The following is a 266,167-nucleotide window of genomic DNA, read 5'->3' as shown; positions in this document are numbered from 1 at the left end:
AGTGTGTATGTGTGTGTGCTTGTGTGTGTGTATATGTGTGTGTGTGTGTGTGTGTGTGGGTGTGCATATGAGTGTGTGTGTATATGTGTGTATGTGTGTTGCAGGCTGTATAAACAAAACCGAAATACAAAACAGAAAATACTCGAAACACATCAGGGAGTCATGCAACAGCCACAGCGAGTGTGAGAAACTGCTATCATTTCAAGCTGATAGTCTTCCATCAGAGCAGGGTGAAAGGTAGACTTGCATTTCGACAGCGCCTATTGAAAGCTTAGAATTTCCCAAAGCATTTCTTTTTTGGCAAAATTGAGATCCTGTGAAGTGTTATCAAGTGTGAATCGCCGGAGAAACTTTGCAGCTTCGACATTTGGCAGTGCAGTCAGGATTCCATACTCAGTGAAAAGTAAATTTCTCCCAGAAGACCAGGAAAACTCTCCTACTTTACTATGAAATAGTGCCATGAGATATTCCACATCCGCCTGAAGGGGCAGATGGAGCCTTGGTCTAAGATCGCAATCCAAAAGACAGTATCTGCAACAATGCAGCCCTTTCTCATGACTGCACTGAGAATGTGAGCTTGCTTTGTCTGTGCAAACGTGTACATAGAGTAACCTTCTAATTCAGAGGTGAGAATGTTCCCCACAGAGCCACAGTGAGGTGCTTTAGGAAGCCGAAAGAGATGAACAGCTTTTCAGCAGCAGGGAAAAGCAGCAGAGTAGGGAGGGGAACAATAGCAGGATAAACGAAGGAGAAACTCAGCAGGTCTGGCTGCATCAGTGGAGACAGAAAAAAACAGAGTCAATGTTTCAAAACTGAAAAGGAGCTGGAAATTTGTGGTATGGTGCCATTAACACAAAGCAGTAGGAAAAAGGGGAACGGGGAGAGGGTGAATTGGCTGAGGCTATCTTCCCTGGATCGTCAGAGGCTGAGGGGTGACCTTATAAAGGTTTATAAAATCATGAGGGGCATGAACAGGCTGAATAGTCAATGTTTTTTTCCCCAGGGTGGGGAGTCCAAAATTAGAGGGCATAGGTTTTTAAAGTAAGCGGGGAAAACTTTAAAAGGGACTTAAGGGACAATCTTTTCATGCAGTGGGTGGTGCGTGTATGCAATGAGCTGCCAGAGAGAGTGGTGAAGGCTGGTACAATTACAACATTTAAAAGGCATCTGGGGGGATATGCAGATGCTGGTGATCAGAGTCGAGAGTGTGGCACTGGAAAAGTACAGCAGGTCAGGCAGCATCCGAGGAGCAGGAGAGTTGACGTTTTGGGCAAGAGCCCTTCATCAGGAATGAGGCTTGTGAGCCGAGGGGGTAGAGAGATAAATGGGAGGGGGGTGGGACTGGGACCAAGGTAGCTAAGAGTTCAATAGGTAGATGGAGGTGGGGGTAAAGGTGATAGCTCAGAGAGGAGAGTGGAATGGATAGGTGGGAAGGAAGATGGTCAGGTATGACAGGTCATGAGGGCAGTGCCAGGTTGGAAGGTTGGAACTGGGAAAAGGTGGGGGGAGAGGAAATGAGGTAACTAGTGAAGTCCACATTGATGCCATGTGGTTGGAGGGTCCCAAGGTGGAAGATAAGGTGTTCTTCCTCCAGGCGCTGGGTGGTGAGGGTGTGATGACGGAGGAGGCCCAGGACCTGCATGTCCTTGGCAGAGTGGGAGGGGGAGTTAAAGTGCTCGGCCACAGGGTGGTGGGATTGATTGGTGTGGGTGTCCCGGAGCTGTTCCCTGGAATGCTCTGCAAGTTAGCAGCCTGTCTCCCTAATGTAGAGGAGACTGTATCGGGAGCAACGGATACAGTAAATGACATGTGCGGAAGTGCAGATGAAACTTTGACGGATGGGAAAGGCTCCTTCGGGGCTTTTGACCTAGGTGAGGGGGGGTGGGGGGGAAGGTGTGGGCGCCGGTTTTGCAATTCCTGTGGTTGCCGGGATGAGTGCTGCTCCAGTAACACTCAACAGGCTTGACACTATCCCGGTCAAAGCAGCCAACTTGATTGGGACCACATCCACAAACATTCACTCCCTCCTCCACCAATACTCAGTGGCAGCAGTGTGTGCCACCTACAAGATGCCCTGTAGAAATTTACCAAGAATCCTTAGACAGCACTTTCCAAACCTATGACCACTTCCATCTGGAAGGGTGGCAGATACATGGGAACACCATCACCTGCAAGTTCCCCTCCAAGCCAGTCACCATCCTGACTTGGAAATATATCGCTGTTCCTTCAATGTCGTTGGATAAAAATCCTGGAATTCCACTTACCTGGAAGAGGGCAGCTCAAAAAACACTCAAGAAGCTTGATACCATCCAAGACGAAGCATCCCGCTTGATTGGCATTAAAAACGTTAATGCCCTGCACCACCAATGCACATCAGCAACAGTGTGTGCTATACAGTCTCATATACAGTCTGAAGGAATGCCTGAGATCTAATGGAATGTTTGAACAGTTGATGGATATATTATTTAAGGGTTATCGAGCTGTGTAAATATAAGAAGCTAGTAATCAGTGGGATGTGAGTTTTATGGTGTTGATAACTGAAATAAAGCTCACACTAAAGTGTGAACTCAAATTCTTATTTAAATACAATTTTCTTTTGTGGAAAACAAGAATTGCTAATGAATGCCTAGCATAGCATTGTTAGTTTGAGGTCATGCTGAACAAATTTGATTGAATGTTTTGAGAAGCTGACTACATATGTAGATGGGAGTAGGGCAGTTGCTGTAGTTTATATGAATTTCAGTAAAACTGTTGACCAGGTCCTATTTGAGGCACCGATAAAGAAGTTAAAAGCACATAGGGCACAGGATAACATGGCAAGTTGGATCCAAAATTGGCTTCATGGCAGGAGATAGAAGGTGGAGAGAGAAGGCTGTTTGTGTTATTGGAAGCTGATGTCCAGTAATGTACCAGAGGGATTGTCGCTGGGTCCCTTATCAATCATGATAGATATAAACAATATCGGAGACAATATCGGGAGGGGGAGGAGGGGTGTTGATAAGTTTATAGATAACGCAATGATTGGGTAGTTTACAGTGAGGAAGAACATCTTAGGTTACAGGATATAAATGGGCTGGTCAGTTGGACAGATCAGTGGCAAATGGAATTGAACTCTGAAAAGTGTGAGGTGATACACTTTGGAAGATGTAACAAGACAGGGGAATACACAATGAATGGCAGGACATGAGGAAGCTCAGAGGAACACAGAAATCCACAGATCCTTGAAGGCAGTCGGCAAGGGGTTAATAGGTTAGTTACGAAGGCACATGGGACACTTGCCTTTATCAGCCGTGGCATAGATTATAAAAGCAGGGAGATTATGTTGGAGCTGCGCAGGGCTTTGATTAGGTCATAGCTGGAGTACTGTGTGCAGTTCTGGTCACTGCACTTTAGGAAAGATGTGATTGCACTGGAGAGGGTGCAGAGGAAATTCATCAGGATGTTGCCGGGGATGGAGCATCTTAGCTGAGAAGAGAGGTTGGATAAGCTCAGGTATTTCGTGTGGAGCAGAAAAGATTTGGGGGTGTGGGGGTGTAGGGGAGCATGATTAAGGTGTATAAGATTATGAGGGGCATGGACAGGGTTTAATACACATGTGCGGCTGATGTTGCAGGAATGAAGCTAGTGAACAACTTTGTCACGGTCATGGATACCTGCCCTGGCCTCCCAAGTGGGGTCAGTGGCCCAAAGCGGGGACACCAGTGACCAGTAGCCCAGCGCAAAGCTGGGGCAGCAGCTAAGGTAAAGTCGCCACTGTTTTACCAGTCCATATGGCTACTTTCTCATTACAGACAGAGAGATGACTGGTGGTGGTTTGATCTGAGGTTCACCATGCCTTAGTTAAGGAGAGGTTGAGAAGGCGAATCTTTAATCGTGGTCGGCCATTGATGAAGAAAGCACAGATGTAACTGGCTCCAAAAAAAATTACTGTATTTAGGAAATCTGTGAATTTGCAATTTCTGCCTTTGGGTCACAATTGTATGAATTTAGTGCAACTTAATTCACCACTAAAGAAATTAAAGAAGATATTTCTATCAGGAATAGAAATTGAGAAGATATAAGTCAATTGAGCTAAAATTATATCAGCAATTTGCTTAATTGTCCCCTAAAAGTTAAAGAAAGGAAGGATGCAGGAATAAGGGATGGGTGGTATGATCAGCTCATAGGAAGGGTAAGTGACAGATGTGAGATTTATTTTAATAAAAATCAAAGGACAACATCAGGGCAGATTGTAAATCTGTCCTTAGCAAACATTTTAAATGAGATAGTGGCCATGGATTTAAAGGAAGGGGAGTGAAACAAACAAATCATTTCAAATTTTGTACATTTGGCAACCAGATATTGTCAGTCAACAATAACACGTAACAAACACAGGGAACGCTGGAGAAACTCAGCAGATGTAGCAGCATTTGTGGAGAGAAAAACAGATTTAATGTTTTAACTTCCAGTATGAACCTTCTTCAGAGCAGTTTTGAACTCCAAGCGTTAACTCTGTTTCTCTCTCCACAGACTCTGGAAGGCCTGCTGAGTTTCTCTGACATTCTCTGTTGTTCAAAAAGGGGAGCAGAATCAACTCTGATAATTATAGACCAGCGAGCCTTACTTCAGTTGTGGGTAAGGTGTTGGAAAAGGTTATAAGAGATAGGATTTATAATCATTGAGAGAGGAATAAGTTGATTAGGGACAGTCAACACGGTTTTGTGAAGGGTAGGTCATGTTTCACAAACGCTATTGAGTTCTTTGAGAAGGTGAGCAAACAGGTGGATGAGGGTAAAGCAGTTGATGTGGTGTATATGGATGTCAGTAAAGTGTTTGATAAGGTTCCTGACGGTAGGCTAAGGCAGAAAATACAGAGGCATAGTATTAAGGGTGATTTAGTGGTTTGGATCAGAAATTGGCTAGCTGAAAGAAGATAGAGGGTGGTGGTTGATGGGAAATGGTCATCCTGGAGTTCAGTTACTATTGGTGTTTTGCAAGGATCTGTTTTGGGACCACTGCTTTTTGTCATTTTTATAAACAACCTGGATGAGGACGTAGAAGAATGGGGAGTAAATTTACAGATGACACTAAGGTCGGTGGAGCTGTGGACAGTGCAGAAGGATATTGCAGGTTACAGAGAGGTATGGATAAGCTGCAGAGCTGGACTGAGAGGTCAAAAATGGAGTTTAAAAATGGAGATGATTCACTTTGGAAGGAGTAATAGGAATGCAGAGTACTGGGCTAATGGTAAGATTCTTGGCAGTGTAGATGAACAGAGAGATCTCGGTATCCATGTGCATTGGTACCTCGAAGTTGCCAACCCGGTTGATACAGCTCTTAAGAATGCATATGGTGTGTTAGCTTTTATTGGTAAAGGGTTTGAGATTTGGAACCAAGCAGTCATGCTGCAGCTGTAAAAAAGTCTGGTGTGGCTGCACTTGGGGTATTGCGGGCAGTTCTGGGAAGGATGTGGAAGCTTTGGAAAAGGTTCGGAGGAGTTTTACTAGGATGTTGCCTGATAGGGAGGAAAGGTCTTACGAGGAAAGGTTGAGAGAGTTGAGGCTGTTTTTGTTAGAGAGAAGAAGGTTGGGAGGTGACTTAATTGAGACCTATATGATAATCAGAGGGTTAGGTAGAGTGGACAGTGAGAGCCTTTTTTCTTGGCTGGTGAAGGCTAACACGAGGGGACATAGCTTTAAATTGAGGGGGGATAGATATAGGACAGATTTCAGAGATAGTTCCTTTACTCAGAGAGTAGTAGTGACGTGGAATGCACCGTCTGCAACAGTAGTAGACTCACCAACTTTAAGGGCATTTAAATGGTCATTGGATAGACATACGGATGAAAATGGAATAGTATATTTAGGTGGGCTTCAGATTGGTTTCACAGGGCAGCGCAACATCGAGGGCCAAAGGGCCTCTACTGTGCTGAAATGTTCTATATTCTCTGTGATTGTTCAAGATTTCCAGCAAGCTATATTTTGCTTTAATTTCAAAAATAATACAAAGTAAGGATAAGAAAATAATTGTGGATAAAGTAGCAGATTGAGGCTGAGATTAGGCCTCTGACAGAATTTCCACTGATAATGGGGAAGGAACTTGCTATTGATGAATTGAGAAATATCTGTGCACACATGAACATAAGGTTATGAATGCTACTGCAGAAAGCCCTTTTAGCAATGGGGAATGTTAAATGAACCATGTAGTATTAGACAAAATGGTACATAAAATGTTGCCAGATCAGCCAAAATGTAAATTATCATCTGCACTACTATTATGGACCAGATTAGATCAGACACCTTCAAAATAATTTAAGAAGTGCCTTTTCCTGATGCAATGTGACTGGTCAAACTACTTGATGGTAAGCAAAACACAATTTATTTAAACACTAAAGTTAAAGTACAATAAAAGAAAGAGGAATTTAGGATAACTTAACTCGAATGGAAAACATTGCAGAATAATAGAAATAGTAACTATTACTAATTGCCTGTTCCAAAACAGTAACATCCCATAAACACACCCCTTGGCAAAATTTAGAAACTAGATTTGTCTCACACCTAACTCCAGCAGCCTAGAAAAAAAAGCATCTAGAGAAAACTCCGAGAGATTAACAGCCAGGTGACAATTACTACACTTCTAACCCTGTTGAGATTCCAAAAGCAACCGCTTAAAGCTTAAAAAAAAAGTTTTAAAGACTGGAAATTCTGGTCTGTGAGAGCTGGCCGCACCCAGCCAGGCTGCTGCAATTGTTCCGACTTCAAAAAAAAACACAAGGCCTCACAAACTGTTTACATTACTGGCTTTTCCAAGTAGATAGCTCAGGACTTCTATCTTAAAACCTCTCTTTGAAAAAAAAATGAATTAGTCTCTTAAAGCTGCAGGATCGTCACCCTACAGTGTAATGTACAGACTGAGAATTAGTTGCAGACAGTGCGAGAATACAAGAAAATCAGTTAGCTTTTCTTGGAATCCTAAAATTCCATCAGTAATAACTGATCAGCCCTCACCCTGAGCAGGGGCTACAATTAGTTTTACTTATTGTAGTACTTGAATGCACTGTCTGCATACAGAACAGTTTGCATTAAAGCCAAAGTTTCAAAAAGAATTTGGCAAGGCTAAACACAAAAGGTGAGGTTATCAGAAACCAGTTTCAATCTGGGAGGTGAAGTTTAGTATAGGAGAGAGAGGCCTAAAGAATGGAGGGAGACTGAAGAGGGAAGAATATTGGAAAAGGAGCAAAATTATAATTGTACAGGATGAAAAAATGACTCTTCAAGGCCTTTTTTTGATACAGATTATAAATTTTCAGATTGTGAAGGAGTTATAGAAAATAATGAGGAGTCAGGCACCTCTCAGTCAAATGTTCTATGAGAATCAAACTATTGTTATTAACAGTTTTTCTGATGGTAGACAGATCAGCTCTGATGGTCGATATGTGACTATTGGTCCCAAAGGGCAACTATCAAAAATGGGTCCTGAAGTCAAATCTTTATCAGAAGGGGCTAATCAATGGAGAAATGTGACTATCATAGATAGAGCAGGGGAGGCCACTAGAATATCTGAAAGCTGTATGAATGTACGGGTGAGATGCAGGAGGTTAGGCCCATGGATTGGTATCATGCACCCTTGAAATAAATCCTAATTATAGGTCTAATGGCAGTACTCCAGTATGAGACAAAAGGCTAATTAAAAGGCATTGTTTAACATGGTCAAGAAATATAGTACAGATCAGGAAGACCACCTGCAGCAGAGGTCTATGTGAAATCTTAGTGACTGACATCAAATTACTTAGTAACAGTTTCCAAATGACAAGAACTACAAAGCAGGAGAGAAAGTGAAATACACATAGGTGTCTAATAGGGGACAACTAGGCCTGTCACAGACATGGATATGATGAAGGCCTTCTGCCTAACAGTAAAGACTGATTACGTCCATTCGATCTGATGGGATGCATCCTACAATGTTGAAAGAAGTGACTGCAGTGATAATTGGTACACTGGTCATAATCTTCCAAGAATCTTCAGCTTCGGGAAAAGTTCCAGATTGGAAAATTATCTGTGTAGCACCTTGACTTAAAAATGGAAGGAAACTTTAAAAAACTAGATAGCTTAACATTTTTTACTGGGAAGATGTTAAAATCTACAATAAGGGATATAGTAGCAGAGCATTTTGAAATGCATAACATGATCAAGCAGTGTTAGTATGGCTATGAAGAGGAAGCTATGCCTGACAAATTTATTAGAATTCTTTGATAAGGACACAAGCAGGATAGATAAAAGGGAAGCAATGGATGTAATGTATTTGGCTTTCAGCAGGTGCATGTTAAGGTGCCACACATTGGGTTACTTAACATGATAAGAGCCCATGGTGTTGAAGATAACATCAGCATGGACCGAGGATTGGCTAACTGATAGAAAACTGAGAGTTGATACTAGTTAAGTCATTTTCAAGAATGTTAACCTGCAACTAATGGAAGGCCACAGAGATCATTGGTGGGCAGCAATCATTTACAATATGCATTATTAACTCAGATGAGGAAAGTGCTCTATGTAGTAGACATGTTTGTGGATGACACAAAAATAAATGGGAAGGCAAGTGAGGATGACACAAAGAATCTGCAGAGGGATACAGACAGGTAAGTGAGTGAGCATAAATTTGGCAGATTGAATGAAATTTGAGAATGTAAAAGGTTACAAACGTTAGCAGGAAGAATAGAGAAGCTGAATATTATTTAAATAGAGAAAAAGAAACAGCAGACTGTTACAGCAGAGTGGTATTTAGGAACCCTCGTGCATTAATCAATAAAAGGCTTGCCTCTGAATGTAACGGTTAATAGAAACACAAATGGCATGTTGGTCTTTATTTCAAAGGGAGTAGAGTATAAGAGTAGGGAAGTCTTGCTAAAACTGTGCAAGTCGCTAGTCAGGCCACAACTAGAATACTGTAAACAGTTTTAACTCCTTTTTTTTAAGGAAAGAAATACTGATATGAGAGGCAGTCCAATGAAGGTTCACAGGTTGATCCCAAGTATTGGAGGATAGCCTTATGAGGAAAGGTTGTGTAGTTTATGTCCACAGCCATCAGAACATAAGAGAAGTAACATTATTGAAACAGACAAGATTCTTAGGAAACTTGACTGGGTAGATGTGGAAAAGTCTGTCATGACAAAATTTTGAACCAGAGGGAATAGTCTCAGAATAAGAGTTTACACATTTAGGACAGCCGGAATTTATTCTCTCAGGTGGTAGCATATCTCTGCAATTCTTCATCGCAGAGAGCTGTAGAGGCTGTACCTCATTAAGTGCATTCAAGACTGAGCTGGACAGAGTTTTATTCAGTCAGGGAATTAAGAGTTATAGGGGAAAAGGCAGGAAAGTGGAGTTGAAAGTTATCAGATCGGTCATGACCTCATCGAATGGCAGAGCAGATTGGATTAACCGAAAGGTCTACTTCTGTTCCTATTTCTTATGGTCTTATGGTCTATAGTTCTCAAGTCACTGAACAGCTGGGGTTGGGAACCAGGTTGGGAGGGTCCATGTGATCTCGACCAGCTCAGGATATCTCTGTGTTTGCTGCAGTAAAACCCACGTTAAACCTAAAGAAAACCAATTCTTTCTTCTTTCAGCAGTTGCTGTTGGCTGTAACTAATAAATCAGAGACCTTTTATAAGTGTGATCCAGCCATTCCATGCCTCCTGCAAGCCAGTGGAAGCATCCAGAGAAGGAAAACAGAGAGGCAATGCTCTGACCAGCGCAAGAGCCATCTCAGCAACTGTGAATATTGAACTGCTCTCCCTAATTGTCAACATTTTGCTAGGCTTATGGGGTGGCAACAGAGGATTGGAGAATTAAAATATGTTATAGCATCATTCAATATAGTCTATAAATATAAACAAACAACTATGGACTTGCTTAACGTCTATGATAGGGCAACTTCTAGAAATGATAATTTGCAATTAAGTTCATAGTCATATGGTCAGATATGAGTTAATCAGAGAAAGAACAAATCACGCTTAACTAAATTGCTTGAGTTTTTTGATGATCTGACAGAGAGAGTTGGTGAAGGTATTGTGTTCATGGCTGTACATGAACAATGTGTCACCCATAGTCTTCCAGCAGGCTTTTAATACAGTAGCATATGGCAACTTGTGAGCAAATTTAGAGGCCCAAAGCAGTGTTGAGTACAAGAGTTGGGAGGTCATGTTGCGGCTGTATTTGGCTGATTCTGGTCTCTTTCCTACTGGAAGGATGTTGTGAAACTTGAAAGGGTTCAGAAAAGACTTACAAGGATGTTGCCAGGGTTGGAGGGTTTGAGCTACAGGGGGAGGCTGAACAGGCTGGGGCTGTTTTCCCTGGAGCGTCGGAGGCTGAGGGGTGACCTTATAGAGGCTTTTAAAATCATGAGGGGCATAGGTAGGATAAATAGACAAAGTCTCCTCCCTGGGGTGGGGGAGTTCAGAACTCGAGGGCATAGATTTATGGTGAGAGGGGAAAGATATAAAAGAGACCTGAGGGGCAACTTTTTCATGCAGAGGGTGGTACATGTATGGAATGAGTTGCCAGAGGAAGTGGTGGAGGCTGGTGCAATTGCAGCATTTAAAAGGCATCTGGATGGGTATATGAATAAGAAAGTTTTGGAGGGATATGGGCCGGTGTTGGCAGGTAGGACTAGATTGGGTTGGGATATCTGGTCGGCATGGACAACTTGGACTGAAGGGTCTGCTTCCGTGCTGTACATCTCTATGTCTCGAGCAGGGAGGGTGGATGCAAAATTGATGGGGAGGATGACAGGATCAGAGTGATGGTTAATGGATTTTTCTTGGACTGGAACAAGGTTTATAGTGGAATTTGCCAAAGATTGATATCAGGATTCCTGTCCTACTTGATGTAAATGAATGACCTAGACATTGGAGCGATTTCATAATGGCAAATGATAGAGCACCTGGAAGTACCGGAGAATACATGGCGACCAATGCAGAAATCGAGATGGATGCTGTGGAGTAGTGACAATGGGTGGGATTTTATCGGGCTCTGAATGACACGATCTTTGACATGAAATCTGGAAAAATTGTACGAGAAGTTCAGCGAGTGTCGGGAGCAACTCGCTTCATTTTCCTGGTACGTTCCAAATGTCGAGATGAGATTTTCACAAAGCAGTGGCAAGATGCCGTTCAGGGAAATTATTGATGTTGCTATCCTCATTATTTTACCTCACTGACATTTCCTCCCCACCCTGACACACACTGTGAGGAAACTGGACATTGAGCATTCCCAACCTGAACGTTAGAGCAGACATTCACTGCTTGCTCCTCCAGATAGTCAGCTTAGCCACCCAACATCAACATTGCAGGGTGCAGTCTCAGGCACTGGTGAAACATATCCCCTGTCCACAGACGCTGGCCTCTGACACCTGAAAACCTCTCAGGACCCCTCTGTGATGCTGCACTTTATGTCTGCATTTCAGGGTGCACCAGCAACAAGATACTGCTGCAAGGACAATTTGTGTAGAGGGATAGGCACCCAGAGCAGGGATTTGACCAGGCTCCATTTAGTTTGTTCTGTTACCACTAACCTTGTGACTACCAGGATGTTTGTGCCTTGCAAAGGCTGAGCTAGAGTATCCCTTTGCTGTGCGTCATACATTGCCAACACAAAGCAAGGAAGTTTGTCAGGGTTATCAGTAGCCCTCAGTCAAGTCAAGGAGGAAAGCCTTCAGTCAGAGGGTTCCAATACTGTAAGTCAAGGGTAGCCTCCAATATCAGCCAAGAGGCTTGGGAACGTCCGGCACGGTGGCTCAGTGGTTAGCCCTGCTGCCTCACAATGCCAGCGCCCCATAGTTGGATTCCGGCCTCGGGTGACTGTTTGTGTGGCGTTTGCACATTCTACCTGTATCTGTGTGGGTTCCCTTTGGGTGCTGCGGTTTCGTCCCACAGTCCAAAGATGTGTAGGTCAGATGAATTGGCCGTACTAAGTTGCCCACAGTATCAGGTGAATTAGTCAGGGGTAAATGTAGGGAAATGAGTCTGGGTGGGTTACTTTTCAGAGTGTCAGTGTGGACTTGTTGGGCCGAAGGGCCTATTTCCAAGCTGTAGCAGGGAATCTAATCCATCAGCCACTTGGGCAGCTGACAGTCAGGATCCTCTCCTCATAGTGGATGAGGAGGCAAATATTTGGCAGCCCAGCATCTGTCTTGGCTGTTTCCTTTGGGAATGAGAGAAAGGGAGAGATTGAGTGAGAGGACAATGGGTGGCATAGCTCTCAGCACTGGGGTGGGGGGTCAAAATGGTGCCAAGGGTGAGTAAGTAGGCAGCACAGACAACAAGCAGAGTTTGGAAGCTGACGGGTTGGTGAGTGAGAGTAAGTGAGTGAAGCTGTTGGCATGTAATAGTGAGATTGGTGGGAGGTAGACTCACTAACAGAGATTGAATGAGTGTGAGGTAGCATACAGAAAATGATAGCTTTGCCTGACATGTGCAAAATAAACTGCACTTAGTATCGGGTAACTAATGCAATGCTATCATAGAGTCATACAGAGGAGACCTTTTAGCTGGCATTTTGGTAGAGCTATCCAGTTAATCCCACTCACTGGTCTATCCCCACAGCTCTCCAAATTTTCCCCTCCAAGTTAATACCAATTCCCTTTGAAGGTTACTACAGAAGCTGCCTTCACCAATCTTTAAGGATATAGATACCATAACAATTCACTGCGTGTCTAAAAAAAAATCTTCTCACCTTCACTCTGATTCTTTAGTCAGTTATCAGAAATGTACGTTTTCCATTTGCTGTCCTTCTGCAAGTAGAAATAGTGATTGCCTGCATCCTCTATCAAAACCCCTCATTATTTCATACATTTCCATCAAATCTCCCCATTCTCTGCTCTAAGGACAATGCAGCTTCTCTAATCTGTCCACGTCGCTGCAATCCCACAACTCTGACGCCTGCTTTCTACATATTCTTAGTACTGTCTCCAAGAATTTGACATCCTTCTGAAACTGTGAAATGGAGAACTCATCACATCCTCCAGGTGGGGCCTAACCAATGCCTGAAATGGATCCAGCATAACTTTTGTCTTTGGTACTCTATTCTGCAATTTGGCCAAAGACACCACATGCTTTGATATAAACCGTTTCGGGTCAAAAATCTATAAATACAACCTTCAGGTCTCTCTGCTCTTTAGTCCCCCTGTAAAAGTGTAAAATTTCCATTACATATCCTCTCTCCCCTTACTTTTTCTTCCATCTCTTCGCACATCTCTGTAAGTAATTTCTGCCACATGTCTACACAGTTTATAAGTCTATGTTTGCTCTCGTGAAGCCTATTCTCAGTAGTTACCATCGTGCTGAGCTTCACATTAGTGAGGCCAGTTACAGGAAGGACATTATTATACTGGAGAGGGTTCAGAAGAGATTTACCAGGATGGAGGGTTTGAGTTATAAAGAGAGGCTGGATGGGCTGGAACATAGGAGGTTGAGGAATGACCATATAGAAGTTTATAAAATCAAGAGGGGGGGGGGTGGTATAGATGGCTCAGTGGTTAGCATTGCTGCCTCACATCACCAGGGTCCCAGGTTCAATTCCAGCCTCGGGCAACTGTCTGTGTGGTGTTTGCATGCTCTCCCCACGTTTGTGTGGATTTCCTCTGGGTGCTCCAGTTTCCTCCTATAGTCCAAAGATGTGCAGGTCAGGTGAGTTGGCCATGCTAAATTGCCCATAGTGTTATGTACAGTAGTCAGAGGGAAATGGGTCTGGGTGGGTTACTCTTCAGAGGGTCGGTGTGGACTTGTTGGGCCGAAGGGCCTGTTTCCACACTATAGGGAATCTAATCATAAAGGTAGGTGTCTTTTCCATAGGGTGGGGGATTTCAAGGCTAAAGTACATATTTTTAAGGTGAGAGGAGAAATATTTATGAAAAACACGAGGAGCAATTTTTTTTTTACGCAGAGAGTGGTCCATGTGTGAAATGAATTGCCAGAGAAAGTCGTAGATGTGGGTAAAGTTACCTTGTGAAAAAGACACTACGGTAAGTACATGAATAAGAAATGCTTGGAGAGAAATGGGCCATTGCAGGCAGGTCAAATCATAGAATCCCTATAGTATGGAAACAGGCCCTTCGGCCTAATAAGTCCACACCAACTCTCCGAAGAGTATCCCACCCATTCCCCTACCCTATTACTCTACATTTATCCCTGACTAATACACCCAACCTACATATCTCTGAACACTATGGGCAATATAGCATGGCCAATTCACCTAAACTGCACATCTTTGGAAAGGACTAGTTTAGCTTGGCATGGACTGGTTGGATGAAGGGTCTGTTTCCATGCTGAATGACTCTAAGTCACCTGCCACTATTTCAATTGCATTTTATTTACCTAACTCCAAGCCATTAAAATGTATCGAAAAGAGCAGATTCTCATTCTTTGCTTTTCTTGCACGTGGGTGACTCAACAGTACACTGTACTTCCCCCCTGTCTGCAGAGAAGAGGAATATAAAGGTAAAGCCTTCATTTCTGGGTGCTATGTCATGAGTGCTGTTCAACAAGAACAGGCTTAGGATTTTAATAAGAGATTTGAAGATCGGAAGGAAAGAATTGGAAGCTAATTCCGAAAAAAAAAGCTAGTAAAGGTTTACTGCAGTAGAATGACATGGCATTGCTTACTATGGAGGAAGTTTGAATAGTTAAGGAGTTAACTAATAGTTATGGAAGTAAGTGCAGCCCTTAGGGACACCTCAGCTCTTTAACCCTATTTGATGCCTGCTTGTCTGCTGAAGTGTCATTGCCACACACCTACAAGAAATTTGTTGTGATATGTCAGTGTGCACAGCCTTGTTTTCTGCAATCCCCAGAGAACAGGTGGTCACCAAGGGAACACAGAGCCTCAAATAATTGAACCAGATGATCGAGAAGTGGTGAAAAATTAATTCAAGAAGTATTCTCACCAAAGTATATTAATAACCAAAGGCATTAACATACAAGTGATTTGAATATTTTTGCAATTGGAAAAATATAATTTTATTACATCTTTCTTTAGCACCTTTTCAATTTACTTCTTGAGCTGAAGAGCACCACTTGGTAGCACACATGATGTATAGCAATGTTCACAACAACTTGCATTTATGTAGCACCTTTAACATAGTAAAATGCCCTAAGGTGCATTATCAAACACAATTTCGTGCAGAGGCACATCCGGGGACATTAGGGCAGCATTGGGTCAAAGAAAGAGGTTTCATGCAGTGTCTTAAAGGAGGATAGGCATATAGAGAACTTCAAAGCACATAGAGCTAATGCAGCTAAAAGCACAGACAAAAATGCTGGACATACTGAAAATCTGTCATGTGCTAATGACCAGAATTGGAAGTACATGAGACTAAACCAAGGAATGAAATTAGTGGGAAAAGAAAATAGATCTTAGCTCAGTACAGCCTTCTCAACAGATAGGTTGACTCTGATAGATTCAACGTATCCATTGAGAAAACCTAATATTCCTGACATCTCCCTGTGAGACTTGGAAACAAGCAGTGTGTAATCAGAGGAGACCCCTCCAGCTATTACCCATTCATGTGGACACTGTTGGGAGAAAGTGAGGACTGCAGATGCTGGAGACCAGAGTTGAAAAATGTGGTGCTGGAAAAACACAGCAGGCCAGGTAGCATCTGAGGAGCAGGAGAATCGACGTTTCGGGCATAAGCCCTTCTTCAGGAATTCAACATGTGGACACCATTCACCAGTAAAACAAGCCGGGTCACCCTTCAATCTTTAGCAAGCAAGTCTTGTCATCAGGTGGGATTCAGAGCACGTCTCATGGCCTCATCAATCCTCAGTAAGGTACAAGCTCATCAAGAAAGTGCAATAGGAACGCTAAGGTGTCAATTTATCTGAATGATGTTAGATTTTACAAAGGTCTGTATTCCATTGTTAAAAACATTTAGACAATCAGACTAGATCTTCCTCTGAATTGAAGAGGTGCACCCCAGAGGCAGCTGGGAAATAGACGGATATGCCCAGCCTCTTTTAATTTCCCTTTCCTGCCTTATTGTTATGATCCACATAGAGAACAATTACTTGCAAAAAAAAAACCCTGAACTTTGACTGACTGACTGGTAGAATCACACGAGATTTCAAATTTTAAGAATTTCACGATAAGAAGTAAACCAGAACAAAATTCAGTCACCCACGTGCGTTCTAAACTGCAGTAAAAACCTTTCACTTGACTCTTAAAATTACAAAAAAAAATCTCCCCCTTTGGTTATTGCTTGCTCTGTGCTTACTTTGCTTACCTATGAAGACGCTTCATTCTCCTGGAACAATTTTGAAATTATTGTCAGCTTCCATTTCTTTTCACACCAAATCATTTTTAATACCAAAGAAACATTTTGTGGAAATTTCTCCCTGTGACCAAAGCTAGGTGAATCTTCCAGCCTCTTTTACAGTCTCACAAACTTGGTCTCTTCAAAGTGAATACTATCCAAGCACCAATCTGTGTCAGAAACAATCAAGACATGTTCTCTCCCTCTCCTTCGCTCTCTCTCTCTCTCTCACACCCTCTCTCTCTGTCTCTCAGTGTCTGGTAGACTGTCTGTGAGATTGAGGAATATCTTCAGAAAAACCTGTAATTTGATCCTACCATGGCTTTCTGTGGACCTTTTTGCTCTGAAAGTGTGACAATGTAAATCACATGGGTTTTGTACTTAGGCAAAAATCTTAATTAGTTATTCCTTAGACCACCTAACCATGTTCAACTTTGAAGTTAAACTGTCTGTTTAAAGCCTTAGTGGAACTTAAACCTGACATTCCTAACAGCAGACATTTATAAAATGTGGAGCTGGAAAAGCACAGCAGGTCAGGCAGCATTCAAGGAGCAGGAGAGTTGACATTTCCGGTCAAGAGGAGAAAGCGAGGACTGCAGATTCTGGATATCAGAGTCGAGAGTGTAGTGTTGGAAAAGCACAGCAGGTCAGGCAAAATTCGAAGAGCAGGAGAATCGACATTTTGGGCATAAGCCCTTTGTCAGGAATGAGCTCATCCCTGACGAAGGGCTCATGCCTGAAATATCGATTCCCTTGCTCTTCGGATGCTGCCTGACCTGCTGTGCTTTTCAGATCAGGGCTCTACATCAGGACTGTCCCGACCCAAAGCGTTAACTTTCCTGCTCCTGACCTGCTGTGTTTCTCCGGCTCCATACTATATCGACTCTGACTTCCAGTATTTGCAGTCCTTATGATCTCCAAATTCTTAACAGCTTCCTGTAAGACCGGCCGTTTACCTATCGTCAGCGCAGACGCTCCTGCCACTGTCTGTAGCTGTTAACATCATGCACCCTCCTCCCAGTAAAACAAGCTACAGCCCTGACAGTTAATGAGCAAACCAGCCGGGCCTGTTCTCAGACAGGATTCAGGGCAGACCTCCTTCATTCTTCGACTTTTTCCTAAATTTAAAGCTACAATCCCAAAACCTTTCAATCACAATCGCTATGATTGTAAGAGTATGGGGACTGTTGCTGGGCAACTGTCCCTGTCCACTAAATACAAGTGGCAGAACGGGGGCCAGTCTCATTTCCACCTCTCTCACCCTGCTCCTGGGCCCTGTCTGGCCATGAGCTAAGGGAGCAGTTGTAAAGACTATGTAGAGAGAGGACGCTGGATCTTTTTTGTTTATATGCCCGTAGGCATTGCTTGCTGGCATTTATTGTCCATCCTTTATTGCCTAGGGGGCAGTTAAGAGTCAACCACGTTAGTGTGGGTTTGGAGCATGCTGTCAAAGGAGTGTTGGTGATTTGCCTCTTGTAGCTAGTACACACTTATTCCTTGTTTATTTTCTCCAAACCCACAAGACCCAAACTCTGTAAAGCACTTTGCAAGAAATTCCATACCAATTGTGCTCCTCTATTGTTCCTACACTAATGCCACTCGGAAGGGGCTGTTGAATAAGTAAGAAATGGTGGTCTTCCGACTCACAGCGGCAATGGTGAGCAAGCAGCCTGGTTTTAAATTCTGTGGACTCTTTTCCTCTCAATCATGATGGGTGCCCTGTGGGTCATCTCAATCCAGCTGAGCTAAACTAACAGTGCCTGCCAGAGCTCAGATCTGAGACACTAAACATCAGCAAGAACATATCAGTCTTGGAGATGATATCGGCACACATTCAGGTCTTAATAGTTACATTAGTTTGAACAGAGTGGAGATAGCAATCTAATCGAGATGTTCAACATGATAAAGCTCTACAGAGAAGCTTTTGCCTCTGCTGGAGGGATGGCGGAGCATTGTAGTATTATCTTTCAATTGGAGCTGTGCGAACTGGGAGTTAAATCAGGAATGATTCTTTCACATAAAGTTAATTGACAAGGATAATAGATGTTGGGTCAATTGGAATGCTCAGGTCTGGGAGTGATTGATTTGTATTTTGTAAACATTTCGAAGGATCAAAGGCCAGAAAATCTCATTATGATACAGATCAGGTATGAATCATAGAAACCCGACAGGATTTAAGTCCACACTGACCCTCTGAAGAGCATCCCACTCAATCCCCATAATGCTGCATTGCCCATTGCTCACCCACCAAACTTATGCATACCTAGACACTATGGACAATTCAGCATGGGCGATCCACCTAACCTGCACATCTTTAGATTGTGGGAGGAAACCGGGGCACCCGGAGGAAACCCACACAGACATGGGGAGAATGTACAAACTCCACACAGACAGGTACAAACTCCACACAGACAGTCACCCGCAGCTGGAATCAAACCTGGGTGCCTGGTGCTGTGAGGCAGCAGTGTAAACCACTGAGCCACCGTGCCGCTCTATGGTCTGGCTGAATGAAGGAATATTCAACCCTGGTGTACCTTGTTCCTGAGAGACCAGCTTGCTACCACAAGATGTAGGTGCAGAGAGAGCCCATTGAGTCTGCTCCGCCATTCAATGAGATCATGGCCGATCTGATAGCCTTCAAACCCACTCTCCTGCCTTTTCCCCATAGTGCTTGAATTGACATTAGAAATCTGTCAACCTCAGTCTTGAATATATCTCAGCCTTGACAGCCTTCTGTGGTAACAGCTTCGCTTCCCTCTGTGAGAAGAAATTCTTCCACATCCCTGGTTTAAATGGGCAACCTTCGAATCCGAGATTGCACCAGGGAGATAAATTTAAGATAAGAAGTAGAAGGTTGAGTTTTTTGAGGAAGTAACAAAGAAGATTGATGAGGGCAGAGTGGTAGATGTGATTTCTATGGACTTCAGTAAGGCGTTCAACAAGGTTCCCCATGGGAGACTGATTAGCAAGGTTAGATCTCATGGAATACAGGGAGAACTCGCCATTTGGATACAGAACTGGCTCAAAGGTAGAAGATAGAGGGTGGTGGTGGAGGGTTGTTTTTCAGTTTGGAGGCCTGTGACCAGTGGAGTGCCACAAGGATCGGTGTTGGGTCCTCTACTTTTTGTCATTTATATAAATGATTTGGATGTGAGCATAAGAGGTACAGTTAGTAAGTTTGCAGCTGACACCAAAATTGGAGGTGTAGTGGACAGCGAAGAGGGTTATCTCAGATTACAACAGGATCTGGACCAGACGGGCCAATGTGCTGAAAAGTGGCAGATGGAGTTTAATTCAGATAAATGCAAGGTGCTACATTTTGGGAAAGCAAATCTTAGCAGGACTTATACACTTAATGGTAAGGTCCTAGGGAGTGTTGCTGAACAAAGAGACCTTGGAGTGCAGGTTCATAGCTCCTTGAAAGTGGAGTCGCAGGTAGATAGGATAGTGATGAAGGTGTTTGGTATGCTTTCCTTTATGGGTCAGAGCATTGAGTACAGGAGATGGGAGGTCATGTTGCGACTGTACAGGACATTGGTTCGGCCACTATTGGAATATTGCATGCAATTCTGGTCTCCTTCCTATCGGAAAGATGTTGTGAAATTTGAAAGGGTTCAGAAAAGATTTACAATGATGGTGTCAGGGTTGGAGGATCTGAGCTACAGGGAGAGGCTGAACAGGCTGGGGCTGTTCTCCCTGGAGCATCGGAGGCTGTGGGGTGACCTTATAGAGGTTTACAAAATTATGAGACGCATGGGTAGGGTGTATAGTCAAGGTCTGTTCCCCAGGGTCGGCGGGATCCAAAACTAGAGGGCATAGGTTTAAGGTGAGAGGGAAAAGATTTGAAAGGGACCTAAGGGGCAACTTTTTCACACAAAGGGTGGTGTGTATGTGTGGAGCTGCCTGAGGAAGTGGTAGAGACAGGTACAATTACAACATTTAAAAGACATTTGGACAGGTGGATGCATAAGAAAGATTTAGAGGGATATGGGCCAGATGCTAGCCAATGGGACTAGTTCTGTTCAGGAAACCTGGTCAGCATGGACCAGTTGGGCCGAAGAGCCTGTTTCTGTGCTGTGTAACTCTATGACTTGACGACTTCTCCATTCTTCCTGTCAAGGTGCATAACCTCACATTTCTCCACATTCTGTTCCATCTGCTAAGCTTTTGCCCAATCACTTAACCTGTATATATCACTCTGCAAACCCCTTGTGTCATTCTCACCATGCGCCTCCCCATCTATTTCTGAGTTATCCACAAACATGGCTACAGTAGATTCACTTTCTTTATTCAAGACATTAATATATATTGTAAATAATTGTGAACACAGTACTGATGCCTGTGGCACTCCACTAGTTAAAGGCTGTCATCATGATAATGTCCTGTTTATCCCAAATCTCTGTATTTTATTTGTTGGCCAATACTCTATCCCTTGCTAATATACCAGCCGCAACACCAAAGGCTCTGACCATGTTCAGTAGCCTAATGTGTGGTACTTTGTTAAAGATTTGGAGACACCAGTGTTGGACTGGGGTGTACAAAATTAAAAATCACACAACACCAGATTATAGTCCAACAGGTTTATTTGGAAGCACTAGCTTTCAGAGTGCTGCTCCTTCATAAGAAGGTTGTGACACCTGATAAAGGAGCGGCATCCGAAAGCTAGGGCTTCCGAATAAACCTATTGGACTATAACCTGGTGTTGTGTGATTTTCACCTTTGTACTTTATTGAAAGCTTTCTGATAATCCACTGAGATTACATCCATTGCTTCCACTGTCTATTTGCTCACTAGGAAGAATGTGCTGAAGAGGAAGACAGACAAAGCTGTGTTTTTTCTAAAGTGATACCTGGCTTAGTTGGGAGAAGGCAAGCTATCACACTAATTGTCATTAAAGTTTAATAATTATTTATTATTTAAGCTGATACATCAATTAGCAGTGACCACCAGTTCAGAATGAATCTATTAGAGAGTTACTAAATGATTGTCCCAATTGTAAGGGCAGGATGAAGCAACATCGCAGCTTGGAGGTGACCATTCAGTGGTTACAAAAATTTCAGTTGGACCCCAGTTTACCCTAGTGCCTCAAAGTTAATTATGTCAGTCATAGAGTCATTGAGTTATACAGGGCAGAAACAGCCCTTCAGTCCGACTTGTCCATGCTGACCAGATATCCTGAATTCATCTAGTCCCATATGTCAGCATTTGGCCCAAATCCCTCTCAATTCCTTCCCATTCATGGGCCCATCCAGGTGTCATTTAAGTGCTGTAATTGTATCAGCCTCCACCACTTCCTCTGGCAACTCATTCCATACCCACACCAGCCTCTGTGTGAACAAGTTGTCCCTTAGGTCCCTTTTAAATCCTTCTCCTCTCACCTTAAACCTATGCCCTCTCATTCTGGACTCCCCCACCCCAGGGAAAATACCTTGTCTATTCATCCTAACCATTCCCCCCATGATTTTATAAACCTCTTACAGGTAACCCTTCAGCCTCCAGGGAAAACAGTGCCAGCCTACTCAACCTCTCCCTATAGCTCAAACCCTCCAACCCAGTCAACATCCTTGTAAATCTTGTCTGAACCCTTTCAAGTTTAGGAACATCTTTCCTATAGCAGGGAAACCAGGATTGAACGCAGCATTCCAATAATGGCCTAACAAATGTCCTGTACAGCCACAACATGATCCCCCAACTCCAATATTCAACACACCGACCAATAAACTCAAACGTCCCAAACGCCTTCTTCATTACCATGTCTACCTGTGAACCTGCCCTCAAAGAACTATGAACCTGCACCCCAAGGTCTCTTTGTTCGGCAGAACCCTACCATTAAGTGGTAGGCTTCAGTCTTGAATACATTCCTTTCTCCCTTGTGGCTCCCACAATAGCCCCCTCATCACTGAGTCAGGGCGTAGTGGTTTGGAGCTCCCCTCAGTGAGGCATTCCAGGCTGGCGCTTCCATTATAATGCAGCAGAGAGGGTCTAAAGGGTGGCTTGGGGTTGGGGGAGTGGGAGTGCTATCATTGGAAGAGAGAATCTCGCAACTTTCACTGAAAGATTCTGTTATTGGGGATCTGTGGAATTCGGCACCCCCATCTTGGGCTACATTTACCCTCCCGCCAGTATCAATCCCTCCGGTTACCTGGTCACCGTGGGAGCTTACTGTGTGTAAATTGGTTGTGCAGTTCCTACACTCCAGGACCTGCACTTGCAAAGGACTTCACCAGCGATAGGAAGCTTGGCTAAGGCCGTGAGTGCGATGACATAAAGCCAGCCCTTTGACCTTCCCCCTCCAGCACCGTCAATCCCCCACTATCCACTTGGGCTACTTTCACTCAGTTTACGCAAGTAGCCCAGCTTAGGAGCACACCGACTCGCTGCTTAACGACATGGTAATCCTCTTAAAATCAAAAGGGAGGGTCGGATTGCTTCCAATGCAACACTACCCAGCCCCCAGACAGATGGGGCCAGTGTGGGACTGGAGTGTGTGTACTCACTGGCCAGGGGAATGCTCCCAGATCGAGTTGACGCTGACGGTGAGATTTCCATCCCAAAGCCAGCTCTTGCTACACCCTGACCGCCGACTGGGTTCTCTCTCAGCTCTGAGCTGGGTGAGCTCTGCCACCTAGAGCTATGTAAGGTACAGAGATAAAGAGAGCGCTGCAGTGCTGCCTTTCTGCCTGTCTGTGGCTCCATTACCCTCTCTCCTCTGACTTGCTGCTGCCTGAAAGCTGGGGATTTGGATCAGGGGCTAGAGAGAGGGAGGCAGGGAGGGGAACTGTGTGCTTGTGTGCGCGCGTGTATGTGGGTGTGTGTCCGTCTCCCTCTCCCTCTCCCAATTCGTGTGGTCTGCCTTCTTTTGACTTGGAGAGTCCAAGTGTGTGTGTGAGAGAGAGAGAGGACTGACAGAGAGAGAGCCTCAGAGAGAGGTAGGAGACCTAGAGAGGAGGTGAGGACTGACAGGGGGGGGGGGGGGGGGAGAGAAAGGGCGTGCAGGAGACAGAGAGAGGAGGGGAAAGGGAGAGGGGGAAGACAGAGAGAGGGGAGGAGTGAATTTCGGGGGAGAGGCTGGGAGAAAGAGTGACAGAGGTGAAGAAGCAAGAGAGAGAGTGGGAGTGTGTATCGCTTTCCCTGGAATTTTGGGAGGGAGAGAGGGTGCTGTGAGAGAGAGTGCTGTGTGTGTGTGAGAGAGAGAGAGAGAGTGTGTGTCAGTGCTCTGCAGAGCTCAGCGTGGGGATGAGAGACTTCTTCAAAATCTTCCAGGTGCGGATTTGAGTGACTCCAGACCGTTTTAATAAAGAAACGAGGAGGAAGCTAGAGAGAGAGAGAGAGAGAGGAGGTGGGGAGGGTGAAACAGATTCAATCCTCGTACAAACTACCCCCAGGATATAAATGGAAGCTGAGTGAGATGGAGTTCCTGAGGAAGTGAGTGTGTTGTCTTCAGCGTGAGGAGAGTCTCTGAGAAAGAATGAAGCTTTCCGGAATTCCCGAGGACTGGACTTGATGGGATTTTGTGAACAGCAACTTGCCTTCGCCACTAACTGCCAGCCCAGGCTGCATGATCCTCTTTCAAGGTAAGGCTGGCCTCAGCATGGTTTTGTGTATGTGTGTGTGTGTGTGCCATAAGCCTGGAGTACCCCAGTGCTGGCCGGCACGGGGGCCGTGCAATCTCCCCATTTGCCGTTTCATCCCAACTCCGAAATTGGCAGAATTGCGAACGGGGCTGCTGCTTTGGAATTGGGGTGACACGTGCTGTTTAACGCGAGCGCTGGTTCCCGAAAAAATTCCTGCTTGACTTTTGCATCGCCCCGCCGTGCTGTGGAGACGGGACCAGCGGCTCTGCCTGTTCCCCCCCCTCCCAGGGGAGTGCTGGGGAGTAGGTGAACTGGGAGAGTGGGACAGTTCCTCGCTGCCTCTCTGAACTTTATAGCTCACGCCTCAAGTTCCAGGAGGGAAGATGCCTGTGTGTTGTCAGTTCAGTAGTTTGAGGACTCCACATTCTCACACAGTCACACACACACGGTCACTGTTCACTGAACCAAAGAACAGTAGGGACTGAGAAACACAGCCGGATCGAATCGCCTGTGTGTGTGTATATAGACAGGCTATTCATTCCACCTGGATCTTACTAGTGTTTTCTGCTCCACCACAACTCCTCACTTCATCCCCCTCCTCCCCACTTCATCCCCCTCCTCCCCACTTCATCCCCCTCCTCCCCACTTCATCCCCCTCCTCCCCACTTCATCCCCCTCCTCCCCACTTCATTCCCCTCCTCCCCACTTCATCCCCCTCCTCCCCACTTCATCCCCCTCCTCCCACTTCATTTCCCTCCTCCCCACTTCATTTCCCTCCTCCCCACTTCATCTCCCTCCTCCCCACTTCATCCCCCTCCTCCCCACTTCATCCCCCTCCTCCCCACTTCATCCCCCTCCTCCCCACTTCATTTCCCTCCTCCCCACTTCATTTCCCTCCTCCCCACTTCATCCCCCTCCTCCCCACTTCATTCCCCTCCTCCCCACTTCATCCCCCTCCTCCCCACTTCATCCCCCTCCTCCCACTTCATTTCCCTCCTCCCCACTTCATTTCCCTCCTCCCCACTTCATCTCCCTCCTCCCCACTTCATCCCCCTCCTCCCCACTTCATCCCCCTCCTCCCCACTTCATCCCCCTCCTCCCCACTTCATCCCCCTCCTCCCCACTTCATTTCCCTCCTCCCCACTTCATTTCCCTCCTCCCCACTTCATTTCCCTCCTCCCCACTTCATCCCCCTTCTCCCCACTTCATCCCCCTTCTCCCCACTTCATCCCCCTTCTCCCCACTTCATCCCCCTCCTCCCCACTTCATCCCCCTCCTCCCCACTTCATTTCCCTCCTCCCCACTTCATTTCCCTCCACCCCACTTCATTTCCCTCCTCCGCACTTCATCCCCCTTCTCCCCACTTCATCCCCCTCCTCCCCACTTCATTTCCCTCCTCCCCACTTCATCTCCCTCCTCCCCACTTCATCCCCCTTCTCCCCACTTCATCCCCCTCCTCCCCACTTCATTTCCCTCCTCCCCACTTCATTTCCCTCCTCCCCACTTCATTTCCCTCCTCCCCACTTCATCCCCCTCCTCCCCACTTCATCCCCCTCCTCCCCACTTCATCCCCCTCCTCCCCACTTTATGCCCCCTCCTCCCCACTTTATGCAATCCCATCCCCTGGTCTTTCACCCCTTCAGGTGCTATAATTTTCCAAAATGCATCTGCTTTATGCTCACCTCAACTACTCCTTGCTGTCTTAACCAGCTCCCCCAGTTCTTTTTTAAAACAAAACAGTTCTGCTAAATTCCTTCCTCATTCTTTTTTTTCCCTTACTGACTATCTTCCACTCCCTCACTCCCCTGTGCCTGAGACTCTGCCCTGTCAACTCCCCCAACCCCTATAACGTTGAAAACCTTCCACCTGGGCCACCTCACAACCTGTTCCTTTGTAAAAGAGTCCCAGCCTTCCAATCTTTCTTGATTGCTGTTATAACCTCTCTGACTTGATATTGTTCCAGTAAATCTCTTTTTTTTTCTTCTGAGCCCAGTGCTTTCTCCTGCGCCTCAAAGATTTACAAGGCTGATTGCCTATAATCAGACACAGTGAGGAAGCCGACCAATAAAACAAAAGCATATTGCTCTTGGCTTCACCGGCTGTTAACTGTTTCAGATCTGTTTTTTCCAACTGCACCTCTGCCTGTCACTCACATAAATTGAACTGGACTGCAAGGAATCTCAAGTAGCCTTGTCTTAAGCAGTCAGTTTTTCTATTCCATTCCAGGTAAGTCCAGAATGTATCACCCCTCCCTATTGCTCTTGCAAAGGTGGGAGCAATTGATGACATTTTGGCTATCCTTATTTTCCAGTCATAGAATGGAGCAGCCCTTCTGCCTCCCTCCAACTTTCTCACACAGAGGCCCTCACAAAGAGCTGCCTCATTCCTCTCTCACTGCAATGTTTCTGGCAGTTATTCCAGTTCAGTTTAATTTCATGCCAGACTCTGCAATGAACAGTTTGACTAGCCTGGTTTATTGCAGCTGGTGAGTTGACATGAGACACAATGCCCAGCAGAAAATGCTGCCTGTCACCGTGGTTCAGTGGGTGTATTGTCACACCTAAGTAGGGGTGTGACTGCTTAAAACATGATACATTGTGACCCCTTACTGACAAATCCACTGTCATGTGCACGCATGGCTGATGGTCCTATGATCAAACACCACCCTGCCCAACCCTTGCTGGGGCATTTTGCTGAGAATTAAATTCTCACAAAAATAGGAGCAGGAATAGGCCATTCAACCCTTCAAACCTGTTCATTAAGATCACTGCTGATGGAGTTGTATAGCAGGGAAACAGACCCTTTGGTCTGTGATTGTACTCACCTCCACCATTTCGTTTAGCAGCTCATTCCATACATGCCCCACCCTCTGTGTGAAAATGTTGCCTCCTAGGTCCCTTTTAAATCTTTCCCCTCTCACCCTAAACCCATGCCCTCTATTTTTGGACTCCCCCACCTTGGGCAAAAGTCTATGGCTGTTTACTCTATCCATGTTCCTCCTGACTTTACAAATGTCTTATCAGGTTTCAACCACTCAGCACCCTCTTCCAACTTTCACTCTATACCCTTTGATCCCCTTAGCCCTAAGAACTATACCTAACTCCTTCCTGTAAACACCTTTTCAGCTTTCACTGCAGAGAATTCCACAGACTCTGAAGGTGGAGACATTTCTCCTCATCTCAATCCTACCCAGTAACCTTACACCGCCACCCCTAGTTCTGGACTCCCTAGTCATGGGGAAAATCCTTCCCGCATTTATCCTGCCTTGTTCTTTTAGAATTTTATAGTCTTTAATGAGACCCCCCCACCCCCCCTCTCCTCACTCTCCTAAATTCAAATTCTCCCTTTATCAATTCACCCTGTGAAGCAGAAATTCAACGCATTCAGGTGGAAGAGGATTCAAAATGTCGGGGGGGGGGGATGTTATTTCAGAACTGTCTGCTGGGCATTTTTTAACATGATAGAGACTTGTGATCTTACAGCACAGTGGGAGGCCATTCAGCCTTCTGTGTCGGTGCCTGAGTTTGAAAGAGCTCTCAAATTTGTCCCACTCAAGAAGTAGCCCTGCCAATGAATATGTTGCAATTGAACCAGACTTCACCGGCATTTCAGGCAGTGCGTTCTACATCACCGTGACGTGCTAGCTAAATTAAACCCCCCTTCTGGCTCTTTTGCCTGTCTCTTCTATTCTCTGGTGACTGAAGCTTCTGCCAGTGCAGCTAGTCTCTCTGTTACTTCCTGCTGTGAAATCCTCATGATTTTTAACTCAGAAGGTGACGGCACCATATTACAGGTGTCTCCACAAACCGGAGGTGGCAGAGAGGGAGAGATAGAGGGGTCTCCTCCTACTGCATGCCTGCACTGGCAACCACAGTACTACAGTCACGTCAAGGTAGATAAGGGTGGCTGGGAAGGAGGGGCAGCGGGGGTACAGGCAGGTGCGTGGTTGTTTGCAGATTGCCTCTTGGGTTAGTCTGGTCATTTTCTTTTGTGTATTTGTTCACGGAGATGTGGGTATCACTGAGCACTTATGGCCACTCACTATTTGCCCTTGAGAAGGTGGTGGAGGTCTGTTTACCACTGGCTTTGGAGGGCAGCTTAGAGTCAGCCACCTTGCCATGGTTCTGGAGTCACGTTTTGGTCAGGCAAGGGTGAGGATCTCTTACACTAAAATAACACGGGCAAAGTGGGTGGGTGTTGAGACCAATCTGTGGGCTTTATAATTAGGTATGGGTGCACGCCATCCCTCAGCACCCCTGGATCGCACAAGTTGGAAAATCAAATCCTTTGCAGATTTTCGATCTTGGCCACTTATTGCCAGTGAAGAGACAATGCTGAAGGGGAAAAAGCAATGAGCTTGAGTTCAATAGGGGCCTCTCCCTAGGGCTGAGTGTGTGGTGCTGGGAAAACACAGCAGGTCAGGCAGCAGCTGAGGAGCAGGAGAGTTGACGTTTCGGGCTATGGACTGAGCAGTCTGCAGACTGTGACAATCCAAGTTCACCAGTGGGAATATGCATGAGGCAGCAAATGGTTTATCACTTATTCTTGATTTATTATTTACTTTGTTATTGTCACATGCACCAATTCCATGTATTTGTTACAAATACAATGAAAAGTGTAGTATATTGTTAAAACACAGGAAATAAGCCAAGGTATAGAAGGTAAAGTTAGAAAATAAGGAAATGAAGTTCAATGTTCACCTCGCAGCCCTTGTTATTAAGTGCATAGCCGTGAGCGTGGATCAGGGCTCTTCCACCCCAAAGCTGTGACCAATGCTATCACAAAGTTATCTGCCAGCCTCCAATCCCTCGGATGCACCACCGCAGACCTGCCATTCCTCGGCGTCATCTTAACTCCAATGGCATCACCGTTGCCATGACTCCACGATCTGGGCCGATCTGGACAGTGCACACCACCGCAGATGCTGGCGGGAGCTGTCCTGGGCCAAAACGGCCTCCATCCTCCACTTCCGCCCTCAGGGACCCAAACTCTCCTCTGACCCAATGGGTAACCTTGCCCGTCACAGGCAATCACACCACAGGAAGGAAAGTAAAATTAAAATGGAGAAAGAGAGGGAAAAAAAGGCAAGAAAGAAGAGAAAGTGTAAAGGAGGGATAGAGCAGGTGGGCCCTGGGCTCAGGCTCCTGAATGCTGCTTACTCCGCCACCGCCATCTTGAGAAAGAAAATGGCGTCGCAGTGGCTGCAGAAGGTAGCTCCTCCAACCTTTTCCCACCTCTACCCATCATTTGCCTGCCAGCCCCAGCTCCCCACACTCATAACTACCCTCCTCCAACCTTAACCCCTGTGCTTCTATCACCTCCCCAACCCCTCACCCCTGCCCTACCATCACTCACTGCAAACTCCCTCAGTGTAACCTAACCATCTCCTTCCCCTACTCACCTCCCTTCTCTCCTCCCGCAATCTCAGACATCTCCCTCACCTGGTCGTACAGAATGGCTGATTCAGGCACCTATTTTCTAAAGAATCCCTACAATGTGAAAGCAGGCCATTTGGCCCATCAGGTTCACACTGACCTTTCAAAGAGCATCCCTCCGAGACACACCATGTCTCTGTAATCTGCATTTCCCATGGCCAATCCACCTAGCCTGCCCATCCCAGGACACTGTAAGCAATTTAGCATGGCCAATCCACCAAACCTGCATATTTTTGGACTGTGGGAGTAAACTACAGCTCCCAGAGGTGAACCCACACAGCCATTGGGAGAACATGCAAACTCTATGAAGTTAGTCGCTGGAATCGAACCTGGGTCCCTGGTGATATGAGGCAACAGTGTTAACTAACCAATGAGCCACCATGCCACCTCTTTCATTTCAATGTTTCTATCACCACCATTCTGCCCCTCTCCACAAAGGGCAAAGAGGAGAAAACAGAGAGGCTTCATAACAAAATGGGACTAAAAGCACAAATTTGCAAAATAAAACATCAGTAGGACAGATTGCATTGTCCAGGCTTATATCCACTTGAGGGCAAAAAATTAAAGGGTGTGTTCAAAACGACAATTAGGGCTGATGTACTAGGTAGAGAGAAACTATTGCCTGTAACGGGAATAGAACAAGGGAGAATAAGCTCAAAGCTTGAGTAAGCCATTCAGGGTTGACATCAGGCACCATTTCTTTATACTAAAGGTGATGAAACTCTGGAACTTTCTCTTGCAAAAGGCTATTTCTATTTGAAAAAGCCAGCGTAAAGATTGGTCGAATTTTCGGAACGGCCAAATTACAGAAATGAGGCAAGTTGACGGAATTGAGGTCGAGATCAGCCAATTGAAAGGTGGAGTAGTGACAAGGGGCTGAATGGTCTACACCTGTTCCTATGGACATATTACATTAACCTCACTGCTAGTAATTCAATTCAACTCCTTTTACTTTTTAAAATAACTCACTTTCCTTGACAGTTTTGCCTTTGGGAACAGCACAAAATACTTACCTAATTTTGTTTTCTATTAGCAATCCAATAGGATTAATTTTGTATATTTAAATATTCATAACAGTTTCCAGGAGGAACCTTGAGAGAGGGGGAGGAAAAATGCATTGTCAGACAGTATTAGATCACCTACATTGTCACTGTGACATTTATATAGAATTTTACTGCATTTAATATTGAAAGGGAACAAGGGATCTTCCCAGAATAACTTGCTGTCTTAATCCTGTGTGTACCCCATCTTTACTCCTGCAGGAAAGATTCACATCAAATCCGAAATTGTGCCATTGGTTTATTTCTTTGAAGTTATTACATTTTTTTTCACCTGAGTATTGCTCTGAGATTGCTTACTTGCAATTTCATGAATTCTCTCTCTCTATATATATCGTCACAGCTTGGAACTTTCCAATTCTCAACCTGTGATTCTCCATCTCCCTGAGTTGGGTTGGTTTACCTCTGGGCTGGTGATGGACTTAAGCCAACAGCTTCCAATTGAACCTGGGCATTTTTACCTCCTTGGCTGCTTTTATGCCCCATCTCTCCCAGCTGCCTGCTCATACAGAGCTGCAGGAGGTGAGAGTTGCACAGCGACTCTCCCTCCATCAGATGGCCAGCACATGAGGGGCTGATTAGCCTCCATCTGTCCTAGAAGCATTCTGGGATCTGATTTGATGTTGGGAAGAGCAGGGTCAGGGAGATGGCAGGTTTCCAAACATGGGTATGGGAGAATATGGTGGCGAGGAGTGTGAGGGGAAATGGGGAGCCAGGACAGACCAGACCCTTCCAACATTACAAGTGTGATTTCACTGCTGAGTGTTCCATTGGCTGTCAAGTTTGCTTCAGGACTCATTGAAATAGCAAAAGCTCCTGCAGAACCCCAGTTTTGGGGCCTGAAGACACACCTCTGCTTCAGATCTGTCAGAGTGCGATTAAAACTCAACTTCTGCTTTTTCTCTTGGCTCCTTTTAAGTGAAGGGACAAGCACAGGAAAATGCCTCAGCCACCTAAACACAGGGCTATGGCAGGAGTCAGGGCAAATGCTGAGGCAGGTTTGCAGAGGCACTGACAACCATATGGCAATATTCATACTATTGAGTTGCGACGGAGGTGTGGGGGGTGTTAAATGTGGTCCTTCAAGCTCACTCTGCTTTATCTCACTGTGTTAGTGGCCTCTCGGTGTTTCTTGTTGCTTTGCGTCCACATTTCTGCCTGTCTCTCCATCTGTCTGTTTCTCTCTCTGTATTTGTGCCTGTCTCTTCCTGTTACCTCCATCTGCCTGCTTGCCTCTCTCTCTCTCTCTCTCTCTCGTTCTCACTCACACATCTCAATATAAATCATTTTTAGCCCATCATTGCATTAACACAATCCTTCCTGTATTAACAAAGTAACAAGTACCCCCTTGAAGATTTCAGTCGTGCATTTGAAATTGCTGACTATTCTCTGCAGCAAGAGTTAAACATTCCTTATCCGTACAAATCGATGAAAAGCGAGATGGATTCATTATTTCTGCTGTGTTGATGCTGAAGTCCTGTCCCTTTCCGAGCGACCCTCGTGTATTGGTGACTTTAAATTTTTATTCTGCTTGTTGGCTATCAATTTCCTGAAAAATGTCGATGGTACACACATTATTTTATGTGAATCGTTGAGAAATGTTTACTGCGTTGCAGGGGCTTTGCAACTGTGATTTCTGGTATTGGCAAGCATTTGTTTCGGCATCCCTGAGTCTTCTCTCCCTCACTTAAGCTACATTCATTGAGAAATTTGTTGATGCCACACCCATTATACAGGCGTATAAAACGTGACCGAAATATTCAACATGGCGAGTGACAACAACAGCCTGATTCTGAAGAAAGCATTAGCTTCTTTGTAGATTGAGGAGGACAGTGTCCACCCTGGAAGCCAACCTGAAACTGTGCTGTGCTGAATACTGCTCATGTTGGGTCTGCCAAATACAGGAAGACAGTCTACTGGAGGCATCCTCCATTGTCCTCAGACTGCCAATGAATTATATCTGACTGGAGAATGGAGGAGCTTTTAGCCTCCCTGACAACATCATTCACTCGCTCCCATTCCACCACCCCGACCCCCCAATCCCATTTACCTCGTGCCCACCCTCCCAAACAATATCTAGGTTCCGTGTCTTGAAATAATTAAGCACTCAGGACTTAAATATTATTCACATACTCTATTGTATGCAACCTATCTGAAGAATTTAAGAATTAATTTTCAGGTCATGTCCATTGCCTCAACCCACCTTCTTTATAAACCCCTGTAGCCTGAGACACTTCAATTCTCACTTCAGCCTTATTCCTGAGATCCATTATTCCCCCTGCAAATGACTCCTTCAGCATGTTTTTTTTTGTCAAAAGGAAACAATATCTAACCAATCTATTTTAATTCTTTGAGGAGGTAACACATACTGTGGATAAAGGGGAACTGATGGATGTGCTGCATTTAGATTTTCAGAAGGCATTTGATAGCGTGCAATATCAAAGGTTATTGTGGAAAACAATAGCTCATGTTGTGGGGAAGTGGCATATTGGCATGGATAGAAGATTGGCTGGCTAATAGGAAGTACAGACCAAACATGAATGGGTCTTAGTGAGACGTAACAATAGTGTTCCTCAGGGATCACTGGTGGGACCTCAATTGCTTACAATGTACATAAGTCACATAGAGATATATAGGAAAGTAAGTTGTGCAGATGAAATGAAGCTGAAAAAACAGAGAGCTTGGTAAAGCGAAAGATGCAGATGACACCACTGTGTTAGGATGGATATCTAACAATGATGAGTCAGAATATAAAAAGGAGATAGGGGGCTTGGTGGTGTGGTGCAATGAAAAGAATCTCTCTCTCAATGTTGGCACAACTAAGGAACTGATTATTGGCTTCAGAAAGAAAGGAGGAGGACACACCCCCAATTACATCTGGGGAGCAGAGGTTGAGAGGGTGAAGAGCGTCAAGTTCCTCAGATTGACGATAACCGATAACATATCCTGGTCTTCCCATGTACATGCGATGGTCAAGAAGGCACAGCAATGCCTCTTCTTCCTCAAGTAGCTCAGGAAATTCGGCACGTCCATAAGGATCTTTACCGACTTTTACAGATGCACCATAGAAAACATACTGTCCAGGTGCATAACGACCTGGAACGGCAACTGCTCTGCCCAAGATTGTAAGAAATTACAGAAGGTGGTGTGCACAGTCCAGACCATCACGGAAGCCAACCTCTCATCCATGGACTGCAGTCCCATGGCTTATTGCTGTGGGAAGGCTGCCAACATCAAAGACCCCTCCATCCCAGTAATGCTCTCCTAAAACTTCTTCCATCAGGCAGAAGATACAGAAGCTTGAACATGTGGACCATCAAGTTTAGGAACAGCTTCTCCCCAGCTGTTATTGGACTGCTGAATGGACTCTCTCACTTTAAATAGCGCTGATCTTGCTAATATTGATCTTGCCTAGCACATACCCTGTGTGATATAATCTGTATGCCCCTGTCTAAGTTTTCTTTCACCCTATGATCTTTATGTCCTTGCTTACTATGATCTGCCTGTTCTGCTCATAAACAAAGCATTTCACTGTACTTAGGTACATGTGACAATAAATCAATCAAATCACATCAATTAAATCAGATGTAGCAATGAAATATAATTGGGGGAAATATGAAATTGTCCATTTGCATGAATAATTTCCTTTTGTTAACAGTATTTTATAATGGTGGAATGTTGAAGAGCAAGTGGATCTGGGATTCCTTGTGTATGAACTATAAAGGGTTTGTACCCAGGTACAACAAGCAATTAAGAAAGCTAATGGAATATTATCAGTTGTCACAAGGAGAATTGAGTACAAAAGTAGGGATGTTATGATTCGATTATAAGGGTGCTAACAAGACCACATCTAGCATTCTGTGTACAGTAATGGTCAACTTACTTAAAGAATAATGTAAACTTTGGAGGATTTGCAAAGATGGTTTACCAAATTGATATCTGGAATTGAGGTGTGAGAGGGGGGTGGTGTGGTGGGGTTCATTTTGAGAAAAGTTTAAACACTCTAGGCTTGTATTTAAAGGAACAAAAACAGAAATTATGAAAAAGGGTCTCTGCACCTCGAAAGGTTAACTTTGCTTTCTGTCCACTGATACTGCCAGACCTGCTGAGTTTCTCCAGAAACGTTTGGTTTTGCTATTGTTTTCTTGGAACTGCCCTGACCTCTGCAGTGGATCTAAATGGAGCAAATGTGCCAACTTCATTTTGGGAAAATGCAAGGATCACAGGTCAGGTGTCAATCCATTCAGACTTGTTTCTCATGGAGTCCAGCAAAGATGTTTGCGAGATCTGGACCCAGCAAGACCTCCCATGAGAACCTCCATCTATTTGGACATACATGGTATAGTTAAAACTGAACTCATTTGTGTGAATTGCTGAGCTCATGAGTTTGGTGCATCCTGACTCACATCGTATTGACAGGTCCAGGTCACCATGATACAGTGTGACAGTGTAAGTGTCTATGTCTTCTTGCAGTGGGACATTGATGAATAAGGAAACAACGTCAAATGAGCACATCAGCACTGCATTGTTATGGATATGAAAGTCCTGTATGGCCATCAAAGGTGAAGGAATCCTCTGCTGTGCAATGGGTCAGAAAATTAAAAAAAAACTGAAAGCAGAAATTCAGAAGAAAGGTTACAGGACCTGAAACATGAATTCTGTTTTCTCTTCACAATCGCTCCAAAAAGTTCTGATTTTGTTTCACATTTCAAGTATCTGCAGTTCCTTATTTTAGTTTTCTAGTCCACGTCACTGAATGAAAATCCCAAGGGATCTTCTCTGTAGAGAGATGCTTCCTCTTATATGGGAATCTGGAACTGCAGGGGCTACCATTTTAAAAACTAGGCATAATCCATTTAAAACAGCTTAAGCAAAATTCCTCCTGCCAGAGGAAAGTCTTTGGAAGTCTCTTTCTTGAACGTTGGTGGAAGAAGAGTCCTTGAATATTTTCAAAGCAGAGGTTGATGGATTCTTTTTAAGTAAGGGTTGGCTTTTTATTGGGAGCAGATGGGATAGTGGGTTTGAAGTTCCAGGGAGAATAGCTGTGACCTTACTGACACAAAGAGTTGAACGGCCTATTCCTGGTTCAGATGCTTGTGTGAATCTCTTAACCTTTCTATTTCTCTCTCTGCTTTTGGTCACCTGTCAGTTTTGTGCCAAATCTGATCACCAGCCTACACAAGTGAATGTATCTACTAAAAATGGCAGGAGGCTATTTCGTATCTTGGGCCTCAGGCAAATAGATCATGATTGACCTTTGACCTAACCCTGGTTACCTGCCTTTGTCCCATATCTTCAAATACCTTTTGGCCTGAGATTCTCAGATTCCAAGTTTGCAAATGACAGAGCATCAGTTGCAGTGTGTGGAAAACAATTCCCAAACTTTTGCCGCCTTTTACACATATAGAATCCTACAGTGTGGAAGCAGACCATTTGGCCCATCAAGTTCACACCAACCCTCTAACCCTACGTTTTCCCATGGCCAAGCCACCTAACCTGCACATCTTTGGACTGTGGGAGTAAACCAGTGCACACCCACAGAGGGAGAAAATGCAAACTCCACGCAGTCAGTTGCCCGAAGGCAGAATCGAACCTGGATCCCTGGTGCTCTGAGGTGGCAGTACTAACCACTGAGCTGCCACTGCTGCCCCAGAGCAGGTTCCTATTTCACTCCAGGAAGACCTGACACTATGTAGTTTAGCCTATTTCCCTAATCCTATTCTCCCCATAAACAGCAAAATATAGGAACTGTGAAGCAACAAAATAAGGTAAGAAGAGCTGTCTATGTTTAAAATGTTGTTGTGGTCTATCATCTTGGTAGTCTATTCCTCTGGATATAGAGGTCAGCATTCCATTAACCTGCTAATGGCTCTGTTTACCTTTTTGTGATCTTTTGATGATCTTTATGTTTGGATTTTCAATTCTCTTTGAAGCCCGATTGTTTCAAGCATTTCATCATTCTAAGATGCACATCTTCTTGTTTCATTTTTGGTTCCCAGGTTGTGCCGCATGTGTGGTTCTGATTTTAATTCTGGTTACTGAAATCAGGATTGCCCCACCTTCCAACTCATTTATAATTGTCACACTAACAGTGCAGCGACCACCACATACTGACCTAAGCAATCAACACTCTGCTTGTCCTGACCTTTGCTCTTAGGCAATATATGTTCCCAAGTGGCCAAGGTCTAGAAAACTGCCTCTTGTATTTCTTAATTTAACAGACCATTGATGTTAATGCTTGCGGGGCTGAAACTAAAGTTAGCAGCAACTCTTAATTGCTACTAGCCAGTGTTATAACAGGAGAAATCACCCTGAATAATAAATATTTAAACGCTTGGATGACATTACTTTGTGATCAGCTTTTTTTAATATATATTATATATATATATAGTTTAATCTATTAATCAGCAATTTGCACAAAGCAAGCTTTAATGAGTCCAAACATAGCTTAGAAATCTGTCCTCAGACATGGCCCAGAAACCATGAACTGTCAGCAAACATCATGCAGAAAAAAAAAACACTCAGCTTTAAGTGCAGACTAATATTTGCTGCTGTTTCTTCATTTCTACTGCCTCTTAATGATGGACTCCTAACAATAGGCAAACTAATTTTTAAACAGTCAGAGCTAATAGTTGGAGAACAATTTAATTTCATAGCACAGCAACATCCGTCTCAAAGGAACTGTAAAGCAACGAAATATGGTAAGAAGAGCTGTCTATGTTTATGATATTGTTGGATCAGAGCCCTGTCTGCTTCAGTGGAGTCATAGAGTCATAGAGATATACAGCACAGAAACAGACCTTTTGGTCCAATTTATCCACGCTGACCAGATATCCCTAAAGTAATCTAGTCCTATATGCCAATATTTGGCCCATATCTCTCTGAATGCCTTATATTCATATACCCATCTAGATGCCTTTTAAATGTTGCAATTGTACTCAGCTCCACCACTTCCTCTGGCAGGTAATTCCAAACACGTACCACCCTCTGTGTGAGAAAGTTGCCCCTTAGGTCCCTTTTATAACTTTCCCCTCTCACCTTAAACCTAAAACCATCTGGTTTTGGATTCCCCTCTCTATGCCCCCCTCATGATTTTATAAACTTCTATAACGTCACCCCTCAGCCTCCGACACCCTAGAGAAAATAGCCCCAGCCTATTCAGCCTCTCCCTATAGCTCAAGCCCTCCAACCCTGGCAACGTCCTTGTAAATCTTTTCTAAAGCCATTCTAGTTTCACAACATCCTTCCTCTCGGAGGGAGATGGTTGTGGAATATCTGTTCATTTCAACCATTGTGTACTTAGAGTCCAATATCCTTTTCATCCATGCTTCCTTCATAGTTGAAATATTAGTCCTTTTTAGCCACGATTTTCTGAATTCAATGTACACATGCCTTTATTGGTCAGTGCATTGATTATATAAGTTGAGAGGTCATGTTGTAGCTGTGAAATACTATTGGAATACTGCATGCAATTCTGGTCTCCCTCCTATAGGAAGGATGTTGTGAAACTTGAAAGGGTGCAGAAATGATTTACAAGGATGTTGCCAGGATTGGAGGGTTTGAGCTCTCGGAGAGGCTGAATAGGCTGGGGCCGTTTTCCTTGGAACATCAGAGGCTGAGACCTGGCCTTATACATATTTATAAAATCACGGGAGGTCTGGTAAGGTGAATAGTCAAGGTCTTCCTCCCCAGGGTAAGTGACTCCAAAACTAGAGGGCATAGGTTTAAGCTGAGAGGAGAAAGACTCAAAAGGGACCTAAGGGGCAACATTTCCACACAGAAGGTGGTGAGTGTATGGAATGAGCGGCCAGAGGAACTGGTGGTGGCTGGTACATTCATAACATTTAAAAGGCATTTGGATGGGTAGATGAATAGGAAGGATATGGGCCTAATTCTGGCAAATGGGACGAGATTAATTTAAGATCCCTGGTCAGCACACGTTAGACTGAAGGGTCTGTTTTCTGCACTGTACAAATCAATGACTCTGTTAAAAGTTTGTGCGAAGATTTGTAGCTCGGGTGCTCGTTGTTGTGGTTCTGTTCGCCGAGCTGGAAGTTTTTGTTGCAAACGTTTCGTCCCCTGGCTAAGCGACATCATCAGTGCTTGGGAGCCTCCTGCGAAGCGCTTCTTTGATGTTTCCTCCGGTGTTTATAGTGGTCTGTCCCTGCCGCTTCCGGTTGTCAGTTTCAGCTGTCCGCTGTAGTGGTTGGTATATTGGGTCCAGGTCGATGTGTTTGTTGATGGAGTTTGTGGATGAATGCCATGCCTCTAGGAATTCCCTGGCTATTCTCTGTCTGGCTTGCGCTATGATAGTAGTGTTGTCCCAGTCGAATTCATGTTGCTTGTTGTCTGCGTGTGTGGCTACTAAGGATAGATGGTCGTGTCATTTCGTGGCTAGTTGATGTTGATGTATGCGGATTGTTAGCTGTCTTCCTGTTTGTCCTATATAGTGTTTAGTGCAGTCCTTGCATGGTATTTTGTACACTACATTAGTTTTGCTCATGTTGGGTATCGGGTCCTTCGTTCTGGTGAGTTGTTACTTCAGCATCCGAAAGGTAAAGTCCTCATAGCCCCATTCTGTCATTAGAAATGAGATCATTGTTGTGGTTTAACCTGAGTATCACCATGCCTTAGGTGAGGGGAGAGGTTGAGAAGGAGAGTAGTTCATGGTAACCACAGCCAGTGCAGGAATTGAACCTGTGCTATTGGCATCCAGACAAGTCAACTAACATTCTCAGCGTCTGACCCATTTTGGCAATTGCACCTTCACAATTAATCAATCGATATTTACACAAATCTATCCCAAGTACCTTACAGCCAGACCAGAGTATTTTCTCCGTGATATTGTTTATATCTCTGTAGCTGGCAGTTTGATTACTTGACTGTGCCTTGTAGAGAGGCAAGGGAAGGAGGGCATTTTTAGTAATGTTCTGTCTGGAAGACAAACAAGGAACACCAGTTGTGGTATTGCAAACTATATATTCAGGCAAAGGTGAGGTATATCAGGGATTTTACGATGTGGGGGCTGGTTCACCACCGCTGTATTTATGTTGCTGTATTATGCATTATTAATTCAAAACATTTTCAAAGCTGCTCATTTGCAAAAAAAAAGGACTTCAGGTCACGGCATGGTCTTGGGCTGTCATCAAGTCTTCAAGCTAGAATCCATTTTGTTCTGCAGTACAGAAGGAAGTTGGTTCATTCATTGCCAGCTATTCCTGGCCTTCAGATATTTGGACAATAATTTCTCATTTCAGATGATCCTGCCAGACCCTGTTTTTACAAAACCATAAGAAATCGGAGTAGGCCCTTCAGCCCTTCTAGCTCATTCAATGGGATCATGTCTAATCTTCAACTTCAGCACCTTTCTCCTTCATTATCCCTATATCCTTGACATTTTCAATCTTAGAAATCTATCAATCTCCGTCGTGAACTACTGAGCGACTGATTGCCCACAGGCCTCAAAGCATCTCACGCATTAACAAATGTGCTGTGAATAGAAATGTCTCAGTCCCCATTCTCCAAGTGTTTGGGTCTAATTGATGGCAGTGAACTCTGAACTGGAGAATAAGGCTTATTCATATCCAGCAAGCAGAACTGTTCTCAATGTTAAAAAGTAAACTTCTCCAGTGCTTCTGTGCTGAATTTATCCTGAACCTAGTTCCGATTATTCTCTCTGCATCATCCTTTGCGTGTACCGCATTCTGTGTCTACTCTGGGATGGTTGCGTCTGTGTGTGCTCTCGAGCAATATGTCCTAATCCTGTCGCTCTGCTTTCACTTGGCTTCTTCTCTTGGGAACGCTTCCTTTGAAACTTGTCACAGAAACATAGAAAATAGGTAGTAGAGTAGTTCCTTCAGCCCTTGAAGCCTGCTCCACCATTCAGTATGATCATGACTGATCGTCCAACTCAGCCCCCTGTTCCCACTTCCTCAGCACATCTTTTGATTCCTTCAGCTCAAATGATACCTAACTCCTCCTTGAAAACATTGGTCTCAATTAGCCGGGAATTCCACAGCCCCACTACTCTCTGCATATAAGAATTTCTCCTCATTTCAGTCCTAAATGGTCTACCCCTTATCATGAGACTGTGGCCCATTATTATGGGAATATCCTCTTGCATTTACCCTTTCTAGTCCTGTTAGAATTTATAGGTTTCTATGAGATGAACCTCTCTTTCTTTTAATATATGAATTAATCTATCACTGTTCATACCTAATTTGCCATCCCAGGAACCGTAACATTCCTTTCATCGCCTGAACATCCTTCCTCAGATAAGGAAACCAAAACTGTAGCCAATACTCCAGGTATAGCCTCACCAAGGCTGTGAGCAAGACATCCCTGCTCCTGTACTCTTGTGATGAAGGCCAAATTACCATTTGCCTCCCTTGTTGAGTGTCACTATACTCGATTGTCAAAATATTCTTCAAACTCTTTTTCCTCATTCATTCAGTTCCTCCACTACTTTTGCCTGCCACATGGTTATCTTGTTTTGACAATCTGATCTCGGGGTGTGGGTGTTGCTGATGGGCATGGCTTATTGCCCATCCTTTGTTGCCACAGGGAAGGTGGTGGTCAGCCATTGCAGTCCATAGTATCAGACTCTTCAAGAGGGGAGATCCAGGACTGTGACAATGGAGAAACACTGGATGTGTGACTAAGTCTTTAACACAGGGGTAGGAAGGATCATGTACACAGAGGCGTTTCCAGCAACTCATATCCTTGTCTTTCTAGATAGTTGTGCTCACTGTTTTGGAGCCGGTGTCAAGCCTTATTTGTGCACTCATCCCGCCTTGAGGTAGAAGCTGGATATTACTCTGCTTTGGCGGTGTGGTTGCTGGAAAATGGGAAATGCTCCAATAGACTGTTACAGCATCATGTCTAGTTCTCTGGATATTTAATTTGAGGAAGAGAATTCTGAGACGCCCAACCTTTAGTCACAAATTTGCCATTTTAATCTCACCATCAACATCATTGCATTCAACAACCAAGCAAGATGAGCGAGGCCTGTGTTCACTTTGTGTGAGCCAGAGATTTGAAGGTGAGGAGGAATTCACTGCAAACTGTCTGCTTTGGTCCTATTTGAACTGCAAACAGCAACAAACTGAGCTCACAACTGAAACTGCGATGGAGGCTCCCACCGTCACTGTACAAAGAGCTGGTGTGAGGGGAGGATAGTTATTCAATATGAATACTGTGTGTAAATTTGATCCCAGTCCCAGGGGGACATTTAGAGCTGGAGAAAGGTTTGCCCCAGAGAGTGGTGAGTCTGTGGGGTTCCCAGATGATCAGCAACGACCATATTGACGGATGAAACAGGTTTGAAGGGCCAAATGTCAAGATTAGAGTGGTGCTGGAAAAGCACAGCAGGTCAGGCAGCATCCGAGGAGCAGGACATTTGACATTTCACGCAAAAGCCCTTCATCAGGAATTCCTGATGAAGGGCTTTTGACTGAAACGTTGATTTTTCCTGCTCCTCGGATGCTGCCTGACCTGCTGTGTTTTTCCAGCACCACTCTAATCTTGACTCTGATCTCCAGCATCTGCAGTCCTCACTTTCGCCCAGTTGAAGGGCCAAATAGTCTACTCTTGCTCCTGTCTTCTATGTTTCTATGTTATACCAATGACTCATCAGAGTGGACTAACAGGAATTTCCACTCTGACTGGGACTTGCGGCCTTGTCATTATGTGCAACCATGAAAAGTAAAATGCAAGAGACCAAACGTTTATTGTTAGCATGGTTTTGCTGGTATTGGTCTGTCTTGGCTAATTCATTAAAGCAAAGACATTGTCAAGTGGTCAGGGTTGTTGCTGGGGAGTTGATATCCCAAAGGATTTATTCAGACTGGCATGGAGGTGGGGTTTGGAGTAACCTGCACATAGTTTGTAATAACATGAAGGGCAGAACAACCTGAGTTAATCACTGCCTCTCTGATGTTGACTCCCACTTGCTTTCTGTTGTTAAGTTCAATCGGATCCTGCATTGAGTTTCTTCAGCACTGGCTGTTAGGACAAAATGAGAACGATGTTGACAAAATAATCAGAATGGGGCGGCTAATCAGATTTATCTGTGATTTTCTTCCATATGTGTGTGAGGGATCTCTGTGTTGGAAATCGGAACATTTCAATTATTCAAGCAACTGTTGTAGGAATCAGACACTTCAAGATTAGATTTGGGAAACGGGTTAGCCACGGAAAAAGGCTGCTTCTCATTCTGTTCTCAGAACAGCAGCTGCCCAGCTTACATTAAATATTCCCTACTGCACCCAATTTTCCACTTGGAGTGTGATTGCAATTTAGGTTGGGGGAGTGGGGGGAGGGGGGGAGGAATTCCACTGACTTAGAAAGGTAACGATAACAAGTTGCATCTATATTTCGGCCTTAAAATGCTAAAAGTTCCCAAGGAGTTTTGTAGGGATACTGTCAAAAACTTTTGACACTGAGCCACGGTTGAGACAGAGACTGGCCAAAGGGGTTGGCGACAAAGAAGCATTTTGTTTTGTCTACTCAAGAAATGTGGGAGTCATTGGCAAGACCAGCACCTATTGGCCGTCTCCAGCACGCAACAGAAATGGGGTGTGGGGGGAATGTATGTATAAATGTGACTCTGTGTGAGATAAGCCTTGGAAGCAGAGATTTTGGGTGGATTCTCAGTTATGAAGGATGAGAACACAAGAGTTGAATTTATATATCTCCTTGCATTATACTGAAAGTATTTTGAAAGCTTAATCACTGTCTGCAGACACACGGTGATTAATTTAATGACAACAAGCTCCAACAATTTAACAACGACAATCTTTTTGGTAATGTTTGAACGATGAATACTGGCCAGGAAATATGAAATAACTCCACAATTCAACTTTGATCTTTCACCTTAGGATCTCTATGTGAGCCCAAGAAGGTGGAAGGGCTTTGGTTTAATGTCTGAAAGACATCCAATCTGGTTGTGCAACACTGCAGAGTAGCCCGAGATTTTTGTGTTCAGGTTTAGGGAGAGAATTGAACCAACAATCTTCTGACTCAGAGGTGAAACCAATGGCAAAGACAATGGACAAACAGGGAGGCTGGAAGAACACAGCAAGCCAGGACTGAAGAAGGGTTAATAGCAGAAATGTTGACTACTCCACCTCCTGATGCTGCCTGGCTTGCTGTGTTCTTCCAGCTTCCTGTTTGTCTACTTTGGATTCCAGCACCTGCAGTTTATTTTTATCCCTGGCACAGATAATGGACTGGCTCAGGGGTGCAGTGGAATGATCAAGGTGAGAGACAGCGTAAGTTGGGAAGTGAGTTTCAACAGATGATAAGGTGGGGAAGAGAGGGAGGGAGTCGGATGATGATAAAGGTTTGAATGTCATGTTCCTGGTTGTGGTTCAAAGCTCAGGGTCAACAATGAAGCAGATAATTTGCAAGGGCTCTGGACTCACCTCGACCTATTGTCAGGGAGAGGGATGGAGTCCGTGCTGAGGGAATGGAGATTGTGGAGGGTTGGTGAAGAGAGCTGAAAATGTGTTGCTGGAAAAGCGCAGCAGGTCAGGCAGCATCCAGGGAACAGGAGAATCGACGTTTCGGGCATAAGCCCTTCTTCAGGAATGAGGAAAGTTTGTCCAGCAGGCTAAGATAAAAGGTAGGGAGGAGGGACTTGGGGGAGGGGCGTCGGAAATGTGATAGGTAGAAAGAGGTCAAGGTGAGGGTGATAGGTCAGACTGGGGTGGGGGCGGAGAGGTCGGGAAGAAGATTGCAGGTTAGGAAGGCGGTGCTGAATTCGATGGATTTGACTGAGACAAGGTGGAGGGAGGGGAAATGAGGAAACTGGTGAAATCCAAATTCATCCCTTGTGGTTGGAGGGTTCCTAGGCGGAAGATGAGGCGCTCTTCCTCCAACTGTCGTTTTGTTGTGGTCTGGCGATGGAGGAGTCCAAAGACCTGCATATCCTTGGTGGAGTGGGAGGGGGAATTGAAATGTTGAGCCACAGGGTGGTTGGGTTGGTTGGTCCGGGTGTCCCAGAGGTGTTCTCTGAAACGCTCCGCAAGTAGCCGGCCTGTCTCCCCAATATAGAGGAGGCCACATCGGGTGCAGAGGATGCAATAGATGATGTGTGTGGAGGTGCAGGTGAATCTGTGGCGGATATGGAAGTTTCCTTTGGGGCCTTGGAGGGAGGTGAGGGGGGAGGTGTGGGCGCAAGTCTTGCACCTCCTGCGGTTGCAGGGGAAGGTGCTGGGAGTGGAGGTTGGGTTGGTGGGGGGTGTGGATCTGACGAGGGAGTCACGGAGGGAGTGGTCTTTACGGAATGCAGATAGGGGAGGGGAGGGAAATATATCCTTGGTGGTGGGGTCCGTTTGGAGGTGGCGGAAATGACGGCGGATGATGCGCTGTACATGGAGATTGGTGGGGTGGTAGGTGAGGACCAGTGGGGTTCTGTCCTGGTGGCGGTTGGAGGGGCGGGGTTCAAGGGAGGAGGAGTGGGAAGTGGAAGAGATGCGGTGGAGGGCATCGTCGACCACGTCGGGGGGGAAATTGCGGTCCTTGAAGAAGGAGGCCATCTGGGTTGTGCGTTTTTGGAACTGCTTCTCCTGGGAGCAGATGCGGCGGAGTCGAAGGAATTGGGAGAATGGGATGGCGTTTTTACAGGGGGCAGGATGGGAGGAGGTGTAGTCCAGGTAGCTGTGGGAGTCGGTTGGTGAAGAGAGCAGACCAAAGAAATATATGCTCATCCAGCACTGAACGTTAAGCAGTCTGATCATTCTGAAGGAGGTGAAGAATAGCTGTATACCTTCTGTGCAGAACCTGATGTGCAACACAGGAGAAGGCAGTTCGATCCATCGTGTTTGTGCTCGCTCTGTAAACACTATTCAACCAGCTCTAATGCAAACACTAAGCCCCTGGAGATGACAATACAGTGCACAAGGGGCCTCGATCTTTCTGTTCATTAATGGGACTGGCTGCAGAAAAGATTTACAAGGACGTTGCCAGGGTTAGAGGGTTTGAGCTTTAGGGAGAGGCTGAATAGGCTGTGGCTACTTTCCCTAAACTGTCGGAGGCTGAGGGGCGACCTTATAGAGGTTTACAAGATGATTAGGGGGTTAGATAGGGTTGACAGTGTGAACCTTTTCCCGCGTATGGAGTCGGGTATTACAAGGGGGCATAGCTTTAAATTAAGTGGGGGTAGATATAGGACTGAAGTTAGGGGTAGGTTCTTCACTCAGCGAGTCGTAAGTTCATGGAATGCCCTGCCAGTAGCAGTGGTGGACTCTCCCTCTTTATGGGCATTTAAGCGGGCATTGGATAGGTATATGGAGGATAGTGGGTTAGTATAGGTTAGGTGGGCTTGGATCGGCGCAACATCGAGGGCCAAAGGGCCTGTACTGCGCTGTATTCTTCTATGTTCTATGTTCTATGTTCTATAAAATCATGAGGGGCATGGATAGGGGAGTCCAAGTCCAGAGGACATTGGTTTGAGGTGAAAGTGAAAAGATTTAAAGGGGACCTAAGGGGCAACCTTTTCACGCAGAGGGTGGTATGTCTATGGACTATAGGGAGAGGCTGAACAGCTTGGAGTGTCAGAGGCTGAGGCTTATGAAGGCTTACAAAGTCATAAGGGGCATGGATAGGGTGAATAGCCAAGGTTTTTTTCCCAGGTTAGGGAGTCCGAAACTAGAGGGTGAGAGGGGAAAGATTTAAAAGGGACCCAAGGGGCAACCTTTTCACACAGAGGGTGGTGCTTGTATGGAACGAGCTGCCAGAGGAAGTGGTGGAGGCTGGTACAATTACAACATTTAAAAGGCATCTGGATGGATATATGAATAGGAAGGGTTTAGAGGGATATGGGCCAAATGTAAGCAAATGGGACTCGATTAATTTCGGATATCTGGTCGGCATGGACGAGTTGGCCCGAAGGGTCTGTTTCCGTGCTGTACATCTCTATGACTGGCACCTGCAAGAGTGGAAAATGTACTTCCACTGTCCCTGGGAGCAGTTATCTGGCAAAACTTTGCAATAGAACTAAAGGGATCAGGCAAAATTAGATCAACCTTCTGTTTCTGAAACTAGCTCAGAAGCACTTCCCACCTTCCCAGAATTAGACTGTCAGCACATAATCCGGATCAGACAAGAATAGGCTAATGCTGATACTCACCTTGCTGTTGAAACAGGCCTGTTAATGCTGTAGAATTGGAGCAATTAGTCAGCATCTTGCTGTCAATTAGCACACACTCTGAGGCTGTGGGGCATTCGGAGTCCTGTTGAAAGGAACTATGTTCCCATTACCCTAACAGACAGCAAATTCCAGATCATAGCAATCAGCCTTTCAAGCTGGCAAGGCAAGTTTTTAAGTCCACTGACGCGGCAAATGGGATCCATATCTTCACGCAAAGAGGTGGTTGGTTCATGGCCATGAAAGTTGCTCTCACCTTTGTAAAATTCCAGTGCTTTTGTCTATTTCTGGGAATTTTGGAAAGAATATTAAGGCCTTTGAAAGGGTGCAGAGGGGATTTACTGGAAGAATACCAGGGATTGGCACCTGATGAAGGAGCAGCGCTCCGAAAGCTAATGCTTCCAATTAAACCTTTTGGACTATAACCTGGTGTTGTGTGATTTTTAACCCACCCCAGTCCAACACCGGCATCTCCAAATCATGACCAGGGATTGGATACTTTAACTGTGAGGCCCCACTATCAGCAATCTTTGACAATTACAATTCGCTCCACAGGAATACAAAGAAACAGGTAAAGGCACCAGATACCACAAAGGCTATGGGCCCTGACAACATTCTGACAATAGTACTGAAGACGTGTGCCCCAGACTCAGCCACACACTAAGCTAAGCTGCTCTAAAGAATATGGTCATGGGGTCATAGAGTCTGCAGCACAGAAACAGACCCTTCGCTCCAAGTCATTTGAGCTGACCAGACACCTCAATGTCATCTAGTCTTATTTGCCAGCATTTAGCCCTTATCCCTCTGAACCTTTCCTGTTCATATACCCATCCAGATGCCTATTAAATGTTATATTTGTACCCACCTCCACTATTCCTCTGGCACTTGTTCTGCACACATCGCCCTCTGCATGAAAATATTAACCTTTAGGTCCTCAAATCTTTCCCCTCTCACCTTAAACCTATGCCCTATAGATATGGACTTCCCGAACCCAGGAAAAAAGACCTTTGCTATTCATCCCATCCATGCCCCTCATGATTTTATAAACCTCCATTAGGTCACCCCTCAGCCTCTGATGTTCCAGGGAAAATAGTACCACCCTATTCAGCCTCTCTTTGGGTGGCACGGTGGCTCAGTGGTTAGCACTGCTGCCTCACAGCACCAAGGTTCCAGGTTTGATTCCAGCCTTGGGTGACTCTCTGTGTGGAGTTTGCACATTCTCCCCGTGTCTGCGTGGGTTTTCTCCGGGTGCTCCGGTTTTCTCCCATAGTCCAAAGATGTGCAGGGCAGGTGAATTGGCCATGCTAAGTTGTCCGTAGTGTGTTGGGTGCTTTAATCAGAGGGGAAATGGGTCTGGATGGGTTGCTCTTCAGAGGGTCTGTGTGGACTGGTTGGGCCGTAGGGCCTGTTTCCACACTGTAGGGAATCTAATCTAATAGCGCAAAACCTCCTGTCCCAGCAACATCCTTGCAAATCATTCTTATACCTTCTCATCTTTAACAACATCTTTCCTATAGCAGGGCAAGCGGAACTGTATTCTAATATTCTAAAATATTCTAAAAGTAGCCTCACCAATCTCCTCTATAGCCGCAACTGGAAGTCTTAACTCCTTTACTCCATGCACTGACCAATAATGGCAAGAGCGCCAAATGCTTTCTTCACCATCCTGTCTACCCTGTACTTCCACTTTCAAGGAACTATGCACCTGCACCCCGCGGTCTCTGTTTGTCAGCACTCCCCAGGATCCTGCCAGTAAGTGTATAAGTCCGACCCTGGTTCGCCTTGTCAAAATACAACACCTCACATTCATCTAAACTAAACCCCATCTGTCACTTCTCAGCCCACAAACATCTATGGGACAATATAGAAAATTGCTCACTCATATTCTATCTAAAATAGACACAATAGGAGGATGTTATTAAACTGGAAAGGACGCAAAACAATATTTACGAGGATGTTACTGAGACTGAAGGATACGAGCTATAATGAAAGGTGGGATAGGCTAGAACATTTATCCCTGGAGTGTAGAATGCTGAGGGGTGACTTTATCAAGGTTTATTGAACCATGAGGAGCATGGATAAGGTGAATAGCCAAGGTTTTTTGCCCAGGGTAGGGGAGTCCAAACTAGACAGCACTAAAGCGCGAGGCGAATGTTTTAAAAGCGGCCTGAGGGCAAGGTTTTTCACTCAGAGGATGGGGTGTATATGGAACGAGCTGCCAGAGGAAGTTGTAGAAGCAGGTACAGTTATAGCATTTAAAAACCATTTGGACAGCTACATGAATGGGAAAGGTTTAGAGGGATATGGGCCAAACACAGGCAAATGGGACTGGTTCAGTTTAGGAATCCTGATCGGCAGGGACGAATTGGGCGGAAGGGTCTGTTTCCTCGCTGTATGGTTCAATGACTCTGAAAAGCAATCTGGCCAAAAGATGTCCTATCACTTCACTCTGATTCAGCAGAAAAGTTATGGAAGGAGTCATCGACACTCCCATTGCACAATGTCCAGATACTGAAGTAATCCACTTTTACAAAAGCATAACCCACTTGCTGATGCTACCTCTGGGTTTTGCCTGGGCTTTCAGCTTCAATGTAGCCTTGATGCAAACAGAAAGAAATGGGTTAAACTCCAGAGGTCAGGCAAGAGTGACTACCTTTAAAGGTCAAGGCAACATTTGACTGAATATGGCAGAATGGCTGGTGGGCAAAATTGAATTCAGTTGACATTAGACGGAAAACCTTCCACTGACTGGAGTCATACCTGGCATGAAGGAAGATGGTTGTGGTTGTTGGAGGTCAGTCATCTCAGCCCCTGTTCATCTGGGGAGGAGTTCCTCAGGGTAGTGCCCAATCATCTTCAACTGTTTCATCGATGATCCTCTCTGCATCATAAGGTCAGAAGTAGTTTGATTCGTTTAGATTCCCTACCAGTCCACACCGACCCTCCAAAGAGTAACCCACGCAGACCCATTTCTCTCTGACTAATGCACCTAGCACTATGGGCAATTTAGCACGGCCAATTCACCTAACCTGCACATCTTTGGAATGTGGGAGGAAATCGGAGCACCCGGAGGAAACCTACACAGACACAGAGAGAATGTGCAAACGTCACACAGATAGGCACCCGAGGCTGGAATTGAACCTGGGATCCTACCGGTGCTGTGTGCTAACCACTGAGCCACCATGCCACCCTTTGTTATTTTTGTTAATGATTGTGAATGAAACTAAACATTGCACAATGTCCAGATACTGAAGTAATCCATGTCCATAGACCTAGACAACATACCAGCTTGATCTGCTCAGTGGCAAGTATCATTTGCACTACATTCGTGCCGGACAATGATAATAGAGACAACATCCAGGCCACTACATGTCTGATTTTTGTCATTTCCACCCAGGCAGCTGAACTGCCCCAAGCTCAGAAAACTGGAGGCTTATTGGACAATCCTCGTCCATTTCCTGAGCTTATCTCTTAGCAAGATTGTCAATGAGCCTAAACAACTGTTCATCTCATGAGGGCAGATGGACCGGCAGATCCTCAAATCCTTCACACCAAAAATGGCTACCACCTGAAATCCAGGCACGTCCAAACTTCCGGAGCCTCACCTGCTTCCAGCCTCAATCATAGGCAATCTCAACTCTCCAGCCCTGGGTATCCCTACACTGGGTCGGTAGAAGATTTACCAATTGGCTGTAGGGATTCCCAGAGGCTTCATTACATCACCAGAACCACCTCTCCGTGCTTGGTCACCAAATATGCCCGTCATAACGGAGCAACCCCCTGTCCAGCCAATTGAATTGTCCTTATTTCTTCCTCCGAGCTGCAACATCTTCATAATCAGAGAGTGTTGAATGAAAGTTCAACGGAGATAGTATCACACACCTCTGAAGCAGATGGCTCTTTAACCCGAGTCTCCTTACCAAGAGGAATGGACTTTACCATACAAACCCTTCTATTTCACCTATGTGCCAGCCACGGATGTTCTGGTGATTAGGACTGACAACTCTTACCCACAGCTTGAAAGAGTGAGTGGGTTAATCTGAAATACTAACATCAAGAGGGAACACTTAAATGTATTCAGAGCTCAATGAGGACCTCTGTTGGCAGGTGCCTGAAAGCACAGGTTGACAGGGGGGGATCTTGTAAGCAATGTCGTGAAATTGTTTCAGAGCAATGGACCAAAGCTAATATACATTTCTGTTGTTAGCTTTTATAAAGGATCTGTGAGCAGATCAATCTTCCATTAAAACTAAAATCTCAGACAAAAGAGGCTAAATTTAGTCCCCTGTTCCCAGTGCATGTCTTATATTGGAAATCCCTATGCAATAGAATTACATTGAGTGCACAACAAGGAATCAGACCATCAGTCTGTGTTCTGTTGTTTTATGTTCCACATGGGACTCCTCCCATCCTTTTAACCTCCCCCTCTTTCAGCATCACATCAGCTGCCGGATGGTAAATTCCTACTGACAGTGAGGTATGTGTGAAGAATGTGGATGCGCAGGCTAAGTGAGTTAACCATGGGAAATATAGGATTACAGGAATGGGGTGGGTCTGGGTGGGATGCTCTTCGGAGGATGGGTGTGGACTCGATGGGCCAAATGGCCTGCTTCCACACTGTAGGGATTCCATGACTCTGAGTTTGAGACAATATTTGACAGAGGCATTCAAAATCATGAGGACAGAAGAAATAGGGAGAAACTCTTCCTCTTAGCATAGAAGGGGCAGGGATAAGAGGTGATTGGTGAACCAAGCAGCACAGATATTCAGTAGACAATAGAAAATGCAGCGAGTGGTTAGGATCTGGAGACTGATTAAATCATGGCTTTCACCCGGGAATCCAATTATTATCTTAGATAGTGGGACAGTCTACGATGTCAGATAACTATCCAGGTCCCTGGCACTGTGAGGCAGCAGTGCTAACCATTGGGCCACTGAGCCACCTATCTCTCAGAGGAAAACATCCCTAGCTTGTCCAATCTTTCCATGTGGCTCTTTAAAGGTGACAACCGAGGCTGCAAATGTTTGCAAAGGCAGAGCAGAAAGGTCTAGCCCGCCCCTACTGACTTTCCCAAATCTGATCAGTTAATGGATGTGGCTTCAGTGACCAAGAGGGTGGATATCCAGCCCCCACGAGGCTCAAAGGTTCTCTCTAACCTTCTCTCCATTCTCAGTAGCACCACTAGGAGCAGTGGCCATTGGCGGGTTTACAGTTACTCCCCGATAAGGAGTTCACAGGGAAATGGTGCATGAGAACCAGGGTTAGGAGATTTTCTGTTAATTCTCCACACAGAAGGGAGAGAAAGAGATTCGCTAATTCTCAGGTTGCTCCCCACAAATTCCCTTGGTGAAAGGAAAAAGACCAAAATCGCCTTCAGAGACTAGGACAAATTCTTAACCAGTTAATGAAAAACTGACAATCAATGAATTGATAGGAACAAATAATTAAAAAAAAAATATTTTATCAACATTTATCATCGAGAACTATGATTTTCAGACCTTTCTTTCCCTTTCCCACCTGTTATATTTGTGTTTTGCCTATGGTTTATGAATTTTAAAAAGAGTCATAAGATAGTAAATCATGTACTTTTCTTGCCTGTGATTTAAAAAAGGAAGCTTAATTACAATAAATTGCTATTTTCTTATTGATTAAAAAGAAACTGGTGCACATTTTGCTTTAACCTGAATGAAACAGGTAATATTGGGCAATTCAGGGGTTTAATCAAATTCTCACAGTGGTGACACAAGTGGAGTAATGAGCATTGATTTCCAGCACAGTAACCCTGTAGTTTGGAAACAGGTCATCCAACCCAACAAGTCCACACCAACCTTCCAAAGAGTAACTCACCCTACCTTATTACTCTACATTTGCCCCCTCACCTGCACATTCCTGAACACTATAGGCAACTTAACATGGCCAATTTACCTAACCAGCACATCTGTGGGATGTGGAAGGAAACTGGAGCACCTGGAGGGAACCCACACAGATACAGGGCGAATGTGCAAACTCCACACAGCCCAAGGCTGGAATTGAACCCAGGTCCCTGGGGCTGTGAGGCAGCAGTGCTAACCACTGAGCCACTGTGCTGCCCCACGCTGGTGCAGTACTCCTGTCTGGGGGCTTGTCTGGAACCTTGCAATAAAGACTACGTACAACTGGGTGTGGAGCTGGAGTAAGTGCCAAAAGATAAATAGACACTTGGTTTTGTACAAAATTGCTAAAGCCTTCCTGAAGGTGGCAGAGCTGACCCTTGGCAAAATGAAAAAAGATCACAAAAGCCAGATTGATTGAATTTGCAAGCAGATTAGAAGTGGAATTTCCTGCAAGGGCTAAAATGACGTGCTATCATCGAAGTTGGGCTTAGGAGAGAGAGAGATAGTGAAGACCAAGCACTCCAGGTAGTGAGACATCAGGCTCGGGACATATTGAGTTTCAGTTTGAGCATAAGGAAGCATGAATTTCAGAGTAAAGACAAAGATAAGGAAAGGAAGATGGAATTGAACATTGGTTGGCAAAGGAGATGCAAGAGTTAGAGAGAAAGCAAGTCAGAGTTGGGGCGGCATGGTGGCTCGGTGGTTAGCACTGCTGCCTCATAGCACCAGGGACCCAGGTTCATTCCCAACCTCTGGCGACTGACTGTGTGGAGTTTGCACACTCTCCCTGTGTCTGTGTGGGTTTCCTCCGGATGCTGGAGTCGCAATCTCAAGTTCAGTTAGGAAATGTTTGAACTTGTACAAATCCTATCAAAATGTGTAGTAAGGGATAAAGAGGCATTCTTTTAGCTGGAGTAATGGTTATAACTTCACCCATAATCCCAGAATGTGGTTAAATAGAACAGTCACAGGAACAAACTGCATGGGGGTTGTTCCATCATTTGTAGTGACCAGAGCAATGGCCAAACAAAGTCCACGACCTGTGCTCAAAGCAATCCTGCAAGTACTTGTTATAATAACTGAAGGTTTATTGAAAGAGGTTCAATGGTTGCATTTGGCATGTCTTCACTCAGTACGACTGTGAAAGCAGATTGTGAGTTAAATACATTTGTAGAAATATCTCCCATTCGAGTTTAGTCTGAAGGACTTCCAGAATCCTATCACATTAAGAATGCTGTCCTGGTGAGGAGGTGGAGATATCCTCACAAACCTGTGGACAGGGAATGTTCCACCAGGCAGCAATATCACCCAAATTTTGTTAGGCGATATTACAAGAGGTGCAAGAAATTCATATGGGGTAGGGATATGGAGAGCTTAAGCATTGATAAACAGGCATTTTCCCTGACTAAGGCACCATGAGGATATCTTGTTAAATGTGTCATATATGTCAGAAACCCTCACCATGTAATCAAACTGTTATCTTTAATACCCATACCAGTTTCTGAAGGAGCATTTAATCAAGTGTTAGTAGATTGTATAAGACCATTACAACAAGCCACTATATCTTTACAATTCTGGATATGACAACCTGATTTCGAGAAGCCATTCCTTTAAGGATAATGGCAGCTAAGGTAGTCATGGAAAGATTAACTCAGTATTTTTGGTTCATTATGGACTACCAATTGAAATGCAATCCAACTTCATACGTAACATTTTCCAGGAAATAGCCAGAAATCTATGTATAAAACAGTTAGTGCACATTGTGTATCATCCACAAGGAGAAAGTGAGGTCTGCAGATGCTGGAGATCAAAGTTGAAACTTTATTGCTGGAACAGCACAGCAGGTCAGGCAGCATCCAGGGAACAGGAGAAGAAGGAGATTCCTGAAGAAGGGCCTGTGCCCGAAACGTCGAATCTCCTGTTCCCTGGATGCTGCCTGACCTGCTGTGCTGTTCCAGCAATAAAGTTTCAACTATCATCCACAAGAGCAGCTTCACAGAGCTATCATCAACTCTTGAAACAATGATTAATGGCTATTGTCATGAATACCCACAGGACTGGGACATTGGATTAGCTTTTTTTTTACTCCTTGTTACCACAGATTTCCCAAATGAATTAACTGGGTTTAGTGCATTCAGACTGATTATGACCACAGATAAAAAGGCCCATTAGAATTGTTTAAGGCAAATTAATCCTCAATGTTAGATTATGAGTCCCTGTTTCTAGAGAGACTTAACAGGAACATAGAAAGTTGCACAGGAGCACTTAAAGAAGTTCACAAGTGAGAATGAAGGCATGGGGTGATAAATATCTTCCGTCTAGAACATTTCAAGCAGGAGACAAAGTATTGGTATTATTGTTCTACACAGTGAACCTATAAAAGTGAAATTCAGTGGTCCCTACAAGGTGGTGAGGAGGGTTAGTAAAGTGACCTATCTTTTTCTTTCTGCAATCAGGAGTATGTCACATGAAGGAAGAGAAGAAAGTGAGAAAGAGTAAATTGTGTTGGATTAGTGGAGGATGACAGAGACAGTAAAAGAGAGATTTAAGGAGATGTAGACACTTCATAAAGTGAACATCTTACAATTTGATGAGCCAATATGGAAATGCTAGGACAGTTGGACACTCTGCCTTCTTAGTTAGGGGAAAGCCAATGGGAAAACCTAATTAAGTTTCTTAGGAAGGAAGAGGAAAACTGTACGTGGATGTATGATATCAGTGAGACATAAAGTGGATGTGGGAGACCTTGTGCCAATAAAAGGAAATCTTATCGGTTAAGCCCTGAGAAACAAGCTCAGGTGGAAACAGAGACTCAATACACGCCAAAAAATCATTTGATTGAACCTAGCCAACGAAGCTGAAGTTCACCTGTGGTGTTTGGTCCTAATCTGAGTGGGTTCTGCATCAATTATAGAAAATAAATGTCATAATGAAAACAGATTCGTATCCAGGTTGGAGGATTGTATCAACAGGATTAGTGGTGTGTGCAAGTATATGGAATGAACTGCCAGAGGAAGTGGTAATGCAGATATAGTTACAACATTTAAAAGACAATTGCCCATGTACAGGGAAGGTGTAGAGGGATATGGGTCTAATGCAGGCAAATGGGGCTGGTTTGTTATGGAAATCTGGTTGTCATGGACGAGTTGGACTGAAGGGTCTGTTTCTGTGATATGTGATTCTATAAAAGTGATATGTTGAAGGAATACTGACAAATGCCACCCAGACAAAAAACTGTAAGAAATATTCACCTTTGTTACATCAAATAGGTTATATCAGTGTAAGAACAGAAAGCATTGAAAAATGTCAGCAGGTCTGATAGCATCTGTGGAGATAGATACAGAGGTAACATTTTGAGTCTAACATCTTGCCTTCTTCAGAACTGGATGGGCTGGAGAATGGTGGTTTTAATGTAATTGATAGAGGGGAAGGAAGAGTGAGTGGAATAATTGGTAAACGTGACAAGAAAAAAAGACAAAGGAAATGCTCATGGTGGCAAAGGAGATAAAGGTTAGGTGTGAAAAGGAGAAAATGGCTGAACATTGCTGAAAGCAAAGCCAACCACACACGGTGAGGGTAGGGAACCAAAATGGAGGTTGAAACTTTATTGCTGGAACAGCACAGCAGGTCAGGCAGCATCCAGGGAACAGGAGATTCGACGTTTCGGGCACAGGCCCTTCTTCAGGCCTGTGCCCGAAACGTCGAATCTCCTGTTCCCTGGATGCTGCCTGACCTGCTGTGCTGTTCCAGCAATAAAGTTTCAACTTTGATCTCCAGCATCTGCAGACCTCACTTTCTCAACCAAAATGGAGGACAGAGGTATTCATCTGAAGTTGTTGAACTCAATATTGAGTCCTACAGGTTTCAAGGTGGGTTATATAACATTAAGAAATAACATTTGGGTTTTAAAATACCCCAGCTACATTCCAAAGACTTGTGGATCAAGTCGGAGCTGAAGTACCAAAATGTGTAATTTATTTAGATTATGTCATGATATATGATAATATGTGGGAAGAGTAAGGCAACTACAGAATCGATTAAACAACTGCAGTTAGCTGGCTTAATAATAAAATTGGCCAAAAGTGAATTTCCAAAAGCAGAAGTAACTTATTTGTGACACATGTTAGGACAAAGGTAAGTATTATCAAGAATGGCTAAAGTGGAGACTCTGATCAAATTCCTTTGTTCCTGAAACTAGATAGGAAATTGTGAGATTTTTAGGAGTGTGTGGGTTGTATCAGAAATTTATGCCTAACTTCAGCAAATTAGCTGTAATGTCAACAAATATGTTGCAGAAACAGCTAAATGGGATCTGGACAGCAGCCTTTAAGGAGCTGAAGGCAATCCTGATTAATGAACCAGTGTTTGCTGCTCCTGACTTTATCAAATCTTTGGAAATAGCAAATAATGCTAGTGACTTTGAGGTAGGTGATGTCTTGTTGCAAGATAATGAGTTGGAAGTAGTGGGGCAAAGTTTCCAGTGCACCCCAGTTGCACCCCAGTGGTGTTAACACTCTTAAAAGGAAATGTAATAATCATCCAAAGTGACAGAAGGCTTTTGGGAATAGGCAGGGGAGTGGGATTGCTTGAATTGATCTCCCAGAGAGCTAGCATTAGACAGTGTACCAAATAGACTTCTGTGTTGGAAACATTCAGTGGGTGCAGATAATCTAGACCTAGGCCTTCCACTTAATCCCATGAGTGCATTGCACTTTTAGAGGTGCTGCCTTTTGGATGACATCTTTGTACCTCAAACAGGCTTCTGTATTCTTTGGTCATATATCTTACTTTGACTCATTCTGTAACCATGTGTGTCGCAACCATTTATTGCCAAACTCTTCGTTCCCCAAGAGACATTGCGTTAGCCACTTCCTTGAACTGCTCCAGTTGATGTGGGATCAGAAGGAAAATGAGAAAAGATTCAGCAAATCAGGTCTGGACTCTTTATAGTTTAGAAGAATGAAAGGAAATGTCATCAGGTATTGAAGATATTGAGAGGACTTGACTCATTTGATACAGAGAGATTATTTCCCTGGGGAAGCCTGTGGACAAGTGATTGGCCATTTGAAACTGCAATTTGGAGAAATGTCTTCACTTAAAGGATTCTGGTACTGTGAAAGGGCTTTGAAGGATATTCAATCATTTAGCATATTTGAGGTTGAATTTGATCAGATATTTGGACACTAAAGGCTGGAAAATAGAATTGAGTTCAAGATGCAGTCAACATATTCAACAGCATAGCAGAGTCAAAGGGCTAAATGGCTCATTTCTGCTCCTATTTCCTATGTCCTTCATGGCATCATCATTTCTAAGCTCAGCCGACGCTGATCTCGTTCTTGTGTCCAGGACGCTGATATATGAAAATTGGCTGTCATGTTTATCAGCACCACAACAATCCTCACATTGCAATTGCGCTCTTTGTTATTTTGAAGCCCTTCTGAGAGTTAAGAAGCTTATTTGAATACGATGTTGGACAGGACATGACTATCTTTCAGCCTGAGAAAACAGCAATCAAATTCAATTCGGTGTGGGTGAGTGACTTGAGTGGCTTGTGTTCGTTATCCGTAACTGATTATTGGATGTATTAAATTAACTAATTACTGAGTGCACTGCAAAGATGTACTTCATTGACTGTGAAGCACTCTGGGTTGTCCAGAGGTTGTCAAAGCCTTTGTGTAAATGCAAGTTTTTTGATTACTTTATTAACATTCATCTACAGGCTAGTTATAATTTTCTCATGACAAATCCCTGGTACCAGGTGAATGCGAGAGAATCTTGACTGTGATAAGCCACTTGTTGTAACTGCCTGGAGGGACTGAAAGTTTGCCTATTTTTGACACAGGACTGCCATCTCATGTAGTTATATAATTCTGTAACATTTCACCAGCGGGTGTCAAAAAGCTGTTTTCATCACCACAGACTGTGCTGCCACTTTAAACTCGCAATAGCCGATCTCCCTCAAGTGCTGGCCATGAATAATTAAACTCTCAAACAGCTCAAGTCAAACTTTGCTTATTGGCAGGCAAATACTTCTGTGACCTGTATTCAACGTTACAAAACCTGGCCAGCTCTGGGATTGCTCCGGGTGGGATCTGATCTGAACTGATGTGGTCGATTCTCATCCTGAGTGCCAGTGCGGCGAAGGCTTGGCATCTGTGACCAGTTTGGAAGGGATAGAGGATAAACGCATCTGCCATGCAAATGAGACCTTTCACAATCACGAGACGTCCCAAGGCTTTGGAATTCTAGATCACTCCACTCGAAACCAATAGATCATGCTTCCCACTGGAATCAGATGGGCAGACTTGTGGCTGCTGTCAAAAGCCATTCCCTCTATGAATGGCCTCCATTGCCTACCCTTCTGATCACAAAATCAGAGAATTATTATGGAGCAGAGGGAGGCCATTTGGCCCATCGTGCCTGCACTGACTTGAATAATGGGCATTATTGTCTAGTGCCTGCTTTATCTCTCATACCCTTGCACACTTTTTAATCCAACTAATCACCCCATGTCTTCCTGAATGCCTCAGTTAAACTTGCCTCTACCACATTTCTGGGCAGAACATTGCCACAGTATTCCAACTATTGGCTCTGGGGAAAAGATTCTCACTTCACAAGTGTTCCTGTTGCAGATCGCTTGAAATCCATGCCTTCTTATTCCTTTTCCTTTTACAAATGGGAATAGATGCTCCCAACGTACTATGCCCAGCATATTTTGTTCATGACTTTGAAAACCTCAATCAAATCTCCCTTTCACCTTCCTCTCTTAAGAGAGAATAGTCTCAACTTCTTCAATCTTTCCCCATCAAAGAAGTTCTTCATTTCTGGAACCATTCTTGTAAACTCTTTCTACACTTTCTCCATTCATATCTTTGCTATAATGTGGTGCCAAGAACCATATGTAGGATTGTATCTCAGGTCTAATAAGTATCTTTTGACAAATTCAACATTACTGTGTACTCTACATTCTGATTAATAAAGCGGAGGATACTGTATGCTTTACTTATTGTTTTTCTTCTTGTCCTGCCACTTTCACTGATCTGTGCAAACATACACTCAGATCAGTCTACACCATCCTGACAACCATCCTCTATTTTACATTGTCTTTCAATGTTCTTCCCACCAAAATGCATCACCTGACACTTCTCTGTATTTATGTAACACCTATCCACTCCCTCCGCCAACATGTCTATGTCCTTCTGGAATTCTACACTCTCTTCCTCAGTTTATAATTCTTCCAATTCTTCGAATGTATTAATCTTGGCTCACTAGGTAGCAGTCTTGCTTCTGAGTCAGAATGCTATGGGTTTAAGTCTCACTCAGAGACATACATTTACCCTAACAAGCCACATGATTGCAGGAGTTGGGAGGTCATGTTGCAGCTGTATGGGACATTGGTTAGGCCACTTTTGGAATATTGCATGCAATTCTGGTCTCCCTCCTATCGGAAGATTGATTTGAAACTTGAAAGGGTTCAGAAAAGATTTACAAGGATGTTGCCAGGGTTGGAGGGTTTGAGCTATAGGCAGAGGCTGAACAGGCTAGGGCTGTTTTCCCTGGAGTGTCAGAGGCTGAGGGGTGACCTTATAGATGTTTATAAAAGCATGAGGAGCATCCATTGGGTAAATAAGGTCTTTTCGCTGGGGTGGGAGAGTCCAAAATTAGATGGCATATGTTCAGGGTGAGTGGGGAAAAATTTAAAAGAGACCTAAGGGGCAACGTTTTCACACAGAATGTGGTGTGTGCATGGAATGAGCTGCCAGAGGAAGCGGTGGAGGCTGGTGCAATTTGAAAGGCATCTAGACGCATATATGAATAAGAAGGGTTTAGAGACATATGGGCCAAGTGCTGGCAAATGGGACTAGATTAGGTTGGGATATCTGATCAGCATGGACAAGTTGGACTGAAGGATGTGTTTCTGTGCTGTACATCTCTATGACTCTGTCTTTCCCAGTTCTCCACACATTTGTGCTGCAGGGCAACCCCCTTCTTTGCAAGTTGCTGCATTGGGGTAGATTTTGATCTGTGTCTGTTTAGATTGAGCCATGCATCGATGGAACTGTAGAGGCAACGCAAACTCCAACTGAGAGGACATGGCTTGTCAGGAGTGAGTCTGTGGGCCTCAGAAGTATCTTTGGCACAGGGCTTTTGGAAAAGATTTTACTTTTCTCCTCAGTTGTTAGAGAGACCCGCCTTGCTCAACTTTGAGACATTTTCATGGGGTCCTTCAAAAAGGGACTTTGCATTTTCAGGGAACCTATTGGATTTTGCAGGCATTCACACAGAATGCCTAAAGAAAGGACCACATAACATCAGAAGTGTCATCCATGCCTCAGCATTCTGATTGCAGGTCACTGCACTGCCATCCTCTCTACCTGCTGTACTCTTGAGAAATGAATTATACGTGCAGCATTTGAGTTTGGCTGACAAAATAGACACATTGTTTGTCTTGTGCTCGGCGGGAGAGAATCACAAGAATACCCCAATCTCCAAGGAAACAGCAACTTTTACTGCATGAGAAGACAGTGCTGTCCAATAAGGTGTTGCCACGGAGATTGCATCAGAGAATTGTCTGTGCCCTAAGCAAACTTCTGCCTGAACAAGTTCTTCTGTCTGATTAAGTTTTTTTCTTTCTGTAGGTCGTTTTGTCCTCTTTTCAGAATTAAGTAACTTCAACAGGATTTCAGTGAGATGTGTTTGACGCGTGTTCTGGGACTGATGTTGCATATAGGGCAGGCTGGTTTCTCTGGAGAGTGTGACTGAACTCCTTGAATTTTTCAGACAATCCTGTATCTTCTGTGGCCATTTGGTTTGAGAAATGATCAGATCTATTGACTTAAATTTGACCAGAGAATACTGATTGGTCAAAGGACCATCAAGTCATTCAGTCATAAAGATGTACAGCATGGAAACAAGCCCTTTGGTCCAAATTGTCCAAGCAGAACAAATATTCCAAATTGATCTAGTTCCATTTACCAGCATTTGGCCCATGTCCCTGTAAATCCTTCCTATTTATATACCCACCCAGATGCCTCTTAAATGTTGTAATTGTGCCAGCCTCCATCATCTCCTCTGGCAGCTCATTCCATACATGCACTATCCTCTGCATGAAAAAGTTGCCCCTTAGGTCCCTTTTAAATCTTCCCCTGTCACCTTAAACCTATACCCTCTATTTCTTGACTTCCCTCCTCTGGGAAAAGACCTTAATTATTTACTCTGCCCACACTCCTCATGATTTTATAAACCTCTATAAGGTCACCCCTCAGCCTTTGACACTCCAGGGCAAACAGCCCCATCTGTTCAGCCTCTCCCTATAGCTCAAATCCTCTAAGCCTGGCAACGTCCTCACAAATCTTTTCTGAACCCTTTTAAGTTTCACAACATCTTTCCTTTCGCAAGGAGGCCAGAAATGAATGTAGTATTCCAAATGTGGCTGAACTAATGTCCTGTACAGCCACAACATAGCCTCTCAACTCCTGCGCTCAACGCAACCTCCAGATGGAAGGCAGCTTTGTTCCTCAAGTGTATTTTGGTCTGGAATCCTGAATGGAAGCCATTTCATTGGTATTAAAAGATTGATTCAAAAGCCAGGGACCCCAAAAGAAAGTTGCTTGTGATTAATATTGTGATTAATAGCACAGATCTTCCTGTGTTTCTTTAACATTTGTCTTTTAGGTCTTGATCTCATCTCTTTTCTGGGGACCATGATAACTTTTCCATTCATTCTCCTACATCCTTCATATTGCCAGGCAGAGTCCTATTTTAATGCCTTTTCCCCAGCTTTCATTATCAGCAAACCTTGGGTATATTTACCAACATGTGAAGCCCTGAATGCTGGGATTGTATGCCATGAAATAGTGGGATCCCTGTGCAAGCTTCTCCTCAAAACAAGATTTTCCCAGGGGGAGTATCATTGCATAGCAGTGTGCAACCAATAATGTGGAATTATGAGGCCATGGGGGAGCGGGAAGATAAATTTGGTGTGTTGGAAACTAGGGAGTCAATGTCAATGCAAACTCACAAGAATAGGGATGCTTACCAACAGGTTGTGTGGAAAGGTATCATGCCCAAAGTGGATGATTTGAGGCAGGGCAGAAACAAATAACATGAGGGCCTTAGAAAAGGGTCAAAGGTAGCTCATCAGGGTGTCACTCAACAGGAGGGAAAGAATTTGGAAGAATTGTAACAGTTTCCTTGTATCACAAAGCTGGTCCTTTTCTCAAAGTTATTGTGTCCTTGATTTTTTTCAGAGGGTTTGTAAAACAGCCAAGCTCTGAAATGGCTGACTTGGTGCAGAGATGAATGGTTTATTTGGGGCCATTTTGTTTACCTCTAAACAGATGATACCTCAGGCCAAAGGCTTTTATGTTTTAGAATGAAAGGGGAGTGTTCTTTGTGTTTCATTCTGTTTCATTTTCTGTTCTTTGTGTTTCATTCCATAATTTTGTAATGACAGAAGTTGACCCAACTAATTCACACTGGGAATATCTATTGTACGCCTCACTAAACAAATAGCAAAGTTACGGTCTGGGCTATCTGTTAAAAATGGTTTGAGGGGTCTGGCCTTGTCTAGCACACTTGGAGCAGAGAAGGTTATGAGATGAAATACAATGAGAATAAATGTGAAGTTGTCTACTTTGGGAGCAAGAACCGGAAGGCAGATTATTATGTGAATGGCAATAGATAGGGAAAGGGAAAGGTGCAACAAGGCCTGGGTGTCCTTTTACATCAGTCACTGAATATAAGCACCAACCCTAATTTTCCAGTGTTTAAATAGATAACCAGTAAATAATTACAGTAACTTCAAACAGCCTAATGTATTTTGATGGCGAGTCTATTGGTGAGGAATGTCTGTAGCACAGCTTGGAGTGGAGCAGATCAACTCAGAGAGCACTTTCAAGATTACTGCATTTACTATACATGTGTAGACTTCAAGAGTTGCTGTCAATTTAGTCTGTCTGAACTGATTAAGTAAAAATAATTGTAATGTTAATTTTGCACTCTGAATCACTTCTTGTACAAACTTACCTTCAGCTACCTAAACCTTAATTCTGGAATGACCATATTAAATGGCCCTCTTTGACCAAGTTTTTGGCTACCTTAACCATGACTTCATTGCGGTACATTTCATTCTATAACTCTTCTGTGAAGCACCTTGGAATGTTTTTATTAAAGTTGTCATTGTTAAGACTCATTTGGGTAGTTTATTGCAAATCAAGCCCCACTATTCCCAGAGTCAAGACGAAAGTTAAAGATTTTATTGAGTATCCAACATTCCCCAGTTTACCTGATTGCCAGACCCAGATTTACAGAAAGCATAAACCAAGTTTCTCTACTAAACAAAAGAATCACTATTTATTTCGAGTAATTATATAGTAGCTACAAGTTATAAACAATCAGCCTATATTTCCAATGAAAGCTCTAAGTTCTCCATAAACTCCCCGCTCTATAAACTCCTTCTGTATAAACACAGAGATAGATAAACAGCTGGGGTTAAATGGATTATGGACAGAGTGGAAAGACAAGAAAGACAGTTCAGTAGTCTCTATTCCCAGATACTGTTGTTGAAATGATCTTTACAGTCCCTCCTCTGGACAGCATGTTGCTTCGGTCATCTTCCTTCGGATGCTTCCATTGGTTGGTGAGAGACAGAAGGTGGCAGATTCATTCATTAAAAAAAGTCTCTGACATACCAGTTAGAAGTGACAGCTTACAACAATTGTTACAGGAAAGACAACCTGTTTTTCATTCAATTTACTATAAGCTTTGACTGCAGAGAACAGAGAGACAATTTTTGTAGCTGGGCAAAAACTGCACATTTCTCTCTCTCTCTCTTTCTCTCTGACTGTAATCCTTTCCAAGCGGTTCAGTTACCTGAGAACCAATTGCTCAGTTGTTGACAGGCACAATGATAACTGGTCACTCGTCCATAGACCAATCAGTTTGTTGCCAGCAAATGCTGCATCTGTACACCAACTTTGCTCCAAATTGCCTGAATCTCGAACTTGAATTCCTGCATGTTTAAACAATTGTTTGCAAGATACTTGCCATTGGGTGTTGGGTAACTTGTTTTAAAACACCTTCTTCACATTTTAGTCCATAGTTTTTAAAAACACAAAGTAAAAACTGACTGTCCTTACATTATAGAACTACAAACTGTTGTATTTGTCACTGAATTTTACTTGTCAATGAGTATGTGCAAAAAATTGTTGTTCGACCTGAATCAATAGCTATCCTGCTAAAAAGCTTAAGGTTAAAATTATCCCCTTAAATGTCACTTTGAGTAGCAATGAAGTCAGACTGCATAGTGATTTTCTGACTCATTTGGATCTTTCCACCCCCTATTGCTTTCCACAAAGTTGAATTCTCCATTGATGGGTCATGTTACATTATTGGAGCTCCCTACATGACATTGTTTCAGTTTTGATTGCCACTGGCACCTTTACTTTGAGGGAGGCGCTTGTATCAGCTCTAGTCTAGAATAGACTGAATCCATCAAGCTCAATTTTGGTCACGTGGAGGATAAGGTGTCCAAATTCTGGATCTGTTCCTGGGCTCAGTTAAATCAGCCAGTCATTATTCTGAGAACATTGACAATGCTACCTCCAATGGCTTGGCTGTGTTTTGAGATGTTGCCTTTAATGATTTTTGTTTACGTCTGATTCTGTTCCTGCAAAGCGACTTGGAACAGTTTGCTAGAGTAAAGACGCAATGTAAAACAAGTTGCTGTTGTTGCCTGGGTAACCATGCAGAACAGACGAGCAACACCTACTCGAAAAACTCTATGACTGCTGGATATTGAATGTGATTGACTGCTTCCTTCAATTGATTGTACTTTAAGTAAATATCTCTGTATTGTTTGTGGATTAGTTTGGAGTGTCTACCTGTGGCTGCTATTAGTGGTATCTTCTTCGTTTTATTGAGGAGACATGGAGGCTGTTTGGGAGTCTTTGAAGGAACTGCAGGACTCTGTTTTTCTAATATCTCTTCAATAAAGCAGCATTTTTGTATCATCAGCACTTCACATCTTCACTGTTTTTGAAAGCTCTCTCTATTCACTGTTGAAACCATCACCTGTTCCTTTGTGATAAGATTTTTCTGGCATAAGATTGAACAGTGAATGGCAGGGTAAAAGGAAAAGGCAAGACATTGGCACAAAGTAATGATGCTCGTCGGAAGAGCCAGTGCAGACACGATGGGCTGAAAGGCCTCCGTGGGCTCCGTGCGACCTTCTGTGATTCGATGAGATTGTTAATGACTTTGTTAACTTTACATCCCACCTCGTTAATATGCAACTTCCTATCCTAGCAGCTGATACAAGCAGACTAGACCCTGAGATTATTCAACACGAGATCAGAGCGGGTACCTGGTGACTTGAGCTCGCTGCTTGCTCTGAGCCACCTCCATCTTGGACACGGGACGCCAACATTTCAGGCAACAACCATGGGCACCAACCACTAGAACCCTGTTTCCGTAGATGTTGACATCCATCATGTGCCAGTCTCTACAAACCTTCAAGGCATGGCTACAATTCACTTACGGGTCACTTCAATGTTGTATCTCTGAGTGTAATTGTATTGTGATGCTGCAAGGGCACTTTGTGCTCAACCACAGCATCAAGGAATGGACCTTGAGTTTACATCTCCAGCATGTTAGCCACTGCCGCAGTGCTCACTCATTCGGAGTCTACCTGGATGTTCACAGCTTCCCTCCCTTGCCTTGTCTGTCTGCAATTTACATCTCAGCCACAGATACCAGGCTCACATTACTGCTGTATTACCCTGTCCTTTGGCACTAACACAAAACCAGGAAGTTTACAAGCATAGCATCATGCAGTATAGAAGACAACTCGCGGCCCTTCGACTCTGTATCACCAAAAATATACGACTACCGACTCTCGTCCCACTCTCCCACAGTAGGCCCATAGCCTAGAATAGTTCATAGACTAGGGCTCTGAAGGAGGGTCACTGGACCCAAAACATTAACTCTGCTTTCTGTCCACAGATGATGTCAGACCTGCAGTTTTTTCCAGTAGTTTCTGATTTCCAACATCCAGAGTTCTTTCATTTTGTTTTCCCTGTAGTCTCGAGCTTGTTTTGGTTGTCAGCAGTCAAAGCCTCCAAGGGTGACCCAGAACAGGTCATCAAAGCAGCCTTAGGATTCCAGGCCAAAGGGCTTGGACACTCTGAGCCAGCCCCTCAGAGCAGTCTCTTTCAGATCTTCTCTACACCAAGGCTTAGGAGTTAAATACGGGGCAGCCCGCCACTGATCTTTCTGCCTCATTGAGTGCCATTGTCCTCCCGGGATGAGCAAGAGGCAGAGATTATGGGGGGTGCGAATGGGCAGCACAGCTGTTACTGTCACTGTGTCCAAGATGGAGTCGAAGACTTTTTCCTGAGCGTGTGAGCAGATGGTGTTAATGTTCCGTGCTGTCAGAGGTGGTTGGGAGTGAAGGAAGATGCTGTAGTGAGAGTAATAGGGCATGAACCTTAATGAGAGGTGAGTAGAGTAGCAGACATAGTTGCGGGGTAAAGATGGTGATACTTATGCGAGCAGAGTGAAAAGGTCATTGACCATTTCCCTACAGTGTTGGGCATTCCTCCAGACAGCTGACCCCAGGGAGCAACTTTGGAACAGGCTGGAATGGCCTGGTGTTCTTACCTACACTGCTGATACTGAGGGTTGAGGATGCCCCGGGTTTGTACCACACAGTCCAATAGGACCTTCCAGCAAGCAGGTGCCAAGTTTGCTCATCCAGGGGCAAATATCAGGAACCACACGGGCTCCAGACTGACCGTCCTTATGAAGAGTGCACAACAGCCTTTTAAAGATGGCGCCAGTGCCAGGGATCCCAGTCGATTCGGTAATATCCCAGAGGCAGTGAATAGTTGCTGGAACGGTGAGTGGTAGAGTCGGGCTAGAATTGGACGATAGGGAAAAGAGTAAATTGTTAGCGAGGTGAGTCTGATAAGATCTTACTAGACCTCATGATGAGAAATCCCTCATGAAATCTATCCAACCTGAAACTGAGCCAAAACAAATCATGAGATTTGACCCTGTGTAGCCACCGTTGATTGCCGTGAAAGCCCATCTGGTTCACTAATGTCATTCAGGGACAAAAATCTGCCATCCTTACTTGGTCTGACTCCAGACACACAGCAATGTGATCAACTCTTAACTGCCCTCTGGGCAATAAGGGCTTGTCAATAAAATTAAGTAGAAAGTGGCCAAGCCGAGTACTAGAACTTTTTACTCTTACTATAGACTTCCGACGTGTGTAGATTTGATTGCTGTCTTTCCATTTTACCTCAAGTATTTCTCTTCACTCTCTCCTTCCTTCCCGGTCCATCTGAGTTTTCTGCGGTTGAGAGGGCTCACAGCCTGCTGCAAAGGATCCTGTGAGCTAATCTCTGGCAAGCCAAAAAGATTCTCATTGCAGTTCTTTTCCCTCCCTTCTTGGCAAGACGGCCCTTGGCCTCTGACTATGGGTTCGTCATACAGCCATGACGGAGATTATTCACGGCTCAGCGAGTGGGGAGAACAGCAGCTGAGAGTGAGCTGTCAGCCACAGCTTGTTAGTCGACCATTAGACAGCACTAACACATGTGGCCCACTTAGATGCCAGCACCAGCCCCTCTCATTTCCCTTGCCTTGGCTGGTGCATTGTACGAGTCTCAGTGGCCCACCCCCGGCCTTTCACGTCTCACTAGAATCTGTCAGACAATGTTTTAAAGAATACTATTGGCATAGGAAGGAGGACTTTTTCATTTGCACCTCCTGTACTTCAATATGGGTTGTATCCACAATTCCAACTTCAATAGCCCTATCCTTTTGGCACAACAAACAAAGCTTGGTTTATCGCTGTGAGGGCGTAGCCACCAAATAACATGCAAAGTTTGGTAAGATACATCAAAAAAACCCACTTGGCCTTATGCCAAGAATCTCTCCACCAAACCTCCACCTCACACGTTGCCAACAAAGCCATCAGTTTGAGCCCAATGTTTGAAGGGACTAGCTATATAAATGCAGAGCTTACAAGAGCAGGTCAGAGGCGAGGAGTCTTGCAGTGAGCAACTCACTTCCTGACTCCCCAAAGCCTGTCTACAATCTGCGAGTCAGAAGTCAGGAGTGTTGGGATGGAATATTCCCCGCTTGCCTGGATAAGTGCAGCTCCAACAACACTCAGGAAGTTTGGCATCATCTGGAACAAAGCAGCCCACCTGATTGGCACCACATCCACAAACTGACGCTCAGTAGCAGTAGTGTGTGCTATCTACAAGATGCACTGCAGAATTTCACTAAACCTCCTTAGACAGCACCTTCCAAATCCACATCCACTTCCATCTGGAAGGACAAGGGCAGTAGATGCATGGGAACATGAGCAGCTGCAAGTTCCCCTCCAAGCCACTCACCATCCTGACTTGGAAATAGATGGCCGTCCTTCACTGTCACTGGGTTAAAATCCTGGAATTTTCTCCCTAACAGCAATATGGGCCCACTAAGCAAGTGGACTGCCGAGGTTAAAGAAGGCAGCTCACCACTACCATCTCCAGGGCACTTTGAAATGTGAAATCAATGTCAGACAAACTGCCAACCTTCACTGAATGAATAGAAAAAATTAGAGAAGTTATGAAAAGACTTGAACTCTGTCAAATTGCTCTTGCAATATTAGTGAAGTTGCGGAGGATCATACAGTGATAATGTCATTGGACTAATAATAAAGAACCTTAGCTAACATCTGGGGACCTGGATTAAAATCCTGGATTGGAAGATGGTGAAATTTTATTTCAATAAATAGTTGGCCTGATTATGACTTGCATTTTTGAAAAAAACAACTCGTTTGGTTTACTATTGACCTTTTGAGAAGAAGGTCTGCGAGCCTTACCTGGTCTGACCTAATGTGACTCCAGACCCACCAATGTGTTTATCTCTTAACTGTCCTCTGGGCAACTAGAGATAGAAATATATGCTGGCCTAACCAGTAACATCCACATCACACAAATAAATCAAACCATTCCTGCAGGGATGGGACCAATGTGTGATGCTTTGTCTGAATCACAAATATCTTGCTTGTCCACCACTGAGCAGTTTCCACTTTGGAGGCTTGTTACTTTCATTGACTGCAACGTCTGGTTGAAATACCCATATCATGGATTGTTTTTTTTTGATCTATCAGAAAAACATCTTGGGCAGAATCGTCCACTATTTGTTCTAGATGTGATTGCAAGCATTAAAAGAAACAGGATCCCCTCCTCTCTACCCCACCCCTTCACTCCACCGTCATGAATATGAAAGCCTACCAGATTTATGTCTGTCGGGCACATATGGCTCAATAGTTGAGTGTGGTGGTGGAAAAGCACAGCACGTCAGGCAGTATCCAGGGAGTAGGAGAATCAATGTTTTCGGGCAAAAGCCCTTCATCAGGAATGAAGCTGTGAGCCAAGAGGGTGGTGATTCGCGACTCTAATCTCCAGCACCTGCAGTGCTCACTTTCACTTAGCGTTCAATAGACAATCCACCCAACAGGCAATCCACCATTAGTTAGGCCACTTTTGGAATATTGTATGCAATTCTGCTCTCCCTCCTAGCGGAAAGATGTGAAACCTGAAAGGGCTCAGAAAAGACTTACAAGGATGTTGCCAGGGTTGGAGGGTTTGAGCTATAGGGAGAGGCTGAACAGGCTGGGGCTGTTTTCCCTGGAGCATCAGAGGCTGAGGGGTGACCTTGTAGAGGTATATAAAATCATGAGGGGCATAGAGTCATAGGGATGTACAGCATGGAAACAGACCCTTCAGTCCAACCCGTCCATTCCGACCAGATATCCCAACCCAATCTAGTCCCACCTGCCAGCACCCGGCCCATATCCCTCCAAACCCTTCCTATTCATATACCCATCCAAATGCCTCTTAAATGTTGCAATTGTACCAGCCTCCACCACATCCTCTGGCAGATCATTCCATACATGTACCACCTTCTAGGTACATGTTGCCCTCTAGGTAAAAGTTGCCCCTTAGGTCTCTTTTATATCTTTCCCCTCTCACCCTAAAACTATGCCCTCTAGTTCTGGACTCCCCAACCCCAGGGAAAAGACTTTGTCTATTTACCCTATGGCATGGATAAGATAAATAGACAAAGTCTTTTCCCTGGGTTGGGGAGTCCAGAACTAGAGGGCATATTGAGTTCTGCTACAGAGGTGAAATCAATTCTGTGGCTGGTGATTAATGTAAGCCAGCTAATCTACCATATACAAATGTTTTTCTCTCAACATTCCCCTTTCAACAATAAATGCACACACTCTCATTTGCAGTTTCAAGCTACCCAACATACATGATCAACAAATCAAAAGTCGTTCATGGACAAAGCTGTGATGTTTCTAGTCTGTCCCACTTTCATCAGTCTCTGCACAAACATTACAACCATTATCTCTACAAATTGCAGGTCTTCTAATGTCATGGATGTGAGTTATCATCAGTTCTGAAGAAGAACCATATCGGACTTGAAACCTTACGCTGGTTTTCTCTCCACTGATGCTGCTAGCCCTGCTGAGTTTCGCCAGCACTTTCTGTTTCTAATATCCTCATTGATACCTGTGCGTTCGTGGGGAGGATGTTCCTTCCTGGGAAGAATTGTACCTGTCATTAACCAAAGCAATTCAGCATCTTTCTGGGGTGGTAACTTGCAAAATATGTTGAGCAGTTGTTGCTAGTTTATTTTTTTGATTCAGATGGAAACTGTTGCTTCTGTGCCCCTGAGCAGTTCCAGAGAGGTTCCAACTCTGATGAGAACAGATGAGCTCTTTGCCAGGCAATTCAATAAACTAGCACACTTAGTTGCTGCATTGGTCACTGCAATAGCTGTCAGTTTGCCAAGATCTATGCACGATCTATGTAGCTGATTTCAGGCATCTTCAATTATATTGTTTCTTATTATTCCTTTCCCTTTTCGCATCATGATTTTTTTTCCCTTTTATTTTTGATGAATGTCTCTTCTGCTATCTTTTAATTACCAGCAGGTGCCAACTCTTTTCAAGAAAATTATTTCTTAGCCTCCCTACCTTCCTTGCCACGTTTAGCAACTTCCAAGGGACCTAGGTTCCTCTGGCTTGTCTTAAAGGCTGCACTGGAAGCTAGCTGGAACTCCAGTCACAGATGCTGAGCTTGTCATATACCCTCATTTGTTTTAGATGATGGTCACCAGGAAGGCATTTAAGATCTGTAAGGACATCTTTGCTGTCTTTGATGATCTGTTCAGCAGTCAGTGGTTCAACAACCTGTGAAATGCTGCAAATATCTTCTGGCATGTGTAGGATTACCAATCCAAGCATTAATCTTCCTTCAACTGAGATGATTAGATTTTGCTTAACATCTGCTGTCTGGAACTTGTGACAATGCTTTAAGACGTGTATTTTGTCCTTTTGTTTAAAAGAGAGATTTTACGGCAGAAGTAATGAGCTGTCTACAAGAGCCACTAGACTAAACAGCTTGTGAGGCCTTGATGCTTTGTAAAAGTTGGAACAGTAGATGCGGCCTGGCTGGGTGTGGCCAGCTCTCACAGACCAGGATTTCTAGTTTTTATTTTTTATTTTTAACTTTGAGATTCAGCAGTTGCTGCTGTGGGCTTGAAGAAGTGGAAGCTATTTTTCCCTCTCTCAATTATAGCCAAAGGCTGGGGGCTATCTTCCTCAGCTGTTGGATTGTTTGGGAGACAAAATCTGTTTTTCTGAATTTGCCTTGTTGCCAAAGGGCGTGTATATGGGATATTACTATAATGGGACAGTTTGTTTTATTTATTCATTTTGTGGGATTTAAGCATCATTTATTGCCTGCCCCTAGTTGCCCTTACGAAAGTTGGTGGTGAGTTACGTCTTGAACTGCTGCAGTCCACCTGCTGTGGGTTGGCCCCTAATGCCCTTGGAGGAGGAATTCCAGGATTTTGACCAGCGACAGTGAAGGAACGGTGATATATTTCCAAGTCAGGATGGTGAGTGGCTTGGAGGGAACTTGAAGGTGGTTGTATTCCCATGTATCTGCTGCCCTTGTCCTTCTAGATGGAAGTGGTCATGGGTTTAGAATGTGCTGTCTGAGGATCTTTGGTGGATTTCTGTCCTGTGTCTTGTAGATAGTACACACTGCTGCTACTGAGCGCTGGTGGTGGAGGGAGTAGATGTTTGTGAATGTGGTGCCAATCAAGTGGGCTGCTTTGTCCTGGATGGTGTCAAGCTTCTTGAGTGTTGTTGGAGCTGCACTATCCAGGCAAGTGGGGAGTATTCCATTACACTCCTGACTCATGCCTTGCAGACGGTGGACAGACTTTGGGGAGTCAGGAGGTGAGTTAATTAGGAATAGTTACACTATCTATTATTCTGTTAAGTTTTCCAATGGAGTTAAGTTCTAAATTCTTCTTTTTATGTTTTTATTTTAGCTATAGTGTTTAAATAAATTGTGTTTTGCTTAACATTGAGTAGTTTGACCAACCATATTGCATCTGGAACACGGCTCTTCACAGTTACCTTAAAATCAGAAACAGTTAGCGTTGAGACTACCTTCTTCAAATATTTTGAGAGGGTCTGGTCTAGTCCCTAACAATTACTGATCTTCATTCTTCCTTTTGTATTGGGCTGTCAACTTCATTTGCCTTCTCGTGATGAGTGTTGTTCTGAAAGCTTTTGAGAAGCCTCCGCGTGAAATACTAGCACGGAAAATTAAAGCACAATTGGGGGTTGTTTACTGACATGGATAGAGAGCTGGTTGGCAAACAGGAAGCAAAAAGTAGAAATAAATAGGTCTTTTTCTTTAAGTGGCAACCAGTGACTGGTGAGGTATTGCACGGATCAGTGCCTGTGCCACAGCTAGTCCCAACGTACATTAATGATTTAGGTGAAGGAACTAAATGTAATATCTCCACATTTACAGATGACTCAAAAGTGTGGTGGGACTGTCAGCTGTAAGGTGAATGCAGAGCTGTTTCAGTGGGATTTGAACAAGTTGAGTGAGTGGGCAAATACATGACAGATTAACAAAATGCGGATAAATGTGAGATAACCCACTTTGGTGGCAAAAACAGGAGAGGCAGATTATTATCTGAACAGTGATAGATTGGAAAAGAGAGAGGCACCATGAGGTCTGAGTATCCTTGTACACCAGTCTCTACAATTAAGCAGGCAGGTGTAGCAGGCAATGAAAGAAAGCGAATCATATGCTGGTGTACATCGCGAGAGGAATTGAGTGCAGGAGCAGAGGTATCGAACTGCACTTATACAGGTGAAACCATAGCTCGAATATTGTGTGCAGTTTTAGTTTCCTTATCTGAGGAAAGATGTTCAGGCTATGGAGGAAATGTAACAAAGATTTACCAGACTGATTCCTGGGGTGGCAGGATTGATAGTTGAAGAGAGACTGGATCAGTTCGAACTATATTCTATATGGAGTTGAGAAGATTTAGGAGGGGGTGGTGTTGTTCTCACAGGAACCTATAAAATCCTAACAGGATAAATATAGGAAGGACGTTCCCAAAGTCTGGGGAGTCCAGAACCAGAGATTCGCAGTAGAAGGATATGAGCTCGGCCATTTAAGATGAAGATGAGGAGAAATTTCTTCATGCAGGTGACAGTGAGCCTGTGGAATTCTCTGCCCCAGAAAGTGTTGAGATCAAAATATTGGATGTTTTCAAGAAGGAGTTAACTGTAGCTCTGAGGGTAGAAGTGATCCAAGGGAGAAAGCGGAAACAGGGCATTGAGTTTGATAATCAGCCATGATCAGATTGAGTTGTGGAACAGGCTCAAAGGACCGAATAGCTTACTCCTGTCCTTCCTATGTTTCTATGTTCTGTCATGTAGCCCCAATCTCACCAGCAATTGCTACATTTCTGAGTCACCACCCTGAGCTACCTTGCACTGGTCTGAGAAGCTTATGATGTTCAATGAAAATCTGGTATTCATCTCAATTCATGCACGTTCAGTTGATGTTCACAATCAGAAATTATTTATCACAGTTAAAGCTGATAATGCCAACCTATTGACTGATTCATTTATTGTTGTCAAATGTACTGAGAAAAGTGTTGATTTGTGTGCTATACAGGCAGATGATACCATATAAAGTGTGTCAGGGTAGCAGAGAGAGTGCAGAATACAGTGTTACAGCCATAGAGAAGGTGCAGAGACCTAGCAATCAGAATTAATGTTTGAGTGGTCTGTTCAAAACTCTGATAACAGCGGGGAAGAAGCTGTTCTTGAATCTACTTATACATGTAATCAAACTTTTACATCTTCTGCTCGATAGGAGATCGTGCAAGATATTATAAATGGATGGGAGGGGTCTTTGGTTATGTTGGCTGTTTTCCTGAGGTAGTGGGAAATACCGTTAATAGATGGAAGATCGGTTTGCCTGATGGACTGGGCTGTGTTCACCTACCTCTGGAATTTAATATGGTCTTGGGAAGAGTAGTTGCCATACCACATTGTGGTGCATCCACATAGGATGTTGTCTATGGTGCATCTATAAAAATTGTTAAAGTCTTTGTGGACATGCCAAATTTCCTTAGCCTCCTGAGGAAGTAGAGGTGTTGTGCCTTCTTGGCTCTCAAGGATGGGTGGACCAGGACAGATTGTTGGTGATCAACACTCTTAGGAACTTGACTCTCTCAGCACTGTTGATTTATAAGAATCCTGACCTGACACATGTCCAACTGCTATCTTTATAGAATTGCTTTGCTTCTTTCGAACTAAACACTTCTATGTGAAAATGATTCAACTTCTTTCAGCTAACTTTCACATGTATTCTTTTCTTTTGCATAGTATTCTCCACAATACTCCCCAACCTGCCTTCTGATATTGATCTTTCTGTTGGCCCATATGAATTTTTTTTTCTTTTCCTCTTCCAAGATGTTGTTCTTCTTTGACGTGGAATGCCTCTTGTCATTATGTAAACCCTTGTCTGTTCTCCTCTTAATACATTCCAGCTGATGACTGACAATCTTGGAACTTGTGTTTTTTAAGTGTAAATGTCTCCTCTCTCAGCAGACATTCTTTCACAGTAAAATCCACTGAACATGAGCTTATCTCTGACAAAATAATCTTTCTGTTGTCCAAGCTCTCAATATCCAACAGGTTGTGTCAGTGTGCCTCCAAATACTGATCAACAGTTTCCTCCCTTTTGTGGCTAATGTTGAACATGTAAATAACATGTCTTCAAAGCTTTTAAATTCTCTTCTTCTGCCCGAGCAAGGTTTAGATGGAAAAAGCTTTCCCCAGCACTGATGACACTGATTGCTACTGTTATTTGCTTAGTTCTTTTACTCAATTCTATTACGTTGTCTTGCCAGAGAACAGAAAATAAAATTCAATATTGTCTCATTTCTCCTTTCATTTCCACCTCACCAGCAGTGTAAAATTCACAGCCATTCAGTGTAAGCCAGCACTTCAAATTGTGACGACAGTTTTAATTCTTCCTTGCAATTTTTAATGAACAGTAATTGTCTCTCCTATTGCTTTGAAATTGTGCCCAATCTCAGCTTCACAACTCTGGTCCATGTTTCACCAATGAATATTTAATGGGTGTCACAAACTAAAACAGAAGCTTAATGCAGAGGTAGAAGTTACACAGTTACAGTCAGCCAATTAGTACACTGAGTACAAATGCCTTTCTTCAGCAGCCCGTGGTGCCAGAAGGGAAGGTACCAAAGAGATACTCCAGTAACTTGAGGAGGTGTTCTTAGGAGCATCACACTGGCCATCCTTTGAATGAGACATTAAACAAAGGCTCTATCTGCACTCTCACACTGTCATAGCACTACTAAAAGAACATTGAGAGAGTTGTAACTGATGTCCAGAACATCAACCAGCACTAACGAAAATCAAAACATCCTTGTTGTTTGAGGAATCTTGCTGTGTATAAATTACTTTCCCAGTTTCCTCATTATAACAGTAAGCATTCTTCATTTACTGTGAAGAGCTCTGGTAACTGCCCGAAGTAATGAAAGGCCCTTTACGAATGCATGTGGTATTTTTAATTCAGGGAGTCCCTCATGAGCCCACATCGCTGGTGTAAGAGCCTGATTTACAAGCAGAGAATTGCACACTGAGGAAATTAACTTGGTTTCTAAAATCACACTAGAGCCTCAATCTCCCTAATCATTGTCCTTGCTTCCAGCCTTACTACTCTGCAAAACTCTCGACAGTTTTCACCTTGAGCATCCTGCACTCCTTCTGTCCTGTTGGAGGTTGTGCCTTGTGCTATTAATGTTCTAAGCGCTGAAATGGTCTTTGCAAACATTTTTGCTCCTCACCCTCTCCCTGAGGCTGTTGCCTTTTGGCCGAACTTGTCTTGATATCTCATTAACCTTGAGTGACGCAACTGTAAAAATGAAAGTTGTTCTTTGAGGTTCTCCATTGGTAACGTAAACCAGTAAAAGCAGCTGCAACCTTTCGTAAAACTGGAAGGAAAAGGAATATCAGGAAATGGTGCTGAGTGATACTGAAAGCACAATCTACAGCTTCGCTAACAACCAGATATTGACCTAATTAAAAAGCCTTTAACGTGTAGAAGTGATGGCGTACCCTACTGCATTTTCACGCACCAACTTGATAAATGAAAGTGAGAGTTCACCAGAACATTAAATATAGTTCACAGCATTGCCAGTCTGTGACTGTTTAACTTCTCAAAGTCTGAGATTTGAGAGGATGCTGCATTTTCATGAGGAGAGGTAATGGGTTCTGTCCCAAACATGATCATAATTTCTCCTGGAAAAGCATCACTCATGAGATTTCCGCAAATCCCCAGTAACTCCTCAACTTACTGGACTGCCTCTTGGACACCTGACTTTCTGGGTCTATGGCATGAGTACTGCTGCTGAAGAAATACACTCATATCAGAAATACATCAATTAACCTAATATAATGAGGGTTTCCCTGCAGCTTCTTAGAGTTTAATGTCTAGATAGGGTCACAAATTCCAGCCGGTGCTCAAAGAGTGGGTATATATTAAGTATTTATTATATATGGTATTGTATTTATCATGACATAGGGCCATAGCAGTGGTGAATGAGGCCATTCTGCCCTTTGAATTAAAATGAGCTCATAACTGAACATTCCAGTCCAATTTCTCATCTCTCCATCCCCACCCTACACTAACTTTAAGTGTCTATTTCTCCCTGTACTTGTCCAATCTCCTCTTGATATCATTGGTACTGATAGTTGCCTCAGTGTGATCTGAACAAGTTGAGCAAGTAGGCAAACGCATGGCAGATGAAGTAAAATGAAACTAAACTGGGGATTTGTTCTGCTGCTGGGAAAGGCAATGGACTGGTGGCAATATCACTGGGCTGTTAATCCAGAAACTTTGGTAATTGTTCTGGGGACCCAGGTTCAAATCCCACATGGCAGATGGTGGAATTTGAATTCAGTAAATACCTGGAATTACGAGCATTCTTGAATCCATTCCTGCTTTTCAGGGACAAAAAAAATCTGATTCACTCATGTTGTTTAGGGAAGGAAGCTGCCATCCTCACCCGGTCTGGCCTACATGTGACTCCAGGCAATGTGGTTGACTCTTAAAATGTCCTCTGGGCAATTTGGAATGGGCAATAAATGCTGGCCAACCAGTGACGCCCTCATCCAATGAATGAGAAAAAAAATCTCGTGAGTGAATGTTTCTCTGGAAGAAAGTTTGATGGTTAGGACAGAGCAGTGTGAGACCCCGGAATCACTTCTCATAAAAATAAGGTTGTCCAATTTGGAGGCAAAAGCAGGAAGGCAGATTATTATCTGGTTGGAAATTTATTGGGAAACAGGGTGGCGCAATGAGACCCTCGATGTCCTTGTAAAGCAGTCCCTGAAAGTACGCATGCAGATGAAGCTGGAGGTAAAGACGAAAAATGGCCTGTTGACCATCATACTGAGAGGATTTGAGTACAGAAGCAGGGATGTCTTGCTGTTTTTGGTAAGACTACATCTGGGCTACTGCGTGCAGTTTCGATCTCCTTACCTGAGGGAGGGTGCTCTGGCCATGGAGGGAATGCAGGGCTGTGACCATCGATCTGTCCCAGCTGTGATTTTGTTTTTAAATATCGAAGTGGCATTGCACTTTTTGGGAGCCATGATGGCCAAGTGGGACGGGCAAGATCAGAAGTTACACAATACCAGGTTATAGTCCATCGGGCTTATTTGAAATCGCAAGCTTTCGGAGTCAGACTTCACCATATGAAGGAGCAGCACTCTGAAAGCTTGTGATTTCAAATAATTCTGATGGGCTATAACCTAGTGTCATGTGACTTTGGACTTCATGAAAGAGCTGCCGTGGAAGCTTCAAGCTTTCTTTTTGTGCCATTGCCCCTCGGACCCCCAACCAAGACCATGATGGCACAGCAATCTTGAGTCATAACATTTGGGGCAGGTCAGGGGTAAGGGAGAAATAACATCCTACAGTCTTTGGAACAGTGCATGGCCCGAAAATATTGCATTTAGTTAAACCCAGGGCCATTTAAGGCAGAAGATTAACACAATGCTTAACGTTTTACATTGGATGGGCTTCAGCTCCAATAATAGGCTCAATTTGTATCGTTTTCAAATTTTTTTGGTTCGCTGGTAGTCAAATCTTACCTCAGGTGTCATGGAAATATGATTTGCAAGAGGGCATTTACGTTTCCATAATCAAGGAATTATCAATGACTCGGTTGAACCAAATAGTGTTGTAGTGAGAGCCAGATAGAACCTCTGAGTTCTAGATTGGTTACAGCACAAGTGAAAGAAGTCCTACAGCCAATTGTCTGTGCCAATGTGGCTCTCTGCATGATCTATATGTGCCCATTCAATTCTCGATCTGGACTGATCTAGCTGATTGCGTCCCAGAGAAGCAAGTTGGTCACTGAGCTGCATTTAGTCTCCTGTCTCTGAATCAGAAAGGTTGTGACTTGAGATCCACTCCGAAGCAATGTGCTCCAAGTTACAGCTAACACTCTGGTGGAGAGCTGCACTATCAGAGAGGCCGTTCTTTCAACCAGATGTTGAACAGAAGGTACGCCTACCTCCTCAGTCAAATCATAAAAACTCTCATGTTGCTATTTTAATGACCAGCAGAGACCATTCTCCTTTCCAAAATTTCTCCCCTCAAGTTGCATCTATCGAAAAGAAACACAAGACCACAATTTGCACAAATTGTCTGCCACATTTCCTCTTTTTTGGAGATTGCCTGCACTGTCGAGTGAACATTGCTGAATGTAAAGCTTTCTGGGAGCGAATGTTGAGAAATGAGTCTTTGATTTTATTCTAATGTCACTGGGTAATGGATGAAGGGACTGCTCAAGGTTAAAGTTTGGCCATTCACATTTCTGGTGGCTTGCCCCTCTCATCGAACATCGTTTCAACTGATTTGGATGAATTAATCCAAGTCATGGTGGTACATTCTGGAGTTCCACTTTCATGGCATTGATTTTCAAAGCAGAGATAAACACATCAAAGCACACTTGTTGCCAATAGCAACGTATCCTCTTCCCAGTATTCAAGATGGCGGCATGCCATTGTGGCACACTGCCTCCTGGGAAATGATAGTGGCTGCTTGCAGATGGAGACGCTCTGGCACTTGGGAAGCAGCACTGGGGAGAAGCCCTGGGTTACCTTGGCGACGTTGCTTGAGCTCCCACAGGGCCTTGCCAGGCAGACACAGCCAATGAGATCTTTCATCTCAAACAATTTAGCCGTGCGCGATGCCAAACTCCATGGGGTTGTCAGCTTCTACCTTGCTTCCTGCGATTATTACGGCAAAATTAACATTAGCAAAAATAGTCGCCGCTGAATAATTAATCACAGCAGCAGCTGGTAACCCCTCTGTTAACACTTAGTGCCTCTGTGATGAGCATCTGCAGTAAAACATCAACCGATACTTCTCCTCAAGGCTCGTTTCCATCTGCTTTAGAAAGGCATTGCAGAAAGAGATCATTCTGCCCATCGTTACTGGGCCAGCACTTGGGTACCTACCTACCCCAGAGCCCTGCAGCTCTTTAAGAATTCACCTCATTAGTTTTTATAGGTTAATCTTGAATCTGCTTCTATCGCCCTCTCAAACAGCCTATTCCAGCTCCTAACAGCTCATGGTGTAGTGTCTTCTCGTCTGAGTTTTACACCAGATACTTTTCAATCTGTGTCCTCTGACTAGGAAACCTTCTGTCACTGGTTATGTTCTCTTCATTTATTCTATCAAAATGGTGCAATGATATGGCTGGGAATTTAGTGCCATTTGTGTGGACCAATGGGTTTGAATGTGCAACGATCACTCACTGTCAGGGTCAGCTCATGGTTGCCATCCCTCCTGGATTGGCCTGGAACCCCCAAGAACTATAGATGAACTAGCAAAGCTGCAGAGAAGGAATTGCACCCTTAAATGCATTCCCGTTATTTTGTTTGAACAAAAATATTGGAAGGTGGGAAAAAATGCACTTTGACTAACAGTCAGGAATCATTCCATTGGGTAAAGATGAGTCTGTTACGGATCAGTCGGTGATGGACCATGACAGTGTTTGCCAACAGATGAACAATGAGCCCTTGGATGATGGGATGGTTGGAAATGATGAAGTCATGCGATGATGCCTCCAAAAACCTATCAAACTGTTATTGGTTATCTTATTTCAGTTGGATGGTAACTCCAAAGGAATATTCAGTGTCCTCTATTGCATACTTCGGATTGACAGATTGAAATTCGGATTGATTGAATAAGTTGTATCCGCTCTCTTAGGAGAAGAGAAGGCTATGATAGTGATTTTCTAAATTATGGGCAGGCTGGACAGAGTGGATAGGGAGAAGCTGTTCCCACTTGTGAGAGTAACAAGAATGAGAGGGCACAGATTTAAAGTGAAGTGCAAAAGACACAAGGATGGTGTGAGAAAAATACCTTTTTCACACAGTGTGTGATTAGGGTATGGAATGCATGGCCTGGCAATGTGGTAGAGGCAGGTTGAATTAACAGGCGTGTTATGGGTGGTTATGTGAATAGGTATGGTGTGTACAGGGATGTGGGGTAAAGGCAGGAGGTTAGCATGCGATAATACAGATGGAGCAAGCACGATGGGCCGAATGGCCTCTTTCTATGCTGTAACAGTTCCGTGGTTCTGTAAAAGTTGTACTTTTGTTCCTTCATTTCAGTAGGACTGTTTTGAACATTTTGTGTTTGCTGATTCTGTGCTCAGCCAGGTGAGAGATGCGAGGATGATCACTAACAAAATATTCCAAGACAGGGCAATGGTGTTCCTGTCTTCCCACCCCTGTACCTTGCATTCCATGTGGGATTACCAATACCACTTGGAGTCACCCTTGGAGGTTTGACCACACGATGTCTAACCATGTGACATCTGATCTTGTGACAGCTGACTATCTCCATGCCTATGCAGATTGTCCCAATGTATTTCATAGCTAGCATTCATATCTGGACGGGGCTTCCAGACACCTTAGTCTTGGGTCAATTGGAATGTGTACTCCAATGGGGAAAGGGTGAAGATACAAACATTTAGGACCAGCAAAGATCAGCCATTCCACTGAGTCTACCCTTAATGGCTGGATAAAAAGTTATGATGCACAGTGTTGCTGACAGTTTTGTTTCAATTCCTGCACTGGGTGAAGTTATCTTGAAGTTTTCTCCTTCTCAACCTCTTCCCTTAGATTAAACCACCACTTGTTGTCTCTATCTAAGAGAAAGCTGCCCTATGTTCTATTGAGACTGTGGCAACTTTACCTTCATGCTATGAATTAATCCACTGTCAGCCAGTCTCCCCAAATGACTTAGTCATAGAGTCATGGAATTGTACAGCATGGAAGCAGACTCTTTGGTCCAACTTGCCCATGCATGGACAGCATGGTGGTTCAGTGTTTAACACTGCTGGCTCACAGCACCAGGGACCTGGGTTCGATTCCACCCTCAGGGGACTGTCTGTGTGGAGTTTGCACATTCTCCCTGTGTCTGCGAGGATTTCCTTCAGGTGCTCCGGTTACCTCCCACAGTGCAAAGATATGCAAATTGGGTCAGTTGGTCCAGGGAAATTGCCCATAATGTCCCAGGGATATGCAAGACTGGGTGAGTTAACCATGGGGAATGTGGAGTTACAGGGATTGAGTATCGGGATTGCTCCAGGTGGGGGTGCTCTTCAGAGGGTCAGTATGGACTCAATGGGCTGAATGGCCTGTGTCCGCATTGTAGGGATTCTATGCCGAGCAGATATCCTCAATTAATCTAGTCCCATCGGGCCATATCTCTCTAAACATTTCCTATTCAGAAATCCATCCAGATGCCTTTTAAATATTGTCATTGAACCTTCACCACTTCCTCTGGCAGCTCATTCCATATAGACACCAAACTTTGTGGTCCCTTTTAAATCTTTCCCCTCTCATCTTAAACCTATGCCCTCCAGTTTTGGACCAACCCCCCCTCTCCCATCACAGGGAAAAGACCTTGTCTATTTACCCTACCCATGCCCCTCATGATTTTATAAATCCCTATAAGGTCACCCTTCAGCCTCCAACAACTCCAGGGAAAACAGCTCCAGCCTATTCAGCAACTCCCTGTAGCTCAAGCACTTCAATCCTGGCACATCCTTTTAAATCTTTTCTTCAGCTTTTCAAGTTTCACAACATCTTTTCTATATCAGGAAGACCAGAATTGAATGCAGTATTCCAAAAATGGCCAAACTAATGTCCTGTCCAGCCTCAACATGGCACTTGTCACCATCATCATCAAATGTGTTAAATCTGTTGGTGAAACCAAATTAAATACAACAGTCAGTTGTCAAGAGAATATAACGATTCTATATGCAAACATGTAATTGTGGAACAGGAATAGGCTATTCAGCTATTCAGTAACATCATAGCTGATCTGTCACTTCAGTTCTACAGTCGAGAGTGTGGTGCTGGGAAAGGACAGCAGGTCGGGCAGCATCTGAGGAGCAGGAGAGTTTCAGGCAAAAGCCCTTCATCAGGAAATGGGCTTTTGCCCGAAGCGTTGACTCTCCTGCTTCTCGGATGCGACCCGACATGCTGTGCTTTTCCAGCACCACTCTCTCGATTCTAATCTCCAGCATCTGCTGTCCTCACTTTCACCCACTTCAACTCTACATTCTTGTCCACCCCCAGTAACCTTTAATTCCCTGGTTAGTCAAAAATGTATCTGTCTTTGCTTCAAAATTATTTGACAATTGTCTCCACAATTCTAGGGCAATGAGATTTCTAAAGAGACTCAAGTCTCTGAGAGATACAAATCGATCATCACTCCCATGGTAAATGCACGATCCCTATATTTTTAAACAGTGTCCCTGAGCTGCGGTCTCCATTACAAGGCAGCATGCTAACCTAGCCCTGTCAAGCCCTCTCATTCATCTCAACAAGGTCATCTCATATTCCTCCAAATGCCAATGACTATGAGCCTAAACATTCTTCACAAGATCCCCTCATCCCCTGCACCCCAATCAACACTATCAGTTGAGTGAACCTTCTCCGAATTGCTTCTAATGTTTTAATATCTTTTTCTGAATCTGGGAACACAACACTCCAGATGTGGTCTCATCAACCTTCACCTCTTACTCTGAGATTATGCCCCTGTAGATGTAAGTTTGATTGCTGAGCTGGAAGGTTTGTTTTCAGAGGTTTCATCACCATACTAGGTGACATCACCATACTAGGTGACATCACCATACTAGGTGACATCACCACCAACCCAAGGAAACCTAAACATATAAATAGAAAGTGGGTCACTAACACCAGCATCTCACAGGAGGCTCGCTGATGATGTTACCTAATATGGTGTTGAAATGTCTGAAAACGAACCTTCCAGCTCAGTGAATAAACTTACATCCAGAACCTCAACCTGAGCTACAAATGTTCTCTAAAGTCACTTTTATGTCCCTGTTTCTATATTTATGAACTAAGGGGGAGGCATCTTATCCACATCCACTCTGTCACAACCTATAAGAAACTTGCAAGTTGCAATGAGATCACCTCTCATTCCTTCAAGCTCTGAAGAATACGCACCCATTTTGCTCAACCTGGCGTGCCATGTCTTCATGAAACATGCCTGTCATCCCAAGGATTAATCCAGTGACAGAGAAAATTACTGCAAGTGTTGGAATCTGTCCTGAAAACATAAACCACAGTGGGTCTGGTGGCATCCTTGGAGAGAGAGCCAGCTGATGTTTTGAGTCTTCATTCGAGCTCTTTGAACATCAACATTTCCCAATCCCAGACTACTTCAGAAATATTCTGCCTTTTGCTTTTGCCTTCTGGAAATCAAAGGATTGTGCATCCTTCAGTTCTCCTTTCTCCATTTTGTGTGTAACTTCCTCAAAAAAAAGCTCTGATAGGTAACAACGAGATATAGATTGGCTGGGTGAGGGGACAGGAAGAATAGAAAAGGAGAGTAGTAATTGAATGGAGAGAGACGGCAGAACACCATGAATGAGGGATTTGGATGTCCCAGTGTGTGATTCAAAAAATGTTAGCCTGCAGATCCAGTGAGTGATTAGGAAGGCAAATGGAATGTTGTTGCTGACAAAATATACTGTGTGAAAGGAGATGCAGGGTGACCAAGGATAGGGAGAGTGGGGGCAAGAGGTTCATGTGATAAAACCTCTCACAGTATCTGCTGTCAGTGTTTGCAAAACTCAACTATTCCTCCTCCCCTTGGAAATAACCTGGAAATCCAGCGATAACATAATGAAGTAGGAATGTTGAAATCATGGGCTCCCGTTCTAACTTGTTCTACCCGTAGAAAGCCAGGAACCAAAGCACAGTTACTATTGGAGTCGAGAGTGTGTTGCTGGGAAAACACAGCAGGTTAGATAGTGTCTGAGGAGCAGGAGAATTGACGCTTTGGGGGTAAGCCTTTCATCAGTTTATCCCCAAAATGTCAATTCTCCTGGTCCTCGGATGCTGTCTGACCTGCTGTGTTTTCCCAGCAACATACTTTCGACTCTGATCTCCAGCATCTGCAGACCTTAGTTTCTCACAGTTACTATTGGACCCAGTGCCTGGGAACGAGTCATGCCAAAAGATTATGGAAATATATTGTCCTCCTCTTGATTCTGTGTTAATGACCAGTGCTAGATTCATCCAATGGTCTTATCTGTTGGAACCTGTGAAGCTACATTGACCATGTAGTTAAAATCCTTGTGAATCTTCCTAATGTTCTGTCCTGGGGCAGAAGATTGAGGTCCTGAAACAATAATGCATCTTGCACCTTTTGAAATCATTCAGGGGTTCTGGGAGAAAGTGAGGACTGCAGATGCTGGAGACCAGAGTTGAAAAGTGTGGTGCTGGAAAAGCGCAGCAGGCCAGGCAGCATCTGAGGAGCAGGAGAATCAACGTTTCGGTCTTAAGTCCTTCTTCAGGAATGACATTCCTGAAGAAGGGCTTATGCCCGAAACATCAATTCTCCTGCTCCTCGGATGCTGCCTGGCCTGCTGCGCTTTTCCAACTCTTCAGGGGTTCTGTTGGCCTTCCTCACTGAAAGAGACCAATGGTGATTAGACTATTGGACCATAAGATGGAGGAACAGAAGTAGGCCATTCAGCCCATCAGTCTGCTCCACCATTCAATGAGATCATGGCTGGCCTGATAATCCTCAGTTCCACTTTCCCTTCTTTTCCCACACAAGGAGAAACAACCCTTCTATACTAACCCTGTCAAGTTCCCAAAGAATCTTATCTTGGTTCAATAGGGTCACCTCTCATTCTTCCAAACTTCAACGAGTACAGGCCCAAATAAAACAGTCCTTCCATATCTTGTGTCAACCCAGTGGACCTTCTCTGGACTGCCTCCCTTTTTTCAGGTAAGAGGCCCAGAACTGCTCGCAGTATTCCAGGTGTGGTCTAACTAGGGTCTTTTAATGTTTTTGTGAAACCTCCCTAACGTTTAGACTTCATATCTAGTGTCCAAGGCTCAACTACCTTCAGCAGCCTCATCAATGACCTTCCTTCCAACATAAGGTCAGAAATGAGGATGTTCACTGTTGATTTCGCAATGTTTCTACCATTCATGACTTCTCAGATACTGAAGCAGTTCATTTTCAAATGTACCAAGATCTGAACAATATTAAGGCTTGGGCTGACAGGTCACAAATAATATTTGCGCCAACAAAATGTCAGATGATGACCATCGCCAAGAAGAGACTATCTAGCTACCACCCCATGACATTCAATAGTGTTGCCACCACTCAATTCCCACAATCAACACCCTGGGGTTATTGATTAGAAACAGAACTGGACTCTACACATAAACATAGAGGCTACAAGAGCAGGTCAGTGGTTAGGAATACCATGGTGAATAACTCACCTTCTGACTGCCCAAAGTTTGTCCACCATCTACGAGGCACACATCAGGAGTGTAATGGAACACTCTCCACTTGCCTGGATGTGTGCAGCCCCAACAATACTCAAGAAGCTTGACACCATCAAGAAAAAGCAGCCAACTTTATTAGTACCACATTCATAATCATTCACTCCCTCCACCAGCAACATTCAGTAGCAGCAGTGTGGACTAACTATAAGCTATGCTGCAGAAATTTATCAAAGATGATTAGACAGCACCTTCCAAACCCATGACCACTTCCATCTAGAAGGACAAGGACAGCAGATATATGGAAACACCCCCACCTGCAATTTCCCTCCAAGCCACTCACGATCCTGACTTAGAAAAACAGCACTGTTCCTTCACTGTTGCTGGGTCAAAATCCTAGAATTCCCTCCATAAGGGCATTGTGGCAAATGGAGTCCAGTGGTTCAAGAAGGCAGCTCACCATCAGCTTCTCGAGGGCAACTAGGGTGGGCAGTAAATGCTGGTCAGTCGGTGACACCCAGGTCGCACGAGTGAATTTTAAAATTTCCCTTTGAAATAAAGGCTAACATTCCACTTGCTTCCCTGATTAAATGCAGAATTTGGATGCTAGCTTTTGTGATATATACACAAGGATAGCCAAATCCCTCTGTCCTGTAGCCTTCTACACAGCCATGGCTTATAGCGTCTGGTAACCTACTGCCAAATCAGGCCTGGCTGCTTTGCTCAGGGGTAGGATGTTTCTCTACGCTAACATTCCATCAAGGTGACAACAGCCAATGGCTCCGCAGCAATGTCACAACCCAATAGGTCAGGATGAAAAGAGTCAATGGGTTGCACAGCAACAGGTTCCCCAATGAATCTTCTCCTCAGTCTGCCTCAGAGAGAATAGTGGCAATCTGGAACTCCCTCTCCGTGAAAAGCTTTAGAGGGGAAGAGTCAGTTGGGAAAGTTAAAACTAAGATTTTTCTAGGGCAAGGATAATGGAACTGAAGCAGGGAAATGGAGTAAAATTGCTGGAGAAATTCAGTGTGTCTGGTAGGATCTGTAGCGAGAAAGCAGCGTTAACATTTGGAGTCCAATGTCCCTTCATTAGAACTGAAATGGTATTACAGTCCAGGCTTAACTGAATGGTAGAGCAGACATGATGGGCTGAATGGCTGCCTCCTATTCCTATGACTGGGATCTTGAAGACAGTGATGATGAAAATAACTCCCTTTATACTGTCTAGGTGAAGACAAATAAATAGATCCTTGCTAGCTCCTGTTGAATCGCAGTGCAGCATTGATTGATCAGAACAGTACCACCACAGAGGGAAAGAGAGAAAACAAATCTGAAATTGGAAATAGAACTGGCAACGTCATCTTTCCCAGAATGCACTGTATCAAAGGGACGCAACAGTATCCTCCCACTGCAAGAAGTGACAAATTGAAACCGCATAACACATTGTGGCATGTGGCTATAAACATTTGTCGGAAGATTATAACACTTGGCAGAAGATTTCATTAGTGAGCAAGCGACTGAGATTTACAGCTTTCTTTCTGTTGCAATGTCTTTGGCTCCAGTTCCTTTTGAAACAGAATTGATTTTTGTTAGTGCGGAAATAGAAATGATTAATGTGAGACCAGACATTTCAAGAGTTCTCTTCTCCAACTTACGGCCATCAATTGGTGTGGGCAACCGAAGCAAACTTGGGTTAGTGGTCCTGCCATGTGGTTTTCACAAGTGGATAGATATTTACGAGATATGGGCTACACGGGCAAAGCTGCCTTCTTGAGCTGCTGGGGGGAAACAGGAACACCTTCAGTGCTGTTCAGAAATTCAAGGATTTGATTCAGCAACAGTGAAGAAATGGCAATATAAATCCTGGGCAAGCTGGTGCATTATGGGAGGCCTAGTTGAATTTGAGAACTAGGCTTTCCACAGACGTGGCAGGGTGCAGTCCAGTAAAGGAAATTTCCTGGATCAGGAGGCGTAACTTGCTCTCCTGAAGCCAATGATGCCATTCTGGTTTATGCTGCCTTCACACTGTTGAGTCTAAACTGAATGTTCAGTTCAGCTCTCTTCTGTTGCAGGTTAAAGTGCTCATGGTCTGCTCTCGTGCTAGCCTGGTACCCCAACTGGCTCCCAGTGGGCATGTGGAAATGGGCATAGACAGTGTTCCTTCCAACTTTTCTCTTGCTTTTCTTCCGACATGACAGCTCCCTGCATCCAACATATTGTCTCCTTTTAGCAACAGCTACTGCATTTAGAGAGTGTCCTTAATACGGTAAGACATCTTGGGGCCATATAATCATCTGATTGCAACCTTAGATCCCACAAGCCCACCTACCCCGTAATAGCCTCTCACCCCATGCTGAGCAACAATTTGTGCTTAAAGGGCTGTGTTTCCATCAGAGAGTTCCAAAGACTCAGTGCTGTCAGGGAACAAAAAAACATTTCCCCTCATTTCTGCTTAAAACAGGTGACCTGTTACTTTTAAACAGCGACCCCGAGTTAGAGATTCTCCCAAAAGAGGTAATGTTTTTTCCACATTCAAACTGTAAAGACCCTTCAGGATTTTATGTTTCAATGAAACTGAAGTTTACTCTTATAAGCTTCAGCGGATACAAGCCCAATTTGTCCAACCTTTCCTCACAGGGCAATCTACTCATTCCCAGAGTTAAACATAGAGAACTTCACTGAAGTGCTTCCTTCAATGAGGTGCAGTCTAATCCTCCAAATGTGGATTCATCAATGCCCCACATACATGAAGCATAAACTCCTAGGGTTTATGTTCAATTCCCCATGACATAAATGATAACGTTACATTAGTTTCCCTAATTACTTATTATAGCTGCACACTAACCTTCTATGAATCATGCTCTAGGACAGCCAGCTCCCTCTGTATCTCAAAACTTTGCAATTTCTCACCATTTTCAATTTATGTTTCGACAGTCTTCTTTCTGTCATAGTGGAAAACTTTACATATTGTACATCTCATAGAGTCATGGGGATGTACAGCACGGAAACAAAACTTACAGGCCAACTCGTCCATGCTGATTGGAATTAATTTAGTCCCATTTGCCAGCACCCAGCCCATATCCCTCTAAACCCTTCCTATTCATATACCCTTCCAGATGCCTTTTAAATGTTGTAATTGTGTCAGCCTCCACCACTTCCATTGCCATACACGTACCACCCTCTGCATGAAAAATTGCCTCTTAGGTCCTTTTGAAATCTTTCCCCTCTCACCTTAAACCTATGCCCTCTAGTTTTGGACTCCTCCTACCAAGGAAAATACCTTGTCTATTTCTCCTATCCATGCCCCTCATGATTTTATAAATCTTTATAAAGTCACCTCTCAGCCTCCGACCCCACAGGGTAATTAACCCCAGCCTATTCAGCCTTTCCCTATAGCTCAAACCCTCCAACCCTGGAAACATCCTTGTAAATCCTTACTGAATCCTTTCAAGTTTCACAACATCTTCTCCTGTAACAGAGAGGCCAGCGTTGCACACAATTTTCCAAAAGTGGGCTAAACAATGACCTCTACAGCCACAATATGACCTCCCAATCGCTGTACTCAATGCACTGACCAATAAAGGAAAGTGTAGCAACACCTTCTTCACCATTCTATCTACCTGCATCTGGGGCATGTTGCAAGAAACAGACTTGTTAAAAAGGACCCCATTTTATACAGCATGAGAAGAGAGTGCTGATTGGTTCAGTCGTTGTTGGCATGGAGATGCAGCAAGAACAGTCAGCTGTCTGTCTTAATTCTCAGACCAGGCAGGTAGTTTCTGAATGGCCAGGGTGTTGCAACAGAGATTGGCTGTATCATGGAGTCATAGTGTCACACAGATGTACAGCATGGAAACAGTCCCTTCGGTCCAACCCGTCCATGCCAACCAGATAACCCATTGTAATATGGTTCCATTTTCCAGCACTTGGCCCATATCTCTCTCAACCCTTCCTATTCATACAGCTGTCCATATGCCTTTTAAATGTTGCAATTGTACCAGCCTCCACCACTTCCTCTGGCAACTCATTCCACACACATACCACCCTCTGCATGAAAAAGTTATTCCTTAGGTCCCTTTTATATATTTCCCCTCTTACCCTAAACTTATGCCCTCTAGTTCTGGACTCCCCACCCCAGGGAAAAGATTTTGTCTATTTATCCTATCCGTAGAAGTGTATAAAGGAAGTAGGAGTATTCTTAAGAGGAAAATCAGGAGGGCAAAAAGGGGACATGAGATAGCGTTGACAAATGGGATTAAGGAGAATTTAAAGGGTTTTTATAAATAGAAATCTAGGGAAGTGATTGCTGGGTCCCTTGCTGAGATATTTGTATCGATAGTCACAGGTGAGGTGCCAGAAGACTGGAGGTCTATAACCTCTATAAGGTCACCCCTCAGCCTCTGATGCTCCAGGGAAAACAGCCTCAGCCTATTCAACCTCTCCCTATAGCTCAAATCCTCCAACCCTGGTAATATCCTTGTAAATCTTTTCTGAAGCCTTTCAAGTTTCACAACATCCTTCTGATAGGAAAGAGAGCAGAATCGCATGCAATATTCCAACAGTGGCCTAACCAATGTCCTGTACAGCCGCAACATGACCTCCCAACTCTTATACTGAATGCTCTGACCAATAAAGGAAAGCATACCAAACGCTTTCTTCACTATCCTTTCTACCTGCGACTCCACTTTCAAGGAGCTATGAACCTGCAGTCCAAGGTTTCTTTGTTCAGTAACACTCCCTGAGACCTTACCATTAAGTATGTAAGTCCTGCTAAGATTTGCTTTTCCAAAATGCAGCACCTCACATTTAGCTAAATTAAACTCCATCTGCCACTTCTCAGCCCATTGGCCTATCTGATCAAGATCCCATTGTAATCTGAGATAACCTTCTTCGCTGTCCACTACACGTCCGATTTTGGTGTCATCTAAAAATTTACTAACTCTGCCTCTTATGCTCACATCCAAATCATTTATATATATGACGAAAAGTAATGGATCCAGCACTGATCCTTGTGGCACTCCACTGGTCACAGGCCTCCAGTCTGAAAAATAACCCTCCACTGCCACCCTCTATCTTCTACCTTTGAGCCAGTTCTATATCCAAATGGCTAGTTCTCCCTGTATTCCATGAGATCTAACCTTGCTAATCAGTCTCCCATGGGGAACTTTGACGAATGCCTTACTGAAGTCCAAATAGATCACATCCACTGCTCTGTCCTCATCAATCTTCTTTGTTACTTTTTCAAAAAACTCAAGTTTGTGAGACATGATTTCCCACACACAAAGCCATGTTGGCTATCCCTAATCAGTCCTTGCCTTTCCAAATACATGTACATCCTGTCCCTCAGGATCTCTCAAAAACTTGCCCACCACCAATGTCAGGCTCACTGGTCTATAGTTCCCTGGCTTGTCCTTACCACCTTTCTTAAAAAGTGGCACCACGTTAGCCAACCTCCTGTCTTCTGGCATCTCACCTGTGACTATCGATACAAATATCTCAGCAAGGGGCCCAGCAATCACTTCCCTAGATTTCTATTTATAAAAACCCTTTAAATTCTCCTTAATCCCATTTGCCAAAGCTATCTCATGTCCCCTTTTTGCCCTCCTGATTTTCCTCTTAAGAATACTCCTACTTTCTTTATACTCTTCTACGGATTCATTCAAACTATCCTGTCTATACCTTACATATGCTTCCTTCTTTTCCTTAACCAAACCCTCAATTTCTTTAGTCATCCAGCATTCCCGACACCTACCAACCTTTTCTTTCACCCTGACAGGAATATACTTTCTCTGGATTCTCATCATCTCATTTCTGAGGCTTCCCATTTTCCTGCGAGCATCTGCCCCCAATCAGCTTTTGAAAAGTTCTTGCCTAATACCGTCAAAATTGTCCTTTCTCCAATTTAGAACTTCACCTTTTAGATCTGGTCTACCCTTTTGCATCACTATTTTAACACTAATGGAATTATGGTCGCTGGCCCCAAAGTGCTCCCCCACTTAACCTCAGTCACCTGCCCTGCCTTATTTCCCAAGAGTAGGTCAAGTTTTGCACCTTCTCTCGTAGGTAACATCCACATATTGATTCAGAAAATTTTCTTGTACACATTTAACAAATTCCTCTCCATCTAAACCCTGAACACTATGTCCCAGTCTATGTTTGCAAAGTTAAAATCCCTTACCCTATCCACCCTCTTGTTCTTACAGATAGCTGAAATCTTCTTACAAATTTGTTTCTCAATTTCGCATTGACTATTAGGGGGTGTATAATACAATCCCAATAAGGTGATCATCCATTTCTTATTTCTCAGTTCCACTCAAGTAACTTCCCTGGATGTATTTCCAGGAATATCCTCTCTCGGTGCAGCTGCAATGCTATCCCTTTCAAACCGCCACTCGCCCTCCACTCTTGCCTCCCTTTCTGTCCTTCTTCTTGCATTTGTATCCTGGAATATTAAGCTGCCAGTCCTGTCCATCCCTGAGCCATGTTTCTGTAATTGCTATGATATCCATTCCCATGTTTCGAGCCATGCCGTAAGTTCACCTGTCTTCCCAGTTAAGCCTCTTGCACTGAAGTAAATGCAGTTTAATTTATCAGTCCTACCTTGTCCCTGCTTTGTCCCTGCCTGCCCTGACTGTTTGATTAACTTCTTTGCTCAACTGTTCCAGTCTCAGATTGATCTTTTTCCTCACTACCTCCCTGGTTCCCAACCCTCCCTGGTTCCCAACCCTCCCCTCCCCACCTTACTCGTTTAAATCCTTGCGAGCAGCTCTCGCAAATCTCTCTGCCAGTATATTAGTTCCCTTCCAATTCAGGTGCAATCCACCCTTCCTGTACAAGTCACTTCTACCCCAGAGGAGATTTCAATGAACCAAAAATGTGAATCCTTCTCCCATACACCAGCTCCTCAGCCATGCATTCATCTGCTCAATCCTCCTATTCCTACCCTCACTAGTTCATAGCATTGGGAGTAATCCAAATATTACTGCCCTCAAGAACCTCCTTTTTAAATGCCTGCCTAATTTTCTATATTCTTCCTTCAAAATCTCAACCTTTTCCTTCCTTGGTCATTGGTTCCAATGTGTACAATGACCTCCTGTTGGTCCCTCTCCCCTTTGAGAACATTCTGCACCCTCTCTGAAACATCCTTGATCGTGGCACCAGGGAGGCAACACACCGTTCTGATTTTTTGTTGCTGGCCAAAAAACCTTTGTTTATGCCTCTGACTAGAGACTCCCCTAACAAGGTCGATCGCTTGGAACCTGACATAGTCCTCATTAGATTAGAGCCTGTCTCATTACCATAAACTTGGCTGTTCGTGCTACATTCCTCTGAGAGTCTATCACCTCCTACATTTTCCAAAACAGCATACTTGTTTGAAATAGGGATAGCCACAGAAGACTTCTGCACTACCTGCCTACCCGTCCTGCCCCTCCTGCCTACCCATCCTATCTGGAGTTAACCTATCTACCTGACTGTATCTGCGGTGTTTCTCACTGCCTATAACTGCCATCCATATACCCCCCTTGCTCTTGTAAATTCCTCATTGCCTCTAACTATCATTCCAACTGATCCATTTGATCTGATAGGATTCACAACCAAAGACATTTATTGCAGATATAATCCTCAGTAACACGTAAACTCGGCCTAATTTCCCACATCCAACAAGAAGACTATATCACTCTACTAAAGGCCATTTTGCTCCTTCACAATCTACCAACCTAGAAAATAGCACAGTCTTATTGCTCTACAAAACACTGCTGCAGGCTAGCATAATACTTATGGCTTATTTTTTGAAAATTTAATCAAGAGAAAAATCTCAATAAAATATGTAATCAAGAAAGAATCCATTCCACTCACTATCGTAGATTTACAGCAAGGCTATACTTAAAATTATTCACTTATCTGTTTCTGTGCTGTGACCTCTCCCAAACAGGTTCCTCCAAGATCAGTTGTGAATTTCAATGTTTGTTAAGTTTTCCAAGACACACTCCGATGTCCAGAGATACATGAATTCAAATAGCAAAGGCAGTAACTGTGCAGGTTCACTGCTGTGTCAGTTAGCAGTGTGGGTTTCTTTCTCTCTCTCCTTCACTGACCATGTGCTGTATATTGTCTTGTCCTTCTCCCTTTTAAAAGTGCCGTTGTTTTGACTTTTCTTCTCCAAAGTTCCAAAACAATGCAATGGACTATTAAACAGTAAATGCTGCTCCAAGAATTTGAGGAAAACACCTAAAAAAAAAAGGAGCAGCCTATTTACAACCATAAATTTCTCTCATCCTCCATCTTGGAATACCTCCCCATGATACCTTGTTTTTTGAAAAAGCTACGATGAATGTACAAATTACTTTTTACTACATAGAACAAGGTCTTTTATATTTATAAACATAACCTGTAGCACATGCATCATGCTCAGAAACTGACGCATGGTCTTAAATTGCTTTGCAGCGTAATTGTTAGCACAGTCTGGACTTTTCAATAAATGATTTCTAGAATCATTTGTAATACACTTTTCTGAGGCTTACAACCAGGAGCTGATTGAATATGATTAACTTGGAGCCAGCTGCGAATGATTGATCGGACTTGTTGTCAGTCATGGTCACTAGGACATGTGACCTCCAGATCTTTACACCTATTCTGAACCTCCGACATTACTCATTCATATGGAAGGCAAAACATCTTTTTGGTTTGAAAGCAGCATCCTGGAGTTTTGAGGTTCTGCCCTTTAATTTGCCTTCTCGCTCTTCATATTACCAATACAGAACCTCTTTTTTTTTTAACCCTGCCTATGTCATGTACGTATGGACCATGACGGCCTGATTCTATCCCTCCCATTGTTAAGTATCCCAAGCCCTGGATGGAATCTTCCCAGCCACTCAATGAGGTTGCAGTGCCACAAAATGTGGGAGGGTCATGTGCGACAGACAGTGAGAAACTTCTCTATGTTGAGAGGAAGAAGTCCCATTTTCAAACAAGTGTTGAGTGACGAGATGATATTCTCACCAGTGACAGGCGGGAGGCGTATCTGGACACATTAGCATGAATTCACCTCCTATTCTCACCTCATTGATATGAGGATTCCCATTCTCCCAGCTATGGGACAGAAACCGGTGATAATTCAGCACGGTAGCTCTGTGGTTCATGCTGCTGCCTCACAACATCAGGGACCAGGTTTGATTCCACCCTCAAGGGGCTGTCTGTGTGTTGTTTGCACGTTCTCCCTGTGTCTCTGTGAGTTTCCTCCGACAGTCCAAAGATGTGCAGGTTAGATGGATTGGCCATGGGAAATGCAGGGAGTTAGGTCTGGGTGGGATGCTCTTCAGAGGGTCAGTGTGGACTGGTTGGATCAAATGGCTTGCTTCCACACTGTAGGGATTCTATGATTAACTGACAGGGAGCTCAGAGGGGTAATTTGATGATTCCAGTGCACAGCTTGCTCCACCGGACTGCTGACTCTTCGAATCCTTACAGCATGGAAGCAGGCGATTTGGCCCAACAAGTCTATGCTGACTCTCTGAAGAGCATCCCACCAAGATCCACCCCCTTGCCAATCCATATAAGCCTGTTTTTCCCATGCATGGCTAACCCACCTATCCTACACATCCCTGGACACTACAGGGCAATTTAGTATGGTCAATCCACCTAATCTGCACATCTTTGGACAGTAGGAAGAAACCAGAGCACCGGGGAAACTCACAGAGCCACAGGGAGAATGTGCAAACTCCACACAGGCAGTGACCCGAGGCTGGAATCGAACACAGATTCCTGGGGCTGTGAGGTAGCAGTGCTACACACATACAGACATACACACACACACAGACACAGACATACGCACACACACACACAGACATATACACGCATGCGTGCACAAACACACTTACTCACTCACTCACTCACTAAAAAGTCTGGTGACAATTCCACTCTCCCTGATATAGCTGCGGCAATTGGCAGGAGCTGTGCAGGGTAGCTGCTGACTGCCTGCCTTTGACAGGGTACATGAAAGACAAGGCCAGTGCTTTTTGTGCATGGAGATGAAGTCAGAGAGAAAATGAAGAGCTCAAATAGCGGTGGATAAATCAACAAAGGCAAGTGGATACAATGCAGCTTCATAACCTGAGGATAACCTAATGGATTTCAGTAAAATGAAGCATATTCAATGTTCTGATGTAAGGAAATGGAGAATCAAATTTGAGCATAACAAGACAAAGAACCAAATTGTCTCTATTGCACTGATGGTAGTTGCAGTTAGGTGAGACGTTTGAGTGCAGTGAGCAGTCGAACAGTTTTGAGGTCATACATAAAAATGAATTTCAGTAAATCGCGGCACGATAAAGGGTCAATTTTGGCACTGAGAATCCTGGAAGATGACAGAGCATCCAAAGTGTAGTCATACATTAGTTCAATGGGCTTATGATCTGGCATATGGAGTAAGGTGATCAACAATGAGACAATATCACACAGTTCATAGAAAGCCAGTGACACTTCATTGAAGAGTTTTTTTTTAAATGTTACCACTCAATGCATTAAAATTGTATAATAATAGCTCATGAGTTAATATAGCTAATCAAACAGAAAGCCACTGAGTGGTGGTGCCAGCAAAGGTGGTATTACAGTCTTACAGCTTGCTTTTCGTCGTTACAGTGTTCCTTATAACAACAGCATGCTAGTGTAAGAGTTCGCTATATTCAGTGCGCTGACTCAGTGTTGCTGCCTTACACCGAGTCACTACTGAAGCAATCAAAGGAATGCAAATCACTCGTTCCGTGCTACATCTGGCCAAGTACGTCATGTAAAAGAGTTGCTAATTGGTGCCTAAGGAAGTGACAGAACATTTCTTCCAGCCAAGTCGACATTGTTTTTAATGTCTTCGTTAAGCTGGAAAGAGCAAGAGAGCAAATGAGGTAGGAGAAAGTGAGGACTGCAGATGCTGGAGATCAGAGGCAAGAGTGTGGTGCTGGAAAAGCACAGCAGGTCAGGCAGCATCCGAAGAGCAGGAGAGTTGACGTTTCGGGCATAAACCATTAGGAATCTTAAACCAAATGAGGTAGTTAAATGCTACATATTCATAGCCCACAGAAGGGAGGATTGGTGGACTTGTGGTACGACAGTGGCCTTTTTCAATCGAAGCATGTTAAAATGGATGTCTTAAAATGTTTTAAGATCAAGAACGCATTTTTTACGAACCATCTGTTCTAACATTTGCGTTCTTGCTTTAGGCAGTGATTTCTCAGTGGTATTGCATGCTGACTGCCTGGACCCAAAGTCTAAGAAAGGCTCTTTGACCTCCAATACAGTGCTGCCATTCCCAAAAACCCTCTACTGCCTCGGTGATAAACTAAATAACCAATTACATTCTACAACAAGGCATCCTAAAGCAATTTAAGAGGGAAAAAAAAAGACATAAAATGGAACTGTGTTTTTGTCTTTTAAGAGGTCATAGCTTTAGGATAAGGGGTAACAGATTTTTAATAGAGATGAGGAGAAGTTACTTTTCCCAAAAAGGTCCTGAATCTGCGGCATTAGCTACACCAACGTCTGGTGGTAGATCAGGTTGAACTGCCTGTTCCTGCTGCTGGTTCTTATATACTTTTTGAAAATTCATTTCGGAATGTGGGTCAGCATTTATTGCCCAGGCGCAAATTCCCTTCTAAAGGTGATGATGACCAGTTTTCTTGAAACACTGTGGTTGCCCCAGAATGACCAGAGGGAGTGAATTCCAGGATTTTGAACCTGCGACAGCGAAGGAACAGCGATGTATTTTCAAGTCAGGATGGTGAATGGCTTGGAGGGAGCCTACAGATGGTGGTGATTTCATGTATCTGCTGTCCTTGTCCTTCGAGATGGTAGTGTGTTTGGAAGATGTTGTCTAATGATCTTTGGTGAATTTCTGCAGTGTCGTTTGTGGAAGGTATACACTGCTGTAACTCAGTGTTGGTGATGGAGAGTGGCGATGTATGTGGATATGGTTGCATTGTCCTGCATGGAATCAAGCTTCTTGAGAGTTGTTGGAGCTGCAATCATCCAGGCAAGTGGGGTACATTCCATCACGCTCCTGACTTGGGAATTGGAGATGGTGGACAGGCTTTAGGGGGTCAGCAGGTGAGCAGAGTTCCTCAAATTGCTTTTGCGACCACAACATTTTATATAGCTGGTCCATTTTCATAGTATTTTTCATGACCTCAGGGCACGCCAGCATGGCTTTCAGCCAATTAAAACATGTTCTAAAGTATTATTAGGGTCAACATTGATATTGTTAATGTTGTACTGCAGGACAATTATCTGCCTATTCATGCACAGCAAGCTCCCATAATCAACATTGTGAAAATGGTTTTCCGATTTTGTTTGAAGGACAATCTTTGACTGGGACACCCACATGCATGCATCTGCTCTTTGTTGAATAATGCCTTGGGATCTGCTGTGTCCACATAAAAGGAGAAAATGGGGTTAATGTCAAAAGTGGCATCTCTGAAACTGCCACAATTCAGTCCTATAATTGATTTTGGACTTGTGGTCCCTGGGGTGTCTCAGAGGAGAGAGTGCAACCCATTTAGACGTGGCTGGTAACCGCTAACTTAGTGTGAGGAGTCGACAGCTCAGCCCCATTCCTGCTATTGCATTCAGCAGTTCAGGACCAGCCCCACAAGTCTTGAATAAATTCCACTGAGAAATGCACACGGAGTTGTTGCTGGCAGATGCCTGGTTAGATAAGTGTTTGCTGGAGGAGGCGGGGGAGCAGAGTATTAACCTATATACACTAAATCCTTACTAATGAGGATAAGTGCAGATCAGAATCACAAGTCGGAAGTAATCCAAACTGGTTTGGTTTGTCTGAACTGCACCGACACTTAGGCTTCTATAACCTTTTTGCTGTACAGACGCTGAGACTTTTAGCCTTTTGAACTTGCTTTTGCTGTTCAGAACAGATAGATGAGTAGGCAGTCAGGTATTGAATTGACTATTCTTGTATTCATACACTGCCTTATTATTAAAGACAGGCAGTCAGAAGTAGATGGATAGCAATAGGTGTACAGATAGCAGACAGACAACCAGATAAATAAACAGACTAAGGTGCCATGTTTATGCCGCTTTATCATGTTACACAGGGAGAAACAAATAGATAGGTGAAATCATATAGAGAGAGGATAAATGCATGCTTCATAGCTCCTTGTTGCTGCCTTATGTCTCAATTTTCTGATTGAAGCAACAAAATTCAGATTTTGATAGTTTAATCTAGCAAACGTTTTATGTTTTAGTGAGAGATCTGTTCTCATATGTGGGTTCGCCTATGCATGAGTGGGTTTGTACATGAACGTAGGCACACAGGCGTGTGATCAGCCCGAGTCCAAACACATCTCATTGCTCTGTGCATACTTACAGGCTTATACATGAGTACCTAAGTGTTTGATGTTTGCACGTGTACAGAAAGTATGTGCATGTATGGTATACATGTGGGGAATGCGTCCATTGGCATCTGTTCACGTGTCAGCATGCATGTTAACTTAAAGAAGATTTGTTTTAATGGCAGATTAAACTGCAGAAGCATTAGTATTAGCTCACTTGGAGACTGCAAGACAATGCAAAGCAGTTTATTGCTGTTTTGACAAGTAAGTTTCCAATTACTGTAATTTGATAGATGCCACTTGTGAAGAGTAAGTAATCTTGATTGACACTGCAGAATAAAATTAAAGACTGCTGCTTTTTTTCTGTCATTCTTCCCCCTCTTTGTCTCCCCCTATTATCTCTGGAGCAGGACCACATGGACACAGTTTACACAGAGGCATTTGAACGATTGTCCTTCTTTAGCACTGCAAAATTGTATAATTCTACTTTCATTGATTTCTTACGATGGTCTAATTCATCTCTTATTCAAACTATGCTTGTATCATCCTTTTTTTAAAATGTAAATGCCTTTGGCTTTTCTATTCCTGCTGGTCAGTTTGATGGTAAAAGTCACAACATACCTTGGGAAGGTTGTATTTGGGCAGGCAGTTAAATTGTAGTGTGTGTGGCCTAGTCACATCAATGAAGCCTCCAGGTTAACCTTTGTGACATTGCTGATTATAGAACTGGGAAAATGGAGAAAGCAAATCCAGTCAAGTTGAAACTTCCACCCAGGAAGTTAAACAAACAACTGAAAGCAGCTTTTTTGACAGGTAGGTAAAATCAGAAACAGAGAAAGAGATCAGAAAGACTGTGAGATAGATAGATAGATAGATAGATAGATAGATAGATAGATAGATAGATAGATAGATAGATAGATAGATAGATAGATAGATAGATAGATAGATAGATAGATAGACAGATAGATAGACAGACAGACAGATAGATAGACAGATAGATAGACAGACAGACAGACAGATAGACAGACAGACAGACAGACAGACAGACTGACAGACTGACAGACTGACAGACAGATAGATGAATGGACGGATGGATAGATAGATTGAGTCATAGATAGACCGATAGATAGATAGAGTCATAGATAGAGATATAGACAGATAGATAGACCGATAGATAGGTAGGTAGATAGGTAGATAGATAGATAGAGTCATAGATAGAGATATAGACAGATAGATAGATATACAGACAGACAGACAGACAGTTAAATAAATAGAGAAGTAGAGAAAGAGAAACACACTGAACTCATTTATTGTATCATACCTTCATCAGATCAACATTTATCAGTCATATTTCTGTAAGCTGCAATTGTTACGTGATTTGGTCAGTTTTGTCAATAATGCTCTGTAGCTTCTACGGCTCCTTCTATGAAAAATTGCTTTCTGATGCTATTCCTGAATGATCAATTTTTAAAATTATGAACAGAATCTTATAGGGGCTTAAGCAACGTAGGGCAGAGTGAGACATGTGGCGGAATCAGACAGGAAGTCTGACAAGAGTGTGGTGCTGGAAAAGCACAGCTGGTCAGGCAGCATCTAAGGAGCAGCAGAATCGATGTTCCTGATGAAGGGCTTATGCCCGAAACATCGACTCTCCTGCTCCTCGGATGCTGCCTGACCTGCTGTGTTTTTCCAGCGCCACACTCTTGACTCTGATCTCCAGCATCTGCAGTCCACACTTTCTCCTAGGAAGTCTGGCAAGGTCCATCTTGACGTTGGGAGTTCCTTGTTGCATCTTTTAAGCATCTGCCAAGCACAAGACATGTTTCTATCTTGGCAGCAACAATTTGCCAAGTAAAGGGGATTATAATTTGTCAAATGCTTTGTTCACAGCTCAGTTGCCCTCATTAATATTCAACTTCCTATCCTACCAATTGTGACAAACAACCTCAACTTTGATCATTCTCAACGTGAGAGTCAGAGCATCTTCAGCTCGCTGCTAGCTGCAGGGAGCTTCCACCTTGATCAGCAACAGACAGCAACTCAGGGCACGATCTGGAGGTGCCAGTTGTATGCATACCCCACCCAACATTTGCCAACCCCTTACCATTATTGTGGCACCACTCCGATCCACCTACAGACTGCTTAGGCAGCACAGGCCTGCTTTGCAGGGTGCACCAGTGACTAACAGTGCTGCATGGGCACTTTGGACACAAGGCCAGAGTCTCAGCTCGCATGGTTGGACCAGGTTACACCTCAGGGCTGCTTACTCGCTCCCTTAGCATGCACTCTCTTAACACCTTGATGCTTGCACCATCCAAGCCTTGCTTTGCCAGTTTGTGTGCCACACCACCAGATAGCGTGCCTTGTTGGGCAGCAACCCTCCCTCTCACGGCATGCTGTCATGTTACATCAACCTCAAATCTGTTCCATGTGCCAGTACCTTTGGTCTCCTTAACTGAGAAAGGACGTGCCAGCACTGGAGGGGGTGCAGAGGAAGTTCACTGGGTTGATTTGGGAGTTCAAAGGGCTGGCTTATGAGGGAGAGATTGAGTAGACTGGGACTATAATCAAGATTACACTGGTGCTGGAAAAGCACAGCAGGTCAAGCCGCATCCGAGGAGCTGGAGAATCCACGTTTCAGGAAAAAGCCCTTCACCAGGAACCTGAAATGTCGATTTTCCTGCTCCTCGGATGCTGCCTGACCTGCTGTGCTTTTCCAGCACCACTCTAATCTTGATTCTGATTTGCAGCCCTCACTTTCACCCAGACTGGGACTGTATACATTGGATTTAGAAGAACGACAGCGTGGGGATCTTATGGAAACACATAAAACTATGAAGGGAATAGATAACATAGAGGCAGAGAGCTTGTTCCACCGATAGGTGAAACTCAAACTAGGGGGCATAGCCTCAAAATAAGGAGGAGCAAGTTTTGAACAGAGTTAAGGAGGAATTTCTTCACCCAAAGGGTTGTGAATCTGTGGAATTCCCTGCCCTGTGAATGGCTCCCTCGTTGAATGTTTTTAAGTCAAAGATAGATTTTTTGAACAGGAAAGGAATTAAGGGTTATGGTGAGCAGGCGGGAAAGTGGAGCTGAGTCCATGTAAAGATCAGCCATGATCTTATTGAATAGCAGAACAGGCTTGAAGGGCCAGCCAGCCTACTCCTGCTCCTAGTTCTTAGGTTCTTAAAAGCAGACAGCCAAGTCTCAAAGTCTTCAGGGGGAGCAACTCGATTAAAGGCCTTTTGGAGTCAAAGGCAGCATCCCAGGGTCCATGCCTTCGCAGAACAGGGACTGGGGCACTGTCAGTCCTGTGAACCCACAGAGGACAATTTTGGGCGAGTGGGCCACAGTTGGTCACCAGGCTCATCTCCAGAAAGTTAGGGGATGACAGGGTAAGTGACAGCCCTGCTCCTGCCGGAAGGAGGCACAGGAACCAATTGTCCAGGATTGCAGGTTGCAGTTGGAAGGAAGAAAAGATGACAATTCTGAAGTATTTGTGAAAGGGAGATATGGTCAAGCATGGCTGGGAAGGGAGTCATCCAGGAGCGAGTTCAGGATCACCCTGGCTTCAGGATGCAGGGTGGGGAGGGGGAGCCAGTGAATGGTCACACCCAGCCTGGTCTCCCTAGACTGACTGTCGGCCTTCATAGTGACAGGATTCAAGTACAGCATCAATGCATTAATACAGGGCATTGGTGAGACCCACCTGGAATAGTATGTGCTGGTTTGGTCACCTTATCTGAGGAAGGGACTTGAGGTCATTTTCGTTAGAGAGAAGAAGGCTAAGAGGTGACTTAATTGAGACATGTAAGATAATCAGAGGGTTAGATAGGGTGGACAAGGAGAGTTTTTTTTTCCTCAGATGGTGATGGCTAGCATGAGGGGACATAGCTTTAAATTACATATAGGACAGATGTCAGAGGTAGGTTCTTTACTCAGAGAATAGTAGGGGCATGGAATGCCCTGCCCGCAACAGTAATAGACTCGCCAACTTTAAGGGCTTTTAAATGGTCATTGGATAAACATATGGAGGAGTGTAGGTTAGATGGGCTTCAGATTGGTTCCACAGTTTGACGCAACATCGAGGGCCAAAGGGCCTGTACTGCACTGGAATGTTCTATGTTCTTGCGACAGAGGGAATGCAGTGAAGGTTTACCATATTGAGTCCTGCGATGACAGGACTGACGTGTGAGGAGAGATTGAGTTGGTTGAGAGTGTATTCACTGGAAGTTTAGAAGAATGAGGGGGGTCTCAGCGAGACCTGTGACATTCTAACAAGCAGGTCAGATGCAGAAAGGACGTTATTGGTGGTGACAGGATCCACAACCTTGAGTCTTAGTTGAACGAAAAAGGATAAAGCTTTCAGAACGGAAATGAAGAGAAATTTCTTCAGTGCTGAGACTATGGATTTCTCTGCCCTAGAGAAATGGGGGTCAATGGATACCAGGAGAGGACGGGATTAGATACTGAGTTAGCTAATCAGCCATTGAATGCTGCAGTGCAGGACAGGCTCAATAGACTAAATGGCCTATCTTGCCCCTATCTTTTACACTTCTACTGTAAAGGTCTTAGCATCCAGGGCAGTGCAAGGTAATCAAACTAATCTGTTAACTCTGTTTATCTCAACACATTGAGTATATTTAAGACTGAGATAAGACAGACTCTTGATTGTCAAGGAGATCAAGGGTTACAGGGAGACAGCAGGAGAATGGGGTTGAGAAACTTATCAGGCATGATTGAATGGCAGAGCAGATGATGGACTGAATGGCCTAATTTCTGCTCCTACGTCTTACAGTCTTAGGGTCATTCTGCGTGGCCTGCCAAGTACTTGCAGAAACGTTTGTTCTTTTTAAGTTGAAGATTACACCCCTCTTCTTCAATTTGAAGTTTTCTTCCTTTGAGTCAGCAACAAAGTCATTGTGGGTGACTTCAGACTGCAATGGAACACTGGAGCAGTAGAGGACGAGTATCTGGCCTGTGTCAGGGTGGTTTCCTTCAGCAGTTTTGTTGAGGAGCTGACCAGAGCAAAGGCTATTTTAGACCCAGTATTATATATCGTTGTTGTAAAAGCACCTTGACGGATGAGTGACCATAATATTTTACATTATATTTGAAAGGAGACAATTCAGTCTGAAGCAGGAATTGTAAATTTGAATAAAGGAACTTATGAAGGCTAGAATTGGCTGAGGTGGATTGGGAAAATACAATAAAAGGCATAAATTTACATATACTTAAGAAGGGAGCAAGAGGGAAGTTATAGGGAAAATGTTAGAATCTGATTTGATTTGATTTATTGTTGATTTGATTTATTGCTGTCACATGTACCTAAGTGCAGTGAAATGTTTTGTTTTGTGAACAGTACGGGCAGATCATAGTAAACAAGGACATACTGTTACAACATGGGATAACCCCCCCCCCCCCCCCACCCCGGCTAATTTAAACCAGCAACACAAAAGACATTTACCCTGTGTGGTAATCTGTGAAAATTTGAGAGGCCAAAAACTATTTAAAGTAAAAACTAACAACGTTATTTCTTAAAGTATAACAGAGAATAATTAACCAACAACTATTTACGACTCCTTCCTCTAACCTACCTTTTACCTTCACCTTCTATAATACCAGTCCAATAAAACCTCCAATTAAGATTTACCAAAAATTCAAATTTCAAAACCAGTCAGGTGTCGCATCTTTTCTTTGTATCTTCCTCTGGAGATTTTCTTCCCAGGATTTCTCTTCCACAAGTTGTTGATAGATAAATGTACCTTTAAGAGACCTGTGTTTCAGGCAATTTGTACATGTTAGTGGCTTGGCAGTTCTCCCCCTCTGTTCAGTTTTCCCCGGTCTTATGCCCCCAAAACATTGGATTGCGTCATTGGCTTTTAAGATTGTCAATATGATCAATTCAAACTCGGTTGGAGTTTGTGTTTTGGGGGGTATAAATTAAACCAATTGGCCTAATTCGAATTTGTTTTTGTCTCCAGGCAACCGGCTCTCTTAGCTGCTGGACCACATTTCTTGTTCAGAACACTTGGTGCTATCAGATAGTTCTGCTAGCTTTTAACTCTCTTAAAAGTACAGTACACTTCTACACCTTCATAATAATATAGACCATAGGATGTTTAGGCAGAATAAGGCACACAAGGTGACAGCTGCACAGGAGGTGCGCAAAGCAAAATCAACCTTATTTAAACTGAGAGAGTCTAATTATTCATCAGTCTAATAACGTCAGGGAAGAAGCTGTTCTTGTACCTGTTAGTGCATGTGTTCAAGCTTCTGTATCTTCTGCTCTATTATAAAAAATAGGAAATTGAGACACTTGGATGATAATGATTTATTGGGTTTGGTTAGTGTCCCTTCCCACATCTCCTGCCACCAGCTCAGATTCACCACAGAGACACGGCATTGACCCCTGAGCCAGCAGCAGCTAGTGATTATAAATGGACACAACCTTCTTCACTATCGGATTGTATGTATTAGCCAAGCCATGACTGCGCGTCATCTTGTGAATCCTTTGTTCTCATTTACTTCTTCTGCCCCACTGGATGTTGTGGAGGTATTCCTACTAGGGACTGATCTATGAACTCTGACCTGAATTCTATGGGGTCAGGGGAATCCACAGGAGATGGTCAGGGGTGGCTGCAGGGTGCTCCAACTCTGATCCTCTGAGGGGGGAGAGAGAGTGAGAAACCCAAGCCTTTCTAACCGAGGTGTGTGAGTCTGGCAAAGGACCCAGAAGAGGCTGTCACTTCAAAGCATAGAAAGGGTTTGGATAAATGTTTCCACCTGGAATGACTTGTCATCCATTTACTGCACAGTTTGATGTTGACATTTCAGTTTAAGGCTGATTTTCGGCTTGAGCAGTCATGACGAGAACATGTCTGCGAAGTGGTACAGGGCCCGTCATTGATTTCCTTATTCATCCAACACGTAAGGACAGCAAATCACGGACTGACATGGTGCAATTTCCAGATATGTTCACTGAGCCTGTGCCAGGCACGGCTACCCTTTACATTTTACAGCTTATTGTCAGCAGAGAAATGATGCCTCTTCATCACAATCAGAATAACAAGCCACTTCAGGAGAAGATTTCTCCTGTTATTTGTATTGTTCTGTCTCCTCTTCAATCTCTCATAGCTTCTTTGTAGGTCAACAAGTGGGGAACTGGGACAGACAATGTAAAAGGAGAAATGAGACTGTGTTAAAGCTTTGATGAATGTTGAATGCCGTGGTTACATTTGGCGTCATACAAAGAGCACAGAAGGAGGCCTTTGGGCCCGTTATGCCTGTGGTGACGATTTGATAAAATGCCCAACTATTCCTCCTTCCCAGTTCTTCCTTTTTGAATTTCTGGAACTACGAATGAATCTATTTCCAGCCCTGTTTCCAACCGATGCATTCCAGATTGTAAAGACTCTGGTTTGAAAAGGAAATCTCCACATCTCCCCTTTGCCAGCATTCTCAGTGCGTTGATAATTGAGACTGGTTCGCTAACCTTTAACGTTGCTGTCAGAGGGTGCCTCACTCTGTGGGAGTTGCTGATGGGCCGAAGCCTTGCACGGACTCAAAATCTGCGCTTTCCACCTCAAACCACCCAATGTTCAATGACAGGTTGATTGAACGTGAAAGTGGAACCATTTCTCTGATTTCTCTTTTAGTTGAGGGGTGGGAGAGACAGGGCCCTGGGATTTCTGTGGGGATTATCCATGTCTCCACACGAGACAGGTGCAGCATTTGGCCAATATCTCGTCTCTCCATTCCCCTCAAGAGAAATGACATAAAGCTGTAAGATGTAGGAGTTGAAATAGTCCGTTTAGCCCATCGAGTCTGCTCTGCAATTCCATGAGGCTGTGGCCGAGCTGATAATCCTCAACTCCACTTTCCTTCTTTTTCCCAATAACCCTTACTGATCAAAAATCTATCTCAGCCTTGAATATACTTAATGGTCCAGCCCTCTCCGGTAAAGAATCCCACAGATTCACTGCTCTCCGATAGAAGCAATTCCTCCTTCCTGCCTCTATCTTCACGGGGTGACGCAAGTCCTCCACCCCATCCCCCCACCCCTCCCACCACCACCATCAATCATCTCTGCTCTGAGGAAAGCAGCCCCCACCTTCATTGAGACTCACCAAGACCTTCAGTGAATTGACAGGCTCAATGCTGATAATAGGTTTCCCTTCACTGTGGAGTTTAGAACATAAGGCTATCGCTCTCAGAATAAGAGACTGGGATAAAGGAAGCTTTCTCAATATAAAGTGTAGCAATGCTGAGAATTCCCCACCACTGGGAGCTGAGGAAGCTCTGTTAGTAATTCAATTCAAGTCAGACTGCAATAGATGTTTGGATATCACAGGATATTGGGAAGATATGTGAAGGTGAAATTGAGGCAATTAGTCATGCTATTGACCAGCAGACAATACACTCGAGGGGCCTGTTCCTTTTTCTTATGTTCTTGTATTCCAGTGAAAATAAATACCAAAAGTTTGTAGGGACGGTATAGTTCCAGGGCAGGACTGTGTTAAAGACTCCCATTGTTTCCAATCTGTACATGCTATAATGTACTGATAGCAAGTTGGCACATTGCAGGTAGTCTAGGATCACGCTACTCCTGGTCTTGGCTGCATTACCCCAAAGCAAATAGAAGACTCTCAGGAAGATCTTGCTCATGAGAGACCCAGTCAAATGTTCATCCTACTTGAACACATGGCCCTGGGAGTTCTCTTCGTCCCTTGCTGTAAGATCAATAGGACATCAATAGAATACCAGATAGCTGCACCTTTACCAAGTTATCCAAGGAAAGATATACCAACGTTGGAGGCCGTCCAGAGAAGGTTTTACTAGGCTGATACCAGGAATGGAGGGAATTTCTCATGAGGAAAGTTTGGAGCTTGGAGGAATGAGACGGGGCATTATTGAAATATATAAGGTTCTTCGGGGGCTTGGAGAAGGTGGATGCAAGGAGCGTGTTTCTTTCGCAGGAAAATTGAGGACCAGAACACATAATCTCAGAGTATCTATTGCTGTCTGACTTGGATTTAATTATTAACTGAGCATTCCCCTGTGGTGGGGAATTCTCAACATTGCAACCCTTTGTATTGAGAAATCTTCCCTTCTCTCAGTCTCTTATTCTGCGATTGATAGCTTTATGTTCGAAACTCCACAGTGAGGGGAAACCTTTATTTAATCAGCACTGAGCCTGTCAATTCTCTTCAGGTCTTGGGAAGTTTCGATGAAGTTGGGGCTGATTTCCTCAGAGCAGAGAAGATTGATGGTGGTGGTGGGAGGGGTGGGAGGATGGGGTGGGGGACTTGATATAGTTGTACAGGAGAATAGACAGAATGGGTAGTAAAATCCTTTCTCCCTGTCATAGAGGATTCAATAACCAGGGGGCACTGATTCAAGTTAAGAACCAGGATATTTCGACAGGATTTGAGGAAAGGCTTTTTACACCCAGATGGTGGCTGGTATCTGGAATAATTTGCCTGGAAGAAATCCTCACGTCATTTTAGATGTATTTAGATGCACCATCACATCCAAGGCTCCTGGTCAATTCCTGGGAAATGGGATTTGAATAGATAGTGCACTGATGACCAGCGTGGTCATGATAGACTGAAGGGCCTCTCTCCGTGCTCTAAATATCTCTATGACTGTACAAAATCATTGTTAATTTGGTCTATATTTCAGGTAATATATAGGCCTAGTCTACTCTGACCCTTGGTCCCAGAGATCAGCTTAGTGGATCTTTGTTGAACTTCCTCAAACTAAGCATACCCTTCCTTAGGTACAGGGGGTGTAAGGTCTTTACAAAGCTCCTTCAATAGTTACATGTTTCTGTCAATGAAATGAATTTGTGTTTGTATGTTTAAGCTGTATAGAAAGGAATTGGGTAAGAGTCAGAGGGACACAGGAGTTAGGAGCAATAGGAAGAAGCTATTAGATCTAATGAGTTTATTCAATGATAGAACAAAGAACAGTACAGCACAGGAACAGGCCTTTCACCCCTCCAAGCCTGTGCTGACACATTTTGCCCTTCCATACTATCTTCACTACAGAAATCATATCATTCTACTCCCTTCCTATTCATGGATTCATTCAGGCGTTTCTTGAATGCTGCCATTGTGTCTGCTTCCACCACCTCCTCAGGCAGCATCTTCCAGGATTATGATTGCCATTAATTCCATCTGAGTTGCTTTCTCATCATATATTCCAGTTGCTCCTCTACCTGGATGTAGATCTCTTGAATCCAATTATGTTTACCACTTCAATACTCTTGGGATGGAAGTGTTCAGCCTTTGAGCCCTTTATCAAGTGAACTGGCTCAATTCCATCAGTATCCTTCAACATCTGATAAGTACTTGAGTGCATAACAGATGGGAGTGGGGAATGATCTTCACAGGCTGCTTGGCCAAGTTAATATCATTTGCAATAATAAAAGCAAAGAATGATGGATGCAGGAAATCTGAAACAAGAATGGCAAATGCTGGAGAATCTGAGCAGGTCTGGCAGGATCTGTAGAGAGGGAAACAGAGCTAGCATTTTGAGCTTCATCAGAACTGAAAATAGTTGGGAAAGGTCAGTATTGACGCAGGTGATTGGGGGTGGGGTCAAGGGAAAGGCAGTGGGGTGGTAAATAGAATACATAGAGACTGAACCCAGAGAAAGGAAGAAAGATATAGTCAAACAATGAGATTGTTGATGATAAGCAGATGGGAAATAAATGCTGAGCAGGGTGTTATGACAGGGCATAAACCCCTCTGCTAATTTAAACCCGACACACAGAGAAACTCACTTCGCGCTGTAATATCTTAAATGTCAAGAGGCAAAGAACTATCCCAGAGGTCACTATTTAAAGTAAAAATTAACAATTTTGTTTTTAAATTCAACAGAGAACATTAAAATAACAGCTATTTACAACTTCTTTCTCTTAAACCTATCTTTTATCTCCCACTCTGCAATGCTGGTGCAAGAAATTCCCTATTAAATTTACGGCAAAATCAATTTCAAACCCAGGTATAGTCTTTGGATGTCAAACTTTCTCTGTAGATTCCTCTAGGTTAACTTTGGTGTTCTGCTGCACAAATTTCTTATGGACAGGTACCTTTCAGAGAGCTAGTCATTTAGCTGTCTGTTTGTTGGCACTCGTTGCTGTTCTTCCCTAACTGTTCAAAATGTCTGAATTTATACCCCAAACTATCAGATCATTTCATTGGCTTGATGTCATCCTAAACAGTAAAATTCAAATTTGATTGGATTTTGGTATCTGGGGCATAATTTAAATTGATTGGCCAAATTTGAATTTGTTTTTGTTCCATGGCAACACAAAACCAGCTATTTGTGTCAACCAAATGTAACATTTTTAAATCTTTCAGTACATTATGTGCTTCTTTAAGTCCTTGCCAGCTTCCTCACTGTCTTAAAAGTATAGTGCACACCTACACCTTCATAACAAGGGTAATACTGAGGAGTGTAATTGGTTAAAAATGTGTTGGATGTGCTGGGACCAACTCATACAAACCAGGACCTAAGCATGTGGATAGGGGTGGGAATGCAGGGAGAATGGCAAACATAGAGCAGGGTGCTTAATTTCTGACATTGTTAAACTCAGTGTTGAGTCTTGGGGGATGTAAAGTTCTGAGACAGAAGCTGAGGTATTGTTCTTCCAGTTTGTGTTGAGTCTCGCTAGAGCACATGCAGGAATCCTGAGGCCTGGGACATGAAGTTGGGATGTGTTAAAGTGACATTTTTGAGGATAGAGTGGAGGTGCAGTCACCCCAAAGTGATAGCACCATGGCTGACCTTGGGTTTCAACTCCACTTTTCCTGTATGCTCCCCATATTCCTTAATTATCCGAGAGATAATAATCCCAGCCTTCAATTCTCATGGGGCATCCACAGCCCTGTAGGATAGAAATTTTCAAAGATTACCCCGCTCAGAATGAAGGCCTTTTCACCTCTGTGACAAATGATTGGCCTCTAATTCAGAAACTGTAGTCCTTAATTCTCGGTCCCCTGGACAAGGGAAATAGCCCCTCAGTGTCCACTCTGTCAAACCTTTTCAAAACCTTCTGAGTTTCAGTGTTATAACCTCTCACTTTCCTAAACTGCAGAAAATCAGCTTCCCATCAGAGGACAAAACTCTCACTCCATGGATCAATCTGGTGAACCTTCCCTGTACTCCCTTCAGTGCACATATGTCATTCCTTATATATGAAGACCAAAATTGTACACAGCATGCCAGATCTACTCTCACCAAAAGCCTACCCATCTGTGGCAAAACGTCTTTATTACTATCCCATTGCAATAAAGGCCAACATGCCATTTGCTTTGTGAACTGCTTGCTGCAACTGCACTTGAATATTTTTTGCAATGCTTTGTACAAGTATCCCCAGATCTCCCTGAATAATAAGTTACAACTTTACAAATTTTGCGCCTTTCTGCTTCTCTGTTCTTACAACCAAAGAGAATGAACCATGAGTTTCCCACATTGTACTCCCATTGGCCATCTTGTTGACCACTGACATAATTTATCTTTATCGCTTTGCTGCCTCCTTGACTCCTCACAGCTTGCATTTAATACTGTAAACAGACTCAAATACATTGCTTTCTGTTCTGTCATCTAACTCATTAATATACATTGTAAATAGCTAATGCCCCAGAACTGAGGCTGTAGTATTTATAGCCTGCCAACTTGATAATGCTTCATTTATCCCCTACTCTCTGCGTATTCTCCATTAATCAATCTTCTATCCATGCTAATATATCATTTGATCTATTTATGCCACTAAACTGCTTCATAGATTACCACATTGTAAACAGTAGCCACTTAAAATGTTCCCACGCCAGAGGGGGCAGTAGTTTGGCAATGTAATTAATGATGCCACCTTACATGTCTGCAACCATCTGCCTGGCCATATATTGTCTGAAAGCGATGAGTTTGTCCTTGCACACGGTTTCAGTTTTGGTGCCTTCCAGATAAAGTGGCCATAGACCTAACAGCTGCTCTCTCATTAGAGAGACAGAGATGAGTGGTGGTGGTTTAACCGGCGGCTCTCAATGCCTTAGTTGAGGGGAGATGTTGAAGAAGGGGAATCCTCCACAGTAACCTCAGCTGTTGCAGGAATTAGCATTACAAACCAGCTAACTGACCCCTCTGTATACCAAATGGGAAAGGTGGTTTGCTGAGTTCAAGTTCAGCTATTTCACCATTAACCCAATCTCCACAGAAGGCGTGTGTAACTGATCTAGTGCACAGTATCCAATTTTTCCATACAAAATGCGAACATCTGACGGTGTGGCGAGGCTTCAAAGCCAACCTGGATACATGGTTCAGAAAACCCGGCAAAGGGACTGGATTAGTCATTCTTGATTATACTAACAAAATGCACACACAATGACCAGGTCTAAATTTGTATCCATTGGTGCTGCTCAGTCTGATCAGCCTTACTCAAAACGAGCTAAAACATCTTGTGTTCAACTTATGTAAGAATGGTGAGCTGCTGGGTGATATCAACAATGGGGTTCACCCTCATAGCTCACTGCCCCCATGTATTATGGGCTGCCCAAGACACACGAAAGGTTTTTTGCAAACTCTTATCCATGACCTTCTCTGCACAACATGAACTGGCCCAACAGTTGGATGAATAGTCACAATCAACTTTGAGCAAGTCTTCCAATTGCACAATGAAGTATTCCTTCACCTTTGATGATCAGAGAGGATTTGCATATCAATAACCATGCAGTGCCCATGAGAGCTCACTTGATGTTGTTTCCTTATTCACAATGTACCAATCCAAAAAGATATAGACATTCACATGCAGCACTACATCACGGTAATCTAGACCTGCCAATGTTGTGTGAATCTGAATTCATTGAATTGTTGAACTCAGCAACTTGTACAGTTGAGTTCAGTTTTAATGACACTATGTCTGCCTAAGTAGGCTGTCATGTGATCTCTGCTCAGTCCAGCTCTCCCAAACATCTTTGCTGGATTTCATGAGAAACGAGTTTTGTTTGTTAAAGGCAATCCGCAGCCTCATAAGAATATGTCTCAGTGGCTGGTCACCTCATTAACTAAACAAGCAAGAAACAACATATGATATCACAAGTCAGATTTTATTCTGGGATCTGACCTGTCCAGTAGTACCAACAGCTGGGGACCTAACATGATTGTCAGTCTCGTATAAATGGTGTCTGGGGCTTGTGGTGGGTGACAGTGAGTGGGGAAGGTGTCGTGGGCAAGTCTGAAAGTGATGGAGCATGAGCTTTGGTGGGAGGTGGGTGCAGTAGCAGAGACAGAGTAAGTGTGAGATATCAGAGAGAAGATGGTGGCACTTACACTGGCAGAGCGCAGAAGGAACACTTCAACCCCAGGGCATCAATGTGGATTTCAACAGTTTCCTCATTTCCCCTTTCCTCCATATCGCAGAGACTAACTTAATCCAGAACTCTGTCTGCAAAGCAAGGGAACAATTGCTCCCCTGTTTGCCACTTCTGGAGGCAAATGTCAGGATCCATGTAGGGCAGCTCCAGACTGATAGTCCTTATCCAATTACATCGCTGGCATTGACCCTGGAGAATTGTGGAATACTTGTCGAGTGAGGAGTTGTTCTGGGAACAGCACATGGTAAGGTAGAGTGTAAACCAGAAGTAAGCGACACCTCGGGGGTATGATAAGTAATTAATGAGGTGAGTTTTGTTAGATAGGATGAGAAACCCTACCGTGCGTCATGACAACAAAACTCATTGGAACTCAAACTGAGTCCAAAAATGGTGATGTTCAGTCTGTAGTTCCCAACTTTCTTTTTCCTTATTTTCTTGAATAGCAATTTCAATTTACTGTTCCAGAAACTAGAGAAGATTAAAATACGTAACAGCTCATTTACTACCTCTGTAACTAAAACCCCCAGTACATACATCTTCAAGTCCTGGGGATTTGTCCGACCTCAGTTCCTTGAGTTTAGGCTTTTATTCCGCTGATACAAAGTACATTAATTTTCTCACTCTTATTATCCCCTCAGTTACCACCAAATTCTGCTCTTAAATGTTCGTCTTCTCCTGCGAAGATGTGGAGGAGCCGATGTTGGACTCCTGCCTTGGAGCAGGACCATAGCTACTTGATGAAGGAGCGATGGTCCGAAAGCTAGTGCTTCCAAATAAACCTGTTGGACGATAGTCTAGTGGTGTGTGATTTTTAACTTGTTCCTGTGAAGACAAACAAACACTATTTGGTCAATGTCCCTGCCATTTTCTCATGGCCATGCTAATTTCTCCTGCCTCTGCTTCCAAGTGACCAATATTTTACTTAAAGCTATTTCCTTATTTTTTATTTACTTTTAAAAATTATTACAATTTTAGAAATATTTCTGGTTAGTTTTCTCTCATTTTTTCTCCCTTGTCTGTAAACATTTAGATGTAATACATTGTTGGGATCTAAACCACTCCTAATCCTCTCACTTACTGCAATTCCTTTTCTTTTAATCTCAATTGTAAGCCAGGTTCCAGTTTTTCAAAGAATTTAGAATTAGAATCCCTACAGTGTGGAAACAGGCCCTTCAGCCCAACAAGTCCACACTGACCCTCTGAAGAGTAACCCACCCTACCCTTTTTTTTTTAACCACTGACTAATGCATCAAACCTACGCATCCCTGAACACGATGGGCAATTTAGCATGGCCAATTCATCTAAACTGCACATCTTTGGATTGTGGGAGGAAAACGGAGCACCCGGAGGAAACCCACACAGATACAGGGGGAATATGCAAACTCCACACAGACAGTCACTCAAGGCTGGAATTGAACCCGGATTCCTGGCATTGTGATGCTAACCACTGAGCCACCATGCCAGAATATATTTTTGCTGAAAGTTTTGAATTGCCTCTTGAAATATTTCTTATCTTTTTTTTGTTCTCAACAGCACCTCTAGTCTATTTATCCAATCAACTTAACCAGCTCTTCCCTGTGACATTTATTGCTTTTGTTTAGTTTAGATTCTTGTTTGGGGTGAAGTACGTCACGTTCAAACTTGATCTGGAATTCAGATGAATTATGATCACTCCCACATTTGAAGCCTTGTCACACTGTCAGATGTTCACATTTTGTATGGACGTTATCACTTAATCCTGACTGAGTACACAATTCTTTATCCTGATTTCATTCCGCAGCAAATTGCTCCAGGAGTCTGTTATGAAAACACTCTATGAACTCAGCCCCCAGACTGCATTTACAAATTTAATTGTTCCAGTGGATATGAATATTAAAGTGATCCACACTTATGCTATTACCTTTGTTGCAAGCTCCAACATTTGTTTTAACTGTCAACTTTATAATCGTTGTTAGGGAATTGACAAACTACTCCCATCAGCACTTTCTGACCCTTGGTATCCCTAATTTCCGTTTCTTCCAATTCTACCTTCTGATATTCTAAGCTAAGATCTTCTCTCACTAATGTATTAATGCCATTCTTTGCTATCAGGTCTATCCCTCCCTACTTTCTATTCTGCCTTTTTATTTTGAAATGTTGGGTACTGAGAATATTTATTTTCTAATTCTGGTCAGCTTGTAAACAAGTCTCTGTCGTGGTGATCTAGTGTAAAAGTTTATCTTTATTTGTCTATGTGTTCATCAATGTTATGAGAGGCACTTCATGCATTCAGATAAAGTGACTTCAATTTATTTTTCCCTTGTACGACTCCCTGCATGGACCTTAGTCTCTGATGAAGGTGAGGACTGCAGATGCTGGAGATCAGAGTCGACATGTGTGGCGCTGGAAAAGCACAGAAGGTCAGGCATCATCCGAGGAGCAGGAGAGTCGACGTTTCAGGCATTCCTGATAAAGAGCTTATGCCCAAAACATCGATTTTCCAACTCCTCGGATGCTGCAAGACCTGCTGTACTTTTCCAGCACCACACTTTTTGACCCTTAGTTTCTGATGCACTGTTACTGTTGAAGTGTATGTCACTTCCTGTTCTACTCACCTTATTTTTTCATACAATAATATGCTTTTCTTTTGTCTCAACTTTGATCTTTGGATTTCTAAATCTCAATCTCCAAAACTCTCCTCCCCCACTTGGTTTCAATCTATTTTACACTGATCTCCCCTTATTTGCTTGTGTACTCTTACATTTGTGCATTTTATTCCTTCCTATCACACTCTGGTTACATTTATCAGTACCCTACACTACTGGCTTGATCTCTCACTTTTTCTTTGCAAGTATCCCCCCAACACATTTGGCCACAAACTCCAATATTACTGCTTGATAGAGATGTGGTGATTTGCCTTCTTGAGCCACTAGAGTACTTGGGCTACCCATTGTGCCTATCAGAAGAATTTTAATCCAGCAACAGTGAAGGAATAGCAGTATAGTTTCAAGTCAGGATGATTTGTAGTTTGAAGGGACTTTACAGATGGTGGTTCCCTAATACTTCAATTGCCCTTGTCCTTTTAGGTGGTAGACGTTGTGGAAAATGCTGTTGAAAAAAGCATTGGTGAGTTACTGTGCCACATTTACATGGTATTCAGACCGCTGATACAGTATTTTGGTGATAAGGGGAATGAATGCTGAAGGTGGTGAATAAGGTACCAGTCAAGTGAGCCTCCTTTGTTTGAGTTGCGTTCATCCAGGCAAGTGGGGAGTATTCTATCACGCTTCTGACTTGTGTCTTGGGGAGTCATGCTGTGGGTTACTTCCTACAGGATTCATAACTTCTTACCTGCTCTTTATTTATTTATACAGCTAATTCCATTCAGTTTCAGGTCAATAGTAGCTTCTGAAGAAGTTAAAAGTGGAAGGTTCAGTGATGTGAATACCTTTGAACATTAAGGAGCAGTGGTTAGATTCTCTCTTATTGGAAATGGTCAGTGCCTGCCATTTGTGTAGCACAAATGTTACTTGCCACTTATCCTAGATCTAGTCCAGGTCTTCCTGCATATAGACACGGATTCTCCAGTAACTGAGGAGTTACTGGCAATGCTGCTAAACATTGTGCAGTCATCAGTGACCGTCACCACTTCTGACTTTCCGCTGGTGGGAAGGTATAGATGAAGCAGCTGAAGATGGTTCTGCTGAGGAGACTGTCCTAAAACTAAAAGTGCTGGCTCAACCAGTGAAGCCCACGTTCAATAAATGAATACAAAAAATGCCTGGAGCTTTGAAGATTGACCTCCATAAACTACAACTATCTTCAATTGTGCCAGATATGACTCCAACCAATGGAGAAATCCTCTGTGATGCCACAGTTGGTCAAACGCTGCCTTGATGTCAAGGGCCGTCACTTTCAGTTCCTCTCTGCTGTTCAACTCGACCAAATATTGTTTTATTTTGTCATGCTGTAAATGGAACGTGCAAAACCAACAGAATTGATGCTCTGTATGGATTTGTACAGTTTTTATACACGTGGTGGCTGGTCAAATTGATAATAAGAAAAGTACTTTTATCTATGTTACAAAATCAGAAATTGCTGGAAAAACACAGCAGGTATGGCAGCATCTGTGGAAAGAGAAATAGTGTTAACATTTTGATCCATTGATCCTTCTTCAGAACCATCAGACCCTTCTCTAGAAGGGTCGCTGGACCTGAAAGGTTAACTCTGCTTTCTCTCCACAGGTGCTGCCAGATCTGCTGAGGTTCTCCAGCAATTTCTGTTTTTGATTTTGATTTCCAGCATCTGCAGTTCTTTTATTTTGTTTTATTATTTATGTATTGTCTGTCATATCATCAGATCCTGAAAATATCATTTGCAGCCAATGAAATAACTTTAAAGCACAGTTGTAAAGTATAGCTAAAGTATAGCTGGAGAGGGCACAGTGAGGGTTTACCAGGATGTTGCCTGACCTGGAGGGTTTCATTACGAGGAGATTTTGGACAAACTCAAATTGTTTTCACAGGACAGATGGAGACTGAGTGGTGACCTGATAGAAATGTGCAAAATTATGAGAGGCTGGGATAAGGTAGAAAGTCAGAGGATTTTTTTTCCCCAAGGTGGAAAGGTCAACTACAAGAGGGCACAGGTTCAAAGTGAGACAGGAAGGTTATGGGGAGAGGGAGGGCAAGGAAAATTATTCACACAGGGATTGGTGGGTACCTGGAATGCGCTGCCAGGGGAGGTGGTGGAAGCAGGCACATTAGCAACGTTTAAGGCATATCTGGATAGACACATGAATGGGAGGCAAACAGAGGGATAGAAACCACACAAGTCAAAACAAGGATTAGAATCAGTGCAGGTTTGGTGGGCCGGAGGGCCTGTTTGTGTGCTGTACTCAATTGTATTATAAGTTAGGAAATGCAGCAGACAATTTGGTCACAGTAAACTCCCCCTGACAACAGTCAGGTAACTTTAAACATTGTTGTTGAGTGGTAAATATTCACCACACTGTAATTCAACACACTGTTGCAAAACCGTATGATGGATATTCTTATCTCCATGCCAGGGCTTCTGAGACTGCAGTATTTCTCAGTGTGACACTAGAGTGTCAATATCGAGTCTGCACTTAAATCTCCAGAGTGCGGCTATAACTCATTACTTTATGACTCAGAAGGGTGTATGTTATTCACTGACACATTGTTGTTACCCACTGACATGTATAACGGAAACTGTTAATTAAAAACCTAACAGGATGGCATGCCAGGAGCTGTACCTGGAATACCAACAAAAAAAGATGTCAACTTGGTGAAGATACCATGCAGGACTACTCACATGTCAAACTGCATAAGCAACAAGTGATAGACAGAACTAAGCAAACCCCCCCCACAACCAAGTGATCAGACCTGAGCCACATCCAGTGGTGAATGTTGGTGGACAATTAAACTGCTCGCTGGAGGAGCCAGCTCCACAAATATTCCTATCTTTAGTGATGGAAGAGCCCAACACATCAGTGCAAAAGATAAGGCGGAAGCTTTGGCAGCAATCTTGAGCCAGAAGTGTCAAGTGGATGATCCATCTTGGCCTTCCCCAGTGGTCCCCAGCATTATAGATTCCAGTCTTCAGTCAATTCGATTCACTCCATGTGACATCAGCAAGCAGTTGGAGACACTGGATACTGCAAAGGTTATGGGCCCCCACAGTATTCCACCATAATGCTGAAGACCTGTGCTCCAGAACATGCTGCTCCCCTAGCCAAGCTGTTCCACTACAGTTACAACACTGGCATCTACCCAACAGTGTGGAAAATTGTCGAGGGATGTCCTGTACATAAAAAGCAAATCCAACCCAGCCCATTACCACCCCTATCAGTTGGCTTTTCATCGACAGTAAAGGAATGGAAGGTTTCATCAACAGTACTATCAGCAGCAACTGCTCAGCAATAACCTGCCCAGTGATACCCAGTTTGAGTTCCACAGAGCCACTCAGCTCCTGACCTCATTACAGCCTTGATTCAAGCATGGACAAAAGAGATGAATTCCAGAGGGGAGGCAACGTCAAGGCTGCATTCAACTGAGTGTGGCATCAAGTAGCCCTAACAAAACTGGAGTCAATGGGCATCGGGGGCAAGCCCTCTTACTGTATGGAGTCATACCTGACACATAAGAAGATGGTCATGGTTGTTGGAGGTCAGTCACCTCAGCTCCAGGACATCTCTACGGACATTCCTCAGGGTAGTGTCCTCAGCCTAACCACCTTCAGCTGCTTCAGCAATGACCTTTCCTCCATCATAAGGTCAGAAGGGGGGATGTTCACTGATGATTGCACAATGTTCAGCACCATTCGTGATCCTCATATACTGAAGCAGTCCATGTTCAAATGCAACAAGATCTGAATACTCTCCAGGCTTACACTGACAAGTGGCAAGTAACATTCACATCACACAAACACCAGACTATGACCATCTTCAATGAGAGACAATCTAACCATCACTCCTTGACAGTCAATAGTATAACCATCACTGAATCCTCACTATCAACATCCCTGGGGCTATCACTGAACAGAAAATCAACTCGACCCACTTTATAAACACAGTGCCTACAAGAACAGGTCAGAAACTAGGAATATTGCAGCAAGAAATTTACCTCTTGACTCCCCATAGCCTGATCGTCATCTACAAGGTCAAGTCAGGAATGTGTTGGAATGCTCCCCGCTTGCCTGGATGGGTCCAGCTTCAATGACACTCTAGAAGCTTGACACCATGCAGGACAAAGCAACCCACTTGATTGGCACCACATCCACAAGCATCCACTCCCCCCACCATTGACACTCAGTATCAGCAATGTATGTTGTTTACAAGATGCACTGCAGAAATGCACCAAAGAACCTTAAACAGCATCGACCAAACCTACAAGCACTTCTATCTAAAAGGCAAGGTCAGCAGATATATGGGAACACTACCACCACATGTAAGTTCCCCTCCAAGCCACTCATCATCCTGATTCGGATATATATTACTGTTCCTTCAGTGTCTCTGGGTAAAAATCCTGAAATTCCCTCCCTAAGAGCATTGTGGGTTAACCCACAGCACACAAACGGTTCAAGTTGGCAGCTCACCACCACCTTCTCAAGAGCAACTAGGTACGGATAGGAAATGCCGGTGCAGCCAGCGATGTCCATGTCTCATAGGTGAATAAAATAATAAAATTCAGCAAACTGAAACCATGGGACCTCATGATTCATAATAGTCAATATTAATGCTGCATTAATATTCTCTGAAATTTGGACAGACTGCATGCAGGCACTAAGGGACCTGAAAGTGCAGAGAATAAGCCAAGCAAATGATTTGGTGGCCTGTCTCCAGTAACAAGCCGAGGTAAATTGCCAGGAGCTGCTAAAAGTATGCAATTGAGCAGAAGAAAGAAAATGTTTTGTCTGTGGTTAGTACTGCTCCTGTTCTGCCAAAGAATCTCTCAGAATCTAACCTGTTTGCAATGAAAGGTTATGGCTGTCATAACATAAAGGCTTCTTCACAGAAGGCGGAAGTTCATTTACTCATCAGCCTCTCCCAAAAATCATTAGAGCCCAGAATATAGAATGCATCCTACGCAACATGTTGACCATTCAGTCCCTCAACTCCAAACAGTGTGAGATCCATGATGTCCATAGTAACTCTTTCCAGAAGGAAGCTAAAACTAATCTGAAACTGAACACCAATCCTGCTTCCATTCTCTTTCTCTCTACAAGTTTATCTTTGATCTTCTCCTACTTTGTATGGTTTGTCTATTTCCCTTAAGAGTTACAAAAAAAGGGCAACAGATGTTAGCCAGACAGCAATGCCCATGTCTCCCAAATGAATAAAAATAGTGTCTGTCTTGTCCATGCCCAGTGTCAAATCAGCTTTCTCAATTCTCCAGGTAAAGCACTTTCCTTTCATATTACTCCTCGGATTTGTAAATCAGTGTCTCGTGATCAACCAGAGGAAAATGTATTTTCCTATTCACTCATTAAAAAGAAATTATCTGTTAAGTCTGATCTTCATCACTGCTCCTTTGAAAATAATCGCAGTATATCACATTTCTTCTTGTATCAGTTACTTCCCATCCTTAGCATTATTCTCCCCTTGGCTTTAATCACCCTGTTTAATAGCGAACACAAAAAGATACATGGTACACTAACTCCTGCTCGAGCAATGTTTAATCTGAATACATCATTACCTCATTAATCTATGCTCCTATTTGTAAAACCCACAATTCTATTATCCTTTGATTGCATCCACCTGCCTTCCCACTTCCAATGACGCCTAAAGAAAAGGAACATGATCTTTTGCAGAAGTTCTAAATCAGGACCAATTTTTTTTCAAAGACTGATGGGGTGGGGCAGGGGGCATAAAATAGCATAATTCTTCAGAGGTTCCTCAAACAAAGTTAACTCTCCTGTGTTTTACATTCCCTGTGAGTCACAGTGCACCATTGGCAACTTTTAGTTTGCCAGCAGAATTTTAAACCACTATATAGTACTCACTGTCCACAGTATAAAGGAGGGAAAGTGCTGTGATGTGACATGCTTGCACCTTTATTGTGTCCTCTTTAAACTCTTTAATCATTACATTACAAATTTAGCAGGGATGCAATATATGTTCATATTATTGCTGGAGTATTCACCCAGAAATCCAGTTAGATTACTTACAGTGTGGAAACAGGCCCTTCGGCCCAACACATCTACACCGACCCACAACCATTCCCCTACATTTGCCCCTAACACTACAGGCAAATTCGCATGGCCAATTCACCTAACCTGCACATTTTTGGACTGTGGGAAGAAACCGGAGCACCCAGAGGAAACCCACACAGACACAGGGAGAATGTGCAAAATCCACACAGTCAGTCACCTGAGGAAGGAATTGAACCCGGGTCTCTGGTGCTGTAAGGCAGCAGTGCTGACCACTGTGCCACCGTGCCACCCAAGTTAATCAGTGACCTGGGTTTGAATCCCACCATGGAAGATTTAAATCCAATAAACTCTGGAATTAATAATTGTTATCTGGTTCACTAAAGTCCGTTAGGGAAGGAAATCTGCCATCCTTACTTGGTCTAGCCTACATGTGACTCAGACCCACAGCAATGTGGTTGGCACAGAACTGCCCTCTGGGCAATTAGGGATGGGCAATAAATGCTGGTCTGACCAGTGATGCCCACACTCCATGATTAAGCAAAAAAACCTCAAGACATATTATAATGTATTAGACATATTAAACAGCCGGAAGCAGCAGTGAAAGAGATTAGATAGATTATACTAATTTTCCATTGAATATGATCTGTAAATAGCTTTATCTCCAAATAAAAAATCCACATGATCATTACTGCAATTCTTTTGTGCAATGAACAAATTTACCTCTAAAAGAAGACCAAAACGTGATGTCATGGCAATAACATGATAACAATTTGTGGTTTCTGAGGAGCTTTTGATTTTTAGGTTCATCATCTGTGACATGGTAGCAGCAGGGACTTGAAAATCTGACTCCAAGATAAACAAGCCTGAAACATTCACACCTTATCAGACAAAAATAGCTGGTGGCAAAATGAAACAACCATTAAAAATTATCTTTCTGTCTACATTACACACAGCAAGCTGCGGTACTGAGGCCACGCCTTGCTCTAGCCAACAGGCATCAGGAACTGGTCAGATTTGTTTAAATCTGGGTCACCTTAAAAACTACATACAGTCATCGATTTGCACATCATGGAAACAGACCCTTTGGTCCAACTCACTCATGCCAATCAGATACCCTAAATTAATCTGATCCCATTTGCCAGCACTTGGCCCATATCTCTCCAAACCCTTCCTATTTATGTACTCATCCAGATGCCTTTTAAATGTTGTAAATGTACCAGCCTCCACCACATCCTCTGGCAGCTCATTCCATACACGCACCACCCTCTGCATGAAAACGTTGCCCCTTATGCCATTTTAAGCCTTTCCTTTCTCATGTTAAACCCTCTAGTTTTGGACTCACCCTACCTTGGGAAAAAGGCCTTTTATAAATCTCTCTGAGGTCATCTCTCAGCTTCCGATGCTCCAGGGAAAATTGCCCCAGCCTAATCAGCGTCTCCCTGTAGCTCAAACCTTCCAACCCCGACAACATCCTTATGAATCTTTTCTGAACCTTTTCAAGTTTAACAACATCTTTCCTACAGTATATATCTGCTGGATATAGTTTAAGAACGAACATAACTTAAATAGCAAAGTCTGGAATAAGATCATTTTCAGCAGAACTCAAAAACAAGATAAACATCTACTACTAAGGAGGTACTATAGAATGGGCTAGGAAGAAGTATTATCTGCTAAAAGCTCCTAGAAGAAACCTAAAATTTCTTTTCTTCGCTGTTTTCCTTCACTTTGAATGCTTTTTCTTGCTTAAAATAGTGTACGAAATGAGCAGTGCTCAACAGCAGTCAAGTAATAACCTATGACCCACTGAGATAGTGGCCACTAAAGGAACTGCAGTTGTGAGCTAAGTTACCTTAAATCGAGCTGGAAGCGGGAGTTGTCATAACTCCAAATAGCATTAAAAACCCAGCAAAAATTGACAACAAAATTCCCACAAATTGTCTGGCACTCAACTAAATCTGAATCAAGGACCTTAATTAATTTTGTTTATGGAAGGAATTGAGTTGTGTTTCCTGGATCTCCACCTTTCTGAATCAAATAAACAAATCATTAAAACCAATATTGTTACAGGCAACATAAGATTCCACAGAGTAAGCACATCGGGTCTATCTGACCATCATGTGAAAAATCCAGAAAAATTATGGTCAATACTTAAAGGATCAGTTAAAGTGAAGCTTAACTCCCTGTTTGGAATTTACGTCTCCACAATTGACAGAAAGAATTGATTAATATTGAGGAAATGCACAGATAAAGGCATGAGACACTGGTGTTGGACTGGGTGGACAAAGTTAAAAATCACACAACACCAGGTTGTAGTCCAACAGATTTATTTGGAAGCACTAGCTTTCAGAGCGCTGCTCCTTCATCAGGTGATTGTGGAGAACCTGCAAAATTCTCCACGACTACCTGATCTGAGCTTGGTCACCATCATTGTGATGCTGATAATAAGACAGATAGAAACCCTGCTCTTACAGTGGGAGACGACTGCCTAACTCATCAGCATTACTATTTACTGGAGACAGATTATGATGTATTTGTTCAATGGCAGGTTATCTGGTCAGAAACAGCAATGATGGCAATCGGATGTACAGTACTTATCAAGCATTATCTGTACATAGTTTTATCTTCAAATAAAGAATCCACAATATTACTTTACCAGTCCTTGTGTGTGATTGGAGTGTGAGTGAATAATTTAACAATGAATGGAAGACAATGAAAAAAGGAGATATTTTTAAGGAGGGGTCCATGAGTGGAGTACAGAGGAGAGCATTAGTCCTTTTAATGTAAGTCCATGAGTGGATGTGTATCTCCAATGACAGAGTTTGTGTGTGTGTATCTGTGTGTGTGTATCTGTGTGTGTGTTGTGTTTTTGTGTATATCTGTGTATGTGTGTGTGCATGTGTTGTGTGTGTGTGTTTGTGTTTATGTGTGTGGTGTCATGTGTGTGTGATGTGCGTGTGTTTTGTGCGTTTATGTGTTGTGTGCATGTTTGCATGTATGATTGTGTTTATGTGTGTGTGCAATGTGTGCACGTGTGTGTTTTTGTTTGCGTTGTGTGTATGTGTGCGTGTGTGTTTGTGAGTTGTGCGTTGGTGTTGTGTGTGTGCATGTGTGAACATATGTAGCCACACAAAAATAAAATTAAGGCTATGTGTTGAAATGAATAGGCCAGACACAACAAAAAGGAATGAGAGGGAACATTGCAGGACAGAAACGGGTGAATATATTACGGGGAACAAAGAAATGGCAGAAGAGTTGAATTGGTACTTCAGATCTGTGTTCACTGGGGAAGACACAAGTAATCTCCGAGAGGTAACAGTGGCTGAAGGACTTGAACTGAAGGGAATTTATATTTGCCAGGAAATGGTGTTGGAGAGACTGTTAGGTCTGAAGGCTGATAAGTCCCCGGGGCCTGATGGTCTGCATCCCAGGGTACTGAAGGAGGTGGCTCGAGAAGTCGTGGGTGCATTGGTGATCATTTTCCAATGTTCTATAGATTCAGGATCAGTTCCTGCGGATTGGAGGGTGGCTAATGTTGTCCCACCTTTTAAGAAAGGAGGGAGAGAGAAAGCAGGGAATTATAGACCAGTTAGTCAGACCTCAGTGGTGGGAAAGATGCTGGAGTCTATTATAAAGGATGAAATTACGACACATCTGGATAGCAATAACAGGATAGGTCAGAGTCAGCATGGATTTATAAAGGGGAAATCATGCTTGACGAATCTTCTGGAATTTTTTGCGGATGTAACTCTGAAGATGGACAAGGGATATCCAGTGGATGTAGTGTACCTGGACTTTCAGAATGCCTTTGATAAAGTCCCACATAGGAGGTTAGTGAGCAAAATTAGGGCGCATGGTATTGGGGGCACAATACTGACTTGGATTGAAAATTGGTTGGCTGACAGGAAACAAAGAGTAGTGATAAACGGCTCCCTTTCAGAATGGCAGGTCAGTGATCAGTGGGGTACCACAGGGATCAGTGCTGGGACCGCAGATTTTTATAATATACATTAATGATATAGATGATGGTATTAAAAGTAATATTCACAAATTTGCTGATGATTCAAAGCTGGGTGGCAGGGTGAAATGTGAGGAGGATGTTAGGAGATTACAGGATGACCTGGACAGGCTAGGTGAGTGGACAGATGCATGGCAGATGCAGTTTAATGTGGATAAATGTGTGGTTATCCACTTTGTTGGCAAGAACAGGAAGGCAGATTACTACCTAAATGGAGTCAAGTTAGGTAAAGGGGCAGTACAACGAGATCTAGGTGTTCTTGTACATCAGTCAATGCAAGCATGCAGGTACAGCAGGGCAGTGAAGAAAGTTAATAGCATGCTGGCCTTCATAACAAGAAGAATTGAGTATAGAAGCACAGAGGTTCTTCTGCAGCTGTACAGGGCCCTGGTGAGACCACATCTGGAATATTGTGTGCAGTTTTGGTCTCCTAATTTGAGGAAAGACATTCCGACAATTGAGGGAGTGCAGCGTAGGTTCATGAGGTCAATTCTTGGAATGGCGGGACTACCTTACGTTGAAAGATTGGAGAGACTGGGCTTGTATACCCTTGAGTTTAGAAGGCTGAGAGGGGATCTGATTAAGATGTATAAGATTATTAAAGGATTGGACACTCTGGAGGCAGGAAGCATATTTCCACTGATGGGTGAGTCCAGAACCAGAGGACACATAATAAGGGGTAGGCCATTTAGAACAGAGTTGAAGAGTAACTTCTTCACCCAGAGAGTGGTGGTTGTGTGGAATGTTCTGCCCCACAAGGCTGTGGAGGCCAAGTCTCTGGATACTTTCAAGAAAGAGTTGGATAGAACTCTTAAGGATAGTGGAAGCAAGGGTTATGGGGATAAGGCAGGAATAGGATACTGATTGAGGATGATCATCCATGATCATAATGAATGGTGGTGCTGGCTCAAAGGGCAGAATGGCCTACTCCTGCACCTATTGTCTATTGTCTATTGTCTATTGAGAAGAATCCAGAGAAAAATGCCAGGTGAAAACAAGGGGGAATTATCAATAAGAAGAAAAAGGAAAAATTGCCACAGGTGAGTGCAACAGTATCAAATAAAGCAATGTCGTGGATAAGCCTCCTGATGATCACTGCCTTATTATCCCTCCTAACTGACAAAATGTTGAAAAACACTTGGAGGAAATATTGAGAGGAGTTAGTCCCAGAGTTTGGTTTGGAAGGAGGCTTCAATGTTTTGCAGCAATGTTGGTTTGGTTGTATTAGCACTAAGCAAACTGCCAGATTGGACCAGTATCTTCCATCCTGGACCAAAACACAACTCCCAGCCACTTCTGATCACCGCATTTTCAGCTCTGTTACTGTCTTCTGCATCTCACCTTTTTTTGTACTTGAACTGGATCTTCATTTCAGCAAGAAATCCTCCATCAGTGTGATCTCTGGTACTCTACGCTTCAAACTTCATTTGTTCTCCATGTCTGCCTCTGATATTAGAGAGCAGATCATCTACTGAACCACACCTACATCAAGTTTAAGCCACTACCGGACTTCTGAACTTAAAATGGGAATTTCTCCTATTGCCTCCTTTCCCCCTGTTCACATCTTGGTATCTCCACTCTCTTGTCTTTTGACAAAGTTCTGTGATTTTTTAAACTAATGTTCAGCTGTGGTGACCAATCCTATCCCCAACCTTTCATCTAGAACAAGAAACTGAACCCCCATGCTGTTGATATTAACCTGACGCACAAACTAATTGTCGAGACAACTGATCCCTTACCCTTGCCAAATTAGAAGACATGCAGCCCTCTTGTGATTCGTTCATGGAGTGTGGGCATCATCGATAAGGCCAGCATTTATTGCCCATCCCCAATGCCCTTTCATCTAGAGGGCCTTCTTGGCCATATCAGAGGGTAATTAAGAGTCAACCACATTGCTGTGTGTCTACAGTCACATGTAGGCCAGACCAGATAAGGATGACAGTTTTTCTTCCCTGAAGGATGTTAATGAGTCAGATGGCTTTTTACAACAAATGTGACGTGATTTCAATCTCTTTATTCCGGACTGTTATTGAATCTGAATTCCATCATTTTCCAACGGTGGGATTCAAACCCGTGTTTGAGTACAACATTAGCCTGGCCTTCTGGATTACTAGTGTTGTGAGATTGCCACTAGACCATGACTTGTCTCTACCATCTGATGCTACCAGCACATCCTCTCTAATTTGTTTTCCCCTTATCTTTTTGCCCACAACATTTCAATTTTCATTCTATTTTTTCCTTTCTTTTCACTTCTTTTCTATCTGTCTTTCCTCAACTCTTCTCCCCTGTTGTTATGTCCCCCTTAACTCTAACATCTTGAATACTCTACCTTCCATATTCCTACCCTACTCTTTCAGCACTCCTCAACTGATTTGATTTTAACAACAAAACAGGAGTTTATTACACAGAAGGAAATGAAGATAAGATAGAATTTTTAAAAATTTACTTACAGGTAATATTTAAACATAATACAATTTGAAAGATTTTAAAGCACATGGCAAAACAAAATCCCCTCTATTCCTCACACCATCACTTTCCAATATTCAATTCCAGGAGGTTTTCCTTTTCTGTCACATCTCTTGGTTTTAGTTAACTGTTCATTTTAATTCCTGGACTTAAGCCCTCGATAACCTCATCTTTGATTATTCACACAACTGAGATTAAACAATTTTAATGTCAAATAACTTCTTTGGGGTTGTAACCAAACACTTCTGGTCTGGAATTTTCAAATTACATTTACACAGTAATACTATATTTTGTATGTTCTGCATTAACTCCTTTCTCCAGGAGAAACTGTCCTTACTTCTAACTTCAACCAGCTCTCTGCAAACTGAAGCCAAATAAGTTCTAATTATGTGCATTTCCTGAAAAAAAATCAATTTTTCATTGTTCTAAATCAAAAGCAAGCAATACAATCAAAGCTACATTATCATTCGAATCAGCTGCCCTTTTACTCATATTGATATTTTAAAAAGTGGTGCTAGACAGACCAGCAAATTAATCATTAAAATACTGTAAATCTTAAACAAAAGCAGAAATTGCTGGCAAAACTCAACAGGTCTGGCAGCTTCTGTGGGAAGAAAGCAGAGTTAATATTTCAAGTCTGGTAGCTCTTCATTCATTCTGGGTTAATCATTAAGCCACCACATATGCAAAGACTGAAAGCTGAGTTCCAATGGTTCAAAAACCTAATCTCTAAAATAAATGACATCAATACACATAAATCACACAGCTGACACCACATAACTCTTGCCCCTCTGTTATTTCTGATCTACATTGTGCCCTTCAGAGACAGTATTTGAAAGTGTAGGTGAGGTGGTCACATATTGATAATGTCATTGGATTAGTGCCACATTTTATTTTATAATGGATCTGTGAAACAGCTTGGAACGTTTATTAAAAGTGTTATGTAGAGTCAAGCTATTTTTATGGCATAAAATGATGGAAAAGTCAGCGTTTAAAGTGGTTTCCTTGAACAATTCACTAGTCACTGACACATGCTAAGGCACAATTCATAACAGTGGCCACCATTCAGTTCTTGGGAGGTAAATGCTTCCTCTCCACATTGAAGACAACCTTAGCCCCAGCAGCTAAATTGTGTCCCGATTTAAATCTATACCCTTCATGCATCATGCATCTGTCAATCCTCAATCTTCATCTTAATCTGGATGATCAACCCTGAGTTCAAATAGATGCAGCATAGTCATCTGAAGCCTCCCCAGGCATATCTCAGAATAGTAAAAATGGCATTAAATCATGATTTGGAGATGCTGGTGTTGGACTGGGGTGTACAAAGTTAAAAATCACACAGCACCAGGTTATAGTCCAACAGGTTTAATTGGAATCACACCAGCTTTCAGAGCATCGCTCCTTCACTATCACCTGATGAAGGAGTGACGCTCCGAAAGCTAGTGTGCTTCCAATTAAACCTGTTGGACTATAACCTGGTGTTGTGTGATTTTTAGCATTAAGTCAAGATAGTGATGTAGTGAAAATGTTACTGGACGAGTCATCCAGAGGCTAATGGTAATGTTCTGGGGGCAAGGCCTCAAATCACACTAAGGCAACAAATGGAATTTGAATTTGACTAATAAAAATCTGGAATTGGAAGCTAGTCTCAGTCACGAAAAACCACGAAACTGCCATTGATTGCTGTTTTGGTTCAATAATGGCTTGAAGGGAAGGAAATCTGTTATCTTCACCTGGTCTGACCTACATGTAGCTCTCGACTCACAAGTATGTGGTTGATTCTTCATTCCACTTGAATTGGCCCCATAGTTCAAGGAAAATTAAGGATGAGCAACAAATGTCAACAACACCCATATCCCAATCGAGGACAAATGACAGGAAATTGCCAGAAGTGTACCACGCTGAGCCTCTGAATAAGCAATAGAATCAGAAAGCTGTAAAAATGACTGAGCAGTTCCATCGCAAATGGCTCAGAGGGAAGCTCTGCAGTCCTACCACATCCCGTCAAGAGAACTGTCAAGGAAGCCTCCGATAAGAATGGAATGCCCTGCCTGAGAGGGTCATTGAGGTAGAACATCTCACAACCTTTAAAAAGTACTTGGAGGAGCACTTGAAATATCTTGACACTCAAGGCTATGGGCTAAGTTCTGGAAAGTGGGATGGGGTGTCGATAGACCAGCTCAGACTTAGCGGGTTGAAATGCCTTGTCTGTTCTGTGTGACTCTCCAAGTGTGGAAGTCTCTATGAACATCACTGACAGGGTTACCCTGAAGCACACGTGAGATAACTTTAACTAAAAGCACCCGAGCTGTAAATAATCGTATGCAACCTCCTTATCAGGCATAAATCATTCAGTTCACTCCATTTGCTTTAAGAAGTGGTTGAGAACACATAACAATGGTTTTAGAGGGTCTGATGGTAGACTGGTATCTCTATCTCTGGGCCAGAAGGTCTGGGTTCAAGGTCCACCTGCTCCAGAATTGTGACATAGCATGTCTGAACAAAAATAATGTAGCCAAGGTTTTAAGTTCTGAATATTCTGTCCATGGTGCTGAAAACACTGAAGTTCTCCACTGTTTTTTTGCCAAGCAGTTCCACTTCAATGAAGACACTGATATTTACCAGCAATGGAGAAATCTGGTAAAGCTGCACTTTATCCACACAAAAAGAACATTTGAAGCAAACTGACCAATCCCCGATCAATCACTTATCCCACTTCTCAGCAATCTGATGGAAACAGTTTATCAAAGGTGCCATCACATTTCAGCTACTCACCAATAATCTGCTTCTCAGTACTCAATTTAGGCTCTGCCAGCATAATTTTGGCTTCTGATCTCATTCCAGCCTTACTCCAGACTAACGGCCAGAGCAAAGGTGGGAGTCAGCAGTTATCCTCAACATGATGGCAACATTTGATTTTATTATCGCACCGATGAATACGAGCGAAACCGTGATTATAGGGATGCACTAGAAAACCCTGAAAAGGCTGCAGGCATATTTGGACAAAGGAAGAGGTTGTGGTTCATTGGAGATTAATCATCTCAGCTCCAGAACATCTCTGCAGGAGTTCCGCAGAGTAGTGTCCTAGGCCCGATCATCTTCACTACTTTATCAATAAAGTCACCTCATAAGGGCCAGTGTGGGGCTGTTTGATGATGATTCCATAGAGTTCAGCTCCATATTCCACATTTGATGAAGCTTCCTCTGTCCACGGATATCATCCAGGTTGGGACAGGCAGCATTTGCCACCCAAATTTCAAGTCATGAGTTATGAGCTGGCCAAATCATCTCCCCAGTCGCAGGAATGATACTATCGTTGCTAGATTTCTGACTCCCAACATTTAGGAAGCTGGGTTAAATCCCATAATATCAACATAAGGGGATTCTGCATATGGTTGTGTAATGGAAATATTACTGGAGGAGTAATCTAGAGCCCTGACTTCAAATCTTACCTCATCAGTTCAGGGAATATATTTCACATGATGAATTAATCCAGGGTAAAATGTTAATGATTATGATGACCAGGACACTAGAGGATTATTGTAAAACTTTCTTTGGTTCATAAATGTTCTTTAAGGAAGGAAATCTAACATCCTCTGTCTAGCCTGCATGTGACACAAACTACATGCGAATTGCTTTGGACCTCAAATAAGGTAGGCTTAACATTGAGGCCTCCTTATAGTCTTCCAACAATTTCTATCCAGGATGAATAAGGAGTTGAAGGAACTGAGGGTTAGTAAGAAGGTCGGACTGGAGAAACCAATGGAACTGAAATTGATAAGTTCCCGGGAGCTGAGTGTCCACATCCCAGAGTCTTGAGGGAGGTAGCAGAAGAGCTGTTTGATACATTAGCAAATACCTATTAAAAGCCCCTAGATTCTGGAATGATTCCTGGAGATTGGAAGCTTGCAACTGTTACCCCACATTGAAGAAAGGAAGAAACAGAGAATTAGTAAGGAAAATGCTGAAATATATCTAAAAGGACACGAGAAATGGACACAGGTAAAGTGGGTATAATCAGCATGGGTTTGCAAAAGATCATGTTTGCAAAACCTGCTGGAGTTTCTTTTTTGGGGATATTTCTGACTTTTCTGATGAAACAGAGCTCAAGAGGAACGTGTCGTGAGGAAAATGTAAAATGTTTGCTGGAGGATTTAGACAGATTGAGTGATTGGGCTAAAACATGCCAGATGAAAGAAACTGTGGAAAAATGTGAGGTGGGAAGAACAGATATGCAATGCTTTTCTTAAGTGATGAGAGATTGGAAAATGTAGATTGACTCGGGTTTCCTTATTAATAAGTCACTGAAGGCTAACATGCAGCAAGGTGCAGCAGGTTATTAGGAAGGTTAATGGAATGTTATCCTTTACAACAACAGGATTTGCGTACAGGGGTAGTGAACTCTTGCTTCAATTGTATTGGTTAGAGTGCACCTGGAATATTGTGTGCACGTTTGGTCTCCTTATCTCAGGAAATATATTCTTGTCATAGAGGAAGTGCAACAAATGTTGATCAGACTTGTCCAGAGACTGTCCTATGAAGAGAAATTGGGAAAATTAGTCTGCATTCTCAAAGAATGAGAGGTGACCTCATTGAAACGGACAGAATACTCAAAGGGATAGCGAGGGTAGATTCAGGTAAGATGTTTCCTCTGGTTGGAGATGGGGCGCAATTTAAAAATAATGGGAAAGCCATTTAGAACTAAGATGAGGAGAATTTTTTTTAATAGAGGGTAGATGATTATTTAGCATTCTCCATTCAAAGGGCTGTGGAAGCTCAGTCTTCGAGGATATTTAAAATAGAGATCGAAGCATTTTTGATTATCATTCATGGAAAGAGTTTTGAGGCTTTTGTGGGTGACATGCATTAACATGTTCAATCATCCATTGTTGATCAAGCAGGCTTGATGGGCTGAATGGCTACTCCTGTTCCTGCATTCCTATTTTCATTCATTCATTGCTGGCTGTTCCTCTGGTAATATTGTTCCAATGTAATCTATACCTGATTGATATCATGGAATAAACTAATTCTTGCTAAATTTAAGTCTTGGTAGACTACCAGGCAACTTTATTCTCTGCCCTGGTGGAGCCCTGAATGTCTCCTACCAATGCAAGCAAGTCTCCCAGATCTCACCAAGATGAGCAGCAGAAAGGATCCGCTAAACAACACAGCTACAGAGAAAAGAGCTGAATTCCAAATCCTTAGCTGGGATTTGAAGTCAGAGCTTTTGGGTTAGAGCCAGAGCTGAAACCACTGGGCCAGAAAATCCACATCAAATCCAACATAGCAACAGAAATACCATGACTGCAGATGCTGGAAACCAGATTCTGGATTAGTGGTGCTGGAAGAGCACAGCAGTTCAGGCAGCATCCAAGGAGCAGTGAAATCGATGTTTCGGGCAAAAGCCCTTCATCACCTGATGAAGGGCTTTTGCCCGAAACGTCGATTTCGCTGCTCCTTGGATGCTGCCTGAACTGCTGTGCTCTTCCAGCACCACTAATCCAGAACAGAAATACCTAGTAGGTCTAGCAGCAGCTATGGAGTGATGTTAATGAAACAGAGTTAATGCTTCACATCTGTGACGATTCACCATAACTGGGCTAAGTTAGGAGTGCAGTAGCAAGGAGTGGGTGGAACAAGGACAGGGGAAGGTCAGTGATAAGTTGAAGGGCGGAGGGATTGATGACTGAAGAGTTAGTCTTCTAGGATCAATGGGACTAACAATGTACCAAGAAAAGAAACAGAAAATGTGGCCAAGGGCAGGTATGCATTGCTATCAGAAAACAAATTAAGGGAAAAGTCAAAGCAAGGAAGGAAAAAGAAAGTAGAAAGGGGGCAACAAAGTTTATGGTCTGTGTTTTTAATGACTCAGCATTAAGCCTGGAAAGCTGTCCAGTGCCTGTTCCCTGCGTCTCACTGGAACAATGCAGCAGGCTGAGGACCGAAATGTCAGCTGGAGGGCAACATGGAGAATTAAAACAACAGGTCTGCATGAGCTTATGAACAAACTGAGGTGTGGTTTACAAAGCAGTCACCCAGTCAGTGTTCATTCACACCATGGTCGAGGATACCACACTGTGAGCAGTGAATGTGGTACAATAAAGTGAAAGATATACAAATCGGTCACTGCTTTATCTGGAAGGAATATTTGGAACGAGGAGGAGGCATTTACACAGAAGGTGCCATGATAGGGAGCACATGTGATTGAGGGCCTGTACGCCAGAGTATCTGGGAATCTTCAGTTGAGGAGAAAAGACAATATCACATAAAAATTAGTGCAAGGGGTTATGTCATTGGCAACAGGATTTCCTGTGTTCTGCTTTCATCCCTCCATTCCCCCATCTCCAACCCCCTTGCCCCACCACCATGATCGGGTTCCCCTTTTCCTTACTTTCCACCCCATTAGCTTCTGTATTCAATAGACCATCAGCCCCCCACAGCTCACTCATTACAAAATATTTGAACGTTTCTTCAATGTGGAGCCGTGATATAAGGTTGTGGATCACTCGTGTTTAATGTGGAAACTTTTGGCGAAAGACGATGCTGAACAGTTCCCAAGTTGCCGCAAATTAGCAACAGGAACGGGCCAGGCTGCAGGAAAGCACTTGGGCATGAAACTCTCCAGCCCATCTCTCATGTGGGCATTTATTCCAGTTAATCGCTGTTGAGCTCCTATCTCCAGTATCAACCACATGCACCTCTATCCAAAGAGGTACTGGCTGGCTCAGAAGTATAGGAAGGGTATCAGTGAATGGAGGATAATAAAAAGGGGAAGCAGAAAGATCAGGTGATCTTTGATTTTGGAGTTATTTCTGTGCAGCGACGTGAGTTTTGGCTATAATCTTCACAGGAAGTCTTGTTAACAGTTGTTCAAGCCAAGCACTGAAATAGCAAGCTGGCTAGGCTACTGTGACAAGTGTGATTATCAGTCTCAGCTTTCCTGTTTAACAAGAGTAATGGGAATTGTTTCTTGCAACACACTTCTCTCTGCAAGAATAATAGGTGGATACATGTATAACATCAACACTGATCTGCCAACTTCGCCAAAGATATCTCTAGATGTTTCCTCATGCTGGTGGAAATATGTGGAGTTTGTTTTTTTTAGTTTGATTTATAGTATGGGATAATTTTTTAAGAAACAAAAATCAAAATTGCTGGAAAAACTCAGGGGGTCCGGCAGTGTCTATGGAGAGAAATCAGAGTTAATACTTCACGTCCCAGAGGCCCTTCCTCTGAATGCTTCAGAAATGTTTAAGCGTTAACCAGACAGAATTCCCATCTACAATTATAGAGGAATTATCCTTTATAGATTTCCTTTTGATTCTATTTCATATTTTCAATTTGATTATGCAGTTTAGTGGCTTCGGACTGGAACTTGCTAGGTTTAGTGTATTGCACGTGCCCACAAGGTTAGATTGTTCCCTGCATTCGTCAGTTCCAAATAGTTTTTATTCCTCAGAAATACACTTAGTATCAGCTGATAATGGTGCAGTGAGGGCAATTGGACATCTGGGGCCTGGGTGAACAAAAAGTATATCTCCTCAGTTAATGAGATCCTGGAGTGAAAAATAAGCAGGGGGAGGACTGAGAAGTGTGAATTAGAATGAATTAATTCAATGTCACCTCAGGTAGAGCACGAAAATTGAAACCAGGGACTGAAGATTGGATTCGGAGAGAGAGAAATAAAATGCTGAGAGGGAGATGAAGATTTTTTTAAAAATCACATTTTATATTTTTTAACAATTCACTACCTGAACGATGTGACTCCACATTTTAATTCTTCGCTTTTTGGATCTGAGAAGCTGACTTGCAAGCATTAATTGTTAAATGGCATTTGTACTTTTATTCACTAGAAGTCACTTACTATGGCAAGATTAATGGGCATTTTTTTTAAAAATTGATTCATGGGATGCTGGCATCCCTGGCAAGGGATTTATTGCCCATCACTAATTGCCCTTGAGAAGATGGTGGCGAGTCACTAGTGGAGTTAAACATACCCCATTGGTGTAGGTAGAGAGTCCCAGGAGTTGGACCCAGTGAATGGTGATATAGTTCCTAGCCAGGACGTTGTGTGCCTTGGAGGTAATGTTCCTATGCTTCAGTTGCTGTTGTACTTTGAGATGGTTAGGGTTTCAGGTTTGGAAGGTGCTCTTGAAGGAAAATTAATGTGCAAATGTAACAACTTGCATTGAGGTTAATACTGTCATGCCATTTTTATGTGGTAGAGGAGCAGGTCACAGCACAAACTTGGCTCAGATCATCATTAATTTCCTTGCCACACTCAACCCTACTCAGGAGTAGGCAACGTTTGGGCTCCTGGGCCTAAGGCTTGTCCACTCCTTTCTCAAGCTGCTTCTGCTTCTCTTTGTTTTTCTCTTCCTTCTTACCTTTCATCGGCCAGTGGGCAAGAGTGGGCCCAGTGGGAAAAAGTGACAACTCTGATGTTGGTGAGTCCACACTGGCAGCAGAGAGGCGTTGGTGAAGGGGTGATGGCACAGGTGTTGTTGTGAGTCATCTCAGGATTCATGGTGGTGCCAGAGGGATGAAACATGTAGTAGCAGATAAAGAACAAAGATGGACTCTCTTTCGATTATACTTTCTTTTTTATTTTTAAGGTATTCAAAATGACGCTGGAGTGTGGTGACAGTTAAAACTTTCACATGTATTTTTCCTTAAATACAAGTGAGATTAAATCATTCGATTCGATTCAATTCAATTGTGGCCATGTTGTACATTAATAATGTTCATGCACTGTTAATATTTTTTCTGTGAATTCTCTTGGCAAATCAATAGCTGACAATGCTTCAATTAGACAACTTGTCTAATCCAGTCTAAAACCAGGGAGTGTATAAAAGGTAAATAGTTGCTATTTATTAAAAAATGGAAAGGAAAACAGAAATTGCTGGGAAATCTCAGCTGGTCTGGCAGAATCTGTGGAGAGATATAAGCATTAACCTTTCAGAGCCAGTGACCCTTCCTCAGAACTGAAGTTGTTTTTTTGTCGTTGTCAGCTATCATCAGAGCTGTCCCTGGGGGATAATATGGATCCTGAGGCAAACAGCACAGTGTGATGACAAAAAAAATCCTTTAGTCATCAACCAAAGTCCAAGTGTAAGAGCAGTCATCATCACCACATTTCTGGATCAACGTGAGACCTGAAATGCGTTTCAGTGATGTGTAACAGCGCTGAAGAAAGTCTTCCAGTGATAACTCTGCGTATTCTCCAGATTCAATGCCAAGAGTTTCCTCAGGGTAAATCACGCTGTACCTGCCTCACACTCTCACCGTATCTCTTCCATTCTATACTTTAAGCATCTCCAAATCTGCGGGTTCCTCTGGTCCTCATGCAGGGCCCCAAAAAGCGAGCTTGGATAGGAGCCATGATTCATCCCATCCCAAGGATGGTTCTGCCTACCATCTTCCACCACATTGTGTGCCGCGCACTGAGGGAGTGCAGTACAGTCAGGGGTGCCATCTTTCAAATATGACATTAAATTGAGTTCTCAGATTGATGGAGAAGGAGACCACTTCAATGCTCTTGGCGTTCTGTTCAATATTTATCCCTCAATGAGAATCACTGCAGTAAATTATCTGGGCATTGATCACATTGCTGTTTGTGAGAACTTGCTGTTCATAAACTGGCTCTCTGTTTCTTATTTTACAGCAGTGATTACACTTAACTGGCTGTGAAGCATTAGACAGACTCAAGGTAATGAAGGTTGTAATGTAAAGGTGCTTTTGCAATAACTTTGTACAGATTCTAGATTTCATACCTTTCACAAGAGAAAATGGTTATTTTCACTCCCCCCTTTCTCTCCTATCTGCTCGCTGTCAACTTTGCCATTGAGCTTTCAAAGGTTTATTTCATACATTCTCTCCATAAACCAGACATTGTTTAGTAGCCTGTACATACTGAACAATAGAGGATCTGGTTAATTGTGCCACAATGGCCTACATCAGATCTAAGTTTTTATCAGATTGTTGCCACAGAAATAGGTCATTGGCTCAATTTCCATGGAGGCTGGATCCATTGGAGGCTACTCCAGTCCTTCTCTTAACCTCAACTGGCTGGTGTGTTTGGTTGGTAACTGGGAGATTGGTGGCTCGAGACCATCCAGGGGAGGAAGTTGTACCATTTTGGAGCTCTTGTGGTGCAATGGCAGTGTCCATTCCTCTGAGCCCAGAAGACCTGGGTTCAAGTTCTACTTGCTCCTGAGATGTGTAGTAACATCTCTGTATCAGTTGATTAGAAAACATCTACAAATATAATCTTCTATACTCTTTGGACTCGGTCAGACAATTTAAAATGCTCTTAAGCAGGCAGCCCAGACGTTAACTTTGGGTTTTTTTTGGAAAGTGTACAGTGAAAATTACCCAAAGTAAGTTAGCTAGGTTGACTACCAGGTTTTAAAACAGACAAAAGTTTATTTACAAAATTACGGAATGAAGCACAAACAACAGAATATAGAATAGCCACAGAACGCAGTCTATCCAAACCAGTATTAATTATGTTGTTCAAAAAATTGCATGCAACAGTCCCAGTAAACAAATCCCTTAAACCCAGAGCAAAAATGAGACAGAGGCTTACAGGTCGAAGCTAGAAGGGCAGATGGAGAGAGAGTTCAGCAGTCTGTTTCCACACAGCCCACTGACTAACAACAAGAATTCAGCTTCCAGGACTGACCACTCCCCTTTCCTTATACATTGAAAGCTGTGGCCTAAAGTCTCATCTGTTTACATATAAACAAAAAAGCCTCCCAATACCCTTTTCATCTCTGTACCAACCCAGCTGATTTGGAGCCCAGACTGTTTTACAACCCTTCTGAAAAAAGTCAAGGACACGCATCCTTGAGAAAAGGAAGTGTTTAGAAAAAAGGATCAGCTGTGTGAGACCTTCTCCTCATGAGATTGATTAGTGCATCCTTAAAACCAGCGACACTCTTTAGTTTACTGCTGTTCGCATCATGAGTTGTACAAAGGTGTGTCTTCTGAAATCTGTAATGAATATTTTAGTGTTGATCTTGTAATGATGCCTGCTAGCTGTGCTGTTCCCCACAACAGTAAACATTCTTTCTGCATTTATTCCATCATAAACTTGCGTTACGTTAAGCAGCTCTCTTAGGTAACTCTTCGTAATTTCTTATTCAAATATAAAAGCCAAGACAGTCAATTTCACCTTCATATTTGTGTCCATATATTTTGGTATCATTCTGTAAATCTTCCTTGCATCCTGTCCGTTGAGTTTTGTTGCATGTTGTAATACTGCCTTATTAATGGTTAGTTGGCAGGTTGGCTGGTTTTCAATTTCAAAAGAGATGGGTTCGATTCCCACACCAACTGAGGTTACTGTGAAGGATTCTCTTTCTCAACCTCTCACCTTGCTTGAGATGTGGTGACCCTCAGATTAAATCACCATCAATGGTTTTTCTCAAAAGAGAGAGCAGCCCAATGGCCCAGTAAGACTATGGTGACCTTTATGTAGCATGTGATCTGAGCGTCAGAAGACCTGAGCCTCCATCTTAACTTGGATCACTTGGAGCAAGACATGACTAGGAGCACACTCCTCAGTTGTTATGCAATATCTTAACGTTAGTGCAGATACTGATGTGCCACTGAGTATAATATTTATACAGTGCGTTGTGGAAGGTTGGATTCTTCAATACCATATCAGCCATGTCTAGTTTCTCATATTACATGGGTTAAGATTACATTAGATAAAAAGCATTAGATGCAAAAGTTCTTTATGTGTTTTAGAATATCAACCATAGCCATGGTCCGATCATGAATTCCTACTTTTCAATCCGTCCTTCTAGAATTATAACTTGGTGCATTGTTTTGTTTCTTGGCCCTTTGAATCTGTATCAATGATTTCTTATTTGATACTGCACTAAATAAAAATGCTTATGGAAATCTTTGTCTTCTACTGACCCTAAAATGGTCTATACTTAAAAATAAAAGGCCCTGGACTTTGAAAACCTTCAACATAAACACCACATGATGACCATATGAATCAATGTGAAACTTGTGTTTCTCGGCCATAGAATGTGTGTGCAACAAAGGGAGGTTTTCTATTTCAGGTATCCAGTGTCTGTATGATAAAATGTCCATGTTGGACAGCAGCACATAGAACATAGAACATAGAACATAGAACATTACAGCGCAGTACAGGCCCTTCGGCCATCGATGTTGAGCCAACCTGTCATACCAACCTGAAGCCCATCTAACCTACACTATTCCATGTACGTCCATATGCGTGTCCAATGACGACTTAAATGTACTTAAGTTTGGCGAATCTACTACCATTGCAGGCAAAGCATTCCATACCCATACTACTCTCTGAGTAAAGAAACTACCTCTGACATCTGACTTATGTCTATCACCCCTCAATTTAAAGCTATGCCCCCTCATGCTCGCTGTCACCATTCTTGAAAAAAGGCTGTCCCTGTCCACCCTATCTAATCCTCTGATTATCTTATATGTCTCTATTAAGTCACCTTCTTCTCTCTAACGAAGCCTCCAGTCCCTCAGCCTTTCCTCGTAAGACCTTCCCTCCATACCAGGCAACATCCTAGTAAATCTCCTCTGCACCCTTTCCAAAGCTTCCACAGCCTTCTTATAATGTGGTGACCAGAACTGTACACAATACTCCAAGTGTGGCCGCACCAGAGTTTTGTACAGCTGCAGCATAACCTCATGGTTCCGGAACTCGATCCCTCTATTAATAAAAGCTAAAAGACTGTATGCCTTCTTAACAACCCTGTCAACCTGGGTGGCAACTTTCAAGGATCTGTGTACCTAGATCTCTCTGCTCATCTACACTACCAAGAATCTTACCATTAGCCCAGTACTTTGCATTCCAGTTACTCCAACCAAAGTGAATCACCTCACACTTGTCCGCATTAAACTCCATTTGCCACCTCTCAGCCCAGCTCTGCAGCTTATCTATGTCTCTCTGTAACCTACAACATCCTTCATCACTATCCACAACTCCACCGACCTTAGTGTCATCTGTAAATTTACTAACCCACCCTTCTACGCCCTCATCCAGATCGTTTATAAAAATGACAAACAGCAGTGGACCCAACACCGACCCTTGCGGTACACCACTAGTAACTGGACTCCAGAATGAACACTCCCCATCAACCATCACCCTCTGTCTTCTTTCAGCAAGCGAATTACTGATCCAAACTGCTATATCTCCCACAATCCCATTCCTCCGCATTTTGTTCAATCGTCTACTGTGGGGAACCTTATCAAATGCCTTGCTGAAATCCATATACACCACATCAATCAGTTTACTCTCATCTACCTGTTTGGTCACCTTCTCAAAGAACTCAATAAGGTTTGTGAGGCATGACCTACCCTTCACAAAACTGTGCTGACTATCCCTAATCCAATTATTCTTTTCTAGATGATTATAAATCCTATCTCTTATAATCTGAATGCTTAAGCCCAGCATCAGACGTGCTCAGTCTTTGTACTGGATTGCACACTGAGGTGAGTCTAACCCTCTAACATCAGCACGTTGTGTGGCTTGTTCCGATCAACATGCACGGTTTACTCTCATCTACCTGTTTGGAGAGACCCGGGTTCAATTCCCGCCTCAGGCGAGTGACTGTGTGAAGTTTGCACATTCTCCCCGTGTCTGCGTGGGTTTCCTCCGGGTGCTCCGGTTTCCTCCCACAGTCCAAAGATGTGCAGGTCAGGTGAATTGGCCATGCTAAATTGCCAGTGGTGTTAGGTGAAGGGGTAATTGTGGGTTGAATGGGTGGGTTGAGCTTCGATGGGTCGGTATGGACTTGTTGGGCCGAAGGGCCTGTTTCCACACTGTAAGTAATCTAATCTAATCTAATCTAATCAACACTGACCGATGGTTAACAGATAAGCTGTAATTTCTGCTGTATTCCCATGGTTAGCAAATTTTGAGAAGATTTGGAGCTCAGGTTGAGATTCTGGATGCAGGTTTGCTCGCTGAGCTGGAAGGTTCATTTTCAGACGTTTCGTTACCAAACTAGATAACATCTTCAGTGAGCCTCTGGATGAAGCACTGGTGGTATAGCCCGCTTTCTATTTATGAGTTGGGTTACCTTGGGCTTGTGATGTCATTTGCTGTGGTGATATCATTTCCTATGGTGATGCCATTTCTTGTTCTTTTTCTCAGGGGGTAGTAAATGGGATCCAAGTCATGGGCGGCACGGTGGCACAGTGGTTAGCACTGCTGCCTCGCAGCGCCAGAGACCCGGGTTCAATTCCCGACTCAGGCGACTGACTGTGTGGAGTTTGCACGTTCTCCCCGTGTCTGCGTGGGTTTCCTCCGGGTGCTCCGGTTTCCTCCCACAGTCCAAAGATGTGCAGGTTAGGTGAATTGGCCATACTAAATTGCCCGTAGTGTTAGATAAGGGGTACATGTAGGGGTATGGGTGGGTTTCGCTTCGGCGGGTCGGTGTGGACTTGTTGGGCCGAAGGGCCTGTTTCCACACTGTAATCTAATCTAATCTAATCTAATCTAATCTAATCTAATCTAATCAATGTGTTTGTTGATAGAGCTCCAGTTAGAATGCCACGCTTCTAGGCTAGGAATTCTCGTGCGTGTCTCTGTTTGGCTTGTCCTAGGATGGATGTGGTGACCCAGTCGAAGTTGTGTCCTTCTTCATCCATATGTAAAGATACCAGTGAGAGTGGGTCATGTCTTTTTGTGGCTCGTTGATGTTCATATATCCTGGTGGCTAGTTTTTTGCCTGTTTGTCCAATGTAGCGTTTGTTACAGTCCATGAAAGGTATTTTGTAGATGACATTAGTTTTGCTTGTTGTCAGTACAAGGTCTTTCAAGTTCATTAGCTGCTAACTACTGAGCCACCATGCCACCCCATGCAGATCATCTCCACTGGAGGCTTCTCCCAACCTTCCTCTTCCATTGGCTATTGCATCTGGCTGGTAACCACAAGGTTGGTGGTTTGAGACCATCCAGGAATGGAGGTTGTACCATTTTAGAACTCTTGTGGTGCAGTGTCCCTACCACTGAGCCAGAAGACCTGGGTTCAAGTCCTACCTGCTCCAATGCTTTGTGCTCAATGTTTTGTAGTTGGGCCTCATTTTACAAGCAGGTAAAGTAGCCTAATGCCCATTGAACTAGGTAAAAATTGCAGAGAGTGGAGATAAATGGGTCTTTTTCTTGCAGTCAATATTAATGTCTTGCATGTCGCTCTAGAAAGTATTATCACCAAATTTGCAGGTGACTGTAAAATAGTTGGGAAAATAATAGGTTGCAATGAAGAAATACGAACTTTATAAATTAATACGGATAGTCAGGTGAATGGAACAAAGTTTAGAGTTGCAGTTTAATGTAGATAAGTGTGAAGTAATCCATTTTGGTCGGGGATCAGAAAGGCACCTTATCCAAATGGAGAGAAATTTCATGTGCTTCGGTGCAGAGGGATCTGAGTGTCTTTGTGCATGAACTGCTGAAAACTAACATACAAACACAGCAGGTAATTAGGAAGGCAAATGGAATTTTAACATTTATAGAGTACAAAAGTAGCTAAGTGTTGCTGCAACTACATAATGCATTTCTGAGACTGCATCGAGAGAATTGTGGTCAGATTTAGATCCCTTACATGAAAAGGAATGCAGTTACATTAGATACAGCTCAGAGGAGATTCATGAGATTAATTCCAGAGATGACAGACTTGTTTACAGAGAGATTGAGCAGTTTGGGCCTATACTGTCCGGCGTTTAGAAAAATGAGAGGATCTCTCATTGACGTGTATAAGATGCTAAAGAGATTGACAAAGTACATGTAGAAAACATATTTCCTGATGTCAAACAATCTAGATTGCGAGGTCATAGTTTTTGGATAAGTTGCAGTAATTTAAAACAGACATAAGGGGAAATATCATGACTGTGGAATTCATTACCCGAGTTCAATGGATGCTGGGACATTGAGTTAATTTAAGAAGATAGTCAGATTTTTAATTAGCAATGGGTTGAAGGGTTGGGGAGAGGGGACAGGGAAGTGGCATTGAGGCTGAGATGAGATCAGCCATGATTGTATTCGATGGCAGAGCAGACTCAAGGGGCTGAATTGCCTACTCCTGCTACTGATTTTTATGTCCTTTAGTTGAAAAATCATCACAAGTTGGTCTGTATAACCCCGCCTCCACTCCCAGCTCCAGCCCCACACCAGGTCCTAGCTCCCAGCCCTGCCGTGTTTTCACCATCCCTCCAGAACTACCCCTCTCTGAGGATGAAAGATCAGTCCTCAGCAGAGGCCTCACCTTCATTCCCCTACGCTCTCGGATTAACGAGTTCAACAAGCGGCGTGACATCGAACAATTCTTCCGCCGCCTTCGCCTCCGCGCCTACTTCTTCAACCAAGACTCGCCCACCCTCTGATGACCCCTTCTCACGCCTCCAACACACCCCATCCACCTGGACACCCCGTGCTGGCCTCTTACCCGCCCTCGGTCTCTTCATAGCCAACTGCCGCCGCGACATTAGCCGCCTCAACCTCTCCACCCCTCTCACCCACTCCAACCTCTCACCCTCGGAACGTGCAGCCCTCCACTCCTTCCGTTCCAACCCCAACCTCACTATCAAACCAGCAGACAAGGGAGGCGCGGTATTAGTTTGGTGCACCGACCTTTACACCGCTGAGGCTAAACGCCAGCTCGCGGACACCTCCTCCTACTGCCCCCTTGACCATGACCCCACCTCCCACCACCAAACCATCATCTCCCAGACCATCCAGAACCTCATCACCTCAGGGGATCTCCCATTCACCGCCTCCAACCTCATAGTCCCACAACCCCGTACGGCCCGTTTCTACCTTCTGCCCAAAATCCACAAACCTGACTGCCCCGGCCGACCCATTGTCTCAGCCTGCTCCTGCCCCACCGAACTCATCTCTGCATACCTCGACACGGTCCTGTTCCCCCTTAGTCCAAGAACTCCCCACCTACGTTCGGGACACCACCCACGCCCTCCACCTCCTCCATGATTTTCGCTTCCCCGGTCCCCAACACCTTATCTTCAACATGGACATCCAGTCCCTGTACACCTCCATCCCCCATCACGAAGGACTTAAAGCCCTCCGCTTCTTCCTTTCCCGCCGTACCAACCAGTACCCTTCCACCGACACCCTCCTTTGACTGACTGAACTGGTTCTCACCCTGAACAACTTCTCTTTCCAATCCTCCCACTTCCTCCAAACCAAAGGAGTAGCCATGGGCACCCGCATGGGCCCCAGCTATGCCTGCCTCTTCGTAGGATATGTTGATCAGTCCATCTTCCGCAGCTACACTGGCACCACCCCCCACCTTTTCCTCCGCTACATCGATGACTGTATCGGCGGTGCCTCGTGCTCCCACGAGGAGGTTGAACAGTTCATCCACTTTACCAACACCTTCCACCCCGACCTCAAATTCACCTGGACCGTCTCAGACTCCTCCCTCCCCTTCCTAGACCTTTCCATTTCTATCTCGGGTGACCTAATCGACACGGACATTTACTATAAACCGACCGACTCCCACAGCTACCTAGACTACACCTCCTCCCACCCTGCCCCCTGTAAAAACACCATCCCATATTCCCAATTCCTTCGTCTCCGCCGCATCTGCTCCCAGGAGGGCCAGTTCCAAAACCGTACAACCCAGATGGCCTCCTTCTTCAAGGACCGCAATTTCCCGCCAGACGTAGTCGACGATGCCCTCCACCGCATCTCTTCCACTTCCCGCTCCTCTGCCCTTGAGCCCCGCCCCTCCAACCGCCACCAGGACAGAACCCCACTGGTCCTCACCTACCACCCCACCAACCTCCATGTACAACGTATCATCCGCCGTCATTTCCGCCACCTCCAAACGGACCCCACCACCAGGGATATATTTCCCTCCCCTCCCCTATCAGCATTCCGAAAAGACCACTCCCTCCGTGACTCCCTCGTCAGGTCCACACCCCCCACCAACCCAACCTCCACTCCCGGCACCTTCCCCTGCAACCGCAAGAAATGCAAAACTTGCGCCCACACCTCCCCCCTTCCTTCCCTCCAAGGCCCCAAGGGACACTTCCATATCCACCACAAATTCACCTGCACCTCCACACACATCATCTATTGCATCCGCTGCACCCGATGTGGCCTCCTCTATATTGGGGAGACAGGCCGCCTACTTGCGGAACGTTTCAGAGAACACCTCTGGGACACCCGGACCAACCAACCCAACCACCCCATAGCCCAACACTTTAACTCCCCCTCCCACTCCACCAAGGACATGCAGGTCCTTGGACTCCTCCATCACCAGACCATGGCAACACGACGGTTGGAGGAAGAGCGCCTCATCTTCTGCCTGGGAACCCTCCAACCACAAGGGATGAACTCAGATTTCTCCAGTTTCCTCATTTCCCCTCCCCCCACCTTGTCTCAGTCAAATCCCTCGAACTCAGCACTGCCTTCCTAACCTGCAATCTTCTTCCTGACCTCTCCGCCCTCACCCCACTCCGGCCTATCACCCTCACCTTGACCTCCCTCCACCTATCGCATTTCCAACGCCCCCTCCCCCAAATCCCTCCTCCTTACCTTTTATCTTAGCCTGCTGGACACACTTTCCTCATTCCTGAAGAAGGGCTTATGCCCGAAACGTCGATTCTCCTGTTCCTTGGATGCTGCCTGACCTGCTGCGCTTTTCCAGCAACACATTTTCAGCTCTGATCTCCAGCATCTGCAATCCTCACTTTCTCCTGTATAATTCATTACATGTTTTGTGTGCTGGAAAAATGGCGATAAAATATCTGACATATTGCTGTTAACTTTCAACTGTTTCAGGTCAGTTATCCCTATGCAGCCAAGTTCATATGTGGCTTCACTGTCACTCACATGGTTAACTCATAATGTACTCAGGGCAACAACGGTTGGACAAAGAAAATGCAACATTGCTAGTGTCACCAAATCACAGGGAACTGGTAACCATAGTGATGGATTTCCAGAAGGCATTCATAAAGGTGGTATATCAAAAGTTACAGTACAATATGGGCGATCCTGTTGTTGAGGTTGCAATGTTAACATGGATAGAAGATTTGGTAGCTAGCAGGAAGTAGAGAGTAAGCATAAATGGATCATTTTCAGACTGGCAAAATGCAGTAATGGCGTATCAAAGAAATAAGAATTGGGGTTCTCATCTGTTGCCAATCTATAGCAATGACTTGACAATGAATGAAGGGGATGAAAGAATGGCTACTAGATTTTCTGATGACACAAAAATAGTTGGAAAGTAAGTGTGAGGAAGACATAAGTTGCATGCAAGTGTGCAGAGGTAGATTAAATCAATGGGAAAAACGTGGCAAACAGTCTATGAAGTGGGAAAATGTGAACTTATCCAATTTTGTAGGAGAAATAAAGAAAACAGCATATTATTAATATGAAGTGCAAAATTTTTTGGTACAAAAGGATTTAGGTGTCCTGGTATAAATCACAAAACATTAAATTGCAGGTACAACAAGTGATAAAGAAGGGAAGTAGAATGTTGTCATTTCTTGCAAGAGGAATAAAATATTAAAATGGGAACATTTTGCTGTACTGTACACAACATTAATGATACCAGAACCAAAGTACAATGCATAATTCTAGTCTCCTTATTTAATAAAGGATATAATTGCTTTTGTGTCAGTTTGACTGCTTGAACTGATTGTTTGTTCCATGCCTGAAATGAAGAAGTTATCTGATGAAGCGAGGTTGGGTAGCTTTGGCCTGTATCCATTGGGGTTTTGAAGAATGAGAGGTGGCACCTTATTGAAATATATAAAATGCTGAAAGGACACTTCCTCTAGTTCTGGTAGAGACTACAGCTAGGGCACACAGTTTAAAAATAAGAGGGCCTCTTGATTAAGACAGACAGTTGGACTTCTTTTTATTTTCAGAGGGTTGTGAGTCTGTGGAATTCTTGTCCTCAGGCATTGATGGAGACAGGGCCATCAAATATTTTTATGGCAATGCTTAACCAACAAGGATATGGGGAATTGGCAGCAAAGTGGAGTTGAGCCCACAGTTAGACCTTGTCAAGTGGCAGGGTAGGCTTGAGGGGCCAAATGGTCTTTTTCAGTGCCTGGTTTGTACATTTGTATGGACCGCTTTCCATGAAAAGAAATCTTAAAATCTCAACAGCTGCCTCAAGCATATTAAAGAGCATCATGAAAAGGTTTGAAGAATATGGTTGCATTTACTAAATGGTCCCCCGGGAGCTCGCCAATGACGAGCTCCATCCATATATTGTGTCTGTTCCATTGTCTATTTATTTGGCAGCCCAGAGCTTTATTTATTCGTTTTGGGGAAATGAATAAGTAAATTACTGCCTGTGATAGCTAATTAACGATGATTAATGCATGTTCCCACTCATTAGGACACTGAATTTGTTTGTTGCTGGACTTTTATTCTGCGGGTTTTCATGGTGTGCTCGTTTCCTTGACAACACCGAAGCGATTTTGCTAGTCATCTCCATATGACCCTGGTGTTGTGTGGCACTGTCACCATGCTAAATAAGATACATTCAAATAAACCTAGCAGCTCAAACCTGAGCATCTATGAGGCAGTGTGAGACACCAGCAGCTGAATTATACTTGACCACAATGTATAACCTCTTTACCATCACCAACAAGTCAGAGAATAAACCAGTTCAATGGATAGTGCAAAAGACATGGCAGAAGCTAAAAATGGGATGCCAACTTGGTGAAGCTACCAAACGGGACTAGTTATGTGCCAAGCAGCATAACTGCAAGTGATAGATAAAGCCAAATGATCCTGCAGCCAACATTTGAGATCTAACTCTGCCATCCTGTCATATCCAGCCATGGATGGTATTGCATAGTCAAACACCTCACTGGAGGAAGAGGCTCCACAAACATCCCCATCCTCAATGATGGTAAAGCCCAACACCTCTGTGTGAAAAAAAAAGGCCAATGCAGTTGCATTCAAATTCAGCCAGAAGTGATGAGTGGATGATCCAACTGGACCTCCTACTGAGATCCCCAGTGTCATAGATGTCAATCTTCAACCAATTTGATTCACTGCATGTGATATCAATGGCTCAAGACACCGGTGTTAGAACCCTTGTTGATTTTTCATTATTTTGATCTTATTCTTCTGTCAATGTTGGTTTGGAGCTGTGAACTAAGAGTTGTGAGCTGAAAATGACCTTTTGACTATGGGCACAGCTTGTGTTAAAAATAAACACAGAACAAGCAAGCTGTTGCTTGTTTGTGAGGCCGAGCCTGGAAGTTAAATGAATATTGGTTCTTGATGAAGAGGTTAACCAGACACTTTATCACGGAGACTGAGCTGTATGTTTAAACTGATAGTAGAAGTTGATTACTAATTAGGTCACTACCTGGGAATTGTTTCCAGCAAGTCTGGGAGAATTCTTGTGATCCAGCGGATGGCAGATGTTGAATGGTGCCTGGGACCCTGACCTCTGACTTGAAATGGGTTTTGGACTGTGGTTTTGGGAGGAGGAGTTTGGCTGTTGATGGTACAGCATAAAGATTTGAAAGCAGTCTACCTAACCTCCATTTGTCAGAGCTTAGATATTCAGAGAATAGAAAACAAAATTAAAAGTAGCACGAACATGCTCTGGGGGAGCTGAAAAAGTGGCTCTGATTGTCTGTTAATCCACCAAGAAACAACAATCTATGCTTGTAGAACAATGCATTGTGAAAATCACTTAAGTAGTCAATTTTATTTTGTTTTGTTATTCCTTAACTGTGTCTGTTTGACTTTTACATAAATGGGGTTGAAAACAAATGCTGTTGAGTTTAAATGTCGATATAATTAGATTTCTTTGTTTAATATTTTTCTGATGGAGTTAATGTATCATTTAAAAATTGCTTAGAATTTTGTTTAAGCTACAAACTAGTATATTGAATTGATTATTTGCAGAGTCTAGGACTGGTTATTCAAAAACTCTTGTTAGGAACCATTGGGGTCAACTTTGAGGATCTTCAAAGGTTTTTATTTTACTGTGTTGTGAACATAGAGTTAGAAAGGCTAATTCGATTCAGCACACTGTCTCTGTATTGCAACACTGGATACTGCGAAGGCTATCTTGGTCAATAGTGCTCCCTGATAATAGTACCGCAAAACTGTTCCCCAAAACTAGTCATGCGACCATTCAAATCCAGCATCGATCCCGCATTGTGGAAAACTGTCCAGGTATATTCTGCCCATAAAAAAAACAAGAGAAATCCAACCCAGCCAATTACCACCTGATCAGCATGCTTTCAATCATCAGTAAAGTGATGGAAAGTGGCACCAACAGTGCTATCAAGCAGCACATGCTCAGTGACACCCAGTTTGGGTTCTGCCAGGGCCACTCAGCTCCTGACTTCATTACAGCCACGGTTCAAAAATGGATCAAAAAGCTGGATTCCAGAGGGGAGGTGAGAGTAACCGCCCTTGACATCAAGGCCGCATTTGACTGAGCGTCAAGGTGCTGAGTAAAACCGAAATTAACTGGAATCACTCCATAACATCTATCCCTTTGACCAAAGTTTCTCAGTTTGATATTTTGATTTATAATTCTACTGTGAAGTATTTTGCACTGTTTTGGTACATTAACAGTTACACGTTGTTGTTGCTAATAGAGGACTGAAAGCATTGTACTCATGCATTAATCTTAAAATGGAGACTGTGTGGGGTTTTATAGGAAGTCTTCATTAGATTAAAAAATACGTGGAAGGAGATTGCCATCTATTAATCACTAAGATGGCACATAGAATTAAGGCCTTACTGACAGAGCAAGAGAGAAATCACAGAATCCCTACAGTGTGGAAGCAGGCCATTCAGCTCATCGAGTCCACCCCATATCACACCCAGACCCATCCCCCTCTCCTATATTTCCCATGGCCAGTCCACCTAGCTTTCATATCCTGGATGGGCATGTGGAGAGAAGGCTGGTGAGTTAAACTGCCTGGATTATTCTTCTAAAGAGCCAGCCCTGATTTAGTGGCCTGAGTGGTGTCCTGTTGTACTATCCTATGCTGAGTTGATGAATGGCAAATTAGCTCCAGCCAGTGTCCAATGCCACAGAGTTGCAGGGAGTTAGAGGACCAGAGGAGATAGTTTAAGAAACTGAAACAATGTCAAGACAGTATTTGAACACGTGTGGCAAAGCTGCAGTCAATAGAAACTGTAGAGGAAGTCTCCAATGGTTGGAGTCATACCTACCACAATGGAAGATAGTTGTGGTTGCTGGGGGTCAATCATTTCTGTCCCAGGGCTTATACTCCTGCTATACTTCACACGGGAATGTCCAAGGCCAAACTACCTTCAGCTGCTTTGTCAATGGCCTTCCGTCCAACAGAAGTGTTGATGTTCTCTGATGATAGTACAATGTTGAGCATCACATTGACCCAATACCTTCCAATATTCAGAAAGACATGGACAACATTCAGGCTAGGGGTAAAAAGTGACAAGTAACATTCATTCTACAGATAGGCCAGACAATTCCAACCTCTAACCATCGAGGAGAAAGTGAGGTCTGCAGATGCTGGAGATCAAAGTTGAAACTTTATTGCTGGAACAGCACAGCAGGTCAGGCAGCATCCAGGGAACAGGAGATTCGACGTTTCGGGCACAGGCCCTTCTTCAGGAATCAACCTCTAACCATCACCACGTGACATTCAATGGCATTGCCATTGTTGAATCTCACACTGTCACCATCCTGATAGCGAAATGGATATAAATACAGGGGCTACAGCTGCAGGGCAGAGGCTTAGACTACTGCAATGAGTAACTTACCAACTGAATCTCCAAAGCCTGTCCACAAAGTACAAGTGATGAGTGTGATGGGATACACCCCACTTGACTGGATGGGTGCAGCTCCAACATCACTCAAGAATCTCAACACCATACAAGACAACGAAACCCGCTTGATTGGCACCCCATCTACCACCTTAAGCATTCACTTCATCCACCACTGCAGCAATGGGCCATTTACAAAATGCATTGCAACCACTCAGCACGGCTCCTTCAGCAGCAATTTCCAAATTTGCGACCACTGCCATCGAGAAGAACAAGGTAGGCAGAGAAATACCAACACTAGGGCACGCGAGTTCTGCTCCAAACCACTCACCATCTTAATTTAGAAACATATCACTGTTCCTTCAGTGCCACAGGGTAAAAATCCTGGTTTGCCTCCCTAACTTTATTGTGGTACACCCATCTGCATGGACTATGTCAAGAAAGGTCAAAAAAGCTCCTCATCATCTGTTGAAAACCGTTTTGGACGGGTAGTAAATATTTGATTTGATTTGATTTGATTTATTATTGTCGCATGTACCTAAGTACAGTGGAAAGTTCTGTTCTGCATGCAGCATAGGCAGATCATACCATACAAAGATTATAGGGTGATTGGACACAGCAGGGAATACAAAACGTAATAATGTTTATAGACACAAGTGGAGTCACAGGTAGACAGAGCAGCAAAGAAGCCTTTTGGCACACTGGCCTTCACCAGTCAGGGCACTGAGTATAGAAGTTAGAAAGTTATGGTGCAGTTGTACATACATTGGTGAGACCGCACTTGGAGTATTGTGTTCCGTTTTGGTCATCTTGCTATAGGAAGGATGTTATTAAACTATAAAGTGTGCAGAAGAAATTTACAAGGATGTTGCCAGAACTCAATGGTCTGAATTTTAGGGACAAGTTAGACAAGCTAAGACTTTTTTTCTTTCGGGCACAGGAGACTGAGGGGGGATCTTTAAGAGGTGCATAAGATCATGAGAGGTATGGATAGGTTGAATGCACTCAGCATTTTTCCCAGAGTTAGGGAATCGAAGACTAGAGGGCATCAGTTTAGGGTTAGAGGGGAAAGAATAAAAGGGCACCTGAGGGGCAACTTTTTTACACAGAGGGTGGTACACAAATGGAATGAGCTGCCAGTGGAAATTGTTGAGGTGGGTACGTTAACAACATTTAAAAGGCATTCTGATAAATGCATGCATAGGAAAGATTTAGAAGGATATGGATAAGGAAACAGGGAAATGGGGTGAGCATAGATGGGCATTTTGGTCAGCATGGACCAGTTTGGGACAAGAGCCATGTCCGTGCTACAGGAGTCTCTGACTCTATGACTCTATGACTTAGAATTGAGGTTTAAAAGTGCAGAACAATTGTAAGAAATGTGAGAATAAAATCTGTACTAGAGAGCTCTCCCTAATCATATTGTGCCCCTCTTTCTTCAAAATCCTATTGGGTGTCAGTTAGCTCAGTTGGCTGACTGGCTGGCCTCTCTTGGTGCCATTTTGAAAGGCTGGCTTGGCCTAACCAGTGATGCCCATAAATGAATTTTTAAACATATATATATATTCAACAATCAGGGAGGCAAATGAATGTTAGGTAGAGGTCGATATTGCAGATGCTGGAGATTAGAGTCAAGATGAGAGTGGTGCTGGAAAAACACAGCAGGTCAGGCAGCATCTGAGGGGCAGGAAAATTGATGTTTCGGGCAAAAGCCCTTCATCAGGAATGAGGCAAGGAGCCTCAGGGGTGGAGAGATAAATGGGAGGGAGGTGGAGTTGATGGGGAAGGTAGCTAAGAATGTGATAGGTAGATGAAGGTGGGGGCGGAGGTGATAAGTAGGAGAGGAAGGTGGAGCAGATAGATGGGAAAGGTGATGGACAGGTCAGAGTTAGAGGCTTGGGACGGGGATAATGTGGAGAGGGAGGGGTCTCCTCTACATCGGGGAAACAGGACGCCAACTTGGAGATCGTTTCAGAGAACATCTCTGGGACGCCTGCACCAACCAATGCCATGGCTCCGAGGTTGAACACTTCAACTCCCCCTCCCAGTTCATCAAGGACATGCAGGCCCTGGGCCTCCTCCCTTAGAACCCAACATCTGGAGAAAAACGCCTCAATTTCTGCTTTGGGACCCTGCAACCAGATGGCATCAATGTGGAGTTCATCAGTTTCCTCATTTACCCTTCCCCCCACATTATCCTAGTCCCAAGCCTCTAACTCAGCACTGCCCTCCTGACCCACCCATCATCTCTCCCATCTATCCGTTCCACCTTCCTCTCCGACCTATCACCCTCTACCTCACCTTCATCGACCTATCACATTCTCAGCTACCTTCTCCCCAACCCCAACCCCCTCCCAGTAAATCTCTCAGCCCCCCACTTCCACCCCCCCCCACCCCGCCCACTAGCCTGAAACATCGATTCTCCTGCTCCTTGGATGCTGCCCAACCTGCTGTGATTTTCCAGCACCACACTCTTGACCACAACCTTGCTTCAAGACTGTATGAGCTACACCAAGTCCCTATGTCCCATATAGCCTTCTTATTTCTCTCCATTGGGTTCAATATTATCATTGAAGTCAAATTTTGATTCCAACCTATGACAAATGGAAATTTTTACCGGAGTTTCACAAACAACATTTTGCTCTTCCTGGGAAATTGAGTCTTGAAGCACTCAAGCGAATGCATTCCTTGATGTAATTTAAAGCACTTAACTGTACCATTGGTACAGTGACCTTTTCCTTTAACAATAGGACTCAGGTAATTCAATCATGAAGGTTTGTGCATTTCTTATATAAGGTTGCAAGTGTAGGTAAGTGGTAAAGACAGTAACTTAAATGGAACTACATGATTCCCCTGATAAATACTATCAAAGAGAAAGAGAGAAATTATATTTGACCTCAATGAATACTAAATCCTTTTTACCCACTGATATTTAGAAGTCTGTGGATATAGATTAAGTGGGGGAACGGGGAGGGGAAATGGATGGGCAGCTGTTAATGCAGGGTGCACTAAGAGGCTATGTAAATTCAACTACAACCAGCCCACTGCCTTCACATTGCCACATCATGGATGCTTCCCTGATGTAATGCTACCTGACAGGAGCTCATCAGGCGAAATTTGGAAGAGAGCTTGTGAATTGAGTACAACTGGACAGTGCACTTGTGAGAATGGATCTGGAGAGGTTTACTCCCCTTACATGAGGAGGGACAAACTTGCATTGGAAACAGCTGAGAGTAGATTCACAAGCCTCATTCCTAGCATGAAGAAACCTGTGTCTTTTGGAGGAAGGGTTGGGTAGGGGGTTGGGAAGAATGAGAGATGGTCTCATTGAAACGTGTAATTTTCCAAGGGAGTTTGGCATGATAGATACCAAGAAGTTCTATCATCTCATGGGAGGATTTGAGAAATAAGGGAAAAATTCAAAGTGGAGTTGAGGAGGAATTTCTCCTCTTTGAAGTTTGTTAGTCTTTTGCATTCGTTTCCCCAGAGGATGGGCCATGGAATACATTCAACTCTGAATCAGCAAGGGAGTCAAGGGTTAGGGTCAATAGTGGAGTTATGGCCCCAACTGGATGAATCCTGATCTCAGTGAACAGCAGAGCAGGTTAAAGGGGATCAGATAGCTTTCTATTTCTGACCAGCTAGTGATCTTCCCAACTTTATTGTGTCTACATTCAAGGTTCACCTTTTTTATTGCTTATCTTACCTTGCCAAATCTCTGAGAATCGTCTGAATTCTTCAGGAAATGAGGATTAATCTCCCAATCAATGCCATGAGCAATGCAGGACTAAAAAGGAAGGTTGTATTCTGTAATGAAATTAGTACCATGTGGGATTAATTGGATTCCAGTTTCAAAGGGCTATGGGGTCTGGAGGATCAAACATACTTTTTCTCTGCTGTATCAGTCTACGATCTTTAATTCTCTATGGCCGAATATCTAGCATTGATTATGAAGCAGCAGGCATGACTGATGGTCAAGGGAGACAAATTGACAACCTCTCAGGAGGGGAAGAGGAAGTCAAAACTTTGTAGATACATTGAACATCAGTCAATAGAAACTGGGAACATCAGCAATTGACAACTCAGTCTTAACGCTTTACCCTCTGAGTATAAAAGGTGTGTTTGAAGTGATGGTGTAGTGGGGTTGTTGTTGGACTAGTAATCCAGAAACCAAGGTAATGTTCTGGGGACCTGGATTCCAATCCCACCAGAGCAACTGGTGTAATTTAAAGTCAATAAATAACTGGAATAAAAAAACCTAAAGGTGAGCGTAAAGTCATAAAAACCGATCTGGTTCATAGATATCCTTTAGAGAAAGAAATCAGCCATCCTAACTTAATCTGGCCTACATGTGGCTGTGGACCCACAGCAATGTGGTTGATACTTAAATGTGCTCTAAAATTGCCCAAGCAAGCCAGTCAGTTGTATCAACTGATAGTAAATGGAATGAAACTGGACAGACCACTTAGCATCAATGTAGACACTGGAAATGACAATAGCAATAACAATCCTGTCAACCTGGTGAGGGGCTTTTGCCTGAAACATCGACACTCCTGCTCCTCGGATGCTGCCTGACCTACTGTGCCTTTCCAGCGCCACACTCTCAACTCTAATCTCCAGCATCTGCAGTCTTCACTTTCACCCTGTCTCACAGACTAGTCAATCAACAGCCTGACACATTCATACTCACGGAATCATACCTTCCAGACAATGTCCCAGATACCACCATCATCATCCCCGGATATATCCTGTCCCACCGGCAGGACAGAGCCAGCAGAGGTGGTGGCATAATGGTATACAGTCAGGGGGATATTGCGTTGGTAGTCCTCAACATTGATTCTGGACCTCATGAAGAATAATGGCATTGGGTCAACATGGGTAAGGAAACCTCCCACTGCTTACTAAATCCACCTCAGTCCTTCCTCTCAGAGCTTAGCTGATGAGTTAGTGCTCCTCCATGTTGAGCCACACGGAGCAGTACTGAGGGTGGTGAGAATATACTCTGGATGGGGGATTTCACTGTCCACCACCAACAGTGGCTACTAATCTAACTGATCAGTTCCAAAAGGACAAAGCTGCTAGGTTAGGTCTGCAGCAAGTGGTGAGGGAACCAACAAGAGGGAAAAACGTCCTTGACTTCTTTACCAACCTTGCAGCTGCAGAAACATCTGTCCATGTCAGTGCTGGTAAGACTGACCATATGAGCATATTTTTGCAAAAGGCTTACAATGAACTTTTAATCAAAACATGAACAGCATCCTGGACCTGGCAAAGATTAAAAAAAAAACAGAAAATTTATTCCAAAAGAAAAAAAGACATAAGTTAGGTTACATAACATAAGAACTATTTGAAGCAGTCTTTTTACAAATATCAGAAAGAAGTATTCAACCCTTCACCCCATCAACAGCCTTACAGACCCTCAAACCTCAGGGAAGAGTCACCCTGTCTTGCAGTTGGCATGCTGCAATTGGTTTCCTCTCAACAAATGTATGCATTTACTCGAGGCTGTTTTCTTAAGTTAATGTCTCTTTCTGAATCTCCTAAACAAGCTGCTAACTCAGCTCACTTATTGCTTAACATCAACTACTTAAATCCATGACTTCTACTTCCAGTATTATCAGGACTTCTCCCACAGGTCCTGACTGTTTCAGAGACTGTTAAACTAAAAGCACATGTTCTCTCTGAATGAACCTGCACATTGTCTATAACTTTTGTCAGTCTCCCCCTGTCATCGGACATCTCATTATTTGCAGACAATTGAATTTTGTCCTTAGAGGCTACTTCAGTGTAAATCCTCGATAGAATGCACATATCAATATATTTGAGGCTTCCTGGCACCAAATATGACAAACTCAAGGGCAAAACCAAAACTAGCACCTTCCTTTTCTTAACGCACAACAAATAAATGCAAATCAAAATTAACGTTAGACATCATTCTTTCACTTCAGAACCAAGATCTCAAGTGAGATTGAAGGTAGTGGATCAATGAGAATGTCACTGGACTAGCAATCCAGAACCCAGGTTAATGTTCTGGGCACCTGGGCATAAATATCTCACCCCATGTCAGAGGGTGAAATGTGAATTCAGTAGAAAGCTAGCTGACAGCTGCCATATGACTTTTGACTGTGAGAAAAGGAAACACACCTGGTTCACTTTAGGAAAGGAAATCTGCCATTCTTACCTCATCTGGCCTACATGTGACTCCAGACCTAACAGCAATTGGATAATTGGGATGGGCAATAAATGCCTTGACTCTGATGTCCTGTGAATGAGTAAGAGAAAAGCAATAATGACATATTCTGAACCTTTATCACAAAGGGAAGATAGAAGTTTGCAAACGGAAATGTTAGATCGTTGTCAATTTTATATTTAATATTGACAGATTTTCATTATCCAAATGGCCTTGGGGCAGAGGTAGGCTAATAGGATTAGTTTGCAGCACATCCATAATATCATTGACATGGGAAATGGGCTCAAGGGCTTAATGGTAAACTCCAGTTCCTTTATCCTTATATTCAGTAATTCAGCATTCTAGAGGCTTGAAGGATTATTCTATCGGTCAGCTCCAACTTTTATGTAGCTTTTGTTTTGCATGCTCCATACGCACAGGAGATATGGCATTCAAATGGTAGTCTCCTGAGACTTAAAAAAAAATAAATCAACCTTGTGTTACCATAGCAGCAGGCAAACTTCATAGAAAGCTGCCAGTTATGATGGATAGGTACTGGCTGTGGCTTCAGAACTTCAATCTTAAGCTATGAGTTGCGTTGGTTTATAAATGAGACCTGCATACCCACTTTAATTCCATTTTGTTGTTATTCTAAAGCATCATTTACTTGCACTCACATTTAATGTCCCTTGAGTGATGGACTTATTACGAGGAATGGACAACAACGATGCCGAAGTAAAGAGAAATCAGCCAAAGATATATGGCAACGTGGGTGCCATCCGTCACCGTGAAAGTGGACTCATTCTTTAGCCATGGCAGCCCCCCCCCCCCCTTTTATAATGGGGAACGAATAAGGAAATGAACAAGGGGATGGGCCTTGGATTCCACAATTCGGAAAATAGAGGAAATGCAGCTAGGATGATTCAAAAATGTCAGGCTGATTTATGAGTTATTTTTCACATGAGGTACACCAACAAGAAGCATGTAGCATTCTTGTTTCCAAGTTTATATATTTGTGTAAATGAACAGGGGAATGCTTATGGTGGGTGAGGGCAGGATGGGGGAGGGGGGAGGGGAGAGCAGTTAGTGACCCTGCCTTCTACTTTGCTTTACACAACCCATTCACTGTTTCAGTGGTGAGGCTTCACTATTACACTCAGAATTTCTTTGCTTAACAGCAGCACAGCTCATGGCATTTCCCGTTCTCTGCGGATAATTGGTACAATGGCAATACAGGAGGAGCAGGTCTGTACTAGCTAATTGATAACATCCAAAGTTTGCTGTCTGAGCTGTGACAGTCTCTGTTTCCTTTGCAAAAATGCCATCCTTCTAGTTGTAAAGTCACAGAGTCATGGAGATTTACAGCACAGAAACTGATCCTTCGGTCCAACTTGTCCATGCTGACAAGATAGCTTAATTTAATCTAGTCCCAATTGCCAGCATTTGGCCCATATCCCTCCAAACCCTTCCTATTCATATACCCATCCAGATGCCTTTTAAATGTTGCTATTGTACCAGCCTCCACCACTTCCTCTGGCAGCTCATTCCATACACGGTCTATCCTCTGCATTAAAAAGTTGTCCCTTACAACCCTTTTAAATTGTTACCCTTTCACCTTAAACCAATGCCCTCTAGTTGTGAACTCCCCCATCTTGGGAAAAGACCTTGTCTATTTAACCCTATCCATGCCCGTCATGATTTTATAAACCTCAATAAGGTCACCCCTCACTTTAACACTCCAGGGAAAACAGTCCCAGCCGATTGAACCTCTCCATACAGCTCAACCCCTCCAACCCTGGCAACATCCTTGTGAATCTTTTCTGATCCCTTTCAGGTTTCACAACATCCTTCTTAGAAGCTTTCGCAGTTTGCCAACTAATGCCCCAGTACATTTATTCTAAGTTAAGGCTTGAGCTGGCTGGCTCATGGAGTAGGAGAACTGACATACTTTTAAAAAAATGTATTCATTAACAGGATTTGGGCATATTTGGCTAGGTCAGTATTTAATTGCCCATCTCTAATTACCCAGAGGACATTTCAGAGTCACCCACATTGCTGTGGGTCTGGAGTCACATGGAGGCCAGACCAGGTAAGGATGGCAGTTCCCCTCCCCTAAGAACATTAGTGAACCAGATGGATTTTTTCAACATTTGATTCATGGTCATTATTGGACTTTTAATTCTAGAATTTTGTTGAATTCAAATTCCAACATCTGCCATGGCATGAATCAAACCAGGATCCCCAGGACATTTATGGGTCTCTGATACCACTGGGCCGTTGCTATCCCGGGTCGGAGTATACTCAGTGGGGTTTAGTAGATTGATAATGAGATATCATAGAAACCTATGAAATTCTAACAGAACAAACACAGGAAGGATGTTTCCTCTGACCAGGGCAGCCAAAAGTACAAGTCATGGTCTAATGGATCGGGGCTCGGCCATTTAGAACTGAGATAAGGAGAAATTTCTTCACCCAGAGAATGATGAGCCTGCAGAATTCTCTACCACAGAAAGTGATTGAAGCAAAAATATTGCATGTTCTCAAGAAAGACTTAGACAAAGTTCTTAGGGCTCAAAGGATCATAAGATATGGGGAGAAAGCAGGGATAGGGTACTGAGTTGGATGATCAGCTGTGATCATATTGAAAGATTGTTCAGGCTTGAAGGGCTGAATGGCCTACTCTTGCTCCTATTTTCTGTGGTTCTACATGTGCCAGTTACCGGCTTAATGGGATGGTACTGCTAGTCAACCACCTAAAAAGTGAACAAGTGTGGGATTGAAAATCGAAAATTTTGAATTTTCCAGCAAGAGTTTGGAAGCATAAACAATTTTTTTCCCTTTGTTTCTTTTGCCCTACCCCCTTTTCAGCCTTTTTCTCCCTCTCTTTCTTTTGCTTTGTCTACCTGCTTTGATATTAAATCCCCCTCTACTATAATTCACCCTTTTTCTCAGTCCTTCCCAAATTCATTTCGCAGTCTCTTTGGATCTGGAGTTGCACTGTTTAGTTGCACTATTTACCCAGGTCCCAGTCACCCTGGGTCTCCGGCTTCATCATTATCACTTCATCCTTCCTGTGCAATGCATGAAGCTGAAATGTAGAGAACAAGGTTAACTAGTGAGCGTCACATACCATAATTAAAAGAAGAACGCAAGCAGAATGCGAGCGATCTAGTGAGATGCTGACAGGCGTTTCGCGCTCTAACCCTCTAATTAGCAGCAGAAAGTTTGCTCAGGGAGTTCACATTCAAGTCTTGCCGGGTCAGCAATCAACACTCGTTGGGGTGCAAAACTGGAGCTAGCAATAAGCAAAGGAATTTAATTTTGGAGAGAATGATGGATGCTATCTTTGAAGATCTGTAACATTGACTGTCTCTGTACACAGTACCCGGCCAGCTGTGTATTGTCAGCATTTTCCATTTCCTCTTCATTCCCCGCCATGTTTTGCTTTCATTTTGAAAACAGTTATCTCTGCCCTGTGATGTTTCGTTCTGTGACTTGATGCAGTTCACTGACCAAGCGGTGATAGTTTGGCCTGTACTTGTAGCGCAGGATGAGTTGGAAAACTGAAGAATGTATATCAGCAGGAAAAAGTAGGTTCAGTCCATCTTGTCCGTCTTAGACTTCAAACACAGAATGGGTAGTTCACAGTCTATCCTTCTCAATCGGAAGTGAGGGTAATGTCAGCAAACTTCCACAATTGTCCTGGCATCTTCAGAAGCTAAAGTTAATCTCACATGGAGGAGGTAATTCCTAGGGCATAAAACAAACTATTTTATCCTTTCCCAATAACCATGTGGTGGAACAAAAGACACATCCTATTGCAGCTCTCCATCCTGTACTCATTTATTCCTGATGTGGAGGCGCCAAAGCTGGGCTGGTGTGGACAGAGTCAAAGTTCACATAGAGTCATAGAGGTGTACAGCATGGAAACAGACCCTTCGGTCCAACCTGTCCATGCCAACCAGATATCCCAACCCAAGCTAGTCCCACCTGCCAGTACCCGGTTCATAGCCCTCCAAACCCTTCCTATTCATATACCTATCCAAATGCCTCTTAAATGTTGCAATTGTACCAGTCTCCACCACATCCTCTGGCAGCTCATTCCATACAGGTATCACCCTCTGCGTGAAAAAGTTGCCCCTTAGGTCTTTTTTATATCTTTCTCCTCTCACCCTAAACCTATGCCTTCTAGTTCTGGACTCCCCGACCCCCAGGGAAAAGACTTTGCCTATTTACCCTATCCATGCCCCTCATAATTTTGTAAACCTCTATAGGATCACCCCTCAGCCTCCGATGCTCCAGGGAAAACAGCCCCAGTCTGTTCAACCTCTCCCTATAGCTCAAATCCTCCAACCCTGGCAACATCCTTGTAAATCTTTTCTGAACCCTTTCAAGTTTCATAACATCTTTCCGATGGGAAGGAGATCAGAATTGCACGCAATATTCCAACCTGTACATTGGCCTAACCAATGTCCTGTACAGCTGCAACATGACCTCCCAACTCCTGTACTCAATACTCTGACCAATAAAGGAAAGCATACCAAACGCCTTCTTCACTATCCTATCTACCTGCGACTCCATTTCAAGGAGCTATGAACCTGCACTCCAAGGTCTTCCGAGGACCTTACCATTAAGTGTATAAGTCCTGCTAAGATTTGCTTTCCCAAAGTGCAGCTCCTCGCATTTATCTGAATTAAACTTGACACCAGGTTATAGTCCAACAGGTTTATTTGAAACCACAAACTTTTGGAGCGCTGCAGAAAACTCAGAAAGGGATCATGCTGTAAGGTTGAGTGAAATAGGAGTTGATGGGAAGGGTTTGGGTAGTAACAAATTAAAAATACTATACATGAATGCACGAAGCATTAGAAATAAGATGGATGAGCTTGAGGCTCTTTTGGAAATTGGCAGATACGATATTGTGGGGATAACTGAGACGTGGCTTCAAGTGGACAGGGCCTGGGAAATGAATATTCAAGGCTACACGTGATATCGTAAGGACAGACTGATGGGCAGAGGGGGTGGGGTGGCCATGTTGGTAAGGGATGATATTCAGTCCCTTGCGCGGGGGGACCTAGAATCAGGGGATGTAGAGTCAGTGTGGATAGAGCTGAGAAATACTAAGGGTAAAAAGACCCTCTTAGAAGTTATCTACAGGCCCCCAAACAGTATTCTGGATGTCGGATGTAAGTTAAATCAGGAGCTGAAATTGGCCTGTCACAAAGATGTTACTACAGTTGTTATGGGGGATTTCAAAATGCAGATAGACTGGGAGAATCAGGATGGTTTGGACCTCAAGAAAGAGACTTTGTGGAGTGCCTCAGAGATGGATTCTTAGAACAGCTGATGCTGGACCGACCAGGGAGAAGGCAATTCTGGATCTGGTATTGTGTAACGAACCAGAATTGGTCAGGGACCTCGAAGTGAAGGAGCCATTGGGAAGTAGTGACCATAATACAATAAGCTTCAATCTGCAATTTGAGAGGGAGAGGATACAATCGGAAGTGACAATATTTCTGTTGAATAAAGGGAACTATGGAGCTATGAGGGAGGAGCTGGCCAAAGTTCAATGGTGCAATACCTTAGCAGGGATGACAGTGGAGGAACAATGGCAGATATTTCTGTGTCTAATGCAGACGTTGCAGGATCAGTTCATTCCAAAAAGGAAGAAAGATCCCAGGAGGAGGCATGGGCGGCCGTGGCTGACGAGGGAAGTTAAGAAACATATAAAGTTAAAAGAGAAAAAGTATAACATAGCAAAGATAAGTGGGAAAGCTGAGGACTGGGAAGCTTTTAAAGAACAACAGAGGATTACTAAGAAGGAAATACGCAGAGAAAAAATGAGGTACGAAGGCAAACTGGCTAAAAATATAAAGGAGGAGAGTAAAAGTTTTTTTAGGTATGCGAAAGGCAAAAAAATGGTTAAGACTAAAATTGGGCCCTTGAAGACAGAAACAGGGGAATATATTATGAGGAACAAAGAAATGGCAGAAGAATTGAATTAGTACTTCAGATCTGTGTTCACTGGGGAAGACACAAGCAATCTCCCTGAGGTAACAGTGGCTGAAGGACCTGAATTTAGGGGAATTTATATTTGCCAGGAATTGGTGTTGGAGAGACTGTTAGGTCTGAAGGTTGATAAGTCTCCGGGGCCTGATGGTCCGCATCCCAGGGTACTGAAGGAGGTGGCTCAGGAAATCGTGGATGCGTTGGTGATTATTTTCCAGAGTTCGATAGATTCGGGATCAGTTCCTGCGGATTGGAGGGTGGCTAATGTTGTCCCACCTTTTAAGAAAGGAGGGAGAGAGAAAGCAGGGAATTATAGACCAGTTAGTCTGACCTCAGTGGTGGGAAAGATGCTGGAGTCTATAATAAAGGATGAAATTACGACACATCTGGATAGTAGTAACAGGATAGGTCAGAGTCAGCATGAATTTATGAAGGGGAAATCATGCTTGACTAATCTTCTGGAATATTTTGAGGATGTAACTCTGAAGATGGACGAAGGAGATCCAGTAGATGTAGTGTACCCTGGACTTTCAGAAAGCTTTTGATAAAGTCCCACATAGGAGGTTAATGAGCAAAATAGGGCGCATGGTATTGGGGGCAAAGTACTAACTTGGATTGAAAGTTGGTTGGCTGACAGGAAACAAAGAGTAGTGATAAACGGCTCCATTTCGGAATGGCAGGCAGTGACTAGTGGGGTACCGCAGGGATCAGTACTGGGACCGCAGCTTTTTACGATATATGTTAATGATATAGAAGATGGTATCAGCAATAACATTAGCAAGTTTGCTGATGATACTAATCTGGATGGCAGGGTGAAATGTGATGAGGATGTTAGGAGATTACAGGGTGACCTGGACAAGTTAGGTGAGTGGTCAGATGCATGGCAGATGCAGTTTAATGTGGATAAATGTATGGTTATCCACTTTGGTGGCAAGAACAGGAAGGCAGATTACTACCTAAATGGAATCAATTTAGGTAAAGGGGCAGTACAGAGAGATCTGGGGGTTCTTGTACACCACTCAATGAAGGTAAGCATGCAGGTACAGCAGGTAGTGAAGAAGGCTAATAGCATGCTGGCCTTCATAACAAGAGGGATTGAGTATAGAAGCAAAGAGGTTCTTCTGCAGCTGTACAGGGCGCTGGTGAGACCACACCTGGAGTACTGTGTGCAGTTCTGGTCTCCAAATTTGAGGAAAGACATTCTGGCTATTGAGGGAGTGCAGCGTAGGTTCACGAGGTCAATTCCTGGAATGGCGGGATTACCTTACGCTGAAAGACTGAGGGGGGATCTGACTGAGACATGTAAGATTATTAAAGGATTGGACACTCTGGAGGCAGGAAACATGTTTCTGCTGATGGGTGAGTGCCGAACCAGAGGACACAGCTTAAAAATACGGGGTAGACTATTTAGGACAGAGATGAGGAGAAACTTCTTCACCCAGAGAGTGGTGGCTGTGCGGAATTCTCTGCCTCAGAGGGCAGTGGAGGCCCAGTCTCTGGATTCATTTAAGAAAGAGTTAAATAGAGCTCTCAACGATAGTGGAATCAAGGGTTATTGAAATAAGGCAGGAACAGCATACTGATTAAGGATGATCAGCCATGATCATATTGAATGGTGGTGCAGGCTCGAAGGGCAGAATGGCCTACTCCTGCACCTATGGTTCTATTGTCTATTGCTCCTTCTTCAGATGAAGTGTCATTTATTCCAAAGGACAATGCGAGAATGACAAATTCCAAAGAGAACAAATTATTTTCTGTAAAATAACTATTTAGACATTTTCTAATTAACCTGTTACAGAAATGTTATTACACAAGTCCAACGATGTGCAGGTCAGGTGATATTGGCCACACTAAATTTCCCATTGTGCTAGGTGCATTAGTCAGAGGGAAATGGGTCTGCGTGGGTTACTCTTCGGAGGGTTGGTGTGAACTGGTTGGGCCGAAGGGCCTGTATCCACACTGTAGGGAATCTAATGGAATCTAATCTAATCTAATGGAACCCCTGGAATAAATCAAATTTGAGTCCAGACCTCCTGTTTCAGAGCTAAGGACACTACCACAGTATATCGCAGCAATGGTTCAGACTGCATGATAAAAGAGTTTTAATTGTTTGTTAAGTCAAATCTGATTACTCAAGGCATTGCCATGGAAAATATGAGAGAAATATTGTTCCCCATGGGTTTTTTTTCTCAACTTGAACAAAATGATCTGGACAAGGTCCTGTTATATGCGGAGGACAGATCCCTGTTCATAGGTATCTGTGACTGCTAGTAACTGCACATGGGATACACCACATAGCCATCTGATAATCTTTTATTTACTATTGGCAGGATTCCATATTTGAACGGTGGGATATTTAGGAACATACGATTTAGAAGTTGCCAGAGTCTCATTAGAGACAGCTGACTGACAGTGAGTTTAATCTGATAGTCACTACACCTCAGGCAAATAGCAAGGTAGAGAAGGCAGGACCCCCATGGTAACTCCAGCCGGGAAGGTAATTAAACCTGCCTTGCAGGTATCTCCCTGCATTTTGAATTGGCCAACTGAGTTAACCAACTTGATGTAGCTTGCAGGGAATTATCTGCAACCAGAGGTGATGGCTGAACATATGAAGAATCTTCATTTTAAAATAGAGGGCAATGCAACAGAGGGAGACAAGGAAGAAGGTGATAGTGTGCCCAAAGCTGAGAAAGATCAGGGCAAGAGGGAGACAATGACCTAATGGTATTGTCACTAGACTAGAAATCCAACAATTAAACACAAGGGAGGAGCAAATTACTGCAGGTGCTGAAATCTGTATTGAAAATGCTGGAGATCACAGAGGGTCAGGCAGCATCTGTGGACAGAGAGCAAGCTAATATTTTGACTATAAAACCACTGACTCCAATAGCTACCTTCACTACAGCTCGTCACACCCCACAAGGATTCCCATCCTTTCTCCCAGTTCCTTCAAAATTTTGTCTCTGTTCGGATGATGCCAGCTTCCAAAACAGCGTTGCTAACATGGCTTCCTTCTTCCATAACCATGGTTTCCCGCCCACTGTGGTTGACAGGGCCTTTAGCCACATCCAACCTATCACTCGGGTTCTGCCCTTGCCCCTCCCATCACTCACAACAGTCTCCCTTGTCCTCACTTTTCATCTCACCAGCCACATCACATTCAAAGGGCCATTCTCCAACATTTCAGACAACACCAGCAGAAAGGCACCACCAAACACATCTTCCCCTCACTCCCACTGTCTGCATTTCACAGGGATCGTTCCCTCTGGAACATCCTAGCCCATTCTTCAGCTACCGACACCGCTTCCCTTTCCAGGACACCTTCCATTGTATCTGCAGAAGGTGCAATACCTGCCCCTTCCCCTCATTTCTGCTCACCATCCAAGGGCCTAAATACTCTTTCCAGGTGAAGCAACATTTCACCTGTACCTCCTCCAATCTTGTGTTTTGTATTTGCTGCAGCCAACGTGGCCTACTCTACGTTGAGAAACCACATGCATGCTGGGTGGCTGCTTTGCAGCATACCTCCAGTCCATGCGTGAGCATGATCCCGACCTTACCGTAGCCAGTCAGTTTCACATGGCCACATGTCTGTCCTCAGCGTGCTGCAGTGTTCCAGTGAATCACAGCACGAAATGGAGAACCACATCTCATCTTCAGACCAGGCAACATACAACCTTCTGGGTTCAATATTGAATTCAACACCTTCTAATGGTCAACCCATTCCTTCCCTTTTAGCTTTACTTGTTATATTCTCTGTCACCATGTCCTCTGTCCCCTCTCCCCCACCCCAGTGGGACAGTCTGTCCTTTCCAGTCTGGCAGTTAGACAAACCATTGTACTGCCCTTCTCACATTCCGATCACTTAATCTGAACTAGCAACATCCTTTCACCCCCAGCAACCCCACAGCCCTCCATCCCCACACCGCTCCCTCCCCCACTATAAATGCTGGCCCCAGCACACTTCACTTCAGAGTCATTCAGACACGAAATGTCACCTTGCTCTCTCTCCATGGATGCTGTCTAAGCCACTGTGATCTCCAGCATTTGTTGTTTTCAGTACAAACCCAGCAACACAGGTAATGTTCTGCAGACCCATGTTCAAATCCTACTAACTCTTAAAACAAAACAAAATTAAGAGTTGAATGATGACCACTGTCATGGAAAACCTACACTGGCTCACAGAATTTCCTTTAGAGAAGGAATCACTGCTCTTGTTTCCACATGACTTCAGACCCACAACAACACTGTTGACTTGAAAATAAATTCTGCCCAGGCCAGTGATAGCCATATTCCGTGAATTCTGTTTTTTTACAAAAAAAGACAGTGATGATAATTTGTATTAAAAAAGAGAAAAGCAGTAAAGTTTATGTGATGGGGAGAGAGGGATAGAGAGAAGTTGAATACTGAAAATAAGTGGATGCTGCATTTTTCGATTCATTAAGTCATTTGGAAACAGACTCTTCAGACCAACTCACCATCCAGACAACCCATTCTGACCTAGTCCTTTTTGCCAACATTTGACCCATAAGCCCTTCCTATTCATATAACTAGCCAAATGCCTTTTAAATGTGGTAATTGTACCAGCCTCTAGCACTTCCTCTGGCAGAAAGGAAAAAGTGAGGACTTCAGACACTGGTGATCAGAGTCAAAACGTGTGGCACTGGAAAAACACAGCTGGTCAGGCAGCATCCGAGGAGCAGGAGAGTCAATGTTTCAGACATAACCCCTTCCTCTGGCAGCTCATTCCACACACACATGAAGAAGATACCCATTAGGTACTTTCAAATCTTTCCCCTCTCACCTTAAACTTATGCCCTCTAGTTTTGGACTCCCTCATCCTGGAATTTGGCTATTCACCCTACCCATGACTTACATGATGTTATAAATCTCTGTAAGGTCACCCCTCGGCCTCTGACAGCTCCTGTTGTCGGGGTCACTACAGTAGCTCTGCGTTTTGGCCAGAATCCTCTCACTGTCTGCCTCTGTTTCAGGTACCTCTACATGATCTACAATGGAAAAGCTGCTCTGGAGCCTGCTGGTGATTGGAATGGCGATGGCAGTCTATGCTTGTCCCAAATACTGCGTGTGTCAAAACTTGTCAGAGTCGCTGGGCACTCTGTGTCCCTCCAAGGGTCTTCTGTTTGTCCCACCAAACATCGATCGGAGAACCGTTGAGCTCCGGCTGGGGGGCAACTTCATCTTTTCTGTGAGCCGGCAGGACTTTGCCAATATGAGTGGCCTTGTTGATCTGACTTTGTCCCGGAATACCATCGACTACATCCAGCCCTATTCGTTCGTCGACCTGGAAAGCCTTCGATCCTTGCACCTGGACGCCAACAGGTTGACGGAGATCGGAGGCAACGTGTTCCGGGGCCTGTTGAACTTGCAGCATTTGAGCTTGAACAACAACCAGCTCCACTGGGTGGCGGAGGGGGCGCTCGACGATTTCCTGATGACGCTGGAGGACTTGGACTTCTCCTACAACAACCTGGTGAGGCTGCCCTGGGAAGCGCTGAGCAAGATGACCAACCTGCACACCCTCAGCCTGGACCACAACCTGATTGACTACATCCCTGAGGGAACATTCACGGAGCTGCAGAAGCTGGCCCGGCTGGACCTCATCTCCAACAGGCTGCAGAAGCTCCACCCTGACCCCATCTTTGCCAGGTCTGAGATGCTGCTCATGTCCACCACCCCCTACTTCCCACCACTGACCCTCACCCTGGGCGGGAACCCGCTCCATTGCAACTGCGAGCTGCTCTGGCTGCGGCGGCTGAGCCGGGAGGACGACATGGAGACCTGCGCCTCCCCGGCTCACCTCAAGGGGCGCTACTTCTGGTACATCTCGGAGGAGGAGTTTGTGTGCGAGCAGCCTCTCATCACCCAGCACAGCCTGAAGGTGCTGGTGCTGGAGGGGCAGACGGCCACACTGCGCTGCAAAGCTATCGGGGACCCCAGGCCGGTCATCCACTGGGTGGCGCCGGATGACCGGATCCTCGCCAACTCCTCCAGGACCGTCATCTACGAGAACGGCACCCTGGACATCCTGATCACCACCTCGCAGGACTACGGCACCTTCACCTGCATCGCGGCCAATGCGGCCGGAGAGGCCACTGCGTCGGTCGAGCTCTCCATCGTGCAGCTCCCTCACCTCAGCAACGGCACCGGGAGGAGCCTGCTGCCCGATTCCCGGCTCTCCGACATCACCGGCTCCACCAGGTCGCACCGGGGCGAGGGCAAGGCTGCGCCTGAGAAAAAGGTCACGGTGTCCCAGGTGACAGCCAGCACGGCACTGGTCAAGTGGTCAGTGGGCCACTCCGCACCCAAGGTCAAGATGTACCAGCTTCAGTACAACAGCTCGTCCGACGAAGTGTTAGTCTACAGGTAAGCAAGTGGCAAACATTCAGACCATAACCAGTGTTAGGGCCCCAAAATGGATGCTGGATCAGTGCAAGAAAGAGAAAAAAATTAATATAATTTAAATCAACTTAATTAATGTTAAATTTAATTTAGATCAATTTTATAATTTGTTTTAAAGTTAATTTCATCAATTTTATAAGTTAATTTTAAATTTGATTTCATCGATTCAGATTATTTTCATAAAACTAATTTCAATTTTGATTTAATTTCGATGAATTTCGATGATTTATTTTCGATGAATTTCGATGTTTTCCAGAACAAATTCAAATTCTGGAATAGGGTCCCTGGATCCGAACCATTAACTCTGTTTCTCTCTCCACAGATGCTGCCAGACCTGCTGAGTCTCCAGCATTCTCGGCTTTTGTTTCGGATTTCTAGCATTTCTGTGGGGTTTTATTTCAAAGTAATAGATCGCACTGACTTGCTTAGTTTTATTAAAGTAGGTACACCATAAGTGCTGGCATGGGTCGTTCAGGTGTATCTCTGTGTCTATTAAACACTCGAAAACACTAACATCCCAAGCTACAGGCCAAATGCTGGCTAATGACATTGAAACAGATGGGTGTTTGATGGCTGGCATGTACAAGATGGGCTGAAGGACCCCTTTCTGTAGACGTTCTCTGAAGGGTGGCACAGTGGCTCAGTGGCTAGCACTGCTGCCTCACAGTGCCAGGGACCCAGGTTCAATTCCAGACTAGGGGGACTGTCAGTGTGGAGTTTGCATGCTCTCTCCATGTCTGCGTGGGTTTCTTCCGGATGCTCCGATTTCCTCTCACAGTCTAAAGATGTGCAGGTTAGGTGGATTGACCATGCTAAATTTTCCATTGTGTTTAGGGATATGTAGTCTCGGTGGATTAATCAGGGGAAACGTAGAGTAATATGGTAGGGGAATGGGTCTGAGTGGGATACTCAATGGCCTTTCTCTGCACTGTAGGGGTTCTATGATTTTAAATCAATACCAATAACAACAGTTCATTTGCTTAGCGCCTCTAGCATTCACAAAACATTGCAGGAGATTTACAGAGCAAAATACACTGCCTATCCCCTTTAAGGAGCTATTACGTCAAATAACCTCAACAATTTGGTGTTATAAAAGAGGAAAGTGAGTTAGAGTGGAATGGAGTGGGAGGTGCAGAGCTTGTCACCTTGGCAACTGAAGGCCCGGCTGGTGAAGGTGAAGCAATTAAAACTGGAGTGCTGAGGAAGTCGGAATTAGAGAATGCACAGGGCTGTGAGGATGGAGGAGGTTACAGAGACAGGAAAAGTTTGAGGCTGTGGAGGGATTTGAGAACTAGGAGGAGAATTTTAAAATCAAGACTTTTTTTTAAGCAGGAATCAGAGTGCATCAGGAAGCATAGGGCTGGGGGAGGAATGGGACTCGGTGTGACTTATGACAAGGGCAGCAGAGTTTTTAATGACCTCCAAACTGAAGAATTTTTTGTGCTAAGCCAAACATTGTAGCCAATGCATCTTTGACAGCTGGTAAACTGATAAACAAAAAAATTCCACCATCTATATTTGAAAGGTTTGGCACAGGGACATGAATTTACCTTGATATTTCTTGACTTTCCCCAAGTTCTGGCTAATTGCTCCAAGAAATTACTGCATGTGAAGCATAGTGCATGTACGTTTTGACTTATTTGGATTCTGTTATGTCTGTTCGCTGGGTGTACCGACTCAGTGTATTATATTCCAGGTCAGGAGGGATGACTCTTGGTTGGGGTTAATTCATAAAGAAAACCTTCCATCGTGCAAACCTTTTCCCAGCCCAAGTGCTTCGTTTATGTTTTAAAATGAGCCAATTTAACCTGGCATTGTTGTTTTCAAGAAAGAGTGATTTTATTAGCTAGTAATAATGAGAAAAGATAATGAAATGAGACCTGCACGCACACAGATTAGAAATAAGGGGCGATTCCAAAACGGAGAAGCAATAAAAGAATGTAGGAATCAGTCTTTAGCCTATTCTTGGCGAATAGCTCATGAAACCTTAAGGATGTTAGGGTGACAAGGCAAGGGCTTAAAAATGTGTTGCTGGAAAAGCGCAGCAGGACAGGCAGCATCAAAGGAACAGGAGAATCGACGTTTCGGGCATAAGCCCTTCTTCAGGACTAAGGCAAGGGCTGACTTCAGCAGTTGACTAGTTATCTGGCGAGGCCAGAGTCTGTAGCTTGATATAAACACAGAAAACAGGAGCTGGAGGAGGCAATTCAATCCTTTGAGCCTGCTCTGCCATTCCATATAATCATCGCTGATCATCCGCCAGCCCAATACCCTGTTCCCACTTTCTCCCTCAGATCCCTTTAGACCGAAGAACTATATTTAGCTCCTCATTGTAAATGTTCAATGCTTTGGCTCCAATGTTTCTGCAGAAGAGAATTCCACAGGCTCTGGGTGATAAAATGTGTCCACATTTCACTCTTTAATGGCCTACCCCATTTCCTTACATTGTGATACCCGGTTGGAGATTCCCCAGTCATCCTGTATTCACCCTGGGCGAAAGTGAGGACTGCAGATGCTGGAGATCAGAGTCTGGTTTAGAGTGGTGCTGGAAAAGCACAGCAGGTCAGGCAGCAACCGAGGAGCAGGAGAGTCGACGTGTCGGGCAAAAGCCTGATGAAGGGCTTTTCCCGAAACGTCAATTTTCCTGCTCCTCGGATGCTGCCTGACCTGCTGTGCTTTTCCAGCACCACTCTAATCTAGACTCTACATTTACCCTGTCTAGCCCTGTTAGAATTTTATAGATTCCTAAATGATATGATTTCTAAACTCCCGTGAATACAGTCCTAACCAATCTGGCCTCTCTTCATACGTCAATCCTGCAATCTCAGGAAAAGAATTTAGCTGAAAAGTGTTTGTCTGACTTCTTTCAACAGTGATATTGTGGTTTGGCATCTTTTCAACAATCAGAGAGACACTTTAATTCTTTTTACGCAAACGTACAAGGGTGTCAAGTGGGAGTAAGTACAGTGTAACTCAAAACACATGGCAGCATACTAGTATGATTTCACACTCCAGCACGCTAGCACCCCTCAGACCACAGGTTGCATTTGGTTTATAACTCTCTTTGTTATGTATTTCTGGAAGGGTTAAACAGGAACATGTCTTTGGCTCGGACAATCTTTCTTTCAACTATCATCATGTCCACATTGGGGCACAACCCACAGGAGGTCATAGAGTCATTGGGATGTACAGCACGGAAACAGACCCTTCGGTCCAACTTGCCCATGCTGACCAGATATCCTAAACTAACCTAGTCCTATAGGCCAGCACTTGGTCCATATCTCTCTAAACCCTTTCTGTTCATATACCAATCCAGATACCTTTTAAGTGTTGTAATTGTACCAGCCTCGACCACTTCCTGTGGCAGCTCATTCCATACACGTCACCCTCTGCATGAAAACGTTGCCCCTTAGTTCTCTTTTAAATCTTTTTCCTCTCACCCTAAACCTATGCCCTCTAGTTCTGGCCATCCCCAACCCAGGGAAAAGACTTTGTCTATTTACCCTACCTCATGATTTTATAAATCTTTATAAGGTCACTCCTCAGTCTCCGACATTCCAGGGAAAACAGCCCCAGTCTATTCAGCCTCTCCTGAAAGCTCAAACCCTCCGACCCTGGCACAGTTTTTTGAATGGCATCTCTCAATTTGAAGTGTTGCTATCGGAAGTTCCCCTGTGGTACACTTCAGGTATGACATTCCATAGTACCATAAAAATAGGAACAAGAATAGGCTATTCAGCCCCTTGGGTATGCCTGCCCATTCAATAGGCTTATGGCTAAACTGACATTCCTCACATCCACTTCTTTGTTATCTCCTCAAAACCTTTGATTCCCCGATTGATCAAGAATCTATCTGTCTCAGCCTTCAATGTACACAAGGAGTCTATCCCTCCAGCTCTCTGTGGCAAGGGATTCCAAAGACTCACAATCCTTATAGAGATGAAATTCTTCCTCACCTCAGTCTTAAATGGTCTTTATTCTGAGATTGTGTCCTCAGGTCCTAGACTATTCCATGAGGGCAAACATCCTCTCAGCATTTAGCCTGTCAAGCCCCTTAAGAATCTTATATATTTCATTGAGATCACCTCTCATTCTTCACAACTCCAGTGAGTAGAGTCCCAACCTTTGCTCATAAGTCAATCTGTCCATACATGAAATCATCCTAGTGAACCTTCTGTCAACTACATGCAATGAAATGATATCTTTTCTTAAATAATGGAATCAAACAGTTCACAATATTCTAGATGTGGTCTCACCAGCACCTTGTGGAGTTGCAGTAAGACTTCCCTACTCTTATTCTCCAACTCCCTTGAAATAAAAGCCAACATTCCTTTAGCCTTCTTGATTACCTGCTGCAATAATTTCCTGTGTTTTGTGGACAAGTGCCAGCAAGTCTTTTGTGTTAATCTGACTGCAGCTTTTCTCCATTTAAATAATACTCTGTTCTTTTGTTCTCCATTCTGAAAATAATGACTTCACATTTTCCCACATTATCCTCCATTTGCCAACTTATCAACCATTTCCTTAACTTATCAATGCCTCTCTGCAAACTATTTCTGTCCCTCTTGTAATCTGCTTTTCCACCTATTTTTCTGTAACCTAAGTTAAGGGGCATTTAAGGAATGTGGTCAGAGGTTTGGAGCGGATGTCAACAATTGTTTTTTCACCCAGAGTGTGGTGGGAATCTGATAGAGACAGAAACCCTCATAATATTGAAGATGTACATTTGTGAAGCTAATGCATACCAGGCTATGGGCCAAGTTCTGGAAAATGGGATTAGATTAGTTAGGTAGTTGTTTTTGACTGCCGCAGACTTGATGGGCCGAATGGCATTTTGTCTGTGATATAGACCTAGATGACTCTATTTTGGAGAGAAACATGGGACAGTAGGAACAGAAAAAATTGTTAGAGACCTGACAGTGTTAGGAGAAAGTGAGGACTGCAGATGCTGGAGATCAGAGCTGAAAATGTGTTGCTGGAAAAGCGCAGCAGGCCAGCAGCATCCAAGGAGCAGGAGAATCGCCATTTCGGGCATGATTCCTGAAGAAGGGCTCATGCCCGAAATGTCGATTCTCCTGCTCCTTGGATGCTGCCTGACCTGCTGCACTTGACTGTGTTAGCAGATTCCGAAGTGGACCAATTACAATCATTACAGAGCAGCAGCTGCAAACACATTAAAATGTATGTTGATGTATATATAGATTGCTAAAGTACAACTCTGACGCCAGCACCCTGAATCTGCGTAGCATTCTGGTGTGACCACTCCTGACAACTGAATTCATTTGTAACACTCAAGGACTAACAGAAACTGACAAGTCCTGACAGAATGTCAGAGGACTGAATTATAAGATCAATTACATAATATTGTGTAAAGGGCAGCGTTAAGTGCACTCTCCCTGACTGCATATAGCATTCACAACAAGGTGGATGACTTAGAATCATAGAATCCCCACAGCATGGAAGCAAGTCATTAGGCCCATTGAGGCCACACCATCTGTCCAAAGAGCATGCCTCCCTGAACCAACCCACACCCTACCCCTGTAACCCTGCATTTCCCATGTCTGACCCACTGAGCCTGCACATCTCTGGACACTATGGAGCAATTTAGCGTGGCCGATCCACCTCACCTGCACATGTTTGGACTGTGAAAGAAAACAGGAGCACCCAGAGGAAACCCACGCAGACACGGAGAGAATGTGCAAACTCTATACACACAGTCGCCCGAGGGGATAATCAAACCCAGGTCGCTGGCGCTGTGAGGCAGCAGTGCTAGCCACTGCTGGAACAAACAACAGTCTGAAGGTTTTCCTAGGCCAGGTTGATGTTGATGGATGTGAACAGGAAATGACTGCTAGTCTACTCAGACCTCTTGGCATCATGGTAGCCCACAAACCCACCAAGTCCCTAAAATAGCAGCTAACGAACTTGAAAGACCCTATACAGACAACAAGCAAACTAATGTCATCTACAAGATAACTCACAAAAACTGTAACAAACACTACATTGGACAAAAAGGCAGAAAACTAGCCACCAGGATATATGAACATCAACTAGCCACAAAATGACATGACCCACTCTCACTAGTATTCTTACATAAGGATGAGAAAGGACATCACTTCGACTGGGACAACACATCCATCCTAGGACAAGCCAAACAGAGACACGCACGAGAATTCCTAGAAGCATGGCATTCCAACCGGAACTCTATCAACAAGCACATTGACTTGGATCCCATTCACCACCCCCTGAGAAAAAGAACAGGACATGACATCACCATAGGAAATTATATCACCACAGGAAATGACATCACCAATCCAAGGAAACACAAACATATAAGTAGAAAGTGGTCTACACCACCAGTGCTTCATTCGGAGGCTCACTGAAGATGTTACCTAATATGGAGATGAAACATCTGAAAACGAACCTTCCAGTTCAGCGAGCAAACCTACATCCAGGACCTCAACCTGAGCTACACATCATCTCAAAACTCATTAATGGAGCATGTAGCAAGAGTAATACAGGACTCATTGGCAACTTCAATCTACATGTAGACTGGATAAACATACTCAATGCCTTGGAGGATGAACTCCCAGAATATATTTGAAATGCTTTGCTAGAACAGTATGTTGAGGAACAACCTCAGGAACAAGCTATTTTAGATCTCTGAACTATGCAGTGAGAAAGGGATAATTAATAATCCTGTTGTTAAAGAACCTTTACGGAAGTGCGACTGTAACATGTTAGAATTTTCCATTTGAAAACAGCACAGTTCAAAACATCCTAAATCTAACCAAAGGAAAGTCTTTGGTTTCAGAGCCAAGATGACTGTGGTTCATTGGATAAATACATTAAAGGGTGTGATAGTAAGAAATGAGTATAAAGGACCTTAATTTAATTTGTTGTTGAGATATGAACATCACAATCACATCATCATTGATTGCCCTTTAACTAATAACCCTGGAGAAGGTGGTGTAAGATTAGGTTCCCTACAGCGAGGAAACAGGCCCTTCAGCCCAACAAGTCCACACCGACCCTCCAAGGAGTAATCCACCCAGACCCATTTCCCTCTGACTAATGCACCTAACACTATGGGTAATTTAGCATGGCCAATTCACTTGACCTGCACATCTTTGGATTGCGGGAGGAAATGGAGCAAACCCGCGCAGACACGGGGAGTACGTGCAAACTCCACACAGTCACCAGAGTCTGGAATCGAACCTGGGTCCTGGAGCTGTGAGGCAGCTGTGCTAACCACTGAGCCACCATGGTAAGCTGCCTTCTTAGCCCATTGCAGTCCTTGGAAAGGAGTTAGGGAGAGGGACCTTATGTAGAGACATTACAGCAAAAGTTGCCTTTGAGTGGTAGTGACAATATTGGACAATGCTGTCCCAGATTCCCAGATTTGTTGTCAGTAGACTTCAATTACAATGGAAATTTCAATTACAATGTTATATTATGGATTATGTAACCCCTTCCCCCAAAAAAAAGTGGAATGGGAGGGATTAATCCTGACCATTTTCCTGTGATCACAACATCAAATGGACATTGGTGCTAACTAGTTCAAGGAAAATCCAAGATTGATGTGAGGCAGTACATTGAAGATTACAGGGTTACCTACTGAAGGCAAAAATCCCAGGGTCACTCAGAGATAGTCATTGCGATTACAATGGGAGGGCTGTTAGGCTGGGGCAGGCTGCAGGCTGCAGAGACAGGGAAAAATCAGGCCGTAGAAGGATGAAATGAAGCGTTGCCGTGGCCTGCCTTGGGGACAGGAGGAAACATGCAATTGTTGAGTAGTTTTCAGGAGCTCTCACACTGTTGGAGTAGGATCAGCTGCAGATGTGCCTGCTTACTTGTCAGGTCACTGAAAGCAGCCAATAAACAGAGCTGATCTGGGTTTCTGAAGAAACTGAGGCAGCAGCTCCTTGCCAGGTACAATTCATGCTCTAACTCTCCTAACTTTAAGAGGTCGAGCCCCCCTATTGTGTATCCCATCCTTCATCCCTGACCAGCACCTCCCCCTACCCTAAGAGCTCACGAAGCAACGCTCCAGGAAATGCAATCACCTCCACAGCTAAACCTTGGGCTTCTCAGTGCATTGGATCATTTCAGGGTGGGACACGCATCTGTTTTTCACCCCACCCCTCCCCCGCCCCATCCTCCTGCTAGTGCTCCACCTTTCTCCAAGATTGGAGCATCATTTTGAAAGGATTCCAAGCCTTTTGCTGCAGACCAGAAGCTTGTTTTCTGAATTTCCCGTGCGGACCCCTCCCATTTATCTCTCCACCCTGGAGGCTCCCAGTCTCATTCCTGATGAAGGGCTCCTGCCTGAAACATCGATTTTCCTGCTCCTCGGATGCTGCCTGACCTGCTGTGCTTTTCCGGCACCACTCTAATCTTGACTCTGATCTCCAGCATCGGCAGTCCTCCCTTTCGCCTAGTTGATTTTAACCCTACTGCGAATCCTCTTGCAAGGATGCCTGCCTTGAAGAAGTTCTCCTCCTCTCTCTACAAAGACTTAAGTGAGTCTGTCTCTTACTGCAACCCCAGGTGATCTCCTCTGCCCTGCTACCGTCTCCCCAGCCCCACCCCCCCCTCCCATTTATCCCTCCACCCCAGAGGCTCCCAGCCTCATTCCTGATGAAGGGCTTTTGCCCGAAACGTCAATTTTCCTGCTCCTCAGGTATTGCCTGACTTGCTGGCTTTTCCAGCATCACTCTAATCTTGACTCTGATCTCCAGCATCTGCAGTCCCCCCTTTCACCTTGTAACATCCATTGCTAACTGACCCTGTAAATCATCTCATTGCTGGCTGCTAATCTCCCAACCTGGCAGATGCTTCCTTGCGCCTCCTTTCCTGGTGCCCATTGTATCGTTGACCTGTTTTATATGTCTGCCAAGTTTCCTGTCTGGATACCCAGCTGGATTATATGTGGACGAACTCCAGGGAGGGGGGGAGGGGGAGGGGGGCGCGATGTGTTCACCGAAAATGAGAGGCTCACTCACGTGATGAACTTTCAATCTTTGAGCTGGCCACCTGTCAAGTTTGTAAAATGAAAGCTGCACCCTCACAGTGTAGCCGACAAACCCCAGTCAAATGTGTTTGACTTCCTTGAGGACATAGTCGAAGAGTGTGATGCTGGAAAAGCACAGCAGGTCAGGCAGCATCTGAGGAGCAGGAGAGTTGATGTTTTGGGCATAAATACTTCATCAGGAGTGTCCTTGAGGACCTTAGCAGCCCGTTGTACTGTGATGTTGGAATGCCATGATGTTTCGAGTATAAGCTCTTTATCAGGACATGGGTGAAGCTGGCTAGGCAAGCATCCATTGCCTGTCCCTAATTATAAGTCACTAATGCCCTTCCAGGATCTAAATCTGTCATTCTTACCTAGTCTGGCCTTCATGTGACTCCAGACCCATAGCAACGTGGTTGACTCTTAACAGCTCTCTGGGAAAAGAGGGACAGGCAACAGATACTAGCCTAGCCAGCTTCACCCATTCCTGATGAAGGGCTTATGCCTGAAACGTCGATTCTCCTGCTCCTCGGATGCTCCCTAACCTGCTGTGCTGGAATCGTAATGTCACTGAGACAACTTTCTGGGGACTGGGTTCAAGCCCCATTCATGGCAGCTGGTGAAATCTGAATTCAGTAAGCTCTGGGGAATTGGCATGGTGGCTCAGTGGCTGGCACTGCTACCTCACAGCACTCGGGACCTGTATTCGATTCTGGCCTCCGGCAACTGCCTGTTTGGAGTTTGCAGGTTCTCCCTGTGTCTGTGTTCCAGTTTCCTCCTACAGTCCAAAGATGTGCAGGTTACATGGATTCTCCATGCTTAATGGAGGACTCTGGGCAGATGCTCTTCAGTGCAGACTTGATGGGCTGAATGGCTTCTATCTGCACTGTAGAGACTCCACAGAACATAGATCTGGTCTCCCGGTGACCTTGTAGCCATTTTCAGAGAAATCCATCTAATTCTAGGTAACTAATGCCCTTCATGAATCTAAGTCTGCCATTTTTGCCTAGTATGGCCTTCATTTAACCCCTGATCTGTAGCAACGTGGTTGATTCTTAACAGCCCTCTGGGAAATTAGGGACAGGCAACAGATACTAGCCTAGCCAGCATTGCACACAAATGAAACAAAACAGTTTTGCTTCCTTTTCACCTCACTGATTTTGTTGGAGGGAGGGGAGTAGGATTGAGGGGGAAGAGGTGCAGTCTTGCCTTCTGCCCCTCCCTTTAATTTGTTGACTTTGATCGTCTGATTTGATTACTTATGTCAGCTCCTGGCAATGGTTTTCTGCTGTTTGCTGAAGACAGCCCACCAGAAAGATTGACTTGGCTTGCTCAGTTTCAGATCCTTTAGCATCCAGTGTGCAACATTTCAGAGAATACTGTTGCAGCATTGACATCCTATTAACTGTTGTGAACCGTCAGATCCCATGGTGTCAGAGTAGGTTTGGTTTGAGCATGTACCACTGGATATGTGTCACTGGTTGTCAGCTTTAGTTCAGTGATATCTGTCTCACCTCTCAACCGAAGGCTGTAGCTCAAGAGACTTGACTGCAGAATCTAGGCTAATGCTTCAGTGTGCTACCAACAATGTGCTGCCTATCTCCCTGTCCACTATCTACAAGACACAAGTCAGGAGTGTGATGGAATACTCCCCACTTACCTGGATGGATGCAGCTCCAACAATACTCAAGCATCTTGACACCATCCAGGATAAAGCAGCTCACTTGATTGGCACCACATCCACATTCACTTCCACCACATAAAGCAAAATACTATAGATCCTAGAAACCTGAAACTACTGCAGAGAGTGCTGGAGAAACTCAACAGGTCTGGCAGTATCTAAACTTCTGAAGATGATAGAACTCCACACAGACAGTCACCCGAGGGTGGAATCAAACCTGGGTTCCTGGCACGGTGGCTCAGTGGTTGGCATTGTAGGCTCATGGTGCCAGGAACCCAGGTTCGATTCTACCCTCGGGTGACTGTCTGTGTGGAGTTTGCACAGCCTCTCCATGTCTCCTCCAGGTGCTCCAGTTTCATCCCACTATCCAAAGATGTGCAGGTTAGGTAGGTTGGCCATGGCAAATGCAGAGTTACAGGGTTTCAGTTGGGTCTGAGTTGGATGCACATCAGAAGGTGGGTGTGATTCAATGGACCGAATAGCCTGCTTCCACACTGTAAGGAAATCTATAATTCTATGAATCATACTGGACTCAGAACATTTGCTAGGTTTCTCGCTCCATAACATATCAGAGCAGAATTAGGCCAATCGATCCATCAAGTCTGCTCTGCTTTTTTATCATGGCTGATACATAGAACATAGAACATAGAAAAATACAGCGCAGTACAGGCCCTTTGGCCCTTGATGTTGCGCTGATCCAAGCCCACCTAACCTACACTGGCCCACTACCTTCCATATGCCTATCCATGCCCGTTTAAATCCCCATAAAGAGGGAGAGTCCACCATTGCTACTGGCAGGGCATTCCATGAACTCACGACTCGCTGAGTAAAGAATCTACCCCTAACATCTGTCCGATACCTACCACCCCTTAATTTAAATATGCCCCTCGCAATAGCTGACTCCATACGTGGAAAAAGGTTCTCATGGTCAACCCTATCTAAACCCCTAATCATCTTGTACACCTCTATCAAGTCACCCCTAAACCTTCTTTTCTCCAATGAAAACAGCCCCAATTGCCTCAGCCTTTCCTCATACGATCTTTCTACCATACCAGGCAACATCCTGGTAACCCTCCTCTGCACCCGTTCCAGTGCCTCCACATCCTTCCTATAGTATGGCGACCAAAACTGCACACAATACTCCAGATGCGGCCGCGCCAGAGTCTTATACAACTACAACATGACTTCAGGACTCCGGAACTCAATTCCGAAACTCAATTTCACAACTCTATTTTCCTGCCTTCCCTTTGATCCCGTTATCAATCAAGAACCTGTTTATCTCTGTCTTAAATACACTAAATTACTTGATCTCCATAGCCTTCTGCAACAATGATTTCCACAGATTCGCCACACCGTGGGAGGCACGGTGGGTGGGCAGCACAGTGGCACAGTGGTTAGCACTGCTGCCTCACAGCGCCAGAGACCCGGTTCAATTCCCGCCTCAGGCGACTGACTGTGTGGAGTTTGCATGTTCTCCCCGTGTCTGCGTGGGTTTCCTCACACAATCCAAAAATGTGCAGGTTAGGTGAATTGGCCATGCTAAATTGCCCGTAGTGTTAGATAAGGGGTAAATGTAGGGGTATGGGTGGGTTGCAGTTCGGCGGGTCGGTGTGGACTTGTTGGGCTGAAGGGCCTGTTTCCACACTGTAAGTAATCTAATCTAAAAATAACTCTAAACTCTGGCTGAAGAAATTCCTTCTCATCTCAGTTCAAAAGGGTCACCCCTTCACTCTGACGCTGTACCTTCCGATCCCTCTCTCTCCTATTATTGGAAACATCTTCTCCATGTCCACTCCATCTAGGCCTCTCAGTATTTTGTAGGTTTTAATCAGATCCCCCCCATATCCTTCTAAACTCCATCAATTGCAGACCCAGAGTCCTCACCCACTCCTCATATACCAAGCCTTTCATCACTGGGAACATTCCTGCCAACCTCCTCTGGACCCCCTCCAACACCAATACATCTTTGCTTAGATACAGGGCCCAAAACTACCCACAATATTCCAAATGAAGTCTGACCAGAGCCTTATACAGCCTCAGCAATACATTTCTGCTTGATTTCTAGCCCTCTTGAAATGAATACTGACATTGCATTTGCCTTTCTAACTGCCAACTTAACCTGAAGAGAATTCTGAAGTAGAGCTCATAAGTCCCTTTGTGCATCAGATTTCTGAAGCCTTTCCCAATTTGGTAAATAGTCCACACCCCTATTTTTCCTACCAAAGTGCATAACCCCATACTTTCCTATATTATATTTCATCTGTCACTCATTGCCCACTCTCCTTGTCCATCCAAGTCCTCCTGCAGCCTCTCTGCTTCCTCACTACGACCTGTCCCTGCGCGTACCTTTGTATCGTCTGCAAACTTAGCAACATTGCCCTCAGTTCCTTCATCCAGACCGTTAATGTATAACATGGATAGTCATGGTTTCAGCAATGACCATTGGAAATCCACTAGTCATGATCTGCCATCTTGAAAAAGTCCCTTTTATCACTGCTCTCAGCCATTTGCCAATCAGTCAATCTTCTATCCACCGCTTACCTCACCGCTAAGACCAAGGGGTTTTATATTTTTAATAGCTTTTTGAGCAGCAGTTTGTCAAAAGCCTTCTGGAAATCCAAATACATCATGTCCATTGGCTCTCCTTAGACTAACATACTCTTTACCTCCTCAAATATTTCTAACAGATCTGTCAGGCATACCGTCTCTTTGGTGAAACTGTGCTGACTCAGCTCTATTTCACCATGCACTTTCAAGTACTCTGCAATCTCATCCTTAATAATGAACTCCAAAATCTTACCAATGACCAAGATTAGGCGAACCAGCCTGACGTTTTCAATCTTCTGCTACCCTTCCTTAAAGATGGGTGTTACATTAGCTCTTTTCCAATATTCTAGGACCCTCCCTGATTCCAGTGATTCCCAAAAGATCACCATAAATGCCTTCACAATCTCAGCTATTTCCTTCAGGACCCTGTGGTGTAGTCCATCTGCTCCAGGTTATGTATCCACCTTCAGATGTTTCAGCTTCCTCAGCATCTTCTCCTTAGCGATAGCCAAAAGACTCACCTCTGCTCCCAGCTCTGTTGAAGATTTGGTATGCTCCTGATGTATTACATGATGAAGTTTAACCAAAGTACCTATCAAGTTCCACCGCCATTTCTTTGCTCCCCATTCTTACTTCTCCATCTTCATTTTCCTGCAGTCCAATGTTCAGTCTTGCCTCTCTCTTAGCTTTTATATGTCAAAAACTCTTGCAATCTCCTTTTATATTATTGGCTAGCTTACCCTCATATTTCGTTGTCTCCCCTTTACTGTTTTTTTAGTTATCCTCTGCTGGCTTTTAAAGGCTGCCCAAACCTTTGGCTTCTCACTAAAATTCAACGCATTATATACTTTTTTGCTTTTATGCTGCCCCTGACTTCCCATGTCAGCCATGGTTACCTCGTCCTCTACTTGATATGTTTTGTCTTCCTTGGGATGAATGTCTGCTGTGCCTCCCAAATTACCCTCAAAATCTCCTGCCATTACTGCTCCACCATGTTCCTTGTTAGGCTTCCCTTTTGATCAACTCTGGCCAGCTCCTTCCCCGTGCCATTGTAGCTCCCTTTACTCAGTTGTGATATCATTGCAGCTTCTTCCTCTCAAACTGCAGGGTGAATTCTATCATATTATAGTCACTGGCCCCGAGGGGTTCCTTCACTTTAAGTTCCTTAATCTAGTCTGCCTCATTATACATCATCAAATTCAGAATTGCCTCTCCTCTAGTGGGCTCCACCACAAGCTGTTCCAAAAAAAAACAACTCATAGATATTCCACAAATTCCTTTTCTTTGGATCCGCTGCCAACCTGATTTTCCCAGTCCAGCTGCATATCGAAGTCTCCCATGATTATGGCAATTGTTCCTTTCTTAAATGCCTTTTCTATCTCCTGATTATTTCCTGTCCCACTTCCTGACCACTACTAGGAGGCCTGTACACAATTCCCATCAGGGTCTTTGTTCCTTTGCGGTTCCTCAACTCTACCCACACAGATCCTATGCCATCCGACTCCAAATCATTTCTTGCTATTTAATTTCTTACCTGCAAGGCAGCCCCGTCCATCTACCCACCTTCCTGTCTTTTCGATAGGACCCATGTCCTTGCATTATGGTCATTGGGCCTTAAGGGTTCCTTCATCTTGAACTACCAAATCAAGTCTGTCTCGTTGCACATCACCAAATCCAGAATTTAATTCCCATCGCTGATCTCCTAGCAGTCACTTCTCTGTGATACCTTCAACATTGTACCGCCAATTCTAATCTGTACTATAAGCTCTTGTTTAGGTACATCAGCCCCAGTTCTGCATTGACACATAGTTGTTCCCCTTCTGCTCTACCTGAAGTTAGAGTCCTGAACCACTTGCGATATCCCTCCAAGCCACTCAGTATCCTGATTTGGAAATATTATCACAGCGCCTTCACTGTTCCTGGGTTGAAATAATGGAATTCGCTTCCTAACAACATCATAGTCGGGGTATCTAGAAATGGGCAATAAGTGCTGGCCCAGTCAGTGACACTCACACCTCATGAAGAAGTGAAATATGAAGCACAGTCTTTGAATGAGATGTAATGACCACGGCTCCATCTACCCTTCCAATGGACATTAAAAAAATTTCAGGACATTATTTGAAAGAACAGCATGGGAATTCTCTGCAGGTCCATGTCTATCAATGTACATCAAAAAAAAGGTGATCGAGTCATTCCCACATTGCTCCTTGACAGAGCTTGCTGTACACATGCAAACTGGCTACTGCACTTTCTCCATTAAATCAGTGACTAGCCCATTTCCAAAAAAAAACTTGATTAGTCATAAAACACTTGTGACATCCTTAGGTTGTGAAAGAGGCATTATAAATGAATGTTCACTAGAACAGGCAGAATTGGAAAGAGATGAAAATAGAATATGAGAATACAAATTAGTCAGCGATCCAAAAACAGACTGTAGGGTTAATCACCAGGATAGAAACTGGAGGAAGGTAGCTAAAATAAACATTGCTCCCTTAAATGCAGAGACAGGAGAAATTATCATGAGGAGAAAGCAGTGATGTTGAACAAATATTTTGTGTCTGTCTTCACTGTAGAATACAGAAATTACATATCAGAAATAGCATGTAATCAAGAGGCTAATAAGAGAGATTTAATTAGGTAGTTAATGTCAGCAGAGAAAAAGAACTGGAGAAGCTCACAGGATCATAGGCTGGATAACGTACATCTTGCAATCCAAAAGAGATACTTGTAGAGACAGAATATGTATTGGTTATGATTTTCCAAAATTCACTAGACATGAGAGTAATCCCAATTGATTGGAACACTGATATCCACAAAGAAGAGAGACGTAAGTCAGGGAACTACTGGTCAGTTAACCTTAGTCACTGGGAAAATGCTGAAACTGATTATTAAGGATGTCTTAACAATGCATCAGGAATACCGTAGTGTGATGAGACAAAGAGTTTATTGAGAATATAACAAGTAAGGTAAGTAAATGTGGACTAACAGAGTAACTACATTTGCAAATGACCTTTGACAAGATACCATACAAAAGTCTAAAACGCAAGATAAGGGTGCATGGAGTTGAGGGGAAAGTATTAAAGGATTGCATAACAGACCAGAAGCAGACAGGAGGGAAAAATAGACAATTTCAAGCTGACAGGAGATAACAAGTGAAGTGTTACAAAGTTCAGTACTGGTGTCCCATCTACTTACAACCTATGCACATAACATTGAAGAAGAGACTGAGACCAATGTATATTAGTTTATTACCAATGTAAAGTGAGCTGGTATAAACTGTGTGGCACTGTAAATAGAAATAAGCAAGTTAAGTAAATGGATAATTGATGGGGATTAATACTACACATGAGAGTTTATTAAGTCTGGTCACAAGGATAGAAAAACAGAATTTTTTTTAAAGGCATGAAACTTGTATATGTCGATGGACCAATAGACTTGGGTGAACATGTGCAATGAATACCGAAGGTCAGCAAGAAGGTGCAGCAAGCAATTAGGGAGGCCAATGACATGTTGGATGTTTTTGCCAGGGAAATAGATAAATAAAAAAAACACTCCTCTATAATTGTATGGATTTAGGTGGTCGCATCTAGAATACTTTGTGCAATTTGATCTTCATATTTAAGGGCAGTGTGTACTTGTATTGAAGGTTGTAGCCATGAGAGTTCACTGGGTTGGATCCTGGGATGATAGACTGAGTAAATGGGATCGACTCTGAAATTTAGAAAAACATCATAATATGATGAGGCAAGGGAAAAGGAAATCATGTCTGATTAATTTATCAAAGGTTTTGAGGAGGTCGGAACCAGAGTAGACAGAGGGAAGCCAGTTGATGTGCTGTATTTTGACTTCCAGAAGGTATTGGACAAGGTATCACTCTAAAGACTAAATCATAAGATAAGAGCTGACAGTGCTGCATACAGCATACTAGGAAGGAGAGAGAATTGGCTAATGGGCCAGAAACACCTAGTGGAGAGAAGAATTTCTTTTCGACGTTGGAAACCTGTAACCAGTGGGGTTCCACAGGGACCAATGCTGAGACCATAGCTATGTACAATATTTATGAATGACTTGGAGGAATCAAGTGAATATCCTGTAGCCAAGGTGAGTCACAGGGGGGATGCAGCTGACAGAGAGGTATTGATAGGTTATGTAAGTGGGCAAAAAGTTGGCAAATGGAGTATCATTTGGAAAAATGTTCTCAATTTTAGAAGTGAAAACAGAAAAAAAATGTGTTAATTAAATGGAGACAAACTGCAACACAAAGGGATTTGGGGCACTTGTGTAAGAAACACAGAAAGCTAGCACGCAGATGCAGCAGGTAATTGGGATGGTAAATGGAATGTTGCTCCTTATTTCAAGGGAGTTGGGAAGAGTAGGGAAGTCTTATTTAAGGGCAGATATTATCTCACATGAGGCAGTTCAACAAAGGTTCAGAAGGGTGATCCCTGGTATGGAGAGATTGTCTTATGAGCAAAGGTTAAACAGGGTTGGCACTTCTCTCGGTGGAGTTTAGAAGAATGGGAGGTGATCTCATTGAAACCTATCGAGATTCTTAAAGGACTCGACAGGGTAAGGATGATACCCTCACGGGAGAGTCCAGGACCAGTCAGCAGAGTATTAGAATAACAGGATGCCAATTTAAGACTAAGATGAAGAGTAATTTCTTCTCTCAGAAAGTTGTGAGTTTTTGGAACTCCTTGCCACAGAGAGCTGTGAGGGCAAAGTCATTGTGTATAACACAAACTTAGATAGATTCTTAATCAGCAGATGAATCAAGGGTGATGGGGAAGTGATAGGAAACTGGACATGAGAAGCATCAGATCCGAATGGCCTACTCCTGTTCCTTTCTTGTGATCTTACAGAGTAGTGATTTCATTGAAAAAGGCAAGATTCTGAAGGGGCTTGACAGTGGAGACAGTGAGGCATTGTTTCTCCTGACTGGGGAATCGAAGATAAGGGGACACCATTTCAGAATAAGGAGTCTGTCGTTTAGGACCAAATTGAGGAGAAGTTTCTTCACTCAAAGAATTGTGAATCTTTGGACTTCTCAACCCCAGAAGGTTTTGGATTCTCTGTCATTGAACATCTTTAAGATTGAAATAGATGCATTTCCAGTGTCTGGGGGAATTCAGGGAATATGGGAAGCAGGTGGGAAAGCTGTGTTAAGACAGAAGATCAGCAATGATCATTTTGAATAATGAAGCTCATTGACTGTCTCCTTCTGTCCTCATTTCTTATGTTCTCGCTCTCTTAACTGTCTCCAATAGAGAAGCCCCCAATGAAAACTCCCTTCTTTCTCCCTCTGCAGCAGACCTCTCTGGTCATTTCTCCCATAACCTTTTGGAAACATTACTTAATTGACTGAAGAAGTGCTGGCAATGCAACATAGATTGCCACAGCACCACGATATCCAATAGTGTTATAGGAATAGAAGGAGAAGTATGCAAGCAGATATATGAAACGAACATAGCAAAATATAGAATTATAATTGCGAAAGATTCAAACTACCCCAGAATAAAACAGAAGGGAGATGCAGTGAAAGCAGAGAAATGGTTGGGAGTTTTAATGCTGTGTATGAGGCTTCATCTGACTCAACTGTTACACAAAGAAGGAAAAAGTGAGGTCTGCTGATGCTGGAGATCAGAGTTGAGACTGTGTTGCTGGAAAAGCACAGCAGGTCAGGCAGCATCCAAGGAGCAGGCGAATCGATGTTTCAGGCCAGAGCCCTTCATCAGAATCATCAGAAACATCAATTCTCCTGCTCCTTGGATGCTACCTGACCTGCTGTGCTTTTCCAGCAACACACTCTCAACTCTGCTACACAAAGAAGCCCAACAAGGGAAGACCCCCCAAAAAGTCCTAGTAATTGTAATGAGAAAAGTAAATCTGGAATAACAATCAGTAAATACTGATTACATTATCATAAGGTTTACGTTAATAATTGAGAGGGATTTGGGAAGTGCAAAAAACAATAGATTTTAAAAAGTTAAATATATTAGAAGGAATATGGAAATTAAGTAAGGAATGTAGGGTCAACTGTGCGATATGCAGTTTTGATCTCTCTTTCTGAAAGGGCAAAATTCCATTCAAAGTAGTTCAGTAGAAGTTCACTCAACTGATTCCTGGCATGAAGTGACTATCCTGTGAGGAAACTTTGGCAAGTTGTATCTGTACCCATTGAAGTTTAGAGGAATGAGGGGTAACCTTTTTGCAATAGATAAGAAGCTGAGATGCTGAAGGGACTCAACAAGGCAAATATTGGAAGAACGATGACCTTGCTTGTGACAGACATTAGAACAAGCAGATATGGTTTAAATTAACGATTTTCTCAGAAGGTTGTGTGCCTGTGGAACTCTCTTCCCCAAAGAGTGATCTAGGCAGGATCATTTGAAGACAAAGTTAAGTAGATTCTTGACTGACAGGGGAGTCAAATTTTATGAAAGCAAATTACTGCGGATTCTGGAATCTGAAACCAAAAGAGAAAATGCTGGAAAATCTCAACAGATCTGGCAGCATCTGTAAGGAGAGAAAAGAGCTGACGTTTCGAGTCTAACTGACTCTTTGTCAAAGCTCGAAACGTCAGCTCTTTTCTCTCCTTACAGATGCTGCCAGACCAGCTGAGATTTTCCAGCATTTTCTCTTTTGGAGTCAAATTGTATCATTGATTATCAAGAAAGTAGAGTTGAATCCACAATCAGATTATCCTTATTGAACAGTGGAATAAGCTTGAGGGGAGGAATATCCTATTTATGTGCCAAACTCATACTTTCACATGCAATAAAAGTAAATTGGATAAAAAAAGATTGACAAAGCAGTGGAACAACATTTCACAATATTTTAAAAAAGATCAATAGAATCCGAGAGTAATTCTCCGACCATCACAAATAGATCAAAAGTCAAACAAACAAAAACGGTGAATGAATAAACTATGAATGTGTGGAATTGAAAGGAAATGCAAGGCCCAAGAACAATTACAATAAAGAAAAGTATACCAAAGTGAAACCTGACGATCTGAGGAAGGAGGTTAGGAAAGCAAAGATGAAATATACAGTGAAATATCAAAGAATATAAAAAGAAAGAAATTCTAGAGCCAGGCAGATATTACAAAGAAAATTAAACAAGTTACAGAACCATCAAAGGAAGAGCAAGGCAAACTCACAGATGAAACAAAAATGACAGGGATACGGAACAGACACTTTCCTGTGGTCTTTACTGAAGAGGCAACCAAAGATTGACAGCCCCAAAGAAAATTGCAATAATTTAAGAGTTAAGATGGAAAGAATGTTCTGAGCAAACTGAAGGAGACAGAAATTCCAGGTCCAAATGGATTGCCCACATAGATTCTCAAAGGAATGAGAAAGGAGGTAATGAGATACAAATATCCAAGCATAAAAGCAGAGGGATTTGTTGGATTGGTGTGTGAAGCAAGAAAGAGTTTCATTCATCTAGCACTTTCCATGAGTGCTGGACCTCACAAAGTGTTTTAAAGCCAGTGCAGTATCTTTGAAAGGCACTGACTGCTGTATTGTGTGAGCCATTGTAGTCAATTTTCACGCATGGGTATGTGGTTAGCAAGGATCCCTGATGAAGGGCTTTTGCCCGAAACGCCAATTTTCCTGCTACTCGGATGCTTCCAGCACCACTCTAATCTTGACTCTAATCTCCAGCGTCTGCAGTCCTCACTTTCTCCTATGTGGTAAACAGCAGATCATCTGTTTTTTTGTGATGTTGAACGAAGGATAAATTTGACCCGGATTCTAGAGATGACTGCTTCACTCTTCTTCAAAATGATACCTTTTTGATTCACCTGATCATGTTAGACATGGCCTTGATTAAATGTGCCATCCAAAAGACAGAACTTTTGACAGTGCACCACTGTCCCAGACCGACACGGGAAGTATCAGCCTTGAATTTGTGCTGAAGCACTGGAGTGGCCCATAAACCTAGTATCTTATGATTAAGGGGTAAGAGTGTTGTCAATTGTATTACAATTGGAAAGAATCCTTCCACCTGCTAGTGGGCCCAGAAAGTTTGGTTTTGTGGTCCAGTAGAAATATCTGTAACTGTAGACCAGAAGTTTTGTGTTCAAGTTCCCACTTCAGTATTATTACGAGCCCAACTGATGATATGACAAGTCAGATCCTAGATGATATTGGGCTTGATAGATCATATTTTGGACTTTTAAATTTGGTTCCAGAAAGGTGATACTTCACAGAAATACAGACATGCCTAATGCTTCAAATTTGTGTTTAATAGTAAAACAGAAATTTATTACATTAAGAAAGGGAATAAAATAGTACTGTTTACTTGTTACGTACAGCACAAATTTAAAGATTTCAAAGCTTATGGTAAAATGTAATCCCATTAGTTGCAAATCCTCAGTTACAGTACTCAGAGCAAAAGGATTCCTTTCATTTTCACAGCTATAGGGCTTAATTTATCTGTGGCATCAATACCACATGTTGAGAAATGATAGCTTTCATACAAATGAGTTTAGACTTTCTTAGTTTCCCAGAAGCCCTTCTGGGTTTTAACTAAACATTTCTGGTCTGGAACTTTTGAACAAACCTGCTTAAACTGAGGCAACTTCTAAAACAAATGATATTAAATTGCATATAAGCCTTACACCTTCCACCGCATTCATAATGTGACCAACAGCTTGGTTGCCAATCAGTGAATCCTTCTAATGCACCTGACAGTTGGCAGTTAGAGGGGGATTGTTTCCTGGTCGGCCATTGTAGAAGCTAACAACAAGCCACCACAGTAGTTTGCCATGGGCCACCATGGACTAAAATAAAAAGAAACTCATGGGTTTCTCATGAGAGAGAGAGAGAGAGAGACAAACCAAATCAATCAATGTAAGATAGGCTCAAAGCAGATCAAACACCAAAACAAAATACAAAATTAGGAAGAGTTTCTGCACACCAAAAAATGGTCAAGATGTGAAACTTTGTATCACATGAAGTGATTGCTGCTTTTGAACAGTTCATGCATTTATGAGGGAGGAGGCAATTGGAAGCTATAAGGCTCTTTCAGGGAGAAGAGATAATTAGCGTGGGAGGATGTTTATGCGGAGTGCAAACACTGGCATAAATCATTGGCCTGAATGGCATATGCTAGTACATTCTGGATAATGTAATTCTAGGTAATGTAATCTCTTCAATTTAACCACCGATTTCCCCTTCACTGCCCATGATGAACAATATTTCACATGAGGCTAGTCATTTACATTTTTAATTTTTCTGAGTAAATGATTTGAAGCATAATCAAATTAAACATTAATGAGATGGCATGTACTGTACATTTAGTGTGACAAGATTGATTTTCTTTCGGAATAAAAAAAGCCGTGGGCCACTATTAAATTCCAAAGTGTTTTTTTTTTCACTTGAGTAACTGTAACAATAAATTATGTGCATTTTCTGTGTGTTTTGTCAAAAAGAAAAATTCAGAGCAGCAATTGCCAATTGTAAATAGAAATCTATCTGAAAAAGGGAGTTGAGAGGAGTCTGAAAACTGCACTCACTTTTATATTTTATAAAACTTTATATTGCTGAGGCTATGTGCCTGAAAATACTGCCATATTTTGTTGAGTTTAACAGATCCTGTTTTAAGATTCGTCCAAGTTGGGTTGGATTCTGTACCCAAATAACTGAGGCTGTTCTGTGTTGTGAACAGGCTACCAGAATTAAAGGGCACTTATTTAAGACTGAGATCAGGAGGACTTTCTTCTCTCAGCGGGTTGTGAGTCCTTATCATCAAGAGCTGTAGGGGCAGAGGCCTAGCTCAGAAGCCTTAGATAGATAGATCCTTGATCAAGAGGCAAATCCAGGGTTATGTGGAAAAGGCAGGAAAGTGGACGAGGAATGTCAGATCAGCTATCATCCTATTGACCAAGCTCAAGGGGTCAAACGGGCCTGCTCCAGTTTCTGTTTGTGGTCTTCAGGACCAGATTGTCATTGTTCACTGGAAGTTTGAAAATATGTGGTGAGCTGCCCTAAACCTTACTTGAAGTAAATCTCATTAACCCATCACACCTGTACATGCAGATCTACGTAACCTACTGGTCTCGGTCCACTGGTATCTCTTTACTCCTCCAATTCTGGCTCTAGTTGATACCCTTTACCCTAGGCCCATCATTAGTGACCATACATTCAACTGCAGAGGACTAAACTCGCCATCTCTTATACTAGTATCTCCCCGTGTAGTGTTCAGTTTTGTTTCATTGCAGGTCTTGTGATTGATCTTGTTTTATTTTCCCTGTTGAAGGTGCTATATGAATGCACATTGCCGCTGAAGTGGTTTGCGACTTTCAGCAAAGTCAGCAGATAGTGGCAAAGTATTTCTCATGACGACATTAATAGCAATCGTTATTCTCCATCTTTCTCTCAGGATATGGACATGACTGGTGAAACCAGCATTTGTTGTGGGAGAGGCAATATATGAGGGGAGAGAGGGGAATTGGGGTGAAGAGACAATCGGCGAGGGGTGGTGTGCGTAGTTTGGGACGTAGAGAGAATAGGAAGGAAGGGCATTGGGAGGAAGACAGAATCAAGGGGAGGGGAGATTACAAGGCAAACCAAATCAAGAGGAGGCAGGAGGAAATCAGACAAGTAGGAGGGGATTGGGAGGTAGAGAGAATCAGAAGGAGAAGGGGATCAAGATTAGAGGGAATTAGGATGAAAGTGGAGATTGGGAGGTAGAGGCTGTCAGGAGGAGAGGGACATTCAGGAGATAGAGGGTGTCAGGAGGAGAGGGGCATCAGGAGGCAGAGGGTATGAGGAGGAGAGGGGCATCAGGAGGCAGAGGATGTTAGGAGGTAGAGGGTGTCAAGAGGTTGAGGGTGTCAGGAGGTAGAGGGTGTCAGGAAGTTGAGGGTGTCAGGAGGCAGAGGGGCATCAGGAGGCAGACAGTGTTAGAAGGTAGACGGTGTCAGGAGGAAGCTGAATTGGAAGAGAGTTTCAGAAATGAAGAGACATCAGGAGGGTGTGGAATTGGGAGAAGAGGCAGTAAGACCAGAAAAGAGACGAGGAGAAGAGAGGATTGAGAGGAAGGAGGATCAGGAGGGAGGAGATATGAAGAAGAGATGGGATAAAGAGGGTTGGGATTGAGCAAGAATCAGGCAACAAAGGGGGGAATCAGGAATGAGAGGGTTGAATACAAATGGGATCGGGAATGAGGAAGATCAGGAATCAGAATAGTCTGGAATGACGATTGTCCAGAACAAGGAAGTTGGGAATGAATGAACTGAGAATGAGGTGAAATAGAGAATGAGATGTGAATGGATAACCCAGAGAGAGGAAAGAGGAATGTGATTGGGATGGGGTCAAACAGATCTTCTCCTATGCCACCATGGACATTTGCTGGATATTTGATAGAGAAGTGCACAGCGCTGGTTAATGGGACTTCTGCCTCTATCCTGTGAAGTTATGGGGTTGGAGCAGGAACAGCTTGAATAAAATCTCCAACCAATTAACATGAAGTGCTTTCCAATATAGCAATATTGTGATAAAGAATAGAGAATAGTAAGGTAATAGTTAGGGTTAGCATTAGGGAGGCTGCAATGAAGTTTGAATCAGGATTACTGTGCATGTATTCCAATGTACAGATATTGAGATAAATAAAATTGGAGAATTACAGACACAGATTGACATGTGGAAGTATAAATGCTGTGAGGATAGCAGAGACCAGGCTCAAGGAGTGGAGAGGTTGGATGTTAAATATTCCTGGAAACACAATGATCAGGAAAAGATAGACAAGAATAAAAAAGGGTATGTTGTGACGTATCGGTGAAAAAGAGCATTGCAGTGCTGGAGAAAGAGAATGTCCCAGAGGAGTCAACGTCAGAACACATTTGCCTAGAGCTAAAGAATAAAAGCAGACACAGCTACATTGCTCAGTGCAACTTCAAGACCATCAATTCGGTGGGGAGGCTGATGAATTGCAAGGAAAATTGCAGGAAGGTGCAGAATTATAGCATTATAATGAGGGAGAACAATTGATTGACTGTAGACTTGGATAGTAGTTGTGTAAAGGGGCAAGAATTCATAGAGACTATTCAGAAGAATTGATATGTTTTCACTCCAAAGAGAAATGAGGTACTGCTCCACCTGATTCTCAAGAATGAGAACAGAATAAGATTAGATTCCGTACTGTATGGAAACAGGTCCTTTGGCTCAACAAGTCCACACCAACCTTCCGAAGAGTAACCCACCCAGACCCATTTCCCTCTGATTAACGTACCTAACACTATGGGCAATTTAGCATGGCCAATTTACCTGACTTGCTCATCTTCAGACTGTGGGAGGAAACCCACACAGACACGGGGAGAATGTGCAAACTCCACACAGACAGTCACCCGAGGCATGGAATTGAACCCGGGTCCCTGGTGCTGTGAGGCAGCAGTGCTAACCACTGAGTCACCATGGGAGACCATTTGGCCGGTAATGACTGCTGAACATAAGGTCAGTACAACGATCAAAAAGAATAAAAAAGCATCCAGAGTACGAGCCCTTAATTGTGGAAATTCCAACTTCAATGGGTAAAGGTCAGATCTGGGTCAAAAAGGTTGAAGTCATAAGCTGTCCAGAAGAATAGTTAAAAATCACACAACACTCGGTTATAGGACAACAGGTTTAATTGGAAGCACACTAGCTTTCGGAGCGACGCTCCTTCATCAGGTGATTGTGGAGGGCTCGATCGTAACACAGAATTTATAGCAAAAATTTGCAGTGTGATGTAACTGAAATTATACATTGAAAAATTGATTGTCTGTTAAGCCTTTCATCTGTTAGAATACAGTGATAGTTTCACTTCTTTCATGTGTAAATCACAAAACCCTTTTTTTTTAAAGTTGCATTCTCGGGTTAGCTGTTAACAATGGTGATAGCTAGACAATGTGTTGAAGGTGTTGGCCCCCTGTGTTCTCTGTCTATGACCTGATGTTTAGATTGATTCTAATCTAAAAAGTAAGATAACAGAGTTTTACATAAATTCATGCAGTTTTTGAGCTCAGAGTTCTACATGAATGTATGCACTTTTTGAGCAAAGTGCAATGTAACTCTGCAAGTACAAATTCACCACACAACGAGTGTGGTGTCTCTTCTGTTCTGTATTGATCCTCTATCACAGTGAAAGGTGGGGGGTATTGATCCTCTATCACAGTGAAATGTGGGGTGTATTGATCCTCTATCACAGTGAAAGTTGTGGGCTTGTTAGTGGGTGAACATTTTGGTGATGGTGACCACAATTCTGTGACTTTCACCTTGGTTATGGAGAGAGATAGGTGCGCACAACAAGGTAGATTTTATAATTGGGGGAAGGGAAATTACGATGCTGTAAGGCAGGATTTGAGGAGCATACGTTGGGAGCATAGGCTGTCAGGGAAGGATGTGGTGGAAATGTGGAACTTTTTCAAAGAGCAGATACGACGTGTCCATGATATGTATGTACCTATCAGGCAGGAAAGAAATGGTCGTGTGAGGGAGCCTTGGTTGACGAGAGAGGTTGAATGTCTGGTAAAGAGGAAGAAGGAGGCTTACATAAGGTTGAGGAAACAGGATCCAGACAGAGCAGTGGAGGGATACAGGATAGCCAGAAGGGACCTGAAGAAAGGGATTAGGAGAGCTAAGAGAGGGCATGAAAAATCGTTGGCGGATAGGATCAAGGATAACCCCAAGGCATTTTATGCGTATGTGAGAAACCTGAGAATGACGAGAACGAGGGTAGGTCCGATCAAGGACAGTAGTGGGAGACTGTGTATTGAGTCGGAAGAGATAGGAGAGGTCTTGAACAAGTACTTCTCTTCAGTATTTACGAACGAGAGGGACCGTATTGTAGAAGAGGAGAGTGTGAAATGGACTGGTAAGCTAGAAGAGATACCTGTTAGGAAGGAAGATGTGTTGGACATTTTGAACAACTTGAGGATAGACAAGTCCCCCGGGCCTGACGGGATATATCCTAGGATTATGTGGGAAGCAAGAGAGGAAATTGCAGTACCGTTGGCAATGATCTTCTCGTCTTCACTGGCAACGGGGGTGGTACCAGGGGACTGGAGAGTAGCGAATGTTGTGCCCCTGTTCAAAAAAGGGAATAGGGATAACCCCGGGAATTACAGGCCTGTTAGTCTTACTTCTGTGGTAGGCAAAGTAATGGAAAGGGTACTGAGGGATAGGATTTATGAGTATCTGGAAAGACACTGCTTGATTAGGGACAGCCAGCACGGATTTGTGAAGGGTAGGTCTTGCCTTACAAGTCTTATTGAATTCTTCGAGGAGGTGACCAAGCATGTGGATGAGGGAAGAGCAGTGGATGTAGTGTACATGGATTTTAGTAAGGCATTTGATAAGGTTCCCCATGGTAGGCTTATGCGGAAAGTCAGGAGGCATGGGATAGAGGGAAATCTGGCCAATTGGATAGAAAACTGGCTAACCGGTCGAAGGCAGAGAGTGGTGGTAGATGGTAAATATTCAGCCTGGAGCCCAGTTACAAGTGGAGTTCCGCAGGGATCAGTTCTGGGTCCTCTGCTGTTTGTAATTTTTATTAATGACTTAGATGAGGGAGTCGAAGGGTGGGTCAGTAAATTTGCAGATGATACGAAGATAGGTGGAGTTGTGGACAGTGAGGAGGGCTGTTGTCGGCTGCAGAGGGACTTAGATATGATGCAGAGCTGGGCTGAGGAGTGGCAGATGGAGTTCAACCCTGCCAAGTGTGAGGTTGTCCATTTTGGAAGAACAAATAAGAATGCGGAATACAGGGTTAATGGTAGGGTTCTTAGTCAGGTGGAGGAACAGAGGGATCTTGGGGTCTATGTACATAGATCTTTGAAGGTTGCCACTCAGGTGGATAGAGTTTGTAAGAAGGCCTATGGAGTATTATCGTTCATTAGCAGAGGGATTGAATTCAAGAGTCGTGAAGTGATGTTGCAGCTGTACAGGACTTTGGTTAGGCCACAGTTGGAGTACTGTGTGCAGTTCTGGTCGCCTCACTTTAGGAAAGATGTGGAAGCTTTGGAGAGGGTGCAGAGAAGATTTACCAGGATGTTGCCTGGAATGGAGAGGAAGTCGTACGAGGATAGGTTGAGAGTTCTCGGCCTTTTCTCGTTGGAACGGCGAAGGATGAGGGGTGACTTGATAGAGGTTTATAAGATGATCAGAGGAATAGATAGAGTAGACAGTCAGAAACTTTTTCCCCGGGTACAACAGAGTGTTACAAGGGGACATAAATTTAAGGTGAAGGGTGGAAGGTATAGGGGAGATGTCAGGGGTGGGTTCTTTACCCAGAGAGTGGTGGGGGCATGGAATGCGCTGCCCGTGGGAGTGGTAGAGTCGGAATCATTGGCGACCTTTAAGCGACATTTGGATAGGTACATGGATGGGTACTTAATCTAGGTTAGAAGTTCGGCACAACATCGTGGGCCGAAGGGCCTGTTCTGTGCTGTATTGTTCTATGTTCTATGTTCTATGTGTGCATGTGGGTCTTTGTCTGTGTGTGTCTGTCTGTCTGGGGTGGGGATTGTGAGTGTGAGAAAGTGTGTGTGTGAGTGTGTAGTGAGTGCAGAGTGTCATAAGTCTGTGAGGGGGTGCATGTGTGAGTGTGGGAGTGTGTGTGTCTATAAGGGTATATGTGGGTGTCTGTGTGCACGTCTGTGTGTACCTGTGTCCATGTGTATGTGAGAGTGTGTGTGTGTATGTAGTGCAATGGTGATCACCTGTGATGTGACATGAACCCAAGGTCCCGGTTGAGGTCCTCCCTATGGGCACCGAACTTAGCTATCAGCCTCTGCTCGGCCTCTTTCCTCTGCTGCCTGTCCTGAAGTTTACCTTGGAGGATGGTCACCCGAAGGTCCGAGGCTGAATGTCCTGGACCACTGAAGTGTTCCCCAACTGGGAGGGAACCCTCCTGTCTGTTGATTGTTGTGCGGTGCCCATTCATCCGTTGTCATAGCCTTTGCTCGGTTTCCCCAATGTACCATGCCTCCGGGCATCCTTGCCTGCAACGTATAAGATAGACAATGTTGGCTGAGTCACATGAGTACCTGCCATGCACAACAATCAACAGACAGGAGAGTTCCCTCCCAGTTGGGGAACACTTCAGTGGTCCAGGACAGTCAGCCTCGGACCTTCGGGTGACCATCCTCCAAGGTGGACTTCGGGACAGGCAGCAGAGGAAAGTGGCCGAGCAGAGGCTGATAGCTAAGTTCGGTACCCATACGGAGGGCCTCAACTGGGACCTTGGGTTCATGTCATATTACAGGTTATCACCATTGCACTACACACACACACACAGATATTCCTACACACACACACTCTCACATACACATGGACACAGGTGCACACAGACGCGCACACAGACACCCACACACACCCTTAATAGACACACACACTCCCACACATGTACCTCCTCACAGACTTAAGACACTCTGCACTCACTACACACTCACACACACACACACTTTATCACACTCACAATCCCCACCCCAGACAGACAGACACACACAGACAAAGACAAAGACCCACATGCACACATATATTTTGTGTGGTGAATTTGTACTTGCAGAGTTACATTGCACTTTGCTCAAAAAGTGCATGCATTCATGTAGAACTCTGAGCTCAAAAACTGCATGAATTTATGTAAAACTCTGTTATCTTACTTTTTAGATTAGAATCAATCTAAACATCAGGTCATAGACAGAGAACACAGGGGGCCAACACCTTCAACACATTGTCTAGCTATCACCATTGTTAACAGCTAACCCGAGAATGCAACTTTAAAAAAAAGGGTTTTGTGATTTACACATGAAAGAAGTGAAACTATCACTGTATTCTAACAGATGAAAGGCTTAACAGACAATCAATTTTTCAATGTATAATTTCAGTTACATCACACTGCAAATTTTTGCTATAAATTCTGTGTTACGATCGAGCCCTCCACAATCACCTGATGAAGGAGCATCGCTCCGAAAGCTAGTGTGCTTCCAATTAAACCTGTTAGACTATAACCAAGTGTTGTGTGATTTTTAACTTTGTACACCCCAGTCCAACACCGGCATCTCCGAATCAGAAAAATAGTAGTTGAACAATGGGTTACCTTCAGAGAAGAGTTAGTTTGGGCATGGACAAGATCAAAGGAGAAAAGGTGTTCTCATGACATTTGTCAGATGGAAAATACAATTGAAAACAAGGCTAAATATTCAGAGCAGTGATGAAACAAAAGGCAGCACAAAGGGAGCATGAAAGGAGACCGACAGCTCACATTAAATAAAGTTCTAAAGCCTTCTCACTGCATACAGGGTGGTAAAAGGCGGAGTAAGATTACTCAGAGACCAAAATTGGGATTCACACTTCGAGGCAGGTACAATGTTTGTGAGATTAAACCAATATGTTGCATCTGACTTTCACTGAGGAGGAAGGTACAGCCTCGGGCATGATGAGAAAGGTGGAAATTCAGTTGTTACATAGTTTTAAAACTGAAGAGGAGAAAGTTATGTTACTTTATGTTAATCAGGCAGCAGGGACTGGATGTAATGTGTCTAAAGACACTGAGCAATATGAGAATAGAAATCGCAGAGGTGATGGAAATAACTGTATCACAGCAATGTTTACAGCACATGAGGAGGCCATTTGTCCCATCATGTCTGTGCCAGCTCGCTAGTTAGTACTTCAGAATTTCAGCTAGAGAGCTAAGAGTGAGAGGAGGTTTAACAGTCTTTACTGAGAGAGTTGTTAGGATTTGGAATGCATTGCCAAAGAGAGTGATGAGGGCAGATTCTACAGGAGGTTTCAAAGGAGAACTGATCATATATTTGAAAACGATGAGTTTCGAGGCTTACAGAGGTAGGGCTGGAGAATGGGTCTAGCTGGGTAGCTCTTATGGAAGCTGGTATGGACTTAATAGGCCTTCTTCTATACTGTAAAATTCTCTGATCCTACGATTCAACCAATGAACATCTCCCTTAGGCCATTCTCATGCCAGCACCTCGTGACCCTGCACAGTAGCCCTTCACAAATAACTATCTGATCTCCTTTTCAATGTTACAATGAAATTGGCTCCCATTGTGCGTGTCACTTTGCAGAATGTTGGTATCCTCTTGAATTCTTACTTATCTTTGCAATCTGAAGAGGTCAAGATGAATCAGGACTAATACATTTAAAAGTTGGACCTTGGTTAGTGTTGTAGAACAGAGACCTAGGAGTTGAGGTACATAATTCTTTGAAGTTTGCATCACATATACATAGAGTGGTTAAGAAGGCGTTTAGCACGCTTGCCATCATTACTCAGACCTTGAGTTGGGATGTTATGTTGAGATTGTACAAGACATTGTTGAGGCCTCTCCTGGAGTACGGTGACCAGTTCTGGTCACCCTCTTATAGGGATGATATTATTAAGCTGGAGAGAGTTCAGAGGAGATTTGCCAGGAATGGAGGTTTTGAGTTAACAGGAGAGGCTGAATAGGCTGGGATCTTTTCAGTGGAGCATAGGAAGTTGAGGGGTGACCTTTTAGAGGTTTATTAAATCATGAGGGGTTATAGATAAGGTGAATGGCAGGTGCCTTTTCCCTAGGATGGAGGAATTCAAGGGCAAAAGGCACATTTTTAGGATGAGAGGAGAAAGATTTTAAAAAGACAGGAGGGACAATTTGTTTACACAAGGGGTGGTTCATGTGTGGAATGAGCTGCCAGAGGAAGTAGCAGATACAGGTACAGTTACAACATTTAAAAAACATTCAGGTAAGTAGATAAATAAGAAAGGTTTGGAGGGATATGGGCGAAGGTGGGGCTAGTTTAGTTTGGGAACATGGACTGGGTTGGACCGAAGGGCCTGTTTCTGTGCTGTATGACTCTACGAATCAAAATGTTGACAGTGCTAATGCTGTTCTTGTTGTTTTCTCTCTGTGTGTCCTTTCATTCAGGATGATTCCTGCTTCGAATAAGGCCTTTGTTGTGAAGAACCTGGTGTCTGGCTCTGGTTACGATCTCTGTGTCCTGGCCATATGGGATGACACAGCCACTACTCTGACAGCCACCAATGTGGTGGGCTGTATCCAGTTTGTCACCGGAGTGGATTACAATCGGTGCAGGTCCTTCCACGGCCACTTTCTGGGCGGCACCATGATCCTGGTGATTGGGGGCGTCATTGTGGCCTCGCTCTTGGTCTTCATCATCACCCTGATGCTCAAGTACAAGTTTTGCGCCGGCCAGGACAAGATGGCGGCGGTCAGCGATGAATGCTCGCAGACGGCAGCGGCAGCAGCGTCAGCCTTCCCCGTCCACAACGGGATCCTGCCTCAGTTCCAGCCACCCAAGGCCACTGGGCGTGACGAGCTGCTGGAGTTCAACTGCGGCTCCCTCCGCAGCAGCCTGTCCTCGCCGTCATCGTCGTCTTCGGGCTCCAGCCGGGACTGCTACAGCCTCCGCAGTGACAGCAGCACCCTCTCTCGCAAGTGGCGGGCCACCTCCAGCAGGCACAACATCGACCGCCTCATGGGGGCCTTCGCCTCCCTCGACCTGCGGTGCCAGCGCAAGGATGAGCAGGAGGCCCGTGACTCCCGGGCGTCCACCCTGGCCCGCTACTCGGACAAGGAGCCGCTGCTGGGCCGCAGCGAATCGCGCCTCAACAAGCTGCTGGCGCTGCCCATGGAGGGCAAGGCTCGGCGCAGCCACTCCTTCGACATGGGGGACTTCGCCTCCGGCCAGTGCCTCAGCTACCCCAGGAAGATCACCAACATCTGGACTAAGAGGAGCCTGTCGGTCAACGGTGTGCTCGTCCAGTACGACGAGGACGACATCGAGATCACCAAAGGGGTCTACTCCAGCTCGGACTGGGTGATGGAGAGCACCGTTTGAGAAAGGAGCACTTCGGCATGAGGCAAAGCGAGGAAATTACCAGGGTGCTTGGTGGGGGGTGGTGGAATGGTCTGGAGGTGCACGGCGAGAAACTGGGAGTGGCGGCTGTGGTGTGGGATTTGGTTGAAATTAAGAGGGAGTTGAGTCACTGTTTTAAAGGGAAGGATATCAAAGTCTGCCCAACAATGCAGACACTGGGTAGCACTCAGGAGCAGGCAGACCTGGGAGATTTGTCCTTTTCCCTCCTTCATCCCCAACCCCACCCTCATCTCCAATTCCCACTTCTTGAGTGCTTTTCCGAGAAACGACTGGAATGCAGAATGGTCCTCCTGGTCTCGGAGACAACGAAACATTACTTTTACCCCCCTGGCTCCTTGACAGACTGTCACCCAAAGCCAAGGTGAGCTGGGGCTTTGAACATGGCCTGAGCTTTTCCGATGGACCAGCTGAGCGTGCCATGCCCAGTATCACGGTTAGCTTCCCAGACTGACACGTGCGAAAAGGGTGTGAGGAGGGCTCAACGTTGGTACCATCAGTGACGCCACAGCGCACACAACAAACCAGAGGGTCAGCACTCCTGCACCACCCCCCTCCCCCTTAGCCAGTGGCCCGGTCATGTCACTCTCTTCCTTTGCTCTTTCTGGGATATGGGCTCCACACGATGATGGCTGCCCACCCGTCTCTCCGAAATGAATCCATTCAATGTTTCACTCCAGTCGGTCAGCAGGACAGTGCAAGGTCAGAAAGGCCTATCACAGCCAAGGAGTTAACACTTCTGTCTGTTTCTGCACCACAGTCCCAACACACAACAAGAAGGGTGCCACAATTAGTTTGTATGAGGTGCCACAGAGGCTGCATGTGAAGTTACTCAGAGTTCCAGAAATGCAAAATTATTGTTCACAAGAAATCCTCAGTGGTGTTCTCTCAACAGAAAAGGTGGCCTACTTAATTTAAACAATGCAAGACTTTGAGGGGATAAATCACCCCGAATATATAGAACAGAAAGAGGTCATTCAGCCTTTTCAGTCTATTCTCACTCTTACATTCCACACAAGCCCTTTCCCATCACTGTTTCTCAAACCCCATATGCCTCTGTATCATCCTATCATTGGCCGCCATGTTCTTATCCAGCTTCCCCTTAAGTGCATCAATGCTATTTGCCTTGACTACTCCCGGTGGTAATGGGTTCCATATTCTCACCACTCTGTCCTGCACTAATCGTCGGATTTATGACTGGCTGGTAGATTTACCGGTCTGTGCCACGAGTGAAAACAATTTCTCACTTTTGAACTTAGCAAATCCCTTCACAGCTGCAGATCATCTTCTAGGCCGGCTCCAGGTCGTTTGTAGAAAATCGGAAAATGAATTGTCGCTGACTGGACCTGAGAACGAAGGGGAGATATTGAAGGAATTCTTTAAAGCAGGCCAACAGATGACAGACTGTTTAACTGTAGATAGAAATTGAGGAAGAAATTTAAAATGATAAAAGGAAGTTGAATAAATATTTCAAAGGGAAGAATGCATGAAAGTTTACCCAATAGCACTTGCCTGTGCACTCAATGGACAGAATTCAAGAGCAGCGAGACTTTTATGACTTTGTGCCAAAATGCCTTATCAGTAAAGCCTTTAATTCTTCCCAGAGGTTACTTCAATCACTCTTTAGAATCCAATGATTGAATGGTGTCAGACAGAGAGATCAAGGGGGGTGGACAGTGTAAATAGAAATAGGCTCCTAGGCCTTGAGCCTCCTTCCTCATTTGTGGCTTATCTGCACCTCAATTCCTTTCATCGTCATTGCTCCATGATCTGTAACAGCCTTAGCTGACAACAATCTATGTCTTGGCATGTCGGTGTTTCATTTTTCTTGTCAGTTGACCTGAGGTGTGTTTTAAGGCGATAAAAGTGTCCTGAAGCTGGATTGAAAGAGTTTCCTCTGGTGATGTTTCGCAACATGTAGGTATAACTTATTGGTAGATTGAAGACATTCAAGGGGAATTCAAGGGGATAGTACCCATTCACGAGAAGAGTTGGGAACATTCAGAGTGGGTGGGCAGAGGACATTATTGTGTTGATCGCTTGCTCATTACTATCTGTCATGCCCAGCTTAGGAAAGGAGAATTTTGCGAGAGTTTCTGCAGGGGTGTGGGGTGGTTTGTCACTGTGGGCTCTTCAGGTCATTGTCCAAGTCAGATATACACAGTATGGTCATGGCTACCCAATCTTTGTCATTCCATCTGCCCTTTCGGCTCACCTCCAGCCTGACCATGTGCTCCCAGCGGAGTCGTTCTTTTGACAATGTGGAACTGCTGTGCATTTTTGGCAATGTTCAGTTTCTTTAAGGCACTTTATGCCACTGACTTTGAAATCCAGAGGCTCAATTGATAGACAAGAAATGTTAGTTGACATCTCAAAACTTGGAAATTTGAATTCAGTAAATCAATTTAATTTGAAATGAAAGGCTAGGAGCAGAGGTGATCATGGAGACCCTACTGCGTAGAAGCAGGCCATTCAGCCCATCAAATCTACACTGACCCTCCAAATAGGATCCCAGCCAATCCCTACATTTCGCATGGCTAATCCACCTAGTCTGAAAATCCTGGACAATTTAGCAAAGCTAACCCACAGAATCAGCACATCTTTGGTCTGTGGGGGGAAACTGGAGCATCCAAACATAGGGAAAAAAGTGCAAACTCCACACACAGTCACCCAAGGCTGGAATCAAACCTGGGTCCCTGGCACTGTGAAGCCGCAGTGATAACCACTGAGCCACCATGTCACCCCGAAAGGTTGCCATAAGAATTGGTTTGCGAATGTCTTTCAGGGAGGGAAACTGACCATGCTTAACCTATGTATGGCTAGAAACACCATCGCAAAGTGGGTGACTCTAAATTTTTCTCTGAAATAGCCTTGCAAAATGCTCAGTCGTATGAAAATGCTACAGAAAAGTGAATTACCACATGAGTTGTGGCAGTTAAAGAACCAGCTCACCACCCATTCAAAGTTTGCAGTAAATGCTAGTCTTACCAGTGATGCCCATGTTCCATGAATTAATAAATTCATTTCAATCCCTACCCAAACTCCCAATGCAATTCTTTTTCACTCTGTTTTGATGCCATTCATTGACACGTTTTCACCAGTTCTGCTCCCAATAACTCGGTAGGTTAATCTGAGCACCGGACATGCATGAATCTGTTCTGGTTGGTTCGTCATATAAAGTCCACAGTTGTGTACTTCCAATGCAGACAGACCCTGTGAATAGAAACTCTGGCTTGGTTCCATCTGCCTCCTTAACATGCAGGTACTGAGGCTACATATTAAATCCTTTGATCACCCCAACTAATGCTAATGAACCCAGCCCAGGAGAAGAGCAAATCTAAGATGGTATCTGGAGCCTCACCAACACATTGGGTTGAAAGTTGTGCTAAAAAGCAGAGAGACATGAAGGAAGACTAAATTAAATTAGCAATGTGACTGAAATATCCCATTTCCAATCATGCAGTGCCACCTGACTATATTGATCAGAGAACAGTGAGGTGTGGCGCTGTAAAACAAATTAATCCTGCCTTTCAGCCATTGTTGTCAAACGCAGGCCTTGAACAAGGCCTGTAAAGGGCTGTGCACTTATACAAAGAAACATGCACTCATACAGAGCCAATGACAAAACCTTCACCTCCAAAAAGTGGCTTCTAGTTTGTTGCTACATCTGGGCCATATGTCCACGTTGGGGTTTGTGATGCTGAGTGTGTATTGCTTGAAAAGAATTGAATGTTCAGGCATTTGAATCCCGCCCACTGTCCACCTTCTGCTCCCAATATTGTACAGGGGTAATTCTATTTTCACCCTGAGAGGTTCCTCCTTAAGGAGTGGCACACAGTGGCTCTAGGGAGTTAACGTACAGAATTTTGATCTTGTTTTGATGGGTAACTGGTCTCTCAAATATTTACCTGAAACATTTTATTTTTGCATAGCCTATTGGTTCGAACCTACTGAATGCCATGTCCATAAGAGACCTTTATGAGGTCCAGGGAATTGACCAAAATGGAGGAACCTGCTATCTGAGTGTCTATTGCTTTGGCTTCAGGTCATATCAGGATGCAAGAAGATAAAATAGCAAAGGAAGAAAAATATATGAGGAATCATGGGGGAGTGGGGAGGGTGGATACGTGTCCAAGAATCACTTGACTGCAGACGAGTGATTCAACAATGGGTTTGGTGACATGCCTCCAAGTCAATGAACTCGGTCTCAAGCCTCTTCCACTGCCGTGCATCAGTTTACAACAGAAGCTTCTTCTGTTCTGGAGACACTTCCTTCAAAGGACATAAAGAAACTACTTTGCAAGTTGGCTGAAACCAAGGGCATGCAGTCACCAGCGAACAAGAGGCTGCCTTATCTGAAGCAACCTTTCCCTTAACCCCAGATGGGGGTGCCAAGGGAGGAAATGGTGGAAGATTGTCTGGCCACAAAGGAAACATGTATCAATATCTCTGAGAATGTTGTTGAATAAGCATTGTACCCTGGTGTACATATATTATATATATAAATATACATATATTTATTTATTTATTTCACTCCCCCTCCAACCCCAGGCTGAAGGGCAGAATTGCCCTGTGCCATGTTCAGTAACTGTCTACACGTGACTCTCCCCTTCACGGGCCATCCTTATTGCTGCTCTACCATGTCAGTGTTTTATGGTCAACCACCTGTGCGATTGCTGCTTATACCATGGACGCAGCCCCTTATCAGGGTTCAAAAGGGATTGGGGGGGGAGGGGGGTTCCACCTCACAGAGACTTCCTTTATTCTCTGGTTGTCTGATGGTTTTGTTGGAAAGTTGTGCATTCACTTATTTTATACCAGAAGAGGACAGATATTGTATCGCGAGACTTTGTCGTAACGTAGTTTGTTTGTTTTCTAAAAAAAATTTGGGAGAAAAATCTACGAGCATTAAAGTTCTAAGAGCGATGAGCTTGTGACTCCGTCTTTTATGTTGTCCTCATACTCCAATCCGAGTTGAAATCGACCTTGCATCGTTTCTGTCTTCATGATAGAGGATCCCAAAATCATTCCAGCGATAAGTGCAAATCGCCAGGTGCAGGGCAGAGAAGAACTCGAGCAAAATTATCTTCAGAAGGTGCGAGCAGAGTCGGACATTCAGCCCATCAGATCTGTTCTGCCTCTCAATGAGATCATGGCTGATTTGACAAGCCTCAACTCCACTTTCCCACCTTTGATTTCCTCACAAATTAAGAACCAGTTTTTCCCAGCCTTAAAAATATCTAATGATCCAATCTGGACGGTCCCCTGCCGCAAAGAATTTCCCCGATTCACAACTCTTTGAGAGAATAAATTCCCCACATCTCTGTTCGGAATATGCGACCCCTTATTCTGAGATGACACCCTTTGGTCCTAGAATCTCCCACAGGGTGAAACAACTTTTCACAATCTGCACTGTCAAGTTCCCTAAGAATCTTGTTTCAAAACGGTCGCCTTTCATTCTTCTATATTCCAATGAGTGCAGGCCCAAACTACCCAACATTTCCTCATTAGAAAATCCCTCATGAACTGATATCAGTCAAGTGAACCTTCTCTAGTGTCAGAGCTGAAGAGTGTGGTGCTGGAAAAGCACAGCCAGTCAAGCAGCATCCAAGGAGCAGGAGAGTCAACGTTTCAGGCATAAGCCCTTGAGGGCGGGTGGTTCGGTGGTTAGTGCTGCTGCCTCACAGCACCAGGGTCCCATGTTCAATTCCAGCCTCGGGTGACTGTCTGTGTGGAGTTTGCACATTCTCCCAGTGTCTGCGTGGGTTTCCTCCCACAGTTCAAAGGTGAATTGGCCATGCTAAATTGCCCAAAGTGTTAGTTGCATTAGTCAGAGGGAAATGGGTCTGGGTGGGTTACTCTTCAGAGTATTGGAGGATTGGATGTGCTGAAGGGCCTGTTTCCATCACTGGAGGGAATCTAATGAGGCCTGTCCCTGAAACTTCAATGTGGATGCTGCCTGACCTGCGGTGCTTTTCCAGCTCCACACTTCTCAACTCTAACTCTCCAGCATCTGCAGTCCTCACTTTCTCTTGCTTCCAATGCCAGCTTAACCTTCCTTGGGTAAGGGCCCCAAAATGTTCCTGGTATTCCAACAGTGGTCTGACTAGTGCCTTGCATAGTTCTGGCAAAACCTCCCTGCATTCCATTGGCCAAACCACATCACCCACTGGAATGAGGTGCTGGCTTTTTTGTGATTCATGGGCAAGAACTCCCAAGTCCCTCTGGTCTGGATTTCTGCAGTCTTTCTCAATTTTAATAATGTTCAGCTCCTCTATTCTTCCTGCCAAAGTGCATAACCTCACATTTTTGCACATTATATTCGATCTGCCAGGTATTTGCCCACTCACCCAACCATGAGGGAAAGGGTAGAAAGCAAATGGATGGAACTGAGTGCTGACCAGATTCTGGAACCAGCTTGAATTCATCTGAGAATTTCAAAAGAGGTTGCCCATGAGCTCGTAGACAGATTGGTGTTGATTTCACAAATTCCCCAGAATCGGGAAATGTCCCACTGCATTGGAAAGTTGCAAATATAACACTGCTATTCAAAAAAGGAATCAGAGAATAGGTAATTATAAACAAAGGTAAAATACTGCAGATGTTAGAAATCTGAAAAAAAGTTTCCCCACCTTTATCTGTGTTTAGACTCATAGAATTACTACAGTGTGGGAACAGGCCAATGGGTCCACACCAGCTAACCCCCCTGCCCTATCCCTGTAACACTAAAATTCCCATGGCTAATCCACCTAACCTATATATCCTTGAACACTATGGCCAATCCACGCTAACCTGCACATCTTTGGATTGTGGATGGAAACCGGAGCACCTGGAGGAAACCCACGCAGACACGGGGACAATGTGCAAACTCCACACAGACAGTTGCCTGTAACAGGAAACCACAGACCAGTTAGCTTGCTGTCTGTCTTAGGGACAGTGCTGGCTGTGTACATAGAAAAGCTCAAGGTAATTGGAGAGACCTCAAAAGGGAAGTCATGTTTCATAAATTCATCAGAATTCTTTGAATGTTTAACATGCACTATGGATAAAGGGGAGCCTGTAGATGTATAAAATACTGTGGCTGCTGAAAATCTGAAACAAATGTAGAGAATGCTGGAGAAAATCAACAGGTCTGGCAGCATCTGGGATGAGAAATACAGTTAATATTTTGAGTCAGGTATGACTTCTTCAGAGCAATACAGCACATTAACTCTGGTGCTCTGTCTCTATGGATGCTGCCAGACCTGTTGAGTTTCTCCATCATTCACTGTGTTTATTTGAGACTGAAGATGTACTGTAGATTTCCAGAAGGCATTTGATAAGGTGCTACAAGGGAAGGCAACGTACCAGTGGTATTAATGCTAGACAGTTAATCCAATGACCCAGGTAAAGTTCTGGGGATCCAAATATAACTGTGGGAGATGGTGGAATTTGAATTCAATAAAAATCTGGAATCAAGAATCCAATGATAATCATTAAACCATTGTGGATTGTTGGGAGGAAACCCCATCTGTTTCACTAATGTTCCTGTGGAAAGAAATCTGCCATCCTTACCTTGTCTGGCCTACATGCAATTCCAAATACACGGCAATATGGTTGACTCTTAACTGTCTTCTGGGCAATTGGGAATGGATAATAAATGCTGGTTTCACCAATGAAAGCTATGTTCTGTGAATGTTTGACAAAAAAAAGCTCCAAAAGGTGGAAAACTAAAGTCTTCGGTGTGGGGACAAACAAACTAGCATGAATAGAAGATTGTTGGCTGACAGAAAACAGAGACTATGCATAAATTTCTGATTGGGAGGGTGGGATATGTCTCAGCAGGGCATCAACTTTACTCAATTTATATCAATGATGTTGATAAGAGGAGCAAAGGCATGATCAGTAAGCTCACAAATGGCACCTCAATGGGTAAGAATGTACATTCTTAAGAGAATATGAGGAGATTGCAGCTGGATGTAGATTGTTCAGTGGGAAAAACCTAGCAGATGGTCTACCGTGAGGGAAATGTGAATTTGTTCACTTTGACAGGAAGAACACAAAAAAACCCAGAATATTAGGTGCACAGAGAACAACTGCAAAATTCCAATTAAAGATTTAAGTGTTCAGGTACATGAATTGTAAGAAGTTAGTACAGCACGTAAGCAAGAAGGCTAATGAGATGTTATCCTTCATTATTAGTGGAATTGAACAAAAAGTAAAGATGCTATGCTTCAATTACACAGGGAATTCATGAGAAAACTCTCGAATACTGTGTGTAATTTTAGTCTCCTTATAAAAGTAAGGACATATTTCCATGGCAGGATATTCTGAGGAGATACCTGGCATAAGTGGGTGGTCTTACAAGAGTTTGATTCCCTACAGTGTGGAAACAGGCCCTTCGGCCCAGCAAGCCCACACTGACCCTCCAAAGAGTAACCCACCCAGACCCATTTCCCTCTGACTAATGCACCTAACACTATGGGCAATTTAGCATGACCAATCCACCTAACCTGCACACCTTTGGACTGTGGGAGGAAACCTACACTGACACAGGGAGAATGTGCAAACTCTACACAGGTAGTCACCCAAGGCTGGAATCAAACCTGGGTCCCTGGCACTATGAGCCTGTAGTGCTAACCATCGAGCCACCATGTCACCAATAGTTTGGACAGACTGGGTTGGTTTTTCATTGCATTTTGGAAAGTGACGGGTGATTTGATTGAAGTATATAAGACCCTGAATGATCTTGACAAGGCGGGTGTGGAAAGGCTGCTTTCTCGTGTGGGTCTAGGAAGCATGATTTTAAATATAAGGTCAGGGCTAGCGCTTTTCGGAGACAGATCAGGAGAATTTGTTTCTTTCTCTCAGAAGGTTGCGTGACTTTGGAACTCTTTGCCTCAGAAGACAGTGGAGGTGTGATCATTGAAAACTTTTTAAGCAGAGCTGGGTAGATTCTCATGAGGCAGGGGAGTCAAATGTTATCAACAAATGTTATGGGAATGTGGGATTCAAAATGCAGACTGATTAGCCAAGACTTTGTTAAATGACAGTTGAGTGGCCAAATATCCTACTTCTGCTCCTATTTCATATTGAAACCATAAAAAGGCACCATTTCAGTTTCTGGCCTATTCTCCATCTCAATAATGACAGCAGTCAATAGTCAGAAGGTGGCGTCAGCATAATAAAACATTTCAAATCATTCCACAGGAGTGTTAAAAAAAAGGTATAACATCAGGAGATAGAAACATAGAATCTCTACAGTATGGGAGCAGGCTATTCGGCCCATTGAGTCCACAGCAACCCTCTGAAGAGCATTCTACCCAGAACCACGCCTCCTACACTACCCCTGTAACCCTGTCTTTCCAATGGTTAATCCACCTGGCCTGCACATCCCTGGATATTATGGGCACTGCTCGCAAAACAAAACTTTTCACTGTACTTGGGTACATGTGACAACAATAAATCAAATGAAATAACACAGCCAGTCCACCTAACCTACAGATCATTAGACAATGGGAGGAAACCAGAATCAACCCACACAGACATGGGGAAGATATGCAAGCTCCACGCAGGCAGCTGGCCAAGGGCAGAACTGAACCCAGGTCGCTGGCACTGGGAGGCAGCAGCGCTGACCACTGAGTCACCATTCCACCTGACACTGAGTCAGATTTGGTCAGAGAAGCATGCCTTTAGGAGTGAGGTAGAGGGATGTAGGGAGGGAATTCCAGAGTTTTAGACTGAGGTAACTGAAGACATGGTCACCAATGGTGGAAGAACTCAATGCAAAGCCACTCAAGAGGCCAGAATTAGAGGACACCAGATATTTGACTCCAACTGGCAATTGCAAGCTTCTTTGCGTGAGCCCTGTAGAATTCTCCAACCAGACATAGCAAATGAAGAGCAGTAGATAGCCCTTCTGCAATCTGTTCTTTCTCAAGCTCCTCGCTCTCCTCTTTAATATTTCGGGGGTTGCTATGTGCTCCATTAGCTTATATACATAAGTGTGCAAAGTCATCAACGGTGCATAAATGGGTCAAAACTCCCTGGGAGTTCCGTTGGCTTTCCCAAGCCACTCCTTGGATAGACTTCCAATTCCAGATGTCATTGCTATGGACAATGACCTCAGAGGTCTGTGCTCTGAGAGGGAATATTGGCAGAGAGTGTGACTAGGTTACACAGTGAATTACAAGAAGAAGACTTATAAATCGCATTGCACAAAAACTAATGGAATCCTAACTGGCTTAAACGATGTACTGACAGCACGTGCACCCTCCAATCCAGCAAACACATAATGACCAACTCTAGCTCTCACCTCGGTTTTGAAGGCTCTTAGTTCACTCCTACTCCAGCATTTGATAACCATTCACTGTCTGGTAATCCAGTATGGTACTAGTGTTCTTATTGTCTCTACAAGTCAGGGGTGTGATGCAATACTCCCCACTTGCCTGGATGAGTGCAGCTCCAACAACACTCAAGAATCTTATAGAACATAGAAAAATACAGCGCAGTACAGGCCCTTTGGCCCTCGATGTTGCGCCAATCCAAGCCCACCTAACCTACACTAGCCCATTATCCTCCATATGCCTATCCAATGCCCGTTTAAATGCCCATAAAGAGGGAGAGTCCACCACTGCTACTGGCAGGGCATTCCATGAACTCACGACTCGCTGAGTAAAGAATCTACCCCTAACATCTGTCCTATACCTACCACCCCTTAATTTAAGGCTATGCCCCCTCGTAATAGCTGACTCCATACATGGAAAAAGGTTCTCATGGTCAACCCTATCTAAACCCCTAATCATCTTGTACACCTCTATCAAGTCACCCCTCAACCTTCTTTTCTCCAATGAAAACAGGGAGGAGAAAGTGAGGTCTGCAGATGCTGGAGATGCTCCAATGAAAACAGCCCCAAGTGCCTCAGCCTTTCCTCATACGATCTTCCTACCATACCAGGCAACATCCTGGTAAACCTCCTCTGCACCTGTTCCAGTGCCTCCACATCCTTCCTATAGTATGGCGACCAAAACTGCACACAATACTCCAGATGCAGCCGCACCAGAGCCTTATACAACTGCAACATGACCTCAGGACTCCGGAACTCAATTCCTCTACCAATAAAAGCCAGTACGCCAAATGCCTTCTTCACCGCACTATTTACCGCAACTTTCAGAGATCTGTGTACATGGACACCAAGATCCCTCTGCTCATCCACACTACCAAGTATCCAACTATTAGCCCAGTACCCCATCTTTTTGTTACTCTGACCAAAGTGAATCACCTCACACTTACCTACATTGAACTCCATTTGCCACCTTTCTGCCCAACTCTGCAGCTTATCTATATCCCGCTGTAATCTGACACATCCTTCCTCACTGTCAACAACTCCACCGACTTTCGTATCACCTGCAAACTTGCTCACCCAACCTTCTAGCCCCTCCTCCAAGTCATTTATAAAAATGACAAACAGCAATGGTCCCAAAACAGATCCTTGCGGAACACCACTAGTAACTGCACTCCAAGATGAACCTTTACCATCAACTACTACCTTCGAGAGAAAGTGAGGGCTGCAGATGCTAGAGATCAGAGCTGAAAATGTGTTGCTGGAAAAGTGCAGCAGGTCAGGCAGCATCCAAGGAATAGGAGAATCGACGTTTCGGGCATAAGCCCTTCTTCAGGAAGGGCTTATGCCCGAAACATCGATTCTCCTGCTCCTTGGATGCTGCCTGACCTGCTGCGCTTTTCCAGCAACACATTTTCAGCATCAACCAATACCCTCTGTCTTCTTCCAGCCAGCCATTTCCTAATCCAAACCTCCAACTCACTCTCAATGCCATACCTCCGTATTTTTTGCAGTAGCCTACCATGGGGAACCTTATCAAATGCCTTACTAAAATCCATATACACCACATCTACCACTTTACCCTCGTCTACCTCCTTAGTCACCTTCTCAAAGAATTCAATAAGGTTTGTGAGGCATGACCTGCCCTTCACAAAACCATGCTGACTATCCTTGATCACATTATCTCTATCCAGATGTTCATAAATCCTATCCCTTACAATTCTCTCTAAGACTTTGCCCACAACAGAAGTGCGACTCACCGACCTATAGTTACTAGGGTTATCCCTACTCCCCTTCTTGAACAAGGGAACCACATTTGCTATCCTCCAGTCTTCTGGCACTATTCCTGTAGACAACGAGGACATAAAAATCAAGGCCAATGGCTCTGCAATCTCCTCCCTTGCTTCCCAGAGAATCCTAGGATAAATGCCATCAGGCCCAGGGGACGTATCTATTTTCACCCTTTCCAGAATTGCCAACACCTCTTCCCTACATACCTCAAAGCCGTCCATTCGAATTAATTGTGACTCAGTATTCACATCGGCAACAATGTCCTGTTCCTGATGAAAAGTATTCATTCAGTGTCTCCCCAATCTCTTTAGCCTCCACACGCAACTTCCCACTACTATCCTTGACTGGACCTATTCCTACCCTAGTCATTCTTTTATTCCTGACAAACCTATAGAAAACCTTTGGGTTTTTCCTAATCCTACCAACTAAGGATTTTCATGTCCCCTCCTTGCTGCTCTTAGCTCTCTCTTCAGATCCTTCCTGGCTACCTTATAACTCTCAATCGCCCCAATTGAACCTTCATGCCCCATCTTTACATAGGCCGCCCTCTTCCCTTTAACAAGGGATTCCAATTCCTTATTAAACCACGGCTCCCTCACACGACCCTTTCCTCCCTGCCTGACAGGTACATACTTATCAAGGACACTCAATAGTTGCTCCTTGAACAAGCTCCACATATCAATTGCGCCCTTCCCTTGAAGCCTACTTGTCCTGGACACCATCCAGGACATAGCAGCCTGCTTGACAGGCACTACATCCACAAGCATCATCTTCCTCTGCCACAGAGCAGTTGTGTATACTAACTACAAGATGCACTGCAGAAATTCATCAAAGATCCTGACACAGCATTTTCCAAACCCACGACCACTTACATCCAGAAGGACAAAGGCAGCAGATATATGGGAACACTATCACCTACAAGTTCCCCTCTAAGCTACTCACCATACTGACTAAGAAATACAGCAAACTTTTTATTAACCAGCACCTATGTGAACAGGAGTGTGCTGGTTGGTCAAATATTTGGATAATTAAGAGGTATACACGACCACAGTAAATGCTGACTAAGCGAAGCTTTGAGACATCCCTAAATGTTTGAGTATTAGATTAGATTAGATTACTTACAGTGTGGAAACAGGCCTTTCGGCCCAACAAGTCCACACCGACCCGCCGAAGCGCAACCCACCCATACCCCCACATTTACCCCTTTTAACCTAACACTATGGGCAATTTAGCATGGCCAATTCACCTGACCTGCACATCTTTGGACTGTGGGAGGAAACCGGAGCACCCGGAGGAAACCCACGCAGACACGGGGAGAACGTGCAAACTCCACACAGTCAGTCGCCTGAGTCGGGAATTGAACCCGGGTCTCTGGCGCTGTGAGGCAACAGTGCTAACCACTGTGCCACCGTGCCGCCCGGTGTATCTAAAACACCGGGCCTTCTGGAGTATCTAAAACATCAACGCACCTCCTAAAACCAAAGTAGAAGTACAAAATAAATAATAGAAACATAATACAGGGATTATACACATCCCTGTTATCCTTTATTTACATCATAAATACCTCAGACATCACGATAGGTTGTGTCAGAAATCACATGACACCAGATTATAGTCCAACAGGTGTATTTGAAATTATAAGCTTTCAGAGTGCTGCTCCTTCATCCACTTTACTTGATGAAGGAGCAGCGCTCTGAGAGCTTGTGATTTCAAATAAACTTGTTGGATTATAACATGGTGTCATGTGACCTCTGACCTTGTCACCCCCCCTAGTCCAACATCTCTGGCACCTCCACATTGCAGTAGATTATGGTATTTTGGTAAATCATTTTTGCCGGTACATCAAGAGGTCCAGTTGATAAAACAAAGTTTGTTGTTTACTGCTGTTTCTTCAGTATCGCTGGGTCAAAATCCTAGAATTCCTTCACTTAGGGCATTGTGGGTCTATCTACATCATGTGGACACGGCAGTTCAAGAAGGCAGCTCACCACCACCTTCTCAAAGGCAACTAGAGATGGACAATAAATGTTAGGCCAGTCAACAATCCCCACATCCCATGAATGAATAATGAAAAATAAATCAGAGACCTGAAGCTAAAACTCCGGTAACTCTCCCAGGGAAACGTATAAGTTTCCATGCCTTTATTCTGAAAAATAAAAGGTAAGGATTTATCTATGGTGTGCTAGCAAACCTTTATATTTATTCAAAATCAGAAAAGTTATTTGATGACCATCACATTGCAGTCGATGGGAGTTTGTGTGCAGATATGTTGCTCTATTTCTTTCAACAAATAAGTGCACTAACATATGAGGAACGGCTGAGGATACTGGGATTGTATTCGTTGGAGTTTAGAAGATTAAGGGGAGACTTAATAGAGACGTACAAAATAATACATGGCTTGGAAAAGGTGGATGCTAGGAAATTGTTTCAGTTAAACGAGGAGACTAGGACCCGTGGACACAGCCTTAGAATTAGAGGGGGTCATTTCAGAACAGAAATGCGGAGGCATTTCTTCAGCCAGAGAGTGGTGGGCCTGTGGAATTCATTGCCACGGAGTGCAGTGGAAGCCGGGACGCTAAATGTCTTCAAGGCCGAGATTGATAGATTCTTGTTGTCTCGAGGAATTAAGGGCTACGGGGAGAACGCTGGTAAGTGGAGCTGAAATGCGCATCAGCCATGATTGAATGGCGGAGTGGACTTGATGGGCCGAATGGCCTTACTTCCACTCCTATGTCTTATGGTCTTATGGTCACTATCAAACTCTATTTAATTGGCTGCAAAGCCCATTGGTGGGTTCTAGGCTTGGGAAAGGTGCTACATAAATGTAAGTTTTTTTTAATCAATTTAAGAAACGATCTATGGAAGAACATGGAAGTTGATGTGGAGATGTTAAGATGTATGCAAAAAATTCCACATACAAGTCATAGGACAAATAAAGGGGTGCTTGAAATCACAAGGATTGCAGAAAGTGACATCCAGAAATATTAATTAATTGAGTTGAACTGAATTGAATTTATTGTCACGTGTTCCGAGGCACAGTGAAAAGCTTTGTCTTGTGAGTAATACAGGCAGATCACAGAGTTAAATAGCATAGATAAGTAAATAATAGGTAAAACAAAAGCACAAGTACAGGCAAATGTTAAGAGTTTCTGAGTCCATTCAGTATTCTAACAACAGTAGGGTAGAAACTGTTTCGAAACCGGCTGGTGCGTGTGTTCAGGCTTCTGTACCTTCTCCCCGATAGTAGACATTGCCAGGGTGGGATGGATCTTTGAGAATGCTGGTGGCCTTTCCTTGACAGGGGGCCTGGTAGAATGGTTCTATAGATGAGAGGTTGGCCTTTATGATTGTCCGGGCCAAATTCACTGTCACCGTCTCCGACCGAGAATGGTACAGTTGCCATACCAGGTAGTGATACATCCAGATAGAATGCTCTTGATGGCGCATCTATAAAAGTTGGTAAGGGTATTCCCTGTCATGCTAAATTTCCTCAGCTGCCTGAGTAAGAAGAGACATTGTTGGGCCTTTGTAACCAGTGCGTGAAGAGTCCAACCTCTTCTGTCGAGCAGAAGATACAAAATATTAAACACAGAGAGCAACAGGTTTAAGAACAGTTCTTCCCCGCTATTATTAGACATCTGATTGGACCTCCAAAATCTTCAATTTCATATTGATCTCACTCTCTGTGCACCTTCTTTGCAGCCTTAACATTGCATTCCTCACTGTGCTCTATGGTATCATCCGTCTATAATGCATGCAAAACAAAACTTTTCACTGTACCTTTGTACATGTGACAATAATAAATCAAAAATCTGAGTGGTAGGCAGTGAAAGAAGGTGAACTTAGACAGAGCTAAACTATACATGGCAGGCAAGTTACAAAGCATGACATAAAACAGACGAGCGTGGTTTACTATGAGAGAAGCAACAAGCAGCAGCAACCTGATTATGTGCCCATCAACAATGATGTCAGCTATTATTTTGTCAAAATAATGCAGTGGCATTACTGCATGCATTGATGGTTGTGCACTCATCTGTAGGTTATCATTGAACTAACACTGAACTGGACTGGCTATATAAATACAGTGGCGGCAAAACAGACTTGTGAGCAAACTTAGAGTTTATTGAATAAAACAGGCAATAGCCATAAGGGTATGAAACTGGTTCAGTAACAGGAAACAGAAGGTAACAATTAATCATTGTTTTCTGAACTGAAGGAAGGTTTATGGTGGAGTTTCCCAGGACTGGTGTCAGGTCCACTGTTCTTTCCGATATAACTTATTCAGACCTTAGCACACATTGTTTCACAAATGATGCAAAATTTGGGGCCTTCGGAAATTATGAGGATAGGTTAAAAAGTCAATATATCATCAACAACAGTAAGTCTGAAGATTGAGTGCAATTCAGAATTCAGCAGAAGAAGACAAAAACTTTTGAGCAAGTGTGGGAAAAATAGATTATGGGAACAAAACTGTAAGGAACATTGAAACAGAGTGAAAAAGCTTCTGTAAATATGATAGGAACAGAAAGATTAGTGAAGACAAATGGCTCCCTTACAGTCAGAGCATTTTTTAAAAATTATTCATTTACAGAATGTGGGCAACACTATCTGGTCAATATTTATTGCCCAATCATAATTGTTCAAGGGCAGACCCCATTACTGTGGGTCTGGAGTCAGATGTAGGCCAGACTAGGTAAGGATGGCAGATTTCCTTCCCCAAAGGACATCAATGAACTAGATGGGTTTTTTCTGACAATAATTTCATGGTCAACATTGAATTCTTAATTCTAGATTTTTTATATTCACCATGGCAGGTTTAGACCCCAGGTCTGCAAAATATTATTGATGCCTCTGGATTAACAGATCTAGCCATCACCTAGCTGAGCTGGGGCACTTAGTCATAGAGTCATAGAGATGCACCGCACAGAAACAGACCCTTCGATCCAACTTGTCCATGCTGACCAGATATCCCAACTTAACTGTCGACGTAGTACCATGGGAGGGCTACACTGTTGGTTGCATCAATTCTCAAATAAGATGTTAAACCCTCTCTCGGGTGAGCGTAGAAGTTGCCACCATTTAAAGAGCTGGGCAGTTCTCCCCAAGGCCCCGAGGACACGGTCCATCATTGAAATTAACATCTGATTGTTACCTCAAAGCTGCTGGTGGGATCCTGCTGTATACAAAACAGCTACCGACTTTACAACATGATACTAAATAGAGAAGGAAGGAATGGCAGAAGAATTGAACTCGTATTTTGGTTCTGTCTTCACAAACAAAGGCATAAATAACCCCCCAGGAATGTTTGACAACTGAGAGTCCAGTGAGATGGCTCATTTGAAGGAAATCTGTATTAGTAAAAAGATGATGCACATAAAATGAATGAGGTTAAATGCTGATAAGACCAGGGCCTGAAAATCTATATCCCGGAGTACTAAAGGAAGTGACCCTGGAAATATTGCATGCATAGGTGGTTGTGCACTCATTGAACTGAAACTGAACTGGACTGGCTGGAGTAGCTGCAAGAGCAGGTCAGAGATTAGGACTCCTGCATGTAAGTAAATCACCTCCTGATGCCCCAGAGCCTGCATACCATCTAGAAGACACAAGTCAGGAGTGTGATGGAATACTCCCACTTGCCTAGATGGGTACAACTCCAACAACACTCAAGAAGCTTAACACCATCCAGGACAAAGCAACCCACTTGATTGATTCCACATCTAAAAGCATCCACTCTGTCCATCACTGACACTGTACTATGCACAAGATGCACTGCAGAAATTCAGCAAGGTTCCTAAGACACCACCTTTCAAACTTATGACCACTTCCATCCAGAAGGTCAAGGGCAGAAAATACATGGGAACACCACTGCAGCTTCCCCTCCAAGTCACTCACCATCCTGACTTGGAAATCCATTGTCGTTCCTTCAGCATCGCTGAATCAAATTCCTGGAATTCTCTCCCTAAGGACATAGAAACATAGAAAATAGGTGCAAGAGTAGGCCATTTGGCCCTTCAAGCCTGCACCACCATTCAAAAGGGCACACAGACTGTTACAGTTCATAGCTGTCATAGCTCACCACCACCTTCTCAAGGGTGACTAGGGATGGGCAAAACATGTTAGCCCAGTCAGCAATGCCCATTTCCCATGAATTCATTTGTTTTAAGAAGAGGACATGAAGTGAAGATCCACTCGACTGATACAGGAGGTGTACTGGATCTGTCCTGTGAGGAGAGGTTGTTCAACTGGGGGCTGTGTGCAGCAGAATTGAGAAGGATGAAAGACAATTCAATAAAAATGTATAACACATCAACAGGGCTCGTCAGAGTATATGTAGGGAGGGTGTTTTCCCTTGGTCTGGGGTGTTCAGAATGAGGAGTCACAGTTACAGGATATGGAGCACATGAGGTCGTGAAAAGAAATGACAGTCAGACACAGGGGGAAATGATAATGGGGAACAAAGAGATGGGGGACAATTCCATACTTAATTTTGGTTCTGTCATCACAAAGAAGGACACAAACAGAATCCCAAAAATGTTGGGGGGGGGCACATGGTTTAGTGAGAGCATATGAACACAGGAACAAGGAGCAGGAGTAGGCCGTCTGGCCCCTCCAGCCTGCTCCACCATTCAATAAGATCATGGCCACTCTTTTCATGGACTCAGCTCCACTTACCCACCCACCCACCGTAACACTTAATTCCTTTACTGTTCAAAAATCCGTCTTTAACTTAAAACCATTCAATGAGGGAGCCTCAACTGCTTCATTGGGCGGGGAATTCCACAGATTCACAACCCTTTGGGTGAAGCAGTTCCTCCTCAGCTCAGTCCTAAACCTGCTCCCCCTTATTTTGAGGCTATGCCTCCTGGTTCTAATTTCACCCACCAGTGGAAACAACCTCCCTGCTTCTATCTTATCTATTCCCTTCATAATTTTATATTTTATACTTTTCCTGTAAACTGACTTTGTGTGATTCATGCACAAGGACACCCAGGTCCCTCTGCACAGCAGCATGCCGCAATTTTTTGCCAGTTAAATAATAGTCCAGTTTGCTGTCATTCCTACCAAAATGGATAATCTCACATTTACCAACATTGTACTCCATCTGCCAGACCCTTGTCCACTCACTTAAGCTATCTATATCGCTCTGCCGACTTTCAATGTCTGCTGCACACTTTGCTCTACCACTCATTTTAGTGTTATCTGTGAACTTTGACACGCTACACTTTGTACCAAACTCTGAATCATTTATGTAAATTGGAAACAATTGCAGTCCCAACACTGATCTCTGAGGTACACCACTAGCCACTGATCGCCAACCAGAAAAACACCCATTTATCCCCACTCTCTGCTGTCTTAGAGTGTGGAACTGAAGGAAGTCAGTTTTACAGAAATGTGGTTCGGTAAATTGATGGCATTAAAAGCCAATAGATCTCTAGGACCTGATAACCTCATCCCAGAGTACTTAACAAAGTGCCTTTAAAAATAATGGATGCTTTGGTGATCCCTTTCTAAGATTCTACAGACTCTATAATATCTTATCCTCAAAGTTTGAGGGTATCTAATGCAACTCCATTATTTTTAAAACAGGAAATAGAGAGAAGACAAGGAATTAGAGATGCCAGTAGCCAGACATCAGGAATAGGGATGATGCTAGAATCGTTTATAAAATATGCAATAATAGAGCATTTGGAAAACACTGATGGGATCAAACAGAGGTAACATGCAATTACAAAACAGAATTGTGCTTGACAAACCTACTTGAATTTTACGAGAATGTAAATAGTAGATTGATAATGGGAACCAGTGGATGTGATTTTCTTGGACTTTCAGAAGGTTTTTGAGAAGGTTCCACATTAGAAATGGATATGTAAAAGCTCATGGGATTGGGAGTAGACTACTGACATGGATAGGAAGCTGATCAGCAGAAACAAAACAAAATTAGGAATAAACAGGTCTCTTTCCAACTGGTAGCCTTTGACTAGTGGGGTACTGCAAGGAGCAATAAATGGAACCCAGCAATACTCAATATAGATTAATGAAGTATAAGAGGGAACTGAATGCATTATCTCCATTTTTGCAGATGACAAAAAGCTGGGTGGGAGGGGGAGCTGTTAGGGGAATGCAGAGATGATTCTATGTGATTTGGGCAAGTTGATTGGCAAATATGTTGCAGATGAAGTAGAATATAGATAAATGTGAGGTTATCCAAATTGATAACAAAAACAGGAAGGTGAACTATGAGGTGAACGGTAATAGATTGAGAAAGGGGGAGGTGCAATAAGACCTAGGTGTTGTTGTACACTAGTTGTTGTTGCTGAAAGTAGGCATGTAGGTGTAACAAGCATCAAAAAAGGCAAATAATACCATCATAGCAAGTGGATTAAATCCAGGAGCAGGGATATCTTGCTGCAATTGTACAGGGCATTAGTGAGACTACATTTGAAGCATTGTTTGCAGTTTTGGTCTCTTTATCTGAGGAAGGATGTTCTGGTGATGTAGGGAATGCGATGAAAGTTGACTGGATTGATTTGTGGGATGGCAGGACTGATGCATGAAGAGAGACTGGTTAGGATTATATACACTGGAGCTTAGAAGTGTGAGAGGAGATCTCATGGAATCCCGTTAAGTTCAAACAGCACGAGACAGGTTGAACACAGCAAGGATGTTCCTGATGACCGTTAAGTCCAGGGCAAGGGGTCACAATCTAAGAACATGGGCAAGCCAGTTTGAACTGAGATGAGGAGCAAGTTCTTCACCCAGAGAGCTGTGAGCTTGTGGAATCCTTTACCACAGAAAGCAGCAGAGACCAAAACATTGAATGCTTTCAATTAGGACACAATTCTTAGAACTAAAGGGATCAAAGGGAATGGGGTAAAAACTACTGGATACTGAATTGGATGATCAGCCACGATAGTATTGAATAGCAAGGGTAGGTTCAAAAGACCGAAGGGCCTACTCGTGTTCCTAGTTTTTATGTTTTTAGGAGATGAACAGGACGTTGGAATGATGGAAAAGTGGCAGATGAAATTCGATGCATGGAAGTGTGAAGTGGTTCATCTTGGTTAAAAGAAAACTTGCAGCAGTACAGAATAAAGGGTACAATTGTGAAGGGGTTGCAGGAACAACGGGACATGAGTGTGTTTATGAATCAATCAATGAAGATGGTAGGGCAGGTTGATAGAACAATTCATACATGATCCTCAGTTTAACTCATTGAGGCATTCAAGTAGAATAGTTGAACTTGTATAGAGCACTGGGTCAACCTCATCTTTCGCATTGCATCAAGTTCTGAGTGCCACAGCTCAATGACCATGGGAAGGTATTGGAGAGCAAAGAGATCCAAGAGATTGGTCTGAAAATGCTGAACCTCTGTTACACACAGATCGAAGAAGTTGGGAGTGTTTTCTTTGGGGAAGAGAAGGTTTGATAGGGCTATTAAAAAAACATGCTTAGCCTGGACCATGTAGGTAGAGAAAATCCAGAAGGATTGAGAACCAGATGGCACATATCGAAGCTCATTGACAAATTAAGAAATGGACAAACATTTTCAGTCAGCGAATGATTAGGATCTGGAATTCAATGCCGGATAGTGTGATGGAGATAAATCAATCCAAACTGTCAAGAGGGAATTAGTTTATTCTCTGTTAAGAAAGAATTTGCAAGGATGTGGGGAAAGGGTGGAGGGATGGCACTCAGTGAAGATTAGCACACACCAGAATGGCCTTCATTTGTGCTGGGACCATAGGATAGTTTGGTGATCATTTCACAGGCCCCTCTCTTCTGATCTGCGTTGGATTCCCAAAAGCTGCTCCCTTAACCTTCTGAGAACTTTCCTGTCTGGATTTCTGATGAGGAAGAAACCATCACAACAGAAGCTGTCCAGCAAACCATTGACTCAGCGTTTGGAGTGGATCATTGTAGAAAGCATTTCACAACAACCTGGCAGTCAGTAAACACAGTGGAAAGGTCCCAAAGGTTCTTTGGTGGCTACTGAAAGAAAGTAAATGTGCCAAGTAAGTAGGTGAGGGGGGAGGATATAGTTGAGTGGGCAAAAGCGAGGATAACAGGCGGATAGTATTGAGGGTAAAGTGACAGGTGGGTGATGGGATAAGATGCCCAGTGGATGGAAGTGGGTTTGATCATGGTTTGAAAGAAAAGTTGGGTGAGGTTGAGCAACAAAGTACCAGCTAAGATGGCAGATGAATAAGGAGTTACAGTTCACAGCTGAACAGGTATTTGGAATCAGGTATCAGTTAGGGAGGGAGTTTGAGTAGATTCCCTACAGTCTGGAAATAGCCCTTTGGCCCAACTAGTCCACACCGACTCTCTGAAGAGGAAACCACCCAGACTATTCCCCTCCCCTATACTTACTCCTGACTAATGCACTTAAAACTGTGGGCAATTTGGCATGGCCAACCCACCTGACCTGCACATCGCTGGATTGTGGGAGGAAACCAGAGCACCCGGAGGAAACCCACACAGATACAGGGAGAATTTACAATCACCACACAGACAGTCACCTGAGGCAGGAATCAAACGTGGGCCCCTGGTACTGTGAGGTAGCAGAGTTAGCCACTGAGCCACCGTGCCACCCCAAATTGATTTAATGCCTGTGATTTGAGGACCAGCACTGTTATCAATGTGCAGGATATGGTATCCGCATGAGTGATCGTTGATCTTTTTTTGGTTACCCAGGAGTTGGAGCAGGATTTAATTTTTCTAATTTTTCCTGTAAGTCGAAACCTTCCAAAATCTCCAACTCCAACTCGGAGTTAGGGACTTTTTTCAAATGCCAGGTGATTAACCATGTTTCAACTTCCTGGGTGATCCCCATGGAGTCAGAACATCTGGAGTTTTCCGAGAGGTCAAGGTCAATCAAGTCCCTGACTATCAGGAGATCTGGGCTATAGATGGTGGACTGGAATTTTACCAAGAGGTGCTGGCACTGCACATATCGGATTATAGAATGATAGGATCTCTACAGTGTGGAAACAGGTCATTCGACTCATCGAGTTCATACTGACCCTCCAAAGACCATCACACACTGACTCATATCCCTATCCCTGTAACCTTGCAATTCCCATGACTAACCCACCTAGCCTGCATATTCCTGGACACTATGGGTAAGTAAGCAAGACCAATCCAGCTGACCTGCACATCTATGGACTGTGGGAGGAAACCAGAGTACCCAGAAGAAACCCACGCAGGCACAGGGAGACTGGTGCAAATTCCACTCAGACAGTCACCCAAGGTTGGAATCGAACCCAGGTCCCAGGCGCTGCTATGAGGCAGCTTGCACATCCCTCTCCCCAGCCCCCTCTCCTGATTAAGAAGTCAGGGTGAGTGCTTCCCCATAGATAGGAGGCACTGACTCCATTTTACAACATTGTCCTGTCAATTGACTCAAGTCAGGTCACCCAGAGCCAAATGCAGACACTGAGATCTGCAGATGACTGGCATCTCTCCAACCCTACCCCTCCCCAAGAGTCAGTCATTCATTTCCAGTTTTCACTGAAGCTGAAGGAGGGGACTGCGGAGATTGGGACTGGGTGCCCTGGGTAAGGGAGAACAAGCTGGGGTGGCAATCACAAATTGGAGGGGTAACTTCTGTTGGACACAGAGTGCTTGAGTCTGCAGGTGGGCACTGCCAATCTTTCCACATGGTGGGGTTCCACTCCATCACTGGTAAAAGGCAGGCATGAGCGGGAGGAGACCTTTATGTGCTCAATAATTAGTCTTCAGATGTCCAAAGGTGGCTCACTACCTGAGTCCTACTCCTACACTGGTACACATGCCAATCATTTTGATAACTCCCTCCCCTTCCCCACTTTCCATTCCATTCCTTGAGAAGGCCTGTGCTCTTAAACTTCCAGCGATGCAGTTACGACAATTCTGAAATAGGCTATTCAGCCCATTGAATCCATGCTATCTTGCTGCAGAGCAATCTAGCCAGTCAAATTCCAGTGATCTAGCCCCAGCACCCTTCTGCTTTATTCTTATCAATTGCCCATCCAATTTCATTTTGAAATCGCTGATCCATCTCCACCTCCACCATCTCATCTCTTGTAAGCAAAGGCTTTCCAACGTGGTGGGGGGGGGGGGTCAGGACTCCGTGTGCAGTTTGAAACTAAACTTTTGGGGTCATGAGCACTGAGACAGTAATGGCTGTCCCCTCTGCCAAGCCCTCGCTCACTGATGGCTCCTACTCATTGTCAAGTTTCAAAACGTTGTCACTGTAGGAACAATCTTGGGAAGCAGTGAGCTCCAGGTGATGATAAAAGTCCTTATCACATACCCTATCCATCATTTTCCCAATACCTTAAATCTGTGAGCTCTAGTTTCTGTAATAAAAGCAAAACTAAACTGCAGATGCCAGAGAACTGAAATAATGACAGAATGTGCTAGAGAAACACAGCAGGCCAGCATCTTTGGAGAGGCAAACAGCGTTAGCATTTTTCACTGATTTTTGCATCTCTATTTATGAAGCTCAAAATCTCAGACGCATCGCACGCTCCTTAGAACTGTCCATTAATTCTCTAATGAGTCTCCTTAGATACTTTCTGCCAACCTGCATCACAGCACACTCCTTTATATTAAGTTAAGTGCCACTTGACTGTCCATTCTGCTATTTTATCCGTGTTCTGATTTGCGATAAGTATTCTCACAGTCTGCAACTACTCCCCATTTGTTATCAGTAAACTGGGAAATTTTACTCTGTATTCTAATGCGCAAATCATACATATTTTCCATGTCAAAAAGATTTAACTTTTACTGTAATGTTGAGTCGGAGGCCTGCTCTGTTCCTACTATTTGATCCCTTTCTGGTTTTGCTCTGCTCTTGTTCTCACTGTTATATCATGAGGCCTGGTGAAAGGTTCTCTCCAGCCTCTGCTGATAGATCTGAGTGATTGATTCTTGTTCTTCCTTGGTGTTTTGAATTAATTGCCTCTATTGTTTTGCAAAGTGGCAGCCTGTGGGCCTCACAAACAAATCTCAAGGGACTAAAGCTTTTCATATTCTCTTTTTTAAAAAAAAAATAAGTCCTGTTCTATTTTCGTCACCAATTGCAATGTTTCTTGCTAAATAATACAGGACGGAAACTATGCGTTGGATTCCACCTTCAAAATAACAGCCTCTTTATGCAAGTGAAATGCAGTTCTGGATTTGGTCAGCAGGAACAGAATACACAAGAGCCAAGTCTAAAATCCGACTCTAGGACAACTGAATTTCTCATAACAAACACCACTTTCTCTGTTCGATTTTTGCGTCTCTATGCATCCATGTTACCACAGCCCACTTTTATCCTGATCTTTAACATTCTCCCCTCACAGCCTGTACCTTGGATGCCTTAATTGCAAAGGTTCATCCTGAGACAGGTGCTTCATCCACTAACAGTAAGCTGAGACTTGCCTCTGATGATGGATTTGACCAGACGCGCTTTGCACACGTTTCTGAAGGAATATTCTGCTCATGCATTGATGCAGTAATGCCTGTCTGACACTCCCTGTGATCTCAAAGCAAAAAAATCTCACTTAAGCCTTACAAAAGCAATTCAAAGCTATTATTAAAGACATTGTGGCAGGACACTTAGAACAGTTCAAGGGCAATCAGGCATGGGATTTGAAGGGGAAGCTATGTTTAACCAATTTATTGGAGTTCTTTGAGGAAGTAACATGTGCTATGAATAAAGGTGCACTTAGATTTCAAGAAGATATTAATAAAGTGCCACATCAAAAATTACAATGGAGAATAAAAGCTCATGGTGTAAGTGGTGATACTTTGGGATAGATAGGAGATTGGCTGGGTAAGAAGAAACAGAGAATAGTCTTACCAGGGCTTTTTTTTCTTGTTGGTAAGATATAAAGAGTTTTAATGCCACAGGATCAGTGCTGGGTCTCAACTTTTTGCAAGGTATATAAATGGATTGGTTGAGGGGATTGAAAGTACAGTTTTTAAATTTGCTGATAACACAAAGCGAGGTCAGAAAGCAAGTTGTGAAGGGTATACAAAGAAGCTACAAAGAGATTCAGTTATTTTAAGTGAATGGCAAAGATGTGGCAAATGGAGTACAGTTGTGTGAAAATTGGAAACTAGTTTTTTTGGCAGGAGGAATAAAAATAAACATATTACCTAAATGATGATAGATCACACACTCTGAAATACAGTAGGATTTAGGCATCAAATGCATGAATCGCAGAAATCAATATGCAAGTATTTAGGAAAATCAGTAGAATGCTCTTTTATTGCAAGAGGAATTAATCATTAAAGGTCAGTAATTTTTTTTAAAATTCATTCATAAGATGTAGGCTTAGCTGGCAGGACCAGCATCAATTACACATCCCTACTTCCTCTTGAAGAGGTGGTGGGGAGCTGCCTTTTTGAACCACTGCAGTCCATTTGATGTCGGTTACCCCTTCCTAGATTTTGACCCAACAGCAGTGAAGGAATATTGATATGTTTCCAAGTCAGGATGTTGAGTGGCTTGGAGGGGAAATTGCACATGGTGATATTCCCATGGATCTACTGTCCTTGAACTTCTGGACGGTAGTGGTCATGGGTTTGGAATGTGCCATCCAAGGAGCAAGTCATTAGGAAAGCGGGCCGAAGGGCCTGTTCTGTGCTGTATTGTTCTATGTTCTATGTCTATAAAGCCAGTAAAATGTTATAATTTATTATGAGGGACAGTAAACAGAAAGGTAGAGGCATTATGTTTCAGTCATACAGGGAATTGATGAGATCACTTTGGAGTATTAGGTAATAGCATTGACTGCCATATTTGAGGAAGAATGTAAATATATCGGAAGCACTTCAGGGAAGGTTTGTTAAAGGTGGTACCTTGAATGGATAAATTGTCTTATGAGGGAAGCTTGACAGCCTACTCTTTCAAAATCAGCTGGATTTTGGATGAGTAAGAGGCAAATTGAATAATATGCTGAGGAATCTTTACAGGGTGGTTGTGGAAAGGATGGTTTATCTCATGGTACACTCTTGAACCAGGTGTTACTGTTTCGAAAGAAGGGGTCACCCATTTGAGACAAAGGTGTGGTGGACATTTCTCATTTGTGAGTCTTTGAAACTTCCTTCCTTAAGAAGTGGATGAAGCAGAATCCTTGAATATTTGTTAAGGCAGAAATGGATTTTAAGCAAGGGAGTGAGAAGCTACCTGGGGTCGGGAGAAACAACAAGTAACCCATGATATGCAGTTCCATTGGAATGTACAAACTAGGACCAGAGAGCAGGTTCTCAGACCTGCTTCATCATCCAATGAAATCAAGGCTGGTCTGTTTTGCATTTTGACTCCTCACTTCCACCTACACTCAATCATCTTTGATTCCATTGGCTAACAAGAACTCTGTTTTAAAATTATTCAACGACACCCACCCTCCTCCACTGTTTCCTGGACCAGAGTTCCAAACTTCTTGAGAGAGAAACAAAAAGTCCTCATCTCTGTACTTGAAGAATGGCGCCTAGTTCTAAACAGTGTCCCATAGTTCTGGACTCACCACAAGAGTTAATGTCTTTCCCTGTCCTCCTTATTCAGAATCAAAGAAACCTGCTGTGAATGCAGTCCTGTGAATAATATAAGCTTCAATAAAGTCACCCCTCACTCTTCTAAACTGCATTGGAAACAACTCCAGTCTGACCAACCCATCTTCGTCAGATAACTTGCACATTTCAGGTATCAGTGGAGCAAACCCCCTCTGAGACAATTCATTTACCCCGCTCCATGCCTTCACTCCCCACACCCAACCCAGTTAAATAACAAGGTGCATGGTTTTCAAGATGTGATCTGACTAATACTCTGCAGAACTAAAGCATGACATTACTACTTTCATGTTCAATTCCTTTTGCAATGAAGGATAAGATCTCATTAGCCATCTTAGTCACTTTGTTGTACCTGTTTGGTAATTTTTCTTACTTAATGTTACACAATAACTGCTTAAAAAGTTAGCAACATCACTGCAACACCTCTACTGTAATGCAACTAGATTTTATGTAATAACTTGTAAGCTTTGTAATCTGAAGTCGAGAGGGTTGGCTTATGAGGAGAGGTTGAGTAGACTGGGACTATATTCTTTGGAATTTAGAAGGATGAAGTGGGCTGGATCTTATAGGTGCATGTAAAATTATGAAGGGAATAGTTCAGATAGAAGCAGAGAGGTTGTTTCCACTGGTGGGTGAAACTCGAACTAGGGGACATAGCCACAGAATAAGGGGGAGCAGATTTCGGACTGAGCTGAGGAGGAATGTCTTCATCCAAAGGGTTGTGAATCTGTGGAATTCCCTGCCCAGTGAAGCAGTTGAAGCCACCTTGTTGAATGTTTTTAAGGCAATGATAGAGATATTTTTGGACAGTAAAGGAATTAAGGGTTATGTGAGAGGGTGGGTAAGTGGAGCTGAGTCCATGAAAAGATCAGCCATGATCTTATTGAGTGGTGGAGGAGGCTCAAGGGGCCAAACGGCCTACTCCTGCTCCGAGTTCTTATGTTCTTACGTAATTTAAACAGTCTTTTCATTCGCTCAAAGTCTTGAGGTGGAACTATGTCTTGGGGGGGGGGCAACACAAAATGGCCAGGATCAGTCTATTGATATCTCCTTCCAGTTATTGCAATGGATCTGAGTGTCAAGCAAAGTGTGTAACTCTCTGTTTGATTTAATGTCTTTTATTACCGACCAACACCGAGTTTTACCTCATTAAACTGTTCTATGAGCTAATTATCCTGAAGTTCAGCAAACGCTACGCCGCAACCTGAGCTTCAAGAATGGAAACCAGCGATGGTCCCGTTTCCAGGTTCTGGATCGATCAGTTACAATCAGCGGGCTCTTAAAGAGAAAGCTGAGCAAGGTTTGATCATGTCCAGGGGTCCCTCGCTATTGTTAAATCAGTGGCTGCCCAGTGCTGGTCCCACTGTCGATTGTGACTATCTCACATTTTGACCGTGAGTCAGAGGGAGTCTGCACCACTTCAAGGGGTGATGCATTTTGACCACCATCAGGCCAGAAGAGAACTCGCCTACAATGATTGAACAAGCAGTCACTTCCTCAGCTGTTCCTGTTCTCCTCCCAGGATGAACTGGTACAGGCAGCCCACATCCCATTAAACAGCAGAAAGCTGAGATACTTGGCGTGATATAAATACAAGCTGCTGTCAGTACTTAAGCAGTGCACATTTTTTTGATTGATAGACCTAACCCAAAATGTGTTGGTTCATCCAGTCACTCCAGGCTCACCTTCCCCTTTGTAGATCCCTATTTCATCTCCCTCCCAAACAACATTCATCTCCTGATTATCCCTCATGGATTTGACTTATTCCGCACTGTTTTCTTCCACCTTCTTCCTCAAGGGATCGCTCCTGTTCTCTGCCTGTGGTTCCTTATTACCAACCATCCATTTCCCACACTTGTTCTGCTCAGAATACTACCCCTGCCCCTCAAAGGGATTGGCAATCCATTGGGAGTGAGTGCTGCATAGCTATTGGGATGACCTCTATCACTCATCCTAAGCCAACTGTCAAAAGTGGTCGAAGCACCAGTCAATCCTACTGCCCAGTGACTGCAGACCATTCAAATAACTGCACTGGCTCAAGTAGAAATGAAATTTGTTTTTTTTTTTCCCTCTGTGCTGCAATGGAGAGCAAAGCTAAATAGCTGCTGAAGTTACCAGCTTAAGGTTCAATTCCCACAACCTGCACTAGATCATAGAACCAGACTAGATAATACAGTCAGTGCAGGTACAATGCACATCCGTAATGATTCTGTTGTTCCCATTTCAAGATCAGGATATCTCACTTCCTGACCCCTTGTTTACAGGTATTGATCAGTGGGATATCCTCCAATTCAGGCTGCTGCTCCTTCCATTAACATCTGGAATGGCTGATGGTAAATTAATCAATCTGTGGCTTCAGTTGCTTGCACCTTAAAAAGTTGAGAGTTCAATTCTCACTCTGAAGACTTAAACCCAAAACTCCACACTGACCTCCTGAATAGCACCAAGGGCTGCAATAGGAAGCTAGTACAGTCTCCCTATGGTGAGGCCTGCCATATCCATATAAGTTATTTTAGTAATTCAGCAAGGCTTCACTTCCTAAAGCCACAGCTTGAAGGACATGGGGGACAAGCACATGTAGGTCAAAGCCATTCAGAGTTACTGAGGTCTTATTGTTTTGCACAAGCATAAAGTCAGGCAGATTGCCATTATTGTCAGTAGGCCTCAGGCTGGTGAAGGGGACAGTCTTTGGTCAGGGGCCATGGGCATTAAGTCAAGAGTAGCCTCTGATTTAGTTCACAGAGTTGGATATGATCAGTCAGCTGCTTGAGTCAATCTCCACATAAAAGAGGTGAGGAGTAAAATTTTGAACAACCCACCATCTATTCCTTTATTAGGGGATGCTTTCATTCTGGATTGAGAGAGATGCAGATGTTATGGAAAATGGAAGTGGAGTGGCACAGCTAATACTTTTTGTGCAGGTGGGGAAGTGTATCAAGTGAGTCAGTAGGTAGTGCAGAGGGCATGCAAGGCTAATGGTGTTGAGGTTTGGTGCGGATGAGAGTGAGTGCAGAAGGTGTAGGCAATAGTGAGAGTGGTAGAACACGCACTTTGGTAGGAGGTGAGAGGAGAAAGATTTAAAGAAGACAGAAGGGGCAACATTTTGTACATAGAGAGTCATTCATGTGTGGAATGAGCTTCCAGAGGAAGTGGATGCAGGGTACAGTTACAACGTTTAAAAGACATTTTGTCAAGTACATGAATAGGAAATGTTTGGAGTGATATGGGCCAAAAAAGACAGGCAACACTGCCTACAACCTTAGTTTGTGATTATAGTCAGCATGGACTAGTTGGACCGAAGGGTGTGTTTCCATGCTGCACGACTCTATGACTCTACGAGTATTCAGATGTACACTTGTGATGCCAGGGCACAAATAGCATTGGGCCAAGAGTTGGACAATGGAATTAGAATAGTTAGACTGTTGTGTTTGATTGGCATGGATGTGATGGGCTTTTGTTCTGTGCTGTAGCCCTCTAAGACCATGTGACTCCTGACAAAAGCAGAGAGCAGAAAGGCCTGTGGAAATTGGAAGTTATTTTTCCCAAATAGCTGTGGGTATGTTGACATATAATGAGAGTGATAGATCTTTGGTAACTGAGGTCATCATTGGTGTTTGGAAGTGAAAAGGGTAAGTGTGGTCAAAAATTGATCATTTTGATCTATTGGAAAGGCAGGAAGTCTCAAAGGGCAGAGTAGCCTGCTCTAGTACTTATGCTTTTGACTTTTATAAATCTCAGTTGACTGACTAAGCTATCTGTGGTGAGGATTACAAAACAAGAGAGTAGAGTCTTAAGTTTAGAGTTAGACCATACAGGAACGGAATTAGAAAGCACTTAAATGAGGGATAAAGTTAAAAATTACACAACACCAGATTATAATCCAACAGGTTTAACTGGAAGCACTAGCTTTGTAGTTCACCACCTGATGAAGGAGCTGCACTCCAAAAGCTAGTGCTTCCAAATAAACCTGTTGGACTATAACATAGTGTGTGATTTTTAACTTTGTTCATCCCAGTCCAACATGGCACCTGCAAGTCAGAGAGTCATAGAGTCATAGAGATGTACAGCACAGAAACAGATCCTTCGGTCCAACTTGTCCATGCCAACCAGATATCCCAACCCAATCTGGTCGCCCCTGCCTGCACCTGGCCTATATCCCTCCAAACCCTTCTATTCATATACGAATCCAAATGCCTTTTAAATGTTGTAATTGTAGCAGCCTCCACCACTTCCTCTGGCAGCTCATTCCATACACGCACCACACTCTGCGTGAAAAAGTTGCTTCTTAGGTCTTTTTTACATCTTTCCCCTCTCATCCTAAACCCATGCCCTTTAGTTCTGGGCTCCCCCACCCCAGGGAAGAGACTTTGTCTATTTATCCTATCCATGCCCCTCATAATTTTGTAAACCTCTATAAGGTCACCCCTCAGCTCCAGGGAAAACAACCCTAGCCTATTCAGCCTCTCCCTATAGCTCAAATTCTCCAATCCTGGCAACATCCTTGTAAATCTTTTCTGAACCCTTTCAGGTTTCACAACATCCTTCTGACAGGAAGGAGACCAGAATTGCATGCAATATTCCAACAGTGGCCTAACCAATATCCTGTACAGTCACAACATGGCCTTCCAACTACTATACTCAATACTCTGACCAATAAAGGAAAGCAATACCAAACGCCTTCTTCACTATCCTATCTACCTGTGACTCTACTTTCAGGGAGCTTTTAACCTGCATTCCAAGGTCTCTTTGCTCAACAACACTGCCTACATCCTTACTATTAAGTGTATAAGTCCAGCTAAGGTTTGCTATCCAAATTAAACTCCATCTGCCACTCCTCAGCACATTGGCCCATCTAATCCAGATCCTGTTGTAATCTGAGGGAACCTTCTTCGCTGCCCACTACACCTCCAATTTTGGAGTTATCTGCAAAGTTACTAGCTATACCTCTTATGGTCACATCCAAATCATTTATATAAATGATGAAAAGCAGTGGATGCAGCACCGATCCTTGTGGCACTGTACTTGTCCCAGGCCTCCAGTCTGAAAGACAACCCTCCACCACCACCTTCTGTCTTCTACCTTGTTAAAATCATGTTAAATGAGGGAATGTAAGAAATCCCCTGCTCAGCTTAAGCCTGGACCACATTAACCATTTTCTGAAAAGCATTAGCGCAATGTAAATCGATCTCTGCTTAGAGTCATCAAAGCTTACAAAACGGAAAGGGACATTGTGTACCATGGAGCTGGATTTCTTACAGAATGGGGAGACTCCACAGAGTTTTCAAAATGACAACAGAGATTTTTTCCAGCCCCATTACAAGAATCCCAGTGTTTCACCAGTGTGGGACACAGGTGTGGGCTGATGTGAATTGTGCACCACGGGATTAATGGGCACACAAGTGCCATAGATTGGTGCAGAAGGAGCGAGGGGGCCATGGGGTATGACATGAGTTGGAGCGTCTGTGGTGGGGCCGGAATAACAGATTTTGGATAACAGATTTTGCTTTACTCTTCGTTATTACAACTGGGTGACAACAAGCCCTTTCTGTGGAGTTGGAGGGGGTGCAGTCCCAGTTTTGGGTGCACGTTCCCCTAATACTGATACACTGGGCTGGACAATCTCCCAACTCACTCTGCCCACCTCTCAGATGAAAACCCAGCCCATCATGCCTGTACCATCCCTTTGAATGAGCTAGACAATATGTGCCACTCATTTGCTCTTTCCCAATGGATTTTCTTTCCTTACAAGCATCTAGCCAATTCTCTCTCGAAAGCCTTTGCAAATCCCAGTCACAACTTTAATTTCAAGAATGGAGCCAAGGACAGCATTCTATCTCATTGCTGACTTATCAAAATGGGCGAGAGCTAGGGAATTGAATGACCCACCCAAGATTTCCTTGCCTCTGAGATGTTTTGTTTTTAGATGATGTTGCCCAGGTTTTTTTAAGGGTAGAGGGGATGGTATCAGGTGCCAACATGTGATCCTATTAGAAGGATGTTGACAAACTTGAAAAGGTTCAGAAAGGATTTACAAGGATGTTGCCAGGGTTGGAGGATTTGAGCTATAGGGAGAGGCTGAACAGGCTGGGGCTGTTTTCCCTGGAGCGTCGGAGGCTGAGGGGTGACCTTATGGAGGTTTATAAAATCATGAGGGACATGGATAGGATAAATAGACAAAGTCTTTTCTCTGGGGTGGGGGAGTCCAGAACTAGAGGGCACAGGTTTAGGGTGAGAGGGGAAAGATTTAAAAGGGACTTAAGGGGCAATTGTTTCACACAGAGGGTGATACTTGTATGGAATGAGCTGCCAGAGGAAGTGGTGGAGACTGTACAATTACAGCAGTTAAAAGGCATGGGTACATGAATAAGAAGGGTTTAGAGGGATATGGGCCAAATGCTGGCAAATGGGATTACATTAATTTAGGATTTCTGATCAGACCGAAGGATCTGTTTCTGTGTTGTACATCTGTGTAACTCAGTATCCAAGTGGAATATGACATCTTATTCAGCAAATTTGTAGATGACACCAAGATTGGCAAGTGGTTAATAACAAAGAAGAAGGTTGTAGGTTACAGGAAACTATAGATGGGTTGGTCAGATGGTCAGACCAATGACAGATGGTATTTAAGTGCGAGGTGATACACTTTGGATGAAGAAACAAGATGAGGGAGTATTTAATAAATGGCAGGACACAGGGTAGCTTAGAGGAACTGAGGGATCTTGGGGTAATTATTTACAGATCCCTGAAGATGGCAGAATATGTGAATAGGATAATTAAGGCGGCATATGGGCCTCTTGCTTTCGTCAGTCGTAGCGTACAGTATAAGAGCAAGGAGGTAATGTTGGGATTGTTCAGAGCATTGACCAGGCCACAGCTGGAGGGCTGTGTGTAGTTCTGGTTGCCTTGCTACAGGAAGGATGTGACAGCACATATGAAGGGCTATAGAGGAGGTTCACCAGAATGTTGCCTGGGATGGAGAAATTGAGCAAAGTGAGACAAGATAGGCCTGGATTGTTTTCATCAGAGCAGAGCAGACTGAGGGAGAACATGACTGAAGCTTACAAGGTTATGAGGAAGTTGGACAGGTTGAATAGAGAGCAGCTATTCCCCTTGGTTGAGGGTTCAGTCACGAGAGAGCATAGTTTTAGGGTAAGGGACAGGAGATTCAGCGGGGATTTGGGAAGAACCTTTTCATGAGGCAGGTAGTAGGAAGCTGGAATGCACTTCCTGGGAAGGTAGCGGAGGCTGGAAATCTTCCAACCATTAAAACATATTTGGATGAGCATTTCAAATATCATAAAGTATGGAAAAAGTGCAGGAAATTGGGATTAGCATGTTTTTAGTGGTAGTTATGTGGGTACAGACTCGATAGGCTGAAGGGCCTTTTCTGCACTGTATAAATCTATGAATCCTTGCATGAAAGTCTGCATTTCTAAGGTGAAGTCTCCCCAATAATGTTTATTGAACATCTGGATTTTGCCCTCGGGTGCCCATGTACTTACATTATTTTTCTTCCATTACAAGTGGTGGAATGCCATGTGTATCAATAAATTCAGCTCCAAAGCATGTGTACCTCAATATTTTGCTAGAGACTTGTAATCAGGGCTGTTCTCTGGTTAGTATATTGTCTTCTGTGTCTTTTTTTGAGACTGTCTCCAATTTTCACAGGGCTGGTTCCCACAAGCGGCGATGGGATAATGTTTGGGCAAGTTCCCCATGTCTGCATGGGTTTCCTCCGGGTGCTCCGGTTTCCTCCCAGAGTCCAAAGATGTGCAGGTCAGGTGAATTGGCCATGCTACATTGCCCATTGTGTTGGGTGTATCATTCAGAGGGAAATGGGTCTGGGTGAGTTACTCTTCAGAGGGTCAGTGTGGACTGGTTGGGCCGAAGGGCCTGTTTCCACACTGTAGGGAATCTAATCTAATCCATTGTTGATTGTAGGCTGAGTATTAGTCTAGACTCCAGGGGGATCTCCCTCACTATGCTTAATGTAGCATCTCAGGATCTTTGACGTTCACCAGCTGACAGAATGTTAGACTGCCGTTTCATGATTCATCTAAAAGCTGACACCTCTGACAGTACGGCATCCCCTCAAGCTCCCGCAGTGGGGTTTAGCTCTAGTTATGGAAGTGGAATGTGAATTTTCTCATCCGAGGAGGTCTGATTGCCTCCAAATGATTCATGGCTGACACAGCCGGGCAGAGATTTAAACATTTGTCTCTCTCTCTCTCTCTCTTCCTGCTCGAAAGCAACAGTCCTTCAAAACTGGCAAGTAACTCATGTTTTTTTTTAATCAACTCGAAACAAATCCGTCAATTTGTAGACCTCAATTTGACATCTATTATGGTTCAAAGATGGGAATATGTGACAGAGGGAGAAAGTGGAAAGAACTAAAGCAATAATTCCACGCCAGCTTGGGGTTTGCGAAAGGTTGGTCTTGCCAACAATATTTATTGGAATTCTTCGCGGATGCCTCAGAACTGGTGGTTCAGAGCTTCAGAGACTGAAGTAGATGAATCACAAATGACGTTTACTGCAGAGGCATTTAAATGATAGGTGATAGTACTAAAAACAGCAACCGTGATTACGGAATGAAGAGTAAGGTGTTAAACACAGTAAGGTGAGGATCTCAATAAAGTAGTCAACTGAACCTTGAAAATTCCGACAGACTGCACAGAAAGAACGGTGCACGTGTGTAAATAATGATAAGGGCCTTGTTGATCCACAGCTCCCGGTCCCTTGGTCATGCCAGGATTGTGTCAACTGGTGTTGCCCAATGCTAATGGGCAACAGGACCTGAAGTGAGGGAAGTCAGTAGGGATTCATTGTTATCATGCAAAAAAACTTTCTGTAACTGTCCGTGGTGTTTACTTTCCCATCTTCCAGCTGAATCTGCAGGAGGCACCACAGGCAATGTGACTTGGGTAGATTACGTTCAAAAAGAGTTTGAAACTGAGTATCGCTGAGAAAAGGCACATTTTGTCCAAATGTTTTGCCTTGCACTCATCAAGACCATAACAAGAAACACCATTGAAAGATGGAACAACATTTTATACTGGAAGATGATTGATTGGTGGCTGGACTCTAATTGGTTGAGGAGATTGGAGAATGCTGCTGTACATGGTAATTGACAGTTACCTGCCATGGTTAAGTTCTAATTAAGAAGGCTTCATGGTTATAAGATCATCTTTACCAGTTTTCACATCAAAACTCGGTGCTGCATTAACTTCACTCATCCCAAAGCCAGGAGTCCCAAGATGAGCTCAAATTGAGTCTCAAGGTCTGTTAACATCATGCACGTAAGATGAAGCCTCCAATACTCTCCACAGATGGATCACGCATATGGACATTGTAAATGTCAACCAATGACTTTACTGGCAGTTACCTGAATGCAGGAGGTTGGTTGAAGTAGGCCAGAAATATAAAAGTGTAGACAATGAGAAATGGGAAAGGCAACTAATTGAACTGGTTCCACTATTTAACATGATCATGGCTGATCCTCTATTGCAATGTCATACACCCGTGGTCTCCCCATATCCCTTGACATCTTTAGTTTCTAAACACAAGGGAAGTATCATCCCTGATTTCTGCCTGTCCAGAATTGTATACATTTCAAAAAGATTCTCCTCTCATTCTTCTAAACTTCAGTGAAGACAGACCCAGTCATTCCAACTGATGTAGGAAGCCGGTTGATCTATGATTTTATGAATTTCTCCTCAGAAAACAAACCTTCTACCATCTGAGGAATGTGTCTGGTGAATCTTCGCTGCACTCCATCTGAGGAAAGCATGCCTTTTTCTTAGGTAAGGTGATAAAACCTGCACACAATGCTTCATGGCGTGATCTCACTCAGGTTGCAGCAAGACATCCTCACTCCTGTACCCAAACCCTTTTGCAATGAAAGCCAACATACCTTTCGCTAGGGAGAGGTTGGATTGAAGTTGGTGGAGCTGATTACTTTAACTGCAAAATCAAAGAAACACTCCCTCCCCACCCCACCCCCCACCCCCACCCCACCCTTCCAGGGTCCACAGTAGAACACAGAGTCATAGGTGTCTACAGCAGTGAGAAAGTCCTGTCAAACCATCATGTCCAGTCTGGTCAATAACAACAAACTAACTATTCTAATCTCATTTCCCAGTACTTGGCCCAGACCCATGCATGTCTTGGCACCCATCTATTCATTTTATCCTTTTTTGAGCTCTTTTTGTACATGTGCATTGACTCAAAGCAAATCACATCCTTTTCTTTCCCAAATTGTACCAATTGTCAACATTGAGAAAATATTTTGATTCACTGCTTATTGATCCAAATCTTGCATTATCCACCATTATTACATTATCCATTATGAGGAAGGGTCACTTGTGATGATGCTGCTCCTTCAGCAGGGTTATGTTGTCCTTGGTCTTTTATTCTCAAGGGGGTTGTAAAAGGCCAAGGTTTTGCTTTGTCTGGGCTTAGGGACCTTGCTAATGGCCAACAGATACTACCTAAAGCAACAATCAGAGTAAATGATAATGTTTTTAAGAACGCTTGTACAATGAAAGGGCAGTGGCCAGTTCTCCCAGTTCAGGGGTGTTCCTTTGGTTCAGATTTTAGTAAGTAGTCTATTCGAAGCTGATGGTCAAGAAAGCTGCTGAGAATAAAAAGGTTCCCTAATTCAACAGATGCTTCTGGCTGACTCTCTCTTTAACATCTCCCCTGTAAGAACCTATGTTTGAACTTACCTTTTTTGCCAAGAGATGTGTTTGTGGGGATGTTACAGGAAATTGGAACAGCTCCTCTGTTAAGTTGCAGGGTTATCGTTTCAGTTGGGTTTTCAAATAGGTGTTCTTCTGAATTGTTTTAATTTGCACGTGCTTGATACGATGGTGTGTAAATAAATTGCTTTTCTTGAAGCCAAGTGGTTTGACCAGGTGCATCTGTTATGAGACAGCGGTGAGTCCTTCTGTGAATTAAACCAACCACTCAGAAAAGTTCACCTTGCCTTGTAATTTGTTAAAGAGTGAGTGACAGAGAACTCCCAAATTGCACTATTTAAGGAAAAAAAAATCAATTTATTCTTTAACTCTAAAAGTGAACATTAATCAACAACTATTTACCACTCTAAGCTTCCTTTCTCTTAAGTCTGTGTTATCTGCCTCCAACTCTATAACAATATATCGATCCAATAAAAATCCATATTAAAATTACATTAACTTAATCTCAAAACCGCACAGCTGCTGTCATCTCCAATGTCCTTCTTTTCTTGGCTGAAGATCTCTCTGGGTCGTCTTCGGTATTTTACTGCATGCATATTTCATATGAGAAAGGTACCTTTGATAGAGAGGATTTTGAATGGTAGTCTCTCTTGAAGGCATTTTACTCTCTGTCTAACTTTCAAAATGCTTGCTTCTTTACATTAGTTCAAGGTTGGCAAAAAACAATAAATACAAAATCGATTGGGTTTCAGTATCCTGTGATATAATTTGAACTGGTTGGTTAAATTTGAATTGTTGTCAAAATAGCAACTAAAACTCAAGGTATCTGTTTCACAGCCAAATATTACATATTTTCAATTTTCCAGTTCACTCTGAGACTGCTAGTTAGGCATATGACAGGTGCTTGTAAGCTCTCAGTGCAAAACAGCATTCACTCTCTCTTAAAGGTACACCTTCAACTTCATAACACATCTCTCCTGGAATATCCACCTAAAACAGTTAAAAATGTTCAGGTCTGGGCTACCTTCTTGAAATGTTTTGAGGGGGTCTGGCTTGGTCCATGACACACTTGACCCGAAACATTAACTCTAATTTCTCTGCACAGATACTGCCAGACCTGCTGAGCTTTTCCAAAAACTTGTGTTTTAGTTTCTTACATTATCCACCCTTGAACAATAGTCTATTTGAGGTTGGATGTCTGTTTGAAATAAAGATGGCCTTGGTGAGATGTTCATTGTCATCGATGACATGTTGAAGGCTGTGAAGAATATAGTGGACTGGTTGGACCGAAGTGCTTGTTTCCACACTGTAGGGAATCTAATCAGTATATTTTTCTTCTTCATTCTTTCTTTCCATTTTCTGAAAAGTAATTTGGTTAATTACTCAAATAACAGGTGAGGCACAGAGAGATTTTATTTTAGTGTTCACTTTATTGGTTTTTAAGGGAATGTTATCTTTTACTTCCTTATCCAGTGAAACAATCACAACCTTTTATTGATTTCAAAACATATCTTTAAGTCCAAATGAGCTTACTTCAATCTAGGAACATCAATCCCATCAAATCATAACCTTCTATTTAAAATAACTTGAGAGACTCAGAAGGTTTGGCAGCATCTGTCGAGAAAAGAAACACAGAATTAATATTTCCAGGAATTTCTGTTTTATTTTAGATTTTCAGTATTTGTAGCATTTTGCTTTCATCCAGAGTCAGTTTCTCTTTGTCCGATTCTCTTTGTCAGTTTCAAAGAAAGTATTCTCTAATGGTGCACTTGCAACATTTCACACCTGTTGTTCAACCAATTTTCCTGAACAATAGGGAGCAAGACATTACGTCAATTTCTGCTTTTGCGAAAATAATTTCACAGCTCTATTTATGTTCACAAGAGGTCTGTAGCATTTGACATTATTGCCAAGTCGCTCCAAGAAACATTTGTTTAGCTTCATACTGAAACTGATCCAAGTCAAATGTTCTTGACGTTAACTCTTCGAGCTGACTGTCTCAAACTCAGACCATTTGCTTTCAGGTTCAGGTTAGCAGTGCCCAAATTTAAAACACATTTTGAGATTTGTAGCGGAAATGAAGTCCTCAAACTTTTATAATTTGTTACATTTCGAAAGCAACAACAGTGCAACCCAGGATTAATCACAATCCCTTCAAACCTCCTAATGTTCACTCGCAATCATTAAAACAAATCATTCTAATCATGCTTGAGTTTTGTATCCCAATTACCAATCCCAACAAATGTATCAAAGAGATATAGACAGTAGGGGTAGGAGTGGGCCATCCTGCCCTTTGAGTCTGTTCTACCATTCAGTATGATCATGGCTGATCAAGGCAATATCCTGTACTCTCTTTCTCCCATACTCTTTGATTGCTTTACCTCAAAGAATTATAACTGACTCCTTCTTGAAAACATTCAGTGTTTTGGCCCCAACTGCTTTCACTATTCGCTCGGTGAAGACATTTCTCCTCACCTCAGTCCTATCTGATCTGCCCCATTTCCTTCGACTGTGATCTCTGATTATGGACTTCCCAGCCATCAGAACATCCTTCGTGTATTTAACCTGTTCGTCATGAAGAACGTTATAGATTTCTATGAGAATCCCTCTCATTCTTGTCAACTCCAGGGAACATACTATCCAGTGTCTCTTCAAATGTCAGTCCTGCCATCCCAGAACTCAGTCTTTGTTGCATTCTCTCCATAGCTAGAACATTGGTCCTCAGATAAGGAAACCAAACTGCATACAATACTTTAAATGTGATCTCAACAAGGCCCTGTATCATTGCAACAAGACATCCCGACTCCTGTATTTGAAACCTCTCACTATGATGGCCAACACACAATTTGCCTTCTTCACTGCCCACTGTAGCTGTATACTTGCTACCAGTAGCTGGAGTACAAGGGCACCCAGGTCCCATTGCACTTTCCCAATCTATTGCCATTTAGCATTGTTAATAGTGCAGCTGGGTACCAAGTGGGTAGGGTTCCAGATTAGCAGAGCGCCAACTAAGTAAGAGTTGAGTAAGAATGAGCCAGTGGGTAGGGTGCCAGCTGTTTCAGATGTCAGGGAAGTAGTGTGTCAGGTAGGTAGACAAGGGGGGGGGGGGGGGGGGGGATGCTGTGGTAGTTTGGCACACCGACATCTACACCACAGAAGCCAGGGCAAAGCTCACAAACACCCCCTCCTACTGCCCCCTTGACTACAACCTCACCTCCCATTAGCAAACCATCATCTACCAGACCATCCAAAACCTCATCACCTTTGGGGATCTCCCACTCAGAGCCTCCAACCTCATAGTCCGTGAACCTCGCACTACACGATTCTACCTCCGACCCAAGTTTCAGAAACCTGACTTCTCCGGTCGATCCTGTCCCACTGAACTCATCTCTGCCTACCTTGACACCGGCCTGTCCCCCACTTAGTCCAGGAACTCCCCACCTATGTTCGGGACACCACCCACGTCCTTCACCTCCTCCAAGACTTTTGTTTCTCCGGTCTCCAACACCTCACCTTGAACATGGGCATCCAGCCCCTGTGCACATCGATTACCACAACAAAGGCCTCCAAGCCCTCTGTTTCCTCCTCTTGAGCCATTCCAAACAGTACCCTTCCACCGATACCCTCATCCACCTGGTTGAACTGGTCCTCACTCTTAACAACTTCTCCTTCCAATTCTCCCACTTCCTCCAGACCAAAGGGGTAGCCATGAGCACCTGCCTGTCTCTTCAGGTACGTGGAACAGCCCATCTTTCACAGCTACACCGGCACAGCTACACACCCCACCTTTGCCTCTGCTACATCAATGACTGTATCGGCGCTACCTCGTACTCCCATGAGGAGGTTGAACAGTTCATCAAGGTCACTAACACCTTTCACCCCAACCTCAAATTCTCCTGGACCATCTCAGATACCTTCCTCCCCTTAATGGACCTCTCCATCTCTGTCTCCTGTGACTGACTAACCACAGACATCTACTACAAACCCCCGGAATTCCACAGCTACCTGGACTGCAGCATCCAAAGAGCAGGAGAACTGACGTTTTGAACAGACGCTCTTCATCAGGAATGAGGCTTGTGGGCCGGGAGTCTGACCGATGAATGGGAGGAGGTTGGGGTTGGGGGGAAGGTAGCTGAGAATGCAATAGGTAGATGAAGGACTACACATATTCCCACCCTGCCTCCTGTAAAAACATCTCCCTTTATTTCCAATTCCTCTGCCTTCACTGCATCTGCTCCCAGGATGACCAGTTCCACCATGGAAAATCCCAGGTGGCCTCCTTATTCAATAACCACAATTTCCTCTCCCACATGGTTGCTGATGCCTCCAGCGCATCCCCTCCGCGTCCTGCACCTCCACCCCATAAACATGCCCCCATTCCAATGTAACAAGGACAGAACTGACCCCGCCCTCCAGCCCAGTCCTCACCTTCCATCCCACCAACCACCATATACATCGTACGATCATCCGCCACTTCCGCCTCCTACAAACAGACCTCACCACTAGGCATACATTTCCCTCCCCACCACTTTCAACGTTTCAGAGGGGCCATTCCCTCCACAAGAAGTGCAATACCTGCGCCCACACCTCCCCTCTCACTACCGTCCAAGGGTCCAAAGATCTTTCCATATTCAACAGAGATTTACTTGTACTTCTACACATGTCACCTACTGTATCTGTTGCTCAATGTGGTCTTCTCTACATCGGGGAGACAGTGCACCAACCAGCCCCAACACCCATGGCTGAACACTCCTACAAGGACATGCAGGTGCTGGGCCTCCTCCATCGCCAAACCCTAACCACCCGATGACTGGAGGAAGAACACCTCATCTTCTGCCTTGGGATCCTGCAACACATGGGATCAATGTGGATTTCACCAGTTTCCTCATTTTCCCTCCCCCCACCTTATCCTAGTATCAAGCCTCCAACTTGGCACTGCTTTCTTGACCAGTCCATCGTCTTTCCTATCTATCCGCTCCACCCTCCTCTCTGACCTAACACCTTCTCCTCTACCTTCATCTACCTATTGCATTCTCAGCTACCTTCCCCCCATCCCCAACCCCCCACCCATTTATCAGTCAGACTCCCGGCCCACAAGCCTCATGCTTGATGAAGAGCTTATGTTCGAAACATCGATTCTCCTACTCCTTGGATGCTGACTGACCTGCTGTGCTTTTCCAGCACCACACTCTCTGATCTCCAGCAACTGCCGTCTTTACTTTCTCTCAGATTTCCAGTGTGCCTAGTATTGCATACCGGATGGTAGAGTGCCAGGTTTTTTGTGGATAGCCTAGGGTAGGTTGAGGGAGATAAGACCATAAGATATAAGAGCAAAATGTAGGCCATTCAGCCCATTGACTCTGTTCCACCAATCAATCATGGCTGATAAGTTTCTCAACTCCCATTCTCCCGCTTTCTCCCTGTAACCCTTGATCCCTTTTACAATCAAGAACCTATCTATCTCAGTCTGAAATATACTCAATGACTTGGCCTCCACAGCCTTCTGTGGCAGTGAGTTCCACAGAGTCGTCACTCTCTGGCCGAAGAAAGTTCACCTTATCTCCGTTCTAAAAGGTGTCCCCTTTACTCTAAGGGTGTGCCCTCGGGTCCTACTCTCTCCAAATAACGAAAACATCTTCCCAACATCCACTCTGTCTCAGACATTCAATATTCCCTAAGTTTCAATTAGATCCTCCCCTGTCCTTCTAAGCTCCATTGAGTATAGACCCAGAGTCCTCAAATGCTCCTCATATGTTAAGCTGTTCATTCCTGGTTCCATTCTCATGAATCTCCTCTGAACATGCTCCAGGGCCGGTACATTATTCCTGAGATATGGGCCCCAAAACTGCACACAATACTCCAAATGTGACCTGACCAGAGCCTTATAGAGCCTCAGAAGCACATCCCTGCTTTGAGATTCAAGTCATCTAAAAAGAAATGCCACCATTGCTTTGCCTTCCTACCGACTGACTCAACCTGCAAGTTTACCTTGAGAGAATCCTGGACTCGAATTCTCAAGTCTCCCAAGACTTCTAAATTTTCTCCCCGTTTAGAAAATAATCTATGCCTTTATTCTTCCTGCCAAAGGGCATGACCTCGCACTTTCCCACATTGTACTGCACCTGCCACTTCCTTGCCCACTCTCCAAACCTGTCCAAATCCTTCTACAGCCTCCCCGCCTCCTCAATGCTACCTGTCCCTCTACCTATCTTTGTATCATCTGCAAACATAGCCAGAATGCCCTCAGTTCCTTCATCTAGATCTTTAATGTAGAAAGTGAAAAATTGTGGGCCCAATGCTGAACCTTGCGGAACCCCCTTGTCACTGGCCGACGTTCTAAGCAGGACCCTTCTATCCCCACTCTCTGCCTTCTGTCAGACAGCCAGGCTTCTATCCATGCTAGCACCTTGCCTCTAAAACCGTGGGCCCTTATCTTACTCAGTAGTCTCCTGTGTAGCACCTTTTGAAATGCCTTCTTGAAGTCCACGTACAGAACATCCATTGACTCTCATTGATCTTATCTGCTCCTTACTTCCTCAAAGAATTCTAGCAGATTTGTCAGGCACGACCTCCCCTTGATGAAACCATGCTGAATCTGCCCTGTTTTCCAAGTATTCAGAAATCTCATCCTTCACGACAGATTTCAGGATCTTACCCATAACCATAGATGTGAGGGAAAGGGTGCTATTGGGTCTGGCAGGAATGGTTAATAGTGTTGAGTTGGACAAGAGAGAATTGAGGGTATCTGACGCTGGGGCAGATGGACATGTCAGGTCATGAGAATATGTGAGTGTTGGGTCAGGGTCCGGGATGTGTAAGGGGTCCAGGGGAGTTATAGCTGGAGCTTTGGGGGTCAGTTTAATAGTTGCCCAGGAATTTTAATCTTCCAACTTTTTCTGAGTAGCTGTAAACTTAACTGCAGTGGAACTCTCCAATTCTCCAATGTTAATGGATACTTTCAGAAGGTCCCTGTCATGGGGAAGTGCCCAGTGGAATCTTCAATTCCCTAATGGGTGGCACAGTGGCTCAGTGGTTAGCACTGTTGTCTCACAGCACCAGGGTCCTGGGTTCAATTCCAACCTCGGGTGACTATCTGTGTGGAGTTTGCACATTCTCCCCGTGTCTGCGTGGGTTTCCTCCGGGTGCTCCGGTTTCCTCCCGCAGTCCAAAGATGTGCAGGTCAGGTAAATTGGCCATGCTCAATTGTCAATTAGGTGCATTAGTCAGAGGGAAAGGGGGGTTTTGGTGGGTTACTCTTCAGAGGGTCAGTGTGGACCTGTTGGGCCGAAGGGCCTGTTTCCACACTGTAGGGAATCTAATCTAACAGTCTGCTACATTGGGAATTCTACATGGTCCCAGCATCTACTGCCAAACTACGCTGCAGAAACATCATCTATCTGACAATCAGAAAATCCAGGCCACTGTCCTTCACAGCTCAAATACAGCTTCACACTTTGAGCATAAAGTCACCAATAGTCCCATATGGCTGCTCCTTCATGAGAGGGGGAGGGAGAGATGACTGGTGTGAGTTTAACCTATCATCACTGTGTCTACAGGAGGGGACCAAGTAGAGAAGATAGGACCTTTTTAATTCATTCACAGGAAGAGGGCATCACTGGCTAAGTCAGCATTTATTGCCCAGAGGATAGTTAAGAGTCAACCACATTGCTGTGGGTCTGGAGTCACATGCCAGCGAGACCAGGAAAGTATGGCAGCTTCCCCCCTGGAAGGACATTAGTGAACCAGATGGGTTTTTCCTGACAATCGACAATGGATTTATAGTCATCATCAGATTTTTAATTCCAGACTTTTATTGAATTCAAATTCCACCATCCGGCATGGTGGGGCTTGAATCCGTGTCTCCAGGACATTACCTGGGTCACTGGATTAACAGTCCAGAGATAATATCACGGAACTACCATCTTCTCATGGTAACCTCAGCCAGTTTGTGAATGTGGGGATTGACCAATATTTTCCCATCCTGCCTTTCTGTTCTCATGCCCATAATGCAGTGCTTTGGTTAGGTTACCAGTTTCTTCTTCAATTCCAATCAAAATGCCATGAGACAAGCCCAGCAAGCAGAGCTTCATTACTAAACAGTTTACATTCAGTAATATAAAAGAAGCAAAAACACAATTATAAGACTCAAAGTGATGAATACAATGCAAGAGGCATCAATGAGTAATTCCATTATCAGCTTTTCTTTCTCCCAGGCCCAATATCTTCCATCCTTTTGTCTGCCTAGTTGTTGTCCTCTCTCTCTCGCTGGGCTCCATCTCTGCCTATCTGCTTGTTCCTTTTCCCTCTCCCATCCCCCTATCTGCAGTACATTTCCCACCCTTTCCCAGCTACCAGTTCTGAAGAAGGGTCACTGGACTCAAAATGTTAACTCAGCCTTCTCTCCACTGATGTTGCCAGACCTGCTGATTTATTTTATATGAGTTATTTATTGTCACATAAATCTAGAAAGATACAGTGAACAATGTTTTATCACCACAATCCTGTGCCATTTTGAGTTTTTAAAAAATGAGAAGAAATTACATAAATAAGAGTTCACCTTTTGCACAAGGGATCTTCAAACACAACTCCAGGGATTCTTCAAGGTCTCTGCAAGGTGTTCCATGCTTCAAGGAATTCTCAAACATCAGGCCTACCAAAGTCAGGAATCCCTACTCTGGGCACTGCCAACACCACAGTCGATGACCCACCGAGCCCATTTCAGCTTGCCAGCGGTTTTCTTTAGAAATTTCTGTTTTCGTTTTACATTTCCAACTTATGCCATTCTTTGTCTTAAATAATGCATTGGCTTACAGTGTTAGTGTTTCTTGTTATGTGAGTATTTGTTTCTGTATGTGTCTGTCTGTCTATGTGTGTTTGTGCCTGTGTGTGTATTTGTCTGTGTGTGTTTGTGTACATGTGCCTGTGTGTGTGATTGTACATGTGTGTACATTTGTGTCTGTGTGTGTGTTTGTGTGCATATGGGTGTGTTTGTGTCTGTGTGTGTGCTTGTGTCTGTGTGTGTGCTTGTGTTTGTGTGTGTGCTTGTGTCTGTGTGGGTATCTGTGTTTGTGCCTTTGTTTGTGTGTATCTGTGCCTGTGTGTCTATATGTCTGTGTGTGCGTGTGTGTGTATATGTGTGCCTGTGTGTGTGTATATGTGTATGTGTGCCTCTGTGTGTGTGTGTATGTGTGCCTGTGTGTGTGTTTGTGCCTGTGTGTATGTATGTGTGTGTGTGTGTGCCTGTGTATGTGTCCCTGTGTGTGTATGTGTGCCTGTGCCTGTGTGTGTGTATATGTGTGCCTGTGTGTGTGTCTCTGTGTGTATGTATATGTGTGTGTTTGTGTATATGTGTGCCTGTGTGTGTGCCTGTGTATATATGTGTGCCTGTGTGCGTGTGCCTGTGTGTATATGTATGCCTCTGTGTGTGTGTATATGTGTGCCTGTGTGTGCGCGCGCCTGTTTGTGTTTGTGTATATGTGTGCCTGTGTGTGTGTATATGTGTGCCTGTGTGTGTATATGTGTGCCTGTGTGTGTGCTTGTGCCTGTGTGTGTGTATATGTGTGCCTGTGTGTGTGTGTGTGCCTGTGTGTTTGTATGTGTACCTGTGTGTGTGTCTGTGTGTATGATAGTGCATGTGTGTGTTTGTGTGTGTGTGCCTGTGTGTGTGATTGTGCGTGTGTGTTTGTGTGCATGTGCCTGTTTCTGTGTGTGCGTGTTTGTGCCGGTGTGCGTGTATATGTGTGCATATGCTTGCCTGTGTGTGTGTTTGTGCCTGTGTGTGTATATGTGTGCTGTGTGTGTGTGTGTGTGTATATGTGTGCCTGCGTGTGTGTTTGTGCCTGTGTGTGTATATGTGTGCCTCTGTGTGTGTGTGTGCCTGTGTGTGTATATGTATGCCTGTGTGTGTGTAAATGTGTGCCTGTGCGTGTATATGTGTGCCTGTGTGTGTGTTTGTGCCTGTGTGTGTGTCTGTGCCTGTGTGTGTTTATGTGTGTGTGCCTGTGTGTGATTGTGCATGTGTGTGTTTGTGTGCGTGTGCCTGTGTTATTGTGCAAGTGTGTGCGTGTGTATGCGTGTGCCTATGTGTGCGAATGTGTATGTGTGTGTGTTTGCATCTGCGTGTGTGTATGGGTATGCTTCTATTTGTGTGTGTGTTTGTTTTTGAGTCCGTGTCTGTGTTTGTGCCTTTGTGTATGCCTGTGTGTTTGCGCCTGGGTGTCTGTGTTTGGTGTGTGCATGTGTGTATATGTGTGTTTGTATCTATGTGTGTGTCTGTTGTCTATGTGTGCGTGTGTGTATGTGTATCTGTGTATGTATATGTGTGTGTCTGTGTGTGTGTATCTGTGTGTGTGTCTGTGTGTGTGTGCGTGAATCTGTGTGTGTGCATGTGTCTGTGTGTGTCTGTGTGTGTGTGTGCGTGTGTCTGTGTGCGTGTCTGTGTGTGTATCTGTGTGTGTGAAGGTGTGTGTCTGTGTGTGCGTGTGTCTGTGTGTGTGCGTGTGTCTGTGTGTGTGTCAGTGTGTCTGTGTGTGTCTGTGTGTGTTTGCATGTGTCTGTGTGTGTGTCTGTGTGCGTGTGTATGTGTGTCTGTGTGTGTGCATGTATCTGTGTATGTGCGTGTGTGTGCATGTGTTTGTGTGCGTGTGTGTTTGTGCCTGTGTGTGTATATGTGTGCCTCTGTGTGTGTGTGCCTGTGTGTGTATATGTATGCCTGTGTGTGTGTAAATGTGCGTGTGTGTGCATGTGTCTGTGTGTGTGTTTGCGTGTGTGTGTGTGTGTGCCTGTGTGTGTATATGTATGCCTGTGTGTGTGCCTGTGTGTGTATATGTATGCCTGTGTGTGTGTATGTGCGTGTGTGTGCATGTGTCTGTGTGTGTGCATGTATCTGTGTATGTGCGTGTGTGTGCATGTGTCTGTGTGCGTGTGTGTTTGTGCCTGTGTGTGTATATGTGTGCCTCTGTGTGTGTCTGTGTGTCTGTGTGTGTGCGTGTTTGCATGTGTCTATGTGTGTGTTTGCATGTGTCTGTGTGTGCACGTTTGTCTGTGTGTGTGTATCAGTGTGTGTATGTGTATCTGTGTGTGTGCTTGTGTGTGCGTGTGTCTGTGTTTGCTTGTGTCTGTGTGTGCACATGTGTGTGTGTGTCTGTGTGTGTGTGCGTGTGTGTCTGTGTGTGTGCGTGTGTGTTTGCTTGTGTCTGTGTGCACATCTGTCTGTGTGTGTGTCTGTGTGTGTGCGCGTGTGTGTCTGTGTGTCTGTGTGTGCGTGTGTCTATGAGATGATATTAAACATTTTCTACAAGTCTGCAGACCACAGCAATACACATGCTGCTGACTACCATGTCAGCGACCACATCAAAATATTTAGTGAAGTTAATCAGACATGATCCACCCTTCACAAATCAATGCTGACTCTACGTAATTATCTCAACCCTGCGCAGGTTCTCAATCACTCTGCCCCAGAACAGAAATTAAACTGACCAAGTCTATATTTTTCCTAATTTCTTACTTCCTCTGCACGCAAAGAGTAAATATTTGCAGTTTCCAATTATCTCATGCTCTGCACTTTCTTTACTTCCTGCAGCTTGGACCTGATAGAACCCTGGGGACTGCGTCTAATTATACATGCAATCCTGAGAAGTTGTGTTGCCACTCTCCTTGGATTATCTGGATGTCTGAGGGAGTTGCTGTCCCTGCTGACATTGCTGTAAGGAAACTGTGAGAAAGGTATTAGAAATTGAAGATCCTGCCCGATGACTGTCGTGACCACACCCCCCTTCACCAATAGTCACCCTGACCTGGTGAAGGTAACATGCTCTGGCGACCCCTTCTGCTAAACCCAACTGTAATGATGAGGTAGGGTGAGGTGATGGACAAAGTACCGGCCAAAATGCCTGTGACGGCAGAACAGGTAAAGGAAGACCATGTGTCAAATTATCAGCAATGATTCAAGATAAAGAGCATTCACCCTGTCATTCAGGTTGGACAGGACGTTAATGAGGCCTCTTCGGGAGTACTGTGTCCAGTTCCGGTCTCCCTGCTGCAGGAAGGATATTATTAAGCTGGAGAGGGTCCAAAAGAGATTTACCAGGATGCTGCCGGGAATGAGGGGTTTGAGTTGTAAGGATAGACTGGGACATTTCTCACTGAAAAGTAAGACGTTGAGGAGTGATCTTACATCTAGAATCATAGACTCCCTATAGTGTGGAAACAGGCCCTTCGGCCCAACAAGTCCACACCAACTCTCCGAAGAGTATCCCACCCAAACCCATTCCCCTATTATTCTATGTTTGCCACTGACTAATGCACCTCATCCACACACCCCTGAACACTATGGGCAGTTTAGCATGGCCAATCCATCTAACCTGCGCATCTTTGGATTGGGGGAGGAAACTGGAGCAGCGGAAGGAAACCCATGCAGTCACAGGGAGAACGTGCAAACTCCACACAGCCTGAGGCTGGAATCGAACCCAGGTCCCTGGCACTGTGAGGCAGCAGTGCTAACCACTGAGCCACCGTGCTGGATGTAGATAAGGTGAATGGCAGGTGTCTTTTCTTGAGGGTGGGGGATTTCACGACTAGGGGGCATATTTTTAAGGTGAGCAGAGAACGATTTGAAAAAGACACGGGGGCAGATTTTTTACACGGAGTGGTTCGTGTGCAGCATGAACTTCAGGAGGGAGCAGTGGATGCAAATACAGTTACAACACTTAGAAGAATAGGAAAGGCTTGGAGGGACATGAGCCAAGTGCAGGTGGGTGGGACTAGTTTAGTTTGGGAACATGATCGGCATGGACTGGTTGGGTCAGTTTCCGTGCTATACGACTCCATGATTCTATGAGGACAACTGCAGCTGAGCAATAAGTGACAGCTCGACTATGAATGGGTCAAAATGAGCTAGCAGAGATGATGGCATGAATGGCCTCCTTCTGTGCTGCTTGATTCAACGTTGCCAACAAAGTTTGTGTTTTGATAGAAACTGACTGCCAGGCCATCTGAATAGATTCAGTAAGTTCAGTTGGAAAATAACCTTGTTTTGCGAGCAGCTTTCAGAAAGAAAATTATTTAATGATTTTCAAAAGCAGGATTTGGAGGGCGCGGGCAAGCGAAGTCATTCTTTTTGCTTCAGAATCTAAGAACTGCCTTGAGCTATATTGGTTTTTTTGCCTTGGTCATCTCACTGCTCTGCAGATTGGGTACGTCAGTATTGAGAGTTTGTATCCAACTGAAAGTGGAATGGAGAAGGTGAGACTTGTTTTTCTAACGCGCCAAACAGCTTCCACAGAAGGTGCAGCATTGCTCAAGACAATCAGGAAACAGCAGAGAATCAGATTGTAGTTGAACTGTGTGCATGTGTGTCTGGCTTTTTAACTGCTCGGTGGGAGATGAGTGCCGCACCATCATCTGAGAGTCGACGTTCCTTCCTGATGAAGGGCTAATGCCCGAAACATCGACTCTCCTGCTCCTCGGATGCTGTCTGACCAGCTGTGCTTTTCCAGCGCCACACTTTTCGACTTTGACCTCCAGTCCTCACTTTCACTCTGGCAGGACCAGCATCCCTTGACCTTTAGGACAAGACACCATACTTGAATCCTTCTCTGCGTTGTCTCCAACATCTGAATTCTGAACTGAGCACTTCTGAGCCTTTACCCAAGCCATCCTTATAAAGCTGTACTGTCATTAGCGGTCAGAAGTTTACCACCCCCTATCTTTTACGTACTGAGAGACTGATTCTCCATGCTAGAAAATTCCAAAGGTTTACAAATTCTCTGAGTAAAAACATATCTCCTCATCTCTGACCTTGATGGTATCCCCCTTATTTTTGACTTGTTTCCCTTGCTTCGAAAGTCTCTAGCAAGGGAACACATCTTATCTGCTTCACCCTGTCTATTCTTTCAAGTACATTTTTGAGATAACCTCTCATTCTTCAAAACTCTGCGAGATACAGCTCAGTTCGAGTACAGGAGTGGGGAGGTCATGTTGCAGCTGTCCAGGACATTGGTTAGGCCACTGTTGGAATATTGCGTGCAATTCTGTTCTCCTTCCTATTGGAAGAATGTTGTGAAACTTGAAAGGGTTCAGAAAAGATTTACAAACATGTTGCCAGGGTTGGAGGATTTGAGCTATAGGGAAAGGCTGAACTGGCTGGGGCTGTTTACCCTGGAACGTCAGAGGCTGAGGGGTGACCTTATAGAGGTTTGCAAAATTATGAGGGGCATGGATTGGGTAAATAGGCAAAGTCTTTTCCCTGGGATGGGGGAGTCCAGAACTAGAGGGCATAGGTTCAGGGTGAGAGGGGAAAGATATAAAAGAGACCTAAGGGGCAACATTTTCACACAGAGGGTGGTACGTACATGGAATGAGGTGCCAGAGGATGTGGTGGCGGCTGGTACAATTGCAACATTTAAGAGGCATTTGGATGGGTATATGAATAGGAAGGGTTTGGAGGGATATGGGCCGGGTGCTGGCAGGTGGGACTAGATTGGGTTGTGGTACCTGGTCGGCATGGACGGGTTGGACCGAAGGGTCTGTTTCCATGCTGTACATCTCTATGACTCTATGATTCTAATCTCTCTTCATAACAATGTGGTTGGGAGTTAGTTACTCTCTGAGTAACTATCAAACTATTCAATTCAGTTAGGAGCTGGACAACAAAAGCTGGTGCTGCCAGAGATGCACACGTCAGCAATAAGCAAAACTTTTCAGATTAAGGGTCTATTTCTGTGTTGTACGTTTCTATGACTTTATTAAGCATTGAGTTTATTAAGAACCCTGATTCTTTATACTTTAACTTTATGCTTAACTACAACAACACAGTTAATAAAAGAACACGTGTTGTTAATCCTCTAATGTCTCCTGGATAATGATTAACCTTAAGTGAGTTAGAGCCCTTCAAATATTTCAGCTTTAAGGGATTTTCTGGGGTGTTCTAAATGGAAGGGATTGCCTTTGGCGAATTCAATTTCGTGAGCAATTTATATAGGATCAGCTACACTGGGGAGTGTGAATGGTCCCAATTCACAATTCCAGTCTATGCTGATCCAACAATTATCTGTCCGTTGCACTATTAGGATCATATTGTGCTTCATGGCCTCAGGATGTTGCAAACTGCTTGAATGTGAATTCAATACTTTTTTGAAAATACTGCCACTTTGGAAATCTGGAAAGCACGGCAGTTTTATACCTGTCAAGTTTTCACGAGCAACAGTACGAACACGCTCATATCAACAGCTGCCCATTTATTTCTTCCGATCTGCAAATTTAACCTTTAAGAATCATTATTATTTTCACCTATTATTTCCTACACTCCCTTATTTATCGTAATTAATTCTGCAAATTCGAAGCACAAAGTTCCTCAATTCTCAAACTTATTTAAAAACCTTTCGCAGGTCCCAAAGCAGGGCCTGGACAGGTAGTGAAGGCACCCATTCACTTCCTTTACTGGGTATTGCCTGACCTCCGCTGCTAACCTTTGTGTCTGTGCTGAACGGCAACACATTAACCCAGTAATTCTGGCTGAGGGGCAAAGCTCAGAAAGGCAACGCAAGGTAGGGAGGCCTGAGCATCCAGGGAAGGTTAGAGTGAGAGAAGAGCCTGGTCTAGTCCATGAACACACAGTGCCCACGCTGTAGCGTTACAATGAGAGTTATCAGGGCAGCCTGAAGTGCAGAATTGTCCTGGAAATGAATTGGAATTTGGACCAGCTTTAAAGTCACACGTACTCAAATGTGTGCAGTGAAGAGTTTGTGTGTGGCCGCTGAGAGAACCACCTTATATACAAAAGTACCTAGGTCCGGTTACAAAAAAAATGGCCGGCATTGCAGAAATACAAGTTCAGAACAACGGTCTTCACCAACCCAGATCCCGCTGTCCCCTCGCCTCCAGTCAACACCGGGACTTGGTTCCAGTCTACACCGAGACTTGGCTCCAGTCCGCACCGGGACTTGGCTCCAGTCCGCACCGGGACTTGGCTCCAGTCTGCACCGGGACTTGGCTCCTGTCTGCACCGGGACTTGGCTCCAGTCCGCACCGGGACTTGGCTCCAATCTGCACCGGGACTTGGCTCCAGTCCGCACCAGGACACGGCTACAGTCTGCACCGGGACTTGGCTCCAGTCTGCACCGGGACTTGGTTCCAGTCTGCACCGGGACGTGGCTCCAGTCTGCACCGGGACTTGGCTCCAGTCCGCACCGGGACACGGCTACAGTCTGCACCGGGACTTGGCTCCAGTCCGCACCAGGACTTGGCTCCAGTCTGCACCGGGACTTGGCTCCTGTCTGCACCGGGACTTGGCTCCATTCCGCACCGGGACTTGGCTCCAGTCCGCACCGGGACTTGGTGCCAGTCTGCACCGGGACTTGGCTCCAGTCCGCACCGGGACTTGGCTCCAGTCCGCACCGGGACTTGGTTCCAGTCTGCATCGGGACTTGGCTCCAGTCCGCACCGGGACTTGGCTCCAATCCACACCGGGACTTGGCTCCAGTCTGCACTGGGACTTGGTTCCTGCCTGCACCGGGACTTTGCTCCTGTCTGCACCGGGACATGGCTACAGTCTGAACCGGGTCTGGGCTCCATTCCGCACTGGGACTTGACTTCAGTCAAAACTGGGACTTGGCTCCAGTCTGGACCGCGACTTGGCTCCAGTCTGCACCAGGACGTGGCTCCAGTCTGCATCGGGACTTGGTTCCAGTCTAAACCGGGACTTGGCTCCAGTCTGAACCGGGACTTAGTTCCAGTCTGCACCGGGACTTGGCTCCAGTCTGAACCGGGACTTCGCTCCAATCTGCACCTGGACTTGCCTCCAGTCTGCACCAGGACACGGCTACAGTCTGCACCGGGACATGGCTCCAATCTACACCGGGACTTGGCTCCAATCTGCACCGGGACTTGGCTCCATTCCGCACCGGGACATGGCTCCAGTCTGCACCAGGGCATGGCTACAGTCAGAACCGAGTCTTGGCTCCAGTCTGCACCGGGACTTGGTTACAGTCGGAACCGGGACTTGGTTCCAGTCTAAACCGGGACTTGGCTCCAGTCTGAACCGGGACTTAGTTCCAGTCTGCACCGGGACCTGGCTCCAGTCTGCACCAGGACGTGGCTCCAGTCTGCACCGGGACTTGGTTCCAGTCTAAACCGGGACTTGGCTCCAGTCTGAACCGGGACTTAGTTCCAGTCTGCACCGGGACTTGGCTCCAGTCTGAACCGGGACTTCGCTCCAATCTGCACCTGGACTTGCCTCTAGTCTGCACCAGGACACGGCTACAGTCTGCACCGGGACATGGCTCCAATCTACACCGGGACTTGGCTCCAATCTGCACCGGGACTTGGCTCCATTCCGCACCGGGACATGGCTCCAGTCTGCACCAGGGCATGGCTACAGTCAGAACCGAGTCTTGGCTCCAGTCTGCACCGGGACTTGGTTACAGTCGGAACCGGGACTTGGCTCCATTCCGTACTGGGACCTGGCCCCAGTCTGCACCAGGACATGGCTCCAGTCTGCACCGGGACTTGGCTCCAGTCTGCACCAGGACTTGGTTCCTCTCTGCACCGAGACTTTGCTCCTGTCTGCACCAGGACATGGCTACAGTCAGAACCGGGTCTGGGCTCCAATCTGCACCGGGACTTGGTTCCAGTCTGCACCGGGACTTGGTTCCAGTCGGAACCGGGACTTGGCTCTATTCCGCACAGGGACCTGGCCCCATCTGCACCAGGACATGGCTACAGTCTGCACCGGGACTTGGTTCCAGTCAACACCGGGACTTGGCTCCAGTCCGCACCGGGACTTGGCTCCAGTCAACACCGCCACTTGGCTCCAGTCTGCACCAGGACATGGCTCCAGTCTGCACCCGGATTTGGTTCCAGTCTGAACTGGGACTTGGCTCCAGTCAACACCGGGACTTGGCTGCAGTCTGCACCGGGACTTGGCTCCAGTCAACACCGGGACATGGCTCCAGTCTGCACCGGGACTTGGCTCCAGTCAACACCGGGACTTGGCTCCAGTCTGCACCGGGACTTGGCTCCAGTCAACACCGGGACTTGGCTCCAGTCAACACCGGGACTTGGCTCTAGTCCGCACCGGGACTTGGCTCCAGTCAACACCGGGACGTGGCTCCAGTCTGCAGCGGGACTTGGCTCCATTCCGCACTAGGACATGGCTCCAGTCTGCACAGGGACTTGGTTCCAGTCTGAACCTGGACTTGGCTGCAGTCAACACTGGGACTTGGCTCCAGTCTGCACCGGGACTTGGCTCCATTCCGCACCGGGACTTGGCTCCAGTCCGCACCGGGACTTGGTTCCAGTCTGCACCGGGACTTGGGTCCAGTCCGCACCGGGACTTGGCTCCAGTCTGCACTGGGACTTGGTTCCTGTCTGCACCGGGACTTTGCTCCTGTCTGCACCGGGACATGGCTACAGTCAGAACCGGGTCTGGGCTCCAATCTGCACCGGGACTTTGTTCCAGTCTGCACCGGGACTTGGTTCCAGTCTGAACCAGGACTTGGCTCCATTCCGCACTGGGACTTGACTTCAGTCAAAACTGGGACTTGGCTCCAGTCTGGACCGCGACTTGGCTCCAGTCTGCACCAGGACTTGGCTCCAGTCTGCACCGGGACTTGGTTCCAGTCTAAACCGGGACTTGGCTCCAGTCTGAACCGGGACTTAGTTCCAGTCTGCACCGGGACTTGGCTCCAGTCTGAACCGGGACTTCGCTCCAATCTGCACCTGGACTTGCCTCCAGTCTGCACCAGGACACGGCTACAGTCTGCACCGGGACTTGGCTCCAATCTACACCGGGACTTGGCTCCAGTCTGCACCGGGACTTGGCTCCAGTCTGCACCGGGACTTGGCTCCAGTCAACACCGGGACTTGGCTCCAGTCAACACCGGGACTTGGCTCTAGTCCGCACCAGGACTTGGCTCCAGTCAACACCGGGACGTGGCTCCAGTCTGAAGCGGGACTTGGCTCCATTCCGCACCAGGACATGGCTCCAGTCTGCACAGGGACTAAGCTCCAGTCAACACTGGGACTTGGCTCCAGTCTGCACCAGGACATGGCTCCAGTCTGCACCGGGACTTGGCTCCAGTCAACACCGGGACTTGGCTCCAGTCCGCACCGGGACATGGCTCCAGTCTGCACCGGGACTTGGCTCCAGTCAACACCGGGACTTGGCTCCAGTCTGCACCGGGACATGGCTCCAGTCTGCACCGGGACTTGGCTCCAGTCAACACCGGGACTTGGCTCCAGTCTGCACCGGGACTTGGCTCCAGTCAACACCGGGACTTGGCTCCAGTCTGCACCGGGACTTGGCTCCAGTCAACACCGGGACTTGGCTCCAGTCAACACCGGGACTTGGCTCTAGTCCGCACCAGGACTTGGCTCCAGTCAACACCGGGACGTGGCTCCAGTCTGCAGCGGGACTTGGCTCCATTCCGCACCAGGACATGGCTCCAGTCTGCACAGGGACTTGGTTCCAGTCTGAACCTGGACTTGGCTGCAGTCAACACTGGGACTTGGCTGCAGTCTGCACCGGGACTTGGCTCCATTCCGCACCGGGACTAAGCTCCAGTCAACACTGGGACTTGGCTCCAGTCTGCACCAGGACATGGCTCCAGTCTGCACCGGGACTTGGCTCCAGTCTGCACCAGGACTTGGTTCCTCTCTGCACCGGGACTTTGCTCCTGTCTGCACCAGGACATGGCTACAGTCAGAACCGGGTCTGGGCTCCAATCTGCACCGGGACTTGGTTCCAGTCTGCACCGGGACTTGGTTCCAGTCGGAACCGGGACTTGGCTCCATTCCGCACTGGGACCTGGCCCCATCTGCACCAGGACATGGCTACAGTCTGCACCGGGACTTGGTTCCAGTCAACACCGGGACTTGGCTCCAGTCCGCACCGGGACTTGGCTCCAGTCAACACCGCCACTTGGCTCCAGTCTGCACCGGGACTTGGCTCCAGTCAACACTGCGACTTGGCTCTAGTCTGCACCGGGACTTGGTTCCAGTCAACACCGGGACTTGGCTCCAGTCCGCACCGGGACATGGCTCCAGTCTGCACCGGGACTTGGCTCCAGTCAACACCGGGACTTGGCTCCAGTCTGCACCGGGACTTGGCTCCAGTCAACACCGGGACTTGGCTCCAGTCTGCTCCGGGACTTGGCTCCAGTCAACACCGGGACTTGGCTCCAGTCAACACCGGGACTTGGCTCTAGTCCGCACCGGGACTTGGCTCCAGTCAACACCGGGACGTGGCTCCAGTCTGCAGCGGGACTTGGCTCCATTCCGTACCAGGACATGGCTCCAGTCTGCACAGGGACTTGGTTCCAGTCTGAACCTGGACTTGGCTGCAGTCAACACTGGGACTTGGCTCCAGTCTGCACCGGGACTAAGCTCCAGTCAACACTGGGACTTGGCTCCAGTCTGCACCGGGACTTGGCTCCAGTCTGCACCGGGACTTCGTTGCAGTCAACACCGGGACTTGGCACCTGTCTGCACCGGGACTTGGCTCCAGTCAACACCGCGACTTGGCTCCAGTCTGCACCGGGACCTGGCTCCAGTCAACACCGGGACTTGGCTCCAGTCTGCACCGGGACTTGGCTCCAGTCTGCACCAGGACATGGCTCCAGTCTGCACCGGGACTTGGCTTCGGTCAACACCGGGACTTGGCTCCAGTCTGCACCGGGACTTGGCTCCAGTCTGCACCGGGACTTGGTTCCAGTCAACACCGGGACTTGGCTCCAGTCTGCACCGGGACATGGGTCCAGTCTGCACCAGGACTTGGTTCCAGTCAACACCGGGACTTGGCTCCCGTCTGCACCGGGACTTGGCTCCAGTCAAAACCGGGCCTTGGCTCCAGTCTGCACCGGGACTTGGCTCCAGTCTGCACCTGGACTTGACTCCAGTCTGCACCGGGACTTGGATCCAGTCTGCACCGGGACTTGGTTCCAGTCTGCACCGGGACTTGGTTCCAGTCTGCACCGGGACTTGGTTCCAGTCAACACTGGGACATGGCTCCATTCCGCACCTGGTCTTGGCTCCATTCCAAACGGGACTTGGCTCCAGTCTGCATCGGGTCTTTGCTCCAGACCGCACCAGGACATGGCTCCAGTCTGCACCAGGACATGGCTCCAGTCTGCACCTGGACTTGGCTCCAGTCCGCACCGCGACTTGGCTCCAGTCTGCACCGGGACTTGGCTCCAGTCAAAACTGGATCTTGGCTCCAGTCCGCACCGAGTCTTGGTTCCAGTCCGCACCGGGACTTGGCTCCCGTCTGCATCGGGTCTTTCCTCCAGACCGCACCAGGACATGGCTATTGTCTGCAACAAGACTTGACTCCAGTCTGCACCGGGACTTGGCTCCAGTCTGCACCGGGACTTGGCTCCAATCTACACCGGGACTTGGCTCCAATCTGCACCGGGACTTGGCTCCATTCCGCACCGGGACATGGCTCCAGTCTGCACCAGGGCATGGCTACAGTCAGAACCGAGTCTTGGCTCCAGTCTGCACCGGGACTTGGTTACAGTCGGAACCGGGACTTGGCTCCATTCCGTACTGGGACCTGGCCCCAGTCTGCACCAGGACATGGCTCCAGTCTGCACCGGGACTTGGCTCCAGTCTGCACCAGGACTTGGTTCCTCTCTGCACCGAGACTTTGCTCCTGTCTGCACCAGGACATGGCTACAGTCAGAACCGGGTCTGGGCTCCAATCTGCACCGGGACTTGGTTCCAGTCTGCACCGGGACTTGGTTCCAGTCGGAACCGGGACTTGGCTCTATTCCGCACAGGGACCTGGCCCCATCTGCACCAGGACATGGCTACAGTCTGCACCGGGACTTGGTTCCAGTCAACACCGGGACTTGGCTCCAGTCCGCACCGGGACTTGGCTCCAGTCAACACCGCCACTTGGCTCCAGTCTGCACCAGGACATGGCTCCAGTCTGCACCCGGATTTGGTTCCAGTCTGAACTGGGACTTGGCTCCAGTCAACACCGGGACTTGGCTGCAGTCTGCACCGGGACTTGGCTCCAGTCAACACCGGGACATGGCTCCAGTCTGCACCGGGACTTGGCTCCAGTCAACACCGGGACTTGGCTCCAGTCTGCACCGGGACTTGGCTCCAGTCAACACCGGGACTTGGCTCCAGTCAACACCGGGACTTGGCTCTAGTCCGCACCGGGACTTGGCTCCAGTCAACACCGGGACGTGGCTCCAGTCTGCAGCGGGACTTGGCTCCATTCCGCACTAGGACATGGCTCCAGTCTGCACAGGGACTTGGTTCCAGTCTGAACCTGGACTTGGCTGCAGTCAACACTGGGACTTGGCTCCAGTCTGCACCGGGACTTGGCTCCATTCCGCACCGGGACTTGGCTCCAGTCCGCACCGGGACTTGGTTCCAGTCTGCACCGGGACTTGGGTCCAGTCCGCACCGGGACTTGGCTCCAGTCTGCACTGGGACTTGGTTCCTGTCTGCACCGGGACTTTGCTCCTGTCTGCACCGGGACATGGCTACAGTCAGAACCGGGTCTGGGCTCCAATCTGCACCGGGACTTTGTTCCAGTCTGCACCGGGACTTGGTTCCAGTCTGAACCAGGACTTGGCTCCATTCCGCACTGGGACTTGACTTCAGTCAAAACTGGGACTTGGCTCCAGTCTGGACCGCGACTTGGCTCCAGTCTGCACCAGGACTTGGCTCCAGTCTGCACCGGGACTTGGTTCCAGTCTAAACCGGGACTTGGCTCCAGTCTGAACCGGGACTTAGTTCCAGTCTGCACCGGGACTTGGCTCC

At 44.3% G+C, this 266,167-nt stretch overlaps 1 protein-coding gene across 3 annotated transcripts; it reads left to right on the top strand.

The window, feature by feature from the left end:
• The first annotated feature begins 23,433 nt into the window (after positions 1–23,433).
• On the top strand, positions 23,434–209,956 carry LOC122548503 (leucine-rich repeat and fibronectin type-III domain-containing protein 2). Of its 3 annotated transcripts, none has more exons than XR_006311252.2 (4): positions 23,434–23,861; positions 170,484–171,876; positions 204,061–206,947; positions 208,963–209,956. XR_006311252.2 is itself a non-coding variant. In XM_043687243.2 (4 exons), the coding sequence occupies exons 2-3, from the start codon at positions 170,504–170,506 to the stop codon at positions 204,992–204,994; spliced, it is 2,307 nt and encodes a 768-aa protein (XP_043543178.1). In that variant the 5' UTR covers positions 23,434–23,861; positions 170,484–170,503; the 3' UTR covers positions 204,995–205,016; positions 208,963–209,956. The 3 variants fall into 3 exon arrangements, 2 of the variants coding, with proteins under 2 accessions (XP_043543178.1, XP_087839579.1); XM_043687243.2 differs by having other exon boundaries at positions 204,061–205,016; XM_087983453.1 differs by having other exon boundaries at positions 204,061–209,956.
• Positions 209,957–266,167: the final 56,211 nt, after the last annotated feature.

The sequence above is a fragment of the Chiloscyllium plagiosum genome, unplaced genomic scaffold (assembly GCF_037043375.1).
Source record: "Chiloscyllium plagiosum isolate Xiang-an unplaced genomic scaffold, Cpla_swu_hap1 HiC_scaffold_3, whole genome shotgun sequence".
NCBI classification, from domain to species: Eukaryota; Metazoa; Chordata; class Chondrichthyes; order Orectolobiformes; family Hemiscylliidae; genus Chiloscyllium; species Chiloscyllium plagiosum.
The sequence above is the reverse complement of the archived record's forward strand: the minus strand, read 5'-3'. Positions and strand labels throughout refer to the sequence as shown.

Bases quoted from the DNA above. Each gene is read 5' to 3' on its own strand.
- LOC122548503 (XM_043687243.2), top strand. From the start codon at position 170,504: ATGGAAAAGCTGCTCTGGAGCCTGCTGGTGATTGGAATGGCGATGGCA. The intron at 171,877-204,060 runs GTAAGCAAGTGG...CCTTTCATTCAG, and splicing joins GACGAAGTGTTAGTCTACAG to GATGATTCCTGCTTCGAATA.